Source organism: Cryptomeria japonica, chromosome 2 (genome assembly GCF_030272615.1).
Source record: "Cryptomeria japonica chromosome 2, Sugi_1.0, whole genome shotgun sequence".
In the NCBI taxonomy this organism is placed as follows: Eukaryota; Viridiplantae; Streptophyta; class Pinopsida; order Cupressales; family Cupressaceae; genus Cryptomeria; species Cryptomeria japonica.
In genome coordinates, this window is record NC_081406.1 from 122,626,738 (window position 1) to 122,915,095 (window position 288,358).

A 288,358-nucleotide genomic window follows, 5' to 3' on the forward strand; every position below is an offset into this window, starting at 1 on the left:
ATCCTTTCATCTTCTGCCATTTTTAGATGTTCATACCTGACCCAGAAGCTTTCAAGTTTTGCAATTTTGACTGTGGAATCTCTTTCATTCAGTGTTTCCAAATGATCCCAAATAGCTTTAGCAGTAGACTTATTTGATAGTCCCATGATTTGTTGATCTGATAATGTGCTCAAAAGTGCTTCTCTTGCTTTGCAATCATTTTCCTCATCTTTAGTCAAGTTGGGTGGAGTGGGCTGACTCTGAGTAGGAGTAGTATAAACATTCTTTGTAACATCCCAGATGTCCTTTCTAATGCAATTTAGATGTGTCACCATTCTAATCTTCCATATGCCATAGTTGGTTCCATCAAGTTTAAGACTGTCCTTTCTGAAATAGTTAGTAGACATTGGATCTCCTCAAGCTGTTAAATTTCTACAAAAGAGGACTAAGCTCTGATACCAATTGTTAGGTCCCAGAGACAATTGAGAGGGAGGGGGGTGAATCAGTTGTCAAATAAATTCAAACCAAAAACAACTTAACCAACTTACTGCTTAATACCGGTAAGCCAGTTTAACATGCCGATAGAAAGTTTTAACAGTTAATTGCTATACCGGTAAGGATTAGTGCATGAAACATAAAGACAAAGTCATCCACAACATATAACACCAATATTTGTACGTGGAAACCCTATAAGGGGAAAAACCATGATGGGAAACCTTACCCACAATGAGATGATACTACTGCAGATAGTAAGTGTACATAAATGGGGTCTGCGGATGCAGAAAAGCCAAGCGCCTAGAGCTCACTACTAAATTACAAAATGGGAATCACACTAACTACTATTGGATGGTTAAATCCAATAAGAATGTACTACACAAAATAGCATCTTCATATGCTGGATTCAGTACCGGTGTAGTTTTGATTGTCTTCACAAAAACCCTCCTTCAATCTTCAAATGATGTCTGCGTGTATATCTCTACTTATTCTCTCATATACCTTCACACAATCCTTTTTTGCATTCCAAATTTGATCTTACAAATAAGATCTTACATTTATACCATAACCTGAGACCAATTTTAGTAGGTCAGCTCTACAAGATATTACAATAAAAACATTTTACAAACAATACAATATTCGATGCAATAACCAATTCAACATGTTGGCTTAATGCATTTACAACAATAATTAATCATCTCCATAGCATGTCGTGCTGATCTGGAAAAGATAAACTTGCCGATGTCACCCTAGATCTATTTGCCGGTAACAGCAAATATGCAAATATGAATATACCAAAAAACAATTCTCCAAGACAAGATGTCCAAATGATGTCTTCGACATTACCATGTGTTTTCCATATCATTCCAAGTGCCAGTGATCATTATATCTTACCGGTGTACCAGATACAGTGACTATGCATGAGTCACTTGCTTGTCAATGAATGTTGTTGATTCTCCAAAGTGCCAGAGTTGATAAGTGTTTAGTAGGTGTTGACATCAATGACAAAACCATACCAAAATACCAACAATCTCTACGTGTATCACTAAAAGGTCTCATCCCAGATGAAGAACAATGAGTATCTAGACTACAAGAATTAGAACTGATCCATGAATGAAGACAAAATGCCTTTGATCATTTAAAGGAATATCAGCAAAGAATTTGTTGGAGCTATAATCATAAGTTTAAACCACAAATCTTTCAAGTGGGAGAACTAGTACTAAAGGAAAATCCACGCAACCAAGTAGATCAAGAAAAGAAAGGAAAATTTGAACCAAACTGGTTAGGTCCATTTGTGGTCACAATAGTATTTGGGTCAGGAGCATATTAGCTATCAACAAAGGATGAAGATCAGCTCGAGGAACCTATCAATAGCATGCATCTGAAGAAATTCTATGTCTGAAAAATTAGAAAAAATAAAAAACAGTGAAAAATCAGGAAAAATAAAAAACAGTGAAAAATCATAAAAATTAAAAAAAAGTGAAAAAGAAAAATACAAAAAAATCAAATATAAAAAAAAAGTGCAATAAAAACAGACAATGAAAACCTGGCAAACATGCGTTATCTGTCTGCTAGCTCTTCCATCTATTAGTTCATGCATTTTTCTGCTTGCATTCATCCTCCATCAGCGCTGACCATCATAAAGCCTTGGTACATATGCATACATCCCAAGTGGCTTCTTGACATGGTTTGGATCATTGGATATATCATAAAAACTTTGTTTCTAGGCTTGGGGCAAAATCCTACACCTAGCTGGGGGCAAAACTATTGATCATTCTGAGCTTAATCAAATAGGTAGAACAACTGTTAGACAACTCTTATCAAGCGAAAACTGAGACACATCCAATGTTGAACACGAGATCAAATTATCAACTATCAAGCTATCACAAAATCAATCCAAGCACATCACACACTTTTCAATGGATAATATCTTTTGGATAATGATTGTAACATGGTTGTTTAACTTTTCTATATTGCTTTTCGCTATCATGATTTCTGAGTGACTCCAGGATGTCATCGACTAGAGGAACAAGGAAGAAACATGATATTTTTTCTTGTCTGCTATCTGAAAATTAATCATTAATATGTGCAAATTTGTCTTGGGACATGATCATCGAAGTATCATTGAAGACATTTCCGATTTGCGTATTGAAATGATTAATACTTTCTGTTTTACGCAAGCAACACTTAGGTCATCTTGGTTAAAATATACCTTGATGCTTGTGCTAACTTGCTATATCAAAATCCAAGAAAGTAGTTCTCAGGTCATCATGGTTTAATTATACCATCGATGTTTGCACTCACTTCCCACATTTAAAAAAGCTCAATGATGATAAAACACAAAATAATCCAGTGACTGGTCTGGTTGTAGCTTTGCATTTCATTCTTGCATGGGATCCTACATGCTCCTTTTTATCCAAGGTTAAATCTATCGCAGGAATCATCAAGATATCATCAAAAGTATATGCAATCAGACGAATGACTCATAATCTCTTCACATATTATCAACCCAGTGAAAATCTTATGCTATCTCTCTCTCAACAGAATCAACATTAGCATATCCAAAAATTTCTGCAACTTGATATCAACAAACTGTCAGTTCTTTATCTAATCAATCTTATCAAATCAAATCAATCAATCAAACCTAATCGATTATGAATCATGTCTTATACAGGATGTATCCTTCCTGAAACCAGATGATCTGATTTTGAATCATGTCTTATACAGGATGTATCCTTCCTAAAACCAGACGTTCTGATCATGTCTTATATAGGATGTATCCTTCCTGAAACCAGACACTTTGATCATCATTGTCTTATACAGGATGAATCCTTCCTGAAACCAGACTGAATATAATCAATTAAGATTTGTCAATCTTACCAATCTATCCAATCAAGCTAATAAAAGAACTCGCATTTTCATCAAAACACAGTTGCAGAAATCAAATCAAATCTATCAGGATATCAATTTCGCAAAAACTCCAAAGATCAATTATCTCAATTGATCTCCCGAGGGGGCATCATCATACCAAAATTTAGCAATCAAGAGCTGGAGCATCCTATCAAACCAATATCAACATCAAAATGAGATTATTCTTTGAATCAATGCATTATCACACCTCACTTCAAAGAGGGGAAAAATGTATACACCTAAAAATGGTCTGAAGATAATTAATTAAATAAGCAATTATTTAATTAATCTCCCTCCCCAATTTAATTGAATTCATTAGCCATTTGATTAAATTTTCCCTTTCATCTACTTATTAATAAATCTAAGGATTTACTTAATAGGTTCATTTCAATAATCCCTTTTAATTAAATAATTTCCCTTCACCAAAATCATTTCTTCCAAATCCCCTAATTAATTAAAACAAATAAAATTCATGAGTTGTTGAGATTGATTAGCCTTTTCATATTATTTGAATTTCTAAATTCAAATTCTCCTAACTTCTACCACTCCTAAACCTAACCATTCCTAGACCTAACCCATTCTACCTACCACCATGTCCCCTTTCATCCAACCTCTTCTAGAACCTTTGTGACACTTGTCACTAAGTGTTCCCTTTCATCTAACTCCTTCTAGAAGCCTCTTGACACTTGTCACCATAGAGATGATAGATGTTCCCTTTAATCCAACCCCTTTACCAACTTCCTCCAATTTAACCATTTATATCTTCAGATCAATCTTGACTGTTAATTCTTGCCACCTCACCCCTAGCCTTGGAAAATTCTATAAATAGACCTCATTTTGGAGCAATATGGGTCCCAATTTAATTTTCATCTAATGCATTGTAGCTATAGGCATCTACCTTCTAGTTTATCATTCTTAGCAATGTTATCATGCTCAATTTTAGCTTAATTGCATCTTAATCTTAGTTCATTTTCTAAATCAATCATGAATTCATATAGCTTAATCATGCTATTCTTGCTAGATCATGCATCTTCATCATTTAAATCCTCCATCTAAGTGTAATCAAGTCACTCAAATTTGCATAATCAGATTTGAGAGCATTTTTCATACTCGCATTTATTAGGAGGCAATAAGTCGATTAGCTATGGTTTTACATTTCATTGATTTAATTCACTAACCATTGCTTGTAGTGATTTATTGAGTGCATTGTGTTTACAAGAACAGGTACACTTCACAGAGCATGACAACAGATACAAAGGCCATCTTAGGTAGAAAATGTAAAGAGATTCTTTCTCGGGTGTAGGTTTGAACATTATGAGATCTATGAAAAATCTAGAAAATGTGTTTGAGAGACTTTTATTTTAAATGAAAGGGACATTAGGGGTGAGAAAGTCCTAAATGAAATAACCTAAAGCCTTTGGAAAAAAATACACCAAAAAAATTGAGCTAATATTAGCCCTAGAACTATAGGCACTAGTGTCAATTTTAGTGAGGTTGACGATGATGACAAGAAATAAATGAATTAAAGGAGATGTGAAAAAGCCATCAAAAAAGGACGATCAATAATAATTTGATTGCCTTATATTAAATGAATTCAAATTTCTTTAACATCTTTAATATAAAGAATGAAAAAATTTAATGTAACACTAACTGTTCACAATATGGACCAATAAAAAAAAAGAAAAAATGCATTTGTATAATTATATGTAAAATAATAAAAAAAAATGTAGGCAATAGAAATTCCATTCATTTTTTTAATTCTATGATGTCATTAGTTCAACTAATAGAAAATTAAATGCAATGGATGCATAAGTATTAACCTTTGGTAGGAACTAATAGATAAGATTGAAAATTATATGAAAGCAATACCACTAAAAATATATTCAATATTGACAAATACTTATTAATGAAGGCTTATGTGAGCAGTGTTGTGGTGATCAAATTGAGGAGAATTTAATAGTAGAAGACATTTGAGATTTTATAGTGAGCACTTAGATGAGCTAATTTGTATATTCTCTATGTATTTGTTCTAATTTTGTTAATATATTTGGTAGATGAATAATTTTGTCTACACGTTATTTTTCTAAGACATAAATTTTGAGTTTATCTTATGATTTATTCTTATTTTTATATTCAACTTTCAAACTTGTGCAACTTTATATCCTACTATTAAATAATTGAAATAAATAAATAAATAATAACTCAAATTCTTATTCTACTAAATTCTAGAAACATTTTCATAGAAATTGTAGATCACTTCACTATTTTCATTATATACTTCATGATAAGTATATCAATGGGTTATTCAATCTAACTACTTATAATATTAATAAAATATAACATTAACACAAAGAAAATCTCATAAAATAAAATTATCTAAATTTTATAAAAAAATCTATTTGTGTTGAGTTGGAATTAGACTAGTTAGGTATGATTGGCTGGGCTTAACCAACACACTCAAGAGTTGACCCGCTTAGGTGGCTGATGTGGGCCCAGCTGTGACTCATCTTCGTTCAGTTCATCGTTAACGGAGGCCGTTTGATGGATGCATCCAGATTTAAATTTTAAAGCACCTTCTCTTCCCGCCCACCTGTGTATGACTTAAAGTTACCGCACTTTAGGACAAGAATTTTGCAGTGAACCACGGGGACGCATCCCCCCCCTTTTTGGGCGCGTCCCCCCATCAGAGACATCTCGTGGATGCGGGGACGGGGACGTGACGTCCCCCGCCGTCCCGCCACCGCCACCCAAACTCCGCCGGGACGTGGAGACGTCCCCGACGCGGAGACGTCTGGGCGTCTCCTGGGGGACGTCTGGGCGTCTCCATGGGAGACGCCTGGGCGTCTCCATGGGAGACGCCTAGGCATCTCCGTGGGAGATGCCTGGGCGTCTCCCTGTCCCTCAAGAGACGTCCAAGCGTCTCTCGAGGGACGAGGAGACGCCCAGGCGTCTCCCACGTTCCCACGCGATTAAAAGACATTTTTGCTTTTTTTTTTAAGTTTTTTATAATATGTGCTTTTTGGGGGGGGTTAAGGGGTAACCCTAATTGGACATGGGCCCCACCCTACCCCCCAAAACAACACAAAAGCATGTTTATTTTGGATTTCACTCTCATTATGCAAAACTGATTTTTTTTCCAGCAGCTTGAAGAGGAGGAATAGCTTGAAGAAGATTGATTGAAGGGGTGAGAAAAGTGACTACAAGCGTGATAGGAGCTAGAAGAAGCAAGAAGAAGAGGAAGAAGAAGATTCTTCTACATTTTGGAGAGATTTTTCAAGCACAAGGTAGGGTTTTTCAACTTCTTCTTGTTTTTTTTTTGTTTTACTTTCTGATTTTCATTGTTCTATGTCATTTTTGGTTTTTTTAATTTTTTTTCCCTATTCATCTCAAGACTCAAAATGAGATTTGATGTTGAATCTTGAGGGCAAAATGATTCATCATTTTGCCCTCAAGATTCAACATCAAATCTCATTTTGAGATGAATAGGAAAAAAATTTAAAAATATATTGTTAAACAAGGCTGATTTTATTTTTATTTTTATTTTTATTTTGTGAAATGCAGTGTCAATTTGAAAATTTCATAATGAGCTCCCAAGGCACGAGTGAAGATAACATGGAAATCCATTCTCATAGTGAGAATGATTCAGAATTTGAACCTGAAAATGAGGGGGGTGACCATGGGGCTGATCCTGGAGCCCAATCTAGTTCTATGGCAAGTGCAGCAGCTAGTACAGGTTGCCCTTCAGAGTTGTTGGCACCATATGCTAGGGGTCATTTTGATCCTAAGTCTCCTCTAAAACAGTTTGCTTCACAAATATCAGTACAAGGCACTGCATCACATTCAAGTGGGGGAACAAGGAAGTGGAAGTGCAATATTTGTGACAGAGAATGGTTCGGTAGCATTAGCAGGGTGAATGCACACTTTCTATTTTGGAGAGGAAAAGGCGTGAAACATTGTAAGTTTTTGGAGGAACCCAAAAATATACATTACAGAATTGAGTTTAACAGGCTTTGGGGGGTTCCAGATGACACAAATATTTCAATGCCTACTACTTTGTCTGCTAGGGCATCACTTCACGACAGCCAGAATGTGCCAATGCCACATACTTATCATGCTTCACAGGCGGGAGGAATGATGTTTGGATCTCCATCTACTTCCACTTCTACTGCTGCCAGGGCTGGGAAATGTAAGTTGCATACACCACAGAGCAACCCCATTGCTGATATGTTTAATGTGCAGCTGAGAGATGAGATAGATGAATCCATTGGCAATTTCTTCTTTGCCAATGGCATTCCATTTCATGTTTCATGGTCTCCTTATTATAGGAAGATGATAGATATGGTGGCCAAGGGAGGAGCATCTTATGTGCCACCAGGGGAGACGAAAATGAGGACCTCGATCTTGGATAAAAGCTATTCCAAGATCAATATTTTGATGGAGAAGATGAAGGCATGTTGGGTGGCATCGGGGTGCAGCATAGTTATGGATGGGTGGACGAACATTAGCCATCGTCCACTCATCAACGTCATGGTCACATGTGCAGAGGGCCCATACTTCCTTAGAGCAGTTGATTGTACAGGGCATCGTAAAGATGCTGATTTCCAGTTTCAGGTCCTCAGGGAGGCTATTGAGGAGGTTGGGCCACAAAATGTGGTCCAAGTAGTGACAGATGCAGCCTATGTGTGTAGAGCAGCAGGGAGACTCGTTGAGGCTGCCTATAGACACATTTGGTGGACCCCATGTTGTGTGCATGCCATGAACAATGCACTCAAGGACATGGGGAAGATTGACTGGATTAGAGGAGTGGTCACCGATGCGAGAGATGTGCAAATGTTTATCTGCAACCACCACATTTCACATGCACTCTTCAGGACCTTCACAAAGAAGGAGTTCTTGAAACCAGTTGAGACTAGATATGCATCCTATTTCATTCTCTTAGAGAGAATGATTGAGTTGCAAGAGGCATTGCAACTCATGGTTATGACTAATGAGTGGAATAGGTGGGCTGAGGCCAAGACAGAGCAGAGGAGAAGGGTGAAGGAGATAGTGAAGAGTGACGTGTTTTGGACTGATGCGAAATACATTGTCTCCATCATTTCTCCAGTATTCCAGGTGATAAGATATGGGGATGGGGATGCACCTAACCTTGGAGAGGTGTATGAGTGCATTGACTCTATGCTTGGCCAGATGAGGGCTACTGTGCGAGTGAAGGACCCCTCTCTAGCATTCTACAATGAGAAAATCCATCCTATCATTCAGAGTAGATGGGACAAGTTGAACACTCCTTTGCATATGGCTGCCTTTGCCTTGAATCCTAAGTGGTACAAGGCTAGACCAGGTAGAATGACACTGATTGAGGATGATGAGGTGAAGGCGGGTTTCTTTAGGTGCATAGAGAAGATGTTTGATTCCAGAGATGCCAGCACAATGCGCACTGAGTGGGGAAGATTTGCCACTCTTAGAGGTTATTCAAATGCGGCAAAGATGGATATAGACATTATGGCACAGGAGGACCCACTTTTGTGGTGGAAATGTCATGGCCCGAAATCTTTGACCACCACTCTAGCCATCCGTCTGCTATCCCAGGTTTCCAGTTCTTCAGCTGCTGAGAGGAACTGGTCTACATATAGCTTCATCCACTCTCTTAAGAGGAACAGACTTACCTCTAAGAGAGCAGAGAAGCTTGTGGCTGTACACAGTGCTTTGCGTCTCATTGACAGCAAGACACTTATGTACAAGGAGAGTCCAGTGGCACGATGGGATGTAGAGCCAGAGGAGCCTTCATAGATTGATGAGGATGATCCTACCACTTTAGATGCAGGGCTAGTTGGTGTGAGCTTGAGGGACCTTGATCCTCAGGAGTCCAGCAGTTCCAGTGAGGAGGAGTTTGTAGATGATTAGAGGCCTCCATTAGCTACAGTTTGAGTTTTCACTTTTCAGTTTTGTCATTTTGTATTTGACTCGTCTCTTTTGTAATGCTATTGCTACACGTATTTGTATTTGGCTACTCATTGTAATGATGAATCATGTAATCATCTTTATTATTATAGACTTTGCAATGGCATCAGATATTCATATTTTTCATTTTCCTTTTTCGATATTCATATGATAGAAATGAGAAATCTCCAATTTGACAATTTCATTTGTCAAATTTTATTTACTTTTAGTTTTAGCAATTAGCATTTAGCAATTAGTTACATATCACTAATCTAAGTAATCTAATAATCTTGGTATTTCCTATAGTTTCATTTGAAATCTAATTCTTATACTGTTATACTGTTATACATCTTTTCAAAACTAGTTTTTCAAGTACTATATGTATATATATGAGCACCACCACCCTGCCACCCCCCCCGCCGCCGTCCCCTCGCCGTCCCCCCGCCATCCCCAAATTTAGGCCCTTGGTCCCCCCGTCCCGGAAATGTGTCCCCCTCGTCCCCCCGTCCCCCCGTCCCCAACGCCCGTGGAACACTGGAATTTTGTCAAATGTTGTTCCCTCGACTACCTCACATCTCTATTTCCTTCCTTTCTGAAAACACACCTTGCAGAGGAGAAAGAAGACTGCCTGCCAAATCACTCAAGCATATTCGAGCAAAGCAGAAGCCTATGCCCACACTGGTTGGCATGTACAAGCCATATATAAACCATATATGATCTATCCCAGAGTTTGGTTTGTATATCCCTATTCTATTTTGATACACCTAGGCCCATAAAAATGTATTAATCACAACTTCAGAGCTTACAATCAAATTCATCCCGGAATGATTAACGTAATAATTTCCTTACGAAAAATATAAAATTTTAATTCGGTCTTACAAGAGTGACTGTAGTGATAGATCATATATGATTTGTACATTCCAACCAGTTTGGATGATTGATAGTTCAGATATGTTGATTGATAGTTCAAATATGTTTTCCTTGTGCAAGTCTTAGGTTTAAAGTTGACATGAATAAAAACTGTAGAAAATATATTTACATTATAAGATATATGTGCAAAGATTTTACAAATCTATGATCACTCAAAGTTGATGCACAAGTAGGCTAGATCATAATGTGTGGCAAAGAACTCTTAAATGAAAGCATATAAGTATCACATGTAAAATCTACTAGAATTCTTTTATACATCAGTTTTTCAAACTATTACCCAAGAATAAAATATGAAAGTAGACATCATGAATGCCTTAATTGGAACCAATGAAATATTTCCTAAAAGGGTAAGGATGCCATCAAGCTAATCATTAGATTTATAGAGCCAAACAATGAATCTCACTAGATGGTATTTTAAAATGATGAAAAGTTTATTCAATTCATCCAACAATGTAATGATAATATAGAATAACTGACCTTAAAAATAAGAATTATATGGAGATCAAATCTTACAACTAAAAAATAATAATTCATCAAACTTATAATTAGAAGGTGTTTAGACCTATATGATTCTTGTAGAGAGAAAAAAAAATATAACAACATGCAAAGAAGATCAAAGAAATATATTTAAGTCCCCAAGAAATTTTTTGAAACCAACCAAATTATGCACTAAAAAGGAAATGTAACATACATCTACTTAATATGTACACCACATATGGCCAAGTCGTGGCCTATGATTATGAAAAATTTGAAGGATAGAATAGGGATATAATGCAATACAAAATCAAACTCCTATGTTAAAAAAAAAAGCGAGTTATTAATATAAAAAACCATTTAGTCCAAAGGTAAAACCAATAATGAATTATGGAAGCATATCTTAAGGTATGTGCGAAATCTGACATCACCAAAAAATGTCTTCCTTCACTTATTTTCTTTGTTGCAGATCTAACTACATTTTACTGCACTTGTTGATTTCACAATTTGGTTGGGAACACATGTCTTGCATTGATCCATCAATATCATGCTCTATTTTAAAAATATTTAATCACTAGAAAGGTATATATAAATTTCTAACCTATTACTAGGCATAACAGAATAACAACTGGTTTTATTTTTCAAGAATTTGCTAGCTTTCTAAAGCTTTTGGCAATAAAGATATGCATTACAAGGTACACTAAATCTTGGAGAACTTATGACATGAAATAAATTGAGATTCATTGATCCATCTTTACCACATTCATTCTCAAAGGTTCTTTAACACATTTAACTAACAACACATTTGAAAAACCATCAATTTTCACATCACCTTGTGATTGATCAATATCATTTGTAAGGCTAGTGGATACTATATAAACATTACTCACAACCATATGAAAGAAGTGAAATTAAATATTTGATTCAAGAGTCAAGTTTGAGAATCATATTATAATATCATTCGAATTATGTAATTTGCATTTTTATAATTAAATACCTAAATCCTAGAATTTTAGAAGCCCTTAGTCCACCATGGTAGATCGTAAGTCATTCATGACTAATTTAAAAAAATATATATATTATTTAGAGTTTCATTGTGTAATTGCGTGTTGTTTCATTACACTGCATGCTGAAAATAATTTTTTATTTCAACCTCCATTCATGACTGCGTCAATGAGGAATGAGCTTACCAATTCTATTTTTTCAAAGATAATCTATCTTCTTTAGCACTCAAATTAGGTTTCCAACTTGGTGCTAGGGAAAAAATGAATAGAGCTCGATATATATTTGCAATATTCTAGATATCTAAATAGAGCCTCTTGAAAAACACTACTCTACCCTCTATGGATGTAGTAGGATCTAACAAGTTTTTAATCGTAGATGAATTCTCAAGTTTCAACAAAATATTAGTAAAAGAAAAAGATAAGCATAAACTGGATTACTCTTTCCTATATAAGAAAAAAATGATTTTATCCTATGGAATAAGGGAAAAATCTAATAAAGAATACCATTTTAAACTATTATGATGACTTAATTGTATTTGAAAAAAGAATACCATTTATATCAATTGAAGAAGGTGTCTCATAGTGCCAATTTTTTGGATTCTCTTTGAATCCAAAAATTCATTTTTAGTGCTTCTCAATGAAATTTGTTGGCCTAGGCACATTGTCTCTTAATAAGTTATAACTATTGGTCCTAAAATCATTTGATCTCTTCTTAAGATTTCACTTACTTGGCATAAAATGAGCATGCAATATTTTATAGGAAAGAATAATTTAATGACGAAATTCATAATAGATTTTATAGGTATAGTTCAAAATACTACTACCCTCATGTTGAAAAAGATTAATCATTTCAATTGAATAAAAGAGGGTAAATAAGAATTTGAATATATCAAGGATTCCAAATCAAAGGTACCAATGCTAGTCAATATTAAGTTTTAAATAAATCTTATCTTATGTCATATAGAAGACAAGATAACATCACTATCCCTCTTACTCAAAAGGATGATAGGGTTTGTAATGCCCTGCCAGAAACCCTAAAGGAAAACAACACAAACTAGGCAACTAAAAGGTGAAATAAATTTTTATTTATTTTAAAAGAACAAGTGCATTAATTATATCACTTGCACATTTAATAACACAACGGAAGTCTAACACCTAATTCCCTAAGGGTTACCAATGAAGATTACTTCGTAGATTATAATAACACCACGAAGAATCCTTTTGTTCAGCTAATTAGGAAAATTAAATGTTTAAGATAAAATCTACACATACATCTAAATTCCATAACGAAAGAATCAAAGTACTCCAATGCATTCATTTCTCATAGTTCATATATACAAAAGATTAAGGCAACTGAAATAACAAACATTCCAATGATTCCCTTTTACAATATCCATAAATACATGGTTACCACAAATACCACGGATTACAAAGTTACAATATGAAGGTTACATAAAAGTTTGATACAATGACCACAAGGTCTCAACTAAACAATGATCACGAACATGAGCTGGTACATGAACCATGAACCAAGAACACCAGCAAAGCCCTTCCTCACCTGAAGATACATTCCAGAACATCCGATGGGGAGTGGCACTACCACTCGACCAAGTGATCCCGAAATGGAACCACCCCACCGTGCTAGAAGATAGTAGAAAACCCTCAAGCAAGCAAAGTAAGACAAGTACGAAAGGACTACAAGACTCCACAAACATCCATGTAACTCAACTCACAAACACTAGTGACTCTAAGGAGAGAGTGTCATCTTATAGCTTAAGATGGATACCATGGTACAACCTCCTAGGTCCCGGCTCTCTGTCCTGGTAACCTCTCCCAGCTTCTGGCTCCAACTAAGTCTCATGTGGACCCTACCAATCCTTTCATGAAGACAAGGTGGTAAGTTTGCCATTCCAGGCCTTCTCGTAACATTATGAGCCTTGTACAAGCACTACACCTATGCACAAGGCACATTATCTTAATTAATATTTATTCTAACCACCCCCTAATCAATTATTAGGTTATCACTTTTTATCTGACTTCTGACGGGTTATCGTGTCATCCACTTCAGGCATGGTCCCCTCTCGAAAGCCACTCTCTCTCATAGGACACTACAGGAAAGGTCTCTCTACGAAAACTCTTTGGTGAAACAGATAGCAATACCTAATCCTGAAAAACCACAGGTGAAGGATACACAATCACTGACCAAAGATTGACCATTTGGACAAAACACACAATGGCTCACATCAATAAGGTTATACATTAACACCTAACCAAGGAAATATAATAACATAGGACACAATGACAACTCAACTAGAATTGCAATGGAATTTAAACTTGACTGAAAACACCATTTACACAAGATCCTAATATAGGCAATCTTTTCTTAAAACAATCAAAATGCTTAAATAGCTTTCAAATTAAGACTTCCAGAAAATAAGAATTACAACTATATTAATACACTATTTAATAAGTCATAAACCTAATGTTTCATCTTCTCATAGTTCAATTTCAGAGTTTCTCTCTCTATCTTCTGACTCTGTTTCTAAAGGATTGGGTGATCTAATTTTCTAAGAGTTTCACTAAGTTTAAACAACCAACTTTCATGAAATATATCATTAATGCATCTATACTTGCATGATTGTAATAAATTGATTGATATTGTGACTCTAACTATTTCATAAATATAAATCTAGATCATTCTTAATCTCTTAAATCCTTTCAACAAAACATACTAGATTTGAGCCTACCTCAAGAAACACAATCCATGGCTATCACGATCCTTGATAACTTCAAATTGTCTGCAATACATCTGGGTTCCAATACTTTCCACCTCGACGCTCTTCTATCTTACAAGATCTCTATTCTGAGTCCTTACCTTTTCTATATTTTGAGAATTTCTCTGATAATAATAAAGTAATTAACACTCATTCAAGAGTGTAACCCCTAAGTTTGACACTAAATTGAAGATGATCATCATTGATCTTTTACGACTTGATCATAAATACATCAAAATCTCCACTATTCCATTCTCTCTAATCTCTTGTCACTCTTCTACATTCTTGCTCTCCTATATCTTGCTCTCTTTTTCTTTATTTCTCTCTACTCCAACTTTCTACTTTCTATCTTCCTCTATATCTTTTCCTACCTTCTCTTCTTCATTCCATTCTCTAATCCTTCCTCGCATCTCACCTCCCCCTTCTCTTCCAACTCAATGGTCTATATATAGTGTTGTCATCTACCCTCTTTCCTACTTTCGAGCTATCTCTCTTAGTGGTGGATTTATTCTAAATGACACCACTCAAGGTTTTATTGCAACATAATAGTCCTAAATGGTTTTTAATTATTATGTGTTCACATGCAAAGTTATCTAAAACTAATTTCTTCTACACTTGTCGATCACGATGTAAACATTGGTGGGTTTACGTGGGCTGGTGAACCACATTCTATTAATTCATGCCACATTAAATAGCAGTACCAACGTGTGAGAAGGTGAGTTTTGGGTGGATAATAGGAAGTGGCATGGACTCCATCCCTTCCATAAATGGAATAGTCAACATTGACTTACATTCCTTAATAATAGTAGCTACGTGGGTTTATGTTATAATAGTTGGGTTGGTGTTTATCTCCATGCAGTGTAACTTTTATTTAAATAGGAGGAGGGGTGGTCGGTGGTAATACCGACCCCTCCCTTTAATTAAGGGGGGTGGTCAATATTACTATTATTGACCACCCTCTTTATTGTTTAATTCTCTTAAAAACCTGCCACCTTTTACTATATGTTGCATAAAACATGTAAATAAAAACAATATTATATTTAATAATATATATATTACATACACACACACACACACACACACACACACATGTATACACGATCGAATTCAAAGTCATCTAACTAATATTTATAACACGATCGAATTCAAAGTCATCTAACTAATATTTATATAAAATTTGTATCATTGTAAACAAAATGATCATTAATAAAGATGCATTTCTTTTTGTACAAAAGATGATAATCATTCAATACATGGTATGTTAGGTCATAAAATCTAATTTATTTGATGTCCAAATAATCATATTAAAATAATCAATGTAATTAATCATAAACTATATTCACCTTCGAATATATACATATATAAGTTTATAATCAATTCCTAATATTTAAAATACGTACAACTATAGTATAGTTCCGAAAATTCACCTACTTCTACACGAAGGACATTAAATCATAGAGTCACTACTTAATTCACATTATTAACAATTTTTCACCCTTCATAGACAAATAAAACATAACATGCAATAATTTAAATCATTAAACACACAAACTAAGTAAAACTCAAGCAAATACTCATAAAAGATCAAACAACAAAATACGAAGGCCGAACAAACTGACAGGATGACCAACTGACGACACTCACACGAGTGTAACTGAGTAAAATAGGGTCATCTACTATCTCCTCCACTTCCATTGGAAAATATAAGGCATGCTCAGACCTGTGAAGCCAGGTGGAGATGATACCCCGTACCTTCTCGGTACTTGTACCTGGAATATCCTGCATCATCGAACCACACAAGCATATATATAATATAGAAAACATGACATACACACTGATGAAGGAGAATTGCGACGTTCCCTGTCTCACTAAAATGAGTGAAGGAAAATCATCCCCTTTCATCCAATACACTCACAGACACACAACATATAATTCCACATTGCATAGATAAAGTAAAGTGTCAGTACCTAGCAATAATCCATAAAATGCCATAAATCAGAAATACTGCAAATAAGTTATGCATCTCATATCCAGATAAAGCATGAAATAATGTCATATAAGTCTGAAGAGAAAATCATAGTAATGTATCCATTGAAAACAACCAAAATAAAATATGAGTTCAATGAGTTCAAATGAGTAGGGGTACTACAGGGTTGGTGCAAATGAATATCTTATTTAAATTTTAGTCAAAAACCAAAAGAGAGCATCGAAAGATAAAACTTTGTAATAAAAAAAAATGATATTATAAATATTTATAGTATATATGATTAGGATGATGATATATCAATTAAATTCATCAGTTATAAAGTTTAAATAGGAGGTTATATGTTATTTGATTACAATATATGTTCTTAAGAACTATATATAAAAAAAAAACTTTCTAAATCTTTGAATATATATCATACTAAGACTATTTCTTTGAGATCCATAAATCTTGGTTATTAATTTGTAATAGAGGATGAGATTTCTATGATGAAAACCATATTACCAACAAACTTCAATATGAAGAGCATGACAAGTAATGAGAAATAGCTAATAAAGATAGTGGTGTCTATAGACTATGTGATGAAAGTAGCCTAAAAACATAAATTGTTCATAAGGAGACCTTCCTAACTTCAAAAATAATAAAATTAAGAAACAATAATCCTAAATAGGAAAAATGTTCTTGTGGAGCTTACTGGTGATGCTAAATGAAGTGATCTAAAAACTAGACTTGCACTATAGTAATGCACATCAAATCACACCTACATATGATAATAATGAAGGAACAAGGTTTTATTTATAGTCTACCAAGAAAAAAATTATTATTTTGAGAGTTGTAGTAAAGGGTTTCAATGCTTCAAGGAGGTTTTGTAAAGGTTGTAGATACACCAAAACAACTTCCAATATATTTCCAAGACTATCTATGGTTTCACAAGAATTTAAAGGGGTTTATTTGATAACGAACACTTAGAGACTTTTCCAATGTATGAATGATAGTAACATAACATAAACAATCTCATTAAACACTCAAATAATGAATTATAATCATAGCAACTTATAGATGAGCTAAGAAATAAAATATAAACAAGAGGAGAATATGAGAACCCAAGTCACATCTTGATACCACAAAACTAATACCTCATATCAAAAATATAAATGTTAGATTCACAATTCTAATCAATTCATCAAGAACCAAGGAAAACTAAAATACTTAAATATAGGAGAACATTTGATCATAAAACTTGAAAAGAAATAAAGTGCTTCATTTTTCTTTTGGGGAAAATGGGGTAAATATGCAAGGAACATGTTTCTAGCTAGCTTTGCAAGTTTTAAGTGAGGAAAATGAATAACATAATCATATACATTATTAGGATGGATATTGTCTTTCCAAGTAGGTGTCGATGTGTATTTTAAGTTGTATATTGTGGGATTCAAAAGTGAATAGAATCACATAATTATTCTGTCAAATTTGATGAGGAAAATAATAGCTAGAGTAAGTTGATATAGAAGAATAAGAACTTGATTAATTCTAATAAAATATGTTTGTTAGGTCCTGGGGACAACTAGGAGGGGGGTGAATCAGTTGTCAAATAAATTCAAACCAAAAACAACTTAACCAACCTTAATGCTTAATACCAGTAAACCAAACTTTATGTCGGTAGACAATTTATCAGTTAATTGCAGTACCAGTAAAGATTAATGAATGAAACAGAAAGACAATAACATCCGCAACACATAACACCAATATTTATACGTGGAAACCCTGTAAGGGGAAAAACCATGGTGGGAAATCTTACCCACAATCAGATGATACTACTGCAGATAGTATGTGTATACAAATAGGGTCTGCACATGTAGAAAGGCCAAGTGCCTAGAGCTCACTGCTCAATCACAAATAGGAGTCACACTGACTACAATTGGATGGTTAGATCCAATAAAGATGTACTGCTCAAAATAGCATCTTTCTATGCTAGATTCAGTACCGATGTAGTTCTGATATGCCTTTACAAAAACCTTGCTTTACCTTCAAATGATGTCTGCATGTATAGCTCTGCTTAATCTCGCATATACCTTCTTACAATTCCATTTCCCAATCACTTATCGATCTTACAAATAAGATCTTATATTTATACCATATCCTAAGACCAATTTTAGTAGGTCGGCTCTAAAGGATATTACAATAAAACAATTTACAAGTAATCAATAACCAATGCAATATCCGATTCAGCATGTCAGCTTAATTCATTTACAATAACAACAAAGTCATTTCCAAAGCATGTCGTGCTGATCTAGAATAGATAAGCCTGTCGGTGCTTATTCTGGACCTATTTGTCGGTAACAACAAATATGCAAACTCGAATATACCAACGAAAAAATCTCCAAGACAAAGTGTCCAAACAATGTCTTCGACATAACCAGATGTTTTTCATGTCATTCCAAGTGTCAGTGAACAATATATCCTATCGGTGTACCAGATATCGGTGACTGTACATAAAGTCACTTGCTTGTTGGTGAACATAGTCAATTCTCCAAAGTGACAGAGTTGATAAGTGTTAATAGGTGTTGACATCAATGACAAAATCATATCAACATAACCAAAATACCAACAATCTCCCCCTTTGGCATTGATGGCAACAGAAGATGGAAAAACCATCAAAGTGCCAAAACAGAAATGCCAAATACCAAAAACCAACAATCTTCCAAAATAGATCATATACAATCTCTCCCAAAATAACAATTTTTGGCAATATAACAAGGACATTGAGAAGGTTGTTGATGATTATGGACATAACTGATTAAAGATGTTTTACTATCTTGATATTATTATTTTGTCATTGATGTCAAGAAATTGATTTTCTAATTCAGTATGATGTTGCCATATCTTAAGGAATATGATATGAAGATTATAAAGAAGTCGGTAAAGACACAGGAAAGAATATGATGAATAAAGGGATAAGTTATTCAATGGGCAACTCTACCAAGTCAGACAATGATGAATAAAGGGATAACCCTAAGGAACCTAGTCGGTAAACCCTAAGGAACCTAGTCAGTAAACCCTAAGGTTATCACAGTCGGTTAATGAAGACAGAATGTCTACCGAGTAAAGTTTAGTATTCACCGAGTTGTGACCGAGCTATAACAAAATGCATTAAATTTTTACATGTGATATTTAATGAAAGAAGCTGATGAGCTGGAGCAGATCAATGATTGGCAAGCCGTGGAAGAAGTTTGTTAACAAATCTAAGGGAATGGAAAGTCGGCAAGAACATCTACAACTCAAATTGAACCGCATTACCTTAACACAAGTTCCAAGATGATTGTGCAAGTTCTGAGGTAGGGTAAAACATTTTTCAGATCGTAAGATACAATGAACCTGGACAAGATTGAAGATTTGATGGCTATGATTGATCATGGGAAATGTGATCAAGGAGATTAAGCGGTTAGATAATTGTGTATAAATAAGGAACTGTTGATAAACAGTGGATGCAGGCAAGTGTATGCATAGGGATGCTACATAGTGATCATTGAGCACAGAAGCTTGAAGACTTGTTGGAATAATAGAGTATTGATGCCTAGCAGATAGACAAGAATAGTTCTATGTCTAGATTGTGTTGAACAAATAAGAATCTGCTTTAGCATTTTAGATTTAAAGTTGCAGATAGATTGTATTACTATTAGCCTGTGAAAGTAACAGGAAATCTCTTAACCGAGTGGAATTAACAGTCTTATAAGTAAATCCGCTAACAAGGTGACATTCTAAATGAGTGTTTGAAATCCTTTGACAAGGTAACTTCTAACAAAGTGATGATCCTAACAGATCTGAGGGAAATCCCTTAACCGGGTCACATCTAGCAATGTGTTTTGTAATCTTTAACAGGATTGGCTTTTAACCAAGCATACTCTAGAAGAGTATATTTCTTAGTGGGTCCAAAATCCCACAGTGGTTTTTCCCTATTTGGGTTTCCATGTTAAATCTAGTGTTATGAGGTTTATATTGTTCATATGCTTTTGAGTTTGCATGTTTGACAATTTTTATTTTATGACTGATATATGTTACCGAAGTTGAATCTAATGTTTTCATTGATGATTAAGTTTGTATGATTCACCCCCCCCCCCTCTCATCTTGTTGGCTATCAGATCTGTACTTATATTAAGTATCAGAACTATCAATTGGTATCAGAGCCTTGGACTCTGAAAGGAAAGTTTAAAGGCACTTGAGTTAAAGATCCAAAGATGTATAAGAGGGATGCACCTAAGCTGAATAAGTCAAGTTTCTCCACATGGAAGAAAAGGATGAAGCTACATCTATCAGGAGTTGGAGAATATGCTATATACTATCTAGAGAATTATTTTGTTACACCAAGCACCTATCCATTGACTATGGAAGAGATAAAGGCAAAGCAAGAACACATTCAAGCAATGATTGAAATAACATCTGCATTGACCGATTCTGAGTTTAATGATCTAGAAGGCTGCAATGATGCAAAGGCTATGTGGACTAAGCTCATATCTGTATATGGAGGAGATGAACATGTTCAAAGAGAAAAAGTTGATAGTCTAAGAGGACAACTTGAATCTATGAGGATGAATGAAGGTGAGAACATAACCCAGTATAGTACAAGACTAAAGGAGATTGTAAATCAAATCAAGGGAGTAGGAGGAACTATTGAAGAAAAGGATGTGACAAGTAAGTTGTTAAGAACCCTTCTACCTGCCTATGCAATCCGAGTCTCTGCAATCAACGAATTGAGGTCTATATCTAATATACCAGTTTCCTTGGATGCTACTATTGATAAGCTACATGCATTTGAGTTAAGTAATTTTGATAACAGTGGGTCATTGGTAAATAAAGTTGAATCCGCATTTAGTTTTTTTCATCTGAATGAATCTAATGATTACAATGAAAGAAAGTATAAGTACTCTAGAGGAGATCATAGTGGAGCAAGTGAAAGATTTTGGAAGAACATGGAGGAGGTACACAAACTGTATGAAGAAATCAGAAAGCAAGAAGAGTTTGAAGCACTATTGGCCAAAAGGTTACCAAGAGGCAAAGGTAAGTATAAGGGAAAACTACCCTTGAAATGTTTCAATTGTGATAAGATTGGACATATGGCTTCTAACTATCCTAACAATGATTTCACTGAAAAGAGAGATTACCAAGATGACAAACAAAAAGATAATCATTACATAGGTCACCGAGACTTCAGAAGAAGAGATAGAAAGACCTACTTAATTACTGATGAGGAATCTGAAGATGATAAATCAGATGAGACTGATATAGAGGAAGTTGTTTATGTGGCTATCAAGGATGGATCAGATGAAGAAAGGTATGAAGAAAAAGCCCTAATATCTCACATAAACAGTAATGATTGTTGGATTATAGATAGTGGATGCTCACATCATATGACAAGAGATAAACACAAGTTTGTTATGTTAGAAGATTATGATGGAAGCTATGTTAGATTTGGTAATGATGCACCATGTCCGGTAAGAGGTAAAGGATCCATAACACTTCTTGATAAAGAAAGATGCAATGATGTTTATTGGGTTGAAGGTTTTAAATATAATTTATTGAGTGTAGCACAGCTAAACAACACAGGTTACCGAATAGAATTTTAGAAAGGAATTGTCAAAGTTCATGACAAAAATGGAAAGTTAGCTGCTACCGAGACACAAACAAAAGGTAATGCATTTCACCTTGACTCTACTCACAACAAGTGCTTGCATGCAAAGATTGATAACACCTGGTTATGGCATAAAAGGTTTTGTTATGTTAATTTTGATAATCTGATCAAGATAAGTAAGAAGAATAGAGTAAGAGGTCTACCGAGTCTTGAAAAACCTAAGAATACTATATGCCGAGGATGCCAAATGGGCAAGATGACAAGATCCAACTTTACAAGTAAGTCCTACACTTCTAAGGGAATTTTAGATCTTGTACACACTGATCTTTGTGGTCCTATGAAAGTTCAAAGTTATTATGGTGATAAGTATTTCATATTATTTGTGGATGATTATTGAAGGATGATGTCGGTAATGTTTTTAAAAGAAAAATCAGAAGCTTTTCAAATGTTTAAGTGGTACAAGGCTAGAGTTGAAAATGAAATAGGAAGACAACTGAAATGTCTTAGATCAAATAGAGGAGGAGAGTTCACATCTGATGAGTTCAACCTATTTTGCAATGATCATGGTATTAAAAGACAAGTCTCTACACCGAGGAATCCACAACAGAATGGAATAGCTGAAAGAAGAAACAGATCTATTGTGGATTGTGCTAGAACACTAATGATTGAGAAGAAAGGTACTTTGAAGACACCTTATGAAATATGGTATGGCAAGAAACCTAACGTAAGTTATTTTAAGATCTTTGGAAGCAAATGCTATGTTCATAAAGATGATAGAAATGGAAAGTTTGATCAAAAAAGTGAAGAAGGAACATTTCTAGGATATTCTTCTAGAAGCAAAGCATTTAAATGTCTGATCAAATCATCTAACAAAATAGTAGAAAGTGCAAATGTGAAAATTGATGAATTTGTAGAAAGAACTAATGACAGGAATTCCAAAGAACTAGAAGACTATGATGAATTTGTCTATGTGCAACCGAAAAGTCCTACCGAGATAACTGTTGAAGGAAATGAGGAAGATATCCAGTTATCGAGTGATGAAGAGGATCATACAGAGCCTACCGAGTCTGTATTAGCCAAATATGTTAGAAGACATCATGCACCAAGTCAGATTATAGGAGATAAGGATGATCCAGTGATGACAAGGAACAAACTTAGACAGAACACATGTTTGATATCTAAATTTGAACCAAGAATAGTAAAAGAGGCATTCAACAGTGAAGATTGGATAAACGCTATGACTGAAGAGATTGACCAAATCAAGAAGAATGACACATGGACACTATTCCCAAGACCTAAGGACAAAAATGTAATCAATACAAAGTGGATCTTCAGAAACAAGCTAAATGAGAAAGGAGAGGTCATTCAAAACAAAGCAAGATTGGTTTGCAAAGGTTATGCCCAAGAAGAAGGAATTGATTATGGTGAGACTTTTGCACCTGTTGCCAAACTTGAAGGAGTTAGAACATTGCTGACATATGCTGCTTTCAAAAACTTCAAGGTATATCAAATGGATGTCAAATCTGCATTTCTAAATGGAATATTAGAAGAAGAAGTTTTCATTGAACAACTTGAAGGATTTGTTGAAGACAATAATAAAGATCAGGTATGTAAATTGGACAAAGCTTTATATGGTCTGAAACAAGCACCTAGAGCATGGTATGAAAGATTGCACTCTTATTTGATTAAGATTGGTTTTATAAGGACAAGTGAGAATAGCATCATGTACATGGAGAATGATGAAAATGGAATACTAATCTCAGCCATATTTGTTGATGATATTATATTTTGTGGAAACGACTCTTTATGCAAGAACTTTGGTAATGAAATGAGCAAAGAATTTGAGATGTCATTAATCGATGAGATAAAGTATTTTATAGGCTTATAGATACTGCAAATGAAAAATGAAATTTTCATTACTTAATCCAAATACATAAAGGAAATCTTGAAGAAATTTGGAATGGAGCATTCAAAGCCAGTAAGTACTCCTATGACTACAAACTGCAAACTATCAAAGAATGATGAATCTGCATCTGTTGATGAGACTCTCTACTGATCCATGATTGGAAAACTACAATATGTTGTTTATAGCAGGCCTGATATAGCACATGTAGTAGGTATTGTTGCAAGATTCTCTGCAGATCCTAAGGAAATACACTTGACAACAATCAAAAGAATTTTCAAATACTTGAAAGGCACTGAAGATTATGGAATAGTATATCGGAAAGGAAATGATTTTGATTTGAAAGTCTATACTGATGTTGATTGGGCAGGCAACATTGATGACAGGAAAAGCACAAGTGGAGGAGCTTTCTTCTTAGGAGAAATACTAGTGAGTTGGCTTAGCAAGAAACAAGGATGTGTTTCTTAGTCAACAACCGAAGCTGAATATGTTGCTGCAACACTGAATTGTACCAACATTGCATGGATCAAACAATTGTTGGAAGGTATAAATGAGAAAGTTACTGAACCAGTAACTATATTCTATGATAATACTAGTGCCATTAATATTTAAAAGAACCCTATTATGCACTCTAAGACAAAGCACATATCTATCAAATATCATTATCTTAGAGAAGAAGCTCATGAAAAGAAAGTGGTGTTGGAATATGTTAACACAAAGGAAAAAATAGTTGATATCTTCACCAAGCCACTAACAAAGGACACTTTTGAATATCTCAGAAGTAAGTTAGGGGTCCTACCCCTATCTCTTACTCACTGACCGAGTTCGGTGAAAACATCACTTCGATGAATCTATTGAATATCTTTTAGGGAGCTGATGCTGGAGTGATACACTTTAAGAATACTTTTCTGAAAGTGTACTGGACAATATTAGGATAATATAGAAAATGATACAGGGAACATGAATTGTAAACAAATGCTCTGACCGAGACTCAGTTGATACACATCAGCAGGAAATAACTTCTTACAGAAACAACTTATGTTTTAGTTCTTTTCTTTTTGGCATTGTTGTCAAAGGGGGAGAAGACTACCAGGGGAGAAGACCTACCCAAGGAGGAGACAACCTGAGAAGATTGAGAGAACACCAGAAGAGAAGTTTGATGTATGGGGGAGAGCATTTCAGCATTTCAAAATCACAACAATCTGAATTCTTAACGGTCAAATCAATTGGTTTTGCCATCAATGCCAAAGGGGGAGATTGTTTGCAATATAACAAGGATATTGAGAAGGTTGTTGACGATTATGGACATAACTGATTAAAGATGTTTTACTGCCTTGATATTATTATTTTGTCATTGATGTCAAGAAATTGATTTTCTAATTCAATATGATGTTGCCACATCTTAAGGAATATGATATGAAGATTATAAAGAAGTCGGTAAAGACACAGGAAAGAATATGATGAATAAAAGGATAAGTTATTCAATGGGCAACTCTACCGAGTTAGACAATGATGAGATCTTGATGTTTTATATTGTTTTAACATCATACATATGTTGTAAAATGTAAAGGTTAATACTACATTATGTTATCGGTCAAAGAACTTAGTCGGTAAACCGTAAGGAACCTGGTCGGTAAACCCTAAGGTTATCACAGTCGGTTAATGAAGATAGAATGTCTACCGAGTAAAGTTTAGTATTCACCGAGTTGTAACCCAGCTATAATAGAATGCATTAAATGTTCACATGTGATATTTAATGAAAGAAGATGATGAGCTGGAGCGGATCAATGATTGGCAAGCCATGGAAGAAGTTTGTTAACAAATCTAAGGTAATGGAAAGTCAGCAAGAAGATCTACAGCTCAGATTGAACCGCATTACCCTAAAACAAGTTCCAAGATGATTGTGCAAGTTTCGAGGTAGGGTAAAATGTTTTTCAGATCATAAGATACAATGACCTGGACAAGATTGAAGATCTGATGGCTATGATTGATCATGGGAAATGTGATCAAGGAGATTAAGCGGTTAGATAATTGTTTATAAATAAGGAACTATTGATAAAAAGTGGATGCAGGCAAGTGTATGCATAGGGATGCTACATAGTGATCACCAAGCACAGAAGCTTGAAGACCTGTTGGAATAACAGAGTATTGATGCCCAACAGATAGACAAGAATAGTTCTATGTCTAGATTGTGTTGAACAAATAAGAATATGCTTTAGCATTTTAGATGTAAAGTTGCAGATAGATTGTATTACTGTTAGCTTGTGAAAGTAATAGGAAATCTCTTAACCGAGTGGAATTAACAGTCTTATAAGTAAATCCTCTAACAAGGTGACATTCTAAATGAGTGTTTGAAATCCTTTGACAAGGTCACTTCTAACAAAGTGAATATCCTAATAGATCTGAGGGAAATCCTTTAACCGGGTCACATCTAGCAATGTGTTTTGTAATCTTTAACACGATTGGCTTTTAACCGAGCATACTCTAGAAGAGTATATTTCTTAGTGGGTCCAAAATCCCATAGTGGTTTTTCCCTATTTGGGTTTCCACATTAAATCTGGTGTTATGGAGTTTATATTGTTCATATGCTTTTGAGTTTGCATGATTGACAGTTTTTGTTCTATGACTGATATATGTTACCGAGGTTGAATCTGATGTTTTCATTGATGATTAAGTTTGTATGATTCACCCCCCCTCTCATCTTGTTGGCTATCAGATCTATACTTATATTAAGTATCAGAACTATCGATTGGTATCAGAGCCTTGGACTCTGAAAGGAAAGTTTAAAGGCACTTGAGTTAAAGATCCAAAGATGTATAAGAGGGATGCACCTAAGCTGAATAAGTCAAGTTTCTCTACATGGAAAAAAAGGATGAAGCTACATCTATTAGGAGTTGGAGAATATGCTATATACTATCTGGAGAATGATTTTGTTACACCGAGCACCTATCCATTGACTATGGAAGAGATAAAGGCAGAGCAAGAACACATTCAAGCAATGATTGAAATAACATATCTGCATTGACCGATTCTGAGTTTAATGATCTAGAAGGTTGCAATGATGGGAAGGCTATGTGGACTAAGCTCATATCTGTATATGGAGGAGATGAACATGTTCAAAGAGAAAAAGTTGATAGTCTAAGAGGACAAATTGAATCTATGAGGATGAATGAAGGTGAGAACATAACCCAGTATAGTACAAGACTAAAGGAGATTGTAAATCAAATCAAGGGAGTAGGAGGAACTATTGAAGAAAAGGATGTGACAAGTAAGTTGTTAAGAACCCTTCTACCTACCTATGCAATCTGGGTCTCTGCAATCAATAAATTGAGGTCTATACCTAATATGCCAGTTTCCTTGGATGCTACTATGGGTAAGCTACATGCATTTGAGTTAAGTAATTTTGATAACAGTGGGTCATCGGTAAATAAAGTTGAATCTGCATTTAGTTCTTTTCATCTGAATGAATCTAATGATTACAATGAAAGAAAGTATAAGTACTCTAGAGGAGATCATAGTGGAGCAAGTGAAAAATTTCAGAAAAACATGGAGGAGGTACACAAGTTGTATGAAGAAATCATAAAGCAAGAAGAGTTTGAAGCACTATTGGCCAAAAGGTTACCAAGAGGCAAAGGTATGTATAAGGGAAAACTACCATTGAAATGTTTCAATTGTGATAAGATTGGACATATGGCTTCTAACTGTCCTAACAATGATTTCACTGAAAAGAGAGATTACCAAGATGACAAACAGAAAGATAATCATTACAAAGGTCACCGAGACTTCAAAAGAAGAGATAGAAAGACCTTCTTAATTGCTAATGAGGAATTTGAAGATGGTAAATCAGATGAGACTGATACAGAGGAAGGTTTTTATGTGGCTATCAAGGATGGATCAGATGAAGAAAGGTATTAAGAAAAAGCCCTAATATCTCACATAAACAGTAATGATTGTTGGATTATAGATAGTGGATGCTCACATCATATGACAGGTGATAAACACAAGTTTGTTATGTTAGAAGATTATGATGGAGGCTATGTTAGATTTGGTAATGATGCACCATGTCTGGTAAGAGGTAAAGGATCCATAACACTTCTTGATAAAGAAAGATGCAATGATGTTTATTGGGTTGAAGGTTTGAAATATAATTTGTTGAGTGTAGCATAGCTAAACAACACAGATTACCAAATAGAATTTCAGAAAGGAATTGTCACAGTTCATGACAAAAATGGAAAGTTAGTTGCTACCGAGACACAAACAAAAGGTAATGCATTTCACCTTGACTCTACTCACAACAAGTGCTTGCATGCAAAGATTGATAACACCTGGTTATGGCATAAAACCGAAGTCTGGTGTATGGGGGAGAGCATTTTAGCATTTCAAAATCACAGCAATCCGAATTCTTAACGGTCAAATCAATTGGTTTTGCCATCAATGCCAAAGGGGGAGATTGTTGGCAATATAACAAGGATATTGAGAAGGTTGTTGATGATTATGGACATAACTGATTAAAGATGTTTTACTGTCTTGATATTATTATTTTGTCATTGATGTCAAGAAATTGATTTTCTAATTCAGTATGATGTTGCCATATCTTAAGAAATATAATATGAAGATTATAAAGAAGTCAGTAAAGACACAGGAAAGAATATGATGAATAAAGGGATAAGTTATTCAATGGGCAACTCTACCGAGTCAGACAATTATGAGATCTTGATGTTTTAGTTTGTTTTAACATCACACATATGTTGTAAAATGTAAAGGTTAATACTACACTATGTTATCAGCCAAAGAACGTAGTCGGTAAGCCCTAAGGTTATCGCAATCGGTTAATGAAGACAGAATGTCTACTGAGTAAAGTTTATTATTCACCAAGTTGTAACCGAGCTATAACAGAATGCATTAAATGTTTACATGTGATATTTAATGAAAGAAGGTGATGAGCTGGAGTGGATCAATTATTGGCAAGCCGTGGACGAAGTTTGTTAACAAATCTAAGGCAATGGAAAGTCGGCAAGAAGATCTATAGCTCAGATTGAACCGCATTACCCTAACACAAGTTCCAAGATGATTATGCAAGTTCCGAGGCAGGGTAAAACATTTTTTAGATCGTAAGATACAATGAACCTGGACAAGATTGAATATCTGATGGCTATGATTGATCATGGGAAATGTGATCAAGGAGATTAAGTGGTTAGATAATTGTTTATAAATAGGGAACTATTGATAAACAGTGGATGTGGGCAAGTGTATGCACAGGGATGCTACATAGTGATCACCAAGGACAGAAGCTTGAAGACCTGTTGGAATAATAAAGTATTGATGCCCAGCAGATAGACAAGAATAGTTCTATGTCTAGATTGTGTCGAACAAATAAGAATTTGCTTTAGCATTTTAGATGTAAAGTTGCAGATAGATTGTATTACTGTTAGCTTGTGAAAGTAACGGGAAATCTCTTAACCAAGTGGACTTAACAGTCTTATAAGTAAATCATCTAACAAGGTGACATTCTAAATGAGTGTTTGAAATCCTTTGACAAGGTCACTTCTAACAAAGTGAAGATCCTAACAGATCTGAGGGAAATCCCTTAACCGAGTCACATCTAGCAATGTGTTTTGTAATCTTTAACAGGATTGGCTTTTAACCGAGCATACTCTAGAAGAGCATATTTCTTAGTGGGTCTGAAATCCCACAGTGGTTTTTCCCTATTTGGGTTTCCACGTTAAATCTGGTGTTATGAGGTTTATATTGTTCATATGCTTTTGAGTTTGCATGTTTGACAGTTTTTATTCTATGACTGATATATGTTACCAAGGTTGAATCTGATGTTAATTATGTCAGTTGATGACAAACATCAACTGTCTAAGTCTCTACCGATGGGGGTATGACCCCAAGCTGATCTACGAGATATTCAAAAGTCTCCTTAGGCAGAGGTTTATTGAAAATATCTGCAATCTGCTCTTTAGTGTTCACATAAACTAGTTTTACTTCTTTTGCTTCAACATTCTCTTTCAGAAAATTCAGTTTGATAGAAACATGTTTGGTTTTAGAATGTAGTACCAGATTCTTAGATATATCAATTGTTGCAGTGTTATCACAATAAATAGTTATAGGTTCCTTACATTTTACCTTTATGTCCTTCAACATTTGCTTAAGCCATAATACTTGTGTACAGTTGGTTGTTGCTGCAACATATTCTAATTCAGCTATTGATAAAGATGTGCAACTTTGTTTCTTACTCAACCAAGAAATTAATTTGCTTCCATGAAATAATGCTCCGTCGATGGTGCTTTTTCTATCATCCACATCTCCTGCCCAATTTGCATCTGTGTATGCACATAATTCAAAGTTTTCATCACTAGGATACCATAAGCCAAGATTTGTAGTGCCTTGTAAGTACTAGAAAATCCTTTTTACTGTTGATTCATGATTTTCTTTAGGATTACTTTGAAATATTGAAACAACACATACTGCATTCATAATATCAGGTCTTGTTTGTGTCAAATACAGTAGGCCTCCTATCATGGATTTGTACCTAGTCGGATTAACAGATGTCGATTCATCCCTTAGTGATAATTTGTCATTTGTAGTCATAGGGGTGCTTACCAGTTTAGAGTTCTCCATACCAAATTTCTTTAGTAACTCCTTCAAGTACTTGGATTGACTCAAGAATATACCTTTATCAGTCTCTGAAATCTGCAATCCTAAAAAGAATTTTATTTCTCCAATCATATAAATTTCAAATTCTTGCCACATTTCAATAGAAAAGTCTTTACATAATCCATCTTCTCATCCAAAGATTATATCATCAACAAAAAATTCTATAACCAAGATGTCATCATTAGTCACTTTATAGTATAAGTTGCTGTCAGCATTACCTTGAGAAAAACCAATCTTCAAAAGATATTTATCCAATCTAGCATACCAATCTCTTGGAGCTTGCTTCAACCCATACAAAGCTTTCCTTACCTTGAAAACCATATCTTTGTTGTCTGTTAAAGAAAATCCATCAAGTTGTTCAATGTAAACTTCTTCAAGATCTCCATTTAGAATTGCACATTTAATATCAATTTGCTATACTTTGTAGTTCTTGTGTGCTGCAAAAGCCAAGAATAATCTATCTGCCTTAATTCTAGCTACCGGTGTAAAGGTTTCATTATAATCAATTCCTTCTTTCTGAGAATATCCCTTACACACTAGTCTTGCTTTATTTCTAATTACCTTCCCATCTTCATTAAGTTTGTTTCTGAATACCCATTTTTTTCTAATCACATTTTTGTCTTTAGGCTGGGGAACTAATGTCCATGTGTTGTTCTTCCCAATTTCTTCTAGTTCCTCTTCCATAGCTCTAATCCAGTGCTTATCTTTACATGCCTCATTAATTGATGATGGTTCAATTTGAGAAATAAGACATACCTCTTCATTTTTCAATCTTCCTCTTGTCATAACTCCTTGATACTTGTTCACAATTATCTGATCTTCAGAGTGGTTCAATCTTACATACCAGGGTGTCTTCGTTTGTTGTTGTTCCTTAACTATAGTGGAATTTTCAGATGATATCGGGTTAACTGGATCTTCATTTTGTACTGATGTGGGTTCATTTGTCAATATTTCTATTACCGGTTCAAAGTCTATATACCTTGAAGTTCCTCTAAATTGTTCATCAATCTTCACATTTGTGCTTTCAACAATTTTTTGCAGTCTCTTGTTAAAACATCTATATGCTTTGCTCTTAGATGAATAACCAAGAAATATTCCTTCATCACTTCTAGGATCAAATTTGCCAATATACTCATCTCTTCTAATATAGCATTTACTTCCAAATATTCTGAAATATTTAAGAGTAGGAGTACTACCAAACCATAGTTCATGAGGTGTCTTACTAGTTTCTCCTTTGATGTGAACTTTGTTGAATGTGTAGACTGTTGTGCTTACTACCTCTCTCCAATATACATGTGGTAGATTTGCTTTAGATACCATACTTCTAGCTGCATCCAAGATAGTTCTATTTTTCCTTTCTACAACTCCATTCTGTTGTGGTCTCCAGGGTGTTGATAGTTGTCTTCTGATTCCATTCACTTCACATAATACATTAAATTCCTTAGATGTGAATTCACCTCCTTGATCTTGTTAAGATTCCCACAGATATTCAGAGGGGAGGGGGGGTGAATCAGTATCTAACTAGTAATAAGATTTTCTTAACTTAAAACATGTAGAGCATATTAATACTCTATACCGGTAAATAGAAAGTAATGCAATAAATAGAGATAAAACAACCACATGAAAAACACACCATAACACAATATTTTAACGAGGAAACCCCGATGTGGGAAAAACCTCAGTGGGATTTGTGACCCACAATATTCACTTACTGGTCAATAAGAGAATATTACTACTACAAGAGGGGCCTACACATGCCGGAAGGCCAAGTGCCTAGAGCTCACTGCACAAATACAAAATGGATTATATAAATCCAGTGTCTTGTACTACTTCAAAATAGCATCTATAATGCCAGATCCAGTACTGGTTTCTAGTCTACTTCTTACATAAACCCTTAACCTATAATTCGCATAATAGGTCTGCCTTATTTCGCCTAATTACATTCCTCTATCGATTGCAAAATGTTCTACAATGATCTCTCTTATATAAGATTCATTTTACAAATTGCCAAGTCGGCTTACAATTATTTTTCAATAATAAACAAAATATATTAACAATAAAATTCCTTTCAGCTTCTGTGCCTGTATGCTTCCTTTCACTGTCGGTGTTGGTGGTCTGTGTGCTGGTGTAGATTCTAACTTTGTTGGTGCCAGTGGATTGCCTTGCCGGTGTCATAGGATTGTAAGGTTGCCATCAATGACAAAACCTTCAATCACCTACAATGTCTCATTGGAGTGTGCATTTTCCAACAATCTCCCCCTTTGGCATTAATGGCAATACTCATGAAAAAAATTTAGAAGTGTATCAAAAATTGAAGTCCAAAAATTGTTACCAAAAATGTGTACTCCCCTTGAGTAGATGATCCCTAAGTTATTGGATTTTTCTCATACCACTACTCCCCCTTTGGCATCAATGACAAAGGTTGTCAAAGTGTCAATAGAGTGTAGTTTCCTATCTCAACCTTATAACTGGTTGGTTACAATTTGAAAAAGTTCTGCCAAAACCAAATTCAAGTTCTCAATGAACTTTTTACTGTCTTTTATTGCTACCTCTGTTCTTTGAACTGTACCGGTGAGGTATTGCATTTTCTCTACTGGTATTTTCTGTCCTCGTACTAATGCATCAGATATTTCTTTCCTTAAACATGCGAGGTAGTCCAACTTTGGACTTAATCTCCATTTCAGATCCTTAGCCTTACTTTTTATTTTATCCTTTTCTCTTTCTAGCTTTAGTAACTCTTCCTCTAAACTTTTTATCTTTTTCTCAACAATTGATAATGAATTAGATGAATTAATAAAATTGTTAGCTAGCTTATTAACTTCCTCCTGTATCTTGCTCATTTTCTTGTCTATGTCAACTGTCAAAAAGTTTGTCTTACAAGTGTCTCTGTACAAAATTTTGAACTCCTTAAGAGTGTTGCACAGTTCCGATAGAAGTGTGTCAAACTGCCTTGTACACTTCTTTATTTATTCCTCAAAGAATTTATGTTTTTTCTTTTCTAACCTCTCTTTGAATGCTTCCTCCTTTATTTGTTCAACTGTCACTATGTTGTCAGTAATATACTTAGACAAAGTGTCAAGTTGACTCAAAGAATCCTTATTATCTACATTGCATTTTGGAGCTATCATCTTCAAAATTGGAATTGTGTCATCTATAGCTTTATATGCCTGTGAACTACAATCTGTTATTTTCCTTATAGAATCTAGAAGAACTTCAGTTACATTTGTTGATTTAAATCTTGCAGTTGAAGAGCTAACATTCTGAATTCTGCCAGTGGGAGCAATATCCTTGCTTGCAGTGACCTCTGGTAGGTCAGTCTGTGTTTCCATTTCCTTAAGCAATGGTTTGTTTTGCTCAATAGTTGCCGGTGACACTGATTCTGTATTAACCTGTTCCTGTGCTGGAGCCTGTTGCTCTGCTTGTTGCTATGTTTGTTGTTCTATTTTCCCATCTGTCAGTTTACCTTCTGTGTTATATGTGTTATCAGTTACCGATGGCTTACTAGCCTTATCTGTCTTACCATTTGTGTCCTTATCTACCACAATGTTGACCTTATGAGTATCAACATCTACTGTATATAATACCTCTGAATTAGGATTTGTATCCTCCTATGATATATCCATACTCTCATCAGCCAGTTGATCTTCAGTTGTTGTTACCGGTGGAGTAATCAGAGGTGGTGGGGATAAATTATCTCTTATTTTGATACTTGGAGGTCCACCAACCTTTCATTTTCCCTTATCCTTATCTTTCTGATATACCTTGATTGGTTTAGGGTTTCTATACTCTTCCTGTTTTTCCTTCTCAACAAGGAATATATCCCATGCATTTTCAGTTTCTTCTACAACCTCATTTACTCTTCCAACCATTAGTGCAATATGTCAGTGTGCAGTAGAGAATACTAACTAGTTAGCCTCTGCAATCATATCATCTATCTCTTTTGGAGAGTTAACTAGGTAGACAACAAGTAATTTTTCAATTTTTATTTTCTTGTCAAGCTCTACAACAACTTGTCTTCTTGCTTCCAGTCTCTTGAATAGTTCATCTGGTAATTCATCTACAACTTGCATCAAGAACTTCTTGTAGATATCCAAGTGTAAGATAACACTATTTTCAACCTTTTCTTTATCATCAACTGATAGTGAGTCATATAGTTTGTTGATGTTTTTAAGTTTTCCTTCTTCTGTGATTTCATCCAATAGTCTATCAATCGGAGTAATATTTTGTTGAGTCCTTTGCTTTGGTGTCAACTTTTTCTTCTTAGGAGTAGACTTCTTGACCAGGGTCCTCACTGCCTATTGTTTTTGCTTGGTTCTTCTAGGCAAAGGTGTGGATACCGATGAAGGTTCCCTTTTCCTTACAACTCTTTTAAATGTTGCTAGCATGTCACTCTCTGAAGAAGTTGCTACCGGTGAAAGGTGAGTTTCTGGTTGTTGTGCATGTAACTCATCTTCAGTGATACCGGTTTGTTTTAGTACATCTTCTTTGATAGCCTTAGCCTACCTTGAACCTCTCCTCACTGTTGCTTCTCCTTTCTTCACTCTCTTCTTGGATTGAATTTGATTTTCAATGGTTTCAGCACTGCCAAATACCTCTTCCTTAGGTTCATTGGGTGCTTCAAGAAGGGCTTTAGCATATGTTTCAATGATGTGATCATCTGTCTCATAACCCATTTCAGTAACCCAAATTGTTCTTGGGATAACTACTTCCATCTAGATCTCATCCTTCTTAATCACAAAGCATATGTCATCCTTATATTTATCTACAATTTTTTGTGATAATCTTACTCTAGTGTTCATTCTGGCCTTTAATGCTTGAAAGTATTCATTAATATTCTTTTCTCTGTTTTCACCCATGTTGTTCAATAAGTTAGATAGTTGTTTGCCTACTGGTATGTCAAATCCAAGGTTCTTATTACCTATACCGGGCACCTGTTTGGTTATATGTAGCATTAAGCAAAGAAGTAAGTTACCAAATCTAAATGTCCCTTTCTTATCCTTCTTGATCTTTCCCAGATTGTCAATAAGTTCATCCTTTAACCATTCACACACATCAATTTTCACATTATCTTTAACCATATCACGAGCACTCTTTATGCATAACCTAGAAACTGAATTTAGTCTATTTGCATGTGTTGTTTTGTAACCTAAAATAATGCTAATGAATCTCACATTTATGTCAGTTACATCATTCACCCTTAAAGACCTTTTGTCAAATGTTGCACCTGTTAGGTTCATTACCAAGTCATTTGAGACCTTCTTTGTTTTGTCTAGTCTGTTACCGGTGGAGGGTAACCCTATTACAACTTTTATAGCTTCCTTAGTAATTTTGTGAATTGAATCCAGCTAAAAAAAATTCACCATGTACCCTGCTCAACACTATCCTTATCTCTTCCTTGGGGAATTTCGGAATGCAAAGAATTTCTATGAATCCTAGGGTTTCAATAATTTTGTGTTCAGGTTTCACATTACTGGAATCATCACATATGATGGTCTTGTACATGTTCTTGATTTCCTCATCACCTAATTCTTCTATATGACAATGGATGTGCATTCTAGGGTCTTCTGCAAAAACAACTCCTTTGGGGATTTGGGAAAATGCACCAACATTATCATCCTTTTTAGCTATCTCAGGAACTAATTGAAATATGGTCCTAGGGTGTTTGATTACTTCCACTACAGTAGGGTTTGCTATGAATTTAGGTACAGAAGAGGATGCCATGATAAATACCTTTTTCTGCCTTTGGAAAGATTGATTGCTGAAATGCTTTGCCTCTTTGCTTGAAATGCCTTAGCTCTGGAAATTTTGCGGTCTTCGAATGTTTGAATGCTTGGTGAAGTAAAATGGAGCCAAAAACACTAATTTATAATGTCAATCTACCAACTACCACATTTAATGCTTGCCGGTTAAGTACTTACTTAACATATCTGCTGGTATAGAAGTAATTTCAACTTCTTACCATCAACCGAGGGAATAATAGCATATTTCACATTTGATTGCTAAACCCTCAAAAGAAATTTCTTCAATTAGATGAAGAGACTCCTACTGGTGGAGTGCTACTCTGTTCTGCTAGTGGAGTGTTGCTTGGTTCTACTGGTGGAGGATTATTCCCAACACCATTTAGTTCTGATTTCTTGATCCATTGTTTTGAGAATTCCTACTTTACTTCTTCAACCTTTTCTTTACCTTTCAAACTAGGACCTTTGTTGTCTACCAGTGGGGACTTGCTTCTACAAAATTTTGCAATATGCCCAATTTTGTTACATGCATAACAAGTCACATTATTTCTCTAAATAGCCTTTCCATAACCTATGCCGGTTTGTGTTCTGCGTTGATTAGATAAATGTCCAAATCTTCCATAAACATAACATCTCACATTCATTCTGCAATTATTAGAGTTATGACCAATTTTGTTGCATTTAGAACATTGACCAGTGGGTGCATTGGTATTCTGATAATTTCTAGATCTACATTGATTTTCTCTATGACCATACTTGTTACAGTTAAAGCATTTTCCATTGAATTTATAATTAGTAGGTTGTCTTACCAGTTTGCGATGATCTTGTGTGTTTGCAATACCAGAGCTTTCACCAGTTTCAAAGCCAGGACCATTAGTGTCACCATTAGGTTTCTGATTCTTCAATAAGTCACCAAGTTCTTTTGAGCTTTTCTTGAATTTTTCTTTATGTTGATTTGCAGTAGCCAGTTCTCCTTCCAAGATACCTTTTTGTCTCATGAGTTCATTTGAGTCATTCTGTGGATGCATCAGATCTGTCTTCAACATATCATTTTCATAACTAAGTCTTGTGTTTTCATTTGCAGCATCATTCAGCCTTCTAATCAAGTCTTCTTCATTCTTAGATTTCTATCTTCAATTTCTTTACAAAATCTCATAGTCATATCCTGCATCTCATTCTTTGTTGTCATGTTTTCTTGTTTCAGCTTATTCATCAGATCACTAAGAGTTTCCTTTTCATCATTCTCATTTTGCATCTTTTCACAAAGTTCTCTTCTCTTGTTTCTTAAAATAGTAATATTTTCTTGAAGTGCTTGAATTATAGCCTGAGCAGCCTTTAGATCATCTTCAAGTTTGATATTTTTCAATTTTTTTGCATCATAGTTTGAGAGAGCTCCTTCAAGTTGCTTCATCAAGTTTTCCATCTCTATTGGTGTCAAGATCTTCCTCAAGCTGTTAGGCTTCTGAAAATAGAGGACCAAGCTCTGATACCAATTGTTAGGACTCCCACAGATACTGAGAGGGGGGAATGAATCAGTATCTAATCGGTAATAAGATTTTCTTAACTTAAAACATGTAGAGCATATTAATACTATGTACTGGTAAATAGAAAGTAATGCAATAAACAGAGATAAAAAACAACCACATGAAAAACACACCATAACACAATATTTTAACGAGGAAACCCCGGTGTGGGAAAAACCTCGGTGGGATTTGTGACCCACAATATTCACTTACTGGCCAATAAGAGAATATTACTGCTACAAGAGGGGCCTGCACATGCAGGAAGGCCAAGTGCCTAAAGCTCACTGCTCAAATACAAAATGGGAAGTCTCACTGACTTACAAAATGGATTATATAAATCCAGTGTCTTGTACTGCTTCAAAATAACATCTATAATGCCAGATCCAATACTGATTCCTGCTATGCTTCTTACATAAACCCTTAACCTATAATTCGCATAATAGGTCTACCTTATTTCGCCTAATTACATTGCTCTATCTATTACAAAATTTTCTACAATGATCTCTCTTATATAAGAGTCATTTTACAAATTACGAAGTCGACTTACAATGATTTTTCAATAATAAACAAAATATATTAACAATAAAATTCCTGTCGGCTTCTGTGTCGGTATGCTTCCTTTCACTGTTGGTGTCGGTGGTCTATGTGCCGGTGTAGATTCTAACTTTGCTGGTGTTGGTGGATTGCCTTGCCTATGTCATAGGATTGTAAGGTTGCCATCAATGACAAAACCTTCAATCACCTACATTGTCTCATTGGAGTGTGCATTTGCCAACAGATCTGATCTCAGACATTTGATTTTCTTACTGGTTTCATTTTCTACCATTGCCTTGAATAGTTTGAATTTCTTAAGTGCTTCTGATTTTTCTCTAAGAAAAGTAACCCAACACATTCTAGAATAGTCATCAATGATTAGCATGAAATATCTATCACCTTGTAAGCTTTTAGTTCTAGCTAGACCACATAAATCAGTGTGAATTAAGTCAAGAGCATTATTGGATTTTTTTGGAATACATTTAAAAGATGCTCTAACTTGATTTCCAAATTGACATTGCTTACATACCAGATTGTGAGGTTTGACAATCTTAGGTAAGTCTCTAACTGCCTTAGTAGTACTAATTTTCACAATGCAATCAAAATTTACATGACAGAGTCTTTTATGCCATAGCCAACTTTCATCAATATGTGCAATCAAGCATGTCTTTTCACTATTATTCAAATGAAAGATATTACCTCTAGTTTGATTACCGGTTGCAATTTCCAAGCTAGTTCTATTCATAATTTTGCATTTACCATTCTTGAATTGTAACTGAAATCCTTTCTCAACTAATTGACCAACACTCAAAAGATTGTGCTTTAAACCTTCAACATAGTAAACATTGTCAGTATTATGCTTACCATCAAGAGATATAGTACCTTTTCCTTTGATCAAACAATCTTTATCATCTCCAAATCTTACTAGACCTCCATTATTTTTCTGAAAGTTCAAGAATTTTCTTTTATCACCTGTCATATGATGTGAACATCCTAAATCAATGATCCATTCATCCTTAACTTCAACTTTAGCTGCCAGGGCCTGCTCTACCCATTGAACAGTAGGTGCCAGTTGATCTTTTGTTATAGCAATAAAGAGCCATCCATTGTCTATTGGATCCTCGTCAGAATCATCAATGACTCCTTCATCAGCAAGATAACAAGTTTTATCTTTATTCTTCTTAAATTTGTATCTCTAATATTCAAGGTTAGCCTTGTATGTTCTTCTATCTTCTTCTCTTAGTCTAGCATGTCTATCAGGGCATCTTGAAGCCATATGACCAATCTTATTACAATTAAAACATTTAAGGGTGCTTTATCTTCATACTTACTTGCAACTAGACCTTTAATCATTTTCCTTACAAATAGTGCTTCAAGTTCTTCAAGTTCTTCATTTTCTCTCTTGCTTTCCTCAAGTTCTCTTGCGTAAAAGGCTTTCCAATCAGATTTGTCAAATGATGGTATAGATGATGTTGATGCCTTAAAAGCTAAATCTGTCTTTATAGTAGCAATAGGACCAAATTCTTCAATTTCAAAAGCTGAAAGTTTTCCAATCAATGTATCCCTAGTTACTGATGTATTAGGAATTGTTCTCAACTCATTTATAGCAACAACTTTCATTTTATATGTCGGTGGCAATCCTCTTAAAACTTTTGAAACAATTTCATTTTCACTTAAGGTTCCTCCACAACATTTAATACCCAAAACAATTTCATTTACTCTTTCCATAAAAGCAGAAATCCTTTCATCTTCTTCCATTTTCAGATTTTCATACCTGACCCGGAAGCTTTCAAGTTTTGCAATTTTGACTATGGAATCTCCTTCATTCTATTTTTCCAAATGGTCCCAAATAGCTTTAGCAGTAGACCTATCTGATAATCCCATGATTTGTTGATCTGATAATGCGCTCAAAAGTGCTTCTCTTGCTTTGCAATCATTTTCTTCATCTTTTCCTAAGGTAGGTGGATTAGGTTGACTCTGAGTAGGAGCAATATAGCCATTCTTTGTGACTTCCCAGATGTCCTTCCCAATGCAATTCAGATGTGTCTCCATCCTGATCTTCCATATGCCATAGTTGGTTCCATCAAGTTAGGATTTTCCTTCCTGAAATAGTTAGAAGACATTGGATCTCCTCAAGTTGTTAAACTTCTACAAAAAGAGGACTAGGCTCTACTACCAATTTTTAGGTCCCAGAGACAACTGAGAAGGGGGGTGAATCAGTTGTCAAATAAATTCAAACCAAAAACAACTTAACCAACCTTAATGCTTAATACCAGTAAACCAAATGTTTTGTCGGTAGACAGGTTATCAGTTAATTGCAGTACCGGTAAAGATTAATGAATGAAACAGAAAGACAATAACATCCGCAACACATAACACCAATATTTATACGTGGAAACCCTGTAAGGGGAAAAACCAAGATGGGAAACCTTACCCACAATCAGATGATACTACTGCAGATAGTATGTGTATACAAATCGGGTCTACACATGCAGAAAGGCCAAGCGCCTAGACCTCACTACTCAATCACAAATAGAAGTCACACTGACTACAATTGGATGGTTTGATCCAATAAAGATTAACTGCTCAAAATAAAATCTTTCTATGCTGGATTCAGTACCAGTGTAGTTCTGATATGCCTTTACAAAAACCTTGTTTTACCTTCAAAAGATGTTTGTGTGTATAGCTCTGCTTAATATCACATATACCTTCTTACAATTCCATTTCCCAATCACTTATCCATCTTACAGATAAGATCTTACATTTATACCATAACCAAAGACCAATTTTAGTAGGTCGGCTCTATAGGATATTACAATTTGAAACAATTTAAAAGTAAATGAATAACTGATGCTATATCCGATTCAACATGTTGGCTTAATGCATTTACAATAACAACAAAATCATCTCCAAAGCGTGTCGTGCTGATTTGGAATAGATAAGTTTGTCAGTGCTTATTTTGGACCTATTTGTTGGTAATAGCAAATATGAAAACTCGAATATACCAATGAACAAATCTACAAGACAAAGTGTCCAAAGAATATCTTCGACATAACTAGATGTTTTTCATGTCATTCCAAGTGTCGGTGAACAATATATCCTGCCAGGGTACCAGATACCAGTGACTGTACATAAAGTCACTTGCTTGCTGGTGAACATTGTCAATTCTCCAAAGTGCCAGAGTGGATAACTGTTAATAGATGTTGACATCAATGACAAAACCATATCAAAATAACCAAAATACCAACAAGGTTAGATCAAGAACTTGAATTCAACTCATGTACTAGAGGAAAGTGATAATAAAAATATGGTTTGTGAATAAGGCTTGTACTTGTAAAAGCATACAAAACATATAAAATATGCCCTAATGCATTATCAAATACAAGGTCATATTAGATGTATTTCCTATTCAAAAACCCTCTTGATGGGTGTCGAAGGCCACTTTTAAGACCAATAAAGTGCATGCCTACATAGGTCAATATTTATTAAGATCTAACTATGTAAACTCCATGGATAAATCATCAAGGCAAGTATTACAAAAACTCTTTCAGGTGAATTCTAATATATCCATAATTGAAATCACTCTCCTATGGCTCTTTGCAAGATTCAATAATTTAAAGACTTTAATAATGCCATATTAATTTTGGAATTAGGTCTTTTATCATAGCTTTCCCCATGCTTTCATTCCCTACTCTATCTTTGTCTTTGACCCTAGGATTTTACGTCTTAATACAATTGTGCAATTCTTTAGATATAATACTAATCCACAAATCTCAATTATTCTCCACTCACTCTTTTCCTTTCTTCCTCTCCTTTAGCATGGAGTATTTACCAGACCCAATTCTGAATTTGAGGATCCAATTTTCCTTTGTCTCAAAATCTTAGGCTTTTAGTATTTTACCTACTCATTTCTCTCACCCCACTTCTCATCTCCCTTTCTCCATGTAGAACCCATACTTTCAGGATTAATCATACCATCATTCAAAAAGGTATAAGCTATGTGATCGGTAAAACTAATCTCTAAAGCTTGAAATCCTTCCACCCTATTTCTCTTGCTTTTTTACTCTTCTAGAATTAGACACTCTAGATTAATGATCTCTTATCCATTTCTCTTGAATCACAGTCTTTGGATTTATATTGTTTCCTCTACCAAAAATTGCATATAGCTCTTTATATCCCTAATCCTTAATCCCTTTCTTTTACCTTTTTGTCTATAATATTTAGTAGTATCAAAATTTTCCTCACCTTGATCCTACTTCTTCGATTAGTATTGAGTATCCCTTTCCCCAATCCTTGCTCTTCTTTGCATCTTTTCCTTTTAAACTTGTAAGACTTTTTAAACAAACTTCCTTAAAATCAAGTTAGCATGTGGTAAGCCGAAGCCCTTGTTCCCAAATACTCAATGCCACTTAGACTTGTATAAACTCAACCAACCAATTAAAACCCATCACAAGATAATTCTTTAATAACCAAGCCAATGTCGATGTTGATTGTAAAGAGATCAAATAATTAGTGAATCCTTAGATAAGTTAGAGAAAACAAAATAAAGAAGCAATTGTGTATGAGGTTTATGATAAGATATCACGAAGTAAGTTCTTAGATACTCAATTACCAAGAAATAATGATAGAGAAAGAATTTTGATAAAATAGACCAAAAAAAAAAAAAAAAAAACATGATTAAGAAAGAAAGATTTAAGTGTCAAAAATAGATTAGAAGATAAGATAGTCCCTAATCATATAAAATAAATCAATAACACTTCCATTTTGGCACAAGCACGAGAGAATTGGCTTTACAACTACCCATTTCATTTATTTTGAAAGTTTGTAAATTTTTGTCAACAATCTCCTTTTCGTTATATCCTGCAATCATGGCATTCCATGAGATCAAATTTCTGAGGCACGTTGTGAAACAGTTCGCGTGTCTCATCTATGCTTCCACGTTTTGCATACATGTCTACTAGAGCGGTTGCAACTACATTTGAGAAAGTCTCTGTATCTTCTATGCTTTTATGGATATCCATACCCTGTTCCAAAGCTCCCAGGAATTCGGCATTGACTACGAGGATGCTGGCAAAGGTTGTAGAGTTTGGATTTACTACCGCCAATTGCATTTACTTGAAAGTTTCAGAAGCCTTTTCAAATTTTGTGAATATCCTGCAAGCAACGCATTCTTTGGGGCATTCTGTCAAACAGTTCAAGTCCCTTGTCAAAACTTCCACATTTTACATACATGTCTAGCAGCGCAGTTGCAAGTACTACATCTAACAGAACATCTCTATCCTTTATCGTGTGATGGGTGTGCGTAGCCTGTTCGAAAGCTTGAGGATGCTGGAAAAGGTTGAGGAGCCTGGATTTATGCCTGCAAATTGTATTTTCTTGAAACTTTCTAAAGCCTTTTCAACAAACCCACTTTGTCGATATCATGCTTCTGCTTTGCTCGAATATGCCTGAGCGATTTGGCAGGCAGTCTTCTTTCTCCTTGTAAGGTGTTTTCAGAGGCTGAAGTTATTCTGGCTTCAAAACAGATCTTTCATACAACGTGTTAGCGATAGGTTAGTCAATCGCAGCCGTTTATTGCAAAATGGACGGTGTAAAACACACGACTAACACGCGCGTGTTAGTCAATCCGTACTGTCATTTTGGAACCAAAATAGACACGTCCGTCTGTTTTCAGAAAGGAAGGAAATAGAGATGAGAGGCAGTCGAGGGAACAACATCTGACAAAATTCCTGTCCCACAACCCGGTAACTTTAAGTCATACGTGGCTGGGCAGGAAGAGAGGGTGGTTTAAAATTTAAATCTGGGTCCATCCACCAAACAGCCTCCGTTAACAGCGAACTGAAAGAAGATGAGTCACAGCTGAACCCACACAAGCGACTTAAGTGGGTCAACACTTAGAGTGTGCTGGTTAAGCCAACCCGATATTATTCGAATAAAAGTAAGAAACTACTCTAATGAAAAAGCATCACATACCATAGACCTGGCCAACCTGTTTCCTTAAATTATTAGCTTGATGTCATGCACATATATCTAAGTTTGTTCTACGGTTCAAACTGATAAACGCGGTTCTTCAACACTAAATGCGCCCTTCAACCCCCAAAAGAAAAAGATTCTAAGGATATATGCGCTCTAGGATAGGGAAAATTTGAGCGCGTTGGGATTTCTTAATCATCTTGAGTTGGGGCTTTTGAGAAGAAAAAGTTCTAAAATAAGTGTCATGGTGCATATTGACTACGTAATTGGTCTTGACCAGATAATCGAATCATTCAAATGCTTCCTTGATCTCATTCTAAAGAGATACCTCATGATTTGCCTTCTCTGATAAACGGGGAATGCCATTAGCTGCAATCCGTTCCCTTTTTAACTTCAATACAATCGCCCGTCTATAACCCAAATGTCTCATTTAATCTCCTTTATGCCTTCATTCTCTATACCATATTCATCACTTGTTCGCTATGCGCAAACCCAAACTATACAAGCTACAAAAGCAATCAAAAATGTGGCGGTAACGACATCTCATATCCTTTCAGTTTGCGGGGAACTGGATGTGGTCTGCCAGAATTTCAAATCGACTGTGTAGACAAGGTACGTCCAGTGATCAAAATTGAAAACCAGAATTACGCAGTTATAGATGTCTTCCAAAGTAACCAAAGCTTAATAATATTTCTTGTCTTGCGAATTTCAAGATACTCCTCTCTTTGAGCAATGAATAATAATGTCTTTGATAGCGTCGAGCAAGTGATCATCAGTCTAACGTACAGTCCGTAAATATATAGCGCTATGTGTACTCGAAGGCGTACTTTTACCAGATAACTCGATTCGATGTCCCGTGCAACTGGTGACTGTTAAAGTGGGGTCAGCCCATTGGAATATTGATCAGAACCCATTATTTCAGAAGTGTAGAAGTTGTAAATCAAGCGGTGGTCAGTGTGGGTATGATATTTCTAATTCAGACCAGTTCCTTTGCTTTTGCGAGGATGAATCTTATCCAGATCAATGCTAACCAGCTATTTGGTTCGAAACTCCTTATATTTGCATCTAAGTACCTAGTTAGCTTTAGTCGCCTTACAATTTGAAACCAAAAAATATTAGAGTGTATTATCTATGTTTTTGTTCAACGAATTTTAGTTTTCCTATCTGATTAGCATTTACCATATTTAAACAGGCAATAGATCAAATCTTGGAACTATAACATGAGGTCGAACAATAGCAGGTAAAGTCTAAGCAACCTTGTTGTGTGAGTTTTAAAAATCTTCATTCTTTTATGGTGGAGTCACTAATATATATTACTGCGCATCAACACCAGGTATAGCTATTGGGGCAAGTGCTTTCGTAATGATAGTAGCACTATTTCTCATGGCTGTTTATCGAAAGAGGTTGTCCTACTTTAAATGTATCCAAACTTGTTTTGCAAACAAACCTATGAATTCAGGGTCTGTTGTGAAAGTGAAGAATTTTCTCCAAAGTTATATTCATGATATGCCGACCAGATATTCGTTCTCTCAGCTAAAGAAGATCACCAACAATTTGCAGATAAATTGGTAGGAGGATGCGGTGTGGTTTATAAAGGAAAGCTCCGAAGCGGACTTTTGGTGGCCGTTAAACTTCTTGATCAATCCGGACAGAGTGAGAGTCTCATTAACGAGGTTGCAACTCTGGGAACCATTCATTGTTGTCCCTTGATTGTCCTTGACGATAAAAAGGGTGACGTCATGGGCATTTGTTAAATGCAGCTTGTCATGGTTAAAGTCATTATTTATGAAAATGCTTACGACTGCACTATTGTCACGTGAGTTAAATAAAAAGGCACATAGTGTTGTCCGCAACTTGAGGAGTGGGTCCTTTTTTGTCTTCACATGAGCTGGAGTTTGTTTGACGTGGCTTGGCATTTCAATGACATCTTTTTCTATGAAATCAAAAATTTATTCAATATTGTAAAAAGTTTTGGTATTTGTGTAAAGCAAGAAGTAAGGCTTATTTGTTGGTCTATTGCAAACCCTAACGGGCTGCCACCATGAGATTTATTCTTACAATTACAGGGCTCGTTGTGTTCAAAATCTGGTTGTGGGTTTTTGTTATGTTATTCCTCAGGGACAGACGTTTATTGTGGTGGTTTTGGTTGCTGATTTCAGTGGATTTAGTTACAGTTTTTTAGGGAGTAACAGGTACCATCGTTTCATTTCATTTCTGAGGTAAAATCGATTGAAAATGAAGTTCCATTTTTTGAAAATGAAAAATGAAGAAAGATGTTTAGTTTTCAATTGTATTCTTCAACACAAGTTTGCAAAATTAAAAAGTTGTTTTTGAATTAATTGCAGAATGTTGTTGTTTTAATAGATGGTTTATTCTACAACCATTTTTAAGTTAGTTATAAAACCCTAATCAAGGGTTGAAAATGCAGGGCTTTCAAAGGTTTCATTTCGTTTGTTTAATGTGATGATAAATTCAAAGATTGGTGTGAAAAATGAGAAGAAAAACAGTTTTGAAGGAGAAAGATATTGAAGTTTCTTCAGCAATCTGAGTTTTAAAAAAAAACAGAGAGGTGTAATTCACTGTCAATAAAAACATTTTTGATCTCTAGATAATAGAGTGTATAAGTTCCTTTATAGGGCATAAGTTGAACATAAGGCAATATTGATTGCATTTTCAGCCTTTAACAAAATAGTGAATTAGAAAGATGTATTGTATTATGATAACAGTATCTTGAAACCGAGATTATTGCATATCATTGTATTTTGAGATCTTGTTCAAATACTAGTATATTTGTAGATGCACTAATATAGTGTAGATATAAGTTTGGCAGTACTTGTAACTTGAGATGCAAAAGAGAAGTTGATAAATGTAGGGGTGGTTGCTCATTGAAGTCTTCTAAACACTATGTATTGAGTTGGTGCTCATTGAGTTAATAAAGGAAATTCATTGCCGAGTGGTTTTTCTACCCCAAGAGGGTTTTCCACTCATGGAATCTATTGTGTTATGGGTTTATATTTGTATCATTATGTTTTAGTAAAGTTAATGCTCTGATATCTTAGTTTTGTTTATGGTTTGCATTTTACTATTCATGTCTTCCATATTCTCTGCTTTACTCAAAATAGTTCAAGTTTTTATTCTGCAAAAATCAGTTATAGTTATAAGCATGACAAGGGTTATTCAAAATGAATAGTGGATAATCAACTTCATATGCTTTTCAAAGTTTGTTGTCTTAATCACTAGGATTGGTTTTTGTTTTCGCATTCATTATCTTCAAATTGTCTCAAAGTTGCTCAGTGAGTTTTCTTGTTAAAAATTTGGGTCTGCATTTCACTTACTCTGATTCACCCCCCCCCCCTCTCTTAAAGTGAATCCACTTCCAACATTCATCATGTTCATTTGGTTCACCTCATAGGTTATTGTTTTGAAGGATTCAGAAGCACACTTGTATATGAGTACATGGCCAATGGATCTCTAGAGAAGTTTTTATTTCAAGGAAAAGAAGAAGAATAGAACAGATGCTCGGTTGGGATCAATTGTATTCAATTGCTTTGGGTGCAGCTCTTGGAATTGTGTATTTTCACCAAGATTGTAACAGGTGCATTGTTCATTTTGATGTATTAAGCTTCAAAACATATTACTGGACACATATTTCACACCCAAGGTAGCTGATTTTGAATTACAACAACGAAAGGGATGTCAGGATATGCCGCGCTAGAGGTGTTGAATATAAATTAGGGAGGTGTAACAGACAAATCAGATGTTTACAGTTCTGGAATGGTATTACTAGAAATAGCCTGAAGGAGGAAGAACATTGATGTGTCAGTGAGTCACTCAAGTCAATTGGTGGGCAGTCAAAAAAGAGGTTGGGAGAAAAAGGTAGATGTGTCATGGAAGTGGGAGATGAAGAGGTGGTCAAGAGATTGGTGAAAATGTGAAAATTCTATTCCAGTTATTGATTATTAATCTCCTATCTTATATGGATTATTTGACTGCCGAAAATTAATTCACAACAAATATTGAAAAATAACACAACTTTAACTTCACAAATAGAATAATAGAAAGAAAAAATACAACACAATGAACATGATATTTCTAGACAAATTATCCCTCGAAAAACCCTAAAGGGAAAACCAGTACTACAGATGAGGAATTTTTTTAAACTTCAGCAAATCAAGAGATCCATAAACTGCTTGCCTCTTATTGACAGAGCTTCGGCACTGTTCTCCTCTAGAAATTCTTCTCCCAATTTCTCATGCTGAAATTTCACTTCTGTTGTCTCCAACGCCATCACTGCGCCCTTTCTATCACTGCAAAACTATTTGCTAAGATTGCAAATTCATGTTTGCTATCACTGCAAATGCTTCTCAGGTGTATGTTCTCCAAATGCCCATTGATCCCTTTTATACTGCTTTCATTGAAAACCAATGGCCATGATTTAATCTCAATCAACGGCTAAGATTAATTAGACTCCAACAACCCTAAACTAATTGGTACCTAGAAGTCCCTAAAAGAGTCAATTAATTAATTAAATAATTGTCTGGACTCTAACATCATTTCTAGAAAAATAATTATTTACTAATTCTCGGGAATGGAGAGGAAAACTATCCGAGCTAACAAACTGACACTCCCTCTTAGCAAAAAAGGTGTACTAAATGATACCCAACTTATCTCTGAAGAAGATGAATTTTGCCTTCCCCAATGCCTTTCTCAAGATGTTTGGTACTAGTTGCTCTGTAGGTATACACTGTAGCTAAACAATCCCCCGTTGTACACAATCCTTGATGAAGTGATACCCGATGTCTATATGCTTAAAACTATCGTGAAACATAGGATTCTCAGATAATATAATACAACTTTGATTGTCATAGTGTATCAAAGTAGTCTCAATCCTCTTACCAAATAGGGCTACTAGCAACTTTCAAAGCCATATTGCCTCACACGTCACCATGCTAGCTTTTGTGTATTCTAGCTCTACAGAACTCAGAGCCATGGGCTTCTACTTCCTGTTGTACCAAGAGACAACTCCTGATCGCAAGCTAAAGCAGCACCCTAAAGTGTTTTTCTTGTTTGTTGTAATGCTTGCCTAATCTGTGTCAATATAGCCTATCAACCTGATACCATCACCTCGAGAATACCTAATCCTATACTGAATTGTACCATACAAATACCACAACACATGCTTTGACATTTTCCAATGCACTCTATTTGGCTCAACCATGAACTGACTAAGAGAGTTTACTTCAAAGGATACATCTGGCCTAGTTTTGACTAAATACATGAGAGAACCAATCAACTACCTGTATAAGGTGGGATCTTGATGGGGTTCACCTAGCTTTCTCTCACTCCACCTAGTTGGTGTTGCTTAATTCCACCAACCTCTCCAGGTCTAGCTATGATCTAGGACCTCCAAGTCCTCCTCAATCTCTTCTAGGGCTTTCTTCTTGCCAATCTTAAGGTGTTTTCATCAAGTATTTAACTAGGAACATTACTAATTCAAAGTGTTTCCCACATGCTCTTTCTTGTTGTCTTTGCCTTCAAGTTGTCAATTTTACCTCCTGCTATTGTGAGTTGTTGGAGAGGCGTAGAGGTGGATTTCAACATGAAATTATTACCATTTGGGTCCATTTTTGGTTTACAACCATCATTCTTCCTACCGTTTTCACCATTTTGCCTAGAAAAAGGGCTACAAGGAATGAGCCCCTATTAGGCCTCCAAAATCCGGTTTTTGAGGGTTTAGTGGAAAACAGTCCAAAAGACCCTACAACAAGGTTTGATTTTCTTCAATCATACACTTATCCCCAAGTGATTTTGGTTTCCCAACTTACTATACAATTCCCTAACCCAAAAATGAGGGTTTACAAGGGTTTTTAGGCCTCTAAACCGGTAGTGACTTGTCAAGCTTGTGAAATGGGCATCAAAAGGTCTTGTCAAGGATTCTCCTTGCAATGAAAAATCTGTATGGACTTCATGGAACCCTCCAAAAGGTTTGGTTGTGATTTTGTGCTCACCCCTGCACTATGCACTCAAATTTCACCCTATCTTCTCTAGTTGGGTTGCTCCTAGACTCGCCTAGAATAAGGTAGTAGCCATATCAAACATCACTTCCAGAACTTCTTCTTTCATATGTACACTATACAAGTGGTTTCCTTCCATTTCCCAATAGGTTGTGATGGTAGCACAAAGGTATTTTATGGGGCAACTATTTTACAAGAAATTGCTATGTACAAGCCAAAACTGGTTGATTGAAAACAAAACTATGAAAACACCAATGCACACTAACTATAAAGATTAAAAATGAATCAAATGACTCTGAAACACACCAAATAAACTCAATCCATTACTAGATCAATGGATTCAATCCATTTGTATTCACATTGTAAGCAAAATAAGCCAAAATAATGTCAAACAGTTCGAAAATGAGTAGTTTCAGATTGTTGATCATACAAAAACAAATTTTTCAACCTTGCTAACCATGCAAGAGGATTTTTTTATAGTCTTCCCCATGTGGAGAAATTATAGGGCATTGTTCTATCCCTAACTCCATCGCTAAGCATTTTAGGACAAAAATTTTCATGACAACTTTCAAAAGTTGTCATGACAACTTTTACAACTTTCCACTTTTTGCTTTGTCAACCTATGAAACCTATTTCAAGTCATTACTCATGAATTTTTAAGCATTCCTAAGTTTATTCCAAACCTCTCTAATTTTCATACCATTTTTTCCACTTTTGACCATCAAGAAGGTCACTTTCATACTCAAACTACTACCTATGCACAAAATGCAAACCTAGGAAGAAAACCAACTCAACTAGGCTTACATTTGACTCAAAATAAACATCACACTCACTCTTTGGAGCCTCCTGGAGCCCTTATTAAGTACCTAACTTGGATAAGGTCAGTATAAGCCAAAATAGAGAAAAGACTATAAGTCTAAGTCCTAGGTGCTCCTGCACCATTCTCCCAAACAAAAGAAAACTAAGTCACCTCCTTGAGAATCAGATTCTGATCAATGCCTGACTTTTTAAACTTTGTCTCAAGCACCCATGTAGCTTCAACATCATCCATACCCTACCACTTTATTAGGTGCTCCCAATAGATTTGATGCCTTGTCTTCTTAGCGATCCTTGAACTCAATACCTTCTTAGCCTTTGGATTTGCTTTTGCTGGTAGTTGAAGGTTGTTTGCATCATCTGATACCTCTGAGTGACTGCAATTTGAACCTTGAATTGGTCCTTTGTAGGCAACTAAGTTTGCTATGTTGAAAACTGGTGACAATCCTGTGTCACTAGGTAGGTCCACCTTGTATGCATTTTCTCCATACTTGGCTAGAATGGCATATGGACCCAACCTTCTCATTTGCAACTTGTTAGGTACTCCTTGTTGTAGCCTTTCTTTGTTTAAGTGCACCATGAAAAGATCTCCTACTTGGAATTGTAGGTTCTTCCTTCTCTCATCAACTTTTTGCTTTATTTTACTTGTGTTCTCTATCAATGCTTGCTTGACTAATTCATGTAGTTCCTTCATTGACTGAGCAAAGTCTTTTGCATATCCACCTCTTGTTGTTGCATTACCTAAGTCCCTCAACTCCAAAATACCTCTTGGGTGAAGGCCATAGACCACTTCAAAAGGACTCTTGCATGTGGTTCTATTTATTGTGTCATTGTAAGCATACTCAGCTTGTGAAAGCACTTGGTCCCATGTATGACCATACTCTTTGGTAAGGAATCTCAATAAGTTCCCCAAGATCTTATTAACCACTTTGGTCTACCCATCTATTTGAGGATGGTAGGCTGATCCAAAAGATAGGTTGGTGCTAAGCGTTTGCCAAATTGTCTTCCAAAAATGACTCATAAACTTTGAGTCCCTATCTGAAACAATTCTCATGGGTAAACCATGTATCCTTATCACTTCTTTGAAGAATAAATGAGCTATTTGGCATCCATCATGAGTAGTCTTGCAAGGTACAAAGTGGGCCATCTTACTAAATCTATCCACAATGACACAAATGTTGTCAAATCTCCACTTTGTCCTTGGTAAACCTACTACAAAATCCATACTAATGCACTCCCAAGGTCTATTTGGTATGGGAAGAGGTTGGTATAAACCAACATTTGAAGAAGTACCTTTGGCCTTTTGACAAACTATACAAGTCTCCACATACTTTTTCACATCTTGATTCATCCTAGGCCAATCGTAATACATTTGAACCAACTATTGAGTCTTATTGACTCCAAAATGACCACTAAGGCTACCATTATGCTTCTCTTGTATGAGATTTTCTCTCATTGACCCTCTAGGCACACAAAGTTGTCCACCTCTAAACAATAGTCCATCTTGCAAGGTAAAATTTGAATACTCACTATGGAAATGATTTTGATACTCTTTACACACCTTGTAAGCATTTGAGAATTCTTCATCATCCGGGTATAGATCTCTAAAACTGTCAACACCTATGCTCCTTAGCTCAATTTCTTGGATTGTCAAGAGTCTTCTGCTCAATGCATCAGCAACCCAATTTAACTGTACTTTTTTGTGCTTGATTCTGAATGTGTAGGCCTGCATGTACTCCACCCATTTTATGTGTTTATGACTGAGTTTATCTTGTGAGTAGAGAAATCTTAGAGCTTGGTTGTCCGTATAGACTACAAATTCCTTAGGAAGGAGATAGTGTCTCCACTTTCTCAAAGCCTGCATTAAAGCATATAATTCCAAGCCATAAGAGGAGTATTTCTTCTTTGCATCACTTATCTTCTCACTATGGAAAGCTATTGGTCTTTCTTCTTGGCTTAGGACAACACCTACTACAACATTGCTTGCATCACATTCCACTGTGAAGAGTTTCTCAAAACTAGGTAACACTAACACTGGTTGAGTAGCTATCTTCTCTTTCAAGGTTTCAAAACCTCTGTTTGCTTGTTAATTCCACTAAAACTTTGACTTCATTCCACCTCTAATGGCTTTTAACATTGGTGCACATATAGCACTGAATTGCCTAATGAACTTCTTGTAATACTAAGCTAGTCCATGGAAGCTTCTCACCTCTGTTGCTAACTTAGGAGTAGGCCAATTTACTATGGCTTCAACCTTGCTGGGATCCATCTTGAGGTTTCCTTGAGACATCACAAACCCAAGGTAAACCAACTCCTACTTAAAAAATTCACACTTGCCCAAGTTCATGGTTAGCTTTTCATCATACAATCTTTGTAGCACATTTTGCAAGTGATTAATATAATATGCCCTATCCTTACTGAAAATGAGAATATCATCTAGATATACCACTATACATTTAGCTATGAATTCCTTTATCACCTCATTCATGAATCTAATGAAGGTGCTTGGAAAATTGGATAATCCAAATGGCATTACAAGCCATTCATAAAGACCCTTTGTTGTCTTGAATGCAGTTTTCCATTCATCACCCTCCTTAATCCTAATTTGGTGGTATCCACTTTTAAGGACAATATTGGTAAAGTACTTGGATTCCCCTAAACAATCCATTAGGTATTCTATTCCAGGAATTAGAAACCTATATCTGGTAGTGATTCTATTTATGGCTCTAGAATCAGTACACAATCTCCAAGTACCGCCTTTCTTAAGGGCTAACATGGTAGGTACAACACAAGGGCTAATGCTTTTCCTAATTAGGCCTTGGTATAAAAGCTCTTGGATTTGCTTGGCAATCTCAACATTTTTTGGGGGATTCATTTTGTAAGCTGCCTTGTTAGGTAAGGATGCTCTGGGAATAAAATCTATTTGATGGCTTATGGTTCTTTGAGGAGGTAAGGTGGCTGGTTGTCTGTCACTCACTATGCCTTTGAACTTCTTCAATAGGTCTTGAACCTCTATTGGCAAATATGGCTTCTCTTTCTTGTCTTCCTCTTTAGGCTTCATTACTAATGCAAACCCTATACCTTCACCTTCCTCAAGTGTCTTCAAGAACTATTTTTCACTCACCAAAAGAACATTAGGACCTGCTGCCCTCTTTTCACCTTCCTCAAGGATAGATTGAATCTTGAATGTGACTCCATCTTTCTTGAATGAGTATGCATTCATGTCTCCATCATGAATAGATTGTCTATCAAATTGCCACGATCTTCCTAATAAAATATGGCATGCATCCATGGGTAGGACATCACATAACACCTTGTCCCTATACCTCCCAATGGTAAAATCCACCCATGCTTGCTCATTGACTAGGACATGTTGGCCTTTGTTCAACCAAGTGAATCTATATGGGTTGTTGTGAGGTATCCTTTGCAATTTAAGCTTACTCATTGCCTCTTCTGACACAATGTTGTCTGTTGACCCTGAATCAATGATTACTTTGCAAACTTTGTCCATAATCTTGCATTTGATCCTAAATAATGACCTTCTTTGGCTAGGATTTCTCTGACTGGTTCTTTTATCAAATTTCTCCTTATCATCAAGTTGTCACCTACCTCTAATTATAAGGGAACCTCTAAAGTCTTGCTGCTTGAAGTCTCTTCTTGAAGATAGTTCACTCTCCTTTCACTACCTTATGATGTTGATCCCTTCTCTGAACACCTATATGCTAGATGACCAAGTTGGTTGCAATGGTAACACTTCATTGTTGCAAAATATGAGGAACCTCTACCTTGTCCACTAGATCTTCCTCTAAAACCACTGTTTGATCCCCTTCCTCTATTGAATCCTCCTTTACTAGTGCCACTTTCTTGTTGCTCAGTGAGTTTAGTCTCACCTTGTGTTCTTTGTTCAGAACTTCTTCCTCCAAAGCCTCCCCTATGGCCTCTATTGTCTTATCCTCTACCTCTACCCCTATTGCTACTTGAATCATGCTTTCTTTTCATTTTTTCTTTCACTTTAAGGGCAATTTGATAGGTTTGATGAACTGTCTTTGGGCTCATTAGATTGATTTCTTCTTGGATGTTCCATCGTAGACCATTTAGGTACCTAGCGACTTTAAGACTCTCTTCTTCCACCGCATGAGATCTAAGGCTAAGTTTGTGAAACACCTTCATATAACTACTCACATCAAGGTCTTTTTGTCTTAAGTTTTGCCTTTTCCTATGAATTTGCACTTCATAGTCATCAGGGAGATAGACTTCTTTGATTTTGACTAACATCCCTTTCCAAGAAGAGATGGGTACTTTGCCTATTTTATTCCTCTCATCTTGCACAAATTTCCACCATGTGAGAGAAGCTCCTCTCATCCTAGACTTGGCCACTTTAACTCTTTGGGCTTCAGTTATGCCTTCACATTCAAAATGTTTCTCCATGCCTTCTATCCATTCTAGGACCACTTTTGCTTCCATCTTACTAGTAAACAATGGCAATCCTTCTAGTGATTTACCACTTAAGGCCTTCAATTCCTTTAGGAAAGGTTCTTCTTCTAAGATAGGATTGGGTTTAGGTAATTTGTCCATCTCTGACACTTCTTTACCCTTCCCTTCTGCACCTTCAACCTTTAGCAACACTTCATCGGCCTTGGTTTCAGACTCACCAAGCTTACTTTCTAATTCAATCAACTTCTCCTTCAGGAGCCTATCCTCTTCCTCCTGATAATCTACTTTCTTTGCCAACTCTGCATTGGTCACCATTTTGTTGTCTCCTACAAATTCCACTGAGTACATCTACTCACCTAGCCCAAATTTTTTAGGCTCTCATACCAATTTGATGGGGTTCACCTAGCTTACTCTCACTCCACCTAGTTGGTTTTGCTCAATTCCACCAACCTCTCTAGGTCTAGATATTCTCTAAGACCTCCAAGTCCTTCTCAATCTCTTCTATGGCTTTCTTCTTGCCAATCTCAAGGTGTTTGCATCAAGTGTTTAACTATGAACCCTACCAATTCAAAGTGTCTTCCACATGCTCTTTCTTGTTGTCTTTGTCTTCAAGTTGTCAATTTTACCTCCTACTATTGTGAGTTGTTGTAGAGGTGTGGAGGTGGATTTTAACATGAAATTATTACCATTTGGGTCCATTTGTGGTTTGAAACCATCATTCTTCCTACCGTTTTCACCATTTTGCCTAGAAAAAGGGCTACAAGGAATGAGCCCTTATTAGGCCTCCAAAATCCGATTTTTGAGGGTTTAGTGGAAAATAGTCCAAAAGACCCTACAACAAGGTTTGATTTTATTCAATCATACACCTATCCCCAAGTGATTTTTGTGTTTCTTGTTTCCCCACTCACCGTACAATGCCCTAACCAAAAAATGAGGGTTTACAAGGGTTTTTAGGCCTCTAAACCGGCAGTGACTTGTCAAGTTTGTGAAATGGGAATCAAAAGGTCTTTTTCAGGCTTCTCCTTGCAATTTAAACTCTGTATGGACTTCATGGACCCCTCCTAAAGGTTTGGCTATGGTTTTGTGCTTACCCCTACACTATGCACTCAAATTTCACCCTGTCTTCTCTAGTCAGGTTGCTCCTGGACTTGCCTAGAACAAGGTAGTAGCCATATCAAACATCACTTCTAGAAATTATTCCTACATATGTACACTCTACATGTGGTTTTGTTCCATTTCCCAATAGGCCATGATGGTAGCACAGAGGGATTTGATGGGGTAACCATTTTACAAGAAATTGCTATGTACAAGCCAAAACTGGCTGATTGAAAACAAAACTATGAAAACACCAACACACATTAACTAAAAAGATTAAAATGAATCAAATGACTCTAAAACATACCAAATAAACTCAATCCATTATTGTATCAATGGATACAATCCATTTGTATTCACAATGTAAGCAAAATAAGCCAAAATAATGTCAAACAGTCCTAAAATGAGTAGTTTCAGATTGTTGATCATACAAAAACAAATTTTTCAACCTTGGTAACCATTCAAGAGGAATTTTTTATAGTCTTATCGATGTGTGGAGGCATTCTAGGGTGTTGTGCTAGCCCTAACTCCATCGCTAAGCATTTTAGGACAAAAATTGTCATGACAACTTTCAAAAGTTGTCATGACAACTTTTACAACTTTGCACTTTTTGCTTTGTCAACCTATGAAACCTATTTCAAGTCATTACTGATGAATTTTTAAGCATTCCGAAGAATATTTTAAACCTCTCTAATTATCATACCAATTTTTTCTACTTTTGACCATCAAGAAGGTCAATTTCTTAGTCAAACTACTACCTATGCACAAAATGCAAACCTAGGAAGAAAACTAACTCAACTCGGCTTACATTTGACTCAAAAAAAAAACCATGCTCATTCTTTGGACCCTCCTAGAGCCCATTCATGTAGCTGACTTGGCTAAGGTCAATAGAAGCCAAAATTGAGAAAAGACTATAAGCCTAAGTTGTAGGTGCTCTTGCACTAGATCTACATCCTTCTCCCTGGATGTGTCTACCTTCTTCCAATTCATGATCATAGGTGTAGACATGGCTCTGAAATCCATCATCTTGAACCTCCTCAATATTTTGATGCAATATTTCCCTTGTGTAATGAAAATTTCTCCATCCATCTGCCATACCTCCATGCCTAGAAAGTTGTGCATAAGTCCCAAATCCTTCATCTCGAACTTTGCCTCAATGTCCCTTTTGTACTCCTCTATGAGCCCAATGAACTTATTAGAAATAATTCATCCACGTATAGAACAATAATGGAAACCTCACCCCCAACCACTAAGTAGTAGAGGTTAGCATCCGACTCACTCTTCACGAAGCCCATTCCCTGCAATTATCTATCAATGCTCTCATACCATACTTTGGGAGCCTTCTTGAGTCCATGCAAGGCTCTCTTCAATCTGCACACATGGGTTTCATTGTTGTGTGCTACAAATCCCTTTGGTTGTTCTATGTATACCTCCTCTTTCAATTCACCATTAAAAGAAAAACCATCTTGACATCTATTTGATAGAACTGACATCCCATATGCGCTACAAGTGAGATCATGACTTGTATAGAAGTATACCTAGCCACTAGAGTGAATGTCTCCTCATAGTATATTCCCTCCTTTTGAGAGAACCCCTTGGCCACAAACCTTGACTTGTATTTCCCGATGCTACCATCAGCACCATGTTTGATCTTATAGATCTAGTGTGATCCAACCATTTCCCTATTTGTTGGTCTAGGCACAATCTCCCACACATCATTTTCTACTATTGAGGTATATTCCTCAACCATCGCATATCACTGCACCTATTGTTTTGCAACATCCTGGTAGCTAGAAGGCTCACTATCTACTAACTGACTAACTAATACCACATAGTCATTAAAATGGGCTAGTTGTCTTTGTTGTCTATTACTTGTCCTAGGAGCTCCCACAAACTCCTAAGTATCCCTATGTCTATTGAACCTCACGATTCCTACTACAAACTGTAGAGGATGAAACATCAACCTCCATGTCTTCTCAATGCAGCTCTTGGACTTGCTGCATCTACTACTCCATATTATGTGAACTCTCAACACTTGAGCCTATGCTTGTGCTAATAATTATACTTACACTTTGTTGTCCTTGATTCAGTTGAACGATCCTTGGAGCTTTTGTTGGCTGCTCACTCTGATTATCTATTGGCAAATCTCTGGACCTCCTAAATGCCTTCTCCTCCATAAATTTAATATCATGTCTGACTATAATCCTACTGGTCCCTAGAATAAATATTTGATATGCCTTGAGGTTTCATTGTAGCCCACAAATAGTTTGATCTAACTTGGAACATGTAGTCCCTAGAATGTGACAATGCACCAAACTTCCAAATATCTAGAAGTGATTGGTATTTGACTTCTTCCCCGTGAAAGCTTCCTCTAGTGTCATCTTCCCCAGTACCTTATGTGGAACCCTATTCTGTATGTAAACTATCGTACTACATGCCTCTGCCCATAACTAACGTGGCATGTCCTGGTCATGTATCAAAGCCCTTGTTGCCTTCGATATAGAATGATTCTTCCTCTCAGAAACCCCATTTTTTTGTGGGTTGTAAGGAATGGTCCACTCTCGCTTTATTCCTTCCATGGTACAGAACTCCTAGAAGTCTTTCCCTTTGTACTCGCCTCCATTGTCTGACCAAAGAACCTTTATCTTCCTACCTGTCGAATTCTCGACAAGAGCTTCAAACTCTTGGAAGTGACTGAAGACCTCATCCTTGATCTTCAAGAAGTATATCCAGGTCTTCATGGAGAAATCATCAATAAAATTAACAAAGTACTCATATCCTCTAAGAGACTTCATCGTCATTGGTCCATATATATCTAAATGTACTAGATCAAGAACACCCTTGGATTTGGTGTCACTCCTTGGAAAAGTTTCTTTTGCAAACTTCTCCAAGACACATCCCTTACATACATCATCTTGCTATGTGCTCACCTTTGGAACACCTTTCACTACCTCACGAAGCAATTTAAGTGCTCCATGATTGCTATGGCCCATCTTCTTATGGTACAAGTCTCCTTGATCTCTAAGACTAATATTGTTGATGAGTGCCTTAGGAGTATCAAACTGCAACCTATAAAGCCAACCGCTCCTAACTCCATTTTCTATAGGTGATTTCCAATCCTTATGCTTGATCAACACATGTGTCCCTCTAAAGAGTACATTGTAGCCTTTATCCTGAAGAACAAATATAGAAATCAGGTTCATACCTAATCCTGACACATGCAACACATCATGAATGGGAATCAGCTTGCAATTCTCCCTCTGAAATTGAATAGTCCCTTTCCCAATTGGATTGAGTTTGGACATGTTCCCCATAGAAATCTAGATTCCAATGTCCTCCTCCTTATAACTAGAGAAGTACTCTCTAACTCCTGTCATATGAAATAATGCCCCACTATCTATATACCAAACACTTTGTGAGGTTGAGCTAACCATACAAGCTATGAGTGCAAACTCGTCCTTCATTCTACTAGAAAGCTCATTTCTACTTGCTGGAGTTGCCATCTGCTTCTTGATTTTCTTGTTGTTCTTCTTCCTTTGCGACCAATCACTGACATACTAGCCAAACTCGTAATAGCCATAAAACTTGACCTTAGAAATGTCCTTCTTGTTCTTCTCACCTTGTGGATTTGATCCTTTGCTAGACCCCTTCTTCACTTTCCCTTTTCCTGCTAGAGCAATATTTTCCTATCCTGCCTCACTTTTCTGACTTTTTCTACTAGTCCCACTGACAAGACTTATTATAAGATCTTCCTAAGTGAAGTCACCCCATAGTTGATCCCAACATGGTAAGGTATCTCATCCATTAATAACCTGAATAGAGACATCCCATTGCTTAGTAAACCCATTTAGGGCTATTTGTACTAGCTCATCATTGTTAGGTTTATCTCCAATAGTTGTCAACTCATCCTTGGCAATTCTAAGCTTGGTGAGGTAACTTTTAAAGTCTCATCCCTTGTTCATCTAGGCATTCCTTAAATTTTCTCTGAGAATCAGTGTCTCATTAGTGGTAGCATTCTGGTACAGATTTAGAATGGCATCCCACATTTTCTTTGATGTATCTAACTTTGCAATATGAAAAATAATATGATCCTTGATACCATCAAGAATCACCCTACTCGCCTTGGCATCTTTCTTCTTATATACTAAGAGTTGTATTGGATCTGAAGGTATAGCTACAACACTGGTCACATATTCCTTAATACCATTCTCTTCCAATAATAATGAAATTATGGCTTTCCAAACACCAAAATTTGTGGCTCCATCGAATCTATCATGATCTCTTAAACCTACTAAGGCCATCTCAAAAAAATAAATAATAATAATACTTCTGAAGAGGTCGAACTGGGTTTTATAAACCCTCGATTTTTCTTCATGTGCCTATACTAAGTGTTTTCTACCCTTAGCTCTACTTTGATACCTTGTGAAAATTTTATTGCAATTACTGATTATTAATCTCCTATGTTATATGGACTATTTGACTACCAACAATTAATTCATATCAAATATTAAAAAATAACACAACTACAACTTCACAAATAAAATAACAGAAAGAAAATATGCAACACAATGAACATGATATTTTTGGACAAATTGTCCTTGGAAAAACCTCGAAGGGAAAACCAATACTACAAATGAGGAACTTTATTAAACTTTAGTGAATCAAGAGATACATAAACTACTTGCCTCTTACTGGCAGAGCTTCGGTAATGTTCTGCTCCGAAAATTCTTCTCCCAATTTCTCCTACTGAAATTCCACTCCTATTATCTCCAACACTATTACTATGCCCTTTCTATCATCACAAAACTATTTACTTAGATTGCAAATCCAAATTCCCATTAATCCCTTTTATACTACTCTCATTGAAAACCAATGGTCATGATATAACATCAATCAACAACTAAGATTAATTATACTCTAACAACCCTAAACTATTTGGTAACTAGAAGTCCCTAAATGAGTCATTAATTAATTAAAAAATTGTCTAGACTCTAATAGCATTTCCAGAAAAAATAATTATTTACTAATTCTTGGCAATGGAGAGGACAACTGTCTGAGCTAACAAACTAACATGGTGTATTCAATACAATTCCAATGATCGACCGTCAATGAGCAAGGTTCTCCAAATTCTGGAAGGAAATGGTGATGATGTAAGCAATCCTCCATTACCTTTCAACCCCCCTACCCATGAGGCCTCATTATCATCTTCCACCGAAGAATCTTCATCTGTGGTATAGAGTCCATGAAGAGTTGCAATGTACCTATCCATCTAGAAATATCTTCATCCATGGTATAGAGACACGAAGAGGACTTGGGCGATTATGAGATGATGTAAGGAGCATCTTTATTATATAAAAATAATTATTATATTTTTATGATGCAAGGATCCATCTTCTCTTTATAAAAATAATTTAATAGCAATTGCATCTTAGCATGCAATAGGTATGTTGAAGAGCCATGGAAAGTATATTAGGGAAAATTTTGGTATATATATATATAGTGCATTAGGTCTCGTTAGAAAATGACTATTTTTGTAAAAGATGTTTCAATTAAGAAGTGATAGTTTTTAATCATCTATGCATCCATTTCCAAAGATTGAAACATAACTAAACAAAAACCTCTAAATTGGGAAGATAGTCATATATATGTTGCATTATCAAGAAGATCATGTTATGTTTGCAATAGGCCGAGAGGGAGAGGTAGGGATAAGTAGAGCGATAGATATAAAGGGGAAGATTGAGAAAGAGAGAAGTACGAAGATAAAGATAGAGGGGAAGATAAAGATGGAGATGGAGAGAGAGAGAGAGAGAGAGAGAGAGAGAGAGAGAGAGAGAGAGAGAGAGAGAGAGAGGGGGGGGGTGGGGGAGAGATTGAGAGAGGAGCATATATGAATATAAAGATATAGATAAAAAGTGATATGTAAGTATAGATGTAAAGAGAGGAAGATATGTAGAGGTAAAGAGATGGAGAATAATGAGATATAGATAGAGGAGAGATGAAAGAGAAATACAAAGAGATAGAGATAAAGAGGTAAACACATATAAATATAGTGGCCTAGGAAGAGGAAGTGGGAGGGAGAGAGGGAGAGAGATGGATGGATAGACATGTATAGAGATAGAGGGGGAGAGAGGAAGATAGAGTTAAAAAGATGAAGACAGAGTGAGAGAGGAATATGAGACAAATAGATAAAGAACCTAGAGAGAGGTAGAGGGAGAGATGAAGAGAAAGAGATACGGAGATATCTTCAAGGAGAGATAGAGATAGAGAGAGGGGGAAAGGATATGTATAAATATTTATAGATTCTAAGATAGAGCAATAAACATATAATGAGATATAGAGAGGGGTAGAGGGGGAGAGAGAGATAGAGAGGAAAACAAAAAAGAGTAGATATATACAAATAGAGATGGTGAGATGGAGAAAGAAAGATCTCAGAGGTAGATATTCTTACAATCTCTAATACCAATAATTAACCGAAGGAAAATTGAGAGGGGGGGTGAATCAGTTTTCCTTAAGTTAAACAGTTAATGTGGATTATAAACCATTTATCGAAGCACAATATAAACACCATAGAGAAAGATAAACCATCAAAGAATAGGCCAAACAACACCAATATTTTTAACATGGAAAACCCGGTAAAGGGAAAAACCATGGTGGGAAACCCTACCCATAGTTAGATGATACTTCTGCAGCAGTATGTGAAAAAATTACAATGGGGATTGCATTTGCAATCTAGCCAACAACCTAGAGATCACTGCTCATCACAAAAAGAAGTCTGAATAACTTACATAAACATCAAACTACAATTCAAATAAAATGAACTATGAAGATAGCATCTTTGAATGCTTGATATGGTTCCAGTTAAGCATAGATGTCTGCCCTGCAACTCTAAATCCTTCACACCCTTGGCTGAATGATATATCTTTGTTCGCACAATTACCTCTCTCTGATAATTCAGACATAGCCATATATTCCATACCATACCAAAATTACATGAATAAGACACCTATAAATACATATCATCAACCTTGATAACAAGGTAGGCTAAACCCTAAGTCGATAAACCATAATTACAAAACTTATATCACACGATACCACCAGACTAATATTATGATTTAAATTACATAGCATGGACCTAATACAAATTTCCAAACAATTATATCCTTCGTAAATTCCTCTAAGACCAATAGCAACATGTTTCACCAACCCGTCAAAACCCTTAATGTAATAACACAGAATAACCAACCGAATCCAAATAGGATCACCAAATCATCATGCCATCCAATGTGAATCCACCAAATAATTAGGAAATTATTAAGAACACCTTCAACATGATAGGAACCATTTCAATATGTTGGACCAAAATTACTTAACCATTTCATTGAATATCACCAACCGATAAAGCCAACCGGTACTGGGAATATCAATCGGTAAACCAAAACATAAGTGATAGCTTCAAGAGCATCACATCATGAAACAACTGAATGTGACAAACATATAACCATCCAGAAACTGAATCCAATGATCTGATCATACTGGATCAAAATAAGGCCAAAACTAAGTCCAATCGGGATAGCAGCAACCAACTGGGAAAGAACTATATCCAACCAGAGCACAGTGTTGACATCAATGACAAGACATAATCACTATAGAAAATAATCTCCCCCTTTAGCATTCAGGGCAAGACTGAATGTGAAAAACATCCAAGTGCCAAGGACTGCCAACAATCTCCCCAAAACTCAAAAACTGATCTGAAATATCTCCCCCCCTAAGATTATTTGTTTCTCACATTAACACTATCTCCCCCTTTGACATCAATGACAAAAAATATGACTACACCCTCTGAGCCGCAACATCATCCCATCAACCCTGATCATAAGATGTTTCTAATAAACTCACCGGATTGATGCATCCCTACATCTTTAAGTCTTTCTCGGAGGGGTGGTGACCCCCAAATGATCTCCGAGACATTAAAAATTATCTTTAGGCAATGGTTTTGTTAGAATATCTGCAATCTATTTCTTAGTAGGCACATAAACCAATCCAACTTCCTTTGCTTCAATCTTTTCCTTCAAGAAATTATACCTTATAGAAATGTGTTTTGATTTGGAATAAAATACTAGATTCTTTAACATATCAATAGAAGCAGTATTATCATAGTGAATAACAATAGGCTCATCATAACTCACCCTTATATCCTTCAGACTATGGGCTACATATTTAGCTTCAACAGTGGATAATGAAGTGCATGTTTGTTTCTTGCTAAGCCATGGAACCTGCTTCTTCCCAAGAATTAATGCACCACCTATAGTTCTCTTCCTATCATCAACATCTCCTGCCCAATGTAACTCTGTATAGGCACATAATCTGAAACCATCATTCTTTGGATACCATAGCCCATAGTCTATTGTTCCTGCCAAATATCTGAATATTCTTTTAACATCAATATCATGACTTCCTCTCGGATTAGACTGAAATCTAGAAGCAATATAGAAAGCATTCATTATATCCGGTATGGTTTGAGTTAAGTACAAAAATCCACTAATCATTGATTTATATCTAGATGGGTTCACTCTCAGATTCATCTTCCTTAGACAATTTGCAACTAGTTATCATAGGACTACCAACAGGTTTTGAATTTTCAAGACCAAATTTAATAAGAAATTTCTTCACATACTTAGTTTGACAAATGAAAATACCTTTATAAGTTTGAGTAATTTGCAAACCTAAGAAAAATTTCATCTCTCCAATCATAGACATTTTAAATTCATTCTTCATATCATCAGCAAATTTCATATATAGATTTTTTTCACCTCCAAAAATGATATCATCAACAAAGACTTCAATGATCATTATATCATCATACTTAATTTTATAATATAAGTTACTATCAACATTACCTTTGCTAAAATCGATCTTTGAAAGATATTTATCTAATATAGCATACCATGCTCTAGGTGCTTGTTTCAATCCATATAAAGTTTTCTTTAATTTGCAAACCATGTCCCTATCATCTGATAATGAGAATCCATTAGGTTTCTCAATGTAGACTTCTTCTTCAAGATCTCCATTTAGAAATGCACATTTTACATCCATCTGATATACCTTGTAGTTCTTGTGTGCAACATAGGCAAGAAATAGTCTTACGGCTTCAATCCTAGCAACCAAAGCATAAGTTCCATCATAATCAACTCCTTCTTCCTGTCAATATCCTTTGCAAACCAATATAGTCTTGTTTATTAAACTTGACCTTCCTCATTTAATTTATTCCTGAAAACCCATTTAGTTCTAATAAAAAAATTATCTTTAGGCCTAGGAACCAATTCCCATGTTTTATTCTTTTCTATCTGATTCAATTCTTCTTCCATGGCTCTCACCCAATTTTCATCTTTACTTACTTCAATAAATGATTCTGGTTCAATTTGAGAAATTATACATACCTCTTCAACAACTAACCGTCTTCTTGTCATCATACATATCCTCTTATCTCCAATGATCTGATCTTTAGAATGATTAAGCTTTACATACCTCAAAGTCTTAGGATTATCTTGACATTATGACTCTTTCTACTCATCAATAGTCACTATGGAACTTTTTGATGTTACTAGAGCAAGTGGATCAATACTCTGAACTGTTTATTGCACTACTTGTGCTGATCTGACAATTTCATCTTCCGATCCATAGTCATATGATTTGATCCGATTATTACCTTTCTCATCCACTTTGGAATTTATGCTTTCCATTATCCTATTCAATCTTTTTTAATAACATCTATATGCTTTACTATTATTAGAATAACCCAAAAATATTCCTTCATCACATTTAGGATCAAATTTCCCTAATGCATCATCTCTTCTAATATATCATTTACTTCCAAAAATTCCAAAATATCTGACAGTAGGAGTATGACTAAACTATAATTCATAAGGAGTCTTACCGACATCACCTTTTATGTGTACTCTATTGAAAGTGTATACCATAGTATTGACAGCTTCTCTCCAATAGATATTAGGCAATTTGGATTCCATCATCATTGACCTTGCAACATCTAAGATAGTTTTTTTCTTCCTTTCTACTATTCCATTCTGTTATGGAGTTATAGGTGCAAAAATTTGTCTTTTTATTCCTTGCTTCTCACAAAAGTTGTTGAACTCACCAGATATAAATTCACCACCTTAATCTGATCTTAAACATTTTATCTTCAATCATGTTTTTGTCTTACCGGTATCACCTTTTATGTGTACTCTATTGAAAGTGTATACTGTAGTATTGACAGCTTCTCTCCAATAGATATTAGGAAATTTGGATTCCATCATCATTGACCTTGCAGCATCTAAGATAGTTTTTTTCTTCCTTTCTACTATTCCATTATGTTGTGGAGTTCTAGGTGCAGAATATTGTCTTCTGATTCCATGCTTCTCACAAAAGTTGTTGAACTCACTGGATGTAAATTCACCACCTTGATCTGATCTTAAACATTTTATCTTCAATCATGTTTTTGTCTCAACCATAGCTTTGAAATTTTTTAATTTCTCAAGAGCTTCTAATTTTTCTCTCAAAAATCCAACCCACATCATTCTAGAATAATCATCAATAAGAAACATAAAGTACTTATCACCTTGAAAACTTTTAGTAATTGCTGGTCCACATAGATCAATATGAATAAGATGAATAATTTCATTAGATATATCATGCATGCTTCTAAAAGAAGTTCTAACTTGCTTACCCATTTGACATTCTCTACATACCGGATTATGAGGCTTGATAATCTTGGACAAATCTCTGACAACCTATATTGAACTGATCTTCACTATGCAGTCAAAATTCACATGACACATCATCTTATGCCATAGCCAATTTTCATCAATTTGAATAATCAAGAAAGCCTTCTCACTAGAGTTCAAATGAAAGATATTTCCTTTGGTCTGTGTTCCAGATGCAATTTCCAATCTAGATCTATTGATAATCTTGCACTTTTCATCTTTGAATTGTAAATAAAATCCTCCATCCACCATCTGACCTACACTCAAAATATTATGCTTCAAACCTTCAATATAGTAAACACTGGTAGTATTAGTCTTACCATCCAAGAATATTGTTCATTTGCCTTTGATCCTGCATGCCTTGTTGTCTCCAAATCTAACTAGTCCACCATCAAACTCTTGCAGAGTCAGGAATTTCCTCTTATCACCAGTCATGTAATGTGAGCAACCACTCTCTATAACCCATTCATCCTTCTCTTCAATTTTAGCAACTAGAGCCTTCTCCTGGGTATGATTTGCATCAATGATAGGTTCCAGAGAATCATCCTTGATAGCAATAAAGACCCAATCTTTGTCAGAGCTTCCATTACTGGATCCACTCACAGGTTCATCATCATCATTATCATCATCATTAGTAATACAAAAATCATCATCACCAGCATAGTAGCATGATTTATCCTTATTCCTTCTAAATCTAGATCTGCTCTAATATTCTAGATTAGGTTTGTAATTCCTCATAAATCTTTCTTGATTCCTAGCATCTCTTTCAGGACATCTAGAAGCAAAATAACCAATCTTATTGTATGAAAAACATTTAAAAGGAACTTTTTCTTCATACTTACTTCCAACTGGTCCTTTAGGGATTCTTCTGGCAATTAGGGCTTTGAACTCTTCAAGTTCTTTGTCTTCAATCTTAATGTCTTCCAAATATTTAGCATATAAATCCTTCCAATCTATCTTCTTCTTATGAGAGGCAGATGCTTTAAATGTAGTCTCAGTTTTAGTAGCAATCTGATCTCCAAGTTCTTTAAGTTCAAAAGCAGTCAACTTCCCAAGTAATGTATATTTGGTAATAGGGGTACTTGACATTGTGCGGAGTTCTTTTATTGTAGTAGCCTTCATCTTGTAATCCAAAGGTAGAATTCTCAGAATCTTTGACACAACCTCATCCTCATTAACATTTGCATCGCATCATTTGATTCCTATGAAAATCTCATTCACTCTATCCATGAAAGAACTTATCTTCTCATCTTCTTCTATCTTCAAAATTTCATATCTCACTCGATAACCTTCAAGTTTTGCAATCTTTACTGGTTGGTCACCTTCATAAAGATTTTCTAGCTTCAACCAGATCTGCTTTGCCTTTTCCATCTCTATGACATTCAAATTCTCATTTGATAGGGCACTTAATAATGCTTCTTTCGCTTTGAAATCATTATCAGCTTTCTTTTGCTCATTAGAAGGTGCCAAAGTTCCAAAATTAGGATCATGAGGTGTATACCCTTTCTCTATTATCTCCCAAACTTCAGCACCAAGGCATCTCATATGAATCTTCATTCACTCCTTGCATATATTGTGATTTGTACCATCAAATCTAGGACTCTCCTTCCGATAGGGATTAAATGTAGAATTTTATGCCAACGGATCTCCTCAAGTGGTTAAGATTCTATAGAGAGGACCTTACTCTAATACCAATAATGAAGTAGAGGAAAATTGAAAGGGGGGCGAATCGGTTTTCCTCAAGTTAAACATTTAATGAAAATTGTAAACCATTTACCGAAGCACAATAAACACCATAGAGAAAGATAAAGTATGAAAGAACAGACCACACAACACCAATATTTTTGGCGTGGAAAACCCAATAAACAAAAAAACTATAGTGGGAAACCCTACCCACAGTTAGATAATACTTCTACACCAGTATGTGAAATAATTACAATGCGGATTACACTTGCAATCAGGCCAACTACCTAAAGCTCACTTCTCATAACAAAAAGAAGTCTCACTGACTTATATAGACATTAGACTACAATCCAAAGAAAATGAACTGTGAAGATGGCATCTCCTAATGCTTGATACAGTTCTAATTAAGCACTGATGTCTGCCCTACAACTCTAAATCCTTCACACCCTTCGCTGAATGATATATCTTGATTCACACAATTACCTCTCTCTGATAATGCAGACATAACCATATATTCCATACCATACCGAAGCTACATGAATAAGACACCTATAAATATAGATCATCAACCTTGATAACAAGGTCAACTAAACCCTAAACCCATAAACTATAATTACAAAAATTACATCACGTGATACCCCGAGACCAATATTATGATTTACATTACATAGCATACACCTAATAGAAATTTTCAATCAATTATATCCACCGAAAATATCACTAAAGCCAATATAAACACGTTTCACCAACTGGTCGAAATCCTTAATGTAATAACATAGAATTGTTGGCAGTGGGTCAGCATCCCTAATGGGGATTTGTGACATGGTTTAATAGCCTCCTGCGGATTCTATAAGTCTAGTGGTTGTATTGGACATTGACAGGTCAATCTTTTGGTGCATTGGCAACCTAGCTTGTAACAAGTGGTATCAGAGATTGGTCATAAGTTCAAAGCACGCAAGTCACGGTGAGTGATGCTGGGAGGGGGATTGTTGGCAATGGGTCAGCATCCCTCACGAGGATTCACGATATGGTTTAATAACCTCCTGTGGATTCTATAAGTCTAGTGGTTGTATCGGACATTAACAGGTTGATCTTTTGGTGCAACGACAACCCTAGCTTGTAACAAGAATAATTTACCAGATCCAAATAGGATCACCAAATTATCATGCCAACCAATGTGAAGCCACCAAATAATTAGGACATGATAAATAACACCTTCAACACAATAGGAACTATTTCAATAAGCCAGACCAAAATCACTTAACCATGTCATCGAATATCACCAACCAATAAAGCCAATCGGTAAACCAAAACATAAGTGATAGCTTCCAGAGCACCAAATCATGAACCAAATGAATGTGATAAGCATATAATCAATTTGAATAACCATCCAAAAACTGAGTCCAATGATCTGATCATACTGGATCAAAATCAGGCCAAAACTAAGTCTAGTCGGGATAGCAGCAACCAAGCGGGAAAGAACCATATCCAACCGTAGCATAGTGTTGACATCAATGACAACACATAATCACTATTTTCAATAGATATATATGGGAAGAGAAATTGGGGGAGAGAGAGAAATAAATTGGGGATAGAGAAGAAGTGAGGAATGGAGAGATGAGGAGAGAGAGGAAGGGGAGAAAGGGAGAGAGATAGGTAAAGGATTTGGAGAGAGAGAAGAGAGAGGTAGAGGGATAGATAGCTCAATATATAGAGAGGGGGAGTGGGAGAGGAAGAGATATGGAGAGGTTGAGAGGGATAGGGAAAGAGATAGAGAGGTACAAAGATAAAGGTATATAAAGATATGGATAGAAAGATATAGAGAAATATATCAATAGAGAGAGGAGATAAGAGTAGATAGTTATAGAAAGAGAGAATGATAGGGAGATATAGGGATAGAATGAAGATATAGAGAGATATATAGCTTAGGAAAGATAAAGGGGGTGGGAGAGAGTCAAATATATAGAGATGGAAGGATAGAGAAAAAGGGAGATAAAAATAGAAATAAAAAGAGGGACACAATGAGACAAGGGAATGTGGAGGAATAGAGGGAGTAGGGGTCAAGTCTCCTAGTACAGTTTAAGCACCTTTCATTTACCTTGACCCTTTGAATTTCAAACAAATATAGCAACTTTTGAATAAAAAACTATCTACTTCAAAATATAGTGATAGGAATATCAAGCATACAACAATGTAGCCTCATACCAAACAAAACAATAATTACTTCAATAAGAAACTTTGGGCCAAAGCTCATCGTTGTGGTCACAAGATACCTTGAAGGGACCATATAACCACTTTTCCAAAGGTGGTTATTTAAGGACAGATAATTGGAATGCTTCCATGAGCCTCAAATTATCTAAACCACTTACAGACCGTGTATTAAATGACATTGAACAATCAAAATCCAAAATTGTGGGCCATGTAATTGAAAACCCAAAAAGCACATTTGAGAACTTTAAATATAATGCAGGAATCATACTATATCCAATACTTATTACTATTGTAGACAACTAAAACTTGCACACTTAATTAAATGAATATTATTTATTTAATTATTATTTATCAACCTATTAATTAAACTAAGGTTTAATTAATGTGTCATTTTCTTCTATTTTAGCCATTAATTAAATTAAACATTTAATTGATATCCCCTTTCTTCTATTAATGGAATAAATTATATTTTTTACCTTCCACCAATACATTTAATTAAAATTCCTTCTATCAATAAATAAATCAATATTTATTTATAAACCCCCCACTTGCATTTTTCTCTTTTCTATAGCACATTGAATCTGTTCTATGGTGCACTAACTTTGTTCTTTGGCGCATCTACTATTTTTTGTGGCATGTCTTCTCTTTTATTTATGTGGCGCATTTGTACTCTATTGTAGTTCATACACAACAGAGCTGAAAATTTTGTAACAGGTCTCAAAATTTTAGGCTTGTCTAGCCCACTTTGATTTTGCAGATTGCTAATTGGTTTTTGGTGGAGGTCTGACAGTGTTTTTGTAGGTTTTAGAGGAGTTGATTTAATTATTTATTTTACTTACTTTATTTTGAACTTGGTTAAAAAAATTTAGTTAACTTTGCAAAGTTAGAAAGAACACAACCTTCTTTTGGTGCACCTAAAAAGGAATTTACCTTCATTTGGGCTTTAAAAAGATCTACATTTTTCCTTCTTGCAAGGTTATAAAAGGAAGAAAAAAATCAAACTTCCTTTTGCAAGTTAGGGTCTCACACTTTATTTGGGCTCTACAAAGAACAACACAACTTTCCATTTTTTTTGCAAAGGGGTTAAATTCGAACATCACTTTCCTTTGGTGCTCATTAAAACGAACCTCATCTTTCATTTGGAAGCTTAAAAAGAATCCTCATTACCTATTTTTGAATCTTTCAAGTTAAAATCGTTGTTATTCATTTGACGACTTTACTTTCGTTGACCAGGATTTCATATTCCTAGCTTAGAAAATCATTGCTTTGTGGGTAAAAAGAACACCATGTTTGATTGGAGCAACATCTCCAATTAGGACTTAGAAAACAATTGCTTTTAAAGGACTAAAAAGAACCATTGCTTTCTTTGTTTTGAATGACAGGTATATGCTCTCCCCTTAATTGGGTGATCAAAAATCCAGACTCACTCCTTCATGCTTTATTTCCTTTCAAGCAATTAAAACTCAATATTCACCATCCATTTGATCATTTCTCCTATAAATAGAGCCCATTTCTTCAATCTATCATCCAAGTTTTATGCATCTCGACTATAGTCTCATAACACTAATAATCTTGCCTCTCATATCATTTTAGATCATATTGATAGCATTATAATCTTAGAATAACCATGTTTTTCATATCATGTCTTAGTATATCATGCTAGTCTCAAATCAAATCCATATCATGTTCATGCTAGTTTAATCTCACACTAATCTTATCATGTTGCACCATACCATAGTTTCATATCTATATCATTATCTCATCACTAGGATCTTAGTTGCATTCATTTAGATCTTATAGACATACACTATCTCTCGTTATTTGAGTAGTCATCCCAAGATCAAGTTCTCTTCCAAGCTAAGAACCAACTTGAATATAAAGGGATCCTTGGAGATAGAGAACAATGAGATGTGCTTAGAGCTTTTGTTTCATTTACTTGTTTATGATTTCTAACCTCTAACATAATGTTTCACTGGTGTGTTTGAGTTGTTTGTGTCTCTCTTGCAGGTACCACACTTCCAAGAATACATTTATCGCACCCACCATGGGGCTTAAATCCATTTTCTAATATTTTTAACTTTTTTTTCCACAGGTATAGACACAACTTTTTGATAACATGTCTTGGTGCATACATCATATGTTGCACTGCATAAACCATATGTTTTAGCATATACATCCACTGATATAAAATATTTTCTTTGTTATCTGGCACATACACCCTATGTTTTAGCTCATATACCCACTGATGCCCTCCTAAATGGCACAATGTTAGTTCAAGATCAAACAACATAAAACACACAAGATGTTAGAGTTAGTCAATCTAAAAACCAAACACAATGAAGGCATTCCAAAGGAGACACTAAAAACATGTTAATGAATCTAACTAAAGAAGTAAGACAATGAGATATCTCCAACTATCTCTTAACATGATATTAGTTCTTTCTCCCTTGTTCCTCTCCTCTCCAAGTTCCAAAATAGTGTAGCTCTCAGCAGCTTTTTGCACTATGGATGCTTATGGAGGATTGAGATTGTAGAATAGCTCTAAACATGAAATGAAAAGCTATTTTAATGCTAAAATGATGTGTTTTAACCAAAAGACAATATTTAGTTATGCTATGCTAAATGCTCTCTAAAATGGCTATAGTCTAAATGCTTACAAGTTTTCAGGATCTGGATTATGAAGGAATGGGCTATATTTATAGGGAAAATGGAGCAATGGATGGCCAGGATTGAAAGGTTTAATCAAGGGTCAAGCTTGAAAGTTGGGGATCCATGTGCACAATTGGCACCAATAAAATAGTGACAAGTGTCAACACAGGATTGGGTTGAAAGAAAGGGGTTGGAGGCATTGAATGCCTGAGAAGACTTCATGGTTATCTAAAGGCTAAGGGTCAAGCCTAAATTAGGATTACCCACTGGATTAGGAGTTAATCCAAGGATAAACCTTTGTGCAAATGATTAAGAGATAATCATGGTCAAAGCATTAAATGCTTGATGAGACCTTTGTGGTTGGATAGAGGTTGAGTCAAAACAAATGTTTTAACCATGTGGGAGAGTTTGGGTTAACCATTAATGGTTATTGGAGACTTTGTGGATTAAGTGGTTGAAAGTTGGAAGCCTTTAATGGTTTTCAAAGACTTTGGGGTTTTTGGTGGTTGAAGGTTGAAAACCTTCAATGGTTATCCAAGACTTTGGGCCATTTGAGAAGTGACTCCATTTTGCTTAGGAATGTGACAATAATTAGGGGATGGATTAGGCTAATTAGGAAGGGGTTAGAAGAATCTAGAAGGGGATTAGATTTTGCAAGTGGATTTGGTGGGTGAGGGAAAATAGGATTTTATTAAAATAAAAATTCATTTATTTCAAAATGTGTGCAAGTTGCATTTGTAGGAAAATGCAAGTGGGGTGGGGATAATGATTTAAATAAATGTTTTATTTAATTTATTTAAAAGAGGAATAGGGGGATTTAATTAAATAAATTGATTTATTTATTTAATTGATTGGAATTGGATTTTAATGAATTAATTAAAATAAATTGAATAATTTATTTAATTAATAGAAGAATGTTTGGGGATAAATTAATTAAATATTAATTTAATTAATTGGTGGTTAGTGGATTTTTAATCAAATAAATACGAAATATTCATTTAATTAAAATGGACAGATTTGTGTGACTACATTTGCCCCTCTTTGAGACGGTGCGGTTTATCGCATCGTTTCAAAGAAAGAAAAATAGGTGTGAAGAAATGCCTCATAAAATGTAAATTTAATGGGTGGTATGCCCCCTCGAGAGATGGGCCGAAATTTTTTTGAAAAATCGGGCAATCTCTCGAAAAAGAATGAAAAGTGGAGGGGAGGTAGAATAGAAGAAATTAGAACTAATGATGAAAGAATGGGAGAAAATGGAGTGAATATGAAGAAACAACAAGCCAGTGAGTACCCTGAGGTCATGCAAGAGATACATAGTAGATGTAGTGTGGGGTTTGGATTGATGCTATACAATTGATCAAAATTGGTTGGACAATCTGGTGCAATCGGTTTAATTGCCCCGGTCAAGTCAAAGCGTGACAGTTGATGTCAGTTGGTCGCTTGGACAAGATAAAGTCTGAGTAAGTGAAGCAAAGTGACCTGATGAGACTTAGGCAATTGATGCAATTGCCCGATGAAGTCAACGTATATGAAACAAAAATACTCGTTGAGACTTAGACGATTGATGTAATTGTCCGATGGATTGTGTTTGATTGGTTGATCAATTGATAGTGTGTGCGTGTGATGGATGGTTGTGGGGAATCATGGCAGCCCCGTTGAGACTAGGTCATTGTGATAAATGCCTGATGTAGTCTAGGATTACCATGATCGATTACCTGTTGAGACCCGAAGATACTTGATCAGAGTATCTGTTGATAGTCTAGGTGTGTGTGAGTCGATGTATCTGTGTAGACAGAGTAACTTGCTTGGCTTATTGGATGACTGAGGATGGGAAACACAATCCCTCCTATTTAGAGATGGATGGTGATGAACGTGGCTTGATTGGGTTGATTGAGAAATGATGTAGGGTATGTGATGCTGATTATCGAGATGGGGAGGGTGAGGGGGGGTGGGTTCGATGTTAGGTAGAAGAAAGGGAAAACCTATGACTCATTCCTATGGAAGAAGAGGAAAATAGAGTATGCATTATTATGACTATGTATGCATGATATGCAGCTATTATGAATGTATGGATGGGTGGAATGCAACGAAATGCAATATACACAGATGAGATGAGATGATGATCCATAGTGCTCTTTTTTCATCATTGAGCTTTAAAATGTTGGAAGAGAATACAAGCATCTTGACATAATGATTCAAGATGACCTGAGTATTCCTTTCATGGATTTTATATAGCAAGTTAATACAAACGACTTGATATAAGGGTCAAGTCGACCAGAGTATTGCTTGCGGAACAGACAAGGATTATCTCTATTCATGCATGACTTGGATCGTCCTCCTTGATCTTAGGCTGATCATATCCTGAGACAAGTGCATACCATACTAAGAAATAAAACCTTTATCTAGTTTGGATGAGGTAGGAGGAACCAAAGGAAGAGCTTTGTACCTGCAAACAAACAGTATATACATAAAGAATAAAGAATAAGGATCCTTGGTAATGGTTCATGCCCATATGGTCGAGGTATACGCTGTAGTCAGCAAGCCGTAGTGATCTATGACTGCATTTTGCATAAGATCACGTAGCTTAGTGAACTTCCCACGTAGACACCATTAGTACATGCCCCAGAACTTCATCGGAAATGATGCGCAAATGATACAAAACAATGCTGAAAGATCCCGATACAGACAAACAAATGAATTACTCACGCATCAACCAAGCATTTGATAGCTTAACGGAATTTTCTTGTCAAAGAAAACGTCATCTTGTCTTTGTTTTTGATAAGGAAGGATGCATCCTTGTGTTAAAGACAGTTTGGTTTGTTGATGTTGATTGTGTGGTTGATTGGTAAATGGTCAGTGTGTGAGTAGTTTGTCAATGCTTGTTTGGGTATCTGCATAGATGGGTATGTACAAAGTTTTGTCATGTTTTTGTGTGATTTTCAATGTTTTCTGGTGTTTTTTGTATTTTGTGAAACAATTTTTGAATGTTTGTGGATTTTGTTGAGACATTTTTGAATGTTTTTGGATTTTACGAGACATTTTTGAATGTTTTTGGATTTTGCGAGACATTTTTGAATGTTTTTAGATTTTGCGAGACATTTTTGAATGTTTTTGGATTTTACGAGACATTTTTGAATGTTTTTGATATTTTCTGATGATTGCTTGAATGAAGAGCGTAATGATATATAAGAAAATGTAGAATCCACTTCCATTACGAGGGTAAGGGTATTGCCTCCAGTTTGTAGACCTGACTATGAAAAGGTGGGATGCTAGACGCATGGAGTACTTTCTTAATTGCAGATCAAATAACAAGCCATGGTTGGGATGGATGGATGTATGTGTGCATGAATGTGATCGCAATAAGCTTTGAAAGATAATGGAGCTATTGCCTTTACGAGTGGTGCCTGTTTGCCAGGTTTTCACCATCGTACTTACCCAAGGTGCCACCGGAGTGGTTGTTCACCGTTTGGATGCATGATTTTTCTTTACTTTTTTTTTTGAATGTTTTTGTATTTTTCTTTAGGACATTTTCTGAATGTTTTTGGTATTTTTCTGATATGTAGGGGAGCCTGATGCTCTGTACACCTTTAGGTATAAAATCTTTTGAGGTGCATGCTATTGATTGGGTCTGCGAGTGGTTCTCCTTCTGAAGTAGCCAACTGATATGCCCCGGACCCGAATACAGCAGTGACAACATATGGGCCCAGCCAGTTTGATTCAAACTTGCCTTGATGTTCTCTGTTTGGTTGGTTGCGAGGATTTTCTCGAAGAACAAGATCACCTACCTCAAATGTACGAGATCTAACTCGGTGATTGTAGCTTCTACTCATGCGCTGCTGATAGGCTTTGAGGTGATTGTATGCAGCTTGTCGCTTCTCATCTAGTAACTCTAAGTCCTGAAGACGAGATACTCTGTATGCTTCATCATCGATGAGATTGTGCAATGAAACCCGTAGTGACGGTATCTCGACCTCAATAGGTAAGATAGCTTCTGCACCATAGACCAATGAATAAGGAGTTGCACCTGTAGGGGTTCGAATGCTAGTTCGATATGCCCATAATGCTGGATTCAATTGAACATGCCAATCACGGCCGGCATCATTGACTGTCTTCTTTAGGATTCTCAATATGTTTTTATTGGATGCTTCGGCCTGACCATTGCCTTGTGGGTAATAGGGAGTGGAAAAGCGGTGTTGGATATGAAATTTCTCACAAAGTTCACGGACATCCTGATTTTTGAAAGGGAGACCGTTATCTGTGACAATAGACATGGGTACACCATACCGGCAGATGATGTAGTTGAGGATAAATGAGGCGATCTGCTTTCCGGTGACTTGGGTAAGTGGAACAGCTTCGATCCACTTGGTGAAATATTCGATGGCGGTAATAATGAATTTATGGCCGTTGGATGAAGATGGATGAATCTTACCCACAAGGTCAAGGCCCTATTGACAAAAAGGCCATGGTGTGGTGATTGGTTGCAGTTCCTGGGCCGGTGCATGTATCAGGTCGCCATGAACTTGACATTTCTTGCATTTCCTGACAAAGTAGTAGGAATCCTTTTCCATAGATGGCCAATAGTATCCAGCTCGCATGATCTTCTTGGCTAGTGATGGACCACTTGAATGAGTCCCGCAAATTCCTTCATGTACCTCTTCCAAAGCCTTTGTTATCTCATCTTGTTCCAGACATCGAAGGAGAGTACCATCAAGACTACGTCGGTATAGGGTTTCGGCAATAATGGTATATCGAGCAGTTTGGCGAATGAAGGTTTTTCGTTGGTTATTTGATTGGTTGGGAGGAAGGGTGTGATCACGGAGATAGGTGTAGAACTCACCGTACCATGGGGATTCGGAGCCAACAAGGCGACATATCATTTCAGATTCAGGGATATCATAAGCGGGAATCCAAAGCTGTTCTACCAAGAACTCGTAGCGTGTTGAATTCTGTGGAAGATCTAAGAGAGATGCGATAGTAGCCATAGCGTCAGCAGCTCGATTCGGGTTCACCAAATGATGCCCTCCTAAATGGCACAATGTTAGTTCAAGATCAAACAACATAAAACACACAAGATGTTAGAGTTAGTCAATCTAAAAACCAAACACAATGAAGGCATTCCAAAGGAGACACTAAAAACATGTTAATGAATCTAACTAAAGAAGTAAGACAATGAGATATCTCCAACTATCTCTTAACATGATATTAGTTCTTTCTCCCTTGTTCCTCTCCTCTCCAAGTTCCAAAATAGTGTAGCTCTCAGCAGCTTTTTGTACTATGGATGCTTATGGAGGATTGAGATTGTAGAATAGCTCTAAACATGAAATGAAAAGCTATTTTAATGCTAAAATGATGTGTTTTAACCAAAAGACAATATTTAGTTATGCTATGCTAAATGCTCTCTAAAATGGCTATAGTCTAAATGCTTACAAGTTTTCAGGATCTGGATTATGAAGGAATGGGCTATATTTATAGGGAAAATGGAGCAATGGATGGCCAGGATTGAAAGGTTTAATCAAGGGTCAAGCTTGAAAGTTGGGGATCCATGTGCACAATTGGCACCAATAAAATAGTGACAAGTGTCAACACAGGATTGGGTTGAAAGAAAGGGGTTGGAGGCATTGAATGCCTGAGAAGACTTCATGGTTATCTAAAGGCTAAGGGTCAAGCCTAAATTAGGATTACCCACTGGATTAGGAGTTAATCCAAGGATAAACCTTTGTGCAAATGATTAAGAGATAATCATGGTCAAAGCATTAAATGCTTGATGAGACCTTTGTGGTTGGATAGAGGTTGAGTCAAAACAAATGTTTTAACCATGTGGGAGAGTTTGGGTTAACCATTAATGGTTATTGGAGACTTTGTGGATTAAGTGGTTGAAAGTTGGAAGCCTTTAATGGTTTTCAAAGACTTTGGGGTTTTTGGTGGTTGAAGGTTGAAAACCTTCAATGGTTATCCAAGACTTTGGGCCATTTGAGAAGTGACTCCATTTTGCTTAGGAATGTGACAATAATTAGGGGATGGATTAGGCTAATTAGGAAGGGGTTAGAAGAATCTAGAAGGGGATTAGATTTTGCAAGTGGATTTGGTGGGTGAGGGAAAATAGGATTTTATTAAAATAAAAATTCATTTATTTCAAAATGTGTGCAAGTTGCATTTGTAGGAAAATGCAAGTGGGGTGGGGATAATGATTTAAATAAATGTTAACGTTAGTCAATCAAAAACTAAAACATGAAGGCATTCCAAAAGAGACACTAAAAGAAACATGCTAAATATATCTAATAAATAGAACAAATGATCATGAGACATCTCCAACTGCCTCTTAGCATGGCCTTAGCTTCTTCTCCCTTGTTCCTCTCCTCTCCAAGTTCCAAAATAGTGTAGCTCTCAGCAGCTTTTTGCACTATGGATGCTTATGGAGGATTGAGATTTGTATAATAGCTCCAAATATGAAATGAAAAGCTAATAGTAATGCTAAAATGATGTATTTTAACTAAAAAGACAAGATTTAGTTATGCTATGCTAAAATGCTCTCTAAAATGGCTATAGTCTAAATGCATACAAGTTTTCAGGATCTGGATTATGAAGGAATGGGCTCTATTTATAGGAAAAATGGAGCAATGGATGGCCAGGATTGAAAGGTTTAATCAAGGGTCAAGCTTGAAAGTTGGGGATCCATGTGCACAATTGGCACCAATAAAATAGTGACAAGTGTCAACACAGGATTGGGTTGAGAGAAGAGGTTGGAGGCATTAAAGGCCTGAGAAGACTTCATGGTTATCTAAAGGCTAAGGGTCAAGCCTAAATTAGGATTACCCACTGGATTAGGAGTTAATCCAAGGATAAACCTTTGTGCAAATGATTAAGAGATAATCATGGTCAAAGCATTAAATGCTTGATGAGACCTTTGTGGTTGGATAGAGGTTGAGTCAAAACAAATGTTTTAACCATGTGGGAGAGTTTGGGTTAACCATTAATGGTTATTGGAGACTTTGTGGATTAAGTGGTTGAAAGTTGGAAGCCTTTAATGGTTTTCAAAGACTTTGGGGTTTTTGGTGGTTGAAGGTTGAAAACCTTCAATGGTTATCCAAGACTTTGGGCCATTTGAGAAGTGACTCCATTTTGCTTAGGAATGTGACAATAATTAGGGGATGGATTAGGCTAATTAGGAAGGGGTTAGAAGAATCTAGAAGGGGATTAGATTTTGCAAGTGGATTTGGTGGGTGAGGGAAAATAGGATTTTATTAAAATAAAAATTCATTTATTTCAAAATGTGTGCAAGTTGCATTTGTAGGAAAATGCAAGTGGGGTGGGGATAATGATTTAAATAAATGTTTTATTTAATTTATTTAAAAGAGGAATAGGGGGATTTAATTAAATAAATTGATTTATTTATTTAATTGATTGGAATTGGATTTTAATGAATTAATTAAAATAAATTGAATAATTTATTTAATTAATAGAAGAATGTTTGGGGATAAATTAATTAAATATTAATTTAATTAATTGGTGGTTAGTGGATTTTTAATCAAATAAATACGAAATATTCATTTAATTAAAATGGACAGATTTGTGTGACTACACCCACTGTTATAGCAAATTTTCTCATTTCTATAGCACATTGAATCTGTTCTATGGTGCATTGACTTTGTTCTATGGCACATCTGCTATTTTTTGTTGTGCATCTTCTCTTTTATGTAGTGCATTTACACTATTTTGTGGTGCATTTGTACTATATCATAGTGCATACACAACAGAGCTGAAAAAAATTGTAACAAGTCTCAAAATTTTAGGCTTGTCTAGCCCACTTTGATTTTGCAAATTGCTAATTGGTTTTTGGTGTAGGTCTGACAGTGTTTTTGTAGGTTTTAGAGGAGTTGATTTAATTATTTATTTTACTTAATTTATTTTGAACTCGGTTAAAAAGAATTCAGTTAACTTTTTTTGCAAAGTTAAAAAGAACACAACCTTCTTTTGGTGCACCTAAAAAGAAATTTACCTTCATTTGGGCTTTAAAAAGAACTACATTTTTCCTTCTTGCAAGGTTATAAAAGGAACAAAAAAATCAAACTTCCTTTTGCAAGTTAGGATCTCACACTTTATTTGGGCTCTAAAAAGAACAACACAACTTTCCATTTTTATTTGCAAAGGGGTTAAAATTGAACATCACTTTCCTTTGGTGCTCATTAAAACAAACCTCATCTTTCATTTGGAAGCTAAAAGGAATCCTCATTACCTTTTTTTTAAGATTTCAAGTTAAAATCGTTGTTGTTCATTTTACGACTTTACTTTCGTTGACCAGGATTTCATATTCCTAGCTTAGAAAATCATTGCTTTGTGGGTAAAAAGAACTCCATGTTTGATTGGAGCAACATTTCCAATTAGGGCTTAGAAAACAATTGCTTTGAAAGGACTAAAAAGAACCATTGCTTTCTTTGTTTTGAGTGATAGGTATATGCTCTCCCCTTAATTGGGTGATCAAAAATCTAGACTCACTCCTTCATGCTTTATTTACTTTCAAGCAATTAAAACCTTTAGAGGGTATGCATTCCCGATTTTCCTTGAGAGGTCCGGTGAGAAGGGAACGACCTAAGTGGGAAACAAATTTTAGCCAAGTATTCCAACCCACTATAATCAAATGCAGAATTTGATGAAAATCCCCTCCAATGGTTTTTCTCAGTGATTAGCCTTCCTCTAGTGTCCTTGTAATATGTAAAGCCTTTGTTCTAAAGGTTGGGAAGCCTCCCAAGGGAGTTTATCACTGAAGACTAAATAAGATGCCTAATTAAAAACTTTAGAAATAGAATCCTTGCTGAGTTAGTATCCCAACATTAAAATATCATAGTGCAAGGGTGGGGAAGAATCCACCCCCAAGACGCTCACCATATATCTCCCAAGATAACAATTCAATTGAGGAGAAATCCTCTTTGAGTTAATTTCTAGACAAAGGTAAAAAAATGGGCACCCTCTAGGGGGTGACACGGTTGTTTGAGATGAAGGATTATCTTGATGTGGGCTATGGTATTATTGATGACCCTTGATTAAAGAGTCTACTTGGTGTTTTTTTCTTGTATCCAACCAATGAGAACAACGGGGACTTGAACACATCCTCAACATAACATACACTCAATTTTTAGAACTAAAGAAACCATTGTATTCATGCTTGCTATGTATTTTCGTCATAATTTATAAAACATCTTGCAAACAAAAAAAATCAAACTCAGTTTTTAACTAGTCAAACCCAGGAAATTCACAAAGTGGTGAATCTACCTGCTTTTGTGGAGCATTTGATCATTCCTAAGGCATATAGTTTATCCTGTAGTGCATTTGAGTACTCTTGATGCACATACATCAAATCTTGTAGCACATACAAGAAAAATAGAGGCACATATGATCATTTAAGTGGCGCATACATTGAATCTCTTAGTGCATTTGATCATTTATGTAGCACATTTAAGTGGCACATTTGAGATAGAGCCTTATCCGATACAAATCTTCAAAATCCAACAACTGATTCAGATACCCATTTAGGAGGTCGTCCAAATTAAACTATCTAAGATAGATTTCTTCCAACAAATCAAAGAGGTGTCAACTAGTGATCACAAGTATCAAATCAACCTATATCAAACATCAAAATACCAAGTTATTTTTCCAAGTTAGTCAAATCCATCTAGTTTCCACTATCAGGAAGCTTTTATCATATCATTTGATGTTCTTAGTCATATCAATAGGAGCATATCAAACCTTCTATTCAACTGAGTAGATTTAGAGATCAAAATAAGGTATTCATCCAATCAATCTCACGACTGAAACTTTGATCATTTGCATGACCACTCTTTAATAGAAGAAGCATCCTTGTCTGAAAACTGATCTAAAAAGGAGACAACCTAGTCGAAAGAAAGTCTTGAAGTGAAACAATCTCATCTATATCAATTGCAAACTCTTAAAACATAGGACATGTTTACATCGTATCTACGATTATCTCCACAGAAAAAATATTGATTTTAACGAAGAATCCTTGAAATAATGTGCCTTCATACAAAGGTCAGCACTATCACAAGATATCAATTTTAGTGGAAGGATCAATATAGCTTACTTACCTGAAGAGCCAATCACATATTTAGTCAAATCAAGCCATGCCAGTTTCTACATGATCACATTAAAACGTTGAGTGGGGCAACGAAGAGCTTGAATCAAGCATGGCAATAATAGATGAAGTTATTGAGGAGGCACAATAAGACCCTAGCCTACATAAACTTCTTGAAAAACACATCGAAATTGAAAAACAAAAATACTTCATCCTGCTATCTAACAAAGGTATCAAAATCCAAATCTCTGAGGATTTTGACACAAAACCATTGAAATGAACTGAGAACATCAAAAGGACAAAATCAAGAACACACACCTCTCACACTAATCATGAAAATACGAATCATCATAGCAAGGTGACACCAATCATCAAGATAATAATACTAGAAACAATCCTCTCACTACACTCACGCAACAACTACACGCACTTCAACAACAAATGGAAGACATGCAACCAGAAACTACCACACGATATTCCTTAGAGGATATGTGTCCTTATCCACTTGATCAAAGTCTGAACATGGCACCATTCCCACCTAACTACGAAATAATAAAGTATCACAAATACAATGGTAAAAATGATCCTCGCGATCACCTAAGGGAATTTTGCATGATGAGCTTGGAGTTTGCCCACAATTACACTTACATGATGAGGTTATTTCCAAGAAGACTGGGAGGACAAACAATGGAATGGCTTTCAAAAATCACACCTCCCATCAGTCCATTTGAGGAGTTGGTAAACAAATTTCTTTCCCAATATTCTTATAACATTCAACATAAAACAAAATAACAATGAAAGATTCATGATGTTCTTGCAAAGATGGAGAAGATTGATATCTAGATATCCCTAAACCATACTTGAAAAAGAGAAAATGGAAATCTTCATGGACAATCTTAATGACAAGATGAACTATCAACTTAAACTACAATATTTATCTAGTTTTAAAAAGTTGATCGAAAATGGCATCCACATAGAGGAAGCCTCAATCAAAAGGGGAATCTTGAAGCTCTCTAAAGAAGGTGCTAGTCCATCAAACAACACCTATAACAACAATTACTATAACAACTCCAATAAATCCATATTTTGGATAACAAACAAGAACACTCAAAGCAATATCAATCAAAGAACCAACACTCAAGGGAATACCAATCAAAGGCCCAATAATCCATGAACAAAAAATCAAGGAAACATGAACCAAGAGAATAAAAATCAAGGAAACAACCCCAACATAAAACCAACACCATATCGACAAAAGTTCTCACCTTTAGGACAAACCCTTGAATAAACATTTTGAGAACTATTGGCAAATAAACTCATTAAATTGCCAAACATGGGTGATTTTGAACCTCAAGTCAAACCATCATGGTGGAATGATGCACACTATTGCTAATATCATAGAAACAAAGGGCATCACACAAATGATTTCCTAAGGTTGAAAAACTTGGTTCATAATTTTCTCGATAATGATGGCATTACGATAGATGGTCACAAAACCAACAATGACCATGAGGCCTTCAAGAATCCACTTCCAAATTATGACAAATGAGCATCATCATCATCAAACAACACAGGATCCCCCATAAACCATATCTATGACAATATCATCAATCACATTTCAGAATGTGATAATTAGGTTAACGTCATCAAGATCAAAGACAAACAAGAACATGTCCTGATCAAGGTGACTACATGAGCCCAATCTAAATATATATTAAAAGGGAGTACCTCCACAAAAAACAACATCTTCAAATACTTAATACAACTTAGTAGATCAATTGAAGAAGATACTAGCCCAAATATCCATATTAGATCTTCCCAAGATCACACCCACACACAAGGATATTTTGGAAAATGCTCTTGTTAACACTATCATTCCTAATGACCTGGATGTTGATCAATTCTAAGCCAAGGTGGGACATTTAACCATTCCTTATAATCTATCATTCTCGGAACATGATAACATCTATTTAAATCATCTCCATAATACTCCACTCCATATGAAAATCCTAGTCTATAAACATTGAGTGAAAAGAGTACTAATAGATGGAGGAGTCGGTCTAAATATATGTACTTTAAAACTTATCCATGCATTGGGTTTCTTAGAGGCAACCATTGATTCTAAGAAATAGATAACAATCAAAAGCATATTATGATGAAGAAAGATCATCAAAAGGGCTTGGGGAATTGTCCATTCAAGTAGGTCCCATTCAAAGAGATACTCTATGTCAAGTCTTGGACATAGATTTATCTTATAGCATACTTTTGGGTCATCCTTGGATCCATGAAATGCAAGTAGTACCATCCACATATAATCAATGCCTAAAATTCACATATAATGGACAAGAAATCTCCATCATAACAGACACTAATCCTTTCCAATATTGCAATAGTCTCAAAGTGGTTTAAAGTGTTCTTGTACCATATAACAAGGAAGCTCTTGCTTCTACATCATCAAATAGTCAAGATCAACTCAAAACTCTATCCATAGATTTTGAGAAAAATATGAAGTTGAAGGATAAAGGCATGGGAGAATACTCTTTTGAATCCCCATGTCTATCAAAATTGCCAATTTCACCAAGGTCTCATGGACAACCCTGAAATTCAAGATAGAAATCTTCACAAGCTATCAAAAATTTTGATGGAATTTTTTCATTCAAGAAGAAACACTAGCAGATGAGACATATGACAAAGATGTTTTGAACTGGTTATACAAGGATGACGAGGACACACAAGAAACAATGTTAAGTGTCACTCTCCCTACAAAGCAATATGGCAATGGGTTCAGAATCATGCAAAGGATGTGATATTCATAAAATGGTCCTATCGGAAAATGAAATAAGGTATCAGAGAACCAATCCAACCACACTTACAACTTGCCAAAGAAAAATCCAGACTAGGGTATGGAAAGCATCAAACCGACAACAAGAATCTGCATGGCAATGAAATCGACAACAAGAGTCTACATGGCAACAAGATTGACAACAAGAAAATAAGTGGCGACATCAAAAGAAATGGGAATTAACACAACAAAAAGCAGCTGATGAGGGAGTCCACAAACACAAGGAAGAGGAATATGAGAAACAAAAAGAAGAGCTTGTCATACAAAGGGAGGAGGCTTCACACAAAAATATTCATATATTGCAACCTAGTAGAGAGCCTAATTCAAACAACACACCACTCAGTTCAAAGATGGAAGCAAGGACTAAATTCTTGTTACCAAATGGTATCCCCATTACCTACAGCAATAGAGTCCTAGAGAGTGATTCTAAAACAGACTCACATGAGTGGGAATGGGATACTTTCTATGATTTTACTGAAGACATTGAGGTAGATACAATCCACACATATACACCCATGCCTAATGAAAGACAAGGCTTAGGGGCCAGATCATTTGAATTCGGACCACAACATATCTACAAAGCCAGTGAGAACAAGCAGTGTCAACATGAAACAAGAAATACCGAAGAGAGTACCATTATAGACCTTACTCATATTACTGACAACTTTGACAATGTATCCACCATGACCCTCACTATTATAGACCTTGGCCAACCTAACAATTCCTTACCCCTTATACATCCTAAACTCATAGATTGGAAACAACCTAAATGACTCAACATACCCATCTTCCTAGATGTTGACACTATTGTCCAATACCTTTTTTTTGTGGAACTGGAAACATGTTCCACCAGTGAATCTCATAACAAAGTTCTCAATTAGGAGAGTGTCAAGTCTCTTATTTGCAAAAGTAAATTAAAAAACTGATCTAATGGTGAGAACCATTTAACGAAAGTATTAGATAATCAAAAAGTAAAATCAAAGGACGTACATCTGATGGTCAAAACCTCTTTGAGGAACTTGAGGATGAAAGACTTCACACTCTTCCTAAATATTATCAAGAGATATCACTAATTTTGATTGAACCAACTCAATCAATCAACATAGACATTGAAGCAACAACAAGAACCATACACTTGGCCGAATCATTAATAGAACAAGAAAGACCTAAATTCATCAAATTCTTTAAATAAAATAAAATCAATATTGCATGATCCTATGTAGATATGCTAGGGGTAGATCAAGATTTGATCATGGACTACTTATCTATAGCTCTAAGAGCTAAGTTAGTCAAGAAAAAACTAATGAAAATGAACCCACATTTTGACATCTTAGTTAAAGAAGAACTGAAAAAATTTACTTGATGTAGAGTTTATCCGACCTATAGATTATGCAGAATGGATCTGTAACATTGTACCTATATCTAAACTAGATAAAAGCATCAAAATTTGTATAGACTCTAGGGATCTAAACAAGGCTTGTTTGAAGCATGACTTTCCTTTACCCAACATCGAAATGATTGTAGCTCTAATAGCAGGACATGCTATGTTATCACTCATGGACAGTTTCATAGACTATAATAAAATCAAGATAGCACTAGAAGACCAAGATAAAATGGTATTTACTTATTCCTGGGGTACTTATTGCTGGAATTTCATGCCTTTTGGATTGAAGAATGCAGAAGTGACCCATCAATGAGAAATGACCATAATATTTCATGACATGATGCACACATTCATGGAGGACTATGTAGATGACCTATTCGCCAAATCATTTACAAGAGAAGGACATCTGGAAACTATGGATAAAATATTTCAGAGGATAGAACAATTCAATGTACTACTAAATCCTAAAAAGTGTGTCTTCAGTGTAACATCCGACAAACTCTTGGGATACATAGTCTTAGAAAAAGGAATTGAGGTGGACCTCGCAAAGTTACAAGCAATCAAGGAGATGCCACCTCCTAGAAATATCAGTCAACTATGATCTCTACAAGGATGGTTACAAAACATAAGAAGATTCATTTCTCAAATAGCCGAAAAGTGCCTTTCGTTCACTCATCTACTCTGCAAGAATGTCCCCTTCAGATGAGAAGATTGATGTGTAGAATGATTTCATCAACTCAAACAATATCTGATGAATCCACCTATCTTGGTACCACCAATAGAAGGAAAACCTTTTATTCTTTATATATTAGCTATAGAGGTATCACTAGGAGCATTGTTAGCAGAAGAAGATTCAGCGTGCAATGAAAGAGAAATATACTACATCAACGAGATATTGAATGGTTACAATCTCAACTACACATTCATCAAAAAAGCTTGTTTGGCTATGGTCTTCACTTCTCAAAAGTTTCACTACTATATGCTAGCTCACATAATCAAGTTGGTAGCAAAGATTGACCTATTAAAATATCTACTCAACAAAGCCGCTCTCAAAGGGAGGTTAGCTAAATGGGTCATGATTCTAAGTGAGTTTGATATTCACTACACAGACATAAGAGCAATCAAAGGTCAAGCTATCGTCGATCAGCTAGCAGAAGTGCCATTACAAGATAGTCATCCTATCCCTGTGGAATTTCTATATACAAATATTCCAACAATATCGACAAAACCATGGATCTTATACTTTTATAGATCATACACACAACATTGATCAAAATCTGGTGTTTTATTCATCATAGCAAAAGGACACACTATTCCAAAATCTTATAGATTAATGTTTCCTTGCATAAATAACATTGTTGAGTGCGAAGCTCTAGTCACAGGTATCAAAATGGTTGTAGAGTGGAATATCACAAAGTTGAAAGTCTTTCGAGACTCACAACTAGTCATTAATCAGGTTAATGATGATTATCAAACAAAGGATGACAAGTTGATTCCCTACAAATGCATGGTGGACGACTCCAAAAAGTACTTTGTAGACATAAAATTTGAACACATCCCAAGGTTGGACAACAAAGCTATTGATACCATGGAAACCATCGCCTCACTTCTATAAATACCAAACAAACATAATCATTACGAGTTACTAGTGGAACAATTGTTTTCCCTTGCCTATGACAATCCTAAATCCCAAGTCATATGTCACATAGTTGGTTCTGACTCACCCCTCTATGGAAAGATCTACACCTACCTAAAAGACAATATCCTTCCACTAGATTTATCTTAAAACTAGAAACACAACTTTATTCGTCAAGCAAACTGCTATACCCTAACCATTGATACACTTTACTATTGAGGTCTCAATGGTATTCTTCTTCGGTGTCTAGATTGTAACGAATTTGAAACTGCCTTGCATGAACTTCATGAGGGTATTTGTGGCACACATTTGAGTGGTCCTACTCTCGCCAAGAAACTTCCAAGGATGGGTTATTATTGGTCGACCATGGAAAAGGAATCATATCTGTTTGCCAAAAAATGTCCAAAATGCCAAATTCATGGCAATCTTATACATGCACCAGCACAAGAGTTGCAACCATTCACCACATCATGGCCATTCTGTCAATGGGGACTCAACCTAGTGGGCAAGATTCATCCTTCCTCATCAAATGGACATAAGTTTATCGTCATGGCCATTGGGTATTTTACAAAGTGGATAGAGGCCATCCCATTGACTACTATTACTGGTAAACAAATATCCTATTTTATCCTAAATTATCTCATTTGTGGGTATGGCATTCCTAGTTCCATTATCATGGATAATGGAAGACCTTTCAAGAATCAAGATGTGCAAGAACTATGAGAATGATTCCATATCCAACATCGTTTCTCCACACCATACTATCCACAAGGGAATGGCCAAGAAGAGGCCTCAAACAAAACCATCTTGAAAATCCTCACGAAAATATTGAATGAGGTTGGCTGTGATTGGCATATTCAACTCAACCCCGCATTATGAGCCTATTGAACTAGAATTCACACACCTTTAGGAGAAACATCATACTCACTTATGTATGGATTAGAGGCAATTCTACCTATTAAGGTTGAGATTCCATCACTCGGAGTATCACTAAAATGACTCATTCCAAATGAGGAATATTGGGTAAATAGATAGCAAGAGTTAGAGCTGCTAGATGAGCGTCGACAACGTTCGTTTGATCACCTCAAAGCATATCAGCAATGCATGTGTCAGAGCTACAATCACAAGGTAAATCCGAGAGAATTTCAAATAGGTGACTTGGTACTGAAGGAAAATCCTTGCAATCAACAAGATCGGGAAAAGAAGGGTGAGTTTGAAGCAAATTGGCTGGTCATTTTGTCATCATATCTACTTACAGATCGGGCGCATATCAGTTATCTACATCAGAAGGGGACCTATTTGACGAACCTATCAACAGTGTGCATCTCAAAAATTTCTATACCTAAGTTATCCAATGCACGGATAAGGAAAAAATACAAAAAAGAATCAAAAGAAAAGATCAAAAAAGTTTTAAAAAAAAAAATACAAAAATACAAAAAAAATCAAAAAGTGCAATAAAAATAACTAGTGAAAATCTGGTAATAGGATCTATTTGTGATAGATTGGCTCTTCCATCTATATGTACCCATATCATATCTTTTGCATCCATTTGCACTAAGCCCATGGCCATCACAAAGCTTTGAAAAAGGCAGCACAACCTTGGACACACTTAGCATAGTCATTGTCCTTGATTATCTGAACTATTATCTACATCATATCTCATCATGTCTTGGTAATCAATTTATATATCCATATCAAAAGAAGTGTGCATAGCTAGGGGCAAAATCCTAACTACAACTGGGGGCATCTTGCCTTTTAGAGTTTTTAACAAAGCAGATAACCATCAAAACGGATACATTTTGAATAAAAGTAACAGTCATGACTATCAATGGTAGAATTCAAACATCAAGAATTGAACAAAACAAATATATACTTGCAAGATGTTTTATCTGAAAAAATACATAAAGTAGCATGCATGTTAAACCTTGGTTTTTTTTTCTTTTTGATATCGTATCTCCTGAGCAACTCAAAGATGTCTTGAAACTAGAGATGCAAGGAAGGAGTGTTATATTTTATTTTTCTGTTGTTTGTGAGCGGTACCTTTTTACCACACAAGTTTATCTAATGACGTGATCAGGTAGCATATCACTAAGGACATTTCAAATTTGTATAGGAGAAAGGTTAACTCTTATATGTTTTACGCAAGAAAAATTCACATTGTCTTGGTTCAATTATACCTCAAGGCTTGTGTCATCTTCCAATATCAAACTCCATGCAAGTTATACTCAGGTCCTTCTAGTTCAATTATACCATAATGCTTGTATCAACTTTTGACATATCAAAGGCTCAATGATGACAAAAGGGAAGCACAATAAAATTTGATCAAAAGGATGACTATGTCAGTAATGAGGGATCATTTCATATTAGCACACATTAATAATTCAATTTCACTTAGTTGCATATCATCGATCAGTTCATATCATTTAAATATTGCATTAGTCTCATAGCATTCTCATATTAGTTTTTCATCTCATTTTCAAGATACATCTTGAATTACCATATCATTTAAATATTTCTTTAGTTTTGCATCTCATTTTTCAAGATACATCTCATTATCATATCATTTAAATATTGCATTATTTTTACATCTCATTTTCAAGATACATATCATTATCATATCATTTCAAATTTGCATTTCGACACATTATCATTTCACATCATTTAACAATTTTCATTTAGGTGCATTGTCATTTTTTATATGAGCTAACATGTCACTTTTAGTTGCATTCTCATATCATTAAAGTGCACTACATATCATTAATCATTTTTAGTTTCATTCTATATCCTTAGGTACATTTTCATATCATATCATCTCATCTCATGTCATTTACAGTTACATTTAGTTGCATTTTTTTAGTTTCATTATCATATCATTTTAACTTTGCATTAGTCTCATTTTACATATCATTGATCATTTAGTATCATTTCCATTGAAAAAAATTCATCATTATCATTTAGCACCATATCAAAACATTTATCGTATCATTTAGAACATTTACAATGCATATTAACAAGCATCATCATATCAACATTACAATTGCATTTCATATCATCTACACACATATATATCATCAAAACATAATAGGACATTTGTTCATCACATGTACCTATCTCCATGTATATTTCATATCATAAAAGAAATCATCATATAGGCATATACCACCTTCAAAACATATCGATCATCTCATTCGAACAAATTACATTATCACACACAATCACATAAAAAGCAATAATTGCAACAAATCATGTAGATCTGCATATCAAAATATCTAGATCATCAAAGTAAATGCATTCATTGTCATATATAAGCATGTCAGTATCATATCATCATGCATGTGTGACCCACAGTGATCCAAAGAAAAGAACCAAATCATGTCAAAATGAATCGAACTGAAAGAATAATTGTTCGAATGTCCCTAGATATCATATCAAACAATAAAGGTGCATCAATAAGAAGCTTGGGATCATCATTATCTAAAGATCAATATACAGCAATAAGTACATCATATCCAAGGATCAAAATGAATACATCAGTATGTACATATCATCAAATGATCAAAATACATTAGGGGGAAAACTAAGAGTGGCTACCACCCAAATCTGCTAGTTTGGGACCTCAACTACCACTGACACCTATACCATCTCTACCATGATCTCTCCTAGGTCATATAACCCCTCAGCTCACATCCTCTCACTGAGAACGCCCGCAAATCGATCTCTAAACAAAAGACTATTCTCTCCTATCTGGAGACACTTCCTAGAAATATAAACCCCTGTAATAATCTACTTGACCAATCTAATACAACATCTCTCTCAATGTCTCACCAAATGGCCCCTCAGAGGTAGCTCACTGAAGAAACCAGGAAAGATCCTCAGTGTGCCCAAACCTCTCTATCTCAGTATCTCACTCAGTAATGACTATAGCAACCTATATTTGTAACTATGATACCTGAGCTTGTGCCACATGCATCTCCCATAGAGTTGTCTCTCTCTTTGCCTAGGCTGTATCTCTCTCTAGCGACAACGTAATGACCTGTCTCTATAGCTGGTCAGTCTGAGCTTGTGCTTGTGTCAACTGACCCTATAGCCTCTATACTGATGACTCTAGATCTTCTATCAAATCATGTTGTTGATGTGGTATCACCGATATCTACACCCCTGATAGATGTAAAGGTTGTGGATACTGACCCACCTGTGCTAGTGTAACTGATGTTAGGGCAGTAGGTGAAGGCATATCTATCCTCCTCTACTTGATCAAAGGTTGCACGTCCTCCTCCTCCTTCTCCTCCTCATCCATCCCACCCATCCCACCCATCACCTCCTCTCTAGACTCCTCTGACTCTGTCTCCTTGGATGAACCACCCTCCTCCTCAGTATCCTCCCCCGTCTCCTCCCCTCCTGGTGGATCCTTTGGCTACAATGGCCCTCCTCATCCTACATCCCACCTCCATCCTCCACCTCTCCCTCTAATACTACCACCTCCCCCACCACCACCATCACCTCCTCAACCCTCTCCACCTTGGCCAATTTGTCCTCTATCTCTACCTGCACAACCACCTCTCCTCTCTCTCCCTCTCCCCCACCCTCTCATACCACCTCATCGATCTCCAAGCCCTCCCTCATCACCATCATCATCATCAACCTCCTCCAAAGGTGGTATCGGTTCCCCCGATCCTGTCAGTCATGGGAAGGAATGCTTCACAAAATACTAGGCATACTGATCAGTCATCCCAGTATTTGCCAACCCTTAGGGCACATCCTACCAAACCTATGGTAGTGTCTCAAACTCATCCCGTGTTGTATAGAAATTGAATTGGGGCCCATAGTCAGCTTTATCCTTGTACACTCAGGCATATATGTTCGAACTGTGAGGCATCCCATGAGTACGACTAAACTATCAGTACACATGTGGCAGAATAAATCTCTCAATAATATAGGGAGTCCTCCCTATCCGATACCTGCTTTAAAAAAGAACCAGGATCTCAGTCGTATCCTCGGCCCAAACCTCACAATCCATGTAAGGTCTCCATATCACTGAATCCATGTCATTGAGGGTTCATCTCTAGTACTCTAACTTCCCGAGCATGGACTGGGAAGTGACCTATCTGTACATAAATAAATATGGAAGTCCCATTAGTCAAGACCTCTCTACCACTAGATGAATAATAGCTATGTGCTCACACACCCAAATCTGTAATAATGTGGCTCTCGTTGATAGGCTAGCGCCCCTATCATAAATGACCTAGTATAACTTATGGTACAAGTGTGCCAATACACAGATCCCCTAGGCATATCTTTTTTGATGTCTCACCATCCACCAAAGTATCTGATCCCATACAAAAGAGAACCCATGTGATCTCCTATCGAGACAAAGGTTACCACCTATCAACCCTACTAGTATCGATGATAATGGGGCATACTAATCTACCATGTCCTGCCATGCCACTGAGTAACCACTGAGCTGCAAATCAACAAACACCTCCCACAATGAATCTGGCCTGCCTTGCTCCTCCACATCATACTGATCTAACTCTTCAGTGATCGGGATCCGAAGAATACTATATACGTCCTCGGGTGTCATAGTAATCTCTCCCATGGGCAAATGGAAGGTGTTATTATCACTATGCCACCTCTCCGCCAAGGCAGTCAGAAGCGCCATGTTCTGCTGATAGGAAGGCATGAATAGGATATCAGATAAACAACATGTAGCAATAACAACTTTGTCCACATCTGTCAGTGCTCCTTGCATAGACAAAGTCTTCTGGTATGCCTCCCAAAGCATCAACACACCTAATGAGGCCTACAAAACTGTAGTCAACAACATATTGGTCGTAAACACCATCAACGCACTCCCTTATCAAAGACAAAAGTCACGGTGTCATTCATAGAGTTTGCATCTTAAACTCTTATCAATTAGGTGATTCAACTTTACCTATTCTATACTATCAAACAAAATTTGACCCATATCGACAACAACGTATCCATATTGATAACAAGTTATCCCATATCAGTGACATAGTTGACCCATATCAAACTCACAGTTATCCTACAATGACTCATATCGACAACAACGACCCATATCAACTCTATTGATTCATATCGAAAATAGCGACTCATATCGAAATCCCTTTGACCCATATCAAATCAAGACCCATAATGACAAAAGAGACTCATATTGAATCAAAACCCATATCAACCACGATGACTAATACCGACAACTAATATCAAACCTAAACCCATATCGACCTCAGCGACCCATATTGACATCAATGACTCGTATCGACATTCGGACCCAATATCTGACTTCATCAACATCTCTAAAATCAACTTGGCACATGTCAAAAATCACCAAAAGTATCAAAAAATCAAAACTATGACAAATGTGCCATAACAGTCAATATATGCACTAAAATAATACACAAATGCGCTAAACAACTAGATAAATGTGATAAAAAACTATACAAATGCACTAAAAACTAGACAAATGTGCTATAACATTCAACACATGCGCTACTAAATCGAACAAATGCGTTATAATATCATACACATGCGCTACAAAACTAAACAAATGTACCATGATATATTTCATATGCACTCTGAAAAATTACAAATGCACTTCGAGTTTTAACCTATGCGCTAAAAGATTCTAAAAACTAGGGCACAAAAATATGCAAAAACTGTACAAAAATCTAGCTAAATCTAGCTAAAAATCGCATGAGGAGGTTAGAAAATTTACTTACCAACGGTCCATACATTGTTGGTTGCTCATATTGTCGAACCTACTTGAATCGGTGGTTAGCATAAGGTGGCACCATTTTTCTATCTCTCTCCTTCTCTCCAAGCTCCAATCTCCAAAAGCCAAGTGTGCAAATGAGGTCAAAGTGGTCCCTTGGAGGCTTATATAGGTCCATGTGTTGCCTAGATGGACGTGCGTAGTGTATGTTTTGTACTAGGCATGTAGTTTTACACACAATATCATTTTTATTTTTATTTTTATCTGCAGATCCATATCGAATTTTTTTGTAAAAATCTAAAAATTCAAAAAATCGCCAAAATTTTGTAAAAATATTAAAAATCGTCAAAATTTGGTAAAAATCTAAAAAATCCAAAAAGTTGCCAAAATTTTGCAAAAATCTAAAAAATCCAAAAAATCGCCAAAATTTTGCAAAAATCTAAAAAATCCAAAAAAAATCAACAAATTTTTCCAAAACTTCCAAAAATCAACAAAATCGCAGCGAACAACAATTTTTTTCTCAATTCATCTCCTAAGGGGGCATCATTATCATATCAATATCATATTAGTATCGACATCTGAAAATCAGTAGCTAGGGCATCATATCAAAAATTTTGACAACAACATCAAAATCAAAAATCTTGGTGACATATCGAGTGACTTTCTTTGAATCAAGATGTGGTCACACGTCACTTCAAAGAGGGACAAAATGCAGACGCCTAAAACTTGCACACTGAATTAAATGAATATTATTTGTTTAGTTATCATTTATCCATCTATTAATTAAACTAAGGTCTAATTAATGTACCATTTTTTTCTATTTTAGCCATTAATTAAATTCAACATTTAATTGATATCCCCTTTCTTCTATTAAACAAATAAATTATATTTATTCACTTTCCACCATTTTAATTAAATTTACATTTAATTAAAATCCCTTCTACAAATAAATAAATCAATATTTATTATAAACCCCCCACTTGTAATTTCCTACAAATGCAAGTTGAATTAATTTTAGTTGAAATACATCTTTTTTATTTTAAATAAATTTTTTATTTATCCCACTTGCATTCTCCTACAATCCTGAGGGGAGAAAACCAATGACAAGAAAGGGAAAACAGTCAAAAAAATAAAAATAAATAAATAAACCAATGAACAGATCGATAGATCTAATCGTCTTGCATTGGTATGGATGCTTCGACATCCATAGATATCTTAAGTTAGCTAGTTCAATTCATATAAGATACGTCTTCAACATAAATTATATAACTTTACATCTAAGTAGTCATCTTCATCATATAGAATAAATCATTCAAGAGTATAAATATTTTTATCTTTTTGTCATAAGATTTTTATAGGGGCCATAATCTTCTCTAGCTCAGTATCACTTAGAGTTTAAAATTATTATTATTTTAAATCTTAATGGCACTTCACAATATTTTATTTATTTCAAAACAATTGGTATATTAGTTTTTTTCAAGATTTTTATTAGGTCAGAAATGTGGATAATTTAAGATCTATTTATAAGTGATGATTTTTTAATTAATAATATTTAATAGATGAGTAGTGTCTGAATTATCATTTATAAAAAATAATAGTACACATTTTCATAAAGAATAGGTGGGTGGATATAAAATCACGCTCCAATATTAAAATTGTTTAGTAATTTTGATTTTAAATTTAATGTTTAGAATTACACAATATTATATCCTTTATGACTAATTATTAGCTTGAATAATAAGATTAATTTTAATTCTTCGACTAATTTCTACCAACATTTTATTAGAAAATATAGATCACTTATTTATCATTCCCGCTTTCTTTTTTCACATTTGTTCTATAAATATATGCAAGGAATTTTGATTTTAAATAGAATTTAGTTAGCAATACAAAAAACTCAAAATCACAAAACAATGCAACATTCAAGTTAGGGAAAAAGAGGAGTTGAGCCATAGTGAAATCTATTGGAAACAAAGGATGATGTGCTCGTTGTTGTGTATACTATTCCTAGATGTGCAATTTTGATGTATTCTCATAAAAATTTGATAGCATAATGATGCTCAATTGATTTGGATGCAAGATATTGTTAAAATGGTTGCAACTAAAGTCAATGATCCCATGCAGTCGCACCCATTTCCAAAGGAAATCTTGTAGAAATTGGAGTGAATGAATAATATGGGGTTGATTATAGCTAGTGCAAAATTAGGAAATTAGAGGGTAGAGACCTTCGTAGATGAAGTTTCAAATGAGATTAATCAGATGATGACCCCAAGTAAAGTTTATCAAAGAAGATCACCTATGAAATGAAGTAGGTCAAAGATGACAATGTTAGGAAAAAGGAAGTCAAGAAATACTCTCTTGAGGAGATGAGAAATTTAGGATGGCAGTAAGAGGGAGATCTCTGAGATGGATATGCTTTGAGACTCCCATCATTTAGATAAGAAGGAAGAAGATCCATTTGATGGAGAAGAGGAAAAAGATATCAAGGAACGATGAACAGTAGAGCAATTAGAATCACTGATAGAAAAGCCAAATATAGGGGAGAAGAAAAGGAGATGGAAGAAAACCAAAAGAGAACTTCTCATCATTGTTGGTAGTGCAGTGGGGCAAAGAAAACTAAGATCTGCAAAGGGAGGCCCCCTTACTAGAGAACAACGAAGGTCCTATCCTAGAATGTTAGGGGCCTTAATGCCCCTAACAAGAGACACATAGTCAAACAGGGTATTATTCAAGCAAAACCAGAAGTAGTCATTCTCCAAGAAACCAAATTAAAAGGAAATGATCTCTGAAGTATGAAATTACCATGGCAAGGTTGGGATGGGGTATTTGTGCAGTCAAGGGTGTGTTTGGTAGACTTCTCACTCTATGGAGAGCATAAATGGTGAAAGGTGATGTGATTGCACAACATAAGCATTGGTTATGTGTCAAAATCATATCAATAACCAAGAGAAGGTCTTTCCTAATGGTTAATGTCTGTGGACCTACTGTAGGAAAGAAAAAGAGGAGGTATGGTCTCAGATCTCTGAATTTTTAATTAACTCAAGTAATGATTTGGTGATTGTGGGAGGCGAGTTCAATGCTATCAAAAACCCATCAAAAAAATTGGGAGGAGTGGGGGGCTATAATAGGACATAGTTGGACTTCACTAATTTCATCAACAAAAATAATCTTATTGATCTAGGTTTTAGGAATGGCTTGTTCACATGAACAAACAAGCAATGTAGAGCCCAATGCATATTCCATAAATTGGATTGTTTTCTCCTATCATAGAACTAGCATAATCTGTAAATATCTTGGGAAGCATCAATCCTTCCATCCTTTGGGTAGGACCACTTACCTATCTCCCTCATCCTCCAACACAACTCTGTTCCAATCAAGTGTCCATTCAAATTCAAAAAGATGTGGTTAAGAGATGAGATAATTTACAAACTAGTAGAAAAGTGGTGGAACAAGGCTCTACTCTCAAGAGAAGCTAAAGCCATTAGAGTAACCAAAAAGTTGAAGTTTGTCAAGGAGAAAGTCAAAGAGTGGAATAGAGCTCATTTTGATAATATTTTTGCAAATAAGAAGGAAATCGAGGATGAGCTAATGAAGTTGAATGAGTAGATAATGAAATAGGGAATTACGTCGGCATATTTTTTAGAAGGAAAAGGATTTGCATCAAAATCTATCAAAGATTCTTGCCAGGGAGGAAATTTAGTAGAGGTAGAAATCTAGGGAATGCTGGATAAAGGACGGGGGTCACAACATGATCTTATTTTGTAGATCAATGAAATCGAAAGGGAGCTTCAATAAAATTATAGAAATCAAGAGAAAATATGGAAGAACCCTAACAAGGATTGAAGAGATTAACAAGGAGGCAGTCACCTTCTTCATGGAATTACTATCAAAAAATAGCATTAGAGAACAAAGGGATGCAGAAATAGATTTGAATTTCATCCTGAATTTGGCTAGTGAGAAACAAAATAAACTTCTCACGAGAAAATACTTCTTAGAAAAATTCAAGAAGGTCATCTTCTCAATGCAATAGGATAAGGCACCAAGTTTAGATGTATTTCCACCCTTCTTCTTTCAACACTTCTGAGAAATTTTGAAGATGGACCTGTGGGAGATGTTGGAGGAAGTGAGAGCCGAGAAATACACATCTAAGGAGTTAAACAACATTATGATCACACTTATCTTCAAGGAGGAAGAAGTGCAAACTTTTGATGGCAAGGCTAATTTCATTGTGCAACACTATGTACAAAATCATCGTAAAGGTCATGTCAAATAGACTCAAAGTCATAATTCTTGATATCAACTATGAAGAGAAGAGTGGTTTCATGCCTTGTAGATCTATCTCCAAAGGAATCATAATAACCCATGAAGCTATCCATTCAGTGCGGCAAGTAAAAACAAATAGGATGCTTGTCAAAATAGATATTAAGAAGGCTTCTGATCACGTCTGATGATATTTTCTTCTCAAGGTGATGGAAAAGTTTGGCTTTCATCCAAATTGGATCAGATGGGTTGGAAGTTGTATAAAAAATCCTTGCTTCTCAGTCTTGGTCAATGGATCCCCCCAAGTATTCCTCTCTTCATCAAGGGGTATTAGGAAGGGATATTCTCTTTCACCCTCCCTCTTTATCACTATGGCAAAAGCCTTAGGAAGAATGATAAATAAAAAAAGACTGGTAGGTCACTAGAAGGGTATTTGCATTGTTGGGGGAACTGATGTTGTCACTCACACTCAATTCACAAATGACACCCTTTTTATTAGGAGAGGCTTCAATCGGAGAAGAAATCAATATTAAGGCATTTCTGGACTAATACTATCAATCTCAGGACAAGAGGTGAATTGGCACAAATCAGATGTATATTTCTTCAATACCTCAAGAGAAGTGCAAAGGGATATCTCAAGAACATTGGGCATTAGATTGGAGAGATTTCTTGGAAAAATCATAAGAATGCCTTTATTTGAAGGAGAAAACAAGTCCTCATTCTGGAACAAGTTAGTAGAGAGAGTTGCATGAATAAGATGGAGAGTTGGAAAGGGAAATGGCTATCATCAACAGGTGGAATAATAATGTTGAAATCGGTGACATTGGCCATCCCCTTGCATTCAATGTCATGCTTGAAAATTTTGACTAGGATAATCAAGATAACTGAGAAAGGCATTCTTATATTTTTTTGGAGTGGTACTAAAGAAAAGGAAAAGATCCCTCTATTAGCATGGAATAAAATTTGTAGGAACAAACAATTAGGAGGAGCAGGCATCAAAAGATGGAACCTAGTGAATCTAGCGATGGGGGCAAAACTAGTATGGATGATGTACACTCAACCAAACCATAAGTGCGTTAATATATTAGCTCACAAGTACCTTGATAGCTAGGAGGAAGATAGGATTATAAGTATCAGAAATCCTTGCAAAGGATCTTTCATATCAAACTTTATTTTGGATTGTCGATCTTTCATAACAAATCTTCTATCCTGGAGAATTGGTAATGGTTTGTGGGAAAATGTATGGAAGGACTCTTGGGAGGGATTTCCTACTTTAGACACCGATGAATCCCTTTAGACAATTAAGAATGTGAAAGTACAAAGGTGGGGATCCAAGGTGGCATATTATATGATACCTATAGAGGATCAAGGGTTATTAAAGTGGACTTGGCACAATCTGAGTGAGCTAAACCTAGATGAGGAGTCCAAGACTAGATTTAAGGAAGCTTTGCAAAGTGGTGCAGGAGCACCTAGGACTTAGACTATCTAGTTTTTCAATTTTGGCTTGTACTAACCCTACCCAAGTCAGTAGTAAATAAGGACTCCAGGAGGGTCCAAGAGTTAGTGTTTTGATTCAATGTAGGCCTACGTTGAGTTCATTCTTCTTAGGTTTGTATTTTTGTGTAAATAGTGGATTTGAGTAGGTAAATGACCTTCTTGATGGTCAAAAAGGTTAAAACTTGGTATAGGAATTAGGGAGGGTTAAATTAGTCTTAGGAAAGTTTAAAAATTCATGTGTGATGACTTAGAATAGGTCTTGTAGGTTGAAAAGATCAAAAAGTGCAAAAGTGCAAAGTTACAAAAAGTTGTCATGACAACTTTTGTCCTAAATTGGTTAAGCGACAGAGTTAGGGATTGTCCAACTTCCTAGGATGACTCCACACATGGGAAAGATATAAGTACCCTCTCTTTCATGGTTACCAAGGTTGGAGAATGTGTCGTGTAAGTACAACAATCTGAAACTACTCATTTTCATACTAGTTGACAACAATTTGGCTTGATTTTACTCATTTTGGAATTGAAAATGGATTGAATCCATTGATCTAGAAATGGATTGAGTTTCTATAGAGTGTTATAGTACTATTTTTTCCATTTTAAGCTTTGTAGATACTATTCATTAGTGTTTTCTTTCTTTAGTTTGCAAATAGCCAGTTTTGGCTTGTATATAGAAGTTTTTTGTAAATATGGTTGCCCCATGAGTTCCACATGTCCTACCATCATAACTTGTTGGGACATGGAGGGAAACCACCTATACAATGTACATATGCAGGGGCAGATGCTAGAGAGGATTTTTGACATGACTGTCACCTTATTCTAGGCGAGTCCAAGAGCAACTCAGCTAGAGGAAATAAGGTGAAAATGAAGTGCCAAGTGTAGAGGTGAATGCCAAATCACTTTCCAAGATTTTTGAGGGGTCCAAAGATTTGGGAAAAAGTTTCAAATTCAAGGAGGACCTTTTACAAGGTCATTTAATACTCAAACCCCAACTTGACCATTCATTGCCGACTAGAGGCCTAGAAAACCCTTCAAAACCCTCATTTTGGGGTTAGCACATTGAATGGTGGGTTGAGAAGCCAAAACCATAAAAATCTATTAAGGATAAGTGAATCATTGAAGTAAATCTAAAATTGTTAGGGGATCATTTGGACCATTTTAACTCAAGCCCTAAAAATCGGTTTTAAGAGGCCTAATTGGGCTAATTCCTTGTAGCCCTTTTCTAGGCAAAATTTTGAAGTCGGTAAAAAACCTATTGATTGCAAACCTAAAATGGACCCTAAATGCATTAAAAAAATAAAATAAGACACCTCCACACCTTTGCATCATCTCACAATGGTAGGTGCTCAATTTGACAACTTGAAGCCAAGAAGGCATAATTGAGCACATTGGAAGCACTGTGAATTGGTAGGGTTCCTAGCCAAAACACTTGAAGCAAACACCTTATAAAGGTCAAGAATAAAGACCTAAAAGAGACTAATAAGGAATTGAGGGTGTAGAGAGAAACTATTCTTGGTGAGTTGGTGGAATTAAGCAACACCAGCTAGGTGAAGTGTTGAGCAAACTAGGTGAACCCCATCAAATTGGTATCAGAGCCTATAAGATTTGGGCTAGGTGAGTAGATGTCATCAGTGGAATCTATAGGAGATAAAAACATGGTGACCAATGCAGAGCTGGCAAAGAAAGTGGATGATCAGGAGGAAGAGAATAGAATCTTGAAGGAGAAGTTGCTAGAATTGGAGAGTAAGCTTGGAGAGGTAGAAACCAAGGAAGATGAAGTGTTGGTAAAGGTGGAAGGAGCAGAAGGCAAGGGTAAAGAAGTGTCAGAGATAGACAAGATACCTGAACCTGATCTTATCCTAGAACAAGAACCTTTCCTAAAGGAATTGAAGGCCTTGAGTGGCAAATCACTGGAAGGATTGCCATTATTCATTGGTAAGATGGAGGTAGAAGTAGTCCTAGAGTGGATAGAAGGAATGGAGAACCATTTTCAATATGAAGGCATAACAGAAGCCCAGAGAGTCAAAGTAGCCAAGTCAAGGATGAGAGGAGCTGCTCTCACATGGTGGAAATTTGTGCAAGATGAAAGGAAGAAAATGGGCAAAGCACCCATCTCTTCTTGGAAAGGGATGTTAGTCAAAATCAAAGACTTCAGAGGTTGCCTTAAGTCATAGGTAGGTGACAACCTGAAGATAAGGAGAACCTTGATCAAAGAACTGGTCAGAGAGGAGCCAAGCCAAAGAAGGTCCTTATTTAGGATCAAATGCAAGATTATGGATAAAGTATGCAAATTAATTATTGATTCAAGGTCTATGGACAATATTGTGTCAAAAGAGGCAATGAGTAAGCTCAAATTGCAAAGGATACCTCACAAAAATCCTTATAGAGTCACTTGGTTGAACAAAGGCCAACATGTCCTAGTCAATGAGCAAGCATGGGTGAATTTTACCATTGGGAGGTATAAGGAGAAGGTGTTATGTGATGTCCTACCCATGGATGCATGCCATATTCTATTGGGAAGAGCTTGGCAATTTGATAGACAAGATATCCATGATGGAGCCAAGAATGCATACTCATTCAAGAAAGAGGGAGTCACATTCAAGATTCAGTCTATCCTTGAAGAAGGTGAAAAGAGGGCAACAGGGCCGAATGTTCTTTTGGTGAGTGAAAAATAGTTCTTAAAGACACTTGAGGAAGGTGAAGGTATAGGGTTTACACTTGTGATGAAGCCCAAAGAGGAAGACAAGAAAGAGAATCTAGATTGCCATTAGAGGTGCAAGATTTGTTGAAGAAATTCCAAGGCATAATAAGTGAAGGACAACCAACCACCTTACCTCCTTAAAGAACCATAAGCCATCAAATAGACTTCATTCCCAGAGAATCCTTGCCTAATAAGGCAGATTATAAAATGACTCCCCAACAAAATGTTGAGATTGCCAAGCAAATACAAGAGCTTCTAGACCAAGGCCTAATTAGGAAAAGCATTAGCCCTTGTGTTGTCCCTACCATGTTAGCACCAAAAAAAGGTGGTACTTGGAGATTGTGTATTGATTCTAGAGCCATAAATAGGATCACCATCAGATATAGGCTCCCTATTCCTAGAATAGAATACCTAATGGATTGTTTAGGGGAAGCCAGTTACTTTACCATGATTTACCTTAAAAGTGGATATCACCAAATTATGATTAAGGAGGGTGATGAATGGAAAACTGCATTTAAGACTCTTGAGGGCCTTTATGAGTGGCTTGTAATGCCATTTGTCTTATCCAATACTCCAAGCACCTTCATGAGACTCATGAATGAGGTGATGAAGGACTTAATAGGTAAATTTGTGGTGGTATATCTTGATGATATTCTCATTTTCAATAAAGATAGGGTAGATCACTTTAATCATTTGCAAGATGTATTACAAAGATTGTATGATGAAAAGCTAACCATGAACTTGGATAAGTGTGGGTTTGTCAAGAAGGATTTGGTTTACCTTGGGTTTGTGTTGTCTCAAGGAAACCTCAAGATGAATCCCAGTAAGGTTGAAGCCATTGTAAATTGGCCCACTCCTAAGTCAACAACAAAGGTGAGAAGCTTCCATGGACTAGCTCAGTACTATAGGAAGTTCATTAGGAAATTTAGTACTATATGTGCACCAATGCTAGACACCATTAGAGGTGGAATAAAGGCAAAGTTTCAGTGGGGTGAAGAAGAAAGCAAAGGTTTTGAAACCTTGAAGGAGAAGATAGCTACTCAATCAGTGCTAGTGTTGCCTAGTTTTGAGAAACTTTTCATTGTAGAATGTGATGCAAGCAATGTTGCAATAGGTGTTGTCCTAAGCCAATAAGAAAGACCTTTATCTTTCCATAGTGAGAAGCTAAGTGATGCCAAGAGGAAATAATCCTCTTATGATCTTGAGTTGTATGCTTTAGTGCAAGCATTGAGGAAGTGGAGACACTATCTCCTCCCTAAAGAATTTGTGGTCTATACGGACAACCAAGCATTGAGTTTTCTAAACTCACAAGACAAACTCAGTCATAAACACGTGAAATGGGTGGATTATATGCAGGCCTATACATTCACCATTAATCATAAGAAAGGGCAGTTAAATTGGGTAGCTGATGCATTAGGTAGAAGACTTTTGACAGTACAAGAAATCCAATTCAGAAGCATAGGTGTGGACAGTTTTAGAGACTTGTACCTGGGGGATGAAGACTTCTCAAATGCCTACAAGGTGTGTAAGGAGTATCAAAATCACTTCCATAGTGAGTATTCTGATTTTACTTTGCAAAATGGACTATTGTTTAAAGGTGGCCAGCTTTGTGTGCCTAGAGGCTCAATGAGAGAAAACCTTATTCAAGAGAAGCATAATGGCAGCCTTAGTGGACATTTTGGAGTCAATAAGACTCAAGAGTTGGTTCAGAGGTACTACTATTAGCCAAGGATGAATCGAGATGTGAAGAAATATGTGGAGACTTGCATAGTTTGCCAAAAAGCCAAGGGTACTTCTACAAATGCTAGTTTATACCAACCTCTTCCCATACCAAATAGACCTTGGGAATGCATTAGCATGGACTTTGTAGTAGGTTTACCAAGGAAAAAGCAGGGAGATGATAACATTTATGTCATTGTGGACGGATTTAGCAAAATGGCTCACTTTGTGCCTTGCAAGACTACTCATGATGCATGACAAATAGCTCAATTGTTCTTCAAAGAGGTAGTGAGGATACATGGTTTACCCATGAGCATTATTTCAGATAGGGACTCAAATTTTATGAGTCATTTTTGGAAGACACTATGGCAAAATCTTGGCACCAAACTTTCTTTTGGAACAACCTACAATCCTCAAACAGATGGGCAGACCGAAGTGGTGAATAGAAGCTTGGGAAACTTATTAAGGTGCCTTACTAAGGAATATGGTCAGACATGGGATCAAGTACTCTCACAAGCTGAATATGCATATAATGATGCCATGAATTGGACTACCGACAAGAGCCCTTTTGAAGTTGTCTATGGTGTGCACCCAAGAGGCATTTTGGAGTTGAGAGACCTAGGAAGTGAAGCAGAAAGAAGTGGATATGTAGAGGAATTTTCTCAATCTATGAAGGAGGTCCATGAATCAGTTAAGCAAGCGTTGATGGAGAATACAAGCAAACTCAAACAAAAAGTTGATGAAAGAAGGAAGAACCTACAATTTCAAGTAGGAGATCTTATCATGGTACACCTAAAAAAAGCAAGGCTACAACAAGGAGTGAAAAACAAGTTGCAAATAAGGAGGATAGGTCCATGTGCCATTCTAGCCAAGTATGGAGAAAATACATACAAGGTGGATCTACCTAGTGATATAGGATTGTCACTAGTTTTCAACATAGTAGAATTAGTTGCATACAAGGGACCAATTCAAGGTTCATATTGTAGTCACTCAGAGGTTTCAGATGATGTAAACAACCTTCAGTTGCCAACCAAACCAAATCCAAAGGCCGAGAAGGTGTTGAGTTCAAGGATCGCCAAGAAGACAAGGCATCAAGTCTATTGGGAGCACCTAATCAAATGGCAGGGTATGGATGACATTGAAGCTACATGGGTGCTTGAGACAAAGTTTAAGAAGCTTGGAATTGATCAAAATCTTATTCCCAAGGAGGTGACATGATCTTCTTTTGTTTGGGAGAATGGTGCAGAAGCACCTAGGACTTAGACTATCTAGTTTTTCAATTTTGGCTTGTACTGACCCTAGCCAAGTCAGTAGTAAATAAGGACTCCAGGAGGGTCCAAGAGTTAGTGTTTTGAGTCAATGTAGGCCTAGGTTGATTTCATTATTCTTAGGTTTGCATTTTTGTGTAAATAGTGGATTTGAGTAGGTAAATGACCTTCTTGATGGTCAAAAAGGTTAAAACTTGGTATAGGCATTAGGGAGGGTTAAATTAGTCTTAGGAAAGTTTTAAATTCATGTGTGATGACTTAGAATAGGTCTTGTAGGTTGAAAATATAAAAAAGTGCAAAGTTGCAAAAAGTTGTCATGACAACTTTTGTCCTGAATTAGTTAAGTGATGGAGTTGGATAATGTGTCATGTAAGTACAAAAATCTGAAACTACTCATTTTCAGACTAGTTGACAACAATTTGGCTTGATTTTACTCATTTTGGAATTGAAAATGGATTGAATCTATTGATCCAGCAATAGATTGAGTTTCTCTAGAGTGTTATAGTACTATTATTTCAATTTCAATCTTTGTAGATATTGTTCATTAGTGTTTTTTGTTGGCATTGCACACTCCAATGAGAATTGTAGATGATTGAAGGTATTGAAATTGATGTCCACCTTGCAATCTTATGGCACCGGCACTGGCAGATAGTTCACCGATAGCGACAAAGATGATTACTGACACCCTAGCCGATAGGATTTTTATTATTGTATATTATATTTAATTGTAATATCTTTTTATAAGCCAACATGGCATATTGTAATAAGACTCATATATAAGTATGAGATCTTGTAGATCATTTAGAGAGATATATAGATGATAGATGGATATGATGAGAAAATATTAAGGTAGATTTTGGAGTAAGGTTTATGGTTGTTGTATGAGTTTAAACCGGTACTGAACCTGGCATAGCAAATGCTTTTTGTAGCAGTACATCACATTGGATTTTCATAATCCATTTTGTAAGTCAGTGAGACTTCCTTTTGTAATTAAGCAATGAGCTTTAGGCAGTTGGCCTTCTTGCATGTGCAGGCCCCTATTGTAAGTAATATCCATTCATTGCCCAGTGAGTGAATATTGTGGGTCACAAATCCCACCGAGGTTTTTCCCACACCAGGTTTCCTCGTTAAAAATCTTATGTTATGGTGTTCTTTCTATGTTGTGTTTATTGTTCATATTTACTACATTAATTCTTGTTTACCGATACACTATTTTGGAATGCAATTTATTTAATAAGGTCAGAAAATTTGTTAACCGGTTAGATACTGATTCACACCCCCCCCCCTCTCAGTATCTTTGGTAATCCTAACAATTGGTGGGTATGTGCAGGATCATGGTGTGCCAAAACAGGCCCTTAAGTGGCAATGAAATTTTAGAAAATCAGAGTTATGCAACTTGACATGAAAATTTGAATAAGTTGTGAACATTATTTTTAAAATATGTAAGAAGAGAATATTTATAAAATTGAATGCAGTTTCTAAGCTACTAGTTGTTTTTTGGAAAAAAAAATCCTATTTGATGAAAATTTCAAATTTCAATGCAATGTTACTAAAATTTCAAGAAAAAAATAAGTAGATGTATGTCTGACCACCCTAATCACAATCAAATCTTAATATTTTTTTATAATATTTATAATATAAGTATTATACTCATGTTTGGATGTGACACATATTTTTTTATTTTTTTTTATAAATTAAATAATTATTTATAAATTTTTTATTATAGCTTTTTAGAAATTCAAGAACTCCTATGCCTGACCACCTTAACTTGGTCAAAACCTTATGAAATTTAATTTTTTTTAATTTTTTCCTATAGTAGACGAATCATAAGATGTGACACATGTTTCGGTTTCAAAAAATGTTATACCATTTGAAAGTTATGAGTGTTTTTCAATCAGTATATCAATCAGGACTATTGTCATAATTCAATTAGAAAATAAATAATTATTATTTATTAAAGTCGAAATAAGACAAGCCTTATATTGTTGGAAAGCTGGGAACGTCCTTAAAAAACCCTTTTCGTTTTATCAATTTTGGCTACAAAAAAAGTTGTCGGTCACTAGTGTAAAGTCTGGAAAATCAAGGAATACTCAAAAACACATTTTTTCAGTTGACTTTCTAGGCTTGTCACTTCCAAGCCAAATACCAAAGCATTCCTGAGCCGAAAATTGAAATTTGAAAACTTGACTACAAAAATCGGATATCTAATAAAATTGGATATCCGATTTTATCAGATATCCGATTTTAGTACAAAAATTTGTGGTCCCCAAAAATTTTTCTATTGCCACCATTTATTTAGTAAACTGCCACATGGCAGAAATCTGATATCTGATTAAATCAGATATCGGATTTTATTAGTCATATTTTAGAGAGAGAGAGAGAGAGAGAGAGATGGAGAGGGAGAGGGAGGAGAGGGAGAGGGAGAGGGAGGAGAGGGAGAGGGAGGAGAGAGAGGAGGAGAGAGAGAGGAGGAGAGAGAGAGGGAGAGAGGGAGAGAGAGGGAGAGAGAGGGGTCATATGGTGTCCCATGAACCCTTATGACCTCTTAGGATACCATATGACCCCTAATGACACCATATTGGGTCGCTTTGGGTCATATTGTGTCCTAAGGGGTCATATTATGGCCTATGACCCCTTAGGACACCATATGACACCTAACGACATGATTTGGTGTCTTAAGGGGTCCTATGGTGTCATTAGGGGTCATATGATGTCCATAACGGTGTCATAATGGGTCATATGGTGTCCCAAGACACCATATGGCCCCTATGGACAACATAGGACCCCTTAAGACACCAAATCATGTCGTTAAGGGTCATATGGTGTCCCAATATTGTGTCCTATGACCCCATAAGACACAATATGATGCCTAACGACATGATTTGGTATCTTAAGGGGTCCTATGGTATCAATAGGGGTCATATAAGACACCAAATCATGTCGTTAGGGGTCATATTGTGTCCTACAACCACATAAGACACAATATGACCCCTAACGGCATGATTTGGTGTCTTAAGGGGTCCTATGCTATTGTTAGGGGTCATATGGTGTCCATAAGGGTCACATGGTGTCTTGGGACACCATAGGACCCCTTAGAACACAATATGACCCCTTAAGACACAATATGACCCAAAGTGACCCAATATGGTGTCATTAGGGGTCATATGGTGTCCTAAGAGGTCATAAGGGTTCATGGGACACCATATGACCCCTATGGACACCATATGACCACTAACGACACCATAGGACCCCTTAAGATACCAAATTGTGTCATTAGGGGTCATATTATGTCCTAAGGGGTCGTAAGACACAATATGACCTCTAACAACATGATTTGGTGTCTTAAGGGGTCCTATGGTGTCGTTAGGGGTCATATGGTGTCTTGTGACACCATAGGACCCCTTAAGACACCAAATTGTGTCATTAGGGGTCATATTGTGTCCTAAGGGGTCGTAAGACACAATATGACTCCTAACAACATGATTTGGTATCTTAAGGGGTCATATGGTGTCATTAGGGGTCATATGGTGTCTTGTGACACCATAGGACACCTTAAGACACCAAATTGTGTTGTTAGGGGTCATATTGTGTCCTAAGGGGTCGTAAGAGACAATATAACCCCTAACAACATGATTTGGTGTCTTAAGGGGTCATATGGTGTCTTGTGACACCATAGGACCCCTTAAGACACCAAATTGTGTCGTTAGGGGTCATATTGTGTCCTAAGGGGTCGTAAGACACAATATGACCCCTAACGACATGATTTGGTGTCTTAAGGGGTCCTATGTTGTCGTTAGGGGTCATATGGTGTCCATAGGGGTCATATGGTGTCTTGGGACACCATAGGACCCCTTAGGACACAATATGACCCCTTAGGACACAATATGACCTAAAGCGACCCAATATTGTGTCATTAGGGGTCATATGGTGTCCTAAGAGGTCATAAGGGTTCATAGGATGCCATATGACCCCTTAGGACACCATATGACCCCTAACAACATGATTCAGTCTCTTAAGTTGTCCTATGATGTCGTTAGGGGTCATGTGGTGTCCATAGGGGTCATATGGTGTCTTGGGACACCATAGGACCCCTTAGGACACAAGATAACCCCTTAGGACACAATATGACCCAAAGCGACCCAATATGGTGTCATTAGGGGTCATATGGTGTCCTAAGAGGTCATAAGGTTTCGTGGGACACCATATGACCCCTATGGACACCATATGACCCCTAACGACACCATAGGACCCCTTAAGACACCATATCATGTCGTTAGGGGTCATATTGTGTCTTATGACCCCTTAGGACACAATATGACCCCTAACGATAGAATTTGGTGTCTTAAGGGGTCCTATGGTGTCCCAAGACACCATATGACCCCTATGGACACCATATGACCCCTAACGACACCATAGGACCCCTTAAGACACCAAATCATGTTGTTAGGGGTCATATTGTGTCTTACGACCCCGTAAGACACAATATGACCCCTAACGACATGATTTGGTGTCTTAAGGGGTCCTATGGTGTCGTTAGGGGTCATATGGTGTCCATAGGGGTCATATGGTGTCTTGGGACACCATAGGACCCCTTAGGACACAATATGACCCAAAGTGACCCAATATGGTGTCATTAGGGGTCATATGGTGTCCTAAGAGGTCATAAGGGTTCATGGGACACCATATGACCCCTAACAACACCATAGGACCCCTTAAGACACCAAATCATGTCATTAGGGGTCATATTCTATCTAACAGGGTCGTAGGACACAATATTGGGACACCATATGACCCCTAACAACATGATAAAGTGTCTTAAGGGGTCCTATGTTGTCCATGGGGGTCATATGGTGTCTTGGGACACCATACGACCTGTTATGACACCGTTATGGACACCATATGACCCCTAACGACACCATAGGACCCCTTAAGACACCAAATCATGTCGTTAGGGGTCATAGGCCACAATATGACCCCTTAGGAAACAATATGACTCAAAGCAACCCAATATTGTGTCATTAGGGGTCATATGGTGTCGTAAGAGGTCATAAGGGTTCATGGGACAAAATATGACCCCTAACGACCTAATTTGGTGTCTTAAGGGGTCCTATGGTGTCCCAAGACACCATATGACCCCTAACGACACCATAGGACCTCTCTCTCTCTCCTCCTCCTCTCTCTCTCTCTCTCTCTCTCTCTCTCTCTCTCTCTTTCTCCCTCTCCTCTCTCTCTCTCTAAAATATGACTAATAAAATCCGATATCCGATTTAATCAGATATCGGATTTCTATCATGTGGCAATTTACTAAATAAATGGCGGCAATGAGAAATTTTTTGGGGACCACAACTTTTTGTACTAAAATTAGATATCCGATAAAATCGGATATCGGATTTTATCGGATATTCGATTTTAGTACAAAAAACCAAGAAAAAAAGGGTTTGTGGGCCATTCTATAGATTCCAATGGCCCACAGTCTACATATTCTATTTTCTGTCGAGGATCAAAGGTTTTTAGATAGCTAGAGACAAATTTGTGCTTTTGGGAGATTCTGAAAGTGAAAAATTACATTGTCAATCACGAAGGAGAATATGTGTGGAGGGAAATGGGGAGTAGTAGTCGTCGGATGTCTAAACACAAAAGAAAACTTTCAAATGACCAAATTGAAGTGTATAGAGAAAGAGAAAGAGAATGTCATAGGAGGAGAAGACAAGGTATGTTAAATATTGCTAATGTTACTTCAACTGAAGAGGAAATTGAATTTGAAAATGTGCCACAAGTTATTGAAAATGAAAAATGTAGATTTTGAAAGTGAAAATTTTGAAAATTTTGAAAATGTTGAAAGTGATAATGAAAATGATCAACATGTGGAAAATTTTGACATAGGAGGTGAAAATGTGGAAAACTTTAACATTGACAGTGGAATTTCTCAACCAAGTGAACCATATGTAACACCTAATCACTTTAGAAATGAAGACCCTCTCATGGATGAAAGACAAATTCCAAATCCAAGACCTTCAAGAACCCCAAAATGGTTATTTGAAATCGATGAGAATATAATTGCGAATCTTGAAGGCAAGAGGTCAACAAGAACCATTCAGTTGTGGGCTACACAACTTTTCAACCAAAATTTTAGTAATAAGACATGTTGGAGCTGATGGTTCATCATCGTGACGAGCCGAACGACAAATCGAACATGCGACAACATTCAATTGAGTGAGATTGACAATTTTTTTGCCAATAGAAAAATTGCTGCCCTAATAAAACCATAGGGCAACTTGAAAAAATGAGATAGGATTTTGTAGGGACCCCTCTCATGGCCCTGTAGGTTCAAACGGATCATTCGTAGGTGCCACTGATTCCAAGTTAGGGCCCGTCAAAGTTTGACAATTTTGAGCACTTAGGGTGCTCAAAGGACGATGCCGGTAGGGTATGACCCCGAGCATTCGATCGAGTGGGGGGAAAAAATAGGAACATGTGTAGGATAATAATGCCTAATTGGACATGTTGGAGCTGATGGTTTGTCATCACGATGAGTAGAACGAGAAATTAGCCACGCGACAACATTCCATTGAGTGAGACTAACGATTTTTTTGCCAACCAAAAAGTTATTGCCATAATAAAACCGTAGGGTAAATTGAAAAAATGAGATAGGATTTTGTAGGGACCCCTCTCATGGCCCTGTAGGTTTAAACAGATTGTTTTCAAGTGCCACGGATTCCTAGTTAGGGCCCGTCAAAGTTTGACAGAGCACTTAGGGCGCTCAAGGGACGACGCCGGTAGGGTATGACCCCGAGTGGGGGGGGAAAAATAGGAGCATGCGTAGGGTAATAATGCCTAACTAGACATGTCAGATTCGATGGCTCATCATCACGATAAGCAGAACGAGAAATCAGCCACGTGACAACATTCCATTGAGTGAGACTGACAATTTTTTTGCCAACCAAAAAATTGCTGCCCTAATAAAACCGTAGGGAAACTTAAAAAATCGAGATAGGTTTTTGTAGGGACCCCTCTCATGGCCTCGTAGGTTCAAACGGATCATTCATAGGTGCCACAAATTCCGAGTTAGGGCCCGTCAAAGTTTGAAAATTTTGAGCACTCAGGGCGCTCAAGGGATGACGCTGGTAGGGTATGACCCCGAGCGTTCGATCGAGTGGGGGGGAAAAATAGGAGCATGCGTAGGGTAATAATGCCTAACTGGACATGTCAGATCTGATGGTTCATCATTGTGATGAGCAGAACAAGAAATCGGCCACGCGACAACATTCCATTGAGTGAGACTGACGATTTTTTTGCCAACCAAAAAATTGCTGCCCTAATAAAACTGTAGGGCAACTTGGAAAACTGAGATAGGCTTTTGTAGGGACCCCTCTCATGGCCCCATAGGTTCAAACGAATCATTTGTAGGTGCCACGGATTCTGAGTTAGGTCCCGTCAAAGTTTGACAATTTTGAGCACTTAGGGCACTCAAGGGACGATGCTAGTAGGGTATATGACCCCGAGCATTCGATCGAGTGGGGGGGCAAAATAGGAGCATGCGTAGGGTAATAATGAATTGTATCAAGTATTGTTCATTAAATGAATTGTACTATATTGTTCATTAAATTAATTGTATTATTCATGAATTGTATTGTTCATTAAATGAATTGTATTGTTCATTATAAAAACAACACTTACGATGAAATGAAATGAATTGTATTGTTCATTAAATAGCCATTATTAACCATTGTTAATTATTGGAATGAAAATTAAAGATTTCCATGATAACACCACGCACAGATGAGCAACAATTTATATGATTGAATATCAACTTCTGTATATATAAAAATGTCAAATGATTACAAATATATGTCCATACACAAATATGGCATAAACACCAACTAAAACAAAATGTATGTCTAAATACATGAATGTATGTCCATATACAAAATATACATGCCAACTAGACATGTAAGCATCCCAAAACTATCTATAACATCCTAAGCTACTGATGGATCATCAAAATCGATCCTCTTCGGCGCACTGCTCGGCTCTCAAGGATCCTGCACAAGAAAAACAAACCACGATTAATATTAGTTATATTAAATAATTCACATTCGAAAAGTTAACATAAAAATGAACTATAACTGAACTATTCATGTTTACCTCATCTCCACATTTTCTCTTCAGCTTTGCAGAACTCTTGATGTATGTCTTTGGTAGAGAAGGTATGTTTTGAATATTTTCATACACAACCTACATATGTTCAGAAACATGACATTGATACAAGTTAGCATATAATTGTCACTGATAATAACAAATTGTATCTACTAATCAAAAAATAAAATAAATACACATCTACTCGAGGCATCTCTTCTTCTTCTTCAGGTATACTGGGTGTAGTCATCAAGGATGTGAAGCCAAGAATTCTCTGTATATATACACAACAAGTATATGAAACTATCAATCTATGTCTAGACATGTATAATCACTATAAGTTATTTAAACTATTCATTCAATCATATTTGCATTCAATTACCTTTCCCTTGTCTCCAACTGCACTACCAGATCCTAAATCACACTGGCCCGCACTCGTGCTGCTTGTGCGCTACAAGAGTAAAATAAGATATACATGCAAGTTACTACATAATCTAATTAATACCAATATAAATGATGAGCATGTATGTACAATAAAATACAAACAACTAGGTGCAATAATATATGTACTGTCAAGCTATCAAGGCCAAATCAAATGGCCGACAAGGTGCCCTCCTAAATCTATCTCAACTCATCCTCGGTCATCAACTGTTAAATAGACCATCTAAATAAAAATTAGTACTTAATATTATCTAATTTATAAATATTTAATTAAAATATAACATGAACTGTGAAAATACAAATCTTACCACTACATCATCAATGTATGATGACAGTGCCTCCTCGCCTCTAGCATGTGAGGACTCCCTAGGGTATCCTCCAGTCTGTGTAATAACATCTGGTGCATCATGCATCTCATGCACCTCATAATCTGCACTGTCCATAGGAGGATCAACGGGTTGTCCAACTGGACCCACATATAACACAACTATGGGGCACACATATGTGTGGAGCCGATGATGACATGTCACCAGCACCGGATGCACCACTACCATCAAGAGTAGGCTGAGCTACTGATGCAGCCTGAGAAACCAAAAGGCTACTCAAAGAGTGAATAGTCAATATGGTCCATAAAGCCGCCTCACAAATGATATCAGGATGTTAAACTGCGGGTGGGGGATCAAAGGAGGAGGGGGGACATATGGGCCCTGGACTACTCTGACTACCCCAGGTCTATTTTGGGGCATACCTAAACCTACACCCTGGAAAGGTTGGATGTCAAAGTAGTTCACATGTTTGTGTAAAACAAACTCAGCATACAATTTTTTTATGAAATAGAAGGGGATATCAAGATTGTCGTTGGGTGGTTTGTCGAAAAACATCCACCAACAATCCCAAATTTTTTTCACAATCCCATCATTTGTACGCCATTTAATAGAAAGTTTTTTTTTTTTTTGATCTACGGGCTAACCAGTACAGGGATTCACAAACAATGAGGTGATTTCAGCTTTGGATATCTCAAGATCCTTGATATCCTTATATGACAAGCCATTTGCATATTTTTCCTTCATAGAATCTCACCACAAAAGGGCGGCATCGTGCTCCTCAGTCATGGTTTCCATACTTTTTATGATCGATGTGAGAGGATCAAACATTGGGTTTAGACGAGGGATCTTGTGATATACTTCTGCAATCCCCCTCAATTCATTCAAATTTTGTGCAATCAAATCTTGAATTGAGGGGGGGTTTGGCAAATGAGGGTTTGGTTGTTGTAGTTGTGGTTGGTCAGTGTTTTCATTGTTATCCCCCATTTTTAACCTAATTGAATGTAAACAATTAAATTTAGTTAACAAATTTAAACAATTAGGTATTTGACCTAAAAAAACCTAGTTTTCACGAAAAAAATCATTTTTTCAATGAAAAATCAAATAAACATTAACAAAAACTACAAAAAATGAATGAAAATGATTCAAAATGATAAAATTCTTACCTCTGAATCTTTTTTTTAGCAATTTTTTGTCAAAACACCGAATATCGGATTTTGATGAAATCACGCAGCCTGTGAGTTAAAAATGACTCATGGGCTGTCACTGTCGAAATATAGAAGTCTCATCAAATATCCGATTTTTATACTTAAATTATTTTTAAATAACATATATAATATAATAATATATTATATAATACATATTGTATTATATTATATATATTATAATATATAATATAATATAATATAAAATTATATTATATTATATATATTGTATTATATAATATATTATTATATTATAATATAATATAATATAATAATATATTATATAATACGTATTGTATTATATTATAATATAATATAATATAATATAATATAATATAATATAATATAATATAATATAATATAATATAATATAATATAATATAATATAATACAATACGTATTATATAATATATTATTATAATATAATATAATATAATATAATAATATATTATATAATACGTATTATATAATATATATAATGTAATAATATATTATATAATATATTATTACATTATATATATTATATAATATATTATTACATTATATATATTATATAATATAATAATATATTATATATTATATAATATGTAACATATAATATATTTTTTAAATTAAAATTACAAATAAAAATCGGATATCCGATTTGCATAGGTAATTACCAGGCCAAGGTGTACTGACACCCAGGCCAAGCAAAAAGTCAACATAGATTTTCGCGTTTTTAGGCGAGTGAGGAAGGCTATTTTTTTCACATCGCCACTTTTTAGCCCCCCTTGATCCTGCACTAACCCTGGTATCAGAGTCTGGTCCTCTATTTTCAAAAGCCTAACATCTTGAGGAAGATTTTGACACCAGTACAGATGGAAAATTTGAGATAGCAATTGGAAACAACTCTTTGAGATTATGATGTAGAAAAGTTGAAGAATATCAAACTTGAAGATGATCTGAAGGCTGCACAGGAAATCATTCAAGGGCTTCAAGAGAATCTCACTATTGCTAGAAACAAAATAAGAGAACTTCATGAAAAGATACAGGATGATGATGATGAAAATGAAACTCTTAATGATCCTGTAAGCAAGATAAAGCAAAAAAACATGACCTTGAGGAATGAGATGCAAGATATGACTATGAGATTTTGCAAAGACATTGAAGACAGAAAGAAAAATGAAGATGAATTGACTAGAAGACTCAATGATGCTAGAAATGAAACTACAAGACTTAGTCAAGAAAATGATATGTTGAAGACAGATTTGATGCACACACAAAATGACAAAACTAAACTTATGAGACAGAAGGCTTTCTTGGAAAAATGAGCTGGCTACTACAAATCAACACAAAGAGAAATTCAAGAAAAGTTTAGAGGAACTTGATAACATGCTGAAAAATCAGAGACCTGATGGAGATACTAATGGACTTGGCTTTGAAGTTGATGAAAGCTCTGGTACTGCAAACAATCATGATCATAGTAAACTGGTAAGACAACCTAATGCCTACAAATTTAATGGGAAATGCTTTAACTGTAACAAGTATGGCTATAGAGAAAATCAATGCAGATCTAGAAACTATCTAAACACTAATGCACCCACCGGTCAATGTTCCAAATGCAACAAAATTGGTCATAATTCAGAAAACTGCAAAATGAATGTAAGATGCTATGTTTGTGGAAGATTTGGACACTTATCTAATCAATGCAGAACACAAACCTACATAGGATATGGAAAGGCTATTCTAGAATAACAATGTCGCTTGTTATGATTGTAACAAAATTGGACATATTGCAAAATTTTGTACAAGTAAGGCGTCACCGACAAATAATAAAGGACCCAGTTTAAAAGGTAAAGAGAAGGTTGATGAGGTAAAGCAAGAATTTTCAAAACAATGGATTAGAAAGAGAGATCAGAATGTTGATGAGACTATTCCTTTACCGGTAGAATAGAGTATCACTCCACCGACAGGAGATTATTCATCTAACTAAAAAGAAACCTTTTGGGGGTATGGCAACAAATTGAAAATCATGCTAGTTTACCCTCAATTGATGGTAAGAAGATGAATTGCTTCTTTACCAGCAGATGTGTTAAGTTTCACTTAACCGACAGGCATTTGTTATGGTAGTTGAAGGAAAAGACACTATAAAGCAAGTGTTTTTCACTCACCGAGCATTCAAATTTCCTAAGAGCATGAAAAACCTAAGCGAAGGCATCCACAGCGAGAAGTAAAGCAAAATCTTTCAAGCATCCAAACCTAAAGGCATATCAAGGTATTTATCAATGGCTTCCTCCTCTGCTCCTAAATTCACTACAAAACCTACTGTTATTGAAGTGGTTAAATGCCCTAGGCTTGTATTCAAGATCATACCCAAAGTAGCGAAGCAGGATGATACCCTAGGTGCATTTTCTAAAATACCTAAAGGAGTTGCATATGCAGAAGACCCTAGGATATACACACACTCTCATATTCAGGAACTAGGTGCTGATGAAATTATGAATATGTATAAGACTATCATTTTTGATGAGAATGGTGTTGTAAAACCGGAACATAAGATCATAGAAACCCTAGGTTTTGTGGAAATACTTGATATTCTGGATTTCCCTAAGGAAGTTGTGAGGATTGTAATTAGTAGAGTTCATGGAGAATTAATTTGGATTGATTCTATCCATAAGATCTCTAGAGAAGCAGTAAAGGCAGTGACTGGCTTACCTTCCACTGGTAGCAGGCCTGACAAAACTAAGAAAGTTTCAAATAACATTGTGATGCCATTAACTAGTGCAACCCATGACAACAGATCCTTGAGAGTTAATGATGTAAAAGACATAAATGTCAGATTCATTAGCATGATACTAAGATACAAAACTACACATGCTAACATATTGAACTTTGTTTCTAGTTTATGTATCAAGAGTGCTTATGACATGGTGAACAATAATGCTAAGATAGATATATGTGGATGGTTGAATAATGAATTGATTCATAATCTGAAGAAAATTAAAGGTGATAAGAAAGGTACCTTCAAATTTGGTAATCTACTTGTGTGCCAAATGCTATATATTACAAAGGAAGTTCCCGATATAGGCAGGAAAGAATTTGGTTTTGACATATCGGTAGGTAAACAACTATTGGATATATTTACCGACATGGGAACATATAGGAAAAACAATATAATTAAATATTTCCAAGCATTTAAGGCTAGAATGAAAACAAGGGAAAGACTACCTCAAAACATTGTTGACAAATATCATAAAGAAATTTATTTTGTTATTAAGAAAGATGAAATCTAGATGGAGGCAGTGGTTCCTAGAACTATTTGGGTGACATAAATGGGTTATGAGGCTGATGTAAACATAATTGATACATATGCCAAAGCCCTACTTGAAGCCCCTAGAGAACCTAAAGAGAAAATATTTGGTAGTGTTGAAACCATTGAAAGCAAAGTACAAACACTTAAACGAAGGAAAAAAAGAGAGCAATATATCAGGAAAGCAACTAAACAGGTGAAAGAGGTCAAGGAAAATGTATTGAATATCACTAGTATTAAGGAAAGTGACTTGGTAGGGTTACAACCAGAATCTCACCTCTCACCGGTTGGAACTTCATCTGACAGTGAAATACTAGCTGAGTTTAAGAGATTAGAAAGGCAAAGAAAACCTTCATTGGCACCCTCTCCTGCACCAAAGAAAACAAGAAAGATACAACAGGCAGTAAGGCCTCCAACTAAAAAGATGACACCAAGGAAGAAGAAGGAAAAGCAAGTTATCTCTCCTCTAGACAATCTTCTAGATGAAATAACAGATGAACCTGAAACTTGTCTAATGTCAGAAAATTGTATGATACTTTTACAAATGAATAAAAGGAAAGCATAGAAAATAGTATCATTCTACACTTAAATATCTATAAGAAATTTTTGATAGAGATTGTAGATGATCTGCCCAGTGACTTGTATAGGCGGCTTGATGCCAAGAGGCTAGCTATTATGAAATTGGATAAGAAAATAAAGATTAAAAAATTGCTTGTTGTACATCCTGTGAAATCAATAGAGGACATTGGTGAATTGATAAGTGAAGCAAACAGGACAGTATTTTCTAGTGGTCACTGGCATGTAGGTCTAATGGCTGGCAGAGTGAATGAAATCTCTGAAGAGACAACAGATAAATGGGATATCTTCTTTGTGGAGAAAGAAAAACAAGAAGAGCTCAAAAAACCCAAAACTTTCAAAGTTTACCAAAAGGATAAGGACAAAGGAAAAGCCAAGCTAGGTGGACCACCAAGCATAAAAGTGACAGATAATTTGCCCCAACCTCCTTCTGATACTCCATTGGAACAAACTGTTGATACACCACCGACTATTGAAAATGTTGAGATATAGACTTTGCATGAGGATACAAATCTTGATTCTGCAGTTTTATACACAATGAATATTGATACATAGGAGGTCAATATTGTGGTTGATAAGGAAACCACTGGTGAGAAGAAAGATGTGGCTACAAAGCCATCGATTGACAATGTTGTAGTTGAAACAATAGTTGATAATATTGAGATTGGGTTGAGACACAACTTGAGCAAACTAAACAATTAGTTGATCCCCTGGTTACTGGAATGGATACTAACAATACCATTAATACAAACACTGAAAAACCTACAGAGTTAGAGAAACCAACTGATGATAACATAATGAAACCAGTTGAGATACCGATAGTGGACAATACAGAGGTGCATACTGAGAAACCAACAGTGAATACCACTGAGACATCATCAGAGAAACCAGCAGTAGAGAGCACAGTGAAACCCACCGAGGTACAGATTGAGTCACAAGTTCATGCAAAGATAGTGCCACCGGCAACAGCTGAGAAGCCTAAGCCTTTTCTGATAGAAATGTAGACACAAATTGACCTACCAAAGGTGAATACAAGCAAAGAGGTTACTCACACTGGCGGAATGCAAGTTTTTAAGGTAGTTGGACAATCATCTGGTTCTTCCATGACATAATTCAAACCAACTAATGTGACAAAGGTATTATTGGATTAAATTAAGAAAATCACAGATTGTAATGCTCTAGCATACAAATCTATAGACGATACCATCCCTATTCTAAAATTGATTGCACCCAAGTGAAATATGGAAAATAAAGAATCTTTAAGTCAATTAGACACATTGTCTAAGTATATCACTGGCAACATATTGACTATTGACCAAATAAATGAGGAGACATTTAGAGAGAAAATGCATAAGTAAAAAGAGAGATTCTTTGATGAGACAATAAAGAAGTGCATGGGACACATTGACACCCTCCTACCAGCACTAAGAAAAATAATAATGGAGTTTAAGGAATTGCATAGAGACACATGTAAGACAAATATTTTGACAGCAGATATTGATAAGGAGATCAGTAAAGTACAGAAAGAAATAAATGACATAGCTGACAACATCATTGGTTCCTTCGAATTAATATCAGTTATTGAACAAGAAATAGCTAGATTTGAAGAAAAACTTGAGAAATCGGAGAAGGAAAAGGAAAGGCAAAAGATCTAAAATGTAGACTCGGTCCTAAATTGGATTACCTCATCTCTTTAAGGAAAGAGATATCATAGGCACTTGTTCAAGGAATGAAGACACCGGAAGAGAAAATGCATCACCTCACCGATACCATTCAAAGAACAAAGGCAACATTGAAGGACTGTAACAGGTTCACTAAGAGCCTGAATTTTGTATTAGCAGACCTTTTTCAGTTTGTAACCAACTGGCTACAGGGTTCTAGCTAATAACTACATTGACATTTTGACAACCTTTGTCATTGATGTCAAAGGGGGAGTAGTAGAGATGAGAAAAATCCAATGACTTAGAGACCATCTGCTCAGGGGGAGCACACAGTTTTGGTAAAGATTTTTGGACTTCAATTTTTTGGATACAATTTTGAATTTTGCTCATGAGTGTTGCCATCAATGCCAAAGGGGGAGATTGTTGGCATTGCACACTCCAATGAGAATTGTAGATGATTGAAGGTATTGTCATTGATGGCAACCTTGCAATCTTATGGCACTGACAAGCACCAACACCGGCAAACTCTACACTGGCAGATAGTTCACCAACAGCGACAAAGATGATTATTGGCACCCTAGCCGACAGGATTTTGATTATTGTATATTGTATTTAATTGTAATATCTTTTTGTAAGCCAACATGGCATATTTTAATAAGACTCCTATATAGGTATGAGATCTTGTAGATCATTTAGAGAGATATATAGATGATAGATGGATATGATGAGCGAATATTAAGGCAGATTTTGGAGTAAGGTTTATGGTTGTTGTATGAGCTTAAACCGGTACTGAACCTAGCATAGCAGATGCTGTTTTTAGTAGTACATCACATTGGATTTTCATAATCCATTTTGTAAGTCAGTGAGACTTCCTTTTGTAATTAAGCAGTTAGCTTTAGGTAGTTGGCCTTCCTACATGTACAGGCCCCTATTATAAGTAATATCCATTCATTGGCCAGTGAGTGAATATTGTGGGTCACAAATCCCACCGAGGTTGTTCCCACACTGGGTTTCCTCATTAAAAATCTTTTGTTATGATGTGCTTTCTATGTTGTGTTTATTGTTCATATTTACTGCATTAATTCTTGTTTACCGGTACACTGTTTTGGAATGCAATTTATTTAATAAGAAATATGTTAACTGGTTTGATGTTGATTCACCCCCCCCCACCCCTCTCAGTATCTTTGGGAATCCAAAAATTGTCTTGCTTTAGTTTGCAAACAACCAGTTTTGGCTTGTATATAGCATTTTTTTTGTAAATATGGTTGCCCCATGAGTTCCACACGTGCTGCCATCACGGATTGTTGGGACATGGAGGGAAGCAACCTTTATAGTGTACATATGTAGGGGTAGATATTGGAAAAGAATTTTGACATGACTATCACCTTGTTCTAGGCGAGTCCAAGAGTAACCCAGCTAGAGGAAACAAGGTGAAAATGAAGTGCCAAGTGTAGAGGTGAACGCCAAATAACTTTCCAAGATTTTGGAGGGATACAAGGAGATGGTAAAGAGTTTCCAATGCATGGAGGGTCTTTTACAATGTCATTTAATACTCAAACCCCAACTTGACCATTCACTGCTGGCTAGAGGCCTAGAAAACCCTTCAAAACCCTCATTTTGGGGTTAGCGAATTGAATGGTGGGTTGAGAAGCCAAAACCAAAAAAATATATTGAGGATAGGTAAATCATTGAAGGAAATCCAAAATTGTTAGGGGGTCTTTTGGACCATTTTCACTCAAGCCCTAAAAAACCAGTTTTAGGAGGCCTAATTGGGCTAGTTCCTTGTAGCCCTTTTCTAGGCAAGATTTTGAAGTCGGTAAGAAACCTATTGATTGCAAACATTAAATGGACCTTAAATGCATTCAAAATATAAAAGAGGACACCTCCACACTTCTGCATCATCTCACAATGGTAGAAGGTCAATTTGACAACTTGAAGCCAAGAAGCCATAATTGAACACATGGGAAGCACTGTGAATTGGTAGGGTTCCTAGACAAAACACTTGAAGAAAACACCTTAGAAAGGTCAAGAATCAAGCCCTAGAAGATACTAAGAAGGACTTGGGGGTCTAGAGAGAAACTAGGCTTGCTGAGTTGGTTAAAATGAGCAACACCAGTTAGGTGAAGTATTGAGAAAACTAGGTGAACCCCATCACAAAGTACACCTATCATGTTGACACAAGAGGAATACAAGTTAATTTGTCATGGTTCAAAAAGTGGGAAATGTTTAGTTAAATTAGGATACAATATGGCAAAGTCAGACCTGAGAGAAGAGAACTGGCCAACCCATCTATGCTAGAATGGAAACTGCTTACCAAAGGTTGGATCCTTCACATGGTTAGTATCTAGAGGCAGGATTCTCATGAGAGATTGTCTATTACATTACCCAATTGTGCAAGAATGTTGGATGAAGTTGTTGGAATGATTTGGTTGGTGCACTCCTATAAGTGTTGATCTCAAATCTTGGCTCCAAGATTGGAGATCTCTAGATTACAAGTTGACTTATTCTATTATCTGGTCTATGTTCCCATTAGCTCTTCTATGGGAAGTTTGGAAGGAATGTAATCATAGAATTTTTGAAGAGGTGGAAGAGAATGAATTTCACCCATGGAATCGAATTGAGAGATCAATTTAAAAATTGGTTAGCTCTGTGGCAAGAAAAAACAAATGAAAATAAGTTTCCATATGGCAACTGGGATAGTAGCATTCATACCCACTTACCCCTCATCAAATTCACACCCGTTAATGGGACTTTGAGTGCTAATCCTCCAGTTTCAACAACAAATCCTACTACTTGGCTACCTCTAGAGTTGGGGTGGATCAAGATTAATTTTGACAAGACATCCCAAGGTAATCGAGGACCATCTAGTGCAAGATGTATTGCCAAAGATTGCAATGAGGTGATACTAGATATGTAATGACACTTTTTTCCAAGACTTAATTAATTATTTGCAGTAGAATTAATGGATTAAATTTTAATGTGAAGTTCATTAATTAAAGGTAAATATCATTAAATTATATGTAAATGATAATAATTATAAACTAAAATAACAACACAATAAATAGAATAACATAACCACTTAATTCAACCATAATATTGGCAAATCATATATTAAGCATTCTCAATATCTTATAGCATCAAGGTTTTCCAATACTTATCTTAATCTTGAGTACTTGGAATAGTCATTCTCACTCCAAGAAGATTGTTGTGGCCTTGGGTCCTTTATGGCTATGGCACCCCATAGAGGAAACCAATTCTTAGACAAAACCAACAATATTATCTATAATTCAAAGGAATAGTCATAGGTCTAGGCTCTTTTTCGTCAAGTAAGCACTCCAGGAGGACATGTTCTTACATAGAACCTTGCATGCCTTCACGACATGAAATAAACACAATCCTGGCTAGTACACTCCTTAGTGTACACCGTACCCCGAGTTGGACACACGTTGTGTGCCCCTTCTCCAATGCTTATGCCAACCAATGACCTTAACCTTCATTCCTTTGTTCCTTCTGAATTCCTATATTTCCTCCCATGCCCATAGCCCACCAAGCCACCTTCTTCTTCTTCCTTGAGTGATCTCCATGTCGCCTTCCAAGTCTCACATAAATGACTTATATAACCTTTTAAGGAGTGGTTTCCAAACCATCACACCCTTTCAAAAAGGTCACCTTTCATTATCCTTTAATAATAATCATTATTCCTCTCTTTTAAGAGAGTTTTTCAAAAAACATATTTTTTAATCCTTCTTTGAACCAAGGATTATAATATCCTTTATTTTTATCTCCCTTTTTCATTGTAAAGGGGTTATTTCATTACTTTATCTTCTTTTGGAGAAATAGTCACATAACAATTCTCCCCTCTAATTTAGTTGTTGTCCTCAGTAGCATGAGATATATCTACACCACAACTCAAAAAACACATAATCAGTAGTTGAATATGCTAGGACTGAATATTTATACTTCCTCAAATACATTTTTTTTTTCTTGATTCATATATTTCTTTCACCTTTATTTATTTATATTAACAAATAATTTCAAGAGAATCAATTTTCCAAACAAAATTATCAGGAAAATTATATATACACTAATTTATTATAAGTATATAAAAAATTTACAATTACAAAAATTATTGATACTTATTCTCATATATTTCAACTTCATTATTTTGTCTTGCTATTCAATCTATTTTCTTTGGTAAAGGTAGTTTAACATGTACCTTAACATTAAATTTAAAGGTATCATTATTTGTTGACATAATATTTACCTAGTGAATGACATGCATATCCCATACTATGTAGTCACTCATCATTATATATTTAACATATATTCCAAGATGATAATCATGTATTCTGCACTACATGAGTATCCACTTTTACTATAAAATAAATCACATGTACAAAGTTATTGGGTTGATCAAGTCCAATAAAAAGGTACATTATATAAAATAGTACCTAAAAAAAGGTTACTAACATCTTAAAAGAAAACAATAATACATTACGTTCACCCACAAAGTACTTCATAGAAACTAGTTCTAAGCTTTCTTTTATTTAAATAAGTATGGTGTTTGAGTTTTGAATTTTAATTCAATGATACTAGTCTAAACATAATAAAAATAAAACAAAAATTTTAAAGGTCATCTCTCCCCCTATATAGTTCAACATGTCCACATGTTTTCCTTCTAAAATATTTTAACTTATTTATATATCTTATTTTGTAGTTATTAAATTGATCTTGGGACTTGTGGGTTATGGGCCCACAAAATCACTTGCATCAAACACATTTAGATGTCCAGTTTATGCTTTTAACTATAAACAGATTTATAATAATGTTTTTGTGTATAAATTAAAGAAAATTATCATTTACATACAAAAATAATCACTATAGAAACCAACTTACTAACTCAATATCATAAGACATCTTTCTTGTATAAGAGATTACAAGACAAACGTAGACAAGCCTTAAACTTAATATCCCTAAAGTTGCGATATTACAAAGACCAACATGTCTGCCATAGTAATATTGGTACACCATGCATATCAATGTTGAAAAATTTTCTTTGGGACATCAAACTTGGTTTTTCAAAATGAGACCCTAATAATTTAGTTATCTGAACAAAACTCTTTTTGGCCTCCAACTTTTGGATTCTAATTGTTTGAATCAAACATAAGCTTATGAAGTGTCATTATGGTAAAGGTTATAATATTGAGATTCATTATATATTCACTCAAACTTATGGAGGAAGTCACAATAAAATATGTAAATCTTTTGAATCTTATGCAAGCAAAGAACATCAAATTTCAATATTTCTCTCATGAGAATATTACAACACTTGTTGAGATTCAAAAGAATATTCTAATTTTAATATTATCATATAAATGATATATCAATTTTATCCTTCAAGTTATTTTAAGGCAATATTTATATATATCCTTAAACCATGGTCAACCTTGCATTTTTGGGGGAAATAATAATAGTGAAGGACAATAGCTAGAGAGGTTTACCAGTTATGAATTTTATTTGGTGAGATCTAAATTAGGAAAGAGACTTAATGACTAAATGGGATAAGCTATATCTTTATAACTGGATTATAAGTACATGAATTTGTATTCTATTCATATGAATACTTCCTTATCGTTGCTCATTATGTAAGAATATCTTGCATTCCTATGATAAGAATGTGATACATGCGTTTACATGATGAACAAAGGGGATAGACCCCAATAAACCTATTAAAGAAAATACTTTTTCTTAATCACCCAATACTCCATTTATATAATTAATTCTTAAGTGAAACTTAGATATTTCTTATGAAGAGATTTTGTAAAGAAGAGGAAAATCACTAAAGTTGGATTTCACAAGTACTTTACATCTTTCTTATTGAATTATAAAATTTATAATCTTTAATACTAATATTTTATATTTACTGTTTCATTATGTTCAATTTTTTTAAATTCACAAACTCCAAGAAATGAAGATCAAAACATTAACCATATACTAATTGTACATAAAGACTCATTGTGATCTCATATCTAAGTCTAGGAATTGAATATATATCTAATTGAATCTCTTTATGAGATGACTTAAAAGTTTGTTATGTAAATTGAGAATCGAAGCACAACTTCATAGATGAGATCCAATTATTTTGGAGATCAAGAACACTCATAAAGTGGCATGTCCACTGCTTAATGATGTTATTAGTGATCCATTGATTGATATGAGAAACAACCATTGTTGCAATACAATTGCAACTTCCTAAATTTAAGAACTTTGTTCAAGTAAAAAAATTTCTATACACTTGGAGGAAAACTATTGTTTCGGCATATTTTTTTCTTTTTATAAATCAATTATAAATCCTTATTTGATGAGATTATAGAGAATGGTATCACTATTGAAAAAGATACTTATAGATAAAGGTTTGGTTAAAATTTACAAGGAGAACCAACAAACTTTAATTTTAGAATATAAATAGAAACATTATCAATGATGGTGTCACTGACACTAAACATGTCCAAGTTGTGAACACCTCAAATGTTAATCAAGCCACAACCTCCCATCTTGGTATAAACACTAGATAGGTCCCTCAAGGTGCACCTTTCTCAAACAATGAAAATAAATGCAAACGTAACTTCCCTTCACAATTTTACGAATATTTCATGTTCCCAGAGCTTGCATTTTGGCACGGTTAGGGAGGACTTTGACAAAGGTCATCGAGTTTGACTTTATACCTACCAATTGCATTTATCTAATCATTTTTAAAACCTTTTTCAAAAAAACTTCATTCTGTGATACAACAACACAAGCTATCAATCTAAATCGATTATGGTGTAGTCAATTAATTTGCAAGTTAATCTTGTCATGATCTATACGCTCCAACTATTGATTTTGTAGGTTGGTTTTGTAGGGTGATGAAGAGTCTCACAATTCTTAACTATAACATTTTCTATGATTTTCTCCCCATTCATATAACATATTAAAACACACTAAGCTATAATTATTTATGATCCTTTGTTGTAAAATACAGACTACGTATTTAAACTATCCTGTAGAGTATCAAGCTCATTTTTTTTTATTTGTATTAGAGTTTGATTGATAGGCTATTTGTGACTAGTTGGGTTTCAGAGGTAAATTGGCCTCAACGAACCTAAAATGACTTTTACACAAGCATCTGCCAGGAAGTTGAAGTGTGAAACCCTCAATTCGTGAATCCTTCTCTTCTTAATCATTCATTCTACTGATCTTGAAATATGAGTTGAGGTGTAGATTGCAAGTCAGTAATTGTTACGAATGATCTACGGTTTAATTTCGAGTTCGGTGTTAATTTATAAATATCTTCGATGACTTCCTCTGGAGTGAAGGGAAACAAGAAATAGTTCACATTCTTTAAACCAAAAGATACATCATTTTGTGTGTATGTGAAAGTTCTTGCGCTATGCGGTCTATAAGTCCAAAAATTCATAGAGTTAGTAATATGTTCTTTCAATGAAGGTCCCATACTATATATACTCTTATACAATCTTTGAATAGTTCACAACCAGACACTAATTATCACATGATATATAAAGAACAGGAATAGCAAGTGAATTCGAAATGATTTATATATATTTAAAATATCTGGTAATAACAAAGTAAGCATAGTTAGTTACCAAGAGTAGTAATCAAATTGGAATTGAAAAAGATTATGTGATGAGTTTAAAATTACTGTCAAAAGATTGCCATGGATGCCTACGCAACTAATGTCTCAGGGTTAGGCTAAATATTGAGCCTCGGCTCTTGGTTTGGCATCGTATGCAGTTGTGCAAGAGATGGACTATAGACTTATCTCAGCTTGAGATCTCAATTGATGCGAGACTCTCATATTTTCTTGTGGGTGATAGTAGAACAATCAATCTTTGTGTATAAAAGTGATGGCCTTAAACTCCCTACCAATCGAAGTTGAATGCATCATTGAACTAGATATGTTGTAAAACAAAATTCATTAATGTTTAAGCCGGGGACTATAATGGTTGTTGAACTCTTATTAGATGTATATATATATTTTTAATTGGATATATATATTTTTCTCTTAATATAATTAACAATATAATAATTATAAATATTGGAGCCCTAGTAACCAAGGATATCTAACTTAATCATATAAATTGTTCTATTAAGAATATCTTTTTTATTATTATTAGCAAAAACAATTATATTGTTAATTTTATTTTTGAAGTGCATGTGTGAACTAGAATACTACAATTTTCCAAATAAATGATTATTAGTATAACCTAAGACAAATTAAATTTAAATTTAATGGAATGGTGTTTAAAGTGATCTTATGTATTTATCCTTCTAGCCTTACCACTCCTAGCTAGGACACATTAAAAAAAGGCATTTAACAATTAACAACTTAAAAGTCCAATCTTTGGCTCTCATACCAAAATGTAATGATACTTTTTTCCAAGACTTAATTAATTATTTGTAATGAATTAAATTTTAATGTGAAGTTCATTAATTAAAGGTAAATATCATTAAATTATATGTAAATGATAATAATTACAAAGTAAATTAACAACACAATAAATAGAATAACATAACCACTTAATTCAACCATAATATTGGCAAATCATATATAAAGAATTCTCAATATTTTATAGCATCAAGGTTTTCCAATACTTATCTTAATCTTGAGTACTTGGAATAGTCATTCTCACTCCAAGAAGATTCTAGTGGTCTTGGGTCCTTTATGGCTATGGCACCCCATGGAGGAAATCGGTTCTTACACAAAACCAACCATATTATCTACAATTCAAAGGAATAGTCACAGGTCTAGGCTCTTTTACGACAATTAAGCACTCCAAGAGGACAGGTTCTTACACAGAACCTCGCATGCCTTTGCGGCATGAAATAAACACAGCCCTAGCCAGGGCACTCCTGAGTGTATATCATACCCCGAGTTGGACATACGTTGTGTGCCCCTTCTCCAATGCCCATGCCAACCAGTGACCTTAACCTTCATTCCTTTGTTCCTTCTGAATTCCTATATTTCCTCCCATACCCATAGCCCACCAAGCCACCTTCGTCTTCTTCCTTGAGTGATCTCCATGCCGTCTTCCAAGTCTCACATAAATGACTTATATAACCTTTTAAGGAGTGGATTACAAACAATCACACCCTTTTGAAAAGGTCAAGTTTAATTATTCTCCAATAATAATAATTATTCCTCTCTTTTAAGAGAGTTTTTAAAAAATATTCTTTATTAATCCTTCTTTGAACCAAGGATTATAATATCATTTATTTTTATCTCCCTTTTTCATTCTAAAGGGGTTATTTCATTACTTTATTTTCTACTGGAGAAATAGTCACATAGCAAGATAGATGCGCACAACGTCTATCTCAAAGCACTAACAATTAAGCAGAAGTTAAAGTCGCTTCACTGGCAATTCAACTACGAAAATGAGTAGGGGTGGAGAGGATTCATCTGGATAGAGATTCTCAAGTCATAACGTAGGTTCTAATCCATGATGAAATCCAGAATTGGAGGATTGACAAGGAGGTTAAGTGGATATGAATAGTCCTTAATGATTTCCAAAATTTCAAAATATCACATACTCTAAGAGTAAGGAATCAAGAAGCGAATGATTGTGCCAACCGAGCATTTAAACTCCAAGTTGGAAAAGTCAAATGGGAAATACTTGCTCCCAATAGTTAGGCTCTCAAATGGTAAGTATTCCATGAAAATTCGAGTGAGAAGATGACATTAATGGGAAGGACGAAAGGATGGCCAACTTGGATGCGTGTTGATACGATGCCATCTAACTATGGCATGGAAATGGTGACAATTTTCAAACAGGGTGGCAAGGTAAATAAAAGGCGGCAAAATCCACCTACCTGCACATGTGAGGGAAGACAACGTCTCCCTCATTAACTTCAACTCGCATCGAGGAATCAATGCAGTAAATGACCTCGATTGTTCATGAAGTTGGTGAGGATAGCTTCTTGGGTAATTACAACAAGAAGCTAATTTGTGTAGGTGTCAATGAGTTTTTTCTCACCATAGACAAAGCCTTTCCAAACAGATAGAGAAGCAGGAAAGCATGGAGCCAAACTTCGCATCGCAGCCTATGATGGCGTTTTGGGGGCCGATTTTGGACGAGAGACTGACCAACATCTTCCTCTTTGAAAAACACACATTTCTCATGTGGGTGAAGATTGTGTTAGATGATGTCTATTTGTGGGGGGAATTTAAGTATCGGACGAACGTTGAAGTTGCCTCCATGTTCGCCGCTTGGTGTCTGGAACTAGAAAGCAAAGAACAGGCCGAATGGTTAATCTAAGGATGCGTAAGAGAAGAATGGTGTGGCAGCCTAGATAGTTTCCTTCGCATGACCAAAGATGGTGCGGATTTTGTGTTCCCGAATGGTACATGGTTGTATGCAAGCTACTTCAAATACTCATTGAGCCCACACTTCTTTTGGAGTGCTAGTTGTAACAAGGAGGCAAGACGTCCTGTTGCACAAATTAGTTTACATGGCATGAAGGAATTTTTGACGTCGTGGGAGAAGAAAGAATTGAGGATGAAGATGTCGAAGTGGGAATGTAGTGAATCCAAGTCCTCCCATTCAAGAAGCTCTACACCAACCAAGCGTAAGAGAGGCCGGCCAAGGAAGGAGAGAAAAAGATAGACCAAGCGTACAAAATGGATTGGATTTCCCCTCGAGGTGTACACCAACGACATCGAGGACGAAGATGAAGAAACAAATCAAACCGAGGCTTCCAGCAGGAAAGGCAAGGAGATTTTCTTTTCTCCGTGAAATGGAGTTGTTTCTAAAAATCTTTTTTTCTCTTCTTTTTATTTTTATTTTTTAGAATTGAAATTGGGAATTATGTGAAGGGGACGGTAGTGTTTGAATGATAAGATACTGCAGGTTTAAAGGATTCTGGCACTGTTGATAATGCGTATAACTTTCGACATATTTTTTTGAAAACTAGATGATGTATATTTTTTCATGATTAATAAAATATAATCCTATTTACCAATAATAAAAAAATGAATGGAGTGATAGGATGTAAAGATGAAGGTAAATGGTTGAGGGAGATTAGGTCCTTTCAATCCATGAGATGAGAGATCTTGAGAGAGAGATTGTACCCTTGGAGTGTAAGGAATCGATCTTTTCATAGTGTCATTTTTTTGTCTTGTCCTCTCACTCCATAGGTATGGGATGAGAGGAATAAATAAATTAAAGAGTATTTTGGAGGACAATACCCATGTGGGGTTCCTTCTCAAAAGAGGAAAACATTTAAGGTTGAGTGGAATTGGAGGGTAGTGAAATGAAGTTGGCCCCTCCTTAATTCAAGGGGATAAAAATGTGCAAATGATTATGAGAGTTTTAGTTAAGTGATTAAGATTAAGATTAGAGGAAAGTGCGAAAAGTTGAATGATGTGACATGTGAAGGGAATCAAATAAATTAATTAATAAAAGAGATCTATTTAAATTATAGAGCAAATAAGTGTAATGGTAAATAATTAAATGTAATCATTTACCTTAGGTTAGGACTGAGGAAAAAATGCAAGAAAGGATAATTAATTAAATAATAATAAATTATTTAATTTGTAGAGATTGCAAGAATGGATGGATGAAAGGATAATTAATTATTTAATTAATAGAGATGACGAGAAGAGGGATTATAAATTGACCATATGATAGCGGTCAATTTTATGTGTCTACATTAACTCTAAAAAATTGTTAGTTGATTGTTCATTTGACCTTTCTATAGTTTGTGTCTAGTGTTATTAGACTAGGGATTGACTATTGCGAGTGAGAGATGTGTGAACTTTATAACAAAGATCATTTGTAAGTTTGTAAAATTTTAGATTGATAACAGGAGTTGTGGATCACATAAGAAGAAAAGAAATTAAAAATAATTGAGCTATAAAAGCACTACATATGCTAGATTTTTCTAACAGTTTGGGCTAGAAAAGCACTAGATATGGTTGTATCTTTAAACATTTCAATGTGTCTCAAATTAGTATCTTATAATGAAGAATTTTTATGCCAAAATTTGACAATTAGCCTTTGCTTTGGACTTCTAAATCTGAGCACTCGAACTCTTCAACTTCTTTTCTCAAAATTTACATCTCCATTTTGTGTTATATCTTGGCTTTAAAACCATATTTAGAAGGGGTTTAAGATAAATGTTCTTTAAAGAGAAACCAACAAGCTGATACTTGTCAAGCCCATGTCAATCTTTAAAAAACTTGCATTGGAAAAGCATACAAATTTGCTTGAGCAAGTCTATAGGAAACATAGATTTGACAAAAATAACAAATGTTAAATCAAAGATGCTTTAAAGTAAATTATGTAGTTTGTGGGTTTCATGTCACAATAGCTTACTCATCACTTTCTAATAGTTCACAAGCTTAATGTGAGGAGCATTTGGTCATCTCCTTCATAATGATGCAAATCTCAAAGTCTTGTCCACTTTGGTGGAATCTAGGCTAGTTCCCTTTTCTTGATGTTGTCATTACTAGATCTCCCTATGGAATCACATTTGGTTCTTTTAAGAGTTGTATCTATCTTTCCATTGTCATTATTGTGGCCATCTAGAAAATATGAAGCATATGTATTCCATTTTTGACCATGAGCAAATGCTACTTTGTAGTAAATTTATAAATTTTCAAACTATTCATACCTAAGCCCTTCTTGTAAAAAATATTAATATTTGGTTGACTATTATAGAATTTTGGGAAAATACACTCAATTTTGGTATAGTTTTATGTGTAGATACTTTTCTCAATTAGAAAAGATAAAAATTCTTACCTTTTTAACTATTTTAGTTGTGGATAGATGATTTTCATGTATGCTAAAGCTAGTTCATATTCTAAAGTTATATTATATATCTAAGTTAAATCCAACAAAATTTATCTTAAGGTTTCCCATTTGTGAGATTAAATTGAGCAATAGAATAACACCCCATTATCTAATTGATATTTTTGTCATCCCTTTCTCAACAAAGATGCTTATATAAATAAGGGTGTGCTTCTTTGCCATGTCAACATCAATGTACTTATATTCGTAGCTCTAAGAATGGTTACCATGGATTCCACATGGTTTTTCATATCCATGAAATCATTGATGGGCTCTACCACCACATGGGCATCTGTTTGTTTCTTAGTGTGGCTATGTTGGTTAGTCAAATTATGAAAAGTTTCCCAACTAGATGCTACTACTATTTAGCAAGATGATCATAAAGATTGGAATAGCTTCATCGCAAGTTGGAAGCCCATTAGTACTTTTAGTTGTTTGGGGTCCTTTGTGTATAATTGAGATTTCTTTTTCCTTTTGTTAATATATTTTTAATAGTTTAATTGTTTGATTGTTCTTGTCCTAAATGATTATGACTTTGGCATAATTTTATGGAAGTGTGATTCTATTCCACCCATATTTTATGTGAATCATGTATCATATTTTAATTATTACAATATTAAAAATAAAATACTATTTTTCTTTTTCTTTTTTAATATAAAAATATAACTCTTTTCATTATTATAAATAAATAAAAAGAAAGATATAAAAATTAAAGTGTCTTGTCAACTAAAAATAAATTTGTGTATATATATATAAAATTAAATAATTGAAAACTAAATTAGATGTATTTGGATGCATAAATTAGGGGCATAAGATTGGTATATTTTTATTTTAACGCATATTAAAAATACAACTTATTAATATACATCTTAAACCAAAAAAAAAATTCTAACTCGTCCGTCAAACTCAATGGCAGCAAGAAATAGTCGTGATGTTGTGATGTCTGATCTCTCTTTCTACCCTCTTTCTCCTATCTTTCCTTAGTCTTGAACAACTTTTCTTGTTGTTAACTTCGTCTTGATGTTCCGCGTTCGAAACCTTAACGCGGAAAGAGTTGGGAAATCAGCGTCTTTTAAATCCGCGTCTTTACTAAGATCACATTGCGCCTGCCCTTAGTAACAACGAAACTGCACTTACTATATCGAGTTTTACAAGTAAAAGAGGCCAAATTAGCATTCTTCATTGCGGAGTACCGTCCCCTTTGTTGTCCTGTCTGATCTCTCTTTCTGCGCACTTTCTCCTACTACTTTCTTTAGTCTTCAACGGAGTTATTACCTTAGATTTAATGTTCCCTTGCTTCTCATTTTGCCTTCTTCCTCCTTTCAGTTCTATAGCATCAATATGGCAGCACTTCAGATAGATCTGACTGTTCTCCAACCCCACACTCTGCGTCTAAGCCGCTTCCTCTTCTTTGTCGCAATTTCATTATCATGCTTAGCCTTTCATTGTAATGGAGTGTGTGAGGTTTTCAGCTGTGGGAATTACAGTATGGATTTTCCATTTGGAAAGTTGGGCAGCGGCTGCGGTGACCCTAAGCTTCAGGTGGAGTGTGATAATACAACTCAGAAGCCTCTAATTAATATTGGGGGCTACCAATACTACATACTGGAGTCCCGCAGTTACTCCCCAAATACTTACCCTAGCATGAGGATATTATACAAGAAATTTGAGCAAGATGAATGCGCTTTATCAGAGAGTGTCTATGATCAGTTCTGGAGTGCCGAACAGTTCCATATTGTAGGAGGATACACAAATTTGACACTATGGAAAACATGCAATACTGGTGATGGGTATGGTGCGATTCCAGGATTGAGCAATTTAACGTGTAATGAACATCAATACTTTACTGGCAGTCCTTTAGACTTGAGTCAGTACTGTACATCAGACTTTAGGATTACCTTGAATAGAACAGTGTGGGCATCGGGAAAATATCTCCTGTCTCAGATGATTGACCAAGGGATCACTATAGAATGGCTTGCAAGCGGAGATTGTAAGCATTGCGAGACAGATTCCAGAAACTGCACTCATCTCATAAGCTCATCTTTCTGCTACTGCGATGCTATGTCCTATTCACAATGCTCCAGTGGTAAGGCTTCTAATCCAGTTTCTTTATATCGAATTATAGGAGATAATATGCAAACTCTAAATGTAGAGATGTTAAATTTACTCATTCTTAATAATCGCCTTGATTTCTTAGTTGTAGGTAATTCCAAGACTCCCGTTATTCTAGGTGAGTGCCGTTATCTCTAACCTAAATCTTCATATCTCACTGATGTCAGTATCAATCATACGTCTGAGATCCAAAACCCTCTATCTGATTTCAGGAGCGGCCATTGGAGGCGGTGTTTTATTCGTAGCTGCGATACTGATTGTCGTTTTTTGTCGCAAGAGATCATCGGCCGCTAAGGAGCTCCAGCTTCGCATGGCCATGGAACCTTCTCTTACGAAAGTGGAGCAATTCCTTGATGATTATGCTCATGAAATGCCCACCAGATATTCTTTTTCTCAGCTGAAGAAGATCACCAACAACTTCGCTGATAAATTGGGGGAAGGAGGTTTCGGTGTGGTTTATAAAGGAAAACTTCCCCGTGGCAATTTGGTTGCTGTCAAAATTCTGGATCAGTCAAGACACATTGAAATTCAGTTTATGAATGAAGTTGCAACCATTGGAAGGATCCATCATGTTCATCTGGTTCGCCTGATGGGATATTGTTTTGATGGATTTAGAAGCGCGCTCATATATGAGTACATGGTGAATGGGTCTCTGGAGAAGTTCATATTTGTCGGAGAAAAGAAAGGAAGAATTCTAAACGGAGAAGAGCTTTATTCAATTGCTTTGGGTACTGCCCGCGGAATTGCATATCTACACCAAGATTGTCAGCGGCGTATAATTCATTTTGATATTAAACCCCACAACATATTACTGGATGAAGATTTCACACCAAAAGTAGCTGATTTTGGTCTGGCTAAACTCTGTGGGAAGAAAGAGGACCATATATCAATGACAGCCGCAAGAGGAACACCAGGATATGCTGCTCCGGAGGTTTGGAATAGAAATTTGGGACCTGTTACGGGCAAATCAGACGTTTACAGTTTTGGAATGGTATTATTGGAGATTGTTGGAGGAAGGAAGAATATTGAATTACAAGCAGACCGATCCAGTCAGTTGTATCTTCCAGAGTGGGTATTCAAGTTGATGCAGAATGGGCAGCTGGAGATGATGTTGAGAGGAAGAGGAAAGGAAGAAATAAAATGGGAAGATGAAGAAAAGGCGAGAAGACTGGCCAAAGTAGGACTATGGTGCATTCAGTACAACTCCAGAGATCGACCAAGCATGAGCAGAGTGGTTCAAATGTTGGAAGGAAATGGTCATGATGTGAGCAATCCTCCCCTGCCTTTCAACTCAGCCCCTGCGTCTCAAGCAGTTTTACCATTTTCTAGCGAAGAATTTTCTTCCACGGTGTAAAACTGCCCTTCAGTTATGCATTGACTTTAGAAGTCTCTGTAATGATTATTAAAATATAGTAAAAAAAGTAGAGAAAAGATTGTATATGCAACAACATGAAAGGATGAAGAAGGATTAATAGAAATTTGATGTATTTCTACTTTATGTGCAAAGATTGTAAAAATTGTTTTAAAGAAAAAACAGAACATTTTGAAAAAAAAAAATAGAGTTTGAAAAACAGAGTAGTCTTAAAACATGAAATTGAAACGAAATCTATATGAATGTGCACCCCTCAATGCCAAAAATAAACAGATTATATTAGGGTTGCATGCCCTATTGGATAGTTAATATAACAGCACCTTTAAAAAATTTCAATCATTTTGACTGTTGCTGGTTTAGTTACAAAAAAAATTCTGAAATAGGTGACAGAGCGCGTATTGACCGCGTAAGCGCTCAGCTTTTTTTTGAATGGTATTACTGAATACAACCGGAAGGATGAAGAACATTGAGTTGCAGGTGAGTTGTTCGATTCAATTGTATTTTCCTGAATGGGCGTTCAAAATGATAGAGAGTGGGGAGTTGGAAAAGAGGTTGAGAGAAAAAGGTATAAGATGCGACATGGAAGTGGAAGATGAAGAGAAGGTGAGGAGAATGGCGAAATTAGGACATGAGCAGAGTCGTACAAATGGTGGAAGGAAACGGTGATGATGTAAGCAATCCTCCATTACTTTTCAACTCCTCCCTACCGCGTGAAGCACCATTGTCATCTTCCTCCGAAGAATCTTCATCCATGTTATAGAGTCCCGGAGAAGACTTCTAATCTATCCATCCATCCATCTAGAAATGAGATGATGCAAGGAGCCATCCTCATTCCACGTAAGTAACTCATCCCCATCCCTGTTCTCGAACAACCTTAAGAGAGCCAATGTTCGAGTATTGCTATTTTATAACTCTTTTCCTCTTAGGAGATGATACAAGGAGGCATACTCTAATCGAGTAAAAAATTGTATGTATATTTTTAATTTTCCAATGTTTTATTTTAGATTATTGGAATTTGTCAACTTTGATTCGGTTGCACATGGTGATAGTATAAGGTCTATTAATATTCAGAATTTTTTAATTGATAATATTTAATAGATGAATAATTTATTAATATTATTATTTTAATAATAATAATATTGAGATTGTTTAGTGGTTCCATTATAGTTTTATATTTGATTTTTAGCATAAAATTTTATCTTTTATGACTATCCATTAAGTTGAATAGCTTATATTTATTTATATTCTTTTACTAATTTTTATCAACAATTTTTTAGAAATTATGGATCAACTTTTTATTGGTCTTCCTTTCTTATTATGTTTTTGTTATGTAACTTTGAAATCGTTAGTTGTTTTCTCATTTGTCTTATTTATAGTTTGTGTCCAGTGTTATCAAAGTAGGAGTTAAATCCTATAATGTTCAAAGATGTGTGAACTCTATTACCAAAAGCAATTGTGTTTTTTGTTAGATTGCAAGTGGATGAGAGGAGTTGTGGATCATATAAGAAAAAGAGGAGTAGGAAACAACTAAGGGAGTAAAGCATTGCATATAAAAGATGTTACAAACATGTTGAGTATGAATAAGGCACAACTCAATGCCATGAAAAAATTAAAATTTGGCATTATATAAATTTTTATTTGTTGGTCTTTATCAAAATATAGGTCAAATATAGAATTGGTTATTTTAAGCTTTAAATGTAATTAAAAAAATAATTCCCCCAAACCTCTATTGTAGAGCTCAGGTTTTATGTGGTTAAATCTTATTTGGTTTTACAATATTTTGAATTCCCAATTTGACTGTGTCCACCAAGGTTGGCATGTTTAGGTGTCGACCTTTGGTTTGGTCAATTTCGAAGTTGATATCAATCAATCATAGAAGCTAAGAATCATCTACAAGAAAGACACTTGTGGCACAAAAGAGATCAAGAAAATATTGTACACTCTTTAACAACCAGAGAATTAAATATTTTTGCACAACTAATGCTAAAATTAGGAGAACTAAATCAATGCAAAGTAGGAGCTAAATTAAGCTCAACTACAGATAGAACTAAAGATTGAAAAGAAAATTCGACATAAAAAAAAAAAGCACCTAAGTTTAGCTTAAGTGAAAAAGTAATTAAATGATCAAATTAGTAAATAATTAGTTAAATGTCCTAATTAATCCACCACCAACCCTTAAGATTAACTTAGGGATAAGATAAAGAGCTAATGATGATTAAAAAATGTATGCATGAATAAGTCCTGACAACTAGGCCTAGTTAGGTACTCATATACAAACCAATGCAACTCTCACAAACAAAGAAAAGGAGAAAAACCTAGCGTGAGAATAATCCTCTCCAAAAGAGAGAAAGAAATGAATAAATAAAGTACATGTGACAAGAATGAAGGACTCAAGATGTCCCCCAAGTAATAAATTGGTCACATAAGTACAATCAAGATCCCCCCCATAAGAGGAAAAACAAGAGATTTGATGTATCACCCCCATAAGAGAAGCTCCAATGTTGAATATGAAGGCTCAAGGATGAATGTTAATGAAGATACAAGAGTGGCTAACCACATTCCCCCCTTAGGAATAAACAAATCAAATGGCCATGGCAGAAGCAACTCCATAAAGGGATATGGAAGGAAAACGTATCATGATGTGTGCCATGGAAGACTATTCAATGGTCCAACTATTTGAATAAGGAGATATGAAATCAAATAAAGAAAATCAAAACAACTATGAAGATATTTGATGAACAACCTCTTAAGGCACTAAAGATGGGATGATAAGAACTCAAAATGCCATCAAGGAAAAATGGAATATCCTCAATCTTGTCTCCAATGTTCGGAGTCTGTGATCATGTATAAAATAAACTTGCAATATCTAGTAAGTACTCAACCCACTCTATAAAAAATATAAGGGAACAATAAAATTATTGAACTAAATTGATCTCTAAATAAGCAAGAGGAGGAGGAGGATCAAAACAAGTCTCAAAAACCACTATGGATGACTAAAGAATACATCGGTTCAAGTGACCGAAATTTCCTTATATTTTTAATATTTTCTTGATGCATGAGAGATAAGACAATTAAATGAAATTGCATGCTCAATGGGAGCAAAATTAGAGAACTTATACAATCGAGATGCATGATCAACACTACCAGCTATAACAAGATGTCTACCATGTAGATATCTAATAAGCATTGAATTGTTAATGAATTATATTTGTGTGTATGGTTGTTCATTAGTTGTGCAGTTATGTGATTCCTAAGTGATAATTGCTATCTCCCTTGAATAAATATGTTTCCTTTATGCTCTAAATAAATTAATCAAGTTTTTACCATTTTTTTGTCATTTGGTATCAGAGCACCCTTTTCTCGTCAATGGCTATGAGTGATCTACACCCATAAATGCTATACGATTCAATGATTGTTGAAGTGGTGAATATTTTAGCATGAATGATAAGAATTTAATTTTGGAAGTTTCCCATGTATTGATGAAGCACAAATATCTCAACACCCATTACCTTTCTTAGATATAGGAGTGAGTAGTGTACAGTATTTCAAATGTAAGTAACCATGTGAAGGAATAATGCTATGATATAGAAGAATAGATGGTGTGTAGTGTGGCCTATAATAATTGGTGGGTCATTTTATGTATTCAGAAAGTGCCTATAAAATAGATTAAATAATATTTGAGTGTTGATTATAAAAGTGAAATTACTATTCGATGGATGTTGTTGTTTTTTCTTGGTTGCTCCAACATATAAATGAGTAGTGGTTGTTCTATAAATAATTAATGCTTTAGGAGTAGTGCCTAGACCAAGAGTATCATTAAATAGGTGACACTATAACTATATTGATCATTTTTTTTTCCTTTTTAGGGTCCAACAACGACATTTAAGTAGATAAGGGAGGTGTGCAAAGAGACACCAAGAAGAATAAGGTTGTGTGAGCTAATTGAAATCATGGGGTAAGTGCACAAAGATGGTGGTCAGAAAAGTGGACACACCCAAAAAAAACATGAAAAACACCAAAACGTGCACGGGGTATTTCAAATTTAAAGAACCTTGTATGCGTTTAGGCTCGTTTTGCCGAGCCTAACCAAAGATAAACCACGTGCATGGTTTAAAACATACTAACCGCGTACGCGGTTTAAAGAATACTAACCACATACGCAGTTTAAAGCATACTAACCACGTACACGGTTTAAAAACTAAAACCGCATACGCGGTTCTGTCTGTCAATAAAATGCAATTCACTTACATTCCATTAGGTTTTTCAGTAGGATATATACATAAAATATAACATTTAAGTATCTTTCTTATACTTTAAGGTATATTTTATGTATATATTGTCAGGATGTTTGAGAGTGGTTCCAGATCTCTAAGAGTTATAATGCAGATTCTAGTTTTTTGAGTATTCTTATAAATTTCAGACTTAGTCAAATTTTAGTAATCAACATGCTCATATCAGCATTATCTCTCTCATCTCTTCCCTACATTCTCCCTCTCTCTTCCTTAACCCCACCATTTTGTCTCTTAGGCATCTCCCTCTCTACTTTCTTCCCTCTCTCGGGTATCTCTCCGTCTCTTTCTCATCTCCCTCACCCTCTTTCTCTCTTTCATATATCCCTCTCTTTCTCTCCCTCTCTCAAATATCTCTCTCTTACTCTCTCCCCCTCTCTTAAGTGTCTCTATCTCTCTCTCATTCTCTCCCCCTCCCTCCCCCTCCCTTTCTCTTCTTTTGTCAAGTATTTCTTTCCCTCTAACTCTCTTTCTCTCTCCCCCTCTCGCTCCATTTCTCTTTCTCTCAAGTCTCTCTCCTTCTCTCTATCACATCTCTGGCTATCAACCTTTATCTCTCTCTCTCTCCTCTTCTATAAATTCTCTCTCTCTCTCTCTCTCTCTCTCTCTCTCTCTCTCTCTCTCTCTCTCTCTCTCTCTCTCTCTCTCTCTCTCTCTCTCCCATTCTTTCTCTCTTAAGTCTCTCTCCCTATCTACCTCTATCTCTTTATCTCACTCTCCTCCTCTGCCAAGTGTATCTCTTTCCCACTCCCTACCTCCCCACCTCCCTTTCTATTTTTCACTTAAGTCTCTCTCTCTCTCTCTCTCTCTCTCTCTCTCTCTCTCTCTCTCTCTCTTTATCTCTCTCTCTCTCCTTCTTTATCTCTGAAGTCTCTCCCTCTCATCCTCGTTCTCTCTATCTCACTCTCTCCTTCTCTCAGGTGTGTCTCTCTCATTCTCTCCCTCTCCCCTCTCCCTCCCTCTCTCCCTTTCTCATTAACTCTCTTTCTCACTCTCTCCCTCTCTTCACACCTCTCTCTCTCTAGTCTCTTGTAATATCCTTCCACCCCTTCCTCCCTCTCACTCAAACTCTCTCTATCTCTCACCCTCTCTTTCTCTCTCTCTCTCACCTTTCCCCCTTCACCTCTTAGGTCTCTCTTTCTCTCCCAATCCCTCTATCCACCTCTTAGATCTCTCTATACCTCCCCCCCCCCTCTCTCTCTCTCTCTCTCTCATTTATCTCTTGTCTCTCCCTCTTAGTCTCTATCTTAGTCTCCTCCTCTCTTAGGTGTATCTCTCTCCCATTGCCTCCCTCTCCTTCCCCTCTCTCCCTCTCTAGGGTCAAAAGGTATTCTCAGGGGTCATATGGCATCCTATGACCCCTTAGGACACCATATGATGTCGTTATGGGTCGTATGGTGTCTTAAGGGGTCGTATGGTGTCCTAGGGGGTCATAGGACACCATATGACCTCTTAGGAAATAATATGACCTCTAATGACACGTAAGGGATCATATGGTGTCCTAAGAGGTCATAGTATACCATATGACCCTTTAGGACACCATACGACCCATAACGACACCATATGGAGTACTAAGGGATCATATGGTGTCCTAAGGGATCATAGAGCACCATATGACTCGTTGGGACACCATATGACCCATAACAACATGTAAGAGGTCATATGGAGTCGTAAGGGGTCATAAGACACCATATGACCCCTTAGCACACCATACAACCCATAATGACACCAAATGGTTTCTTAAGGCATCATAAAACACTATATGACCTCTTAGGACACCATACAACTCATAATGACACCATATGGAGTCCTAAGGGGTCAAATAGTGTCTTAAGGGGTCGTAGGAGACCATATGACCCCTTAGGACACCATATGACCCCTAATGACACCATATAGTGTCCTAAGTGGTCATAAGGTGTCCTAGGGGTCATACAACAACATAAGACACATAATGATGCCATATGGTGTCCTAATGGGTCATATAACACCATATGACCCTTAGAACACAATATGACCCCTAACAACATCTAAGGGGTCAAATGGTATCCTAAGGGGCCATAGGAGACTATATGATCCCTTAGCACACCATAGGACCTATAATGACATGTAAGGGATCATAAGGTATCCTAAGGGGTCATAGAATACCATATGACCCTTTAGGACACCATATGACCCATAACGACACCATATGGAGTCCTAAGGGGTCATATGGTGTCCTAAGGGATCATAGAACACCATATGACCCATAACGACACCTAAGGGGTCATAATACACCATATGACCCCTTAGTACACCATACGAACCATAAATATTATTCAACCAATACATCCACACAATCCAAAGAAACCAATACGTTCATTTTCTTCAAACGTTCTACTTTATGTCCTATCTTCTTTTAAAAAAAAGAGAAAACCGACCACCTTGTCAATCTTCTTATTACCTTATATATATGCAAACAAAAAGAAGATATATTGGAGCGAGAGGAAGAGAGAGGGGAGAGAGGGGAGGGAGGGAGGGAGGGAGGGAGAGGAAGATAAAGGGAAGAGAGAGAGAGAGAGAGAGAGAGAGAGAGAGAGAGAGAGAGAGAGAGAGAGAGAGAGAGAGGCACCTTGTACATGCTTGAGAGGGGGAGAGAGGGAGACAATACACATAGGTACACACATATGTGTGTATATATATACTTAATATATTATATATTATTATATACATATATATAAATATTATATATTATATATAAATTATATATTATATGTATATACACATATTATATATACAATATCATACTATACACACTCCCAAAATTTAAACATTAAAAGCGCGTATGTGCTATTTATAGTAAAAATAGCGCATACGCACTTTTTATAGTAAAAATAGTGCATACGCGCTTCTTACACCATAATTACCCCATACACGCTTTTTATACCATAGGTACCCCATACGCGCTTTTGACTATTTAGGCTTGGAAATAGGCTTGGATGACAAAGCTACGGTTTAGAAGTTTGATTTCCCTCCATTTCCCTCCTTTTTGACGTGTTTTATTTTATTAACTTGGTTTCTCGACTTTGTCATCATTAGGTTTACACTTCATCAAGTGGGTATTTCTAAAATTGCCACCATATTTTCACCCATCTTCTAAGCTTTCTAACCATATAATTTTTTTAAAATTTGAACAACAATAACATATTATTATTGAATTTCTTTTACCAGTGTCTCCATAGTTCTCACAGACATACGTGTACCATTTTTTTAATAACTTTTAATATACCTATCCAAATTTAAAAAAATTTATATATTATTGTAGTACACTTGATTCTTTACAATTTAAAAAAAAAAAAATTCTATTTTTGATTTTTTTAGTGCAACTTATGCTTCGCGCACGAACAGGTACCTAATTTTCAGGATGTGCTCAATTGGAAAAGTTATTTAAAAAAAATACTCAACAAAAAATTACAAAAAAATACACATCTTCTAGTGCTCACTCTTAACTATCTTTCTGCCAAATGATTTGTCAAAATACTAAATCTAACTATGACTTTTTTGATGTGCACGTCAGACACTATGTTATATTTTTTTGAAAAAATCAGGGTCTATTTTTCGTGCGCAAAGGATTTGACCCCCTTAATCTTATCCAATTTTGAAAAAGTTTAGTAGTTTGGAAACTAGATTCAGAGTACTACAATATTTGTTCTTTGATTATCTTCATATCTTGAGTGGATGACTTTCAAATTTTGCCTCCAAGTTCAGGTTCACCTGATTTCAAAAAAAAAGTGTCCACTTATACCCCCCTTTTTGACCACCATCTTTGTGCACTTACCCCATGTTGTAATTTTTTTTTAGGCCACCAACATTTGTGCAATCAATACCAAAATAGGAGAAACTTTGCTTTAAATATACTTAAAAAAAAAAAAAAAAAACTATGCCTGGTAAACTTTTTAACGTGACTGGTGATGCTGGCACGACACACCCTCTAGCTCCACGTGAACACTTTTGACCTGAAGATATGACCCGGTGAGGCCACAAACAAGGGACCTCATCCCCACGCTTCACTTGTTCAAATCCATGAGCACAATGGCCCAGCGAAGGCACAAGGCCTTGCAAGCACAATGGCTCAATAGGGATTTGAACCTTGGTGGTTGCTTCACCAATGAAGTGTTTAAACCATGACACTACATGTCCGAAGATGCTTTAAATATACTTATGAAGTGTTGAATAAGCTATAAATTTAATGCCAAAGTTTTGAGGCTCAACAAGTTTGTTTCAATTTAGTTTCAATTGAAGATCCTTTGGATGAATTAGTTTATTTGAAATAAGGATCTTAATTGGAGATATGAGATATTGATGTACGTAGAGGTTACATGTTATAAAACTCTTATTGGTTTATTATAGTGAATGATTGATAATGCCAATATTTTGATTTTCTTGCTTACTATGTTTTCTTGTGTTGTTTCCACTGTGTTGATTGTATGCTCCACAGTTGGATAGTCCTATCATGGACGCTTTGTCCATGACTGCATCATATAGTCATCTTATGAGCGAAGGAACATGTCATCATTAATAAACCTTTATCTTTATATACTCATCTATACTTTCATGGTAGCATTTACATCACAGAATGATGAATCATGCTATTACCTAAGATGATTGAAGAAATATAATCCTTGATCAACTTTTCTCTTTATATACTCATCTCATGATTGAATAAATATAATTTCCTTGATCTACTTTTCTCTATATATACTCATCTCTAATTGAATAGAAGAGTTTAGATCATAGAATGATGCATCATGCACATGCTCTAAAATTATATGTGGAAGGGTAGAAGAATTAATATATGAATCAACATCTGTAACTCTTACATTAGGATCAAGTGAACACATATTTTTTCTTTGTCTTCCACCCACATTATATTTATTTGTACATTATAATCATAACTTCAATTTCTTATACCAATCCTAATCATCTTATTTATTGAATCATCTAGATTTGAGTAGAGTTAGTGAATATAAAAGACAACTGTAAGATTGTTTTAGGGGATGTTACCCATGCTTACATAACCATTTGAACATAGCTTGGTGTGGCATATAAGTATTTATGCATGTCTCGAGCATCACTCAAAATTTATAGGTAAAGCCTTTGAAAAAACCAATGAACCATGGGGACACATTCCCCCACATTTCCCCCTTGAGCCTAATGTTTCCGAGATGGGGACATCTCTAGGGAATGGGGATGGGGACGAGGCGTGGGATGGGGACAAGGCATGCCCCATTGTCCAGCCACCACCACTGGTACGTTATTGGTATATTTGGATATGGGAAAACAACTAGGTATCTTCGAGATGTGCAGGCATCCCTCAGACATCTTAAAGATGTCTAGGTGTCTCCCATCACCATACATAAAAAATGTCAAAATGTGTAATTTTTTTTAATTATATTTTTTTTTCATTTTTGGGGTTAGGGTGGAACCCTAATTTGATGTGGGCCCAAGACATGTAGGCATCCTTCAAGAATCTTGAAGACATCTAGACATCTCCCATCATTAGTAAAAAATGTCAAAAAGTGTGATTTTTTAAAAAATTCATTTTTTGTTGCATTTTTAGGGTTAGGGTGGAATCCAAATTTTATGTTGTCCCCATCCATGCCCTCTATTATTTACAAAAACCCCTCAAATCCTCTTTTTCTCACATTTGTGTTTTTTTAAATTTTTTTCTAACAGCTAGGTGAAAAGGAGAGAAAAATCATAAAGGAGTGATTGAAGGAGTGAAAAGAGATAGGTTGAGTAAGTACAAGTGTAAGACCTTCACGTGAAAATAAGAAAGAAGAAGAATAAAATGAGGAATCAATAGCATTTTGGAGAGATCTTTGAGGCATGTAAGAAAGGTTATTTGTTGCATTTTCAAAATAATTTTTTTTGTTGAATCTTGAGGGAAAAATGATGAATCATTCCAATTTTTCGTAACATTGGAATCATTCATCATTTTTATCTCATGATTCAACTTCAATTTTTTTATTTTTATTTTCAAATTTGTTAAACTAGTCTGAAACTAGGTGCTTATTATTTTTATTTTGTGAAATGTAGTGTCACAAGAAGCTCTCATGACATGAGTAAGGACGGGATATAAAGTCATTCTCATTATGGAAATGATTCAGAATATGAACCAAGGATGAGGGGGATGGCCATGGGGATTATCTTGTTGACTAATCTAGTTCCATGGAAAGTGCAATAGCTAGTACAAATTGCCCTTCTGAATTATTGGCATAGTATGATAAGGGTCATTTTGATCTTAGGTCTCCTCTAAAATAGTTTGCATCAAAAATGCCAGTCACATTGGGGATAGGTGGTCACACAAGGAAGTAGCAATGCAATATTTGTGGTCTTACATGGTTTGGTAGCATTACTAGAGTTAATCCACACTTTCTTTTTCTTCTAGGAAAATGCGTGGATCCATGCCATTTTTTAGAAAATCCTAAGAACATCGAATATAGAATTGAGATCAAGCTTTGGGGAATTCTTGATGAAAATGAAATTGCAATGTCTAGTACTTTGTTTGGTAGGGCATAGCTTTAGCAAGGACAACTACATGATTCTATTTAGACTTTAAAGATGAGAGGACTGATGTCAAGACCTTCATTCACTTCCAATATTTTTGCCCAATCATGAGAGGGTAAGGGGAAACAAAAATTATGAAAAGTAACCCCCTAGCTAAATTATTGAATGTGCGGTTGAAGGATGAGATAGATTATGCCATTGTTAAGTTCTTATTTGCCAATGGAATCCCATTTCATGTAAATCAATCTCCTTATTATAAGGAGTTGATATCAATGGTGGTCAAGGGAGAACCATCATATATTCCACAAAGTGAGACCAAATTGAGGACCACAATATTAGATAAGAACTATTCCAAGATTAATGTTTTGATAGAGAAGATGAAGGGATGTTGGGTGGACTTTAGATGCAACATAGTTATGGATGGGTACACAGACATTAGCCATCATCCACTCATCAACATCATGGTTATATGTGAAAAGAGCCCATACTTTCTCAAAGTAGTTGATTGTACAGGCATCACAAAGATGTTGATTTTCAGTTTGAGATCATCCAGGAGGCTATTAAAGAGGTTGGGCCACAAAATAAGGTCCAAGTAGTGACAAATATAGCACACATATGTGGAGTTGTAGGGAACCTTATTGAGGTAACCTACAAACATATTTGGTGGAATCCATGTTGTGTGTATGCCATGAACAATGCACTCAAGGACATGGGGAAGATTGACTAGATTAGAGGAGTAGTTAGCGATGTGAAAGATGTGCAAATGTTTATAAACAACAACCAAACTTCACATGAACTCTTTAGGACCTTCTCAAAAAAGGTGTTCTTGAAACTAGTTGAGACTAGATATGTGTCCTATTTTATTCTCTTAGAGAGAATGATTGAGTTGTAAGAGGCATTGCAACTCATGATTTTCATAATAGAGTGGAATATATGGGTCAAAGGCCAAGATGGAGTAAGGGAAGGGAGTGAAGGAGATAGTGAAGAGTAATGTGTTTTGGAGTGATGAAAAATATATATTCTCCATCATTGGTCCATTTTCATAGGTCATCAGATATGGGGATGGGGATGCAACTACCCTTGGAGAGGTGTATGAGTGCATCAGTACTACACTTTAATAGATGAGGGTTTTTGTGCAAGTGAAGGGCCCCACTTTAGTATTATACAATGAGAACATTTGTCCAATAATTTAGTATAGATGAGATGAGCTCAACACTCCCTTTCATATGGTTGCATATGCATTAAATCATAAGTGGTACAAAGCTAGGCCCGGTAGAGTTACACTGATTCAGAATGATGAGGTGAAGGGAGAGATCTTTAGGTGCATTGATAAGATGCATGATGCTAAAAATGCCAAAATGATTCACACTAAGTGGACTAAATTTACCACTCTTAAGGGTTATTCAAATGCAATTAAGATGGATATAGAAACTATGGCATAGGAGGACCCACTTTTATGGTGTAATTGTCATGGAAAATAAAATATTTGACTACCACACTAGCAATTTGTTTTCTATCTTAGGTTTCTAATTCCTCAAATGTTGAGAGGAACTAATCTACATATAGCTTCATCCACTCTCTTAAGAGGAATAAACTTACCTCTAGGAGAGAAGATAAGCTTGTAGCTATACATAGGGCTTTCTGTCTCATTGACCATAAGACACGTGTGTACAAAGAGAGTCCAACAACATGATGGGATTTAGAGCTAGAGGATCCATAATAGGTTGATCAGGATACTACCACTTCAGATGCAAGGCTGGTTGGTATTAGTTTGGGAGATCTTGACTGTGAGGAGTCCAGTAGTAGTGATGAGGAGTTTGTAGATGATTAGAGATCTCCCTTTACTACATTTTGACATTTTGTATTTATTTTGATACCATGCTACTCATTGTAATCATCTTTATGATATTTTTATGCTACTCATTGGAATCATCTTTATTATAATAGAAATATCCAATTTAACAATTTCATTTATCAAATTTTATTTAGTATTAAAAAATATTAGTATATTACTATTTAGTATTTACAATTTTTCTATTTTACTAATTTACCAAAGAAAATTATGCACTCTATGCAAAAAATTATTCTATTAAGAGAAAAAATCTATAGACACTCGCATTTGATAATGACACTTTGTTGTAAGGAGGTTGAACAATGAAAAATCCTTGATGAAAGCCAAACGCCACCAATATTTGACAAGTTCACATGAGGGATGTCTTGAGAAATGTGTAAAAATGTAAATGTTACATGAAAAGTGAGTGCAATTATAAAAGAGCATAATAGTGACTTCTAATCTTCTTCCTAATGCTATTACTTTTTTACACTTACAATTGTGTATTATGGTGTTGTTTTTTATATGTGTGTGTATAATAGTAATAATATTATCCAAGCATTTAATATTGTTGACATTTGATTCAATAAATTAAATATATTAAATATAATATATAAATCAATGTTACCAAGACAAAAATAATGCATCACTAAAGTATATATGCTTCTAAATTCACTCCAATCATATTCCTATTTAATAGAACATATAGAAATATCTTTAAAGGTTGTTGGCATTTTATATGCTTTTAGTAGAGTATACAATAAGGTCAAATGTATGATGTATACAATAGCGGTAATGTCATTCAAGAATTTACTATTGTTGACATTTGATTCAATGGATTACATGCACAAGGATATACATTTTGTTTTCTTTTAAAAAAATTGATTTGCATTGACTATTTTAAATATGAACAAATAGAATGAAAGAAAAATGGCATTTTAACAATCATTTAAAATAAAAAATTAAACATGGACTATAAATTTATGTCCAAAAAAGCTATTTCTATGCAATAATTGATTAAACAAAAGGACAAAGTAGAATACCACTAATGCATAAGTATTGTTGCCTTAACATGAACTAACTTAGTGATGTCAGAATAAATCCAATCTTAAAAAATTAAAATTGTGTAAATTTAACAACAAAATGTAATTTGTTGACTTGAAATTATACTAGCGAAGCTATGACTCAAATAAAAGATAAAAACAAGAAACAACTTAAATGACAAAGCAACATGTATTATAAATCTAACTTACTTGTTCCCCTTAATTTAAGCTTAATTTCACGTACATATATTGAATTTTTCCATTATGCATTTTTGTTTAGTGTACAACTCAAACTGATAAATGTTGTTCTTCAACTTTAAGTGCACACTTTAACCCCACAAGGAAATAGATTATAAGGATGTATGTGCTCTTGGATAGGTAAAATTTGAGCACCTTTGGGATGTCTTAATCATCTTGACTTGGGGGTTTTGAGAAGGAAAAATTATAAAACAGGTGTCACAGTGCATATTCACCACATAAGTGGTCACTTTTCTTGACTAGATAATTAAATCAATCAAATGCTACCTTGTTTTCATTCTAATGAAATACCTCAGGATTCACCTTCTCTGATAAATGAGGAATGCCAGTAGCTGCTATCCTTTCTCTTTTTACTTCAATACATCGCCCCTCCATGTCTCATTTTGATCTCCTTTATACCCTATTGTCTTATGCCCTTTTAGGGTGTGGTCCCATGGAGGGGCTTAAGCTTCTATTTTTTAGGAAGAGGGGGTCCCATGAAGAAAAAAAGATGTGCTACAAGATTATTTGGAATCTTTTCCTAGAAAATAGAAGCTCCTACTTTTTAGGCTTGCATATTTAGGTGGGTGAAAATGGGGTGGGGTTAGAAATTGCACCACCAGTTTAGGGATGCTATCTATCATTTGTCAAACATCCAAGTTTAGATTTCAATTAATAAATAATTTTGGAAGAAAAATGTTTTTTTATAATGATTTTTATCACTCTCCACTATAGAAAACAAAAGTATTATATTCATGAAACTACCAATTTCCTTAAATTTTGGAGTTTCAACTCGTAAGTTAAACTGCATTGCAAAATTCATACTCCCTTGTTCGCTATGCGCAGACCCAAATTATACAAACTGCAAAAGCAATGAAATATGTGGCAGTAAAGACATCCCATATCTTTTTGGTTTGCAGGGAAAGTGGATGTGGTCTGCCAAGCTTTCAAATCGATTGTGAAGAGAAGGGACGTTTGGTAATCGAAATTATAAGCCAGAATTACACGGTGTCATAGATTTTTCCTCATAGTCAGCTTTCAACAATTACGGACGACTTGAATTTACAGAATTGTACATCTTCATTTGATCTCGATGAAGATGCAATCCAAGCCTTGGGTCTACAAGTACTTGTTTGTGGTTTGAAACTTTGAAATGTGTAGTTGTACTTGGATGTTATTTGAAATGCGCAACTATTGAAGAGGCAGCAGCCCATTGGAATACTGACCAAGACCAAAAATGTAGGAGTTGCGTTTCAAGCGGTGGTGTGTGGGGGTTTAATATTTCCGATTCAAACCAATTCCTTTGCTTTTCCGAGAATGCACCCCATCAAACCACATGTTCACAAGGTATATGGTTCAAATCTCTCTACATGTTTTCTTCTAAGCACCCAATTTCGAAAACGAAAAGAAAGAAATTGGATTATCTCAGTTTAGTTCAAAGAAAATTATTTTAGCATTTGATTAGCATTTACCATATTTAAACAGGTGAGAGATCAAATTATTGAACTAAAACAGGCAAAACTATAACAGGCAGAGCTATAACCGGTAAAGACTAAGGAACCCTTGTGTGTGAGTTTTAAATATCTTAGATAATTTTCTTGTATGGTGGAATCACTAATCTATATTACAACGCATGAATTCCAAGAATAGCCATTGGGGCAAGTGCTTTCATAGTGATAGTAGCACTATTTCTTATTGATGTTTATCGAAAGAGGTCATTCTACTTTAGATGGATCCAAAGTTGTGTTGCAAGCGAACCGATGAATTCAGACTTTATTGCGAAAGTGGAGAATTTCCTCCAAAGTTATATTCATGAACTGCCGACCAGATATTCATTCTCTCATCTAAATAAGATCTCGACCAACTTTTCAGATAACTTGGGGAAGGAGGATTCGTTGCGATTTATAAAGGAAAGCTCTGCAGTGGTATTTTTGTGAGTGTAAATTTTTTGGATCAGTCGAGACACGGTGAGAGCCAGTTCATGAATGAGGTTGCAACTCTGAGAACCATTCATCACCTTCATTTGGTTCACCTCATGGGTTATTATTTTGCAGGCCGTTTCAGAAGCACACTTGTATATAAGTACATGGCCCATGGATACATAGAGAAGTTTATATTTCCAGGAAAACAACAAGAACAGAAGGTCAATTGGGATCAATTGTATTCAATTGTTTTGGGCACAGCACGTGGAATTGCATATTTGTACCAAGATTGTAGCAGACGCATTACTAGTTCCTGCTCCGCTAGGAACTATTGTTCAGGGTTCGGTTTAAACAGTGATTAAACCTCATGCAAATAGCCAATCATACTTTAGCATTTCTCCAGATTAAATTTCTCTATACTACTTTTCGAGTGAAGTTGCAAATTTCTTAAGGCAAATATTAATTTATACTTTTTTGGCACACTATTATTTGCTATGATTTCAGTTGCAGGGATGTCAGGGTAGGATTTATGTTCTCAATACAAGAGAATGCACTTTTCTCAAGATATTGTTCTGAGCTGTGCAGGATCAGCAGGGTTGCAGGGACAGACACTGCAGTGAGGAGGTGTGGAAAACGTAAAAGCTCACCCTCTTCCACGTTGCTACTAACCGAACACACCGAACACTTGTAATTTGAGTGAGACCAGACTTAGCACGTTGCAAGGTTGATGTAGAGTACAAACAACAGTTGGCGATCAAATTCAATGCTAAATGGCTAGGACACGTGGGATTTGGGAATGTTTTGAAGTTTTCCTATTTCCAGAGGCAACATGATTTTAACCTTTACAGAAACGATTTCTTCATGGTCCACGATAGTTGTAGGATATAGACACAATGGATAACGAGCGTTCAAAATTAATTAATGATCCATAGCTCTCACGCCTATAATCCCCACCCAACCCCGACGGGAGGAGTAAAGTATACAGCGAAACACATCACCCGCTGAAGGAGCAGCAGCTGAACTTGCTATAAAATCTCGGGGGGATAGGCGGCATGGACCCCTCTAGATGGAGCCCGGGGTTCCCTTCCGGGTAGTATCTGATCTAGAGGTGGTACCTCGCGGGGCTCTCAAAGGGGGATGGTGTCACACCTATCTGTATCCATTTCCGTTTCATCATTATCACTGAAGTGATGTCGCGATCGGTCGCTCCGAACCACCTTATTGTCTACTCTACAGAGCACTCTCCCAGCAGAATACTCAATACGTGTTCTCCCTCGAAGTGTTACCCAAATATCAGGCTTTATCGCCAACCCTTGCTGTTGTCTGTGTCTCCGCTGCTTGCTCTGGTGCCTCCCGTGCCTTAGCCGCGGGTGACATGGCTTTTAGACAAACAAAGTCAACTGATAGTGAAACGATAGCTGCTTATTCCTCCTTTGCCGTTGAATCTGCGCCTAAACACTCTGCCACTGGGGCTCGGTCAAAAGGATCTACTGCGGGTGATGTAACGAGAAAGATTAATGTTATGTCTATAGGTCATGTAGTAGGTCCTAGCATCTGAGTTCGTTCGATAGCCAATTCGATAGCTAGTTGCTGAGGTTCCAGAGCCCGTTTCAGTTGAAGCAATTTCAGTAGCGGTTCCTCTCGTGCCAGAATCCACTGATCCAGTTGATTTAGATCCAATAGGACAATTAACCATTCCACAAACAATTTTCCAGCTCTGGGCAGGAACTACGCTGCCCTGCAGCCCTTGTTCATTTTGACATTAAGCTTCACAATGTATTGTTAGACGCAGATTTCACACACAATGTAGCTGATTTTGGTCTCGCTAAACTATATCGCAAGGGAGACGACCACGTATCAATCACGGCAATGAGAGGGACACCAGGATATGCTGCTTGAGAGGTGTGGTCCAGATGTTTTGGAGGTGTGATGGACAAATCAGATGTTTATAGTTTTGGAATTATATTATTGGATATACTGGGAATGAGGAAGAACATTGAGTTGCAGGTGAGTCGTTTGAGTTAACTTTTTTTTTCCGGAATGGGCGTTCAAATTGATGGAGAGTGGGGAATTGGAAAAGAGGTTGAGAGAAACAGGTAAAGATGATATTGAAGTGGGAGATGACTCAGATAAGGTAAGAAGATTGGCAAAATTAGGAGTGTGGTGTATTCAATACAATTGTCCCTAAATGCTTTAACAGCTTCAAGGCTGTTATGGACATCGTTCAATAAATGTATCTCATGGACTTGAAATGTATATCTTGGAATGTTAGGGGATTAAAATCTCCAGACAAGTCTGAAGGTTTTTGAACCAGCACAAGCATATTGACTTCATGCTTCTCCAGGAAGTTAAAAGCTACCAAAATCATATTGGATGTGAAACTTTCATATGGCTGGAAAGATGCTCCCCTATTATCTATCAATAACGATAAAAGAAAAGGAGGATTTGTCATTCTATTGGGAGGCAAGTGGGCTAATAAGGTGGTAGATAAGGGTTGTTCCCCATGCAACAGGGTTGTGGATCATAGTTAGCATCCAATACATTAAGGTTGGAGTCTGCTCCCTCGACACCTCTAATGAATACAGAGAGAGAATTGAGTTATAGAATTGGTTGAGCACTCTCTCGGACATCCCTTGGTTATTTGGAGAGGACTTCAATATGATTGAGAATCAAGAGGTTAAGTCAAGAGATTTGGATCTTGAATGGACAAGTGGGGAAAAGTCATATTGGACTAGGATGAAGGAGAAACTCAGACTCGTTGATCCCTTGAAGGAAAGAAGAACAATTATAACTCCATTTGGTACACTTGGTACAATTTCTAGAGAGGAGGAGAATATATTGTAGGTTGGATAAATTTTATCTTAATAAAGATTTTTTCTCCTTGAAACAAGCGAATGATAGCTTTATTCTCAATGCTAGACTTTTGAAGGAACAAGATGTGAGATGTGCTATCTATATGATTAGACAAATTAATAGATGGGACAACCACACTCCTCTGCCATTGAAAAATAGAATAAGAATATTAATAGCTAGAAGATCCTATTGCAAATAGTGAGAAAGAAAAAGGCTAAGGATGACAAGAAGTTGGAAAGGGAGTTGGTAGATAACTTGATATCTTTAGAATCTCAGACCCAATTGGATCTTACCAACCTTGAATTAGTTCAATTGTTGTCTCATACCAAATATTATCTAAGAGGCATTCAAAATAAAAAGATTTGGGGTATCAATATGACGGCTACAATCAATTGGCTTGAGTAGGGTGATAAGGGCTCTAAGTTCCTTTTTAATATTCTAAGACATAAGGAGTTCAAATAAAGGATAGATAGAATCCAGGATGAAGGCAAAGAATTGGTGGACAAGAATGACATTAAATAAGCATTCCTTCTTTGCTACCAATTTTTTTTCTCTTCTAAAGAGAACTCTCCCTCTAGCCAATCTGCAAGAGACAAATGCAAAGCCCTCATCCCAAGAAATTTTTTGGAGGGGGAGGTTAATGTGCTCAAGAAACCATTTTCTATTTAAGCAGTTCTCAAGGCCACCAACACTCTCAACAATGGTAAGGCCCCTAGTCTAGATAGCTTACCTATTGAGTTTTATAAAAATGCTAAGGATTTGATAAGTTTGGACCAACTCCAGGTTTATGAGGAAGCTTTGAACAAGGGTCCTTTGGGGACCAATATTAATAAAGGAGTGATTAAATTACTCCCCAAAGATTGGGAAAATTCTCTCATAAAAAACTACAGGCCTATTACTCCCCTAAATGTATTATATAAACACCTAGCTAAGATTATTGTGCTCAGATTAGTAGATATATTACCCAACTTTGTGAGAAATACTTAGACTAGTTTCATTAAGGGTAGATACATTCTTGAGAACCTCATCACCAGTTGGGAGGCAATGAATTGAGCTAAATATAACAACTAAGACGGTTCCTACATGTTTCTAATTGATTTTGAGAAGGCAAATGATCTGATGAATGGAGTCTCCTCACCATGATGTTGGAAGAATTTGGGTTAGGGAAAAGAGTTTTGTTAGATGGTCCGGATTTTTCTTAATGATGCTTCTGCTCAAGTTGAGGTCAATGGATCATAGACTCAAACTTTTAAGATGGAAAGATCCATTAGGCAAGGGTTCCCTTTGGCCCCTTCCATGTTTGTTATAGCATCTGATGTTATGTTTTATCCCCTTAATAGGAATCCTCCTTCTCCCATAAGATCAAGGGAATTTCTTCGCCTAACAAGGAGCACATAATAATATTCAGTGTGTTGATGACTCGAGTCTATTCCTATAACTTGAAGAGGTAAACATGGAGTTCTTGATGTTGAAACTTGATTTGTTTTGTGAAGCCTCTAGAGCCAAGGTTTCTTCTATCAAATCCATCCTTCTTGAATGGGTGGATATCCCCCACATGGGTTTGTAAGTATAAATTTTAATGGGGGGCCCTTATAAACAAGTTATATATTCGGGTATACCCTTTGCAGTCAACCCATGTTTGAAGAAAATGTGGCTATGGATCATAGAGAAGATTGAGAATAAGCTGGCTAGATGGAATAGGTAGTACTTGTCCATGGCTAGCAGAATGCAGGTCTACCAAAAGATTATCTCCTCCTATAGTCTCTACTATGCCTTTATGTGGATGTTCAACAATTAGAAAATCATTGATATTCAAAAAGTAATCAAAAACTTCCTTTAGTCCAATGGTAGAGGCAACAAGAAGTGGCATTTGGTCAAATGGAAATGGTGTTGTCTTAGCAAAAAGATGGGCATCTTGGGTCTAAAGGATCTTAAGATGCAAGGGATTGCATTAGCATCCAAATGGATCTTTCATGCATTGGAGGGAAATGAACGATGGAAGGTCCTTATTAGAAATACTATTAAGATTATTGTTCCTAAATAGGCTGGAAGGCCTAGAAGTTGCTCCCATTTACTGACCTTGTTGCTAGTAGTTTCCCTATCTCCCTAGGTGGTTATAATGTTTTCAAGGTAATATGGAAGGCATGGGAGTTATTTAGAAGCCTAATTTATAATAATAGAATCCTCAATGATGATAACACCCTTTGCAGTGAGAGGTCCAACTAGTCGAATTTATTCCACAAAGGTAGGCCCTTGCCCTTATTCAAGGATGTTATGCTAAAAGTAATATTAATAGTATTTTTTGCTTCAATGTTATTATTGTTAATGGGCAACTAATCTGTTGGAATGTTCTTAGTCAAAAATATCGCTTGCATTCATCCAACTAGAGAACCTATTTTATCTTAAGCAAACCCTATAGTAAATTGTAGCTCCCTAAGCACTAGTCTATTGTGGAAGATAGATTCAAACTATTCACATTGATAGATGGTGCTCAAATAATTAACACCAAGAAAAAGGTGGTTTATGAAGTTCTTTATTGTAAGGATCTGATTGCTCACATCAACACTATGTGGAATCTGAACCGTAGTGATGAATATTGACATAAAGTGTTTTCCTTACTATGGGGCTGTAAGATCATGCCCAAAAAAGAAAGGATTTAAATGGTTGTTTAACTTTCATAGATTACCTATTAAAACTAATCAACAGGATAATGATGTTTGTAGTATTTGTAGAGTTAATTAATCCATTATGCATATCTAAACTTTGATTATGTTGTGGCTAATGAAAAATGGAACATATTTGGGATTAACTTTTAAGATAAATTTTCTTATTCTGATGTTGTCTTTGGTTTCATTAATAGCTTTAAAAAGGATAGCAATCTATTTTGGTCTCTTTTATCATGTCAGATTTTATGGGTTATTTAGACCATTAGGAATGAGGAGAAATTTCAGGGGATGGGTAGGCTACTTACTAAGTCTCTAAGAAGACTCATGGCTTATAATGTTGAATTAAAGTTCACTATTGTCATGAGGCTTTCAAAAAAGAAGTTTGAGAGGTTCATTGAAGATGGCACTACAAGAGTTTATCTCTCAGAGGTTTCGCATGGTTACACATGGCCCAAGTTCAATAGCAAGATCACTATTTGTTAAAGCTTTGGAGGCTTTTGTGAATGATATCAATGAAGGCAAGAAGGTGGGGAGGCAATATCAATCATAACAGTTAGTTGCAGTGGGGATGGTGAACTAGAATAGGAACATCATCTAGATGGAAGGTCCCTAAGGGTGGACAACATGGGTTGAAGACTAGTTGCACAATAGCTTATCCTATACATGTTTTGTATAGATACAAAATTCATTTTATATATGATCTCAAATGTATGGGCCATAAGTAAAATTATAAATGACCCATTTTGTGTTCTTTTATTGATGTATAGGGCCCTTTTTGCCTATGGGTCACTATTTATGTTGTTTATTTTGAACTATATGGCTTATTATAAATTAGTCTGGTAGGTGATCAATTTATATTCTATCTACAAATCTATTAGTCTAGTAATTTGGTAGTCTATTAGGCTCCTTGTTATGTAGTCTCTAATACGTTGGGTCAAAAATGTTGATGCAATTGTTTTATCCTTATATCTAATATAAAAAAGAAGAAGTTAGAATCCAACCTCAAAACATTTAAGAATAAAATAATTCCAATGGACCATATGATCATCCCATCTATGCTATTTAGATGTAGTCTTAAAAAACAAAAAGAAAAAAATCCAGTGTATAGTTTTTTTGAAAAAGAAATAGAGGCCAAAAGGCCTCTTCAAATTAATGGTGGCTTTTGTGAGTATTGTGCTAATCAAATTGATGAGAATTTCATTGTAGAAGATATTTGAGACTTGATAGTAAGCACACTTAGACTAGTTATAAGTTATATATTCTCTATGTACTTGTTTTGATTTTATTAATATATTTGGTAGATGAACAATTATTGCTACTCGTAATTTTTTCCTCTTATAAGATTTTCTAAGATATAAATTTTGAGATTATCTTGTTATTTATTTTTAATTCTATATTTAAGTTTCAAAATTGTTTAACATTCTATACTAAAAAAATATTAATTGAATCAAATAAAAGAATAATAACTCAAATTCTTTTTTACTAACAATTTTTTTAAAATCATAGATAATTTCAGTAATTATATTTTATTATTGATCAATTACTCGACTAAACTAGTAATAATATAAATCAAACGATATCAAAGCAAATCTCAAAAATTGAAATTGGTGTAAAGTTTATAACAAAATGTATTTCTGTGGTGACTTGGAATTAGACTAGTGAAGCTATGGCTCGAATTAAAGTAAGAAACAACTTTAATGACAAAGCACCACATATCATAGACCCGGTCAACCTGTTCCCTCCAATTTAAGCTTGATGTTTTGTACATATATTGAAGTTTGTCCTTATGCCTTTTTATTTAGTCTACAGCTCAAACTGATAAACACGGTTCTTCATAATTAAGTGCGCCTAAAGCAATTGAATATAATAATTGATCCCATTTAATGTCTTAATCATCTTGAATTTGGGAGTTGTGAGAAGAAAAAGTTGTCACGGAGCGTATTGACCACGTAATTGGTCTTGACCAGATAATCGAATCATTCAAATGCCACCTTGATCTCATTCTAATGAGATGCCTCAGGATTCGCCTTCTCTGATAAACGAGGAATGCCCGTAGCTGCAATACTGTCCCTTTTTACTTCAATAAAATCACCCAATGTCTCGTTTTAATCTCCTTTATGCCTTCATTCTCTATACCCTTTTACTCCCTTGTTCGCTATGCGCAGACCTCAGTTATACAAAATGCGAAAGCAATCAAACATGTGGCGGTATAAAAATCCCATATCCTTTTGGTTTAAGGGAAAATGGATGTGGTCTGCCATACTTACAAGTCGACTGTGAAGATAAGGGACATTTGGTAATCGAAATTGGAAACCAGAGGTACACAATCTTAAACTTTTTACCAGATAATCAGACGTCAACAATTACTGAGGACACGAGTTTCCAAAATTGTTCATTTTCATATAATCTCAACGAAGATGCAATCCAAGACGGGGGTCTCTTCGATCAAATCCAACGACATAACATCAGTCTACAAGTTCTTGTGTGTGGTTTGCAATGTGTAGCTCTACTACCTGGCCTTGAGGTTCCAGGATGTTATTTTAAATCGGTAACTGTTGAAGAGGTATCAACCCATTGGAATATTGCAGAGGAACAAGACCAGAAATGTAAGAGTTGTGTTTCAAGCGGTGGTCTGTGTGGGTTTAATATTTCCGATTCAAATCAGTTCCTTTGCTATTGCGAGGATGCACCCCATCAAACCATATGTTCATCAGGTATAATTTGGTTCAAATCTCTCTATATTTTCTTCTAAGCACCCATTAAGTTTAATTGCCTTGCAATTCGAAAATATAAAATACGAAATTGGATTATCTCAGTTTAGTTCAAAAAAAATTATATTCGCATCTGATTAGCATTTACCAAATTTAAACAGTCGAGAGATCAAATTATGGAGCTATAACAGGCAGAACTAGAAAAGGCAGAGATATAACAGGTAAATACTAAGGAACCTTTTTGTGTGAGTTTTAAACATCTTCTAATTTTCTTGTATGGTGGAGTCACTAATCTATGATACTACACATGAATTCCAGGAATAGCCATTGGGGCAAGTGCTTTCATAGTGATAGTAGCACTATTTCTTATTGTTGTTTATCGAAAGAGGTCATCCTACTTTAGATGGATCCAAAGTTGTGTTGCAAGCGAACCGATGAATTCAGGGTCTATTGGGAAAGTGGAGAATTTTCTCCAAAGTTATATTCATGAAATGCCGACCAGATATTCATTCTCTCAGCTAAAGAAGATCACTAACGACTTTTCAGATAAACTTGGGGAAGGAGGATTCGGCATGGTTTATAAAGGAAAGCTCCCGAGCGGTTTTTTTGTGGCTGTAAAACTTTTGGATCAGTCGAGACAGAGTGAGAGCCAGTTCATGAATGAGGTTGCAACTCTGGGAACCATTCATCACGTTCACTTGGTTCGCCTCATGGGTTATTGTTTTGAAGGTTTTAGAAGCGCACTTGTATATGAGTACATGGCCAATGGATCCCTAGAGAAGTTTCTATTTCAAGGAAAAGAACAAGAACAGAAGCTCAGTTGGGAGCAATTGTATTCAATTGCTTTGGGCGCTGCGCGTGGAATTGCGTATTTGCACCAAGATTGTAACAGGCGCATCATTCATTTTGACATCAAGCCTCACAATATTTTACTGGATGCAGATTTCACGCCCAAAGTAGCTGATTTTGGTCTCGCTAAACTGTATGGGAAGGGAGATGACCACGTATCAATTACGGCAACCAGAGGGACGCCAGGATATGTTGCGCCAGAGGTGTGGAATATAAATTTGGGAGGTGTAACAGACAAATCAGATGTTTACAGTTTTGGAATGCTATTAATGGAGATAGCGGGAAGGAGGAAGAACATTGAGTTGCAGGTGAGTCATTCGAGTCAACTTTATTTTCCGGAATGGGCGTTCAAATTGATAGAAAGTGGGGAGTTGGAAAAGAGGTTGAGAGAAAAAGGTAGATGCGACATGGAAGTGGAAGATGAAGAGAAGGTGAGGAGAATGGCGAAAGTAGGACTTTGGTGTATTCAATACAATTCCAATGACCGACCATCAATGAGCAGGGTGGTAGAAGGAAACGGTGATGATGTAAGCAATCCTCCATTACCTTTCAACTCCTCCCCACCGCGTGAAGCCCAATTGTCATCTTCCACCGAAGAATCTTCATCCGTGGTATAGAGGCCACGAAGACTCCTAATCTACCTATCAACATCATCCTCCATTACCTTTCAACTCCTCCCCACCGCGTGAAGCCCAATTGTCATCTTCCACCGAAGAATCTTCATCCGTGGTATAGAGGCCACGAAGACTCCTAATCTACCTATCAATCTAGAAATATCTTCATATATGGTATAGAGAAACGAAGAGGATTTGGACGATTATGAGATGATGCAAGGAGCATTTTTATTATATGGAAATGAATATTATATATTTCTGATGTAAGAATCCATCGTCTGAATCTAGAAGTAATTATTATATAACTTGGATGTAAGAATCTTTGTGAGCTGGTGGTTTCAGCTGTTTGGTATTTTAATCTTATTTTTTTTCATTTCTTGAATTGCTATTTTCTTTTCTTGTAATCACATTTTGTTTAATTCAATATATAAAAGTGTAATCATTTTTATCATATCAAAATAAATCATTCACAATTATAATTAGTATTTTTCATTTGATTTTGAAAGGTGTCATAATATTCTTGCTCAATATCATTTAGAATTTATTATTATTTTTGTTTTTCATAATATTCTCTAGCTCAATATCATTTAGAGTTTAAAACTATTTTTGTTTTTAAATATTAATGGTACTTACAAAGTATTTTATTTAGATATGAAACTAGATAATGATATGGTGTAAAATGAGGAGATTGATATGAAGCTAAACTAGCAAGAAAATGATACTAAGATGAAGCTAACATGATATGAGATTAACATGATAGATCTAAGATTATAATGCTATCAAAATGGTCTAAAATGCTATTCTATCAAAGAGAGGTAAGATGCTTAATGTTATGAGACTATAATGTAGATGCATAGAAACTTGATATGGAGAATGAAGATAGGATTAAGAAAGGACATGATTAGGAGACTAGACATGATTAAGATAGGATTAGAAAGCTTCTAGAAGAATGATTAAGGAGATGCAAGTGGGAGATGTAGGATTTTGTAAGTGGGTGGAGGATAATAGGATTTAATTAAAATAAAATTAATTTATTTCAATTTTGGTTGCAACTTGCATTTGATAGATTTAAATAAATATTGATTTATTTAAATGTGAATTTTAATTTTGCAAGTGGGGGGATTTATAAATAAATCTTGATTTATTTAAATACAAAGGGGATTTTAATTAAATGTAGATTTAATTAAAATGGGAAAGGGCAATTTTAATTAAATGGCTAGAGGGGGAATTTTAATTAAATGTAAATTTAATTAAATGGTTAGGATAGAAGAAGGGAAATATTAAACCAATCTTTAATTTGATTAGTGGTCAAAATAGAAGAATAGGATTATCAATTAAATCTTGGTTTAATTAATTGGAAGAATTAGGGATAATTAAATGAATAAAATTCACTTAATTTGTTGCGCAACTTTTAGGTGTCTACATTTTGCCCCTCTTTGAGTCAACATGTGACCACATGTTGATTCAAAGAAAAACGCTCAATTTTGTCATAAAAACTTTCCGATATGATGTTGTCGCTCAAAATTGTCGATATGATGCCCTAGATATGAAAAATGATTTCAATATGATATGCTGATATGAAACTGATGTCAATATGAGACTGATGATGAAGTCGATATGGAAATGTTGATATGATGATATGATATGCCCCATCGGGGGATAAATTGAGAAAAAATGTGTTGTTTCGAGGGGGCGGCATGAAGTACGATGATGTTTGGAATTTTGTGTGATTGTTGAATTTTTTGGATTTAAAAATTGTTTTGATTTTTTTTTTTAAATATTTGACTTTTTTTTAAAAAAATTTGGATTTTTAAAATTTATCGCTCAATAGTTTTATTTAAAATGATATTGAAAAATGATGTGAAGACTATGTGGGAATAGCGTTTACATGCCCCACACGTCCATTGAGGTATCACAGCCACTTGCATCAGCATGAGCTATATAAGCCTCCTACGGCCCAATTCCACCTCATTTGCACACTTGTCTTTGGAGTATTGGAGCTTGGAGGAGATAGAGGAGATGGAACCCCTACCACCGTCACCGTTTTGAGAGATTTCATCGATTTGAGAGGCCAACAGACTATGGACCACCGGTGAGTTGATTATCTAACCTGCTTTGTGAATTTTTAGCTTAGATTTTAGGTGTTTTGGCAAGTTTTTAAATTTTTCACTCTAGGTTAGCGTTTTCCACGTTTTTAATTTTTTCACTTCTTTTTGCGCATATGATTTTTCTTTTAGCGCATGCGATGTTTCTTTTCATGCATATGAGTATTGTCGTCATGCATTTGAATTTTAATTGTCTGCATAGGTTTTTTTAGATAGCACATTTGATTTGCACAATAGCGCATATGATGTTGATTTTAGTGCATCTGTGAAACAGTGCAGCGCATTATGAATTTTTTTATAGCACATATGATAGATTAAATAGTGCATATGAAATTGCACATTTAACTATTATTTTAGCGCATATGAGACAAAGAGAAATTTTTTGAATTTAAAGAAATTTTTGACAAGTGTAATTTGGATTTTTAGGTTCGTTATGAAGTTTTACACCCTGTCAATGTGTTAATTGAGTCGATTGTGTCGATGGGATAGTGTTTGGGTGATTTCCATGTTACGGGCCAGTATGAGTCAGTCGTCGATATGAGTCATGTTGATATGGTTGAAATTGTTGGTGTGAATTAAGTCGGTCAAAGTCAATATGGTTCAAGGTCAATATGGGTCATTTTATCAATATGAGTCTTGATTTTGATAAGAGTCGTGATTGCGATATGAGTTAAAGTTGATATGGGTCATGATTTCGATATGGGTCAATGTTTGATATGAGTCTTTTGTCACTCATCTTTTATGGGTCAATTTATCTTTATGGGTCAACTTGTCATTATTCAATATGGGTCAAGTTTTTGATATGGATTGTTAGGTGTTGGTCGATGTGGATCAATTTTTGATAGTGGGCCAAAGTCGTTATGGGACTTGTGTCGATATGGGTCAATTATTTTTTGATATGATTCATTTTGTTGATATGGATTGTTTGTCGATATGGATCTGTTTTCGATATGGATTTGATTTGATATGGGACTGTGTTTGATATGGGACTGTGTTCAATATGGGACTGATTTGATTTCTTGATTGATCTGTGATATGAGTCTGGATTGATTGAAACTTGATTGATTGGGTTTTTGAGATTGGTTTTCGATATGGAACTTGATCATTTTAAAATGGTATTTTATTTTTGATATGAGTCCTGATATGAAGCTTGTTGAGTGAATTTTGATATGAGGCATGATTGATTGATTGGATGATTGATTGAACAGATATTGGTTGATTGCGTGACTGTCATCACATGAATTATTGATTGTTTGATTGTGTATAATAGATGCATCTGATAGGATGATATACTTGTGTTGATATAGGTCCATCAAGGAGTTCTCATGCTTCGGGATAAAGTGTGTCAGTGGTTAAGGTGTAGCAGGCTGCTTGTCGGATAAAGTTTCATTTTTGGTTGTGAGATAGGTTAGGTAGGAGGGTATTGTATTTGAGATAGGCGTATATTTTCTAGCATAGAGGAGAATCAAAACCAGTTAGGGCACAGATAACTTGGGATTCTGAATTGTTATAAGCTGGGGAGAATAATTGCTCCACCAGAAATTCATGTAATGACTTTGTTTATCTGGGATTTATAAGAGCGAGGTGATAGTGGCCATTGCATTAGTAGCTCTATTGTCCGACCTTGGAATCTGTTCAAAGGTGATGTCCACAAAATACTTCTTGGAATCTGTTCAAAGGTGATGTCCACAAAATACTTCTTAAAATCGTCCATCATTCTCTTGTAGGGCATCAACTTGTCATCCTTTGTTTGATAATCATCGTTGACCTGATTGATGATTAATTAAGAGTCTCCATAAAATTTCAATTATGTGATTCTCCATTCCACAGCTATTTGGATGCTATTGACCAGGGCTTCATACTCAGCAATGTTATTGGTGTAGGAGAACATCAATTTGTAGGATCTTGAAATTGTGTGTCCCTCCAAACTGACGAACAAGATGTCGACACCTGATCTATGTTGGGTATAGGATCAATCAAAGTATAGGGTCCATTTCTTGGGTGTGATGGTGAGCACATCTGTATCTGGAAATTCCATTTATAGTGGGTTTTTGTCTAGTAAAGGTGCTTCTTCCAGTTGATCTGCAATTGCTTGTACTTTGATGGCCCATCGTTCTGTGTATTGAATGTCGAACTCACTTAGGATCATGACCCATTTAACTAACCTCCCTGTGAGAGTGGTTTTGCTAAGTAGATATTTTAGTGGGTCAATCTTTACTACTAGCTTGATTGTATGGGCTAGCATGTAGTGGAAAAACTTTTGAGAGGCGAACACTACTACCAAAAAGCCTTTATAATGAATGTGTAGTTAAGCTAATATCCATTCAAAGTCCTACTGATGTATTAGATAGACCTTTCTTTACTCACTTGATCTTCTTGTGCTAGTAGTGCCCCCAGTGACACTTTGGTTACCGATATATAGAGGATGAGTGGCTTTCCTACTATTGCTGGTACCAAAACTGGTGGATTCATCAGATATTATTTGAGCTGGTAGAATGATTCTGCACATTTATCTTTCCATCTGAAAGGTACATTTTTATGAAGCGAATGATTGAATGGGAGACATTTATTTGCTAACTAAGTAATGAATTGTCAGATAGATTGTAGTCGTCTCTATAGAGATCTCAATTGGCTAATATTTTTAGGAGGTGGCATCTCTATAATATCTTGAACCTTTGCTAGATCCACCTCAATTCCCTTTTCTGAGACAATGTATCCCAAAACATTTCCAGATGTGACTCTGAAAATACACTTTTTAGGATTCAATCTAACATTGAATTGTTCTAGTCTTTGAAAGATTTTATCCAGAATGTCTAGGTGTTCTTCTCTTGTGAATGATTTATCTAGCAAATAGACCACATAATCTTCCATAGAAGTGTGCATCATGTCATGGAAGATTGTTGTCATAGCCCTCTGATAAGTTGCACCAGCATTTTTCAAGCTAAAAGGCATGATGTTCCAGCAAAACGTACCCCTCAAACATGTGAATGCAGTTTTATCTTGATCTTCTGGAGCTATCTTGATTTAGTTGTAGCCGAAAAATCCATCCATTAGGGAAAACATAGCATGTCTTGTTATTATATCAACAATGGTGTCAATGCTTGGCAAAGGAAAGTCATCCTTCAGAAAAGCTTTGTTGAGATCTCTGAAGTCTGTACAAATCCTGATGCTTTTATTCGGTTTACAAACTAGTACAATGTTAGAAATCCATTATGCATAATCAATGGGTTAGATGAATCCTACATCAAGTAACTTCTTTAGCTCTTCTTTGACCAAGATGGCCACATGTGGGTTCATCTTCCTTAATTTCTATTTGACAGATTTAGCTCCAAGAGCAATGGAAAAGTGATTCATGGTGAGATTTAAATCTACCCCTCACATGTATGCATAAGACGAAGTAAAATTGATTTGCTTCTCCTTGAAGAATTTGAAAAATTCTAGTTTTTCCTTTTCCGTGAATGATTCTGCCAGATGTATGGTTTTGGTTGCTACTTCAGTGTCGATATTTATTGATGGAGTTGGCTCAATCAAGATTGGTGACCTCTCCTGGTAATGTTCAGGAAGAGTGTCAAGTCTCCATCCTCAGGTCCCTCAAAGAGGTTTTCACCATTAGATGCATCCTTTATTTTTACTTTTTTGCGATCTAACACTACCATTAAATGGTTTTCACCATTAGATCAATTTTCAATTTTTTTCTTTTTACAACTAAGATACTTGGCACTCCCCTTATTTCAAATATCGTTATGTGATTCACTGGTGGAGCAAGTTTCTAGGTTAACAGAGAAGAGGTATTGAACAATGGCCTCATCATTTTGGAATATAGGTATTGTTAGAATAACCAATGGACAACTGAGAGGGGGGGTGAATCAATTATCAATAGATTATATTAATCAAACCACTTTATAACCTTTTGTAAAGTGGAAAATCACGATCGAAACCTAAGTGTTCCCCCCACCACTCCAAGGAGAGAGAAAGGAGGTCACTAGGGTTGACGGTTTTCACTTAGGGGAGACTTTACATTCAAAAGAGGGGTTGAAACCCACAAGATCCAATCCCACACAATGCAAGATTGGATTCTAAATGAGTTTCAAGGGTTGTGATAGCAAGGATACCCTCTTTTGTAAAGAATGTAGATAGAAGGATTGAGCTAGTAATGCATGTAAAGTGAGAAAGATTTACTTATAAACAGAGATAGGAATATAGGATGAGGCTGCGGACCTGGAATTAGCAGTAAAATGTCGAGATGATGCTATCCTGCAAATTTGAGCGAAAGTTGACAGGACGATGGTGCCCGGCGTGCACACGATCCTCCGAAAAATCCGCGAAACAAAGGGGGATCTGTTCGTCTTTGCACAAGGATTCCAGATCTTCAATTACAGCCGCGTACCTGCAACCTACACACAAAAAAGAGAGGACGATTGGGGGGTTAGGGATTAGGGGTTTGCCCGTAGGTCAAACCCCGGTTTTGGAATTAACCAAGAAATGAGAATGCTGTAAATGTAAATGATTGTAATGTAAACAAGTACTGATACCTTGTTGTAAGAATGTTTGTATTCTTACATGCGAAGGTGTAAATGTTGTTGTATGTTGTATGTTGTATGTGATATCCTCTTCAATGGTTGAATCCTTGTCTTGAATGCAACACTTAGCCTTGAATGGAGACTTAGAATGCTTAATTGCTTGAAGGAATGCTTGAATGCTTGAATGTTTGAGTGTTTTAATATCGCTTCCGCGCCTTGCACACATATGTCCTTCCTCCCCAAAATGGGAGAGCAAATGTAGTTTATATACTTGCTGATAGACTGATTTTTCTGACCTTAGGCCGACCAGGAAACATTATTTCCCGAATTGCAAACATAAAGACCCGAGGCCCAAAAGAGACCGGGCCCAAAATAGGGCCAAGGACCAGGGTGCTGGGCGCCATGGTCCTGGGGGACCAAGGCGCTAGGCGCCCTAGTCCTGAAGGACTAGGGCGTTGGGCGCCATGGTCCCACCTCCCATGACAACAGGGTGCAAGGAGGGATCATGCCAAGGTGCAAAAAAATGCAGTTTTCGGTGTCATGAACAAGTTTCGGGGTCTCCATTCAGGTTCAGTGTTGCGTCGCCATCGTGAAGACCCAAATGCAGTCGAAATTGCAAGTGTCACAATTTTAGGACGTTACATTTAGCCCCCACTTTAGTGGGAGTATAAGCGTACACCCATACTTTTGATAAAGTACAAGGAAACAACATTGAAAGACTTTCACCACTCAAGGAGGCAAGATACGCCAAGCCCCCAGTGGACTAAGGATCTTACGACTTCGATTGACAAAGTAAAAGGGAAGATCACGAGGGAGAACCATGACTGTCAGTAGTAAGGTTCCCTCACTATGAGTCATGCAAGAAAAATACCAAGAATTTTCAAGGCAAAGCTAAGTTCGCCAAGAAATCTTCAAGTATCCTGAAGGGATAGACGAGGTGTATGCCCCCCTACGTTAAAGCGATCGCACACGCCTCAACGGGGGTGATTGCTTTAAGGTAGTGATACACATAAGAAATGAGAAGGGAAAGGAGCCCGTTATCACAAAGATTTAGCCCCCAAGTGTGAGATAAACCCAAGGATAATAGACACAAACACAAAGCACAAGGTGACTTTGCTTTCCTCGGGGTCAGTATGCTGTATGATAATTCATGTATATCATATGTATGTATGCATAATTGTTCTTCATTCCCCAATCAAGGAAGGTCACCTGGAAGAAGGGAACACATGTGTCTTTTGAGTCAACATGAGAGAGACCAAAAGAGATCTCAATGTTTTGCATCGTCCTCAAGTAGACAACACTAAGGACAACAAATAGAAGAATGAGAATAACACATAGAAGAAGTAACAAAAGAGAGGAGGAGAGAGTCTGCTATGCTAATGAAACTAGTCTAGCACGTCATCCACCCCCCGATCTTGCTGATCAATATTTCGGGAAGGTAGGAAACACGCTAGAGGAGGAACATTCAACACAGCAGATGGAGCTATCACACGATCCAAACAAGGGCTATGTTCATGTTCCAAGCCACGTTGTTCTTGTCTAGGAGCTAGGATAAGTGCTTTAGAAAATTCGTTAGATAAATGGTTATCAATATCAACAAATTCATGTTCACTATCAGAAGCAAGAGAAGTAAAATTTTCATCATGAATAACATTTTCATCTATATCATCATCAAGATTTATAAAAATAGGATCTTTAACTCGCATAGGATCAAAACCATCATGCATCTTATGTTTAGGAGATTTTGGCTTAATTTTCAGCTGAGGAGAAAATGGAAGAATACTAGCTGAAGGTGTTTTTGAAGATTGCAAAGTTTGAGAAGCAGCTACCTGAGCTCTAAGACGACACTTTCATCGGCGTTCACGTGCAGAATGATTCCGTCTAGTCTTAGTAGGAAGTGGAGAAGATTGAGGAGGAGGAATGTTCTCATCCTTATCACTTGGGTGTTTAGGTTGTGGTCTCTTAGGCTGGATAATAGGAGAAGAGGAAGGTCTCTTCTCTTTATAAAAGGAAGGAGGAGGAACTGCTCCATATAAAGGAGGAATATTTGGTTGAGGAAGGAGACCAAGTCCATCATGACGAGGAGGTATAGGCCTACTTTTAGAAAGTTTATTAGACATAGACATAGTCACATCCATAGGAATGGGTTGGGAATCTTCTTGAGGAAAGACATTAGTTTTATCTTTCAAAGGAAGAACTTCCTTCTCAAGAACGATAGGAATATCAAGTTTGGGTGTTCTAGGTTCACTTAGAGATAGGATCATATCTGTTTTCCACTTTTGATAAGATTTGAAAAGATGATCACTTTGCAGAGGAAGAGATTGGAATTGTTTAGGCCAAAAATAATCAATAGGAACGCTAGAAGTTCTTTCAGCTGGTTTAAAGAGACTATGATTGATAGTAACAAATTCACCATTATGGGGAAATTTAAACATTTATGAATAGGAGAAGCAATAGCTTTCATGGAAGATAGCCAAGGATAGCCTAGCTTCACACGAAATTGTTCGGATGAAGGAATAATAGAAAAGTTCACATCAAAGGATTTGTTATGGACCTCAATAGGTAATGTAATAGAACCAATTGCAGGAGAAGAAAATGCATCAAATAATTTCACAATCACATCTATTTTGTCATAGATCACTTGATTCAATTGTAAAGTAAAGAGAAATTCTTCAGTAATAACATTAACCATGCAAGAAGAATCAATAAGCACTCCACGGCAAGGTGTATTCTTGACTTTTGCAACTATGTATAAAGGACCATCAAGTGCCCTAATAGTTTCACTAGAATCAAATGTGATGGAAGGTTCTTTAGGGTTTTCTTGCTACTCTACAAAGTTAATCACATTCGGAGTCATAGACACAAGACCATCAGATGAGAAAGAGGAATCATTAGTCTCAATCACATTAGAGGTATGAGAAGGTAATGGATCAGTAAAAATCTTAAGATTTTGGTTAGGAGGAGCTACAGATGTGTTTCCTTTATCATTCATACCAGAAACAGAGATAGTATTATTATCAATCAAATCTTGAATTTTACCCTTTAAAGCAAAACATTTTTCAATATCATGCCCAGGTTGACGATGAAATTGACAAAAAGATTTGTTATCAAAATAGGGTGAATTAATCTTTACAGGATCTATTTTCTTTATAGGAGGGAGAGTAAGCACATTTTTTTCCAATAACTTTTTCATAATACTATGCAATGAGTCATTCAAAGGAGTAAACTTTCTTTCTTTCTTGAAAAACTTAGAAAAAGGAGGCACACCCGATGCTGCATTCACATTGTTGTTGATGATGTTTTCATTGAACTTAACAGACTCTCTATTTGGTTTAAACTTTCCAAATGGTTGTTGACTACTATCACCCTTATCACTCGGAGCCATAGGATTTGCTTGTTCCATTTGACTCACAGTCAGTTGATAATTGTGAAGAGTTGCACACAACTGTTGGAAAGAAGTAAACTCAGAAAACAGAAGTTTTTCTCTAATATCTTTTTGTAAATTAGAAATAAAGATTCTTTGAATATCATTGTCAGGCACTGGAAAAGAGATTTGAGCATATAAATGCTTATATCTACCAATGAAATCAGTCACTTTTTCTTTAACACCTTGTTTACAATGCATTAAATCAATCAAAGTAACATTAGGACTTATATTGTTTTGAAATTGTTGAATAAAAGCATTTGCAAGTTGTTCGAAAGAAGTAATAGAATAAGAAGGCAACGAGCAATACCATTGTAGGGCTTTATCTCTTAATGTCCTGGTAAACAGTTTTGCAAGCAACCTTTGGTCATAAGCAAAATCGGTACATATTGTTTGAAAAGTCTTAACATGTGTTAGAGGATCACCTTTACCATTATAAAGCTCCAAATGCGGGATTTCAACATGCTTAGGAGGGATAGCTCGAACAATGTCAAGAGAAAGTGGGCTCGCAACATCAAATGTGGGCACACTAAACTTAGATTGATTCATAGAGGCAATTTGTTGCTATAAAGAAGAGACAGTTTGTGCAAGATTGTTAATGGTCACTTCAGTCGAAGAGTTCATATTAGACGTGTTAGATTGTGATGGAGGTATTATGTTATTGAAAGAAGGTATTGATTGAGAGTAAGGTGGCGGGACACTATGATAGTTAGTCATAGGAGATGGTTGGAAAAGAGGAGCACTACAAGGAGGAATGGAATGGTTGAATGAATTGCCCCCTTGCGTCATGTTCATTTGTGGAGATGTAATAGGAACACTTATTGAAGGAATGAATGAAGAAGTTGGATTGAATGAAGGAAGAGGGTTAATTGAAGAGGAAGGATTGCCCCCATGACTGGTGATCATAGGCGGAATGTCTTGTATAGAAGTAGTCATTATGTTTGATGTAAAGGTAGGTATGCTAGCAATAGAAGTTGTCAATGGAATAGAATGATTGACTTGAGTGGGAGGTTGTGTGTAACCTAAAGTTTCGACACAACTCTTCATAGGCATCACATTCGAATCCACAATGTGTGTAATACCAGGCAAAATATCAATTCCATTCTTATCACTTTGAACCATACGTTTTAGACCCTCAATTAATGAAAGAGCTTGACTATCGGGATACTCTTGAGACATCCATTGCTGAAAATCATCAAATTGGTTATCCAATTTCGAAATTTGATCTACAGAAACCTCATGGAGAGCTTCTTCATCATTAGGAGAATTAGAGGAATTACCCGTGTCCTCGTTAAAAAGGCTATTCAAATTAGGTTCCATCTCCTCAGTAATTAAACCTTGGAAAGACTTAATTCTAATGCTTCGTCTAATGGGAATAGTGTAAGTAGGGCTTATTGTTGTAAAACTCATGCACTAGAGAGGGAGAGAAGATTTTGAATTTAGAGGTAGCAAATTTCAATAAAATCAGCCAATCTCCTAGATTTAGGCTGTTAAATGCAATCACGACAATCTCCCGAATTTTTGAAAAAAAAGTCAGGGACCGTGGCGAACGGAGTGCATGCGGTCCTCGCAACTTTTTTCAAAATTTTCAGGGATGAAAGTTATGATGATTTTAAAGCTAATCTGAAAAAATTGAGTGATTTTACGATCTGTAGAAAGGCCAAATTAAAGTTGCAATCTCAAAATTGAATCCTACCCAGATTGTTGAAAAATGCAAAATTTGAATTTTGAAAAAGAGATGGAAACTGAAACTTTGAATTTTATGATTTTAGAGGGAATACTAAGAGCAATGCAAGCTTTGAAATTTAAAAGTTGACTCAATTTCACGCAAAATTCAATTTTGAAAGCGAAAATCAAAGTTGTTGCAATTAAACACTTAATTTCAAAAGTCACAAATTGCAAGAATTTGAATAAAGTACTGAAATTTCAAATGAATGCCAACACACTTTTCAGATTTAGGATAGTAAGAAACACAATTTTGACACAAAATTTCAATTTCAACAATTTTTGAATGATTAGAAGCCTTAATCCAAGCAATCACTAGACCAACTTTGACTTTAATTTTGAAAGTGTTAGAATTGATGAAATCAGCCAAGATTCTGGATTTTAGCAGAAAAATACAATAAGATCTAGCTCCCAAAATTTCAAAAAAAATGTCGGGGACAATGGCGCTCGGGGTGCACACGGTCCTCGCAACTTTTTTCCAAACTTTTAGGGATGACAGATATTATGATTTTGTTGCGGAATCCAAAGTTACAGCTGATTTGGAGATGTTTTGATCAGTGAAATCATCGGTCAAAGGTTGAATCAAGAGGGTTTTAAAAATTAGGGTTTTGACACTTAACCACTTAATTTTTAGAATTAAAGCACAAATATGAATTGATAATTTGCAATAGAAGGGTAGATCTGAAACAAGCATTAACATTTAGGCATTTCACAAGCTCAAAAAAGAAAATTTAGGGTTTTCATGTAATTAACCTCTAAAATTTGCAAAAGATCAAACATGGAAATGTAATCAAGGCATCCAATTTTCAGATCTAACCATGAATAATCAGAAAGGATGTTCACGTCGAGTTCACCAAAATGTAAAGGGGAAAATCACGATCGAACCCTAAGTGCTCCCCCCACCACTCCAAGGAGAGAGAAAGGAGGTCACTAGGGTTGACGGTTTTCACTTAGGGGAGACTTTACATTCAAAAGTGGGGTAGAAACCCACAAGATCCAATCCCACACAATGCAAGATTGGATTCTAAATGAGTTTCAAGGGTTGTGACAGCAAGGCTACCCTCTTTTGTAAAGAATGTAGATAGAAGGATTGAGCTAGGAATGCATGTAAAGTGAGAAAGATTTACTTATAAACAGAGATAGGAATATAGGATGAGGCTGCGGACCTGGAATTAGCAGTAAAATGTCGAGATGATGCTGTCCTGCAAATTTGAGTGAAAGTTGACGGGACGATGGCGCCCAGCATGCACACGGTCCTCCGAAAAATTCGCGAAACGAAGGGGGATCTGTTCGTCTCTGCACAAGGATTCCAGATCTTCAATTATAGTCGCGTACCTGCAACCTACACACAGAAAAGAGAGGACGATTGGGGGGTTAGGGATTAGGGGTTTTCCCTTAGGTCAAACCCCAATTTTGGAATTAACCAAGAAATGAGAATGTTGTAAATGTAAATGATTGTAATGTAAACAAGTACTGATACCTTGTTGTAAGAATGTTTGTATTCTTACATGCGAAGGTGTAAATGTTGTTGTATGTTGTATGTTGTATGTGATATCCTCTTCAATGGTTGAATCCTTGTCTTGAATGCAACACTTAGCCTTGAATGGAGACTTAGAATGCTTAATTGCTTGAAGGAATGCTTGAATGCTTGAATGTTTGAGTGTTTTAATATCGCTTCCGCGCCTTGCACACATATGTCCTTCCTCCCCAAAATGGGAGAGGAAATGTAGTTTATATACTTGCTGATAGACTAATTTTTCCGACCTTAGGCCAACCAGGAAACATTATTTCCCGAATTGCAAACATAAAGACCCAAGGCCCAAAAGAGATCGGGCCCTAAATAGGGCCAGGGACCAGGGTGCTGGGCGCCATGGTCCTGGGGGACCAGGGCACTAGGTGCCCTAGTCCTGAAGGACCAGGGCGCTAGGCGCCATGGTCCCACCTCCCAAGACAGCAGGGTGCAAGGAGGGATCATGCCAAGGTGCAGAAAAATGCAGTTTTCAGTGTCATGAACAAGTTTTGGGGTCTCTATTCAGGTTCAATGTTGTGTCGCCATCGTGAAGACCCAAATGTAGCCGAAATTGCAAGTGTCACAATTTTAGGACATTACACCTTTAACTGGAGCACATAAACATTAAATATTGGAATAGCAGAAATAGATACCAGTAAGCAATAAAACTTAAGAATGAAATAGATAATCAGCACAATGCAACCATACCACATAACACCATCATTTATACATGGAAAAGCTGGTAAAGGGAAAAACCATGGTGGGAAGCCCACCCACAGTCAAATGATACTTCTGTAGAAAGTATGTGATACAATAAGGGGCCTGTGCATGCAGGGAGGCACACTTCCTAGAGTGCACTACTCATTACAAAGGAGTTTCACTGACTATAGAGAGGTTATAACCACCTCAATATAATTGGACAACAATCCAGAAGAATGAACTGCCAATGATAGCATCTACCATGCTTGATTACAGTCTAGATTAATCTCAATAGCAGAGGCCTTTGACCTCTTACATAAACCCAATTTGATCACCTATGATTGACCAAATCTCCTTCGCATATGATATTTCATTCCATGACCATTACCACCATGATCTACAATGAGATCTTACATCAATTTATACAAACCCTAAGGCCTAAACCAATTAGGTCGACCACCTAAAAGATATTACAATAAGATCGATACATATATCCACATTACAATGATATACCATGTCGGCTTTAGACCAAAACAACATTAACCAATCCATAAATCATCCCAGTAACATGTAGAGAACACGTAACATGGTATCGGTCCATATCCTAGACCCAAATAGATTCACCACGTCAAAGCGACATCTCCAATCAGTTGAGGCACAAACAAAGATCACCTTCTGCATCCTAAATTCCATCTAGAATCTACACCAACACTACTTATGCTTCCTGTCAAAGATTCTCAGTAAAAGCTTTGTCGGTAAAACCTTAAACCTTTACTAGTATAGGCTAACTAGAGTGTATGATAGCATCTGATCGTCAAGTCAATACCAATTGACCAAAACATAATCTAGAAACATCAAACCAAACATATTCCATTGATCCAAACATGTTAGTAGTATCCAACTGATAGTCCCTTCTGTCGGTAACACTAGTTCTTCTACTAGTAACCAAAATTTGTCTGTCGATAACCAATCATAACAGCTAGTGTTGACATCAATGATAAAGCATCAATGCAACACATAATAAATTTATTCATATTGCCAACAATCTCCCCCTTTGGCATTGATGGCAACACTAGATGTGAAAAAGAAATCATCTAAGTGCCAAGAAATGCCAAAAATTTCTAATAGAAGATATAGCAATGAAAAACTGAAAAATCCCAGCAACTCCCCCTAAGGAGTGTAGTCCAATCTGAAACTGATATGAATCTATCTCCCATATGAAATATTATAACATTATTTTTCACATATAACTCTCCCCCTTTGACATCAATGCCAAGGATATGATATAGATATCAAATCGTGTGAATCTCAAAGCTGACTATTCCCCCTAAGTAGTAGCACCACTACATCAATCCTGAGCAAAGGATAAAGTTGATGATGCATACTAGACTGATGCTCTACTCCATCAGTTAAGTTTTTGCCAGAGGGGTAGATTCCCCTAACCTATCTGCCAAATATTCAAATGTTCCTTAAACAGTAGTTTAGTGAATATATTTGCAATCTACTCTTTAGTGTTCACATAAACCAATTTGACTTCCTTTTCCTCCACCTTTTCCTCCACTTGTTAGAAGTGTGGTTGTTGCACCAAAAAATTGACCTGTTAATGCTCAATACAATCACCAGACTTATAGAATCCATAGGAGGCGGTTAAGCCATGTCACAATCTTAAGCAGTGTGGTGCACAATAGAAGGAGACCAAGGGCACACACCGTGCAACAATTACCCCCAGCACAAGCAAGAGGTTTGAACCTATGACCAAGCCAGTGCAAGCAAGGGGTTTGAACCTATGACCAAGATCTGATACCAATTGTTAGAATAACTGATGGACAACTGAGAGAGGGGGGTGAATCAGTTGTCAATAGATTATATTAATCAAGCCACTTTATAACCTTTAACCAAAGCACATAAATATTAAATACCGGAATAGCAGAAATAGATACCGGTAAACAATAAAACTTAAAAATGAAACAAAGAATCAATACAACGCAACCATACCACATAACACCATGATTTGTACGTGGAAAACCCAGTAAAGGGAAAAACCACGGTGGAAAGCCTACCCATAGTTAGATGATACTTCTGTAGAAAGTATGTGATACAATAAGGGGCCTGCACATGCAGGGAGGCACACTGCCTAGAGAATACTACTCATTACAAATGAGTCTCACTGACTATAGAGAGGTTATAACCACCTCAATATAATTGGACAACAATCGAGAAGAATGAACTACTAATGATAGCATCTACCATGCCTGATTATAGTCCCGGTTAAGCTCAATACCGAAGGCCTTTGACCTCTTACATAAACCCAATTCGATCACCTATGATCAACCAAATCTCCTTCGCATACGATATTTCATTCCATGAACATTACCACCACGACCTACAATGAGATCTTACATCAATTTATACAAACCCTAAGGCCTAAACCAATTAGGTTGGCCACCTAAAAGATATTATAATAAGATCATTACATATATCCACATTACAATGATATAACATGTTGACTTTAGACCAAACAACATTAACCAATCCATAAATCATCCTAGTAACTTGTAGAGAACATGTAACATGATATTGGTCCATAACCTAGACCGAAATAGATTCACCACACCAAAGCGACGTCTCCAATCAGTTGAGGCATGAACAAATATCACCTTCTATATCTTGAATTCCATCTAGAAGCCGCACCAACACCAGTTATGCATCCTGTCAAAGATTCTCAATAAAAGATCTACCGATAAAACCTTAAACCCTTACCAGTATAGGCTTACTAGAGTGTATGATAGTATCTGATCATCAAGTCAATAACAACTGGCCAAAATTTACTCCAAAAACATCAAATCAAACATATTCCATTGATCCAAACATGTCAGTTGTATCCAACTGATAGTCCCTTCTACTAGTAACACTAGTTCTACTACTGGTAACCAAAATTTGTCTATCGGTAACCAATCATAATAGCTAGTGTTGACATCAATAGAAAAACATCAATTCAACACATAATAAATTCTTTCATATTGCCAACAGGTATATATCACATTCAGGTTCTTCCCAATTTATGAGGTCTGGATAGATGAGAGGTAGGGAGTCGTTTGGTGGGTCAAGACCAGCCACAGTGAGGGTCATGATAAAGATATTATCATAGTTTTTTGTATCATGGGTAAGGTTTATAACAGTCTCAAGGTTTTCAATGGTATTCTCACCGACATTGCCTCTCTCATATTGAAGTTGTTCATTCTCACTAGCCTCATAGATATGTTGTAGTTCGAATTCAAATGATCTAGAGCTTGAACCTTGTTCCTCATAGGGAATGGGTGCATATGCATGGATTGTATCCACCTCAATATCCTCAGTAATATCAGAACAAGTATCCCACTCATACTCATTGGAATTTGTTTCAGAATCACTATCTTAGGTTACCTCATTGAATCTGATAGGGATGTCGTACATGGTGAGAAAAGATTACTGATAATTGATGCAAGTTGGGTAGCTTGTTTTGATTCAGGATCTGTTCTTGATTTTACTCTTTGGATTTGTACATACACTGTTTCCCTTTTGTGAGGAGAAATCTCCCCGGGTTGTGGTTCGGACTTGGTTTGATTAGGTTCTTGTAAATGATGTATTTTCAGATAAGAGGCTTCCTCTCTTTGGATAGCGAGCTCTTCTTGTTGTCTCTCATTTTCTGCATGCTTTTGTTCTTTTCTTGTATTTTTTGTTGTGTGGTGTAGCACTTCTTGCCATGAGTCTTTGTTATGCGTCACCCTTTCTTTCCATTTGGGATTTTTTACGTGAATCTTTCTTTTGCATAGGTGGAATATGCTGGCCATACCCAAGTCCTGATTTGTCTTTTAAAAATTGTGAATAGGGTTTTATATGTTCTATAATGCCTTCTTGACGCTAGCCAATAGGACCTTTTCCTTTATATCCCATGTGTTACATGATATTGAACCCATTCCCATATTGTTATGTGGGAACGACTACTTCTAGGGTAGCTGCTTTGATTTCTTCCTCGTCCTTGTATAGCCAACCAAGGATGTCTTTGTCGTATGCTTCTTCATCTAATGTGCCTCTTTGGATAAATTTACCATCAAACTTCTTGATGGGTTGTACTGCCCGATGTTTTGATGTAGAAGGTTGTCAATGAGACTTTGGTGAAGTTGGAAACTTAGATAGACATAGAGGTTCAAAAGAGTACTCCCCCATGCCTTGGTCCTTTATCTTCATATTTTTTTTTCAAATTTCATGGATAATGACTTGAGTTTTTCTTGATGGTTGGATGATGAGGAAGATTGGGCCTCTCTATTTTGTGGAACCAGGACATTTTGAGTTTCTTGCATAGCATTGTAGTACTAAAAGGGGTTAGTATCTGCAAATATTGAAATTTCTTGTCCATTGTAGACAAACTTGAAGGTATCGCTTGCATTTCATGGATCCAAGGATGACCCAAGAGTATGTTGTATGTCAAGTCTATGTCTAAGACTTGGCACAATGTGTCTCTTTGCACAGGTCCTACCTGAATGGGTAGTACTACTATTCCTTTGGATGAACTTTCTTCATCATTGTAGGCTTTGATGGTGATTTTATTTTTAGGATCAATAGCTTGTTCAGATAATTCCAATGCACATATATTAAGACTATCTCCTCCATCTATTAGTACGTGTTTGACCTGATGTTTATAGACTAGGACTTCAATATGGAGTGGGGTGTTGTGCGGATGACTTAACGAGACCTCATAATGTTTTGAGAAGGATAATTTATGTGGTATTTTCATATGGGCCACCATGGCTTGAAACAGATTGACATCCAGATCGTTTGGAACCATTGTTTCGACAAGATCTTGCTCCAAGATATCATTATGTTTTGGTGAGAGTTGATGCTCCTTGGTTGGTAGTGCATTGATTATTGTTAGTGCTCTGATTAACACTTCTTTGATCATTGTTGGATGGTGTGTTGCCTGATAAAGTCAATACTAGTTGTTTAGACTTTACATTGTTGGCATCAACTACCTCATAATTAACAACATTTTTATTTTGTCCAAAATTTGGACTTGTCTTAGTTGTTGTTAGTATATTAATTGCTATAGGTGTTATTAATTGATGAACTAACACCATCCTTGGAGAACCTCAAGGTCCCTTTCTTGATGGAGGCTTCCTCTACTTAGATGCCATTTTTTATCAACTTTGTAAAAGTAGGTAGACATTGTAGTTTGCGTTGATAACTCATTTCACTATTTAAATTGTCTATGAAGATCTCCATCTTTTCCTTTTTAGGTGCATTGCATGGGTACCTTGAGACCATACATCTCCATTGTTGTAATAACACCATGAATGTTTCATTGTTCTTTTGGTTCATGTTGCATATGTCAAGCATAGTGATCTCATGTTGGATGTTGTAGGAGTATTGTGTAATGAATTTATTTACCAACTCATCGAATGATCTGATGGGAGGTATGAGTTTTGACAACCACTCCATTGTTTGCCCTCCCAAACTTCTTGGGAATAGCCTCATCATGTATGTATCATTGTGAGCAAACTCCAAGCTCATAGTACAAAATTCCCTAACGTGATCACGGGGATCACTCTTACCATCGTATTTATCATACTTTGGTATATTCAAATTTTGTGGGAACGGTATCAAGTTTTGCCTCCTGTAAAAAGGGTAAGGACAAATGTCCTCCAAAGAATACCTTTTTGTAGATCCTTGTTGCATATCTTGCATTTGTCACTAGATTACTTGGAGCTGTTGTGTAATAAGAGAGAGGGCCACATTTCCTTCTCTGGACCTTCGATGACGAACATCTCCTTGTTCACTAAGGTTGTAATGATCATGGGTATTGTCTTGGCTGCATGTGTTTTCTTGATCATGTATATCTTCCTCTCTAAAATGCTCTTGATTTTGGGTATTGTAAGTATAGGTCCTTGTCTTTGTTCATCAGACTCTCTCATTAGTATTCCTTAAATTTTCTATGTCAAAATCCGAAGGAATCCTAACCCCTTTACTAGTTAGCATGAGAAAATAATTTTGCTTTTCTAATTCTATAAGCCTTTCCATGAGTTTTTGGAAAGAGGCACTCTCATGAAATTGTTGGAGAAGCTCTTCGGTGATCTTTGTTTCCCCCACATTTGTATATTCATCAAAAGGATTAGACTCCATTTGTCATGTACTTGATTCTGGTTACAGATCCTTTCCTTTGTTTTTCTAAGATCGAGTGATAATGGGCATCAATATACCTCTATAGTAGTGAATTTTTATTCTTCTATTGGGGTTCTTGGTGGAGTTTGTGGCTCAGGTCGATCTTTGTGGTAAGTGACAAGAAATTTTGGAAACAAGGCAAGATTAATCTATCCTCCACTATTAAGGCATTGATTGAATGTTGCTTTCTGAATGTAAGCCCTACTTCTCAAAGGTTCGTTGTCAAATTCATTCATTTTTCCTTGGATATACAACCGCATATGATGTAACAAAATGTGATGTGATTTAAAGATTTGATGGTTGATGTAGATAAATTTACTCTATTTGGCAAGGACCTTAGAACTAGGTTGTCTCTTCTTCAACTTAGTCTTTTGATGAAGACTTCTTCTTCTCAAAATATGGGGAGTGCTCATACAAAATGATCAATGTTGATGCTAATGTTTGATATGGATGCTTTGTTTCGGATACTCAAGCTTACTTGTCAAGTAAAGGCTTAGTTTGCTTCACCCTTATGACAAAGTGTGTCAAATGATATGAGTCAAGTTTCACAATGTAGAAACTTAATTTGAGAACTTGAGAACCTAACTAGGTATTTGTTTTGATGAAATTTGTTGGATGGTAGAACCTTTGATCACTCTTTTTGATACTCCTTAATCTTGCTGGATGAAATCTTATCTGAAGATAGTTGAAGATTAGATACCCCTTTCCTAAGGTTCTTAGTTGGGAAATTCTCTTCTCTCTAAAGTTGCTCTTTGCTCTTTGTTTTGAATTGACTATTGTATTGGTTGATTTGTAAATTGAAATATGTTTTAATGTTCATGACAAGAAGACATAGCACACATGAAAACAATGGTCATCCCTACGCTAAACATTGAGTGTATGCTTTTGTGAGGATGTTTTGAAATCCTGAATTTTTTCATTGGTTTGATTTACTTGATAAAAGACACATCGGATAGACACTTTATTCAAGGTCCATCAACAATAACATAACCCACTAGTCTCAATATTCTATTAGCTGAAATAGCCTTGTCACCCCCTAGAGGGCGCCCATTTTTTTGCCTTTTGGTAGAAATTAACCCAAAATGAATTGCTTCATAGTTGGGTAGTTATCTTGGGAGATATATGGTGAGTAATCTTGGGGCCAAATTCTTCCCCACCGTTGCACTATGATATTGCCAATGTATGGCAACTGACTTGGCTCAAGGTTTCTAATGCTAAGGTTCGTAATCAGGCTTTCATTTGGTCTTCAGTGATAAACTCCCTCGGGAGGCTTCCCAACCTTTAGAACAAAGGCTTTACATATCTTAAAGATATTGGGGAAAGGCTAATCATTGAGTAAAACCGTTGGAGGGGATTTTCATCAGCCTCCACATTTGATTATAATGGGTTGGAATACTTAGCAATAAAGTGGTTTCCCACTTGGTTCATTTCTCACTATCCCCCTCAAGGCTTTGGGAAGGTAGGCCCTCTCTAAAGGATTTAATTGCTTGAAGTAAAAGAAAGCATAAAAGAGTGCTTTGGTTTTTTGGTCACCCAATTAAGGGGAGAGCATATACCTACCACATTCGAGACAAGGCAAACAATGTTCTTTTTATCCTTCCAAAGTAATGATTTATTGAATCCTAATTGGAGATGTTTCTTAACCAATAATGGTGTTCTTTTTAATACCTTATAGCAATGATTTTGTAACTAGGAGAATGAAAATCCTGGTGAACAAAAATGAAAGCACGTTTTGCTTGAAAGTAAATTGCTTGGTAAATTGAAAAGTTGTGGCTTGTTCTTTTTAATTTGCAATAATAAATGGATTGTTCTTTTTATCCCTTTATAAGAAATTGAAATTTGTTGTTGTTCTTTTTAAGCCCAAATTTGAATTGTCTGCCCTTACTTGCAAGAAAGCAAAAGGGTGATTTTGTTGTTCTTTTTACCTTGCAATGAGATTCTTTTTAAACCCAAAAGAAAATTTGATTCATTTTTGTAAGGAAAGCACAGTGCGGAAAAACATTTCCCTAATGTCAATTTGTAAGGGAAACAAGACTAGTGTGTTTTAAAACTTTACATAATACTAGGATTAGCATATACGAAATAGAGACAATGTCATAATTCAAACACACATAGAGATAAACACCATGAATTTACGTGGGAAACCCTTTCGAGAAAAAAACCACCACCGACAACAAGAGAACTTTATTCTCAGCAAAGAATCTTTAAAATAAAGTATGTTATCACAGGACAGATGTTTACTATGATCACTTCGACTACACACCACAGTATACGGCTTATTATCAGAACAATAGCCTTGTTTGAGTTTCCTCTTGGCTTCATATACATTTTCATGTCGACCGTTCAACTGTCAGTTTGCACTAATCAATTAGACATCTAACTGTCTTTGTTAGTCTACATTCATGAGAAAACAATTATCCCACATGCATCCAAGAATCGAACCGGTTCGTATTCAAATACACCAGTCTAGATGAGTCCATTGGGTATCGGCGTAACTTCAAAACTACATCTCCGATGACCGATGATAGACCCAATTGCCGAAGGCAACTCCATCAGGTAAATGGCAAGACAAACTATCATCTATCCTGATCGTCCGATCTTCTCAATCTCTCTTTCTACGCTCCACCACATGGCACCCTCTGATTTGCACTGGGTCCCTGCCCTACCACCTCAGCATGACCTTACTAACCACTCGGAATGAAGCTCTCCTTTTTCGGGCCCCACCTTGGTTTCTAAGTCGCATAGGATAAACTATGTGCATCTTTCCATAGCAGTATAGCGACAATTGTCTGATCATCCCGGACTTACTCACCTATTAAACCGTCTGAGTTGCTCCTTTTTTTGAGCCCCACCATGGTCACCAATTCACATAGGATAAACCTTGTGCATCTTGCCATAGCAGTATAGCGATGACTGTCTAATCATCTTGGACTTTCTCACCTACTAAACCGTCTGAGTTGCTCCTTTTGTCGGGCCCCACCATGGTCACCAAGTCGCAAGAAATAACATACGTGCATATTTCCATAGCAGTAAAGTGATGACCATTGGATCTGGGTCTAAACTACACACCTTTTATCCTTTCGTCCATCCGATAACGAATGCTACCCCGATGACCAAAAAATGACTTCGTTGAGTATTGACATAACATGGAACAAGTCTACCCAATAGCCAATAGCACTTTGATGACCCAAAGAGGATTCATCGAGTATCAACATAGCACCGAACAAGTCTATCTGATAGCCAATAGCACTCTCAATGATTGAAGATGACTTTGTCGGGTCATCGGGATGACTTCAAGCCTGCTACTCCAAGCTCCGATATGTCAAGTTCATCGGCAAAATTTATACCGATAGAGTTCACAGATTTCCTTCACATTGTTTCATCGGCCAGAGTTAACCTGATCAGTATGAACAAGGTTCAAGTGAATTAGAGGCACATTTCCAACAAACTCCCACTTGACAAGGAATGCATTGGACTGCTTGAGCACTTTTCCAAACATTATAGAGAGGGATGGGTACTGAGACCCATTGAATTAGAACACCACCTAAACTTGTGAGTGTTAATGTGTCCGCAACATTTTCCTGAGTGTCTACCTTGTTTAGATTAATATTTTCATCTTCTACCATGTCACACACAAAATGGAATTGCACATCTATGTGTTTAGACCTAGTATGGTATGTAGGATTATTCGCTAAACGTATAGCACTCTGACTTTCACTTCACACTTCAACCTGCCCTGCATCAAAACCAATATCTGTACTCAAATGCCTGAGCCAAACAACTTCTTTACAAGCATGTGTGACTACCATGTATTCTGCCTCTGTAGTGGACAAAGCGACTACAGACTGTCGCTTGCTCATCCAACTTATTGCTCCACTATTCAGAATAAAAATGTATCCACTGGTGGATCTTCTTTTGTCAATGTCCCCTGCCCAATCAGAATCTGCATAACCATAAATACTGAGAGTTCTCTTTGAATAATTTAAATTACCATGATAGCATAATGCAAAGTTTGAAGTACCCTTTAGATATCTGAAAACTCTCTTTACAACATCCCAATGCGGTCTTCCTGGGTTTGACATAAATCTACTTAATACTCCCACTGGTTGGAAAATGTTTGGTCTTGTACAAACCATTACATACATCAAGCTACCAATAGCACTTGCATAAGGTATACTCTTCATGTCATCTATCTCTTCTAGGTATTTCGGATTGTCATGCATAAACAGTTTGGTTCCCTACAAAATAGGAACAACCTGTTGTTTACAGACAGACATATTAAACTTATCAAGAACACTAGTGGTGTACTTTCTCTGGCTGAGCTAGAGTTTTCTCTTAGACCTATCCTTCTTGATTTTCATTCCCAGAATGTAGTTTTCTGACCCAAGATCTTTCATTTTGAACTTCAAGGATAATTGGGACTTCAAGTCTGAGATCATACCTTTGTTATTTCCAAAGAACAACATGTCATCAACATACAAAGAAATAATAAGTATCTTATCATCTTCAACCTTGTAGTACACACAATGATCAGCTTTTGATCTCACAAATCATAAAGACAACACAAATGTATCATATTTTTGACACCACATTCTGGGAGACTTTTTCAAACCATAAAGAGACTTCTTTAGTTTACATACCAAATGTTCTTTACCCTTTTTCACAAAATGCTTAGGCTGGGACATATAGATTTCTTCTTCAAGGTCCCCATGAAGAAATGTTATTTTCACATCCATTTGCTCAACTTCCCAATCATATGCAGCTACAGGTGACAAAAGAAATCTAATAGATGTCAGCTTAGCTACAGGAGAGAATATTTCTCCATAGTCAATACCTTCCTTTTGAGAATACCCCTTCACAACCAATCTGGCCTTGTACTTGTCAATGCTACCATCTAGACCATACTTCCTTTTGAAAACCCATTTACAGCCCACCGTCTTTCTGCCTTTAGGCAAGGATACTAGATTCCATGTTCCATTCTTGTCCAATGACTTCATTTCATCATTCATGGCTTCCAACCAAGAATCTGAATCTAACATATCCATGGCTTCTTTTACAATCCTAGGCTCATCAATATCAGCAAGTAAAGCATAGGCACAATTTAAATTCAACATTAAAAAATTATACCTATCTAGGGTAAACCTATCAGGTTGTCACCTCTTTCATGTGGATCTTCTTAACACTTGTGGTGAGGCTTCATTTTGTTCTTCTTCTGAACTTTTAGAGCTACTTGAACTCTCTTCACTCTCATCTTCAGGTACATCTAGAATTTTCACTTCTTCTCCTAATGTAAATTCAACCACATCCTTCTCTTTTTCCTTGTTTGTTGGTTTATCTATAGACATAGGTTTTAGCTCTCAGAAGATGACACTTCTACTATACACAACCTTTCCAGTCTCAGGATTCCAAAGCTTGTATCATTTAACTCCAACTCCATTTCTAATGAAAATACATTTGACTTCTTTTTTATCCAATTTAGATCTTTTAACATCAAGCACATGTGCATATGCCTCTGAACCAAACACATGAATGTGTCTTAGAGAAGGTTTCTTACCAGACCATGCTTCCATAGGTGTCTTGTCTACTAACGATGTTGTAGGTGACCAGTTCAACATGTAACATGTTGTAGCAACTGCTTCCACCCAAAAATTATGTTCTAGCCCAACACTACTCAACATGCTTCTTGCTTTCTCCATCAGAGACCGATTCAACCTTTCAGCAACTCCATTTTGTTGTGGAGTATAAGGCTTAGTTCTATGTCTTTTGATTCCATGGTCTACACAGTACTTGTCATAATTTGTATTGCAATACTCACCACCATTATCAATTCTTAAACATTTTATTCTTCTTCCAGTCTAGTTTTCAACCAAGTTTTTAAATTCCTTAAACCGACTGAACACTTCTGACTTATTATTCGTAAAATAAACAAATGTCCTTCTCGAATAATCATCAACAAAGGATACATAGTACTTTGATTTAGACAAAGAAGGTACATCCACTGGACCAAACACATTAGAATGCACATAGTCCAAAATGTCAGAAGATTTATGAGGACTTGAATAAAATTGAACATGGTTTTGTTTTCGATATATGCAATGTTCACATAAATCAAACTTAAGGTTATAATCAGTAAGTCCTTCTACCATATTTTTACTCTTTAAAGTTTTCAAACCTTTTTCACCAATGTGACCAAGCCTATAATGCTAGAGCATTGTCTTTTCTGCAGGAATTTTAGCTTCCATATAATTTACATCATATGTCAACTTAGTAGTTTTATCAGATTTCTTAGTGACTATATTACAACACACAAGTTCAGCATTTAACCTATACAATGTACCAATGCATTCACCCTTAGCCAAATTAATAGACCCTCTAGTCATCTTACAACCACTAGACACAAATGTTACCTGGACTCCAGCATCATTGAGCTTGCTTACGGAAAGTAGGTTTCTTGCCAAACTTGGTATGTGCAGAACTCCATTGATTCCCTTTATTCTCCCATCAGGAAATTGGATTTTAATTCTTCCTCTCCCAATAATCTCCAGTGTTGAATCACTTGCTAAGTACACCTTCCCACTAGCATACGGTTCATACTTTGAGAACCACTCCTTGTGAGATGTCATATGGAAACATGCTCGTGATTCAATCAACCACACATTGTTAGAAGCAGGCACTGCCAGAGCTGCTACAAAGGCATCTGCATCATTGTGAGAAGATTCATTATTAGAAGAGTTCTTTCTCTTCTTCTCCTCTTTGCAATCCTTTCGAATATGACCCTTTTGTCTACAGTTCCAACATTTTACCTTAGACTTCTTTCGAGGAGACTTGGACCTCTCTTAAGACTTGGACTTAGACTTCTTCCCTTTCTTTTTGTCTTTGTCCTTTGGTTTACCTTGAATAGAGAGTGCATCTTTTTTCATCTCCAAAGACTTATTTCTCATTTCTTCTAACAAAAGAGTATTGACCACAGTATCCATCTTGAACTGGGTCGTACTGCCAATGGCCATCACCAAATGTTCCCAAGAATCTGGCAATGAGCATAGCAGTAACATGCAACGTTCTTCTTCTTGAATAGCTACACCAACTAATGTCAATTGAGTGAGAACCATGTTAAACACATTCAAATGATCTACCAAGGGTATTCATGCATCCATTTTCAAAGAATATAACTTCTTCCTAAGGAAGAGTTTATTTGCCAAGGTTTTGCCTTGATAGATGTCTCCTAACTTCTTCCACAAATCATTTGCAGTCTTCTCCTCATGTATGTTCAACAAAATTGAGTCTTCAAGGCTTAGTCTTATGAGTCCTCTGGCTTTTTGGTCTGCTAAGTCCCAATCTTCTTGCCTCATGCCTGAATTTTTTTGTCTAGTCACTGCAATCCAAAAATCTTGGTCAACCAGCAAGTCCTTAATTTTAAGTTTCCATAACTCAAAATTGGAGCCATTGAACTTCTCAATATCCATTCTTCCAGAAGTGCTTGCCATCTTAATCTGTAAACAAGTAGACACACTAACAGACTCCCACTGAAACAAATTAACACAAAAAACCAACCCTACCCAAAAGGATAACACAACTGGACAGGCTCTGATACCACCTATAAGAAAGCACAGTGCGGAAAAGTGCTTCCCTAATGTCAATTTGCGGGGAAAACAAGACTAGTGTGTTTTAAAACTTTATAGGATACTAAGATTAGCATATATGAAATAGAGACAATGTCATAATTCAAACACATAGAGAGATAAACACCATGAATTTATATGGGAAACCCTTTCGAGAAGAAACCCACCACTAACAACAAGAGCACTTTATTCTCAGCAAAGAATCTTTACAATAGAGTCTATTATCATAGCATAGATGTTCACTCTGATCACTTCGCTACACACCATAGTATATGGCTTATCATCAGAACATCAGCCTTATTCGAATTCCTCTTGGCTTCATATACATTTTCATGTCAACCGTTCAACTATCAGTTTGCACCAATTGGTTAGACATCTAACTGTCTGCGTCGGTTTGCATTCGTGAGTAAACAATTATCCCACATGCATCCAGGAATCGAACTAATTTGTATTCAAATACACCAGTCCAGATGAGTCGACTCCATCGGGTATTGGCGTAACTTCAAAACTACATCTTCGATGATCGATGATAGACCTGATCACTGAAGGCGACTCCATCGGGTCATCGGCAAGATGAACTATCATCTATCCCGATTGTCCGATCTGCTCAATCTCTCTTTCTGTGCTCCACCATGTGGCACCCTCTGATTTTCTCTAGAGTCCCTCTCCTACCACCTTATCATGGCCTTATTAATAGCTTAGAATGAAGCTCTCCTTTGTCAGGCCCCACCTTGGTTGCCAAGTCGTATAGGATAAACCTTGTGCATCTTGCCATAGTGGTATAGTGACAATCGTTTGATCATCCCATACTTGCTCACCTGTTAAACCGTCTAAGTTGCTCCTTTTGTCGGGCCCCACCATGGTCACCAAGTCGCATAGGATAAACCTTGTGCATCTTTCCATAGCAGTATAGTGATGACCATCTGATTATCCTAGACTTGCTCACCCATTAAACTATCTAAGTTGCTCCTTTTGTCGGGCCCCACCATGGTCACCAAGTCATAGGAAATAACATACGTGCATCTTTCCATAGAAGTAAAGTGATGACCATTGGATCTGGATCTAAACTCCATGCCTTTTATCCTTTCGTCCATCTGATAACCGATGATACCCCGGTGATCGAAAAATGACTTTGTCGGGTATCGACATAACACTGAACAAGTCTACCCGATAGCCAATAGCGCTTTGATGACCCAAAGAGGATTCATCGGGTATCGGCATAGCACAGAAAAAGTCTATCTGATAGCCGATAGCACTCTCGATGACCGAAGATGACTTCGTCGGGTCATCGGGATGACTTCAAACCTGCTACTCCAAGCTTAGATATGTCGAGTTCATTGGCAAAAGTTATACCGATAGAGTTCACAGATTTCCTTCACACTATTTCATCAACCAGAGTTAACCCAATCAATATGAACAAGGGTCAAGTGAATTAGAGGCACATTTCCAGCAATTTTAAGCCCGAAATAAAAAGAGATTCTTTTTATTAAAGAAAGTGAATTCTTTTTAAGCTAACTTTGAAAGAAAGCAAAAAATGAAAAACAAAAAATATGCTAACTCCTCCAAATTTACAAGAAATTGTTAGGAAAACTTGCAAAATCAAAGTTAGTGAAAAACAGCGTCCCTTGGTGGGATTACACAAGCCTAATCTCAAACCAGGTTACAATTTTCCTTCTCTGTTTTATATGCACAAAAATAGAGATCATATAAGCTAAAATAATTGTTGTATGTGTAATAGAGATGTCAAATGTGTAACAGAATATGTTAAATATGTGATAAAATATGATAAACGTGCAACAGAGAGAGTCAAATGCACTACACAATATGATAAATCTGAGAGATCGATTGAGTACTCATGTGTTGATATAGGTCCATCAAGGAGTGCTCATGATATCCATGTGTTATATGTAAAATGCCCCCAACAAGGTCAGGGTTTTTCCCCTCGCTGTCTGTTGGTAAACAGATTTTTCACTGCGATCATTTATCTAAAACTGACCATGTTTGCCTGATAAGTAGTGACAAACATTCCAAGAGTTGGAGAGATTGGAGTAAAACTACAATCTTCCTCTGCGTTTGAGATGGGCAACTCCCTCGTATGATGGGGTATTTAGGATTTTGTGTACTTTTAACATGAAAGTACATAAAGGAGAAAACCTACAACTTAAACCAAGATTAATAACAAAAACCCTACTAGAAGACATATGAATACCAAGTAGGATTCCATAAATGATAACAATTACAAAAGGGGTTACCACCAAATAAGCTAGTCATGCAATGATGATGAAAGAAGTACAATAAACCTCAACACATGAAGAGATAGGTTTCATCAATAGATTTCTCAAATACATAAAGGGGTTACTAATTCAACATATGAAAAATTAGTAACAATAATTCATGTATACTTTCAAGACACACGAATTCAATGCATTCTTCATTATTCTTTTTGAAAATATACAAGTTAAAAAAGAAAGACCTTAGTACAAAGGTATGAACATTAAAAGTTCTTATTTATTTCCTCTACAAAACACTGCAGAGTTTTCCTCCTGTCGTAAAAGTCTCCCCCCCTTTACAAATCAAATAGCCTTATATTTATAGGCTTGAGAGAATAACTACCTTGCACAACTTCTTAAGATAACCACATAAGATACATTTAGGACAACTACCTAAGATAACCACTTAGGATAACTACCTAAGTTATTACTTAGTATAACTACCTTTTAGGAGGAAAGTTAGGATTTACCCAACTTTTACAAAAATCAATCCAAAAAGCTAACTTTAATTACAATTGGTGACATAAATCACTTTTACAAAAATGAACATTTGAATTTTGTAACTTTGGAGTCAGGATCATGCTTAATTCGATCTTGTAACCATGTCATCCTCAACTCTTTGTTTACACTATAAAATGTAGCTACATACTTGAAAATATATGCCTTTGGCACCCATGCGTTGATGAGCTTCTTTCCTCTTTGTTTATCACTAAATTTGTGGATCTAACCATGCATCAAGAGTTGAGCTCACCAACAAAATTTCTAAAATACTCATCAAGTGTCACAATTGCATATGGACTGTCGATCTTCTTGAGTAGTGTAATCTTAAGATGACGTTTATGATCACCTTTAAGTAGTTTTCTCACCTCATTGTTATCATTTGAATTTATTAAATCCCTCTTTAAATCTGCTTAAGAACATGAAGTTTGTCTATATTTTCCTTCAATGATCGCACATTCTTGAGTCCCACATTTATTGACCCATCTAGACAAAGAGTATCAATCTTGTCTTCTTTTCTCTTCATCAACACCATTTAATGCCAAAATTGAGTTTGATATATATTCCATGAGTTTCCATCTTCATTGACATTTCAAAAATCTTCACTACTTCATAATCCTTGCTTTCATTTTTGGTAAAACCTTAGTCAACTCTTGAACTTCCATTCCAACTTTGTGACGCAGCAAAGAAGTTGAATTAATATGGGTTGTTCTCTACTATAGGAAAACTAATGATAGCTCTTGTAGTAGATGACTTACATGCTCCATTAATTTCCACCACCTTTGTATCATGAACTTCTAAATACGTGTTGATTTGATTCACATTTTTACATTCATTTTGGCCAATGCATTTGTAATTGTAACATCTGATAAAAATCTCCAAATCATATAATGTTTTGATTATTGTCCATTTGTTGTTATGAAGCTCCATTTTTGTGCTGACAGAGAGGATGGATAGTGAAGTTTCACTTTATACCTGTAAAGCGGAAAATCGCAATCGAACCCTAGTTGCTCTCCCCTCTTCTAACTCCGAGGAGAGAGAAGGGAGGTCGCTAGGGTTGATGGTTTTCACTTAGGGGAGACTTTACATTCAAAAGAGGGGTTGAAACTCACAAGATCCAATCCCACACAAGGTAAGATTGGATGCTAAATGTGTTTCAAGGGGTTAAGACAGCAAGGCTACCCTCTTTTGTAAAGAATGTGCATAGAAGAATTAAGCTAGGAATGCATAGAAAGTGATAAAGATTCGCTTATAAACTGAGTTAGGGATATAGGATGGAGCTGCGGACCTGGAATTAGTAGTAAAATGTCGATACGGCACTGTCCTGCAAATTTGAGCAAAATTTGTCGGGACGATGGCGCCCAGCGCCACGGTCCTCCGAAAAATCCGCGAAACGAAGGGGGATCTGTTCGTCTCTGCACAAGGATTCCAGATCTTCAATTTCAGCTGCGTACCTGCAACCTACACATAGAAAAGTGAAGACGATTGGGGGGTTAGGGATTAGGGGTTTTCCTTTAGGTCAAACCCTGGTTTTGGAATTAACCAAGAAATGAGAAATGTTGTAAATGTAAATGTCTGTAATGTAAAACAAGTACTAATACCTTGTTCTAAGGATGTTTGTATCCTTATGTGCGAAGGTATAGATGTTGTTGTTTGTTGTATGTTGTATGTAGTATGTAGCTTGTAGTAAGTGATCTCCTCTTCAATGGTTGAATCCTTGTCTTGAATGCAACACTTAGCCTTGAATGGAGACTTAGAAGGAATGCTTGAATGCTTGAATGCTTGAATGCTCGAGTATAGTTTCCATGCTTTTTCCGTCATGTCATCTTATGTCCAAATGAAAGAGGAAAATGTAGTTTATATACTTGCCAATTAGGGTTAAAAGACTGATTTTCCCGACCTTAGGCCGACCCGAAAATAATAATTTCCAATTTGCAAACAAAAAGACCCGAGACCCCTTAGGAGACCGGGCCCAAAATAGGCCCAGGGACCAGGGCGCTGGGCGCCATGGTCCTGAGGGACCAAGGCACTGAGCACCCTGGTCCTGAAGGACCAAGGCGCTGGGCGCTCTGGTCCCACCTCCCGGGACAACAGGGTGCAAAGGAGGTTCAGGCCAGGGTGCTAGAAAATACAGTTTTTAGTGTCGTGAGCAAGTTTCGGGGTCTCCATTCAGGTTGCGTGTTGCGTCGCCATCGTGAAGACCGAAATGCAGTCGAAATTGCAAGTGTCACAATTTTAGGATGCTACAATACCTATCACTCTATATTTTATTGAATTTCTCCAAAGGCTTTTCAACAATTTTAATTTGAATATATTCTGCAATCATGTTGCGATTGTGCATCCTATGAAATCACATTTCTATGAAGAAATATTTCAAACGATTTAAATGTCTTGGCTACGCTACCACATTTTTTCATGCATGACTATGTGAGCCCTCTTTACTATAATAGCTGACAAAAATCTCTTTGTCAACCTTCTTTGTGGATGTTCGTATTCTATTCCAAAGCTTCCATTATTGATTCTATTCCAAAGCTTCCATTATTCTTTGAAGAATTCTGTAAGACAATTTACATGCATTGTCTATGCTTCCATAATCTACATTTATCAAACATCACATGTATATGTGTATTGGCAATGCTCCCATGATCTTCATACAAGTCTACCAAAGCGGCTGCATCTACCACGACTGACAAAATTCCTCTATCCTTTGTGCTTTGATGAATACCATGACAATTTTGTGTATATCTTGCGATCATTATTTTAAATGAGATCACATTTCTTTAAGGCATTCTGTCAATCAATTTACTTGCCATGTCTAAGCTTCCACTATTGCGTACATCTCCCACAACCATGGCATTTTGTTAAACAACTATGAAATCACATTCTTTGAAGCATTTTGTTAGCCAGTCCACTTGCCTTGGCTACGCCTTCCACATTTTACATACATATCAACAACTCACGTCATGTCTCCAGGGAAATTGCAATTAACTCCCTTTATTCTTTAATGCCTTGATGAATGTCCATAATGATGTTTGAAGCATTTTTTTTTAAATAATTGTTATGGAGGAGGTTAAGAATGCTCCAAAATGGAGCATTTCTAATCTTATTGACAAAGAAGGCCCACACAAGGTTAATAAATAAGGTTAGAGATGCTCCATTTCGGAGCATTCTTAAGCTTCTTTTTTTTTAGGTTATGAATATGTTGGTATTTTGGTATGGTTTTGTCATTGATGTCAACACCTGCTAAATTCACCTACCTTGGAGATCCAGCAACATTCACCGGCAAACAGTAAACTATGCAACAGTTACCAGTATATGGTTAACCGACAGGATATAATGTTCACCGGTACCTGAAATGACATGGAAGACACTTGGCAATGTCGAAGACATCATGTGGACACTTTATTTTGAAGTAATAATCATTGGTATATTCTTATTTGCATATTTTCTTTTACCGGCAAATAGGTCCAGGTTATCTAGGGTTACACCAGCAGGCTTATCTTTTCCATATCAACATGGCACGCTATGGAGATGATTTATTATTGTTGTAAATGCATTAAGCCAACATGTTCAATCGGTCATTGCATCGGATATTGTATTATTTGTAAAATATTTTTATTGTAATATCTTGTAGAGCCGACCTACTAAAATTGGTCTTAGGGTATGGTATAAATGTAAGATCTTATTTGTAAGATCAAGTGTGGAATGCGAAAAAGAATTGTGTGAAGGTATATGCGAGATCAAGCAGAGGTATACACGAAGACATCATTCGAAGGTGAAGTTAGGTTTTTGTAGAAGCATATCAGCACTACACTGGTACCGAATCCAACATATGAAGATGCTATTTTGTGCAATACATTCTTATTGGATTTAACCATCCAACTGTAGTCAGTGTGACTCCCATTTGTGATTGAGCAATGAGCTCTAGGCTGTTGGCCTTTCTGCATGTGCAGACCCCTCCTTGTACACTTACTATCTATAGTAGTATCATCTGATTGTGGGTAAGGTTTCCCACTGTGGTTTTTCCCCTTACAGGGTTTCCATGTACAAATATTGGTGTCATGTGTTGTGGATGACTTTGTGCTTATGATTCATGTATTAATTCTTACCGGTATAGCAATTTTCTGTTAACACTGTTTACCGACATACTTAACTGTCTTACCGGTATTAAGCATTAAGTTGGTTAATAAGATTTTGGTTTGAATTTATTTGACAACTGATTCACCCCCCTGTCTCAGTTGTCTCCGAGACCTACAATTGGTATCAGAGCCTGGTCCTCTATTTTCAGAAGCCTAACAACTTGAGGAAGATCTTGTCACCGGTAAAGATGGAAAATCTGATGAAGCAACTTGAAGGAGCTCTTACTAACTATGATGCAGAGAAGTTGAAAAATATTAAATTAGAAGATGATTTAAAAGTAGCTCAAGACATTATTCAGGCACTTCAAGAAAATATTACTGTTACAAGAAATAAGAGAAGAGAACTTTGTGAAAAATTGCAAAATGAGAATGATGAAAAGGAATCACTAAATGATATAATAAGCAAATTGAAACAAGAGATCATGACAACAAAAAATGAAATGCAAGATATGACTATGAGATTTTGCAAAGAGATTGAGTACAGAAAGAAGAATGAAGAAGAATTGACTAGAAGACTAAGTGATGCAGCAAATGAGAACATAAGACTTAGCTATGAAAATGACATGTTGAAGACAGATCTGATGCATACTCAGAATGACTCGAATGAACTAATGAGACAAAAAGAAATCTTGGAAAGGGAATTGGAAACTACAAATCAACACAAAGAAAAATTCAAGAAAAGCTCAGAAGAACTTGGTACCTTATTGAAGAATCAAAAACCCAAAGGTGACACTTCTGGAATTGGATTTGAAGTTGGAGAAAGCTCCGGTACTGCAAATACCCAGGATCACAGCAAACTGGTAAGACCTTCTAATACTTACAAATTCAATGGAAAATGCTTTAACTGCAATAAATATGGTCATAGGACAAATGAATGTAGATCTAGGAATTATCAGAACATCAATCCTCCCACTGGTCAATGCTCCAAATGCAACAAAATTGGTCATAACTCTGAAAATTGCAGAATGAATGTAAGATGTTATGTTTGTGGAAGATTTGGTCATTTATCAAATAAATGTAGAACACAAACCGGCATAGGTTATGGGAAAGCTATTCAGAAAAATAATGTAACTTGTTATGCATGTAACAAGATTGGTCATATTGCTAAATTTTGTAGAAGTAAAGGTACACCGATAGACAACAAAAGTACTAGTTTGAAAGGTAAAGAAAAGGTTGAAGAGGTTAAGCAAGAATTTTCAAAGCAATGGATTAGAAAAGGTAATCTAAAAATTGGGGATACTCCTCCACTGGTAGAACCAACAAATGCTCCACCGGCAGGACAATATGATGCTCCACCGGTAGGATAGAGCAATGCTCCACCAGCAAGATGTTCTTCATCAAATTGAAGAAAATTATCTTGAGGGTTTGGCAATCTAATGACACGTGCTATTATTCCCTCGGTTAGAGAAAAGAAGTTGAAAATCAATCATTACCGGTAAATAAAGTTAAGCTAATATATTACCGACAAGCAATTAATGTGGTAGATAGTAGAAAAGACTTTATAAAATAAGGTTTTGGCTCCATTTCATTTCACCATGAATTCAAACTTTCAGAGAGCATGAAGATTTCCGAGCTAAGGCATTTTCGAGCAAAGAGGCAAAGCACTTCAGCAATCAATCCATCCAAAGGTAGAAAAAGGTATTTATCATCATGGCATCCTCCTCTGCACCTGAATTCATAGCAAACCCTATAGTAGTCAAATTTATAAAATGACCTAGGCCTGTGTTTCAGCTAGTTCCCGAGGTAGCTAAGAAAGATGACAACACAAATGCTTTTTCAAAAATTCCAAAAGGTGTTGTTTATGTAGAAGACCCTAGAATGTATATTCATTGCAGCATAGCGGAATTAGGTGATGAAGAAATCAAAAACATGTATAAGTCTATCATATGTGACAATTCTAGAAATGTGAAACCTGAGCATAAAATTGTTGAAACCCTAGGATTCACTGAAATCCTCTACATTCTTGAATTTCCCAAGGAAGTGGTTAGGATAGTTTTAAGCAGGGTACATGGTTCATTCTTTTGGCTTGACTCAGTGCATAAAATTACAAAGGAAGCTGTGAAAGCAGTAATAGGGTTACCCTCCACCGGTAGCAGACCCGACAAAACCAAGAAGGTCTCCAATGACTTAGTAACAAACTTAACTGGTGCAACATCTGACAAGAGATCATTGAGGGTTAATGATGTGACCAATACAAATGTTAGATTTGTTAGCATGATTTTAGGTTACAAAGCAACTCATGCTAATAGGCTTAACTCAGTTTCTAGTTTATGCATAGAGAGTGCTTATGACATGGTTAAGGACAATGTAAAAATTGATATCTGTGAATGGTTAAAGGATTAGTTAATTGACAATTTAGCAAAAATCAAGAAGGATAAGAAAGGAACCTTTAGATTTGGAAATTTACTTGTATGCTTAATGCTACATATAACCAAACAGGCTCCCGGTATAGGCAACAAGGATTTTGGATTTGACCTACTGGTAGGAAAACAATTATCTGACTTATTCAACAACATGGGTGAAAACAAAGAAAAGAATATCAATGAGTATTTTCAAGCACTAAAGGTCAAAATGAATAAAAGAATCAGACTATCACAGGAAATTGTCAACAAATACAAGGATGATATATGTTTTGTAATAAAAAAGGATGAGATTTGGATGGAAGCAGTCATCCCAAGGACAATCTGGGTAATAGAGATGAGGTATGAAATAGATGACCACATAGTGGAAACTTATGCCAAAGCACTTCTAGAAGCCCCCAATGAACCAAAGGAAGAAGTATTTGGTAGTGTTGAGACCATAGAAAGTCAAATTCAATCTAAGAAGAGAGTGAAAAAGGTTGAGGCATTTGTAAGGAAAGGATCCAGACAAGCAAAAGCCATAAAGGAAGATATATTAAAGAAAATCGGCATATTGAAGATGAGTTGGCAGCCCAACAACCTGAAACTCATCTATCACCGGTATGTACTTCCTCAGAAGGAGATATGCCAACAAATTTCAAAAGAGTTGTCAGGAAAAGAGACCCCTCACCAGCAACCACCCCTTCACCTAGAAGGACAAGATAGAAGCAACAAGCTATAAGATCTCCGGTCAAGAAAGTCACACCTAAGAAGAAGTTGACCCCCAAAAAGAAGAAGAAGACAAACCCTGACTTGGCCCCTCTTGACATATTACTAAATGAGATCACAGAGGAAGGTAAATTGAAAAACATAGGGAAAATCTATGACACCCTATCAGATGATGAGAAAGGACAAGTTGAGGAGAGTGTTATATTACACATGGACATGTATAAAAAGTTTTTGGTGCAAGTCCTAAATGAAATTCTTGATGATCTATACAAAAGACTTGAGGCTAGAAGGCAAGGAATAATTGAGTTGGATAAGAAAATTAAAATAGAAACATTACTTGCAGTATACCCGGTTAACTCACCTAAGGAAATTGATGATCTGATAGCTCAAGCCAACCGGACAGTTTTTTCCACTGCACACTGGCAAATTTCACTAATGGTAGGTAGAGTTACAGAAGTTTCAAAGGAAACAGAAAATGGTTGGGATACATTCTTGGTTGAAAAAGAAAAACAAGAAGAATACAGGAATCCCAAGCCCATCCTGGTATATCAGAAGGATAAGGATAAAGGGAAAGGTAAAGTTGGTGGACCACCAAGTATCAAGATTAGAGACAACTTACCCCCACCTCCTTTAAATACTCCACCGGTAAAAACAACAACTGCAGAAGATCAACCGGCAGCTGAGAGTATGGATATAGAGGATAATAATCCTAATCCTGAAGTCCTATATACTGTGAATGTTGATACTCGGAAGATCAACATAGTGGTAGATAAGGATACACCAGATAAATCAGGTATAGCCAAAGAGCCTCCGGCAATAGAAAACACTGAGCAATCGGCAGCAGATACAGAGAAAAAGATGGAATCTGGAACACAAACAGAGAAACCAACAGAGCTAAAGGCTCCAGAACAGATGCCACCGATAAGAAATGATGCAGGAAAACTAGTGCTTAAAGAAATGCAGACACAAACAGACCTACCAGAGGTCAATACTAGCATGGTCACTTCCACCGGCACTCAGTTTGTTGGGTCACCATCAAATGTGACTGAGGTATTACTTGAATCTATCAAGAAAATAACTGATTATAGCTCACAAGCTTATAAAGCGATAGATGATTCAATTCCATTTTTGAAATCAATAGCTCCTAATTGTAATATAGACAATAAAGATTCTTTAGGCCAGTTGGATACACTTTGTAAATATATTTCTGGAAATTTTGAGCAAACAAAGGTAGAATCTATAAAGGAAATTGTAGAAAAAGAGAAACAGAAATTCTTTGAGGAAGGAATAAAGAAGTGTAATAGGGAATTTGACAGACTTCTACCAGAACTGTGCAATTTATTGAAAGAGTACAAAACTCTGTACAAAGACACCTGTAAGATAAAATTTTTGACCATAGATGTAGACAAAAAGATGAGCAAGGTACAGGAAGAGATAAATAAACTTGCAAATAATTTTGTTAACTCACCCGATACATTATCAGTTTTTGAGGAAAAGATAACAAATTTTGAGGAAGAATTCCTCAAATTAGAAAGAGAGAAAGAGAAAATAATAAACAAGGCAAAATTCTTGAAATCTAAACTAAGTCCAAGATTGGACTATTTAACATCTCTGTGGAAGGAAATATCAGAGGCACTAACACAGGGAAGCAAAACACCAGCAGAGCACTTGCAGCATCTCACCGGTACAGTATACAGAACTGAGACAGTAATAAAAGACAATAAGAAGTTTATGGATGGTATAAACTTAATTTTGGGAGATATTCTTCAGATAATAACTACCCAACTACAAGGTTGAGGTTATGGATTGGTACAACTAGAAAATCTACCAACCTTTGTCATTGATGCCAAAGGGGGAGTAGTAGGATGAGAAAATTCAAAACACAGGGATCACATGCTCAGGGGGAGCTCTCACATTTTTGGTCTACATATTTTTTTAGATATCTTTTTGAAATTTCTCACGAGTGTTGCCATCAATGCCAAAGGGGGAGATTGTTGGCATATGGACACTCCAATGAGACATTGTGTGTGATTGAAGGTTTTGTCATTGATGGCAACCTTGCAATCCTATGGCACCGACAAGACATTATACCGGCAAAAGCATTACATAGGCAACCTTGCAATCCTATGGCACCAGCAAGACATTATACTAGCAAAACATTATTCAAGCAAGACAGTGCACCGGCATCAGCAAGATCACTCTACACCGGCACTAGCACAGAAGATGTACATCGACACAGAAGAAAATATGTATACCGGCACAGAGCCTGACAAGATTTTTGATATGTAATATTTTGTTTATTATTGTAAGCTAACTTGGAAAATTATAAAATGACTCTTGTATATAAAAGAGATCATTGTAGACATTTGTAGGATATGGATAGAAAGCAAAAAAAAGAAAATTATAAGGCAAACCTAATGTGCCAATTATAGGTCAAGGGTATATGTAAAGAACAGAGCAAGAACTGGTACTGAATCTGGCATTGAAGATGCTATTGTAAAGTAGTATAGATCATTGGATTTGCATAATCCTCATTGTAAGTCAATGTGACTTCTTATTGAGCAGTGTGCTATAGGCAGTTGGCCTTCCTGCATGTCCAGGCCCCTATTGTAAGTAATATTCTCTTATTGGCCAGTAAGTGAATGTTGTGGGTCACAAATCCCACTGAGGTTTTTCCCACACCGGGTTTCCTCGTTAAACATCTTGTGTTATGGTGTTCTTTTCATGTGGATGTTTTTTATTCTGTTATGTACATTAATTCTTGCATACCGGTATACTGTTACTTTATGTTCTGCATGTTCTATTTTAAGAAAATCTCACTACCGATCAGATACTGATTCACCCCCCCCCCCCCTCAGTATCTGTGGGAACCCTAACAGAATATGGGTTAAAAATGCTCGAAAACGGAGCATCTTTAACCTTCTCTTACAAACACTATGATCTTGACCTCAAAAACCATTGACCATGGAGGAAAATAAAGGAGAAAAGAAAATGATGTTTTCAGATAAATTTCTCCCTCAAATGACCACAAATACTAAAATAATTTAAAATATTAAATTATCTTTTGAAAAATATTTTAAATATTTTAAATTTAATGTGCAAACTTAGGAAAAATGGCCATAACTTTCAAACGGTGGGGAGTTAGGTTCTTAAATTTGAAACATGCGTTGATGGTAGGGAAACAAGTCAATATCATCATTTATTTCTCATGATGATACCTAGGATGAGAGATTTTAATCATTTGTTTGCGAGGGACATCAAAATTTGAAAGTTTAATATATGATAAACTATGAACTAGGTTCAGGCAAAAATTGGCCACATGACACAAAATGATGTTAAGGACATGTCTATCATATGATTTCCATAAATTCTTGGTAATTCCCAAAATTCATCCATTTCTCATATTTTGATTGGCAACGACCTTTGATCACGTGCTCACTTATTACACATAGACACATATTTGGGCCTTCCTTCAACATTGGGACCAATTTGAAGTTCAAATTTTAGGTATGCCAAATATGGGGGAAATAGCTAGCTCTGATTGGGGACAAGGACTGTAAAGGACATGGGACAAACCCAAAATCTCTGGTTCACAAGCTAGTGCACTATCCATTGGGCAACAGAGTCAAAGAGGAAACAACATAGGGAATAGCTGGAGAAACTGGACACAAACCCAAAATGAGATGAACACAACAAAACTTCTAACTAAAGTGTGTACATAGTAGGCAAATCCCACCTAAAATCTCTCCACGATCTTCATACAAAACCATTCATAGTCTGAGAGAAATAGACACCTTTGCGGAAAAGTGGAGTACATCCATGTGACACCTGTAAGCTCAGCAGGTTGGCAAGATCAACATGTGTAAGATGAGAAACATCTTTGAACAATGAACCAAACAACCATCTCTCATCATAAATTTACAGGCTCGCTTGAATCAAATTGGCACCACCTTGAACATTATTGGAAATTTGTGGAATATTCTCAAGTATACCTATATCCTCTATCTAAAGATCCTTCTGATAGTCTGGTTTGTAATAAATTAATCCATGAATTGGAGAACCCTCATATAATCTATAAAGTGAAGAAACTTGAGTTGACACATCCATCGAATCTTGTTCTTGAATATCAGCTTGAATAGCACCTATATAAATACACTCATCTGAAAACAAAGGATTGAGGTTCGCACTTTCACCATAGGAGAATTCATCATTTGAAGCCTTCAAACACCAATTTGGAATAGAAACATTATGAGAATTAACTTCATCGCTTTCCTTCACTAGATCATCCATTACCTCATTTATATCTACATTTTTGGTACAGTTCCCAAAACTATCCTCTTGAATAAGGATGTCTTCTTGATCCAAATATTCAAAAGGAGGATTGCTTTGAACCTTGAATACTTCATAAGGCATAGATTGTAATTCCACCAAAATAGGGACATGTGTTCTGATTAATTAAAAAAGAAGGTTTTCAGGACCCGAAACCTTTAACAAAGGATATTAAGATAAGACACCAAAAAGATTAGTGCTTAAGAACCGCATGCAAAAAGACTGGCAAAAAGCTAGTGAATCGAAAGGATAGCAAAACAAACAACAACAAAGAAACAAAGAAGGTGCTACACAGTAATTTTCTTCAACAAGTCCCCCACCTTTATCACCAGCTCATCATAATTGGGCCCAACATCTTTAAGGTCTTCCAGATCCTTGTTAGGTTTTTTGTCCTTCTTTTTGCCTCTGGTGTGGGTTCTGGGACCTTGAGCTTCCCCTGTTCCTTCAGTTTTCGGGTCAATGTCTAGGATTTCCTTTTCATCATCCAATTTGTTGATGAGAGTGTTGGTGTTGGCTGAAATCTTCAGGATGCTAAGGCTCTGTTTAGCAATGTTCTTCAGACACTCCTCAATTTTACCAATTTTGCTAATAGTTTCTAAGAGAGTGTGGTCGTTAGTGTCAACAAGATTTTTCCTTTCCAGTAAATCCTTCTCTATTTTTTCAAACCTGGGTTTGAAAGCATCTCTTATGTCTTCAGCTTTGGCAATGGTGATTTTCAAGTCCTCTATGTAGTTGGCCATGGTCTTCCCTTCCCCAGTATTGATGGTTTCCAGGATCAAGATTCTGTTACAGAGTTTTTTATTTTCGTCCATAGCTTTCTTGTAACCATTGATAAGCCACTCCATAGTTTCCATGAAAACTTCCAAACCCTCGGGGGGAGGGTTAGAGGGGGGGTCAGCTTTTCTAGGGGTTGCCTTTTCCTCTATAGGGGTGTTCTGGGTGGTAGTTGTGTCAATAGCCCTAAGAGCCTCTTCCATGGTCTCCTTTTCTAGATTCTGATCAGCTTCCAAGGCCCTTACCTGCTTGTGGGCTTCTAGTTCCTTAACAGTCTCCTCTTTCTTCTTGTGTGTTTTCCTGGTCTAGGTGTGATATTTTGTCTTCTTCAGCGGCCCTTGAGGGTTCTCCTCATCAGAGTCATCTGAAGTCTCCTCTTCCAAAGAAATGCTAATCACGGGTTTACCTTTAGGCATTTTGCCCTTAGAGGATAAAGGTTTGGTTTTGATGTATTTCCTCTTCTTCCCACTTTCATAATCCAAGAGATCCATGTTGTCCCCAGTGTTAGTTGAAGGGTCACTTTCAGAGTCCTCTTCCTCTAAGAAGGTAGGGTCAGACCCCTCATCCTCAGAATCCACAGAGGGCTGCATCCGAGCAATTTCGTTGGCCTTAAGATGGTCATAGATTAGGACCATAAGGCCTTGATGCATGGTCATATCACCCCATGGGTTCTCTTTGTAGGCCTTAAGGGTCGCATTCATCGAACCGAGCAGAAAATAAGGGAAGTTAACCTTATCATTGTGCCTAAAGTGATTCAGCAGAACTAAGTGATAACCATAAACTTTTGTGAACCTACCATCTAGAGTGATATATCGCATTAAAACAAAGAGGACCTCCCGCCAAGGTTTGGCGAAAGCCCTGAGCGGATAGTAAGTTTTGCTCAACTTTACCAGTCATTTTTTCTCCTTCTCAGTATTCGAGTATCTTTCAATAGCTTCCCTACTGACTTTCCTATCTCTGTAGAAGTTGCACCCTTCTCTTGTGAGGCCCATAGCTTGAGCAATTAAATCTTCATCGATTTCTACAGTTTGGTCTCCCATTTTTAGCATGCCCTTTTTCCAATTTTTACAGAAAAAACTGGTGACCATGCCATCTCAACCATGGAGTCTCTCCATGAATTTTGAGAAGCCACCCTTCTGCAGAATACCCCAAACCTCTTCCTTCTGTTTCCATTCTTTGCAGCTACTTGGTTCATATTGCCTCTTGTTACCACCCATATTGTTGTTGTTCAACACCAAATTTTTAAACTTGCAAAGCAAATTAGCTGGTGAGATTTTTGGAACTATCAAAGTAACCTAGAACGCATGGGAACTTATGGAATTGGTAATATAATGAATGAATCTCTCATTATTATAATGACTCGAAGTACTCAAGTCAATTCTTTTCATAATTATCCTGTCCATCAAGTATTTTTGGAATACTTCTATAATGATCATAGCAAATGATTTGCCTGACATCTTCAAGGAGTCCTTGTTCTCCCATCCACGTGGTAATTGCTTCCTTGTTAACCGCCACATTGGCAACCCAATCAGCAGAGCCATTGGCCTCCCGATAAGTGTGGGAAATGTAGCTTTTTTTAAAGGTGCTAATAAGGTCCCTAGCAGAGATGATTATGTTGTAGATCGACCATGAAGGTTTTGAGACCCCTTTAAGACAATTTATAATATTATTTGAGTCCCCTTCAATCCATAGGTATGGACAATTCCATTTTTTAGCTAGGAGGATACCTTGGAGAGCTGCCATAGCTTCAACTTTATGATTAGTTTAGATTCCAATAGGGACAACAACCATTTCCTTGCACATTCCTTTGTCATCTCTTAGAACAGCTCCATAGCCTGAAGGACCCAAGTTACCTTTGGCAACACCATCAAAATTAACTTTGAACCAACCATGAAGGGGGGTTTTCCATTTGGCTTCAATCCTTTTATTATGGTTGAGGTTTGAACTATCGGTACTCTTCATATTCCACACCCTTAATATAGTTGCTTCCAGAGAGTTGTTTGAAAAACAAGGACCCTCAATGATCCCTATATTTTCCTGAATCGCCCATTGGATTTTCTGGAACACAATATCCTGATTGATGGAAACATCCTTGAAGATTTGATTATTTCTTTCTTTCCATAGTCCCCATAGGATGTGAGGAAGAGAGAGCTGCCACAAAGATCTCAAAAAAGAATTAGTCCAATTTATGTTCCAGGAGGAAAATAGATCTTTGATGGTATTGGGAAACACCCAAGAAATGCTAAAACTATTGAGAAATCTTTCCTAGACTGAGGTTGAGAAGGGGCAGTGGATGGCAAGGTAGTCCACAGACTCTTCTTCTTAAAGGCATAGAGCACATATATTAGGGAAAGAAAAGCCTCTTCTTTTTAGGTTGTCAAGCATCAATATTTCATTATGGAGGATTGTCTAGAAGAAGAAATTGATCTTGGGGGTAAGGCCTTTAATCCAGACTTTAGACTAGAAGGGATTACCTAAAGGATTGGGGGACAGAACACAATACATAGAGGAAATAGTTAGGGTACCTTTGGGATCATGTTTCCAGGTTAGGGAGTCAACCTCTTTGTTCAACCATACCGTAGACAAATGGATCTTGAGCTTAGAAAGGCTTGGGTGGATACTTTCAATATTCTGCCATTTGTTACCAGTCCAGTACTCAACAACTAAGGAGCCAAAAGATCTTATACAAGAGGGAACATGGGGGGCCCATTCATTGATTTCTATCAAAGGTTTATCAAAAAGCCAGGGATCCTCCCAGAATTTAACTTTCCTACCATTACCAACTTTCCAGATCACTCCTTTGGCTATACTTTCTTTGCATTTAGAGGCATAATTCCATATGTGGGAACCATTAATACTAAGATCCAAATTTATAAAAGAAGAAAGGGAGGAGGACTGAAGAGAGTACTTACTTCACCAAATTTAATACCATTCAGTATCTAGATGAAACATTCTCCAAGCTTGTTTGGACAGAAGAGCTTCATTTAGGGTTCGGATCCTCCTCAAGCCCAGACCTCCATGGCTCTTCGGTTTACAGACCTGGTCCTAGGCCACCATGGACATTCTTTTCTTGTCCTCAACCCTAGACCAAAGGAATCTTCTTTGGATTTTCTTGATAGCATCAACATACTTAACTGGAATTCTAAAAAGACTAAGAGCATATATCAGAATACTTAGAAGAGATGCTTTAAGAAGTTGGAGCTTTCCATCTTGACTTAGGAGGGCTCCTTTCTAGCCAGCTAACTTTTTCTAGAATTTGTCCACTAGAGAGCTCCAGAAGCAGTCAGGAGGAGCAGTGCCCATTGGGAGACCAAGGTAGTTAGCAGGAAGATCAGCAATCCTACACTCCAGGATTCTATTGATTCTTTGTTGTCTTCTCTCCAGGGTGTTGATGAAAAAAAGTTTACTTTTGGTCCAGTTAATTAGCTGACCTGAAGCAGAGGCAAACTTACAAAGAGTACTCTTCAAAATTTTAGCTTCAGAAATATTAGATTCCCCCATGATAATAGTATCATCAACAAATTGTTAATATGAACAAACAAGATCCACCAAGGAAGGGTGGAGACCCTTAAAGGAGCCTTGCAAAACCCAATTTTCCATACTCCTTCGAAAACATTCTACCATAATAATGAAGAGGATGTGGGAAATAGGATCCCTTTTCCTAAGACCTCTAGAAGGTTGGAAAAAAGGAGAAGGGGAACTATTGATAAGGACAACAAAAGATGCGGAGGTGATAAGTTGGGTGATGAGATCCAAAACTCTGGGTGAGAAACCAAAAGACATGAGAACCTTCAAGAGAAAAGACCAATCAACCCTATCATAGGCTTTAGAGAGATCAAGCTTAAGGATGAGACCCTGCTTCTTAGCTTTAACAAGAGAGTGGATGTTCTCATGGACAATAATAACAGAGTCAAGAATTTGACAACCAGGGACAAAACCATTTTGCTGGTGATTAATAAGAGCAGGATGGATAGATAGCAATCTGGAAGTTAGAACCTTAGAGATAATCTTATAAAAGGAATTGCAAAGACTAATAGGTCTAAATTTGTCCATAGAGTCAGTGCCTTAAGATTTGGGAATGAGAGCCAGAAAAGTGCCATTGATTTCTTTCAAAAGTTTCCTAGCCCCAAAAAATTCCTTGACCCCATTGGAAACATCTTTCTCGACAATGTCCCAAAAATCTTGAAAAAAGAACATTGGAAAACCATCCGAGCCTAGCGCTTTGTTACCATCGAAGGAGAAGACAACATTTTTGATTTCTTGATTAGAAGGAATGGAAGAAAGGGAGGCATTCTTATGATCATCAATGAGACAAGGGATGTTAAGAAGAAAAGAAGATTGAGCTTCAGCATCCAACCTATGATCCCTCTTTAGCAGTTCCGAAAAAAACCTTTTAGCTTTATTCCTAATTTCCTCCTCCTTGATAATCTCCCCGTTATCCACCACGAGTTTGGTGACCCTATTAACTTCTTTATGCTTGATAGTTGACATGTGGAAGAATATTTTGTTCCTATCTCCTTCCTTAACCCAGATGCATCTAGATCTATGCTTCCAAAAGGATTCCTCTTTGGCAATGATATCATGATATTTTTTGAGAGTCTCATTTTCATCAACAATGGACACAGTTCTGAAACCATCTTTCTAGGTTTGAGTTTTTATTTCTTTGAGGTCTTCCTGGACTTTTCTTTTGGCCTCAAAAATGTTCCCAAAGCTAGATTTATTCCAGAGTCTTATGTTGTCCTTTACACTCTTAAGCTTCTTAAGAACTCTATACATAGAAATTCCCTCAACTTGAAAGCTCCACCATTTTTGGATATTACTTTTGATGTCTGGGTGGAGGGTCCACATTTTTTCAAATCTGAAGGGGAAGTTTCTCCTTTTGTTGATGGAGTCAGCAATGAAAGTGATGGGAAAATGATCCAAACCAACCCGAATGTGGACCGACAAAGAACAGAAATAATGACTATACCAGTCATCGGAAATGAGAGTCCTATCAAGATGAACTTGGATAAGATCATTACCAGTTCTCTTGTTAGTCCAAGTATAATTACATCCCTGTATTTCCAAGTCATTGAGAGCCTGAGAGTTAATGAAATCCATAAGGGCCAACCTGCTTTCCAGCTGAGGGGGGCTTCCTCCATATTTTTCCTCCTCTCTCAAAGGAGTATTGAAGTCTCCCATAACCAACCAGCTAAGATTTTTGAAGTTGTCCCTAGCTTGAATAAGTTTTTTCTAGAAGGATTTTCTAGCCTTCAAAGTGTTGGAAGCATAAATATTAGTGAGGACCCGTGAAGTACCATCTTTTAGGTGCTCAAATTTGATACAAGAGAAATTGTTGTCCTGGATGATAACATGCCCTTTGACAAAATTAAGATTCCAAATGGTAGCTATGCCTCCTGAAGCACCTTCAAAACTACCGCCACTGACATTTCCATTTTTGAAAAACTTCAATGATTCAACTTTTTCTTTAATCATTTTGGTTTCTTGAATTAGAAAGATATCAGGTTTACTATCCCTTATCATGTTCATGATAATGTCATGCTTATGGGGGTTATTAAGTCCCCTAATATTCCAAGAAATAATGTTCATAGTTACTTACCAATTCCTAACTCCTTAAGAGTCTTCTAGGTTCCATCTGCAATGTTCTTGCTGGCCTCCTTGTTTCTGACTGTGTGATTAGAGGGACGACCTAGGGAGGATGAGGTATACTCGACATTCACTTGAGCTATTCTGCTAGCTTTCCTTAGAAGAGAAGTCGAGGGAGTAGCTCCTTTCTTATTCCTTTACTTTGGTATTTTCCACTCAGCGTCTATCTCAAGAGCCGCTATCGGGTTGCTTAGGATTTTGGAAATTTCTTCTCCGTTTCCCTAATTAGGGGTTCTAGAAGCATTTGAATCATTTAAATCACTGTTGGCTGATTTTTAACTCTAGTCTGAGTCTGAGAGGTTCAGGCCCAAAATTGAACAAAGACTAGGCATGAGCAGAGAGGAATCGGTCTTTTCTTCTTGGGAGAGAGGGATTTCTCCTTCCTCTGGTTGATCATTTTTCTCCTGTAGTTCATTTCCTTCACAAGTATCAGGCACCACTTCAACTATATCATTTGGGTAATTAGTCTAATCTTTCTACTCCCCTATTTGAGAAGTAATTGAAAGGTTGAAAATGGTTGAATCATTTCTCAGAGCTTCCTAGGTTGTAGGACTGGAGATAGAGGCTAAGGGCACTTCCTTCTTCTCCCCCGAGGGATTAAAATGACTTGAGTTTTCTTCTTTACTTTCTAAGTTTTTAACTTGCCATACCATTTTTTTAGGCACCCTTTGGTTCTCAGAATGGGGCTTAGGCTGCCTAGATTCTGCCTTGGGTTTGATGGGACAAGACTTCACCCAGTGCCCTGCTTTTTTACAATGGAAGTAGGCAAAGGGAATAGATTCATATTCAATATGTTTCTTCCATGTTCCCAGCTTTGATACTAAATCTATATGTTCTGGCATATCTGCATCATGGGCTATCCCTATGCAAAACCTAGCATGAGTGAGTCTCCTTTTTGAAGTTGTTACTGGATCTATAGAAAGTAGTTCACCAAAAGAGTTTGCAATTCTAGAGAAGATACTTTCTACCCAATATTCCAGAGGCAACCCTGGTAGCTTTACCCAAACTAGAACTTGTGTCAAGAGAGAGTCATTCATATTTAGATTCAGTTGCCATTTACAAAGAACCAAGGCTGTCTTTCCTACCAACCAGGGACTTCCACAAAGAATCATAAGCTTGTCTTCTTCGCAAGAGAAAGAAAAAGACAGAAGGCCTTTGGGTAAGGTCAAAATTTCAACATTACCCTTAAGGGCACATTTTCGTTTGACATAGGCCCTAACAACTTCAATGTTAGGATGCGGTCCCATAAATTTGCCTACCAATGAGTTCGACATACTATTTATATTATGATCCAAAACCAGATCAGGGATAGAGATAGCGAACTTACCTCCAAAAGGATCAGATATATTCTTGACAGGAGGAAATGAGGATTTACCAATTGGTCTAGTTCCAAAGAGGGAAGACCATTTTTTTTATTCTTTTCCGCTCTCCCCGGAGCTGTCATGTGGGATGGGCCCCCCACTGGTCCCTTCCCCCAAGGGCCTAGAGGAACCCACTATCTTCTCTGGTAGAGTACCACTAGTCTGCTGAATAGCAGCAGCTTCCAGAAAGTTCGGAGGCTTATCCTTCTCTCCTATGGGACCAGCTTCAATCTGGCCGCTCCCATCATTGGAACCAGAATTCCCGCCTTGTAGAGAATTTGAATTTTGAATTCCCCCATTGCTGCTTACTGCTCCTTCCCCATTGCCGCTCCCAATCTCACAAGTAAAATGGCATAAATAGGGACATTTGTTGATATACCTACATAGATTTAATTTTCAACCTGCTCATAGATATCTATATTACTTTTTGTGTTCTCTTGTCCCAATGATTCCTCTTCATCACACTCTTCATGAAATTTGAAAACTTCATACTCAGGTGGCATGTATGATAAAGAGTGGATGCTTGATGGTTCAACTTCTTTCACTCGGGACTGATCTAGAAGTTTAGTAGAGGTCTCCATTTTTGAAGATAAAGAATATGTCTATAAAATTTTACTTTTGGTTGCTTCTCCATTGGTCATATCAATACAAGATTGTCCATTAGGTATCATACCTTTGATTTCCTTGGAAACTTTTTCATCTTCAACTATTAGTGATGGGTGAATGGGAATTTCTTCTCCACATAGAAGGTCATCGTTAGAAGAATTGAGACACCAAGTTGGAATGAAGACTATAGGAGATTCATCTTTATCCCTCTCCTCTTCACCATTTTCTTGAAGCTTGGGTTGCATGGAAGTCTTGAAATCATTTATTTCTCCTTCAAGCTCCTTGTTTTCAGGTTCATGGAAGACTTCTTCCTTGCTATGGTGATCTTCATAATGCTCATGGCATACAGGAACACAATCTTCTTTTTCTTCCTCACACACTTCATCTTGATCTTTCTTTTGACATGTATCCTTATGAGATAATATCGCTTCATCTTCCTTAACACATGCATAATGTAAAATTTGGATCACATGACATCTCATCAGGAGTGTGCACATCTTCAAGTAAATAATTTATTCCCTCTTCTTTTTGTTCAACCTCTTGCAATGTTTGGAGCAGTGAAGGATGCACTTTGGCATGATCAAGTTTCCTATTTCCATAGAAGCATTTCCAAAACTTGATATGTGAATCATTGAGAATTTGATTTTGTTGAGAAATGGGTGTAGGAGAATGATCATCATCGTTATTATCCATTGTTGATTTAAGAACACAATCACGAGATAAAATTTGGTTCTCTCTTCCATCTTTTTCCTCAATCTTTTGCAGAGTCTGGAGTAGAGAAGGATTAATTTTATGAGGATCAAGTTTCTTTCCACTATAGAAACTTTTCAAGAAGTTGACTTGTTCAGGATTATCAAGACTTTGATTCTGTTGAGCAACTGGTTCAAGAGAAAGATCACTTTTATCTTCATCTTTCTTGATTGTTTTCTTGGGTAAATGATCACAAGAAAGAAAACCAAACTCCTTTCCATTCTTTTCTTCAATATCTTGCAACACTTGACATAAAGAGGGATGAATCTTATCAGAAGTAAACTACATGCCAACATAAAATCTCTTCAAGAATTCAACTTGTATGGACTCATAAAAAATTGGCTTCTTTTGATATATATAGTCTTCATCATCACTTTCACTGTCACTTTCCAACTTTCCTTTGTACCAAACCATTGTTCATAATTCGATCTTTCAGACAGAGTCACCAACCTTGATTCTGAAGAAGGTACCTTAAAATTTCTGAGGAACAAAGCACATTGGTATTTCTCTCCCCAGCAGAGTTGCCAAAAATCTGTTGGTAAACAAATTTGTCACTACAGTCGTTTATCTGAAATTGACCTTGTTTGCCCGATAAGCAGTGACAAACGTTCCAACATGTGGAGCGATTGGAGTAAAACCACAATATTCCTCTGCATGTGAGAGGGGAAGCTCCCTCATACGGTGGGGTATTTAGGATTTTTGTGTACTTTTAACCTAAAAGTACATAAAGGAGAAAACATAGAACTTAAACCAAGATTAATAATAGAAACCCTACTAGAAGACATACGAATACCAAGTAGGATTCCATAAATGATAACAATTACAAAAGGGGTTACCACCAAATAAGTTAGTCATGCAACAATGATGAAAGTAGTACAATAAACCTCGACACACAAAGAGATAGGTTGTACTAGCACATGCAAGTCAAGATACCATGAAATGATGTGTTTCATCAATAGATTTCTCCAATACATAAAGGGATTACTAATTCAACATATGAAAAATTAGTAACAATAATTCATGAATACATTCAAGACACACGAACTCAATGCATTATTCATTATTCTTTTTGAAAATATACAAGTTCAAAAAAAAACCCTTAGGACAAAGGTATGAATATTAAAAGTTCTCATTTATTTCCTCTACAAAATTTTGCAGAGTTTTCCCTTGTCGTAAAAGTCTCCCCCCACCTTTACAAATGAAATAGCCTCATATCTATAGGCTTGAGAGAATAACTACCTTACACAACTTCTTAAGATAACCACCTAAGCTAATCATTTAGGACAACTACCTAAGATAACCACTTAGGATAACTACCTAAGTTATTACTTAGTATAACTACCTTTTAGGAGGCAAGTTACGATTTACCCAACTTTTACAAAAATCAATCCAAAAAGATAACTTTAATTACAATTGGTGACATAAATAACTTTTACAAAAATGAACATTTTAATTTTGTAACTTTGGAGTCAGGATCATGCTTAATTCGATCTTGTAACCATGTCATCATCAACTCTTTGTTTACACTATAACTAATTTAGAGAATTAGGGACAGTGACTATGCTAAGTATGTCTAGGATTGATAAGCATTAGTGGGTGTGTTCTCCAATGGCTGTGGCTCAGATCAGATGGATATGATAGGAGTATTGATTGATAGGAGAGATGCTCTCTCACAAGTGGCGCCTGTTGCCAGGTTTTCACCACTTGTTTTTATTACACTTTTTGATTTGTTTTGTATTTTCCTATTTATTTATTTTTTTAATGTGTCACCAGGTGCCTATTTTCCAAGTTTCCACCCTGGTGACGATTTTTGATAGTTTTTTTATATTTTTCTTTTTTGCTTGATCCATGCATTGGATGAGTCAAGTGTAGAAATTCTTTAGATGGATGTTGTTAGTTGGTTCGTTGAGCATGTCCCCTTCTAAATTTGACAATTGATATGCTCTTGATCCATAGGCTGATATGATGACAAAGGGTCCCAACCAATTAGGTTCAAATTTCTCCTTCTTTTCCCAATCTTGATGATTTTTGGGATTTTCTTGTAGGACTAGATCACCAATTTTGAAAGCCCTTGGGATGACCTTGTGATTATAGCTTCTACACATTATTTGTTGATATCCCTTGAGATGATCAAAGGCATGTTGGCGATGTTCATCTAGTAGCTCAAACTCTTGTAACTTGTTGACTCGATATTCCTCATCTGGAATGCGGCCTTTCAAAGATACCCAAAGTGATAGATTCTCTACCTCAATAGGTAAGATAAATTTTGATCCATCCACCAATGAGTATGGTGTAGCTCTTGTAGGTGTGCAGATACTTGTTCTGTAGGCCCAAAGTGAAGGATTGAGTTGCACATGCCAATCTTTGTCAGCTTCATTCACGGTTTTCTTGAGGATTTTCATAATTGTTTTGTTTGAGGCCTCTGCTTGACCATTCCCTTGTAGATAATAAGGTGTCGAAAAGCTATGTTGTATATGGAATCTCTCATAAAGCTCTTGAACATCTTGATTTTTAAAAGGTCTTCCATTATATGTGATAATGGAGCTAGGGATGGCATACCGATAGATGAGGTAATTCAAGATGAAGGATGAGATCTACTTTCCAGTCACTGTAGTTAATGGAACTACTTCAATTCATTTGGTGAAGTACTCGGTGGTCATGATGATAAACTTGTGCCCATTTGATGAGGAAGGATGGATTTTTCCCACTAGGTCAAGTCCCCATTGACAAAAAGGCCAAGATGTAGTGAATGGTTGAAACTCTTGTGATGGTGCATGTATGAGGTTGCCATGAATTTGGCACTTAGGACATTTCCTAGCAAACTGATAGGACTCTCTCTCCATTGTTAGTCAGTAATATCCCATCCTTAGGAGTTTTTAGCAAGAGTGTGACCACTTGAATGTGTACCAAAAATACCTTCGTGAAGCTCATGTAAGGCGGAGTCAGATTCGTTGTGATTGAGGCATTGAAGAAGAGTACCATCAAGACCTTGGTGATAAAGTGTGTCAATGGTTAAGGTGTAGCAGGATGCTTGTTGGATAAAGATTCATTTTTGGTTGCGAGATAGGTCAAGTTCAAGGGTACTGTCTTTGAGATAGGCATAGATTTTCCCATATAGAGGAGAATCAAAACCAATTAGGGTACAGATAACTTAGGATTCTGAAATGTTATAGGCTGGGAAAAATAATTGCTCCACTAGGATTTCATAACGAGTCTGTTTATCTGGGATTTGAATGAGCGAGGTGATAGTGGTCATTGCATCAACAACTCTATTGTCCAACCTTGGAATCTATTCAAAGGTGATGTCCACAAAATACTTCTTGAAATCATCCACCATTTGCTTGTATGGCATCAACTTGTCATCCTTTCTTTGATAATTATCACTGACCTGATTGATAATTAATTGAGAGTCTCCATAGACTTTCAACTCTGTGATTCTTCATTCCATAGTTATTTTGATACCAGTGACTAGGGCTTCATACTCGGCAATGTTCTTTGTGCAGGAGAAAATCAATCTGTAGGATCTTGGAATTGTGTGTCCCTACGCTGTGTCAAATAGGATTTCGATGCCTAATCCATGTTGGGTATAGTATCCATCAAAGTATAGGGTCCATTGCTTTGGTGTGATAGTGAGCACATTTGTATCTGGAAATTCCACCTATAGTGGGTTTTTGTCTTGTAAAGGTGCTTCTGTCAGTTGATCTACAATTGCTTGTCCTTTGATGGATCGTCGTTCTATGTATTGAATGTTGAACTCACTTAGGATCATGACCCATTTATCTAACCTCCTGGTGAGAGTGAATTTTCTAAGTAGACATTTTAGTGGGTCAATCTTTGCTACTAGCTTGATTGTATGGGATAGCATGTAGTGGTGAAACATTTGAGATGCAAGCACTACTTCCAAAAAAGCATTTTCAATGAATGTGTAGGTAAGTTCATATACATTCAAAGTCATGTTGATGTAGTAGATAGCCCTTTCTTTTGCCATTGGATTTTCTTGTGCTAGTAGTGCCCTGGTGAAATTTTAGTTGCTGATATATATAGGATGAGTGGCTTTCCTTCTATTGATGGTACCAAAATTGGTGGATTCATCAGATATTGTTTGAGTTGGTAGAATGATTGCACATTTATCTTTCCATCTGAAAGGTTCATTCTTATGAAGTAGATGATTGAATGGAAGACATTTATCTGCTAACTGAGCAATGAATAGTTGAATAGATTGTAGTTGTCCCTATAGAGATCTCAATTGGATGATATTTTTAGGAGGTGTCATCTCCATAATAGCTTCAACCTTTGTTGGATCCACCTTGATTTCCTTTTCTGAGACAATGTATCCCAAAAAAATTTCGGATGTGACACTGAAAACACACTTTTTAGGATTTGCTGGTGGAGCAAGTTTATGGGTTAATGGAGTAGAGGTATTGAACAATGACCTCATCATTTTAGAATATAGGTATATCATGTTTAGGATAGAAGAGAGGTAGGGAGTCATTTGGTGGGTCAAGATTAGCTGCTATGAGGGTCATGATTGAGATATTGTCATAGTTGTTCATAGCATGGGAAAGGCCTATAACAGTCTCAAGGTTTTCGATGGTACTCTCATCGACATTGCCTCTCTCATATTGAAGTTGTTCATTCTCACTAGCCTCATAGATATGTTGTGGTCCAAAATCAAATGATCTAGAGCTTGAGCCTTGTTCCTTATAAGGAATGGTTGTGTATGTGTGGATTGTATCCACCTCAATATTCTCAATAATATCAAAACAAGTATCCCACTCATACTCATTGGAATCTATTTCAGAATCACTGTCCTAGGTTACCTCACTGAATCTGATAGGGATGTCGTATGGTGAGAAAAGATTAGTGATAATGGATACAAGTCGGGTAGCTTGTTCTAATTCAGGATCTGTGCTTGATTTTACTCTTTGGATTTGTTCATACACTATTTCCTTTCTATGAGGAGCAATCTCCTTGGGTTGTGGTTCGGACTCAGTTTGATCAGGTTTTTGTAAATGATATATTTTCTTATAAGAGGCTTCCTCCCTTTGGATAGCAAGCTCTTCTTGTTGTCTCTCATTTTCTACATGCTTTTGTTCTCTTCTTGTCTTTTTTGTTGCATGGTGTAGCACTTCTTTCCATGAGTCTTTATTATGCATCACCTTTTCTTTCCATTGGGATTTTTTATGTGAATCTTTCTTTTGCATAGGTGGAACATGCTAGCCATACCCAAGTTCTGATTTGTATTTTGCAAATTGTGAATGGGGTTGTATGGGTTCTATGATGCTTTCTTCATGATTTACAATAGGATCTTTTCCTTTGTATTGCATGTGTTACATGATTCTAAACCCATTCCCATATTTTTTTGTGGGAATGACTACTTTTAGGGTAGCAACTCTGATTTCTTCATCATCCTTGTATAGCCAACCAAGGATGTCTTTGTCCTCTATTTCTTCAGCCAATGTGCCTCTTTGGAAAAATTTGCCATCAAAATTCTTGATGGGTTGTGTTTCCTGATGTTTTCATCGAGAAGGTTGTCCATGAGACTTTGGTGAAGTTGGCAACTTAGATAGACATAGGGGTTCAAAAGAGTACTCCCCATGTTGTGGTCCTTTATTTACATCTTTTGCTCAAAGTTCATAGACAATGACTTGATTTTTTCTTGATGGTTTGATGATGAGGAATCATGGGCCTCTTTGTTGTGTGGGACTAGGACATTTTGAGTTTCCCCCATAGCATTGTAGTACTGTTCAAAGGGGTTAGTATCTGCAAATATTGAAATTTCTTGTCCATTGTAAGGGAAATTGAGACATCGATGGTACGTGGAAGATACCGCTTTCATTTCATGGATCCAAGGATGACCCAAGAGTATGTTGTATGTCAAGTCTATGTCTAAGACTTGGCACAATGTGTGTCTTTGCACAAGCCCTACCTGAATGGGTAGTACCATTGTTCATTTGGATGACCTTTCTTCATCATCATAGGCTTTGATGGTGATATTCTTTTTAGGATCAATAGCTTGTTTAGAGAAGCCCAATGCATGGATAAGTTTTAAGGTACATATATTGAGATAAGCTACTCCATCTATTAGTACGTGTTTCACCCGATGTTTATTGACTAGGACTTCAATATGGAGTGGGGTGTTGTGTGGATGACTTAATGAGACATCGTCATGTTCTTAGAAGGATTAGTTATGTGGTATTGTCATATGGGCCACCAGGGATTGAAATAGATTGACATCCAAATCATTTGGAACCATTGCTCCAAGATATCCTTATGTTTTGGTGAGAGTTTAAGCAACTCAAGTATTGTTCTCTAAGAAGGTGTCTTCCATAATTGGTAGACCAAGTTATATTGACTCTTGGGGATAGTTGTTGTTGTTGATGTGTTCCTCTTCAAGACATATTTCTGAGCCCTTGTTGTCAAATTTACCGATGCATGTTCTTGTTTATCTTTTATCTTTATGACATTTATTTGATTGTCATATGTCGATATGTGATTGATGCGGGCTCCCTTATTATTTCTTGATGTTGATGCTCCTCCTTTGTCATAACTAGGAAGAGGATTTTTGAAAGCCTCGTGATCACCAAGTTTTATGTTCATCAATCATTATGTCTCCCTTTTCTATCATATCTTGAACCAGATTTTTCAACTTCATGCAATCGTTTGTTCTATGCCCCTTGTTTCGATGATAAACACAATAATATGAGTCATTCCACCATGGTGGTTTGACTTGGGGTTCAAAGTTTCTTATGATTGACAATATGATGATCTTGTTTTCCAATAATTCTCAAAATGAAGATTCTAGGGTTTGTCCCAATGGTGTTTATGTTCTGGGATATGGGGACATGGTGTGTTAGCATTTCCCCCTTGGTTGTTGTTGTTGTTTCCTCAGTAGTTGTTGTTCCCTCGGTAATTATGGTATCCTTGATTGTTGATATTATTTGACATTGATGCTCATAGTACATAATTCCCTGACGTGATTATGAGGATCACTCCTACCATCATATTTATCATACTTTGGTATTTTCAAATTTGGTGGGAACAGTACCAAGTTTTTCCTCCTGTCAAAAGGGTAAGGACAAATGTCCTCCAAAGAATACCTTGTTGTGGATCCTTGTTGCATATCTTGCATTTGTCACTGGAGTGCTTGGAGTTTTTGTGTAATAAGAGTGAGGGCCACATTTCCTTCTCTGGACCTTCGATGATGAGCATCTCCTTGTTCACTAAGGTTGTCATGATCATGTTGGAAACCAAATAACATTGAGAGGGGGGGTGAATCAGTGTAATATCGGAACAATAGATTTTAATCTTAACAAAACATTCATACACCAACTGGTATACTGGTATAAATAGAATTGAAAGAAGTAATGCAAAAAATAAGCCAAACACATAAATGAGAACCATAACAAATAGATTTATACATGGAAAACCTCAATGAGGAAAAACCATGGTGGGATTTGTGACCCACAATATCAATTCAATGGCCATATGAAGAGATATTACAATATATGATGGGCCTGCACTTGCAAGAAGGCTTACAACCTAGAGCACACTGCTCAATCACAATAGGAGCCTCACTGACTACATAAAATTCCAGACAACAATCTGGTGAAGTGTAAACTACTAAAATAGAATCTTCTATGCTAGAATACAGTTCTGGTTTAAGCTCTGTCTATTTCGATTAAAACCCTAAACCTTTGTACCTCAATAACCCTTACAATGAATTCCTCACACACATAGTCTCTCTGATATATTTCGTATTACATTTGTATCATGATCCATTTCATAAATACCATACTATATCTAAAATGATCTAATCAATCTCCCCTATATACCCTATACAAATATATGCCTTATGTTAGCTTACAAGGATATATACAATATCAGATTACATGTCGGCCATATAACATAAATGATTAAACATTAAAACAAGTTATCAATGCTTGATCCAAGGTGTGTCGACCTCCAATACTTATGCCCTTTACTATACCATGTCGGCTTGCATTGCTAGTTACCAAAGAAATCTTCTATCCTATCGGTGTCGGTACTGGTGTCGGTGTAGAGTCTGTGAAGTGCCTGTCGGTACACCATATGAAGCCGTAACCCAAAATCATGTTGCCATCAATGACAACATAGTGAAACCTAACCAATAGAGTGTCCATTTCCAACAATATCCCCCTTTGGCAATAATGGCAACACTCATGTGAAAAATGGTCATGGTTTTAACTGTCGGTTTCATCCTGCCCTTCTCCCCCTGCGCTGAATATGCAAAATGCTCCAATACTTCAAAAGTCCAAAAACTCTGTAACTCCCCCTAATGTATGCAACCCTTCATCCTTTTTCACATGTATGCTACTCCCCCTTTGACATCAATTCCCAAAAAAAAATGTCAAAGAATAAGTATTGTACACTGAATACCTCCAAAAATGTCTTACCAAAGCTTGAACAGTTTCAATATTTCTGGGTAAGCTTTCTCCAATAACTCTATATAAGTATCCCAGCTAGTTTTGAATGTGCCAAAGATAGATACAAGTCCACTCAGTAAATATGCAAGTGATTCTTTCTTAGTGACTTCTATCAGTGTGGGCTTTCCCAGCATATCCATGCATTCCCTCTTATGTACACCAAGTGAATCCAATCTTGGACTCACTGAACCTCTGAGACTTTTGGTTGTCCAAATGATCTTATCTCTTTCCTTTTCAAGAGCAAAAATTTGGTTCTCCAAAGTCAAAATTTGTCCATCAATAGATGTTGTTAGTGAAATTAGTCCATCAAAAGAGTTAGCAATATTAGCAATCTTTTCCTGTATGTCTTTTATCTTTTCATCTACATTTGTTGTAAGTATCTCAGTATTGCAACATACCCTGTATATATTAGTAAATTGTTTTAAAGAATTTTCAACCAAAATTAGCTTCTCCTCAATCTTTTTCTTTTCTCTCTCAATGATCTGATCAAAAGAGGCTCTCTTAGCCAAAGTGAAGTTTTCAAGTGCTTGTCAATTAGAGATCTATTGTAAGGATTGAAAGTCTTTTGATATGTGTTTAGTTATTACCTTAAGCTTTTTCGAAGGGCTCGCTTCATTTTCAATCTTACAATCTAGGACCAATCCATGCAAAACAATTATGGATTGATCTATAATCCCTTAATCTATGGTTCCCTCCTTCATCAGTTTCTGAGTAGCCATCATCATTAGTTCTTTGGGACTCATCTTTGTGATGGTTTTCTTTTCCACTAGAGAAGTGTCAGTTGTCAATAATGATGTGCCAGCAATTGATTCCCTACCAAATTCCCCTATTTTCTCTAATGATTTATCCTTTAATACCTCCTCACTTGCACCGGTGGCTTCGCCACTTGGTGCCATCTATGCAACTGTCAGTTCCCCTCTAGGAACAGTATCCTCAACCTGTACATTAGTATCCAGAGGAGAATTGTCCTCAATGTTAGTATCATGTACAATGTTCTCAGCATTAACTAGTGTCTCTATATTTGTCTGTACATTTGTGTTAACCGGTGGCTCAATTTCCATTGTCTTGATATTCTTCAAAACTAAGGGTGAAGCACCCATGATCCCTTTACCTTTCCCTTCAACCAGTGTATCTACAATTTCTATCTTTGTCTCTGGTGAAGTAAAGAATCCTCTATGCTCTCCCAAAAATTTAATCCAAACCTTCTATGTTTCCTTTATTATCTCATTCATCCTTCCTATCATCAAGCTAGTTATTCTATGTTTACCATTAAATATCCTCCTATATGCAGCCTCAATTATTTTTTCCATCTCATCTAGAGTTATAGCAACACATATAGTTAAAAGTTCTTGCATCTTAATGTGTTTGTCTTCTTACATTGTAGATAACCTTCTAGCATCTAACATGTTGTATAGCTCTGTCGGTATTTGATTTTCTATCTCAATTAATGCTTTCTTATAAATATCTAAATATAGAATAATTGCTTCCTCTACCTATCTCTGTTCATCAACTTCTAATGTATCATAATAAAACTTAACATTTTTCAGCATCCCATCCTTAATTATTTCATCAACAATTTCAGCACAAGTCACAAGTGGTGTAATAGTCACATTACCAGTCTCTAATGCCAAATCAATGTCACTCTTCTTCCTTCTTCTGACAGTACTAGATGCAGTTGTTGATGTAGACTTGGGTGCTTTCTTTTGTGCCAGTAACTCATGGTGACCTTCCTAACTAGTTGTTTCTTTGCTTCTACTTTAGGTTCTTCTAGTTTCTTCATCACAACGCTTTTGAAAGCTAATGGTGTGTCATCTTCAGACTCTAAATCTGTAGTCATAAGTTCAATGTGAACTACCGGATCCTTCCTCTTTCTTCCTTTCTCCAGGACAACATCAATGAGTGCCTTAATGTCCTTTAAAACCTCTTGTACAAATTTTCTTGTTTTCCCCTTTTCTTTTAGTTGAACTCTATTTCAACCTCAAGAGTCTTTTGTTGTGCAGTTCCACAGGGATTCTCTACTTCATCTATATCTGCATCAAGTAGAATTTTTGCATATGCATCAAGAGTTAATGCATCCACCTCATAGCCCATTTCCTCTATCCAAATCTTTTGGGGCTTGACTGCCTCCATGAGAGTCAAACATATGTCGGTAGAGTATTTCTCTACTATATGATCAAGTACTCTTATTCTAGACCTTATAGATTTTTGAAAAGCTTTAAACTGACCGGGCATACCTTATCATCTCTAAGACTTCCCAATGCAGCAATTGATTGTTTAAGCTATCTTCCTACTAAGATGTCAAAATCTCATTGCTTCCTTCCAGAACCGAGAGTATCATTCAAAAATTATGACATTAAGAAAACCAATAGATTTTCATACTGGAAGGTGCCCTTCTTCTCACCTTTGATCTTCCCTAAATTGATCAATAGCTCTTCAAGCATCTAGCCACAAAGATCTAACTTGATATTATCCCTCATCATCTTATATGCAGCCAAAATACATGAACTAGAAACTGAATTCAGTCGATTAGACTAAGTTACCTTGTAGCCTATAACCATGCTTCCAAATTTGATGTTGGTGTCAGTGATAGTGCTCACCTTCATCGATCTCTTGTCCGATGTAGCGTCAATGATCTTCCTCACAAATTTGTTTGACACTTTCTTATCCGAATGTTGCCCTACCGATGGCAAACCAGTAATTGCCTAAATGGATTCTTTAGTAATTTTATAGGGTCTGTCCAGCCATATGAATTCTCCATGTACTTTTCTTAGCACATATCTGACTATCTCATCCTTGAACTTTGGAATATCCATAATATCAGTGAACCCTAGATCTTCGATGTGTTGATATGTTGGTTTGATTTTACCAGATTCTCCCATGAGTTCATTCATATACATCCTCTTGATCTTTGAAGTGCCTAAGTCCTCTATATGACAATTAATATAGGCCCTAACATCTTCCACATATACCACTCCCTCTAGAACGCGAGAAAACACTCCAACTGAATCTTCCTTGGTAGCCACATGTGGATACCATTTGAAAATTGGCCTGGGGTGGTCCTTAACCTCTACAAAAGTTGGATTTACAACAAAAATAGGAACAAAATATGATCCCGCTTCCATCATTCAAGAAAAATACCTTTAGATTGTTGTTGGTGAAAAATTCCAACAAATTCTTTGAGATGTTGGTGTGATTGCTCAAGAAGAAATTTGATTGCCTCTGAATAGCCTCTGATCGCACTAAGTTGTTCTGAATCTCTCTCTGAATGTAGGGTGAATAATAATTAAGTGTATTTGACCTTTTATCCATCGAGAAAACCCTAATCCTCTATCAACATAAATGGCTACCAATGAAAGATACTGAATCTCACTCTGAACATATCAATGCTATATAATCCTCTCCAATATCTGGAACATCTTCCAGAATCTCCTCCAGGGGCATATGCATCATCTTTCATGAAATTTTGCCTACCCCTAAGGCATCTGTCTTAGTTACCAGATGAGCTCAGTGCTGGTGCAAGAGCAGCCTCATCTGCAGGATAGGTAACCAAGCTATTCCCATCTGATTATTGCTCTTCAGTCTTCCTAACCCATCTCTCAGTATGATCATGCCAGATTTCACTAACCTTCTCTTATCCTTTTTCATTTGATCCTCCATTGCCAACTGGTGAATTTCTTCTTCTACAGAACTTAGCAATATGTCCAATTTCATTACATGCATAACATGTAACATTGTTCTTTTGAATTGCTTTGCTAAAACTGGTGAAATTGCCTAAACTGCACTAATTAGCCATATGTCCAAATTTTCCACAAGCATAGCATTTTACATTTATTTTTCATTCTTTTGTCTTATGACCAATTTTATTGCATTTAGAATATTTACCGGGAGTAGAATCAGGGTTCTGATTTGCTTTGTATCTACATTTCCTAGCCATCTGTCCAAATCTATTGCAAACAAAACATCTACCATTGAATTTATAAGCATTGAATTGTCTTACCTGTGCCTTATGGTTTTGATCTTCATTAGCAGTACTGAAACTATGTCCTTTCTCAAATCCAAGTCCACTAGAATCTCCAATCTGCCTTTGTCTCTTTAGTAACTCATCAAGTTGTGTTGAGCTGATCTTGAATTTTTCTTTATACTCACTTGCAGTAGTTAAGTCGTCTCTTAGTATTATCATTTTTCTCTCAATCTCTTGCTCATTGCTCTGGGATTATACCAAATTAGTTCTCAACATATCATTTTCATGAACCAACCTAACACATTCTTCAAATTTGTTCTTTAGGGATACAACAAGATTTTCTTCCTTTTTCTTTCTATCCTCAATCTCCTTAGACGTCCTCATAGTCATAGCCTACATCTCATTCTTCATAACCATGTTCTCCTGACTCAATTTTTGACATTGTTCCTTAAGTGAAATTTTCTCTTCATCATCCTGATTTTACAAAAGTTCCTTCCTCCTAGCTTGAACAGATGATAGCCTCTCTTGTAGGACAAGAATGAATTCCTTAGTATAATTCAACTCATCTTGTAGCTTTAAGTTCTTCAATCTTTCAGCATCATAATCTTCAAGTGTCATATCAAGCTACTTCTCCAAAGCCATATTCAATTATTTTGGTTTTAGGATCTTCCTTAAGCTATTAAACTTCCTCCGGGGCACAAGGCTTTGATACCAATTGTTGGAAACCAAAAACACTGAGAGGGGGGGTGAATCAGTGTTATACTGGAATAATAGATTTTAATCTTAACAAAACATTCATACACCAACCAATATACCGATATAAACAAAATTGAAATAAGTAATGCAAACAATAAATCAAACACATAAATGAGAACCATAACATAGATTTATATGTGGAAAACCTCAATGAGGAAAAACCACACTGGGATTTGTGACCCACAATATCAATTCATTGGCCATATGAAGAGATATTACAATATATGATGGGCCTACACTTGCAAGAAGGCGTACAGCCTAGAGCACACTTCGCAATCACAATAGGAGCCTCACTAACTACATAAAATTCTAGACAACAATTTGGTGAAGTGTGAACTACTAAGATAACATATTTTATGCTAGAATACAGTTTCGGTTTAAGCTCTATTTGTTCCAGTTGAAAATCTAAACCTCTGTACTGAAATAACCCTTACAATGAATTCCTCACACACATAGTCTCTCAGATATATTTCACATTACATTCACATCATGATCCATTCAATACATACCATACTATATCTAAAATGATCTAGTCAATCTCCCCTATATACCCTATACAAATTTATGCCTTATGTCATCTTACAAGGATATATACAATATTAGATTACATGTCAGTCATATAACATAAATGAATAAACATTAAAACAAGTTGCCAATGTCGGATCGAAGGTGTGTTGGCCTCCAATATCGATGTCCTTTACCATACCATGTCGGCCTACATTGTCAGTGACCAAAGAATAGGTCCCGGGGACAACTGAGAGGGGGGGGGGGGTGAATCAGTTGTCCAATAAATTCAGACCAAAATCTTATTAACCAACTTCATGCTTAGTACCAATAAGATAGTTAAGTATGTCGGTAAACAGTGTTAACAGAAAATTGCTTATACTGGTAAGAATTAATGCATGAAACATAAACATAAAGTCATCCACAACACATGACACAAATATTTGTACGTGGAAACCCTGTAAGGGGAAAAACCACGGTGGGAAACCTTACCCACAATCAGATGATACTACAGCAGATAGTAAGTGTACAAAGAGGGGTCTACACATGCAGAAAGGCCAATAGCCTAGAGCTCACTGCTCAATCATAGATGGGAGTCACACTGACTACAGTTGGATGGTTAAATCCAATGAGAATGTACTGCACAAAATAGTGTCTTTATATGCTAGATTCAGTACTAGTGTAATGTTGATATGCTTCTACAAAAACATAACTTCACCTTCAAATGATGTCTTCGCACTGTATATCTCTACTCGATCTCGCATATATCCTTCCTTAAATCTTTTTCACATTCCACACTTGATCTTACAAATAAGATCTTACATTTATACCATACCCTAAGACCAATTTTAGTAGGTTGGCTCTACAAGATATTATAATAAAAACATTTTACAAATAATACAATATCCGATGCAATAACCGATTGAACATGTCAGCTTAATGCATTTACAACAATAATAAATCATTTCCATAGCGTTCCATGCTAATCTGGAAAAGATAAACCTACCGGTGTAACCCTAGATAACCTGGACCTATTTGTCGGTAAAAGCAAATATGCAAATAAGAACATACCAATGATTATTACTTCAAAGTAAATTGTCCACATGATGTCTTCGACATTACCAGGTGACTTCCATGTCAATGCAAGTATCGGTGAACATTATATCTTGCCGGTTAACCATATACCGGTAACTATTTGCATAGTTTATTGATTGCCAATGAATGTTGTTGGATCTCCAAAGTAGGTGAATTTAGCAGGTGTTGACATCAATGACAAAACCATACCAAAATACCAACATACTATACCATGTCAGCCTACATTATCGGTGACCAAAGAAATATTCTATCATGTCAGTGTCAGTGTCAGTGTCAGTGTTGGTGTAGAGTTTGTGAAGTGCCTGTTGGTATACCATATGAAGCTAGAATCCAAAATCATGTTGCCATCAATGACAACATAGTGAAACCTAACCAATAGAGTGTCAATTCCCAATAGATCATGGGTTTTTTCTTGGTTGCATGTGTTGTCTTGATCAATTATGTCTTCCTCTCTCAAATGCTCTTGATTTTGGGTATTGTAAGTATAGGTCCTTGTCTTTGTTCATCAGACTCTCTCATCATTATTCCTTAAATTTTCTATGTCAAAATCTGCAGGAATCTTAACCCCTTTACTAATTAGCATGAGGAAATACTTTTGCTTATCTGATTCTATAAGCCTTTCCATGAGTTTTTGGAAAGAGGAACTCTCATGAAATTGTTTGAGAAGATCTTCAATGATCTCTATTTTCCCCACATTCACATATTCATCAAAAGGATTGGACTCCATTTGTTGTGTACTTGATTTTGGTTGTGGATCCTTTCCTTTATTTATCTGACATCGAGTGACAATGTGCATCAATATACCTCTATAGTACTAAATTATTCTTCTTCTATTCAAGTTCTTGGTGGAGTTGGTGGCTCGAGTCAATCTTCATGGTAAGTGACATGAATTTTTGGAAACAAGGTGGGATTAATCCTTCCTCCACTATTAAGGCATTGATTCAATGTTGCTTTCTGAATGTAAACCCTAGTTCTCAAAGGTTCCTTGTCAAATTCATTGGTTTATCCTTGGATATACAACCGCATATGATGTAAGAAAACATGATGTGATATAAAGAGTTGATGGTTGATGTAGAAAAATTTACTCCTTTTGGCAAGGACCTTAGGACTAGGTTGTCTCTTCTTCAACTTAGTATTTTGATGAAGACTTCTTCTTCTCAAAATATAGGGAGTGGTCATACAAAATGATCAATGTTGATGCTAATGTTTGATATGGATACTTTGTTTCTAATACTCAAGCTTACTTGTCAAGTAAAGGTTTAATTGATTTGCTCTTATGACAAAGTGTGTCAAATGATATGAGTCAAGTTTCACGATGTAGAAACTTAATTTGACAACTTGAGAACCTAACTAGGTTTTTTTTTTTGATGAAATTTGTTGGATGGTTGAGCCTTTGATCACTCGTTTTGATACTCCTTAATCTTGTTGGATGAAATATTATATTAAGATAGTTGAAGATCAGATACCCCTTTCCAAAGGTGCTTAGTCGGACTTGGAAATTCTCCTCTCTAAAGTTTCTCTTTGCTCTTTGTTTTGAATCCATTATTGTATTGGTTGATTTGTAACTTACAAGATGTTTTTGCTAGGATTCCCACAGATACTGAGAGGGGGGGTGAATTAGTATCTAACTGGTTAGAAGATTTTCTTAACTTAAAACATGTAAAGCATATCAATACTGTATACCAGTAAACAAGAAATAATGCAATAAACAGAGATAACAGCAACCACATGAAAAATACACCATAACACAATAGTTTAACAAGGAAACCCAGTGTGTGAAAAACCTTGGTGGGATTTGTGACCCACAATATTCACTTACTGGCCAATAAGAGAATATTACTGATACAAGAGGGGCCTGCACATGTAGGAAGGCCAAGTGCCTAGAGCTCACTGCTCAATTACAAAATGGGAAGTCTCACTAACATACAAAAAGGATTATATAAATCCAATGTCTTGTACTACTTCAAAATTGCATCTACTATGCCAGATCCAGTACCAGTTTATAGCTTTGCTTCATACATAAACCCTTAACCTATAATTCGCATAATAGGTCTACCTTATTTTGCCTATATATTTCCTTTCATCTATTACAAAATGTTCTACAATGATCTCTTATATATGAGTCATTTTACAACTTGCCAAGTTGGCTTACAATGATTTTACAATAATTAACAAAATATATTACAAACAAAATTCTTGTCGGCTTCTGTACCGGTATGCTTCCTTTTACTGCCGATGGTCTCTATGCCAGTGTATAGTCTATCTTTGCCGGTGCCAGTAAATTGTCTTGCTGGTGTCATAGGATTGTAAGGTTGTCAGCAATGACAAAACCTTCAATCACTTGCAATATCTCATTGGAGTGTGCATTTGCCAACAATCTCCCCCTTTGGCATTGATGGCAACACTCATGAGAAAAATCCAAAAATTGTTATCCAAAAGAGTCTGCTGGAATTGTCTAACCAAAAATTTGTGTAACAAAAGAATATGTGCTCCCCCTGAGCTGATGAGTCATTTGCTGGTTATTTTTCTTATTTTTCTCATTCCACTACTCCCCCTTTGGCATCAATGACAAAGGTTGTCAAAGTGTCAATTGAGTGTGGTTTCCTGTTTCATCCTTGTTACCAGTTGGTTACAATCTGAAAAAGATCTGCCAAAAGTAGATTCAGGCTCTCAATGAACTTTTTGTTGTCTTTTATTGTGGCCTCAATCCTCTGAGCTGTACCGGTGAGGTGTTGCATTTGCTCTGCTGGTGTTTTCTGTCCTTGAATCAAAGCATCAGATATTTCTTTTCTTAAGGAGGTGAGGTAATCCAATTTTGGACTAAGTCTCCATTGTAGATCTTTAGCCTTTCCTTTTATTCTTTCCTTCTCTCTTTCCAACTTTAGTAGTTCTTCCTCAAAACCTATTATTTTCTGCTCAAAAAATGATAATGAATCAGATGAATTAATGAAGTTATCAGCTAGTTGATTCATTTCCTCCTGTACCTTGCTAATTTTCTTGTCTATATCTATTGTCAAAAAGTTAGTTTTACATGTATCCTTGTACAAAGTTTTAAGTTCCTTCAGTGTACTACACAGTTCTGGTAAAAGAGTGTCAAATTTTCTTGTACACTTCTTTATTTCCTCCTCAAAGAATTTGTGTTTTTCTTTCTCTAGTCTCTCCTTGAATGCTTCCTCTTTTATTTGTTCAACTATCACAGTGTTGTCAGTAATATACTTAGACAAAGTGTCAAGTTGACTTAAAGAATCTTTGTTATCTATATTACACTTAGGTGCTATCATTTTCAAAATTGGAATTGTGTCATCAATTGCCTTGTATGCTTGTGAGCTACACTATGTTATCTTCTTGATGGAATCCAGAAGAACTTCTGTTACATTTGTTGATTTGAAATCTGTAGTGGAAGAACCAACAATCTGTATACCAGTGGGAGCAATTTCCTTTCTTGTGGTGACCTCTGATAGGTTAGTTTGTGTTTCCATTTGTTTAAGCAAAGGTTTGGATTGCTCAGCTATTGCCAATGGCACTATCTCTGTATGAACCTGTTCTTGTGAAGGAGTCTGTTCCTCCGCCTGTTTCTCAGTGTTGTCGCCTGTCGGTTTACCTTCCGAGCTATCAGTTACCGGTTTCTTATTTTCCACATCTATTTTTCCTATTGAATCCTTATCTACCACAATATTGACTTTCTAAGTGTCAACATTCACTATATATAACACCTCAGAATTGGGATTTGTGTCCTCTTGTGGTATGTCCATACTCTCATTAGCAGGTTGATTGTCTGTGGTAACTACCGGTGGAGTATCAAGAGGTGGTGGGGATAGATTATCTGTTATTTTTATGCTAGGTGGTCCACCAACCTTGCCTTTTCCCTTATCCTTATCCTTTTGGTATACTTTGATGGGTTTAGGGTTTCTATATTCTTCCTGCTTTTCCTTCTCTACAAGGAATATGTCCCATGCATTAGTTGTTTCCTTTGCAACCTCATTCACTCTACCAACCATAAGTGCTACATGTCAGTGTGTAGTTGAAAATACTGACCGGTTAGCCTCTGAGATCAGTTTATCTATCTCATTTGGTGAGTTGACTGGATATACAACAAGAAGTTTTTCAATTTTTATTTTCTTATCAAGCTCTACAACAACTTGCCTTCTAGCTTCAAGTCTTTTGAATAGTTCTGCTAGTAATTCATCGACAACTTGCATGAAAAATTTCTTGTAAATATACAAGTGTAGGATTACACTGTTTTCAACTTTTTCTTTTTCATTAGTTGATAATGAATCATACAATTTATTGATACTTTTTAGCTTTCCATCCTCTATTATTTCATTTAGAAATTTGTTAATTGGAGCAATGGTTTGTTGAGTCTTCTTCTTGGGTGTTAACTTCTTCTTTGGAGTCAATTTCCTAGCTGTGGGCCTTACTGCTTGTTGTTTCTATCTGGTTCTTCCAGGAGAAGGTGTAGATATCGGTGAAGGTTTCCTTTTTCTCACAACTCTTTTAAATTCAGCTGGTATATCACTTTCTGAAGAATTTCCAACTAGTGAAAGGTGAGTTTCTGGTTGAATTGTTTCTAACTCATCTTTAGTAATACCACTTTGTTTGAGTACATCATCCTTAATAGCTTTTGCTTGCCTAGATCCTCTTCTAACTATTGCTTCAACCTTCTTAACCCTTTTCTTTGATTGAATTTGGTTTTCAATAGTCTCAGCACTGCCAAATACCTCTTCTTTAGGTTCCTTAGGTGCTTCTAGGAGGGATTTTGCATATGTTTCAATTATGTGATCATCAGTTTCATACCCCATTTTAGTAACCCAAATGGTTCTTGGGATAACTGCCTCCATCCAAATTTCATCCTTCTTAATAACAAAACAGATTTCATCCTTATACTTATTTACAATTTCTTGTGATAGTCTGACTCTTGTCTTCATCCGAGTCTTCAATGCCTGAAAGTACTCATCTATGTTCTTTTCTCTGTTCTCTCCCATTTTGTTTAGTAAATCTGACAACTGTTTGCCTACTGGTATGTCAAAACCAAGATTTTTGTTACCAATACCAGACACTTGTTTTTTTATGTGTAGCATTAAACAAACAAGTAGGTTTCCAAATCTAAATGTCCCCTTTTTTTCTTTCTTTATCTTTTCCAAGTTGTCAATTAGTTCATCTTTCAACTATTCACACACATCTATTTTTGCATTTTCAATAATCATGTCATAAGTACTCTTTATGCATAGGCTAGAGACTAAGTTTAACCTATTTGCATGTGTGTTTTTGTAGCCTAAAATCATGCTAATGAATCTGACATTGATGTCGGTTACATCATTTACTCTTAGAGATCTCTTATCAGATGTTGCACTTGTTAGGTTAGTCACTAGGTCATTTGAGACCTTCTTTGTCTTATCAGGCTTGTTACCGATGGAAGGTAACCCTGTCACAACTTTTACTACCTCTTTAGTGATTTTGTGAACTGAGCCTAACCAGAAGAATGCACCATGTACCCTGCTTAATACTATCCTTATAACATCCTTAGGAAAATCCAGAATACTGAGAATTTCAGTGAAATCTAGGGTTTCTACTATCTTGTGCTCAGGTTTAACATTACCGAAATCATCACAGATTACTAATTTATACATGTTCTTGATTTCCTCATCACTTAATTCTTCTATGTGACAGTGAATATACATTCTAGGGTCTTCAACAAAAACTACTCCTTTGGGGATTTGAGAAAAAGCACCAACATTATCATCTTTCTTGGCAATCTCAGGAACTAACTGAAATATGGGGCTAGGGCATTTAATCACTTCAACTATAGTAGGGTTTTCTATGAATTCAGGAACATATGAAGAAGCCATGATTATAAATACCTTTATCTCCCTTAGGAATGATTGCTTGTTGAATTGCTTCACTTCTTTGCTCAGAATGCCTTTGCTTTGGAATTTTCATGCTCTCGAAGGTTTGAATGCTCGGTGAAATGAAATTGGAGCCAAAACACTTGATTTATAATGTTAATTTTGTCAACCACCACATTTAATGTTTGTTGGTTAAGCAATGACTTAACTTATCTGCCGGTATAGAAGTAATTTCAACTTCTCACCATCAACTGAGGGAATAATAGCATGTTTCAAATTTGATTGCTAAACCCTCAAGGGAATTTTCTTTAGTTAGATGAAGAGTCTCCTATCGGTGGAGTGTTACTCTCTTCTACCAGTGGAGTGTTACTCTATTCTACCGGTAGAGGAGTATTCCTATCACCATTTAGATTTGATTTCCTGATCCATTGTTTTGAGAATTCCTGCTTTACTTCTTCAACCTTTTCTTTACCTTTCAAACTAGGACCTTTGTTATTTACCGGTGAGGACTTGCTTCTACAAAATTTTGCAATATGTCTAATCTTGTTATAGGCATAACAAGTCGCATTATTTTTCTGAATAGCTTTTCCATATCATATGCTGGTTTGTGTTCTACATTGACTAGATAAGTGTCCAAATCTTCTACAAACATAACATCTTACATTCATTCTGCAATTCTCTGAGTTGTAACCAACTTTGTTGCATTTTGAACATTGACCAGTGGGTGTATTGGTATTCTGATAATTTCTAGATCTACATTGATTTTCTCTATGACCATACTTGTTACAGTTAAAGCATTTGCCATTAAATTTATAAGCAGTAAGTTGTCTTACCGATTTGCCTTGATCCTGTGTGTTTTCAGTACCGGATCTTTCACCAACTTCAAAGCCAAGACCATTAGTGTCACCATTAGGTTTCTAATTCTTCAACAAGTCACCAAGTTCTTCTGAGCTTTTCTTGAATTTTTCTTTGTTCTGATTTGTAGTAGCCAGTTCTCCTTCCAAGATACCTTTTTGTCTCATGAGTCCAATTGAGTCATTCTGTGCATGCATTAGATCTATCTTCAACATATCATTGTCACAACTAAGTTTTGTGTTTTCATTTGCAGCATCATTTAGTCTTCTAGTCAAGTCTTCTTCATTCTTCTTTCTATCTTTAATTTCTTTACAAAATCTCATAGTCATATCCTGCATCTCATTCTTTGTTGTCATGTTTTCTTGTTTCATCTTATTCATCAGATCACTAAGAGTTTCCTTTTCATCATTCTCATTTTGCATATTTTCACAAAGTTCTCTTCTCTTTTTTCTTGTAATGGTAAGATTTTCTTGAAGTGCTTGAATAATATCCTGTGCAGCTTTTAGATCATCTTCAAGTTTGATATTTTTCAATTTTTCTACATCATAGTCTGAGAGAGCTCCTTCTAATTGCTTCATCAAGTTTTCCATCTCTACCGGTGTCAAGATATTCCTCAAGCTATTAGGCTTCTAAAAATAGAGGACCAAGCTCTGATACCAATTGTTAGGATTCCCATAGATACTGAGAGGGGGGGGGTGAATCAATATCTAACCAGTTAGAAGATTTTCTTAACTTAAAACATGTAAAGCATATCAATACTGTATACCGGTAAACAACAAATAATGCAATAAATAGAGATAACAACAACCACATGAAAAACACACCATAACATAGTAGTTTAACGAGGAAACCCAGTGTGGGAAAAACCTCGGTGGGATTTATGACCCACAATATTCACTTATTGGCCAATAAGAGAATATTACTGCTACAAGAGGGGCCTGCACATGCAGGAAGGCCAAGTGCCTAGAGCTTATTGCTCAATTACAAAATGGGAAGTCTCACTGACTTACAAAAAGGATTATATAAATCCAATACCTTGTACTGCTTCAAAATATCATCTACTATTCTAGATCTAGTATTGGTTTACAGCTCTGCTTCATACATAAACCCTTAACCTATAATTCGCATAATAGGTCTGCCTTATTTTGCCTATATATTTCCTTTCATCTATTACAAAATGTTCTACAATGATCTCTTATATATATGAGTCATTTTACAACTTGCCAAGTCGGCTTACAATGATTTTACAATAATTAACAAAATATATTACAAACAAAATTCTTGTTGGCTTCTGTACTGGTATGCTTCCTTTTACTGCCGGTGGTCTCTATGCTGGTGTAGAGTCTGTCTTTGCTGGTGCTGGTAAATTGTCTTGTCAGTGTCATAGGATTGTAAGGTTGCCATCAATGACAAAACCTTTAATCACCTACAATATCTCATTGGAGTGTGCATTTGCCAATAGTTTTAATATTCATGGCAAGAAGACATAGCACACATAAAAAAAAAGTGGTCATCCATATGCTAAACATTGAGTGTATATTTTTGTGAGGATGTTTTCAAATCCCAGATGTTTTCATTGGTTTGATTTACAATAAAAGACACATGAAATAGACACTTTATTCAAGGGTCATCAACAATATCATAGCGCACTAGTCTCGATACTCCATCAGCTCAAACAGCCTTGTCACCCCCTAGAGGGTGACTATTTTTTTGCCTTTTGGTAGAAATTAAACCAAAGTGAATTGCTTCACAATTGGGTAGTTATCTTGGGGGCAGATTCTTCCCCACCCTTGCACTATGATATTGCCAATGTATGGCAACTAACTTAGTTCAAATTTTCTAATGCTAAGGTTCGTAATCAGGCTTCTATTCAGTCTTCAGTGATAAACTCCCTCGGGAGGCTTCCCAACGTTTAGAACAAAATCTTCAAATATCTTAAAGATACTGAGGGAAGGCTAATCAATGACCAAAATTATTGGAGGGGATTTTCATCAACCTCCACATTTGATTATAGTGGGTTGGAATACTTGGCAATAAATTTGTTTCCCACTTGGGTCGTACCCTTCTCACTAGTCCCCTCAAGGCTTCAGGAAGGTAGACCCTCTAAAGGAATTAATTGCATGAAGTAAAAGAAAGCATAAAAGAGTGGTTTGGTTTTTTGGTCACCTAATTAAGGCGAGAGCATATACCTACCACTTTCGAGACAAGGCAAACAATGTTATTTTTATCCTTCCAAAGCAATTATTTGCTAAATCCTAATTGGAGATGTTGCTCCAACCAATCATGGTGTTCTTTTTAATCCCTTATAGAAATGATTTTGTAACTAGGAGAATGAAAATCCTGGTCAACAAAAATGAAAGCACGTTTTGCTTGAAAGTAAATTGCTTGGTAAATTCAAAAGTTGTGGCTTGTTCTTTTAATTTGCAATAATGAATGGATTGTTCTTTTTATCCCTTTGCAAGAAATCGAAATTTGTTGTTGTTCTTTTTAAGCCCAAATTTAAAGTGTCCGCCCTAACTTGCAAGAAAGCAAAAGTATAATTTTGTTGTTCTTTTTACCTTGCAATGGGATTCTTTTTAAACCCAAAAGAAAATTTGATTCATTTTAAGCCCAAAATAAAATGAGATTCTTTTTATTAAAGAAAGTGAATTCTTTTTAAGCTAACTTTGAAAGAAAGCAAAAAAAGAAAAAGAAAATTTATTCTAACTCCAAATCTATAAGAAACTATTAGGAAAACATGCAAAATCAAAGTTAGTGAAAAACAACGTCCCTTGGTGGGCTTACACAAGCCTAATCTCAAACCAAGTTACAATTTTCCTTCTTTGTTTTATATGTGCAAAAACAAAGGTCATATGTGCTAAAAGAATTGTTGCATGCGCAACATAGATAGTCGAATGTGCAACAGAATATGTTAAATGCATGAGAAAATATGACAAATTCATGACATACTATGTTGTATGCGCAACAGAGACAGTCAAATGCGCAACAAAATATGTTAAATGCAAGAGATTGATTGAGTGCTCATGTGTTGATATAGGTCCATCGAGGAGAGCTTGTGATATCCATGTGTTATATGTGAAATGCCTCCAACAAAGTCAAGATTTTTCCCCTCGTTGTCGAAACTACTTTGATATGGATATGTACACTGATCACCAAGCCATGATGGGATATGAGTTGGATAAGTGATTCAGATAATCAGGGAAAGTGACTACGCTAAGTATGTCCAAGATTGATAAGCATTAGTGGGAGTGTTTTGCAGTGGCTATGGTCTCAGAATAGATAGATATGATGAGTATTTTATTGCACGTGCCTGTTTACCAGGTTTTCACCCTAGTGATGATTTTTTGATACATTTTTTTTTATTTTTTGCTTTTTTGCTTGATCCATGCATTGGATGACTCAAGTGTACAACTTCTTCAAATAGATTTTGTTGGTTGGTTCATCAAGAACATCCCCTTCTAAATTTGACAACTGATATGCTCCTCATCCGTAGGCTAATATGCCTTGAGATAATCAAAGGTACATTGGCAATGTTCATCTAGTATCTCAAGCTCTTATAACCCGTTGACTTGATATTCCTCATCCCGAATGAGGCCTTTCAAGGATACCCGAAGTGACAGAATCTCTACTTCAATAGGTAAGCTAGTTGATGATCCATACACCAGTAAGTATGGTGTAGCTCCTGTAGGTGTGCGGATACTTGTTCTATAGGCCCAAAGTGGAGGATTGAGTTGCACATGCCAATCTTTGCTAGCTTCATTCACGGTTTTTTTGAGGATTTTCAAAATTGTTTTGTTTGAGGCCTCTACTTGACCATTCCCTTGTGGATAATAAGGTGTCGAAAAGTGATGTTGGATATGGAATCACTCACAAAGATCTTGAACATATTGATTTTTAAAAGGTCTTCCATTATCTATGATAATGGAGTTAGGGATGTCGTACCGACAGATGAGGTAATTTAAGATGAAGGATGAGATCTGCTCTCCAGTCACAGTAGCTAATGCAACTACTTCAATCCATTTGGCGAAGTAATCGGTGGCCGTGATGATAAACTTATACCATTTGATGAGGGAGGATGGATTTTTCCCACTAGGTCAAATCCCCATTGACAGAAAAGCCAATATGTAGTGAATGGTTGCAACTCTTATGTTGGTGCATGTATGAGGTTGCCATGAATTTGGCACTTAGGACATTTCCTAGCAAACTGATAGGAATCTCTCTCCATTATTGACTAATAATATCCCATCCTTAGGATTTTTTTAGCAAGAGTAGGACCACTTGAATGCATACCACAAATAGCTTCATGAAGCTCATGTAAGGCGGAGTCAAATTCATTGTGATCGAGGCATCAAAGAAGAGTACCATCAAGACCTCGACAATAAAGTGTGTCAGCGGTTAAGGTGTAGCGAGATACTTGTCAGAAAAATCTTTTTTTTGGTTGTGAGATAGGTCAGGTGGGAGGGTATTGTCTTTGAGATAGGCATATATTTTCCCGTATAGCGGAAAATCATAACCAGTTAGGGCACAGATAACTTGGGATTCTGAATTGTTATAGGCTGGGGAAAATAATTATTCCACCAGGAATTCATAATGACTCTATTTATCTGGGATTTATAAGAGCGAGGCGGTAGTGGCCATTGCATCAACAGCTTTGTTGTCCAACCTTGAAATTTGTTCAAAGGTGATGTCCATAAAATATTTCTTGAAATCATCCACCATTCGCTTGTAGGGTATCAACTTGTCATCCTTTATTTGATAATCATCGTTGACATGATTGATGATTAATTGAGAGTCTCCACAGACTTTCAATTTTGTGATTCTCTATTCCCTAACTATTTTGATACCAGTGACTAGGGCTTCATACTCGACAATGTTATTGGTGCAGGAGAACATCAATCTATAGGATCTTGGAATTTTGTGGTTTTTCCTTTTCTGTGAGTGATTTTGCCAGATGTATGGTTTTGGTTGGTGCTTCAATGCCGATATTTATTGATTGAGTTGGCTCAATCAAAATTGGTGACCTCTCCTGGTAGTGTTTAGGAAGAGTGTCAAGTATCCCATCCTTAGGTGCCTCAAAGAGGTTTTCACCATTAGATGCATCCTTTGTTTTTAAATTTTTGCAATCTAACACTGTCATTAAATAGTATTCCCAATTAGATCGATAATCGATTTTGTTCTTTTTGCGACTGGGAGACTTGCCACTCCCCTAATTGTAGATATCGTTATGTGATTCATTGGTGAAGCAAGTTTTTGGGTTAATAGAGTAGAGGTATTGAACAATGGACTCATCATTTTGGAATATAGGTAGATCATGTTTAGGTTCTTCCCAATTTATTAGGTCAGGATAGATGAGAGGTAGGGAGTCTTTTGGCGGGTCAAGATCAGCCACTATGAGGGTCATGATAAAGATATTGTCATAGTTATCTGTTGCATGGGTAAGGTTTATAACAGTCTCAAGGTTTTTGATGGTACTCTCATTGACATTGCCTCTCTCATATTGAATTTTTTTGCTCTCACTAGCCTCATAGATATGTTGTGGTATGAATTAAAATGATCTACAGCTCAAGCCTTGTTCCTCATAAGGAATGGGTGTGTATGCGTGGATTGTATCCACCTCAATATCCTTAGTAATATGAGAACAAGTATCCCACTCATACTCATTGGAATTTATTTCAGAATCATTGTCCCAGGTTACCTCACTGAATCAGACAGGTATGTCGTATGGTGAGAAAAGAATACGGATAATTGATACAAGTTGGGTAGCCTATTCTGATTTAGGATTTGTGCTTGATTTTACTCTTTGGATCTGTTCATACACCATTTCCCTTATGTGAGGAGCAAGCTCCTTGAGTTGTGGTTCAGACTCGGTTTGATCAAGTTCTTGTACATGATGTCTTTCTTATATGAGGCTTCCTCCCTTTGGATAGCGAGCTCTTCTTGTTGTCTCTCATTTTCGACATGCTTTTGTTCTCTTCTTGTCTTTTCTAGTGCATGGTGTAGCACTTCTTTCCATGAGTCTTCATTATGCATCACCTTTTCTTTCCATTGGGAATTTCTATGTGAATCTTTCTTTTGCATAGGTGGAACATGCTGGCCATACCCAAGTCCTGATTTGTCTTTGGCAAATTGTGAATGGGGTTGTATGGGTTCTATGATGCCTTCTCGATGCTTGCCAATAGGACCTTTTCCATTGTATCCCATGCATTGCATGATTCCGAACCCTTTCCCATACTATTATGTGGGAATTACTACTTCTAGGGTAGCAGCTCTGATTTCTTTTTCATACTTGGAAATCCAACCAAGGATGTCTTTGTCATATGTTTCTCCAGCCAATGTGCCTATTTGGATAAATTTACCATCAAACTTCTTGATGGGTTGTGCTACCAGATGTTTTCATGTAGAAGGTTTTCCATGAGACTTTGGTGAAGTTGGCAACTTAGATAGACACAGGGGTTCAAAAGAGTACTCCCCCATGCCTTGGTCCTTTATCTTCATCTTTTGCTCAAATTTTATGGACAATGACTTGAGTTTTTCTTGATGGTTGGATGACAAGGAAGCTTGGGCCTCCATGTTGAGTGGAATAAGGACATTTTGAGTTTCCCCCTTAGAATTGTAGTATTGAAAGGGGTTAGTATATGCAGATATTCAAATTTCTTTGCCATTGTAGGGGAACTTGAGACATTGATGGTATGTGGAAGGTACTGTTGCATTTCATGGATTCAAGGATGACCCAAGAGTATGTTCTATATCAAGTCTATGTCTAAGACTTGGCACAATGTGTCTCTTTGCATGGGTCCTACCTGGCTGGGTATTACCACTGTTCTTTTAAATGACCTTTCTTCATCATCATAGGCTTTGATCGTGATCTTCTTTTTAGGACCAATAGCTTGTTCAGAGAAGCCCAATGCACAGATAAGTTTTAAGGTAGATATATTGAGACCAACTCTTCCATCTATTAATACTCATTTCACCTGATGTTTATAGACTAGGACTTCAATATGGAGCGAGGTGTTGTGTGGATGACTTAACAAGACATCATCATGTTCTGAGAAGGATAAGTTATGTGGTGTTTCATATGGGCCACCATGGCTTGAAACAAATTGACATTTGTTGGCATTTGATGAACCAGTATGTTGGCACATGATGATAAGATAATGTATGTTGTCATTTATTTCAATAAGTATAGGTCAACCAGTATGAAGATTGGAAGCTATTGTTATTGATGATCAAGTTGAAGAACCGGTATGAAGAGATGTAGTGAACTGGTGTCAGGGTTTCACTAAATGTGACTACCAGTTGGTAGTCTCAGCTCTGGGGTTTCTGGTTTAGCAATCTAGCTTGTGCAATGCAACTGATAATATTCTGTGATAAGTTAGGTAAGAAATGAGGATGAGATCAAGATGCCATGTCATTTTTGTGCACGTGAAGGATTTCCTTGAGGATCTTGCATGTGAAGATCGACTGCATCAAATGTCTACCTTGGGAATGAACATTCTTCTTAGTGGTATGAGAAGAAAGAGTGATGGGTTACTGATTTCTATGTACAGTGAATAATGGATGATGCAGAATGACTTGTGATCTATCTGAGATTGTTTCATTCTATGAAAAGTGTTTGGATGGTCAAGATTGGACTGCCTGTAATTGTAAACCTAAATGCTTAGGGTTTAGGTTTTATGCTACCAACCTAATTGTTGTCTATAAGGTCGAAGATGTTTGTTATTGCAAGGTGTTGGAAAAGTTGTGTATGTATCCAAGTGATGAGATACTTGCCAGACCAGTGAGAGAAAACAAAAAAGTGTGATTGTAGAGTAGAGGAACTGAAAATGATTTGTGTTAGCATATAGTGATGTTATCATATCAGAATTTTACCTGTTGTCTTCTAACCATTTCAACAGAAGGAAAATCCCTTTGTCGGGTAGCTTTAATAGGCTTACTGTAAATCCTCTAACCAGGTGACTCAAGTTCATTGAGTTCTTTAAATCCTCTAGCAAGGTAACCTTTAACAGGGTATATAGCCATCCCTTAACCGAGTGATCTTTAACAGGATCATCCCTAGCAGAACCTTATTGTAAAGTCTTTAACCGGACTAGGCTCCTAACAGAGTGAGCTTCAAAAGAGTTCAAAATAAGCTTGTGGGCATTCATCCCCACTGTAATTTTTCCCATTTGGGTTTCCACATGAAAAATATGTGTCATGAGGTGTGCATTTTCATGTGATGATTAAGTATTCTTTGTTTAAGTGATTATGCATGCAAAGCTAATGGTTATGGTATTGCTGATATACCACATGCATATGTTTATGGGTGAAGTAGTTATCAAGTATTGAATGTATTTGAAGTATTCAGTTTTACCTATTTATGTTGTCTGAAGTCTTACTATGTTATAACCGGTATTACCATGGTTAAGTTCAGTAATGAAGATAACCGATTAGCATTGTTTTAACTTGATAAGTTGCGGAGACGTTTTTGTATGTGTTGATTCACACCCCCCCCCCCCCCTCTCAGTACTATTTAGAGTATTTATTGTTCATCATTATTCATCAATTGGTATCAGAGAAACTCCAGGTCCTTGGTGATATAAGCTTAATCGCTTGAGGAAAAAGATCTTGTCTTAATGAAGAGGGAAGGTCCTAAGTTCAATAGAGATAACTTCAAAATATGGAAGGACGAAATGAAGATCTATATCAAGAGTTTGGGTGCTCGACACTGGAGCTATGTTGAAAATGTCTATGTAATCCCAATTGGCACTTTAACCGATGATCAGAAAAGAGAAATTCAAGAAAATGGGCAAGTTATGGAAGCTCTTATTAGCAGTTTGTCTGATATTGAGTTCATTGATGTACAAGATAAGGACACTCCTAAGGATGTATGGGACACATTGGAAAATATTTATGGTGGTGATGAGCATGTCAAGCAAGCTAAGGAAGAGAGCCTTAGAGGAAAATTTGAAAATATGAGGATGGTTGAAGGTGAAACCATTCAACAATATGGCATAAGGATCAAGACTGTTGTTGGAGATATCAAGAGCATTGGTGGAACAATTGATGATGCCGCCGTTGTCAGTAAAGTTTTGAGATCATTGTTACCAGTCTATGCAAGTAGATTTTTTGCTACTCATGAACTAAGGTCTATTGAAAAAACCAAGGTATCCTTAGAATCTATCATTGCAAAGTTGACTACATATGAGTTGAATAGCTATGATGGCAGTGTTCAGAAGACTGAGTCAGCTTTTAGAGCATCTATTGCACCAACCAGAAAAGGAAAAGAATTAATTGTTGGGACTCATTAAATTTGAGTAATTTGAGAGGCCCATTTCAAAATTTTGCATCTACACTTTCAATTGACCACCTAATCTCATTCAGATAGGCCTACTTTGTAGGGCATGTAAAATGGAGCCAGCTAATCATCAAGAGGTAAAGATTTGAAATATGTCCCACACCTTTCATTTGGCCTATGAATTATTTTGTAACTCTCAGAATTCAGTTCTGATCAATTTATCAGGTACCCATTTCAAGGGGTGAGCTGAAAGTCCATGTTAGGTGCAAATGCAGATTTTATTAAGTAGCCTACTTTGAGCTCCTATAACTTTTATCATGTTGATTGTCATGGTCAAATTCAAAGTGCACTAAATTCTATGCATAAAAGTGAGTCCACATACCAAATTTCAAGTCCCTGTGAATCCATTTGCTTAGTTTGGCAAGCTCAATCTGTTTGCAGTTTGTATTGTTTGCATAAGTCCCTGTTTCAGGAGCTAGTCATAACCTCGCTTTGCACATTTGTAAAAGATGCCCCGGTGAATGTCATGTTAGAGTGTTTTATCCGGGCTATTTCTGGTATAAAAGGCAAGCTATGTTTCAATTTTCAAGCTCCTACCAATCCATTTGATCAGTTTTCAAAAGGGTTTCTTGAGCCACCTTATTCAGTGTCCTGTATTTTCATTGCTACATCAGTTAAAGTGGCTATTTTTATGAGAACACTATTTGTGCCCTATCATCTTCCTAGTCAAATAGAGAATTCTAAGTTTTGATCTGTACTTCAAGGTATCTATGCCTCAGACTTGAGGGTCTACATAGATCGTTTGATATTTTTAAGAAAGGCATCATGAGTTCCCTACGCATTGACTTTATTAGGTTCGCAGTGCTGACAAAGCCAGTTGGTCATATTTGACCAATAATATTTCTTCACTTGGGATTCATCTTGAGAAATGTCTTGGCGGAGTTAATATATGTATATTGGACTACACACTTGTCAGTTGGCGAAGTCTAGAAAGATGTTTTGACCAGTTTGAAAATTACATCTTTGCGATTAAATGCAAAAATGTGGCGCAAGTGCTTGAAAGTTGCAAAACTCCGTTTAATGATCAAAAAATGGTGTCGATCGATTCCATAGGCATGTTCAAGGTTTCTGAGGCTTTTTGATGGTCAGTTGCATGAAAACAAAAAAAATTTAGTCGGACCCACTTTGGGGCCCGACCTGACTCATGCCCGTGCATTAATTTTATGGCGATTGGTGGAAACAATGGTAAATTGGAGTGTGAACTATGAAACCGCGTGAATGAGGAACATGTTTGCATCTAAACTTTGATAGTTGATTCGAGGGACAACTTTGCTTCCAAATAGAAGTACCTCTACATGTGCCTCGAATGGAATGTTGCTTTTTCTTGTAGTCTACCAAACAAGGAATGAATATTCCTACATTTTCTTTACCAATGCTAACCATTTGTTGTATACTAGACAGTAAAATTTAATGAAAATGCAAAGGGCAGGTGTATTGCTAAATTTGTGACCCTTGCTGGCTCCTCCTACGATGATGCAAATAACAAATGCATTGAAACTCCAGGTTAAAGCCAATCTCCTCCTTGCATGGCGTATGGATAGCAGCCACTGAAAATAGTCCTCCAGGCAAATGCCATTGACAAGTGTAAACCTGTCATCCTCCTCCCTCACATGTTGTGGTATGGGTAAAGGCAAAAGAAATGTTAAAGCTATGCATTGGCTAGTGTAAAGCTAAACCCCCGTTATGTTGTGGATGATGGAAATGGCAGAGAAAACATCTAGCAAATCCAATCGATGGTATTAAACCTTCTGCAAAATGCAAATTGGCTGGTGTAGACTAGTATAGTCCCCAACGTGGCAGTTGAACTAGAAAAGGCAATGGAAATTTCTACAAATACAAGCAATTTCAATTGGCAGGCGTAAAACCAAAGTTCATGACTTCTCTAGCATTCTCCCTGCACAAAGGCATGGTATATGAAAGGGGCATTTTAAAACTTCAAGCAAAGGTAATTGGCAGGTGCTCTGCCAAAGTCCATAGCCCTTGGCAGCAATCCTCCCTGCTCGGTGTGAAGGTGCAGCTCCTGTGGTGATGAAAAATATTTTGAAAGCTCCAACCAATGCAATTGCAAGGTGTAAACCGATTTCCCCCTTCCTGCGTGGAGTGGAGCTAGGAATGGCCAATTGAAACTGAACCAGATGCAAATTGGAAGGTATAAAGCCTAATTTCTTCCCTTGTGTGCTATGGGTAAGGCATTTTCCATTAGAACCCCCAGGCAAGGTGCCAAAGAAGAGAGTAAATCCTCCCTGCATGTAAGACTTTCAAAAAATACATTTCTAGGCATAATGCCATTATCCCACATTTGCTGGGGAGTGGATATTTTTTATATTTAAATATAAGAACACACTCATCTATAATGTCAAAGCTTAAGGGCTTTTGATGGAAGGTTTCGGTTGGGCGCCAAGTGGACCCCATGCATGTGTGTGCATGACTCCCGAGGTGACAAGAAGGAGGCCAGCTGGAAACCAGGTGGATCCCATGTGTGCACGGTTCCTGAGGTAGGAAAATTTTGCAGAGAAAGAATGAATTAACAAGTGAGCAGGTTCACAACAAATCGACGACTGGTGTTGTTTTGGGAAGCGAAGGTGCTCGCCAGTTACCCTTCACGAAATGGTGAAATGTTAAAGATCGTGCAAGTTCAATGAAGATCTATGGCTGGTGTTGTTTCGTGAAGCAAAGATGCACACCAGTTACCCTTCGTGAAATGGCAAAAGGTGATGTGGCGGGTTTGAGTGGCAATCCGGCTAGCGAGTTCGAGTGAGGTGACGATGATGTGGTGGACACGTGGCTGACAAATGAGGTGTCGTCCTAGGTGGCAAAAGGTGGATTCATGAGTGAATCATAGATCGTCACATGGCAAGACACAAGGCCAAAATTTAGGCAAAAATCAAAATTAAATATATAGTGCAGACTATAGTGTAAAAATGAAAAATTTAAATGATGGTCTACATTCAAAGTTTAATTCACTCAAAGGGTATTTTTTGCCCAAAATAGGAAGTATCATATACTGTTGGAAAGCTCTCGAGATGAGGAATTCATTTATGAAGTTTGTTTCAACAAACATGGGATATTTTGAGAGAAGGTTCTATGAGAAGAAAATGAAATATTTTTCAGTTAGGGAAGAAGGGACACATGGCAATTTTTGATGCAATCTGGTCTTTTCCCCCCTCCTTCATATTCTCATTTCTTCTCATTTGTAAGGTTCTAGACTTCTGGGGAGAAATTCTCCAGATTTCATGGTTTCCAGTTCTGAATTTCTTGACCCAAGTTTGTAAAACTCTTTGGTTTGTTTAGGGTATAGAGATGCATTTCAGTATTGTAGATTGTTTTTTTCAGTTGCTGGTTTTACTTGTGTCAAGCATGAGTAAATTTCACACAATATTATCTCTGGGCATGTATTTCATTGTTATAAATTGAATCCTCAAGGAGGATGGAATTTTTCATCTCTAGGAGATCGTTATGATTGTTTGTAGGTATCCTTCAATGAAGGTTTTAAATTCTGTAATCAGTCATCAATGATGGAATATGTATCTAAGATCTGATAGTTTTGTGAATGAATTGAGTAATGCATTGATATGAGGTATTGATGTAGGAACATCTTGTAAAGAAAAATAAATTTGCACTAAGATTTGCATTTATAGTTTTGTGTGTGACCCCATGCCCAATGAACAAGGCACTCGTCTTTGAAGGATTTGGGGATACTTTCAGATTGATACAAATTTAAAGAAAATATATTTCCCTTTGTGTTTTAGGGGTTGTGTTCTATTCATTCTAAGCTCTGTTTCATCTATTGTTTGTATAGATCTAGCCAATCTGTAGTGTTTCCTAACTTGTTGAGCTTGTGGAATGATCTATCTGCTTATTGTTTAATGTTGTCATAAGTGTGTAATGAGTTAATTTCATGCATCAAAAGGGTGTCCCCCACTAGGTCTTGCATAACCTGAACTGTAGGAGGATCAATTAGGGTCCTATGTTATGTTGTCCAAGTCCTAATGTGTTTCATAGACTGAAATTGGCCATTTCATAGAAGGATTGCACGTGTACTTGGGTGAACCAGTTTTGGTGAACAACAGTAAGTACCAGTTATGAATCCATGCAAAGCAAAAGTATGGATGATGAAGAGATTCTGATGGAATTTGAAGCTCTTCTTGCCAAGAGACTTCCAAAAGGCACTGGAAAATACAGAGGTAAGCTTCCTTTAAAATGTTTTTCCTACAATAAGATAGAACATATAGTTGTTAACTGTCCTAACAATGACAATAAGGATAAACCGGAGAGGTTTAGAAAGTATAAAGGAGAAAATAGAAGAAATTGTCTTGTTGCAGTGGATGAAGGTGTTATTGATGAAGAATCTGAGAATGAAGAGAATGAGGACATAGTGTTTGTAGTTGTAAAGGAAGAAGGGTCTGACAAGAAAGGGCTTATCTCTCTCATTGACAACTTTAATGAGTGGATTATTGATAGTGGTTGTTCTTACCAAATGACTGGTGATCGAGGAAATTTTCCGTCTCTAGAAGAATATGACGAAGGTGTTGTCAGATTTGGAAATCATGCACCATCCTTGGTAAAAGGAAAAGGATCCATCTCACTGAATGGAAAGAGTAGTGTGGATGATGTCTACTGGGTAGAAGGTCTTAAGCATAACTTGTTGATATGAGGTATTGATGTAGGAACATCTTGTAAAGAAAAATAAATTTGCACTAAGATTTGCATTTATAGTTTTGTGTGTGACCCCATGCCCAATGAACAAGGCACTGGTCTTTGAATGATTTGGGGATACTTTCAGATTTATACAAATTTAAAGAAAATCTATTTCCCTTTGTGTTTTAGGGGTTGTGTTCTATTCATTCTAAGCTCTGATTCATCTATTGTTTGTACAGATCTAGCCAATCTGTAGTGTTTCCTAACTTGTTGAGCTTGTGGAATGATCTATCTGATTATTGTTTGATGTTGTCATAAGTGTGTAATGAGTTAATTTCATGCATCAAAAGGGTGTTCCCCCCTAGGTCTTGCAGAACCTGAACTACAGGAGGATCAATTAGGGTCCTATGTTATGTTGTCCAAGTCCTAATGTGTTTCATAGATTGAAATTGGCCATTTCATAGAAGGATTGTAGGTGTACTTGAGTGAACCAATTTTGGTGAACAACAGTAAGTACCAGTTATGAATCCATGCAAAGCAGAAGTATGGATGATGAAGAGATTCTAATGGAATTTGAAGCTCTTCTTGCCAACAGACTTCCAAAAGGCACTGGAAAATACAGAGGTAAGCTTCCTTTAAAATGTTTTTCCTACAATAAGATAGGACATATAGTTGTTAACTATCCTAACAATGACAATAAGGATAAACCAAAGAGGTTTAGAAAGTATAAAGGAGAAAATAGAAGAAAATGTCTTGTTGCAGTGGATGAAGGTGTTACTAATGAAGAATCTAGGAATGAAGAGAATGAGGACATAGTGTTTGTAGTTGTAAAGGAAGAAGTGTTTGACAAGAAAGGACTTGTCTCTCACATTGACAACTTTAATGAGTGGATTATTGATAGTGGTTGTTCTCACCAAATGACTGGTGATCGAGGAAATTTTCTCTCTAGAAGAATATGACGAAGGTGTTGTCAAATTTGGCAATCATGCACCATGCTTGGTAAAAGGAAAAGGATCCATCTCACTGAATGGAAAGAGTAGTGTGGATGATGTCTACTGGGTACAAGGTCTTAAGCATAACCTGTTGAGTGTTGCTCAGCTAAATGATAAAGGACTCATTCTGGAGTTCAAAGGTGGAGTCTGCAGTATAATTGGAAAGAGTGGTGAACTTATTGCCACCGATAAGCAGACTAGAGGTAACTTGTTTCAGTTGAATGCCAAGATAAGTCAGTGTCTGATGTCGAAGTTTGATGACAGTTGGATATGGCATAGGAGACTTTGTCATATGAACTTTGATAATATTGTAAAGGTGAGTAAGATCAAGGCAGTAAGAGGATTGCCTTTGTTGAACAAACCGGAGAATGCTTTATGCAGAGAATGTCAACTTGGGAAGATGTCTTCCTCAACTCTCAAAGGTAAGTCTTTTTCAGCAGAAAACTTACTTGATCTTGTGCATACTAATTTGTGTGGTCCTATGAAAACTAGAAGTATTCAAGGAGATAGGTATTTCATGATTCTTACTGATGACTACTCAAGAATGATGTGGGTCACATTTTTTAAAGACAAGTCTAAGGTGTTTGGAATGTTTAAAGCCTTTAGAGCATTAGTAGAGAAGGAGAGTGGTCAAAAGATAAAATGCCTAAGAACTAATCAAGGAGGTGAATTCACTTCTGATGAATTCAACAAGTACTATGAAGATAGCGGTATCAAGAGGCAGTTGTCTACCCGAAGGACACCACAACAGAATGGCATTGCAGAAAGGAATAATAGGACTGTAGTTGAAGCGGCTAGAACGATGTTGATATAAGGAAAGGTTGCTCACACTTTTTGGAGAGAAGCGGTGAGTAGTGCAATCTATACTATGAACCGGGTACTCATCAAGAAAGGTAGAGTTAAAATCCCATATGAGTATTGGACCGGGAAGACTCCCATTGTGATTTATTTTAAACTATTTGGTAGTAAGTGTTACATCAAGAGAGGTGAGCATTTGAGCAAGTTTGATGCTAAATATGATGAAGGAATATTTCTAGGGTATTCCACTAAGAGTAAAGCTCTCAAATGCTACAACAATAGAACACAAAAAATTGTTGAGAGTATCAATTTCAGAGTTGATGAATCCCCTGAGGAACCTGAGGAAACTTGCAGTGAGGAAGTGGAAGATGAATTGGGTGTAGCCTTCTAGGAACCAATTAAGAAAGAAACAAGTAAAGATCTCAGTGTTTCTATACCGGTAGAAGCTGCAGTAGGTGAAGAAGAAGAAGTAAGTGAAGAAGAAGAGGAAAAGCAAGCAGAACCAGCTAGAGTCATTCCTAGATATGTGAAACTACATCATAATCCGAAGTAGAGCATAGGAGATAAAGATCCAGGGATACTCACAAGAAGAAAGGTGAAAGAAAACTCTTGCATGATTTTTGAATTGAAGCCCAAGACTTCTAGAGAAGCACTTACAGATGAAGACTGGATTAAGGAAATGGAAGAGGAGCTAGACCAAATAGAAAAGAATGCAACATGGTCCTTGGTACCCAGACTAGAACATAAGAATTTCATAGGTACCAAATGGGTTTTCAGGAATACGCTAAATGAAGAAGGCACAGTTGTAAGAAATAAGGCAAGACTTGTATGCAAGGGATACACTCAAGAAGAGGGAGAAGACTATGGAGAAACTTTTTCTCCTATGGCTAGACTAGAAGGTGTCTGAATGCTACTTGTATTTGCAGCACTTAAGGGATTTAAGGTATACCAGATGGATGTGAAGCTTGCATTCTTAAATGGAATCCTAGAAGAGGAAGTGTATATTGAGCAACTGAATGAGTTTGCCTTATCAGAAGATAGTAGTTCATGGTGTGTAGATTACACAAAGCCCTGTATGGATTGAAATAAGCACCTAGGGCATGGTATGAATGTTTACACTCTCATCTTGTGAAAATAGGATTTTAGAGAACAAGTGGGGATAGCAACATCTACCTGAAATCTGAAGGTGATTAGATTCTGATCTGTGAAGTATTTGTAGATGACATAATCTTTGGAGGAGATGATGAAATGAGTCATGCTTTTGCATATGAAATAAAGAAAGAGTTTGAGATGTCTCTAATTGGAGAGATAAAATTCTTCAATGGTTTATAGATTCAACAAATGAAAGAGGGTATCTTCATTACCCAGTCCAAGTATGTCAAAGAGGTATTGAAGACCTTTGGCATGGAGGAGAGCAAACCAATTGGCACATCGATGGAGACCAGTTGTAAACTGACTAAGGAAGATGATTCAGCATTAGTAAATGAGGAGTATTGGTGAATAATTGGTAAGCTGCACTATGTGGTGCACAGTAGACCATATATTGCTCATGCAGTGGGCATTGTAGCTCGTTTTTAGAAAAGTTTGAGAGAATCCCACTTGGTAGCAGTCAAGAGGATTCTTAGATACCTGAAAGGGACTGTTGACTATGGATTGTGGTATCCATACAATGGTGATTTTAATCTCAAGGTATTTATTGATGCAAATTGGGGAAGTAATGTGGACGACCGGAAGAGCACAACCAGTGGAACATTCCTTCTTGGTGGAAGACTAGTCTCCTGGACAAGTAAGAAGCAGAGCTGTACTTCTTAGTCTACAGCTGAAGCAGAGTATGTGGCAGCATTTATGAACTGCACTCAAGCAATCTGGATGAAACATGTATTAGATGGTTTCAAAGTACCTATATCTAAACTGGTGAGTATATTTTGTGACAATACTAGTGCAATCAATATTTCCAAAAATTTGGTATTGAATGCTAGAACTAAGCACATTGAGCTTGAGTATCATTTCTTAAGAGAGAAGGTTCAAAATAGAGAGGTTGTATTACAACATGTTTCTAGTAAGGAGTAGCTATCAGACATATTCACTAAGCCCTTACCAAAGACTACATTTACCTATTTGAGAGGTGAATTAGGGGTTTTGCCCCTTCATGAAGTAAACTAAAGATGTGTGCTCCACATGAGTCAGGTATTACAGTGACAAATCTTTTAGGATTGATGTATTGAAGTATGCTACTTCATAGGGGGAGCAACATAGTGGAGTATGGGAGCTTGTGCCTCCACTTTGGCATTGTTGTCAAAGGGGGAGAAAATATATAATAAGGGAAAAGATATTTTAGTTGCACTAGTCTATGATGTTTCTTGTTGCAATGCTATGCTAAGTAAGTATTGCCATCAATGCCAAAGGGGAAGATTGTTGGCATTTGATGAACTGGTAAGTTGGCACATGATGATATGATAATGTATGTTGTCATTGATGTCAATAAGTATAGGTCAACTGGTATGAAGATTGGAAGCAGTTGTTATTGATGATCAAGTTGAAGAACCGGTATGAAGAGATGTAGTGAACTAGTGTTAGGGTTTCACTAAATGTGACTACCGGTTCATAGTCTCAGCTCTGGGGTTTTCGGTTTGGCAATCTAGCTTGTGCAATGCAACCGATGATATTTTGTGATGAGTTAGCTAAGAAATGAGGATGAGATCAAGATGCCACATCATTTTTGTGCACATGAAGGATTTCCTTGAGGATCTTGCATGTGAAGATCGACTGCATTAAATGTCTACCTTGGGAATGAACATTCTTCTTAGCGGTATGAGAAGAATGTTTGATGGGTTACTTATTTCTATGTGCGGTGAAGAATGGATGATGCAGAATGACTTGTGATCTATCTGAGAATGTTTCATTCTGTGAAAAGTGTTTGGACAGTCAGGATTGGACTGCCTGTAATTGTAAACCTAAATGCTTAGGGTTTAGGGTTTATGCTACCGACCTAATTATTGTCTATAAGGTCGATGATGTTTGTTATTGTAAGGTGTTGGGAAAGTTGTGTATGTATCCGAGTGATGAGATACTTGCTAGACCGATGAGAGAAAATTGTAGAGTGTGATTGCAGGGTAGAGGAACTAAAAAGGATCTACCTTAGCATATAGTGTTGTTATCAGATCAGAGTTTTACCTGTTGTCTTCTAACCATTTCAACAGAAGGAAAATCCCTTTGCCGGGTAGCTTTAACAGGCTTACTGGAAATCCTCTAACTAGGTGACTCAATTTCATTGAGTTCTTTAAATCCTCTAGCAAGGTAACCTTTAACAGGGTATATAGCCATCCCTTAGCCAAGTGATCTTTAACAGGATTGGTTCCTAGCAGAACCTTATTGTAAAGTCTTTAACTGGACTAGGCTCCTAACAAAGTGAGCTTCAAAAGAGTTCATAACAAGCTTGTGGATATTCATCCCCGCCGTGGTTTTTCCCATTTGGGTTTTCACATGAAAAATCTGTGTGTCATGAGGTGTGTGTTTTCATGTGATGATTAAGTATTCTTTGTTTAAGTGATTATGCATGCAGAGCTAATGGTTATGGTATTGCTGATATACCACATGCATATGTTTATGGGTGAAGTAGTTATCAAGTATTGAATGTATTTGAAGTATTCAATTTTACCTGTTTATGTTGTTTGAAGTCTTACTGTGTTTTAATCGGTATTGCCATGGTTAAGTTCAGTAATGAAGACAACCAGTTAGCATTGTTTTAACTTGATAAGTTGCGGAGACATTTTTATATGTACTGATTCACCCCCCTCCCTCTCAGTACCATTTAAAGTATTTATTGTTCACCATTATATATCATCCAGATCATTTGGAACCATTGTTTCGAAAAGACCTTGCTCCAAGATATCCTTTAGTTTTGGTGAGAGTTTAAGCAACTCAAGTATTGATATCTGAGCGGGTGTCTTCCATAATTGGTTGACCAAGTTATATTGAGTCTTGGGGATAGTTGTTGTTGATGATGTGTTCCCTTCAAGACATATTTTTGCGTTGTTGTTGTCACATTTACGGATGCATGTTCTTGTTTATCTTTGATCTTTATGACATTTATTTGATTGCCAGATATCGATAGTTGATTGATGGTGTTTTTCGTATATGTGATTGATCCAAGCCCCCTTGTTATTGCTTAACATTGATGCTCCTCCTTTGTCATAATTAGGAAGAGGATTTTTGAAAGCCTCATGATCACCATTGGTTTTATGTCCATCAATCGTTATGGTTCCCTTTTCTATCATATCTTGAACTGGATTTTTCAACTTCATGCAATCGTTTGTTCTATGCCCCTTGTTTCGATGATAATCACAATAATATGAGTCATTACACCATGGTGGTTTGACTTGGGGTAAAAACTTGCTTATGATTGACAATGTGATGATCTTGTTTGCTAATAATTCTTGAAATGCAAATTATAGGATTTGTCCCAATGGTGTATATGTTCTGTGATATGGGGGACGTGGTGTGTTGGTGTTTCTCCCTTGGTTGTTGTTGTTGTTTCCATGGTAGTTGTTGTTGTTCCCTCGATATTTATTGTTTTCTTGATTTTTGTTGTTTTTATTATTTGATGTTGATGCTCATTGGTTGATAGTGTGTTGATAATTGTTAGTGCCCTGATTGGCAATTCTTTGGTCATTGTTGGATGGTGATTTGCCTGGTAAATTCAATACTGGTTGTTTAGACTTTACATTGTTGGCATCAACTACCCCATCATTAATAACATTTTTGTTTCTAGTCTAAAATTTAGACTTGTCTGAGTTGTTGTTATTATATTGATTGATATAAGTGTTATTACTTGATGAACTAACACCATCCTTGGAGAACCTCAAGGTCCCTTTCTTGATAGAGGCTTCATCTACTTGGATGCCATTTTTGATCAACTTTGTAAAAGTAGGTAGACATTGTAGTTTGAGTTGATAACTCATTTCACTATTTAAATTGTCTATGAAGATCTCCATCTTTTCCTTTTCAGGTACATCATGTGGGTACCTTGAGACCATATGTCTTCATCGTTGTAAGAAAACCATGAATGTTTCATTGTTCTTTTGCTTCATGTTGCATATGTCAAGCATAGTGATCTCATGTTGGATGTTGTAGGAGTATTGTGTAATGAATTTATTTACCAACTCATCGAATGATATGATGGGAGGTGTGAGTTTTGACAACCACTCCATTTTTTGCCGTCCCAAACTTCTTTGGAATAGCCTCATCATGTATGTATCATTGTGAGAAAACTCCAAGTTCATAGTACAGAATTCCCTGACGTTATCATGGGGATCACTCTTACCATTGTATTTATCATACTTTGGTATATTCAAATTTGGTGCAAATGGTATCATGTTTAGCCTCCTATCAAAAGGGTAAGGACAAATGCCCTCCAAATAATACCTTGTTGTAGATCCTTGTTGCATATCTTGCATTTTTCATTGGAGTACTTGGAGTTATTGTGTAATAAGAGTGAGGGCCACATTTCCTTCTTTGGACCTTTAATGAGGAACATCTCCTTGTTCACTAAGGTTATTATGATCATGGGTATTTGTTGGCATATGGTGAACCAGTATGATGATAATGTATGTTGTCATTGATGTCAATATGTGCAAGTGAACCAGTATGAAGATTGAAAGAAGTTGTTATTGATGTTCAAGTAGGAACTGATATGAAGGGATGAAGTGGACTAGTGTCAGGGTTTCACTAAGTGTGACTACCAGTTGGTAGTCTCGGCTTTAGGGTTTCCGGTTTGGCAATCTAGCTTGTGCAATGCAACCAGTGACATTCTATGATGAGTTAGCTAAGAGATAAGGATGAGATCGAGATGCCACGTCAGTTTTGTGCATGTGAAGGATTTGCATGTGAAGATCGATTGCATTAAATATCTACCTCGAGAATGAACATTATTCTTAGAGGTATGTGAAGAGAGCATGATGGGTTACTGATTTCCATGTGTGGTGAAGAATAGATGATGCAGAATGACTTGTGATCTATTTGAGATTGTTTTATTCTATGCAAAGTGTTTTGAGTGGTCGGGATTGGACCGCTTGTAATTGTAAACCTAAAATGTTTAGGGTTTAGGGTTTATGCTACCGACCTAATTGTTGTCTATAAGGTTGATGATGCTTGTTATTGTTTGTGTTGGAAAATGTTGTGTTTGTATCTGAGTGATGAGATACTTGCCAGACCAGTGAGTGAAAAACTGCAGAGTGTGATTCCAGAGTAGAGGAACTGAAAAGGATCTATCTTAGTATGTAGTGCTGTTATCGGATCAGAGATTTACTTGTTGTCTTCTAACCATTTCAACAGTTGGAAAATCCCTTTACCGGGTAGCTTTAATAGGCTTATTGTAAATCCTCTAACCAGGTGACTCAAGATCATTGGGTTCTTCAAATCTTCTAGCAAGGTAACCTTTAATAGGGTTTCAAACTTTAACAGGGTATATAGCCATCCCTTAACCAGGTGATCTTTAATAGGATCGGTTCCTAACAAACCCTATTGTAAAGTCTTTAACCGGACTAGGGTCCTAATAGAGTGAGCTTCAAAAGAGTTCAAAAACAAGCTTGTGGGTATTCATCCCCACCATGGTTTTTCCCATTTGGGTTTCCACGTGAAAATATTGTGTGTCATGAGTTGTACATTTTTCATGTGATGATTAAGCAATTTTTGTTTAGGTGAATATGCATGCAAAGTTAATGGTTATGGTATTACTGATACAACACATGCATGAGTATATTGGTGAAGTAGTTATCAAGTATTGAGTGTTATTTGAAGTATTCAGTTTTACTAGTTTAGCTGTCTAAAGTCTTACTATGTTTAACCAGTATTTCCATGGTTAAGTTTAGTGATGAAGATAACTGGTTAGCATTGTTTTAGCTTGATAAGTTGTTGAGAAGTTTTTGTATGTACTGATTCACCTCCTCCCCTCTTAGTACCGATTAGGGTATTTATTTTTCATCATTATTCATCAATTAGTATCAGAGCAACTCCAAGTCCTTGGTGATATAAGCCTAACCGCTTGAGGTAAAAGATCCTTCTTTAATGATGAAGAGGGAAGGTCCTAAGTTCAATAGAGGTAACTTCAAAATCTAGAAGGGAAGAATGAAGATTTATACCAAGAGTTTGGGTTCTTAACACTGGAGATATGTTGAGAATGTCTATGTTATCCCCACTGGCACTCTAACCAATGATCAGAAAAAGAGAGATTCAAGAAAATGGGCAAGTCATGGAAGCCCTTATTAGCAACCTGTCTGATATTGAGTTCATTGATGTGGAAGATAAGGACACTCTGGAAACCATTTATGGTGGTGATGAGCATGTAAAGAAATATAAGGAAGAAAGCCTTAGAGGAAAATTTTAAGACATGAAGATGGTTGAAGGAGAGACCATTCAGCAATATGGCATAAGGATCAAGACTGTGCTTGGAGATATCAAGAGCACTGGTAGAACAATTGATGATGCCACCATTGTCAATAAAGTTTTGAGATCATTGTTACTGGTCTATGCAATCAGAGTTGATGCTATTCAGGAGCTAAGGTCTATTGACAAAACCAAGGTATCCTTAGACTCTTTCATTGCAAATTTGACTGCATACGAGTTGAATAGCGATGATGGCAATTTTCAGAAGACTGAGTCAGCTTTTAGAGCATCTGCTACACCAACCAGAAAAGGAAAACAAGTAAGTACCAGTTATGAATCCAGGCAATGCAAAGATATGGATGATGAAGAGATTCTGATGGAGTTTGAAGGCTCTTCTTGCCAAGAGATTTCCAAAATGCACCGAAAAATACAGAGGTAAGCTTCCTTAAAATTTCCTAGAATAAGATAGGACATATTGTTCTTAACTGTCCTACCAATGACAATAAGGATAAATCGGAGAGGTTTAGAAAGTATAAAGGAGGAGGTAGGCAAAATTGTCTTGTTGCAGTGGATGAAGGTGTTACTGATGAAGAATCTGAGGATGAAGAGAATGAGGATATAGTGTTTGTAGTTGTAAAGGAAGAAGTGTCTGACAAGAAAGCCATTGTCTCTCGCATTGACAACTCTAATGAGTGGATTATTGATAGTGGGTGTTCTCACCACATGACTAGTGGCCAGAGAAAGTTTCTGTCTCTAGAAGAATATGATGGAGGTGTTGTCTGGTTTGGCAACAATGCACCATGCTTGGTGAAAGGTAAAGGATCCATCTCACTGAATGGAAAGAGCAGTGCGGATGATGTCTACTAGGTAGAAGGTCTTAAGAATAACCTTTTGAGTGTTGCTCAGCTAAATGACAAAGGACTCATTCTAAAGTTCAAAGGTGGAGTTTGCAGTATAATTGGAAATAGTGGTAAACCTATTGCCACCAGTAAGCAGACCAGAAGTAACTTGTTTTTGTTGAATACCAAGATTAGTCTGTGTCTGATGGTGAAGTTTGATGACAGTTGGGTATGGCATAGGAGACTTTTTCATATAAACTTTGGCAGTATTGTAAAAGCCAGTAAGATCAAGGAAGTAAGAGGATTGCCCTTGTTGAACAAACCAAAGAATTCTTTGTGCAGAGAATGCCAACTTGGGAAGATGTCTTCCTCAACTTTCAAAGGTAAGTCTTTTTCAGCAAAGAACTTACTTGATCTTGTGCACACCAATCTGTGTGGTCCAATGAAAACTAGAATTATTCAGGGAGATAGGTATTTCATGATTCTTACTAATGACTACTGAAGAATGATGTGGGTCACATTCTTGAAAGACAAGTCTGAGGCATTTTGGAAATTTCAAAGCCTTTAGAGCATTGGTAGAGAAGGAAAGTGGTCAAAGGATAAAATGCCTAAGAACTGATCAAGGAGGTGAATTCACTTCTACTGAATTCAACAAGTATTATGAAGAGAACGATATCAAGAGGAAGTTGTTTTCCCCAAGGACACCACAACAGAATGGCATGGCAGAAAGGAATAACAGGACTATAGTTGAAGCGGCCAGAACAATGCTGATCTAAGGAAAGGTTGCACACACTTTTTGGAGAGAAGCGGTGAGCACTGCAGTCTATACTATGAACTAGGTACTCATCAAGAAAGGTAAAGACAAAACCCCTTATGAGTACTGGACCAGGAAGACTCCCACGGTGAGTTATTTCTAGGTATTTGGGAGTAAGTGTTATATCAAGAGAGGTGAGCATCTGAGCAAGTTTGATGCCAAATGTGATGAAGGAATATTTCTGGGATATTACACTAAAAGCAAAGCTCTCAAGTGCTATAACAATAGGACTCAGAAAATTGTTGAGAGTATCAATGTTAGGGTTGATGAATCCCCTGAGAAACCTGAGGAAACCTGCAGCAAGAAAGTGGAAGATGAACCAGGTGTAACCTTCTGAGAACCGGTTAAGAAAGAAACAAGCAAGGACCTCAGTGTTCCTATACCGATAGATTCTACAGTAGATGGAGAAGAAGATGGAGAAGAAGAAGAAGAGGAGGAGGAAAAGCAAGCAGAACCAGCTAGAGTCATTCCTAAGTATGTGAAACTACATAATGATCCGAACCAGATCATAGGAGATAAAGATGCAGGGATACTCACAAGAAGAAAGGTGAAAGAAATCTCTTGCATGATTTCTGAATTTGAGCCTAAGACCACTAGAGAGGCACTTACAGATGAAGAGTTGATTAAGATAATTGAAGAGGAGCTAGACCAAATAGAAAAGAATGCAACATGGTCTTTGGTACCCAGACCAGAACACGAGAATATCATAGGTACCAAATGGGTCTTCAGGAATAAGCTGAATGAAGAAGGCACAGTTGTAAGGAACAAGGCAAGACTTGTATACAAGGGATATGCTCAAGAAGAGGGAGAAGACTATGGACAAACCTTTACCCCAGTGGCTAGACTGGAAGGTGTTCGAATGCTACTTACATTTGCAACATTTAATGGATTCAAGGTATACCAAATGGATGTGAAGTCTGCATTCTTGAATGGAATCCTAGAAGAGGAAGTGTATATTAAGCAACTGGATGGGTTTGCCTTATCAGAAGATAGTAACATGGTGTGTAGATTACACAAGGCCCTGCATGGATTGAAACAAGAACCAAGGGCATGGTATGAATGGTTACACTCTCATCTTGTAAAGATAGGATTTCAGAGAACAAAAGAGGACAACAACATCTACCTAAAATCTGAAGGAGATCAAATTCTGATCTATGAAGTGTTTGTAGATGACATAATCTTTGGAGGAGATGATGAAATGAAGAAAGAGTTTGAGATGTCTCTGATTGGAGAGATAAAGGTCTTCATTGGTCTACAGATTCAGCAGATGAAAGAGGGTATCTTTATTACCCAGTCCAAGTATGTCAAAGAGGTATTAAAGACCTTTGGCATGGAGGAAAGAAAACCGGTTGGCACACCGATGGTGATCGGCTGCAAATTGACCAAGGAAGATGATTTAGCATTGGTGAATGAGAAGTACCGGTCAATTATTGGTAAGCTACACTATGTGGTACACAACAGACCAAATATTTCTCATGCAGAGGGCATTGTGGCCCATTTTCAGAAAAGTCCAAGAGAATCCCACTTGGTAGCATTTAAGAGGATTCTTAGATACCTAAAAGGGATAGTTGATTATGGATTGTGGTATCCATACAATGGTGATTTTAATCTCAAAGTATTTATCGATGTAGATTGGGTAGGTAATGTGGACAATCAGAAGAGCACAACTGGTGGAGCATTCTTTCTTGGTGGTAGACTAGTCTCATGGACAAGTAAGAAGCAGAGCTATATTTCCCAGTCTACAGTTGAAGAGGAGTATGTGGCAACATTTATGAATTGCACTCAAGCAATCTGGATGAAACATGTATTGGATGGTTTCAAAGTACCTATATCTGAACTTGTGAGTATATTTTGTGACAACACAAGTGCAATAAATATCTCCAAGAATCTGGTATTGCATGCTAGAACTAAGCACATTAAGCTCAAGTATCACTTTTTGAGAGAGAATGTTCAAAACAATGACGTTGTATTCGAACATGTTTCCAGTAAGGAGAAGCTAGCAGGCATATTCACTAAGCCCTTACCGAAGACTACATTTCTCTATTTGAGAGGTGAATTAGGGGTTCTGCCCCTTCATGAAGTAAACTAAAGTTTTGTGCTCCATATCAGTCAGGTACTACAGTGTCAAATCTTTCAATATTGATGTGTTGAAGGATGCTACTCCATAGGGGGAGCAACATAGTGGAGAATGGAAGCTTATGCCTCCACTTTGGCATTATTGTCAAAGGGGGAGAAGATATCTGATGTATGGGGGAGAAAATATTTGTTGATGAAGATATATGATATGGGAGAAGATATGTATTATAGTTGCACTGGTCTATGTTGTTTATAGTTGCAATGCTACACTAAGTATTTCCATCAACACCAAAGGGGGAGATTGTTGGCATATGATGAACAGGTATGATGATAATGTATGTTGTCATTGATGTCAATAAGTGCAGGTGAACCGGTATGAATATTGGAAGAAGTTGTTACTGATGTTCAAGTAGGAACCTGTATGAAGGGATGAAGTGGACCAGTGTCAAGGTTTCGCTAAGTGTGACTATCAGTTGGTAGTCTTAGCTCTAGGGTTTCCAATTTGGCAATCTAGCTTGTGCAATGCAACCAGTGACATTCTATGATGAGTTAGCTAAGAGATAAGGATGAGATCAAGATGCCACATCAGTTTTGTGCATGTGAAGGATTTCCTTGAGGATCTTGCATGTGAAGATCGATTGCATTAAATGTCTACCTCGGGAATGAACATTCTTCTTAGTGGTATGTGAAGAGAGTGTGATGGGTTGTTGATTTCCATGTGCGGTGAAGAATGGACGATGCAGAATGACTTGTGATTTGTTTGAGATTATTTTATTCTATGCAAAGTGTTTTGAATGGTCAGGATTGGACCGCTTGTAATTGTAAACCTGAAATTTTTAGGGTTTAGGGTTTATGTTACCAACCTAATTGTTGTCTATAAGGTCAATGATGTTTGTTATTGTTTGTGTTGGAAAATGTTGTGTTTGTATCCGAGTGATGAGATACTTGCTAGACCAGTTAGTGGAAAACTACAAAGTATGATTACAGAGTAGAGGAACTGAAAAGGATCTGCCTTAGCATGTAGTGTTATTATCAGATAAAAGCTTTACCTCTTTTCTTCTAACCATTTTAATAGTTGGAAAATCCCTTTACCAGGTAGCTTTAATAGGCTTATTGCAAATCCTCTAACCAGGTGACTCAAGATCATTGAGTTCTTTAAATCCTCTAGAAAGGTAACCTTTCATAGGGTTTCAACCTTTTACAGGGTATATAGCCATCCCTTAACCGAGTGATCTTTAACAGGATCAGTTTCTAATAGAACCCTATTGTAAAGTCTTTAACCGGACTAGGCTCCTAACAGAGCGAGCTTCAAAAGAGTTCAAAAACAAGCTTGTGGGTGTTCATCCCCACCATGGTTTTTGCCATTTGGGTTTCCACGTGAAAAAATTGTGTGTCATGAGTTATGCATTTTTCATGTGATGATTAAGCAGTTTTTGTTTAGGTGAATATGCATGCAAAGTTAGTGGTTATGCTATTACTGATACAACACATGCATGAGTATATTGGTGAAGTAGTTATCAAGTGTTGAATGTTATTTGAAGTATTTAGTTTTACTTGTTTAGTTGTATGAAGTCTTATTGTGTTTAATCAGTATTGCCATGGTTAAGTTCAATGATGAAGACAACCGGTTAGCATTGTTTTAACTTGATAAGTTGTTGAGAAGTTTTTGTATGTACTGATTCACCTCCCCTCTCATTACCGATTAGGGTATTTTTTGTTCATCATTATTCATCAGTATTGTCTTGGTTGGGTTTATTGTCTTGATCATGTGTCTTCCTCTCTCAAATGCTCTTGATTTTGGGTATTGTAAGTATATGTCCTTGCCTTTGTTCATGAGACTCTCTTATTAGTATTCCTTCAATTTTCTACGTAAAAATTTATAGGAATCCTAACCCCTTTACTAGTTAGCATGAGGAAATACTTTTTCTTATTTGATTCTATAAGCCTTTCCATGAGTTTTTGGAAAGAGGCACTCTCATGACATTGTTGGAGAAGCTCTTCGGTGATCTCTATTTTCCCCACATTGGCATATTCATCAAAAGGATTGGACTCCATTTGTCATGTCCTTGATTTTGGTTGTGGGTCCTTTCCTTTTTTTTCTGAGATCAAGTGACAATGGGAATCAATATATCACTATAGCAGTGAATTCTTCTTCTTCTTCTTCTATTGGGGTTCTTGGTAGAGTTGGTGGCTCGAGTCGATCTCCATGGTAAGTGACAAGAAATTTTGGAAACAAGGTAGGATTAATCCTTCCTCCACTCTTAAGGCATTGATTGAATGTTGCTTTCTGAATGTAAGCCCTACTTCTCAAAGGTTCCTTATCAAATTTGTTGGTTTTTCCTTGGATATATAGCCACATATGACATAAGAAAACGTGATGTGATTTAAAGAGTTGACAGTTGATGTAGAGAAATTTACTCATTTTGGAAAGGACCTTAGGAATAGCTTGTCTCTTCTTCAACTTAGTCTTTTGATGAAGACTTCTTCTTCTCAAAATATAGGGAGTGGTCATACAAAATGATCAATTTTGATGCTAACATTTGATATGGATACTTTGTTTCGGATACTCAAGCTTACTTATCAAGTAAAGGTTTATTTTGATTCGCCCTTATGAAAAAGTGTGTCAAATGATTTGAGTCAAGTTTCACGATGTAGAAACTTAATTTGACAACTTGAGAACCTAACTAGGTATTTGTTTTGATGAAATTTATTGGATGGTTATCTTGAGGTGTATATGGTGAGTAATCTTTGGGGCACACTCTTCCCCACCCTTGCACTATGACATTGCCAATGTATGGAAATTGACTTGGCTCAAAGTTTCTCATGCTAAGGTTTATAATCAGGTTTTTATTTGGTCTTCAGTGATAAACTCCCTTAGGAGGCTTCCTAACCTTTAGAACAAAGGCTTTACATATCTTAAAGATACTGGGGGAAGGCTGATAATTGAGAAAAACCATTGGAGGGGATTTTCATCACGCTCCACATTTGATTATAGTGGGTTGAAATACTTGGTAATAAAGTTGTTTTCCACTTGGGTCGTACCCTTCTCACTAGCCCCCTCAAGGCTTCGGGAAGGTGGGTCGTCTAAAGGATTTAATTGCTTGAAGTAAAAGAAAGAATAAAAGAGTGGTTTGGTTTTTTGGTCACCCAATTAAGAGGAGAGCATATACCTACCACTTTCATGACAAGGCAAACAATGTTCTTTTTATCCTTCTAGAGAAATGATTTGCTAAATCCTAATTGGAGATGTTGCTCCAACCAATCACGATGTTCTTTTTAATCCCTTATAGCAATATTTTTGTAACTAGGAGAATGAAAATCCTGGTCAACAAAAATGAAAGCACGTTTTCCTTAAAAGTAAATTGCTTGGTAAATTGAAAATTTGTCATTGTTCTTTTTAATTTGCAATAATAAATGGATTGTTCTTTTTATCCCTTTGCAAGAAATTAAAATTTGTTGTTTTTTTTTTTAAGCCCAAAATTGAAGTATCTTCCCTAACTTGCAAGAAAGCAAAAGTGTGATTTTGTTGTTCTTTTTACCTTGCAATGAGATTCTTTTTAAATCCAAAAGAAAATTTGATTCATTTTAAGCCCAAAATAAAATGAGATTCTTTTTATTAAAGAAAGTGAATTCTTTTTAAGCTAACTTTGAAAGAAAGCAAAAAAAGAAAAAGAAAATCTATTCTATCTCCTCCAAATCTGCAAGAAACTGTTACGAAAACTTGCAAAATCAAAGTTAGTGAAAAACAACGTCCCTTGGTGGGCTTACACAAGCCTAATCTCAAATTAGGTTACAATTTTCCTTCTTTGCTTCATATGCACAAAAACAGAGATCATATGCACTAAAAGAACTATTGTATGCGCTATAGAGACAATCAAATGCGCAATAGAATATGTTAAATGCATGAGAAAATATCAAATGCGCAATAGAATATGTTATATGAGCGAGAAAAGATGTCAAATGCGCAAGAAGAGTTGTCATATGCGCTAGAAGATTTGACATATGCACTGGACTATCTGTTGTATGCGTGAAAAGATATGTTGTATGCGCTATTCTGCATTTGAAAACTGTAGGTGTGAATCCTATGGAAAAAAAATTGAAATATCTAAAAACGTGGGTTCGAGGCCCACGATGGGCACCAATTAATGTATGCTGGAGATGTGGGGTCAACCTGCAAGAGAGAAGAACACTTCAAACACATACATCAAACATTGCATTAGAGTTAGAAATCCAAACAAAGCAAGTTCATGAATCAAAACTCTTTAAAATCATTCCATGCTCCTCTATCTCTAAAGATCCTCAAGATTCAAGGTGGCCCTCACTTGGAAGAGCACTTGATCTCTTGGATGATAACCTAGAGAATGAGATTTAGAGGATTTTAGGATCAAAATGGATGCAATTATGATCCTAATAAATGATTTAGATATGAGATTAGATAATGATATGGTGTAAAATGAGGAGATTAATATGAAGCTAAACTAGCATGAAAATGATACTAAGATGAAGCTAACATGATATGAGATTAACATGATATATCTAAGATTATAATGCTATCAAAATGATCTAAAATGCTATTCTATCAAAGAGAGGTAAGATTCTTAATGTTATGAGATTATAATGTAGATGCATAAAAACTTGATATGGAGAATGAAGAATGAGAGCTCTATTTATAGGGTAAATAGGGCAATGGATGGTTGAGATTGAATAATCTCAACAAGGGCTAGGATTTAAAGTTATCAATCCATGTGAGGGATTCAATCCAATCCCAACTTGACAAATGTCACCTTGAGATGGCTTGAGAGGAGATGCAAGAGACATTAAATGCCCGAGGAGACATGAAGGTTACCTTAGGAGGTAAGGTTTTGGTTGGGTTAGGGTCATCCATTGGATAAAGATTTTACCCAAGGGGTGAACTCTTGTGTAAGGTTAATATGATAACCAAGGTTAAAGCCATGAGTGCTTGAAGAGACCCTTGGGTTAGATGAGGGTTAAGTTAGAGAGAAAATCTCTAACCATAAGGGGAGGGTTGAATTAGCCATTAATGGTTTGGAAGACTTTGGGCACAAATTTGTAAGAGTCCTTCCAAATTTGGGGGAACTCAACAAGTTAGCTTGTTGAAGAAATGAAGCCTTTAATGCATTTAGAAGACTTTCTTCCAAATTTGAGAAGTGACCTCCTCAAATTTAGGAAAGGACATGATTAGGAGACTAGACATGATTAGGATAGGATTAGAAGGCTTCTAGAAGAATGATTTAGGAGATGCAAGTGGGAGATGTAGGATTTTGCAAGTAGGTGGAGGATAATAGGATTTAATTAAAATAAAATTAATTTATTTCAATTTTGGTTGCAACTTGCATTTGATAGATTTAAATAAATGTTGATTTATTTAAATATGAATTTTAATTTTTCAAGTGGGGGGATTTATAAATAAATCTTGATTTATTTAAATGCAAAGGGGATTTTAATTAAATGTAGATTTAATTAAAATGGGAAAGGAGAATTCTATTAAATATAAATTTAATTAAATGGCTAGAGGGGGAATTTTAATTAAATGTAAATTTAATTAAATGGCTAGGATAGAAGAAGGGAAATATTAATCAAATCTTTAATTTGATTAATGGTCAAAATAGAAGAATAGGATTATCAATTAAATTTTGGTTTAATTAATTAGAAGAATTAGGGATAATTAAATGAATAAAATTCACTTAATTTTTTGCCCAATTTTTAGGTGTCTACACAAGGTATATTTATAAATGATGATTTTTCAATTAATAATATTTAATATATGAGTAATGTCTACATTATCATTTATAAGAAAATAATAGTACCTATTTCACAATGAAAAGGTGGGTGGATATTAAATCACACTCCAATGTTAAATAAAATTGTTTTGTAATTTTTTTAAAATTTTTTTTTTTTAGAATTACACAACATTATATCTTTTATGACTATTTATTGATTTGAATAATGTGATATTAATTTGAATTCTTCTAGCAATTTCTACCAACATTTTATTAAAAAATATAGATCAATGATATATCATTCTTCCTTTCTTTTTTCACGTTTGTTTGATAACTGTGTACAAAGAAATGTGATTTTAAACATAATTGAATTAGCAATAAAAATAACTCAAAATCATAAAACAATGCACCAATAAAGTTAAGGAAAAAGAGGAGTCAAAGTATAGTAAAATCCATTGGAAATGAAGTATGATGTGCTCCTTGTTGTGTAGCTTTATCAAAGATGTGCAGTTTTGGTATGCGCTCATAAAAAATTGATAGTATAATGATGCTCAATTGATTTGGATGCAAGATATTGTTTTTGATAAAGATAAATAGGTTTTAGAAGGACCTGAAACCCAAAGTATTACAGACCAAGGCCAGCAACCCAAAAGACCGAAAAAACTAAGCAAAATAGGGGACAAACCCTACATAGATCGAAAGCCAAAAAACAAAAATAGTTGAACCAAAAAATAGGGCAAAGCACTCAACTAAGAGAGTGCATCAATTGAGTATTTTTCTGAATAATCCTCTTATTAATTTTCTCCAAATCCTCCATGATGAATTTGGAGGTTCCCTGGTCCTAGCTCTAGCTCCTGGTTCTAGTACAAGGACCTGAGCTAGTCTTCTCACCAGCCGCACTTTGTCCACCCTCTAATGCAATCTTTTTCTTCTTTTCCCCCAAGGGAGGGTCATTGGCGATGGTCCTGGTTCTATAATCAGTCATCATGGAATTAATTTTTTCCAAACCATCAGCACTATTGATCATCGTCTGCCTACTGATTTCCACCAGATTGTTCAATTTTTCCTTGATCTCACTCACATCCTCTTCCAGCTTCTCAATTCTGCGCTCTTGGTCAACCTTCATAGTTTCCACATCCTGAGAAATGTTTTTGATCATACTCATGATCTTCTTAGTTTTATTGGGCCCAGGGGATTCCGTGAAAGTGTCAACAATTCCTTTAATCCCATCTTTTAGGGATCCAATTTCCTTCTCCACCCACTTCCAGCAATTCTCTTGACTTCTAGTAGCCTCCAATAGTAGATTTCCCATCACCCTCTCCTCTTTTATCTTGCCTTTATTTTCCTTATTCACAAACCCCTCTTTCTCATCATCCACATTGATAGGGATGTCCAGCCTAATCTCGTGGTCCAGGACTTTGGACCCACTAGATTTGGTTAATTTCATTTTCTTTTTGGTGGGTGGCTCCAGGTCTTGCATTTTCTTGCTACTAGATTTGAACTTACTTGCCGCCCACCTTGGAGGATTGATTTTCCTGCTACTGTTAGTTCTTGTGGTCACCATAAGCTCCCCTTCTTTCTTTGGTCTATACTCAGGGTCCTTCATATCCTTGATATCATGCCAATCCATGCTAGTACCACTGTCATCCTCATCCATCTTCATATCAAAAACCAACTGCACATCAGGGTTAGAGGAGGAAATGTGGGTTTTATCCTTGGGGGAGGGTTTCACTTCATGAGCTTGGGTGTATTCCATAATCAACAAGATAAGGCCTTCATGAATCACAAGGTTATCATGGTTTTCAAAATGTTTAACTAAACTATTCTCAAAGGATGAAACCAAATAAAAGGGAATAGAAATAAATCTACCATGCCTAAAATGGTTTAAGATAGTAAAATGATCTAAGAAAATGCTATCATATCTACCATCCAGGGTGATGTACCTCATGATGAATTTTGCCATATCAGCCCAGAGGGAAATCAGCTCTTTCCTGTTATAAATGAAGAAAAACTGAATGGAGGGATATGATGCAAAGATGAAGGTCAATGGTTGAGGGAGACTGGGTCCTTTCAATCCATGAGATGGGAGAGATTTAGAAAGATATTATACCCTTGGAGTGTAAGGAACAAATCTTTTCATAAAGGCATTTCTTGTCGTTTGACTCCAAAGGTATGGGATGTGAGGAATAAAGGAATTTTTAAAATTCTTTTAGAGTATTTGGGAGGACAAGATCCATTTGAATTTCCTTCCCCAAAGAGGAAGGTATTTAAGGTTGAGTGGACTTGGAGAGTGGCCATTTATGGCATGGAGTTGGCCCCTCCTTAATCCAAGGGATTAAAAATGTGCAAATGTTTACGAGAGGATTATCTAAGAGATTAGGATTAATATTCTAGGCAAGTAGGAAAATGTTGGCTTGATGATGATTGTAATGGATGACTTCATGTGTTGTCATTGATGGCACATGTATACACACACATATGTTCATATTGTCATAGTCATCTTAGTTAAGATAAACCGGTATTACTCCTAATTATTTTGTATCCGGCATTACATATATAGTTAAGTTCAAACGGTTTAGAGGGTGTCCAACCAGTCTATTCAGGAAGGACATGATACCAGCTTGGAGTTTCAGCGGAGACCATCAAGGAAAAAAATGGAGGACAATCAGTCTATGAGCTGGAAGAGGTTAACTCTTAACCGGTATCAGTGTTCCAACCAGTTTCATTGATTGTGTGATGAGCTATCACTGGTCATGATGAGTTATCCCTAACCAATAGATTTGGCAGCAATCTATGATGAGTTATGTTAGATTGTCTAGATACATTCTTAATCCAAGGGATTAAAAATGTGCAAATGTTTGCGAGAGGATTATCTAAGAGATTAGGATTAATATTCTAGGCAAGTAGGAAAATGTTGGCTTGATGATGATTGTAATGGATGACTTCATGTGTTGTCGTTGATGGCACATGTATACACACACATATGTTCATATTGTCATAGTCATCTTAGTTAAGATAAACTGGTATTACTCCTAATTATTTTGTATCCGGCATTACATATATAGTTAAGTTCAAACGGTTTAGAGGGTGTCCAACTGGTCTATTCAGGAAGGACATGATACTAGCTTGGAGTTTCAGCGGAGACCGTCAAGGAAGCAAATGGAGGACAATTGGTCTATGAGCTGGAAGAGGTTAACTCTTAACTGGTATCAGTGTTCCAACCGGTTTCATTGATTGTGTGATGAGCTATCACCGGTCATGATGAGTTATCCCTAACCAATAGATTTGGCGGCAATCTATGATGAGTTATGTTAGATTGTCTAGATACATTGCACCTAGGAAATTATGATATGATTCCTGAGCCGACATGAAATCTAATGTCTATATAATGATATTATGTTGAAATTTTTTGGATATGATGCGAGACAGAAGTGTTGAGTTGTTGAAGGCATTATAAAGTATGTCGATGATGCAGTTTTGAGTAAGCAGAAGAGGATCTATTCAAGCAACTTGTGCTACTTCTAGATCACACCACCTATTGTTTTCTTATCACTACAACAATCAAATACCCTAACCAAGTAAGCTCTAACAAGCTTCACTATACAAATCCTCTAACAAGGTGATCCATTAATTTTGGTTTGAAATCCTCTACCGAGGTTACTCCTAAAAGGGTACTAATTTAACAGGGTATAGCTCCTAACAGATCTTTGGGATCTTTAATAGGATTCACTCCTAGCAAAGAAACTTTGTAGACCTTAACCGGTTAGTTACCTATTATTACAGATAGTTAACTTGTGAGTCCCATATCATCGTGGTTTTTACTAGTTGGGTTTTCCATGTATAAACACTTGTGTTATGATGGATGTTTTACTTGTTGTGGATACTTTAATATCATTTTGGATTGCATGCATAGTGTTTAGAAAACTAATTAAGTATCTTTTCGGTATGTGTTTCAAGTGGTATTGTTTTTGCTATCTCTGATTCACCCCCACTCTTAGTGATTTATAAATCTATCATTAGTATCAAAGCATAACTTCCTTAAGGCTTAATCGCTTGGAAGGAAACCCTAAATCCACCATGGGGGTATGAGTTATTTAGATATGGCTAGAGTTCTTGATGCTACCAAGGAAGATCTAGAAACCCTAAGGGTCAGATTTAAAGCTTCACAAGTCAAAAGGAGAGAGCTGGGTAAACAACTATTCGAGATATCTGATAATAATTCTTTAGATGAGGCTAACATTTATGCATTAGCTGAAGAAGTTGAAAAACTGAATGGTGAAAAGCTAAATCTGAGAAGAGAGTTAGAAGCCCTAACCATCTGCATGAGACAAGAGCTTGAAGAAAGAAGGGTAGTCAAAGACCTCATCAAAGAAAGAGATCATGAGATTGCTAAAATCAAATAAGAGAATGCAAATTTGCATGAGCATTGGCATGTAGAGAAGGAAGATAAGGAGGCCTTGCAGCTAGATCTTGAAATGGAAACATCTCTAAGAGAGACTCTGACAAAACACAATGAAGATCTTACCAGAGAACTCACTGAGGCTAATGAAAAGCTAGAAAAGCTCAATAAGAGTATTGCCATGCTAGATGAGCAGATCCAATCTCAAAGGATGAATGGTGACATATCTAGACTAGGTTTCAATAGATCTGAGAAAGGAGAATCTTCCTATACGAAGAGCAACATTCACAAAGATAAGGATAACAAGCCTACCCGTAAGAAAGCATTTAAACTTGTGTGCTTTGTTTGTCATAAACTTGGACAAGTACTGCAAATGTGTGTAGAAGCAGACCTAATGAGAATACAAGCTATAATGCAAATGCTAGGTATGTATCTGGGAGATTTTAAGGTCACTGTTTTACATGCAATATGAATGGACATAGGTCAGTTGAATGCAGATATGGAGTAAAAAATCTGGCACCGCACATGAATCCAAGACCAAATGGTGATTAGAGGAGAACCTATGACAACCGGGGAAACATGAACTGGCAGAAACCCTATGCCAACCGGTTTAGTCCATTTGAAATGGAAAAGATAATTAATGTTATTTGGACCATTTGTAACAATTATGGTCATGTGGCTATGAATTGTAGAAGGAGGACTGGAAGAGGTAATGTAGGACCTTGGAGATCATCTAGAATGGCTTGCTATCATTGTCATAAACTGGGACATATGGAAAAGTTCTGTAGAACTAGGAAGAACAAACCAATTAACCACTCTGAAGATCAGAAAGGTAAGCAGAAGGTCAATATTGAAGAACCAGAGATGAGATGAACAAAATCTGGAAAAAGAAGAGTGAGGACAAACCTACAGAAGAATCTATCCCTTCACCTAGTGTGGAGAATTCTGCACCGGGGAACTAAGCCTTTCAAATAGGCCTAAGGGGAGCATAGCGACAAATCTACTTTTAGACCCCTTGAAGAATGCATGGTAAGAGAGTTTGCATTTTTGATTTGTTTTGTGAGAAATCTTGATGTCATAATCTATCAATTTTTCAAAAGATTGTCAACCAGTTTTATACCTGTCAGTATTGGAAGTATTGATAAGCGATATATTAGGGTTTTTTACCCTATCGGTTGAGCAATTAATGCAGCAGGTAAAGTTTATTAAAGTGAGTTTTACTATGTTATTTTTACCCTAATTGCATTCAAAAGAGAGTTCTTGAGAACCTACAGTATAAAAGTGAGTTTTACTATGTTATTTTTACCCTAATTGCATTCAAAAGAGAGTTCTTGAGAACCTACAGAGTGAAAAGAGAATTGCTAGCTGATTGTAGACGGATTTGTGTTGCGAATTGAAAGATTGAAGCAGATTCAAAGATTAGTGAAGGCAAAATGGGTGTACATTCGATAGATCAACTGGAACCCTTGCCAGCACAGAGGAATTAAGGTATTCTTTTGTTAATCTCTCTCAAATTGAGTTTATCCAGAATGGCGTCATCATCTAAGCAAGTAGAGAAACTTATGATCACTGCTGAACCAATGGAGTCTATGGAAACAGACAAAATAGTGTCATATAATGCTTTGTCTTAAGTTCCTAATGGTGTTATGATAAACGGTGATTTATCCAGTTACATTGACTGTAAAATTGAGGATTTAGGATCATTATCAATCTATTCTCAACTGAAATCCTTGTGTGATAAAAGCGGCAAAATCAAACCCGATTACATTAGGGTTTATGAAAAGGGTTTTCACAATGCAGCGTATTTTCTTGAAGATTTTGAAGAACATGTGAGGATAATTCTTAGTCATGTGCATGGTGAAAATATGTATCTTGAGAGGTCACACACAATCACAAAGGAAGTAATCCATGCAGTGATTGGTTTTTGGCAAACCGGTGAAGTTCCAAAGATGAGGAAAATTTCAAAAGAAACTGTGGTAGAACTAACTCAAACTACCTCTGATGGCCATGTGTTTTCAATTAACAACATTAAGGACCCAATAGCTAGACTTTCTACTATGGTCATTGGGTACAGGATATTTTATTCCAGTAGAATGAGCAGTGTGCCATCTGTAGCTGTGCATGCAGCTTACAAAATGATTGTTGAGAATGCATATTATGACTTATGTGAGGCAATAAGGAGTCAATTGATGTTGAACCTACAATCAATCAAGAAAGATAGCAGTCAAAAGTTCAAATTTGGTCAACTATTGATTGGTCTATTCTTTTATTTTCAGAATTTCCTACCAGGAATTGGTGACATTCAATGGTCAAAGGACCTATTGGTAACTGCTCATATCAAGAACAACATTAAGGTTGTAAAGAACACATTCTTTACTACAATGAATAGATATTTTAATAAATTCCAAAAGAAGATGAGCATGAAGGTAAGGCTACATGAAGATATGGTGAAACACTTTGCAAAAGACATTTGTTTCATAGTCACCACATATTTTTGTCTAATGGAGGCCATAGAACCTAGAGAGAATGAAATGGATGAAATAAGTTATAAAGTCCATTATGACTTATTAATTGGATATGCCAATAACCTTTTGGAATCTCCCAAGGATAAGAAGAGGAAAAGATTGGGAACATATGAGGAAAGAAATGCACTTGTTGAACCTAGTTTTGCTAATGAGAAGAAGAAGAAGAAAGCTGAGCAAGCACCTTCAGCGACCACTGGTACAAGAGTGACATGAAGTGTTCTAGTCAGAAAGAAATCGACACCCAAAGTATATGCTAAGAAGGAGAATGCAATGAAGAAGAGAGGTAGGCAACTTACTCTTCAAGCAGATTCTGATGCTATCGATGTTGAAGAAGAACCTAAGAAAATGAAAGCAACTGGTAAGAAATCCAAACTAGTAGGAGACACCTCACAGCAGAGTATTCCTATTAATGCTTTATCTTACAAATCTATGATGGCTTTTGAGAGAACTATAAAAACATTATAGAGGAATAGGTTTGATAATGTGAAAGAAAAATTTGATTCATTTGATGATGATCAGAAGCAACAAATTGTTCAAAAGGTAATCAACTACTTGTGTCAATACAATCAATTGCCTCAAGATCTTAAAGATGATATTTCTTATTCTTTGTCTTCTATTATTGTAAATAAGTGGAAAGTGGCTGTTGAACAAGATCAAGAAATAATTGATAGTATTTTCATTCAATATTTTCCTAAATTGTCTAGAGATGAATTATTAGCATTGCTTGATAAATTCAAAGGACAATTTGATTCTATGACAACAATATTGATGTTAATGAATGAAAAGGTGCAATATGTTGAAGGTGAAACTCATCAAATAGATAGAAACATTCAAAAGATGCATGAGCAGATAAAGTCTCATAAAACTGATCAAACAAAGACTGGAGCTCAACCAGAGTTAGATGAAGAAGAAATTATTGCACTAGATATTGTCTATCCTATTAAGCATAAGGATGAAACTACTTCTCTACCAATTATCTTTGTAGATGATATTCAAGACACTATTGATCTTTCTAATAATATCATTGAACCAACTATGTGACCATTACAACAACCGGTCATTATTGTTACACAGGAAGTAGTTGAAGCATCGATAATTCAACCTAGTGTGGATATTCAATCTCTACCAGAAAAAGAACACCAAGTGGAAAATCAATTACCACTGGTTACAATGGTTACACATGAGACACAAACAAAGGCAAAAAAAGAGAAAGAGAAATCTGAGAAAGAGGTTGAAGTGAAAGAACCTGAACAGAAAAAGGAGGAAGAAAAGAAGAAAACAAAGGAGAAGAAAATAGATGAAAAGGAAAAAGCAGTTGTTAAGCAGCAAATTGATGATGAGGATGACTCAATAGGCATCAAAGGGCCTATAGATGTAGATAATATAAGTGCATCTGAACTCATGGAAATTGCTTCTGTGATGCAATCAAGAGCTCAGAAGAAAAGATTAAAAGAGTAAAGGAAGGAAGTAGAAACCATTAAAACTGTCATTGAAATTTTGTCAAGTCTGCTACCGGAGATAGATATTGAAAATTTGTCCACTCCTATCAATAAGCTTGGCTAGTTGGTTGCTGATGCATCTAACCAACTGAAGTCCCTTGAAGAAGTTGCTCAGAATTTAGCTGAGAAGAGTTACAGAAAGAAGAGAGGAGAGCAAATAATGAAAGATGTTGATATAGGGAAGATTTCTTTACCCCTGACTAAAGATATTTTGAGAACTACTATTGAAACAGGAGGAAGGATACTAGCCTATACATCTAATATTCCATTTTTCTACATTGACTTGATTAAGAGTTGAGAAGAGACAAAACAAGAACTGGAAAGGATATGTACTGCCTACATACCTTTACAGATTCAGGCTTAGAATTTGGCAAAACAGTTGATGATTTGTAAAATTGGTCAGATGTCTATGATTATGAACAGGCTAAGAGACTCTGATCTTTGAAAAAAGTTGAAGAACCAGTTGAGGCCTAAAGTGGATATCTTACAACGAGCATACAAGGATGCAGAAGCGGTTTTGGCAACTCCAGAAATGAGCACAGTAGATGCAATGGAAGAGTTCGTTGCATGGGTTATGACAACCATTTAGATAATTGAAACCTTATTGGAAACATGGGAAAAAGATTTTTCTCATATGAAGATCACTTTTAGTGACATTTTCCTAAAAATTGCAATGAACACTCCTTGATAAAGACTCTTACATTTTTGTATATTTAATATTTTTTGATGCAAATTTTTCTATCATATATATGTATTTTACTTTTCAATTTGGCATTGTTGTCAAAGGGGGAGTAGAAATATGTATGTGTTGTAAAATTTTGTATATATTGTTAAGGGGGAGTAAAAATATGTTTGTACGTTTATTGCACACTTAGTTGTAAAGTTGTAAAATTTTCTAAGTGTTACCATCAATGCCAAAGGGAGAGATTGTTGGCTTGATGGTGATTGTAATGGATGACCTCATGTGTTGTCATTGATGGCACATGTATAGACACACATATGTTCACATTGTCATAGTCATCTTAGTTAAGACAAACCGGTATTATTCCTAAGTCTTTTGTATTGCAAACCAGTATTACATGTATAGTTAAGTTCAAATGGTTTAGAGGGTCTCCAACTGGTATATTCAAGAAGGACATGATACCAGCTTGGAGTTTTAGTGGAGATCATCAAGGAAGCAAATGGAGGACAATCGGTCTGTGAGTTGGAAGAGGTTAACTCTTAACCGGTATCGATATTCCAACCGGTTTCATTGATTGTGTGATGAGTTATCCCTAACCGACAGATTTGGTGGCAATCTATGATGAGTTATGTTAGATTGTCCAAATACACTACACCTAGGAAATTGTGGTATGATTCATGAGCTGACATGAAATCTAATGTCTATATAATGACATTATGTTGAACTTTTTTGGATATGATGCGAGATAGAAGTGTTGAGCTATTGAAGGAATTGCAGAGTATGTCGGTGATGCAATTTTGAGTAAGCAGAAGAGGATCTATTCAAGCAAGTTGTGCTACTTCTAGATCACACCACCTGTTGTTTTCTAATCACTACAAAAGTCAAATCTCATAACCGGGTAAGCTCTAACAAGGTGATCCATTAATTTGGGTTTGAAATCCTCTACCGAGGTTACTCCTAACAGGGTACTACCTTTAATAGGGTATAGCTCCTAACAGAGTTTTGGGATCTTTAATAGGATTCGCTCCTAGCAGAGCAACTTTGTAGACCTTAACCGGTCAGTTACCTATTACTGTAGATATTTAACTTGTGAGTCCCATCTCACCGTGGTTTTTCCCAGTTGGGTTTTCCATGTATAAAAACTTGTGCTATGGTGGGTGTTTTACTTGTTGTGGATGCTTTAAATCATTTTGGATTGCATGCATAGTGTTTAGAAAACTGATTAAGTATCTTTTTCGGTCTATGTTTCAAGTGGTATTGTTTTTGTTGGCATTGATTCACCCCCACCCTCTCAATGCTTTATAAGTCTATTAGAAAAGTTGGAGGGTGTGACATGTGAGGGGAATCAAATAAATAAATTATTAAAGGTAATTTATTTAAATTATAGAAGAAGGGGATAAGTGTAAGGGTAAATAATTAAAGGCAATTATTTACCTTAGGATAGGACTAAGGATAAAATGGAAGAAAGGATAATTTATTAAATAATAGTAAATTATTTGATTAATAGGGATGTTGAGAACCTATGGAAGAAAGGATATTTAATTAAATAATAATAAATTATTTAATTAATAGAGATGATGAGAAGATATCTAGATTACATGGATAAATCGACCATATGATAGAGGAAAATTGTTAGTTGATTGTTTATTTGACCTTCTTATAGTTTGTGTCAAGTGTTATTAGAGTAGGGGTTGACTCTTATGAGTGAGAGATGTGTGAACTTTATAACAAAAATCCTTTGGGTATTTGTCCAATTTTAGGTTCATAAGAGGAGTTATGGATCATATAAGAAATAAGAAATAATTCAGCTAGAAAAGCACTACATATGCTAGATTTTGTTAGCATTTTGGGTTAACAAATCACTAGATATGGTTGAATTTTTAGACACTTAAATCTATCTCCCACTAGTATCTTATAATGAAGAATTTTTTATTCCAAAATTTGAAAATTAGCCTCTACTTTTGACTTTCAAATCTAAGTGCTCAAGTTCTTCCATTTTTTTTCTCAAAATTTATGACTGCATTTTGTGTTAAGTATTGGGTTTAAAACCATATTGGAAGGAGTTTATGATAAATGTTCTTTAAAGAGAAAACAAAATTTTAATAGTAGTCAAGCCTGTGTCAATATTTGAAAAAGATATTGTGAAAGAATACAAATATACTTGAGGATCTCTATAGGAACCAAAGATTTGACAAAAATCATAAGTTACGTTAAATCAAAGAAGCTAAAGTAAATTATGCAGTTTGTGGGTCCCATGTGACAACGGATTACTCCTCACTTTCTAATAGTTAACAAGCTTAATGTGAGAGGGAGTATTTTGCCATCTCCTTCATAATGTTGATGCAAATTTCCAAGTCTTGTCCACTTTGGTGGAATCCAAGGTAGCTCCCTTTTCTTGGCATCTTCATTACTAGATCTCCCTATGGGATCCCATTTGGTTCATGTAGGAGTTGTGGCTTCCTATTGTCATTTTTGTGGCCATCTAGAGAATGTGAAGCATCTTATTCTATTTTTATCCATGAGCCCATGCTACTTAGCATATCTATAATTATTCAAACCATTCAAACCTAAGCCCTTATCCTAGAAAATGTTAACTTCTAGGTGAATAGTGTAGAATTTTGGCAAGATACACTCAAATTTGGTATGGTTTTAATGTGTGGATACTTTTCTCAATTAGGAAAGATAAAAATTATTACCTATTTTTCTATTTTAGTTGCACAGATAGGCAATTTTCTTGTATACTAAAGCTAGTTCATGTTCTAATGTTATATCATTTATCCAAGTTAAATCCAACAAAGTATCTCTTGAGGTTTCCCATTTGTAAGCTTAAATTGAGCAATAGGCTAACACCCCATCTATAGTTGATTGTGCTCCTCATCCCCTTGTCAACAAATATGCCTCTATCTATAAGGGTGTGCCTCTTTGTCATGTGGACATCGATGTACTTATATTCATAGCTCCAAGGATGGTTACCATGGATTCCACATGGTTCTTCACATCATTGACATCATTGATGGGCTCTACCACCACATGGGCATTCCTTTGCTTCTTAGTGTGGCTATATTGGTTAGCAAAATTATGAAAAGTTTCTTAATTTGAATCTTGCCATTTCACCTATTCTACTACTATTCAACAAGATGACCATAAAGATTGTAATAACTCCATCATAAGTTGGAAGCCCATTAGTGATGGTCAAGACCTTTTAAATGTTTAGGGTCCTCTACTTATAATTGAGATTTATTTTTCCTTTTGCTAATGCATATTTAATAGCTTAATTGTTTGATTGTTCTTTTTCTATATGATTACGACTTTAGCATAAATTTTTAGAAGTTTGATTCCATTCCACCCATATTTTATGTGAATCGTGTATTATATTTTTATTATTATAATACAAAAAATAAAACACTCCTTTTTAATTTAAAAATACAACTCTCCTCATCATTAAAAATAAATAGATAAAAAGTGATATAAAAATAAAATTGTCTTTTCAACTAAAAGTAAGTATATAATATTAAAAAATTAATTAAAAATTAAAATTAATCTATATATAAAATTAAATATGTTTAAAATAAATAAAATAATTATAAACTAATTTAAATATATTTAAGATAAATGAAGTGGAGGTATAAGATTGATATATTTTCACACAATTCGTATATGTTCGAATATAATTAATATACATCTCAAACCTTTAAAAAAACCCACCCAAAATCATACTTGTCAGTCAAACTCTATGAAAAAAAGAAATAGCCATGATGTTGTGGTGTCTGATCTCTCTTTTTACCCACTCTCCTACTTCTTTCTTGTTCATCGGACTTTAGTATTGTCGTTAATGTAACTGACTTGAAATCGACAAAATCTCTGCCTTAGATTATTGGCGAGGGGGTGAATATAACATGGAATGCAAGCAAAGATTGTGTTTCAAGCCGGATAATAGAAATTGTAGTTATCTCAAAACCTCATCTTTCTATTATCTCAAAACCATTTTTAAAGTGAATTTAGGGCACGAGGTGCACTCTTATTATATAAACATTGATATTGTGCTCTAAACCCTTAAACAAGTAGTAAAAGACCGATTCCCATTAATAAGATGAACCGTAGGGTAAACGCATGAAAATGGGAAATTAAAGGACGGATTTAAGTAGACACTTTTTTATTTTAAATCAACAAAACTAATTTTGGATGATAAATTAAAGAAATTTATGTAATGTTAGATTATTTATTTATTATTATCTTGATTTAGGTGAATATTTATGTAAAATCTTAGGTAATTCAAGTTTATTAACTATTAGAGAATCATATTATTATGGATTGTAGATTACATGTGTAAGCAACATAAAAGGGAATTCACAAGAAATAATATAAATCTAGCTTTTACCTTTAATTTAATGTGTGTTTTGTTGTTATAATCTTGAAAGAGGTGTTGGTTGATGCCTCAAATGCATAAATTTTATTATGCTCATGCACCCATGGTGTTTCATTTATCATTTACTTATATTTGATTTTGACATTATGCTATAGTAAAGGTAGTCTACAAATATCACTTCAAATAGTCTATTTGCACTACCATGGAAAAAAATACTTTGAGCACAAGAATGGCTAAATAAAAATTCATGGAGTTTGAATGGGCTAGAGATGTGGATAATATAAGTTGTACTAATAGTTTGATGCTTCTTTTCCAATTAGTGATATTTAGTAGATAATAGATCACTACTACTAATTATTTTCTCTCCTTTGGAGTTTTCTTTGATAAGAATATTTATATTTTAGGTGATTTCTTCTTATTTCTATATTTTACTTATTTCTATATTTTATTTATAGATTACATAACATTACATCCTTAAAACTCTATTTTTTTGAATAAGTGTGATATTAGATTGAATTATATTTATAGTGATTTCTACCAACATTCTCTTAGAAATTGTTGAGAAAATTTTCAATATTCTTTCTTTCTTGTTGTATTTTTATTATGTATTCCAAATAAATTATTTATTGGTTATTAATTTGATCAATTTATTTCTTGTGTCAAGTGTTATTAGAATAGGACTTGTTTTCTATGAGTGAGAGTTGTGTGATATCTATTACAAAGAAAATTTATGTATTTGTCACATTGTGTGTGGATGAGTAGACCTATATATAACATAAAATAAAATGGAATAGGGAATGACTAAGTTTGTACACTATTAAATTCTATGTATGCTATAAGTTTCTAACATGATGAGATCCCTTAAAGCAAGGCTTAATGTAATGATCATGTATTAGAATATGATGTTATATCCATCTATCATATTAGTTGACCTTTCAAAAGATATAAGTCAAATAAGAAATTAATTATTTAAAGTTTAAGGTCATTCAAAAAATGATAAAAAATTGAAAGACCTTAAACAATAGGCACAACCTATAGCCACACTAGTAAAAATTACACTTAAACATATGAGTGTGCCAATTAGTTATACTCTTAAAATTAAATATCCATATAACAACATGGCAAGCAATGTGAATGGCAAGAAATTTTCCAAGCTCGAAGACTGACTAGGATGAAGTGACAAAATATCTGCTATGATAACAACTCAAATATAGCAGTACCAAGAATCATACTTATACAAAAGAAGGAAGCTTGTAGGTACCAAATATCACTTCAACAAATAATTGACCAACAATGATGAAAATATTAAAATACTCAAAAAAAACTTGGACATGATCAATTTGAAAAATCAAACTTAAGTTTTGTAAGCTTACTTTCTATTGCAGCCCTTTCACCTATCCTATCACATCTTAATACAAAATATTAATATAAAATTTTCTTGTAGATTTTGTATTCAAAGTCATATTCCACATTAATTAGAATATTTGTCTACAAATTTCTTTATCTTGACCATAAACCTTGAATAATATGTTAAATTCATTCTAGAATTTTTTATAATAAAAAGTCTTATATCTTTTTTTACATAAATAGATTTTTTATTACATACAAAACAAGCACCCACTTTGTATTGAAGCGAGATTATTAAAATTTAATGATAATAATAGAAAAAAATTATATGTTTTCAATAACAAGAAAGGATGAAAAATGAAAAAGGAATAATTAAAAATTTGATATATATATTTCGACTATTTCTATTTTATATGTTAAGATTGTTTAAAAATAATTTTGTTCTGTTTTCCTTTTAATATTCTGAAAACAAAGAGGCTCACACTCATTACATTTCAGGACAATAGTTTCCTCGTATGTATTCATCTGTTTGTGTTGATTAAACTATCTGAGTTTTTTTTCTGAAGGAGCAGCATACCCACATTTTGGTATTCTTCAAGTTCTGATCTTCTACCTGTAAGATCAAAGAGCAGTTTAATCAGAAGTGTTAACAAAATATATCAGCCAAGATATATCAGCATGGGGTATGTGCAGGAAGAAGCTAATGGCTTTGCACAGAGTTACAAAATGATCATTTAAAGATTCATAAGAAAAAGGTGCACAAAATTTGGTTTTGCGCAATCCAGATCTTTCAGATTTTAAAAGTGCTCTGCATGGACAAATCTAGGGTTATTGGCGCATGGGCTGATGTGGGCTAGGAAGATCAGCCGCATGTCCCATGGCCGGTCTTCACGAAGGGCAAATGGGTAGATATGGTAGCGCAAAATTGGTTAAGAGTAGACTTACAGAATTTCCGACTGGTCTCCAAGTATTTTCGGGGTTTTTTCAGAGGTCCAAGTAGTGGAAATTGGCAAAGTATGGACAGATCTGGTGAAGGGCATCAATGATTTTTGGATCGTAGGCATTTTGGCCAGGGCCCATAGCAAAACAATCTACAGAGCTAGGAGGAAAACCGTCCTATGTGAAAGTTGGGAAGTTTTCATCTGTAAATGAGGCAATTAGGGCTTCTCGGCTGAACATTGGTGAAAAGATGATGGACAAACAATCTAATAGTAACCTGCTTGAGTTATCTTTGTCACATCAAAGGGGGGATAAGGTAAGGAAATCTTCGACATTAGGAAAAGATGATAAGGTAAGTGAAAATCAAGCTGGGTCTGATTTAGGAGGTGGGTCTTCACATGTATGGGCTCATGTTCCATGCATTGATTTACTTGATCCTGTTGTGGATTTGAAAGCTCGTTATTTGCATACACATACTATTTCTAGAGAAATATTGGGGGATGCAACTAGTTTATCTAAATTTCATCATAAATTGCCGAAAAAGTGGTTGGATATGCATTATTTTCAATTACTCTCTGCAAATGCATTTATTATTGGTTTCAACTCTTCTTCTATTAGGGATGAAGTTTTAAAATCTTCACATTACTGGTTTGGTAAAAATTTAGTGTTTGTTTCGGCTTGGAAACCATTTTATGTCCCTGCTTGGTCAAGCTTTAAATTAGTTCCTTTCTGGTTTGGCTTGCCCAAATTACCATTTGAATTTATGGACCCAGAGGTTTTGGAACAAATTGGTAATACTTGTGGTTCTTTCTTATCATCAAGATTTGATTTTGTGGAGGGGGAGGTTTTCATAAAAATTTGTGTCTTGACTAACCCTAATAATGTTTGCCCTCGAACCTATATCATTAAATCTCATGAGGGTATCTAGAAACAACCAATTAATAAGTTGGAGAAAGACTTTGGTTAAACTTCTTTGCAATTGGATGCTCCTTTTCTTATGGATTTTTTGAAATCCTATGTTCTAGATAAGGCAGAACATTGCTTGGGTAGTAACGATAATCCATTTCTGGATAAACTATTAGTTAATGGTTCCACTGGGAAACTTCCCACTACTTTTGAGGTTAACTAGGCTATGAGGGATGTTGGGAAGCGAGAGGTTTATGTTGTGTCTCATGATCCAGACCAAAATATTGTGGTTTTGGGGGACAACAATGTGGATGATCTGCTTCCAAATCTCACTACCTCGAATTCCTTGGATAAGTCACTAAATAATGGTGGTGGGAATCATGTCTATCCTGTGAAGTCAAAAGAATACTTAGAAAGTTAGCAGGAGATTGGTCAGATTTTTGTGAAGAATGATGGGGTTGTTTCAGATTCTAATGTTGGGGTTTCTTCTCTAAGGTTTCCTGATGATGCTATCCTTTCTCAACAAGTCAAAGAATTGGTATCTAATTCTTCTCACCATGTTGATGTGGATGTGGATAATAATGCCACCTTAGGAAATAATATTCAGTTGGGGGACAT

At 36.2% G+C, this 288,358-nt stretch overlaps 2 protein-coding genes across 4 annotated transcripts; both read left to right on the top strand.

The window, feature by feature from the left end:
• The first annotated feature begins 137,832 nt into the window (after positions 1-137,832).
• LOC131039175 (rust resistance kinase Lr10) lies at positions 137,833-140,310 on the top strand. 3 transcript variants are annotated; one of them, XM_059216447.1, is made up of 3 exons: positions 137,833-138,786; positions 138,898-138,930; positions 139,025-140,310. In XM_059216447.1, exons 1-3 carry the CDS (start codon positions 138,042-138,044, stop codon positions 140,164-140,166), a joined length of 1,920 nt encoding a protein of 639 aa, XP_059072430.1. In that variant the 5' UTR covers positions 137,833-138,041; the 3' UTR covers positions 140,167-140,310. The 3 variants fall into 3 exon arrangements, with proteins under 3 accessions (XP_059072430.1, XP_059072431.1, XP_059072432.1); XM_059216448.1 differs by having other exon boundaries at positions 138,904-138,930; XM_059216449.1 differs by lacking the exon at positions 138,898-138,930.
• Positions 140,311-163,596: 23,286 nt separating this feature from the next.
• LOC131039174 (rust resistance kinase Lr10-like) lies at positions 163,597-166,067 on the top strand. The gene is made up of 3 exons (XM_057971854.2): positions 163,597-164,285; positions 164,444-164,503; positions 164,601-166,067. Exons 1-3 carry the CDS (start codon positions 163,667-163,669, stop codon positions 165,746-165,748), a joined length of 1,827 nt encoding a protein of 608 aa, XP_057827837.2. The 5' UTR covers positions 163,597-163,666; the 3' UTR covers positions 165,749-166,067.
• Positions 166,068-288,358: the final 122,291 nt, after the last annotated feature.

Bases quoted from the DNA above. Each gene is read 5' to 3' on its own strand.
- LOC131039175 (XM_059216447.1), top strand. From the start codon at position 138,042: ATGGCAGCACTTCAGATAGATCTGACTGTTCTCCAACCCCACACTCTG. The intron at 138,787-138,897 runs GTAAGGCTTCTA...TTGATTTCTTAG, and splicing joins CTATTCACAATGCTCCAGTG to TTGTAGGTAATTCCAAGACT. The intron at 138,931-139,024 runs GTGAGTGCCGTT...ATCTGATTTCAG, and splicing joins CAAGACTCCCGTTATTCTAG to GAGCGGCCATTGGAGGCGGT.
- LOC131039174 (XM_057971854.2), top strand. From the start codon at position 163,667: ATGTCTCGTTTTAATCTCCTTTATGCCTTCATTCTCTATACCCTTTTA. The intron at 164,286-164,443 runs GTATAATTTGGT...AAATTTAAACAG, and splicing joins TCAAACCATATGTTCATCAG to TCGAGAGATCAAATTATGGA. The intron at 164,504-164,600 runs GTAAATACTAAG...CATGAATTCCAG, and splicing joins AAAAGGCAGAGATATAACAG to GAATAGCCATTGGGGCAAGT.